This window comes from Megascapheus bottae, chromosome 3 (genome assembly GCF_031878675.1).
Source record: "Megascapheus bottae isolate mThoBot1 chromosome 3, mThoBot2.hap1, whole genome shotgun sequence".
Taxonomy (NCBI): Eukaryota; Metazoa; Chordata; class Mammalia; order Rodentia; family Geomyidae; genus Megascapheus; species Megascapheus bottae.
The window spans coordinates 64,035,663-64,271,422 of NC_143511.1; the positions used below are offsets into that span (position 1 = coordinate 64,035,663).

A 235,760-nucleotide genomic window follows, 5' to 3' on the forward strand; every position below is an offset into this window, starting at 1 on the left:
CACTTCTGTTTAAACACTAAAATGTCTTCCATTCTTATGGTTAAACCTTTGGTGTTAAAGGTCAGCACAAGAAAAGGCTCCTAATGACTCATTTGCAGACTCCAATGATGACTGAACTCCTCTGTCATTTATTCTGTTGCTAAGTGGTGCTTGAATAAGAAAACATGCAATAAAGTCACTTAAGCAGATACCAATTGAATTCCTGTGTGTGTTGCATGATACTATATTGCATAGAAAGATATCAGACTTCAACATTTGCTGGATCTTTATTCTAGATAGAAGAAACTACCCTAGGAAGCCATGCATTTGCCCCAAAGCAGGTTAAGTCACAACAAAATACTGTGGCATGAAGAGGAATGAATAAATAAGTGGCTACAACTGAAGAGACTACATGAAGAAACTCTTGGGAGCCCAAAACCAACTTTAAGCAAACAAGACCCAGGGTAATTCCATTCTCCCACATTGGTGATTGACAAAAATCATCAGTTGAGATTTGCAGACCAGCTAGCTGAGTCCATTGAAATTTCTGTGATAGCTTCCTGTCCTTAATTTAAGTGTCCACATATATAACATCAGAGATTCCCTGAGCATTCATTATCAAGTTGTTGGGAATACAGTTAGTTTTTACCCTTCTGGTTTTGTTTTGTTCTACGTTCTTTATAACCTACATTCACAGGGCAATAGGAAGGGGTTAGATAAGCTCCCAACTCAGAAGCCATGGAACCATAGGGTTGGGGTGGCTTGGGCACTGAGGGGTAAATAGGTGGCTTTGTGGACCAGGGAGGTATTTGAGCAAAGCCTAGGAAAGATGCCTCATTGAAAAGGGGCAGTGGGTTCAAGTAGAAGAACTGCAGGCAAAAAAAAATAACTACTGAATTAAGAAGAAACCAAGGACATAATTAAATGTGGCAAAATGATGAAGCTGATTGGATGGAAATACAGGGTAAGGTCATTGTATCTACTTAAAATATATTAATTCAGCCAGATGTGGTGGCTCACATCTGTAATCCTTGCTACTCAGGAATCTAAGATCTGAGGATCATGGTTCAATGCAAGCCTGGGGACTAAAGTCCCCGAGACTCTTATCTCCAATTAACCACCAGAAAATCAGAAGTGGCACTGTGGCTCAAGGGGTAGGGTAGTAGCCTTGAGCTGAAGAGCTCAGGGACAGTACCTACGCCCAGAGTTCAATCTCCACAACTGACAAAAAAAATTCTTTAAAGGAGGCATTGTTTTGCTTTGTATCAGATGAAAGCAGATAAAACCCTTGAGTGTCTAGTTTTGCTCTTGTTACCAAAGAACTAATAAATTTCAAATTTGCTTGAATTCTTGCTTGATTGGGTCTTTGTCTTCCTTTTCCACCAGTAAGAAATGATTTGTTGGGGCTGGGAGTTTGGCCTAGTAGTAGAGTGCTCTCCTAGCATACATGAAGCCCTGGGTTCGATTCCTCAGTACCATATACACAGAAAAGGCCAGAAATGGTGCTGTGGCTCAAGTGGTAGAGCGCTAGCCTTGAGAAAAACTCAAGGACAGTGCTCAGGCCCAGGGTTGAAGCCCCTGGACTGTCCCTTTCCCCCCACCCCCACAAAAAAGGAAATGAGTTGTTTGCCAGGTATGGTGGCTCATGCCTGTAATCCTAGCTACTCAGGAGGCTGAGATATGAGGATCATGGTTTAAAGCCAACGTGGGCACTAAAAATTTTGTGAGACTCTTATCTCCAATTAATCACCAGAAAAGGAGAAGTGACCCTGTGATTACAGGGGTATGGTGGTAGCCTTGAGCTGAAGAGCTCAGGGACAATGCCCAGCCCTAGAATTCAAGTCCCACAATTCCCTCCTTCCCCCTCCCCCCGCAAAATGATTTGTCACCCAGGGCTGGTGGCTTATGCCTGTAATCCTAGCTACTCAACAGGCTATCTGAGGACTGAGGTTCAAAGCTAGTCTGGGCAGGAAAGCCTGTAAGACTCTGCTCACCACTACTGTGGCTCAATGTGGGTAGAGTACTAGCGTTAAGCTCTTAGGGATAGTGCCCAGGTCCTCCCCCTCCATAAGTGACACAAAATCTTAACCTATTTGTGAGATCCTCTGTACAATATTGATGCCCATCCTCTACTACTCCTTTCATAAATATTTTCTGGTAACCCACTGACAAACACCATGAAACTTATCTTTATATCCAAGACTTCCATCATCCAGTTTTCCATCTTCATGAAATTCTGTGGCTCCCATTTTCCTTTGTGGGTGATTCCTTCATTGGTGGTAATTGGGTCTCTCCAATGAGATTGTATGCTTCTTTCAGGTCTGGGATCATCTTATCAGCTTCTTGGAATATTCATTTATTAGCATGCAGTAAAGTGATGACACAACAGGAAACTATACCGCTGTGGATGGTTCTCAGATTTTTAGGGATGAATTAAACATCTGCAAGTCCTACCATCTGGGGACATAAAATGTACAATAGCTTTCTAAGATATGCTATATCTTGGCTTACTAAATGGAAACAGGTTTTTCTTCCCTTGGTGGAGATGGTGTTTTGTTTTGCTTTTTCTTTATATGTCCTTTGGGAAAGTAGGGTGGGGGAATACAGAAACAGTGGGAAAAAAAGGACGAACAAATACAGCAATGGTACTCAGTAATACTATGTTGAAAATGAATTTTACAACTTGTGATGGGGGATGGGGACACTGGGAGGAGGGAAGGGTAACTTTGTCCAAAAAGAAATGCACTCATTACCTGACTAATAAGATGGTAATTCCTCTGTGCATCAACTTTGTAACATTTAAAAAAAAAATCTTGGCTCACTGTCCACTTTAGCATATTAATAGGAAGATACAACCAAAGGAATAGGAAAAACACATCTAGGATTTGAAAGTCATAAATTGGAAATTCCAGAATTTGGAGGGGAAGATATTTCTCTTGTACCGATTAAGTCATGATGTGAAAGAGAAGACTTGAATTGCCAAAGAAATGCCCTGGATTTTTTTTTTTTTAATTATTTGCTTTCTTACCATTAAGACTCTCAGGATTGGAGCAGCAGAAATCCAAGAAGGATTCACAGTGAGTTGGATGGAAACGTGAAGTAGAGGCAGGAGTGTGATGGTTGTCAGGCATGTCAGGAGATAGAATTAGGCAAAGGTAAGACCAAAGGAAAGAGGCAGCATTTGACAAGACTTGAACCCAGGTCTCTATCGCTAAGGTTCACATACTTATTCCACTAACAGCCTTTCAGTTAGTAGGAATGAAAAAAAAATGACTGTTCACAGTTGCCTTTCTTTCCTCTGTAGATTTTATTACACATAAAAGACTACAGCCATTATTGGGACACCCGAACCCCCCCCCCCGCCTGTATCAGAGGGGTGGTCAAGGGAGGGCATAAATAGTTAATGCATATCAAATATCCAGAATGATTTCTGGTTCAAAGCAACTGCACAGTTGTGACTGGCTATTACTATTTTTCTGTGATAATGATCTCTCTCAAAGTTTAAGGAAACGAACACCAACAAAAGAATAGTGTTAGGACACACTGAAATGAGTGAAGTTTTGAGAAAAACCACAAATACTTAACATGTTTTCAAAGGTTTTAGTGTGTGCAGCGATAACAGATGCCTGGAAGTCTTTTTCATTTAAGAATGATATCCAAACACAACAATGTATGCAATCTGTGTCCTGTGTATTTGACTAGACAGGCAACTGTGTGAGCTTTCATCTGAGTATATGAATTGGGAGAAACAGCAGGTCAACAATACAAGGTTAACAATTATAGTAAGAAGTAGAAGAGTAATCATGTTTAGAAATACGATTTTTCTGGAGGAGTGCCGCCTAATGTGGGTGGGTGTGGCTCTTCTGCTCCAAGACAAGAATGTTCTGCCTCTAAAAAGGGCTTTGCTTCTCAACACTAGACACCTCCTGTTCCCTGGGGCTAACTTGCAACCCAGCAAGGCCACTCTATTACAACTACCTTAAAACGTTTTATTTCTTCATTCACCTTTTACCTCCATTTACAGTAGGGTAGTCTCTTGGCAACTGTTGACTCACGCATAGCAGTAAGTAGTTCATACTAAGTAAGTGCATGGTGTTTTCTAAAGCACATGTAGCATGTTTGTCAACACGCTAGGCATTTACCTACAGATAACAGAGTTCTTTGAAAAATCTCCCTGTACTCTGCACTGCCCAAGAGGGAAGGAACAACAGTTTCATTCTGAGAGTTATATCACTAGCACTGGAAGCTTTTAGTCTGGGTAGAAATTCTTGGGAGCCCAAAACCAATTTAAGCAAACAAGACCCAGGGTGATTCCATTCTCCCACATTGGTGATTGACAAAAATCATCAGTTGAGATTTGCAGACCAGCTAGCTGAGTCCACTGAAATTTCTGTGATAGCTTCCTGTCCTTAATTTAAGTGTCCACTTATACAACATCAGAGATTCCCTGAGCATTCGTTATCAAGTTGCTGGGAACAGAGTTAGTTTTCACCCTTTCTTCTGGTTTTGTTTTGTTCTACGTTCTTTATAACCTACATTCCCAGGGCAATGGGAAAAGGGTTAGCTATGTCCCCAACTCCTGAAGTAACACACGGAAAGCCGTGTGACCATAGGTTGGGGTGGCTTGGGCACTGAGGGATTGAATAGGAGGCGTCTTCCAGGTGAAGGTGGAAGTGGAGAGAGTAGTTTTGAGAATTTGTAAGCTGCATTTTTCCTCTTCCACAGTCCCAGGCAGTCTTATATTGTGTGTTATGGAAGAGGGAAACGATGCTTCTAGGAGAAGAGGGGCTGGATTGACTCCTTAGCACATGGAGTACAATTAAATGATCTGGAAAACAAACTGTAAACCTGAAAAAGCTAGTGATTCTGACCCTTCAGATGTTGCAAATCCACAATATGATACCTATGATATTGTGAAGCAGGAAAAAGTCAAATATAAGAATATTTTATAAATATAGTTTTATTACTTAGAAATACATACAAAAATTTAAACACAGCTAAAAAACAATTCTAAGCAGAGGTCCTATCCAACCTGTTTCAATGAACACATAAATCAGTTACTATCAACAATGAACAACTTAAGTTCTAAACAATTTTCCAGTCTTTCAATATTGGGTTTAAAAACTGATCAAGCATTTTATTCTTTATACCTATTTAAATCCCCACCTCCTTCAAACACAGACTATTCACATTTCAGTTTGGTTCATGAGGTTTTTATTTTAGAAAAACAGCTAACACCGTTTACAATATTTGGAAAACTGGAATACTATCTGCCTATTTCCAGTCTTCTGTCCTATCACCATCTCTTCTCCATGGTTCTCTCAATTTTCCAGCACTTGTCTACAGAAAGCATGTGCAGCTTCTGGGACACACAAGTGTGGGCCTAACAGCCTTGAAATCATTTAAGGTGGCAAGATTTTTTCTTTCACTTTCCACTTTTGCAATTCAATGTCAGTTTTTTAGCAGCCACATTTTATCTCTTTGTCAAAGAAAATAAACTGCTTTCCTGTCAGTCCATTATCATTACTTTAGCCATTCTTTTCTCCCTTAAATCAGGCTTTCAAAAAAAAAAAGCTTTCTTGGCAACTTTAGCATTTTCCATAAATGTAAGTTCCTAAGTTCATCCTGAGCCTCCCCATTTCAAACACTGCTTTCTATTTCACACTCCTAGTTCTTAGCACGCCGCTGGTTCCTTTTGCACACACTGTCTCTGACAGTCCTAGCTCTCCAGGAGCTACTCCAGGCAGCTTATTTACACTACCTTCTGGGTTTACTTAACTTTCGTTCTATTTTTTTACCCATCTTTTTATGGTACCTCTCATGACGGGAACCGTTTTTGAAAAACTAAAAAGGGGAGGTTGTGGAAAAACAGAAAGGCCAGCTTCCAGTTTTGCTACTCAACTTTTCAATATAGTCTGCCATCATCCCCAGCTCTGCTGTGTCCAAGGCCTCAGACTAGGGACACAGAGACCACTGCATTCTCTGAGTCATACTTCTGTATTTTTCTCCAATGCAACAGTTCTCCTACAAGAACTAATTTTCTCTAATGCATAATGCTGTTTCATCCCTTTGTTAGGATTTTTCCTCCACCCAGGTCCCCTCCTCCTGAACAATACATATTCACCCTTTAAAAACTCTCAGTGAGATCTTTGAAACTCACTGCTCCTTTATGCCAGCCACCTGAACTGCTGAACTTCCATCTTTAAACCTGTAACACCTGTAACTGCTTAGATCTCCTGGTAAGATCACACTCAACTCCAGGGCAGAATTTATGCTTAATAAAGCTTACTTTGTATCCTCCATCATATTATAGCACCAAAAAACTTGCCTTGAATAGGTGTCTACAGAAATCTGTCTCCCTGTGGCTTTATCCAATCCTCGTTCAGTCTCTGAGGTCCAAAAAGTCGCCTTCAAGTACATATACTACTCTCAGAGTCAAGTCTTCTCCGAGTAAATGAGCCTGAGCACTTACAGTCTAAACCTCTTACTATGCTAAGCCGTCTTTTATTCGTGGAATGCACTTGGGCTTGTTAAAGATGTTTTATACAATTGGACATCAAATCCTTATGAGAACTGAGTACCACCATGGTACAAAGCCACTGAGTGTCTTGCACATTGCAGACCTAGAAAGGATGACTACTGAAGGGCCCATACATGCTTAGGCATTAGATATATGGCCAGCAAGCTCAGCAAGGGGCTGGGAATGTGGCTTAGTGGTAGAAGTACAGCCCTAGCACACATGAAACCCTGGGTTTGATTCTTCAATAACATAGAAAAAGCCAGAAGTGGCCCTGTGGCTCAAGTTATAGAGTGCTAGTCTTGAGCAAAAGAAGCTCAGGGACAGTTGCCCAGATACTAAGTTCAAGCCCCAGGACTGGAGGGGAAAACAAAACCAAAAACAACAAAGCTCAGCATCCTTATCCTCAGTGGTTTCACAGCCTATAGAATGCAACCTAAGGGATGCAGCCTAAGTCCCCAAACACACACATGCTAGAAAATGTCTCCTCAAATCCACCCTTCTTAAAAAGCACCACTCTGTCACCTTACTCCCCACATCAAATGTGTGCTCCTTAATGCCTTTTTCCTAATAACTACTCTTAAGCCAGCTCTCTGCAAGTCAGGACTTGAAAGCTGACTTCAGTTGATTACTTTTCCTAACCTAATTACAGGATTACAAATTTATTCCAGTTAACTACTTTTGATCTTATTCGCTAAATGCTTGGTTTTCATTCTCAGATGTGGTCCATTCTCTGATCTGAAGACCACAACTCTGACATCCAGTTACTAATGAAAAACAATGAGGACAGAACTAGGGTCCAACTTCTGGAAAGCTCTGGCCTACTTTTCTGGTCCAACTTGGTAAAATATTCTAAACATGCCCTTATCACCTTGTTTAACATTTAATATTCTGAATTAAACTATGGAAACTATGGAGGAAGTCATGCATAAATAAAATTATAGGCTGCTTTTTAAAAATAATTATTAAATATCCATTATAAATATTCATTTTATTTTAAAAGGATTGGAAGATGTTACATTTATTACATACTATGTATAATGGCACAAGTCAACCTTTTAAGCTTAAAAATATTTCCCCAAACTGGGATTGGTTTCTACCCTAAGTATAAAATGACCCTTGGTCTATATATAGCACCACCCAGACCCAGAGGAAAGCCAATTTAGAAGCTGTCTGTCCTCTGGCATTGGGATTCCTGATATGACATTGAAGGGCCTCTCCCTCTGCTTTTACTCCCTGGCAGCACTGAGGCCTGGTGCAGGGACCATCTGACTGTACACTGCAGGCCTGGGCAATCAGAGAAGCTTGAGGAGGAGGGTCCCTTAACAATTTTACAATGACAAAAAATTAAATATACATGTTCATCATCTTTGCTTTGATCTCTACAGCTATGATGAGACTATAGATAGAAGGAGGTCTACAATGATTGAAATGCAATTTCTCAGTTGGTTTTTCTCTTTGGAAACTGAAGTCACATGATAGGAATCTAGTTGGATACTAGTCACCTGCTCCACTACCATCCCTTTCCCAGATTTACATTCAATTCATTTAGACTTCTAAATGCTGTCCATATGCCACTTTTTTAGACAAACACATAGAAATTTAATAATACTTTTCATTTTCTTTTTCTTAATTCATAAAGACAATTTCTGCCAAATGTTCTGGCTCATGGCTCTCCTCCTCTTCATATTATATTTAAGTTGCACATTAAGAATCCAAGAAATACCGCTATGGAATTTTCCTAAGTAATGCCCAACCAATCAGTAAAACACAGAGCACAGTGTGAAAGTTTTAATTTATTCCCTTCCCAAGTATCCAGAATATATATCCCCTTAGCTTTCAGAATATGATAATGAGAATACCAACAGACGTGATCAGATGAGAAGAAAGAAAAGCACATTTTATACAGGAAATGCCCTACGTTCTCTCTACCCTAGTGGTGCAAGTTAATGGTATGTTTCTGGCAATATTACCTTTCACTTGGTTTATAAAAATTGTACAGGAAAGATTTAAGGAGAAGATAGGCCTCTGTTTTATTATTATTATTATTATTTTAAACCCTAGCAGATTTTTTAAGAGGCTATATTAAATGACAATGCATTTTTAGTCAGGGGGAGAAAAAAAATTAAAAACCCAAAACTTCTTTCTGTTTATTCAAAATAAAAATACACATAGAATTATGAAAATATAGGTTTACTATTTCCACCATGTAAGTTGATGCTGCTGCCAAAAGGCTTGCAAATTGTTTTCAAGTTTTTAAAGCTCATCTCGATCCCTCAATAAAGTATACCTATATTCGCTGGGTGCTAGCTTCTGGAAGGAACTCTCTGGAGGACTGCTTGCTACATCTTGCTCTTGCTACAAAAGAAAGAACAAAACATCTTTGTATGAATATCATTTTAAGGAGTTATAATGTTTAATAAAGAACCTATAATTATTAATCAGTGAAAGACAGTAACTGTTGGCTAAGTTAGTTATGCTTGAGATCTTAACTTCCTCATTTTAAATGCAATTTACAAGAAAAGAGGTCCAGGACGAGACTCCTCAGGGCCATTGACTGGGGCCCACAGCAATCTGCACAACTTTAGCAAGTCCCAAACATCCCTCTCATTACTGGGGTTAGGGTGAGCCTATGTGAGACAGGTGCCATCACCAGCCCCATGCCAAGTTGTTTTACTGAGATGAGATCTAACTTTTTGCCTGGGCGAGGCCTCAATCTGTGCCTTCTGAATAGCTGGGATTACAGATGTGAGCCATTGTGCCTAGTGTCCAGCTGTTGCCTATCGATTATCTGCATGGCAGAAATTATCTAAAAACTGATTGAAACGAGGAAAAATATACTATACTAAAAATTAACTTGTTTAATACTTTACTTATGTACCAAGAGTAGACTAAAATATAAAAGGGCAATTACAAGTGATTTCCAAGAATTGTAAAGAGAAGGCAATGACATCTGGTCTTCATTTCCACACTGTGAGCTGCTCTAGAGGTGGCCCAGAGTGCAGCTGTACAAGCCTGGTATCTGACACATGTGTTACTGTATAACACACACACACACACACACACACACACACACACACACACTAGAACATCCCCATGAAAACCAAAGCTGTGTATACAGACATCCCCTTTGGCTTGTCATATTCTGCTTCTTCTTTTTAACTTTCCTGCTAAGCAATAGCTGAAATAATAAGGCTGAACTTATATTAAGTAAAATACAAGGCATTGTCTGTTGAAGAAGCTGAAATATATCCGGATTGTACAATAACAATAAACAGAATTTTTTCTTAATCTGACAGAATATCAAGCAAACCTATGGAGAAAAATAATTGCCAGTCTCTTTCTACAGTTGCTTAACCATCAATTACAAATTTGACCTTATTTCTCAAGGTAAAGCATGCCACCAGATTCCTAGAGAGAACTCTTGACTTCGAACCTAATCTGATTCTTAAGGGAAAATACAACTTTCTAACTTTTCCTTCATAAACAGAAGTTTTTTCAATATAATAGTGGATTTATATTCTAGACATATAAAATAGGAAGGTTTCAGGTATATGTTATTTCCTGTCTGTAAAAGAATTTATATAAAAAAGAAGAAATAGATGGGCCTGGAGCGTGGCCTGGTGGTAGAGTGCTTGCCTAGCATGCACAAAGCCCTAGGAGTGATTCCTTGGTACAACACACACACACACACACACACACACACACACACACACACACACACACACAAATGCCAGACATGGTGCTGTGGCTCATGTAGGAGCACTATCCTTGAGAAAGCTCAAGTACAGTGCCGAGGCCCTGAGTTCAAGCCCTAGGACCAGCAAAAAAAAAAAAAAAAAAAAAAAAAAAAGAAAGAAAATTGAAAATTGCCAGGCTTTTAAAACTAACGCATCGATACATTTATAAATATATTTATTAACTCTAAAAATACCTATTAATCCATCTATATATTTGTAAAGCTAGATGCCAATGGCTCACACTTTCTAATACTAGCTACTCAGGAGGCTTCAAACTGAGGTGACTGGCAGCCTGGACAGGAAAGGCTGTGAGATGTATCTCCAATTAATCATTTAAAAACTGGAAGTAGGGGCCGGGAGTTTGGCCTAGTGGTAGAGTGTTTGCCTAGCATGCACGAAGACCCGGGTTCGATTCCTCAGTACCACATACAAAGAAAAGAAGCCGGAAATGGTGCTGAGGCTCGAGTGGTAGAGCTCTAACCTTGAGAAAGTCCAAGGACAGTGCTCAGGCCCTGAGCTCAAGCCCAGGACTGGCAAAAAAAAAAACCCCAAAAAACAAAAAGCTGGAAGTGGCACTGTGGATCAAAGTGGTAGAATACCAAACTTCAGCAAAAGATCTCACAGATAATGCCCATGCCACAAGTTCCAGCACCCAAGCCCCATAACTGAAAATTTATTTATAAGTAAATAAGTATTTAAGTATTAAATATAAGTAAATATTTTTGAGAATCTATATATACACAAGAGCAAATTAAAAATCTGCCAAATAACTGTCAATCACTCTAAATCTCCTAAGTCATAAGCACTACTGACACTATATTTGTGAAAGATCTTGAAATGGTTTATCAAGAATAACACACTAAGCCAGGTGCTGGTAGCTCATGCCTATAATCCTAGCTACTCAGGAGGCTGAAGTCTGAGGATCGAGGTTCAAAGCCAGCCCAGGCATGACAGTTGACAGTTCATGAGACTCATATCTCCAGTTAACCACCAGAAGACCAGAAGTGGCTCAACATGGTAGAGCGGTAGCCCTGAGCTGAAAAACTCAGGTACAGTGCCCAGGCCCAGAGTTCAAGTCCCACAACAAAAAACAAAACAAAACAAAACAAAAAACACATCTTTGCTTTCTCTACTGTGGTCACTAAACAAGGCTTGAGCAAGTACTACAGCCTACTGATTTCATCACTGATCAATCTGTTCCCAATTCTAATTTCCTACTTCTATGTGAAGCCAACTATAACCCTAACAGCCATATTCTAGAAATGGCTCAGATTATCTTATATCAGGTCTCTAAGAAACTATAATAGTATTATAATATAGTATCACACACTATTATTATAATGTAATATCATACATATTATATAATTATACACATATATAACTACATATGTATATATTTATATATGTTATAATGACAACTTTCTTGCAGGCCTAAAACTTTCAGAAAGTAATTTAAAAGCACAAAGCATGCATACTTCCTATAGTCTGGTTAGAATTTTTTAACAAAGAGATTGAGAAGCTAAAATTCAAGTTATATGTGAGAGGCCATAGAAACAGTTTGCACTGCAAATCCAGTAAGAGCCTTACCTCTCCCGGGGCGGTATCTGTGGGGTCCGGTCCATGATGGAATTCTCTGTGCAGTTTTCCAGAGTGTAAGTCAAATACAAATTGCTTGAGTTTCCCAGGAATTCTAAAAGCAAAGTTCAATATAAATTTAGGTGAAACCATTAAAACAAATTTAATTTCTATCTTGCCAAACGAAAAGAAAACACCACATACACACACACACACACACACACACACACACACACACACACACACAAAATTTTTATCTATCATTACACAAATCCTTCCAACAATTACAAGCTAGGTATATGTCAAACATTCTTACACAGCTATAATTATGACATCTAGATACTTACTTCTGTGCTCTAATTTTGTTTTATAGAAAATATTCCTATGTTACTATTTTAACAGAGGCAAAAAGGTCTATTAGATGCTAAACCCACTTACATTACTATCCTTATTGGTAGGTATTTACATATTTCTTTATTACTATAGACATATATTTTATAGTCTATATTATAAAGCAAGTATAAACTAATAAACTAAAAACAAACAAACAAAAACAAAAAGAATATGCTCCAGCCAGGCACCAAGGGCTCACACCTATAATCCTAACTACTCAGGAGGCTGAGATCTGAAAGATCATGGTTTGAAGCCAACCTGATCAGAAAAATCCATGAGACTCATCTCCAATTAAACAATAAAAAAATTGGACTGGATGTGTAACTCAAGAAACAGCATACAAGATAAGCAAGCAAGCTAAGCAAGTATGAGGCTCTGAGTTCAAGTCTTAGTACCAGTAAAAAGAAACTAATCAAGGTCCTGCAAAACTGCACTAAAATTATCATGGCTCAAGAACAAAACAGTTGTAAAGGCTATTTTTATGGGCACAGTGGCTCACACCTATAATCCTAGCTATTCAGGAGGCTGAGATCTGAAAATAGTGGTTCAAAGCCAGCCTGGGCAGGAAAGTCATGAGAATCTTATTTCCGATACACTACTCAAAAAAGCCAGAAGTGATGCTATGGCTCAAGTGCCTTGGGCAAAAGCAGCTCATGGACAGCACCTAGGGCCAGAGTTCAAGCTCCAGACTGGCAAAGAAAAAGACAAAGACAAAGAAAATCGAGGAAGAGGAGGAGGAGGAGAAGAAGGAGGAAGGAGGAGGAGCATTAAAATTTTATAAGTAGAGTACTACAAAGACCATGTAATCAAAATACTAGCAACTCTGAATCTCCACCAGCATCTGAACTCGGTGCCAGCAGGTAGAGCCTTTGAAGGCTTAACTTTGAGATACAGGACCTTACGGACTTTCACTACAGGTAAGAATCAGTTTCATAGAATTTGTTTGATCCAGGGCATAGACTTGTTTTTTCCTCAGCAGTTTCCCCAGCTGGCTTCACACTAGAAGAGAAAGAACTTCTCAAGACCATTAAGCCAGCTTTTGTTTACACCAGGAAAACACTTCTATAAGATTTCCCATTATTTTGTTTAGTTTGAGGGTTTTCATAATCCTGTAAGTCATTCTCTTAACTGTGAAAAGTTACTCCAAAACATGCAAATCAGGAATCTGATACCTGGAGCCAATACAGCAACACTTTCTACTAACATATGTATGGACAGAACTGTAGCACAAAGACAGAACTGCAGAATCTACCCTACTGAGCTAAGCAGATTTGGATAGTAAGTTTTCTTCTATTTCTTGGGCTGTAGCTGATAGGACCACTGCATTAAACATTAAGAACTTGTGACAAGATATGCTGCCATTTCCATCTACAAAACATTATGCTTTTAGTAATTAAAAGACACCTTCACTATAACTTGTATTTCTTCAGAAACTAAGTATTTCATTTCTGTTGCTGGATTTATACTACTGCTCATGAGTTGTCTGTCTTGTATCTTGGTACTTTTGAAAACTAATTATATATATTTAAATAAAAACCCTCTGGTTTTTGTATCTGTTTCAATAGTTAAAATGTAGGTGTCACCTTCTAGCGTTCTGAGTAAAACAGACTGACTTTTGCAGTCATTTTTGGTAATCAAGAATGGCTTTTCCTGTGCTTATCTTACCAATTTCTTTCTTTACATTCTCCCTTGTGGTCCTGGAAGTGCTATTACTTTGCTTCAATAACTCCCACTGAGATGTACCAACCAGTAACTTCACCATACACCTATTTCTGGCTCCCCACTAGCTCCAACGCAAGGGAGACCAGCAGGTGCCAAATGCACAGTTTACAAATACAAATGCCTGTCAGGTAGCAGTATTGACAGAAGGCCTCTGAAAGGTTCTCCAGAGCTCCTCCAATAATTGCACATGCACCAGAGATAAACATGGAGAGGAGATCAATTCAAATATAGTCTGACATCATCTGCTGTCACCTCACTGCAAAGTATAAAACAGCATCTATTCAATCTACAGAAATGCAAATGGCCTGTAACACTTAAGATAAAGGCCCTGCTGAGACCTGGGAGTCAAGACAACTTAAGAATGATGAAATCTTGCCTGTAGCAGTGGTTATAGACCAGTGGCTCAGGCCTGTCTTCCTGCACAGGAGGCTGAGATCTAAGGATCCTGGTCAGCGGCAGGGCTTGCAGTAAAGTCCATGAGACTTATCTCCAATTTAACACCAAAAAGTCAGAAGAAGAGCTGTGACTCAAATAGTAGAACATTAGCCTTGAGCTAAAAAAAAAAAAAAGCAGTTCAGGGATAGTACCCAGGTGCTGCATTTAAGTCCCAGGACTGGCAAAAACTAATTAATTAAAATGTAAAAAAAATCTTAAATGTGACAAATGCATAGAAAACATTTTTTCCTCTAACTTGATCACCCTCCAGCCCTGTTAATGGATAAAAAGGCTATGATAAGAGAAACAGGAGTAGTCTGAGTTGATGTGGTAGAAAGAGAATAGTACAACTCTTTTTTTTGTTTGTTTTTTTGTTTTTGCCAGTCTTGGGGCTTGCACTCAGGGCCTGAGCACTGTCCTTGGGCTTTTTTCTCAAGGTTAGTACTCTACTGCTTGAGCCATAGCACCATTTCTGGCCTTTTCTGTGTATGTGGTACCACGGACTTGAATCCCAGGCCTTTGTGCATGCTAGGCAAGCACTCTACCAGCAGGCCAAACTCCCGGCCCCAAGAGAATAGCACAACTCCTACTGAGTATTCATGAGAAATTATCCATTATCATCTGGAGTAACCACCACCATATAAGCTGTCCAGAAAACAGACAACATGGCAATCTGCTAAAAAACCAACAAACAAAAACCCTTACTAATAATATCTGCACCCCTCAAAGTAGATTACAAATAAGTTTCTTTTCTATCCTGCAAATACTTAACTTTGGGTTACAGTATTCTATTTTTAGGCAAAATTTAAACATAGGAAATAAAGAAATATAAAATGTGTACAATGTGTTTGGCAAATACATGTAAGAACTTTTTAGAGCAAAACCTTGATACAAAAGGCCATATAGTAGGACGCTGAATGAAAGGATCTCTAGGATATAGAAACATAAGCCATATAATGAATGATTGTTTTCTTTGTTTTTTTTTTGTTTTTGTTTTTTTTTTTTTGCCAGTCCTGGGCTTGGGCTCAGGGCCTGAGCACTGTCCTTGGACTTTCTCAAGGTTAGCACTCTACCACTTGAGCCTCAGCACCACTTCCGGCTTTTTGCTATGTATATGGTACCGAGGAATCGAACCCAGGTCTTCATGCATGCTAGGCAAGCACTTTAACCACTAGGCCAAACTCCCGGCCCTGAATGATTGTTTTCTTAAGGTACTATGTTATCTCTCATCTCTTTTGCTGTCGCTTGGTTATCTCATATTGTTACAGTATCTCACTTTGTTACCTGATATATCGGATATATTTGTATTTGGTTATTTGAAATTGGATAGGGAATGGGGAAAAACAAGATGGGGGTGGGGGTGGGGGGGAGGGAAATGAGGACCAAGACATGTGAAAGGGTATCAATGTGTGGGAATTAATGCACCATCTATCTGGCAAATATCAGGTAACCCTTCTATTAATTACAATAAAAATATATGAAAAAAATCCTTATACATCGATACTCCACTGCTTTTAGGCTTAAGTTCCACAAGTTCTTACTCATAGTCTGCTCTATCACCTTTACACCGTTACACATCCACAGCCAACCTCCCCTAACCTCTGGCAACCCTGATTTGCTCCTGGTCTAATGTTAAACACATGCAATTATACAGGTCATCATGAGAAGGGTATTCTTTTATTAACACACTACATATGCTATCCACTTCTTTGTAGTGATGAAAAGTGTCCACAGAGGGATAGAGAACAATTAGTTTATTTATTCAAGGACAGTTAAGATTTTGTTGACTAGTCAGGAGGTAGAAATAGGGAGAAGAGATTTGAGACGATGTTAGGCAAAAAGTTAGCAAGATCTTATTTAGACTTGGAAGCAATGTGCAGTGATACACATGATACAGCTGTAATCCCAGCTATGCAGAAGACTATGGCCTTCTGAGGATCTCAGTTGAAAGCTAACCTAGGAAGTGGTGCTGTGGCTCAAAGAGTAGGGCAATAGCCTTGAGGTGAAGAGCTCAGCGACAATGCCTGGAGTTCAAGTTCTATGACTGATCCAGGAAAAAAAAAAAAGGCAACCTATATGAAAAACAAAGCAAAATGGGCTGGAGATGTGACTCAAGTGATAGTGCTTGAGTATGAAGCCTTGAGTTCAAACCTCAACACTACCGAAAAGGGAGGAAAGGAAGGAGGAAGAAAGAGAGGGAGGTAGAGAAAGAAGGAGGGTAAGGAGGTATAGAAGGAGGGAGGCAGGGTTTAGCCATCACGAACAATGCTACTACATACATTTGTGCATAGACTCCTAGGTGAACTTTATTTCACCAGAACAAATACTGAGACAAATTGTAAGTATACCTATAACTTGTAAAGAAATTACCAAACATTTTTCCCTCAGAGTGGCTATATAATTTTATAGTCCCACCAGCAATGTTTAAGAGTTATAGCTGTGGGGCCAGGAGTTTGGCCTAATGGTTAAAGTGCTTGCCTAGCATGCATGAAGACCCGGGTTCGATTCCTCGGTACCACAGATAGAAAAAAGCCGGAAGTGGTGCTGAGGCTCAAGTGGTAGAGCTTTAGCCTTGAGAAAGTCCAAGGACAGTGCTCAGGCCCTGAGCTCAAACCCAGTTATAGCTGTTTGCCAGGAGTTTGATCTAGGAGTGCTCACCTAGCCCTGGGTTTGATTCCACATACATAGAAAAAGCCAGAAGTGGCACTGTGGCTCAAGTGGCAAAGCACTAGCCTTGAGTTAAATAAAGTACAAGAACAGTGCCCAGGCCTTGAGTTCAAGCCCCAGGACTAGCAAAAATAAATAAATATTAATATTGTTATAATATCTCACTTTGTTATCTGATTGATATATTGAATTTATTTGTATTTGGATATTTGAAATTTGATAGGGAAGGGGGGAAAACCAAGATGGGGGAGGGGGGAGGGAAATGGGTACCAAGACATGTGAAAGGGTATCAATGTATGTGAATTAATGCAACTTCTATCTGGCAAATATCATGTAACCCTTTTATTAATTACAAAATAAAAAGAATAAAAAAAATAAATTAAAAAAATATATATGGTTGCTATACAACCTCACAAACACCCAGTTTATTACACTCCTAACCCAGGTAGTCACCTATAGATACAGAACAGTATCTTGTGGTTTGAATTTGCATCTCTGTGGCCTAACTGGACTGATGGCTGGGGACCTTCCTAGTGTGCTTCTCTTCCACCTGTGCATCATTTTTCACACCCTAACAGCATCAGACTAGTTTATCCATTTCTTTTAGCTTTTGATGTTCCAATGCATCAGTAGCTCTAGGTCGTAACAGCTGTGACCCTCAATAGAGATGTCTCATATTAGACAGAAAAGGGTCACTGAGATAATGATGAACAAAACCAGGTTCTCAGTTAAGGCGGACTTTAATGAGTTGTGATCTTAGCTGCTCAGGAGGCTGAGATCTAAGAACTGTGGCTCAAAGGAACCTACGGCAGGAAAGACTGGGAGATTCTTATCCCCAATTAACCACCAAAACACTAGAAGTGGAGCTGTGGCTCAGTGGTAGCGCACTAACTAGCCTTGTGTTGAAAAATGCTGAGGGACTGTATTCAGGCCCTGAGTTCAAGCTCCAGGGATGACACACCCACCAGATCTTAATGGTAACCTGGCTTAGTTTTGCTTTTATTAATCCTTCTGAGATCTCTGTAACTCCATCTGAGTGAATCCTGGTTCTCTCTCCGAGGACACGAAGGTGGGCTAACTGCTATATTAAGATATTCATGCTCTACCACATCATTATAGTTTAGCCCCTACTGCCTATTTGCTCCCACCCCCTTCCCACCCTACCAATAATATAGCCAATTGGCAGTAAAGTACCACCATACTCAGTAGTTGCAGGAATTGTGACAATTTTCTGTGATATGGTAGAGATGACTTGGGCCCAAAGTTGGGAAGTCATTATCAAGAGTAACTCACTCCATTTGGGGGATGGTTCTGACAGGAACAAAAATCTTAAGACTGACCCACATCTGTTCTATGGCTGTTTTCTTCCTTGCCACTTAGAACTGCAAAGACAGCTATGCACTCTTAAGAAAAAGAACTACTGGTCATCATTTTGGAGATGTTATCTTTTGTGAAAATTCTTCAAAAGTCTTATACCAAATTGCATCATTTATTCTCTCAGAGCTACACAGCATTCCTAGAGCTGTCCTAAATTCTGAAATTACCTCCATCCTCCATTTTCTCCATCTAAAACCTCTTCCTTTAGGTCAATCGATCAAACAACAGGGTAAAACAAGCATTCACAGAGCTGTGATCTAGCTTGGGGATAAATTGATCAACTGGTGTTCATCAAACTGAGAACGTTCTTCTGTGAATGACACAATTATAACTATACCAGTACTAGCTCTCCAAACACCTTCCACACTCATTTCACACTGCTTTTTTTTTTTTTTTTTTTGCCAGTCCTGGGCTTGAACTCAGGGCCTGAGCACTGTCCTTGGACTTTCTTAAGGTGAGAGCTCTACCACTTGAGCCTCAGCTCCACTTCTGGCTTTTTTCTATGTATGTGGTACCAAGCAATCGAACCCTGGCCTTCGTGCATGCTAGGCAAGCACTCTACCACTAGGCCAAACTCCCAGCCTCACACTGCTTTTTATAGGTAATAAAAATGTCACTGTTGTCATATAGTAATAGCAACTAGGTCTTTGGCGTTCAATATATTCTGAGGTAAGTCTTAGCTTTGTACTAATTAGTTGATGGTCTTGTAAGTTATTTTACTTCACTAAAACTCAGTTTCTCTGAAATGAGTTGGAAGTAAACAAAATACTGGTAGCTTTCACCTCCTAATCTCCCTCCCTCTGGCATGGGCAGGCTGTGACCCTTAAATCTACTATTCCTCTCTTACTACAATTAATATTTCCTCCAGATGACCCCAGATATGCTGAGTTACTAAGTAAAAGTAAGAGTAATTATAGTAATTTATGAACACTGCTTATCATTTAAGCCTTAATTAGCCTGTAGCACAATAACAATTATAGAAGCCATTAAATGTGTCAGATTCACTTTGCTGCTTAGTTTCTTTTTTTAACATTAACATCTATTCATATATATTCAGCATATGCCTCTTCATAATAAAAAAGAAAAAAGTTAGAACAGTACCTAGGAGAATTGCAAATCTAAAAGAGAATTTTTTTTTTTTGCCAGTCCTGGTGCATGAACTCAGGGACTGAACACTGTCCTTGGGCTTTCTCAAGGCTTGAGCTCTACCACTTGAGCTCCAGCACCACATCTGGCTTTTTCCTGTGTATGTGGTACCGAGGAATCGAACCCAGGTCTTCATGCATGCTGGGCAAGCACTCTACCTCTAGGCCAAACTCCTGGCCCTAAAAGAGAAATATCTTATAACTTATTTAAAAAGCTTCAAATATAGTCAGTTATAGCCTTCCCTATCAAAACACTAAGCACTTGAAGGATAATAAGGATCCTGTTCCAATATAGATTCCTCTGGAGAATTTTACTGACGCAGTTTTGTTTTTGTTTTATACCAGGGGGTAAACAGCATGCTGCTAGTTGGTGGTTTCACTCCACTTGAGCAAGAACCCATTTCCTCATCTTGTGAGCCCTGGCTGGGGAGCAAATGGGCTAAGTGATAAAGAACATGGCCACTTGTGCTACCTAGGGTTCCCTGGGAAGCAGATATCAAAGGGAGTTCAAAGAATTAGTGTTTTAAATCTGACTTGAGAATCACAGGAGAAAATTAAGAAGCCAAGTTGGAATTCCTCAAAATTTTCATATACTCAGGTTAGCTGACAGTTTTAGGAAAAAAACATAAACCAAAAACTAAAAACCACCTCTGAAATCATTAGAGAAAGAAGATACCCAATTAGTTAAGATAGTGTTATCTAGACCAAGAGTCATTGCCCATACACTTGCTAAGGGAACTCTATGCACTCAAATTGTTTTAAAGGCTCTTGGATGTCAGGAACCTGGACTTTGGGCACAAATGCTCTTCCTTTTGTTTTTTAAAATTTTTATTTATGAATTTTATTGTAAAAGTGATATACAGAGGGGTTACAGTTACATGACTCAAATGGGGACATTTCCTTTTGAACAGTGTCACCCCCCTCCCTCATTCTTCCAGTTCTTCCCCTCCTGACTTTACTCCCTTCCTCCCCCAGCACCCCTCCCTCAGAGTTGTATAGTCATTTCCAACAGAATGTCTAGTGGATTTCACTACTGAATTGGTTCACCCAAAGTTTCTGGGCTTACTATTCCTTTTAAATCCAATGTAATTCTGCCCTCTCAACTCTCAACTTCCTCACTCTCAGCAGGTGATCTGGCCTGCTAGTGCAAAATGGGAAAGAGTTGGGAATCTTCAGCAGCTGTTACACAAGCCACACAACTCCCAGAGAAATGCTGTGCTCTTCCTCCCTTCTCCCTAAAGAAAGCTAGTAGTTCTCATAACCCTGTGCTCCCTTTTTGCTTTATCAATTAACCCCCTTTTCCTGATTCAACACTTCCTTAAACAACTTGACTGGATCCCATAAGCACTTAATTGTATTTAGTTTCTTCTACCCTGCGGATGAGGGAGGGTGGAAAACTATCTGTGTCTCTGGGGAGTTCTCTCTCCTACATTTTTTTTTCCCTTTAGAGACCATTCTACTCTACGTCTGTGAGCTCAACTTGTTTTCATCCTCACTTCCTGAGGTTGTGCACTGTCTTCCTTGCCTGGCATATTTCACTTAATGCTCTCCAAGTTTTTATGTCTTTGTAATTACTGGATTTCCTTCTTCATGAAGGCTGAATAATAGTCATAGTTTTTATATACCATAATTTCTTTATCCATTCATCAGTTGATAGACACTTAGGCTGATTTCATATTTGGGCTACTGAGAGTAATACAGCAATAATCATGGGAGAACACATATCGTCTGACATCCTGACTTCATTTCCTGGATAGAATAAGCAATGGGAGGTATAGTTCAGTGTGTTGCGGAACATCCATCCTATTTACCACAACAGCATTGCCACCCATAGTGCACCTGGGCTCCCTACTCTCATGAACATCAGTTATCTTTTGATAACAGCCATCTTAAAAGGTGTAAACTGTGTCTTCCCAAGGCTTTAATTTGCATCTCCCTGATGACTGTTAATTTTGAGATTTTTTTTTCATATACCTATAGGCTATTTGTATGGCTTTTGAGAAATGTTTTTCAGAACCTTTGCCCATTACTTTCATATTAGGCTGTTTCCTTTTTTGTACGAAGGCTTTGGGATTTGTAAAGCCATTCGTGTTTTGTATTTGGGATTTGTAATGCCATTTGTCTATTTTGTTTTTTTGCAGCTTATGTTTTTGGGATTAAATCCCCAAAAAAGTGATGCTCAAACTAGTTACATGGAATTTTCCTCCTTCTATTTTCTTAATTTCAGAGCTTATATTTAGGTCTTTATTCCATTCTGAATTGGTGTTTGCCTATTGTATGAATCTAATTTCATTCTTTGTCATGTGAATACTTAGTTACTCCCCACTTCCTAAGCAACGTATTGAACAAACTGACTTTATCCCCACTGCAATTTCTTGGCACCTGAGCTGAAACTAATTGACCGTAATGAGTGAATTTATTATCTGGACTCTCTAGTTTGCTGCTATTTATTCAGTACAGAACTGTTTCATCTATTGGCAGTGGGGAGAGGAAAAATGAGAAGGGGTATCAATATTCGAGGAGTAATGTACCCACTATCTGACAAATGTAACTATAAAACCCCTATATGTTACCCCAACAATACAATAAAAAATTTTTTTCATCTAGGCCCATCAAAGATGATCACCCTGTAACTTTTCTCTTGCAGTATTCTTGTTTTACTGTGGTATCAGGGTAATGTTGGCCTCATAAAATAAGAAATGCTCTCCCTTTTTTGGGGGGGTAAGGGGAGTCTAGAAAGACCTTATTACATCAATTCTTTAAATTCGTGCAAGAATTCAGAGAAACTAGAGACCTTATTTGTTCCTTCTTCTAATGGGAGACTTCTTATCACTGATTCGATCTCCTTGATATATTAAAATGTTTTATTTCTGCATCATTCAGCCTTGGTGTAGTCTGTGGATTTAGGAATACGTCCAATTCTTCCAAGTCATCAATTTGTTGTCTCTAATCCTTCCTATTTGTTGAGTAAATCTTTAATGATTGTCCTTTCCATCTTAGTCTAGGCTAAAGGCTCTCAACTTTATCTTTCCAAAATATTAATTCTGGTTTTCAATTGATTTTTCTTTTGTTTCTCAAGTCCTTATTTAATTTTATTATTTTCTCCTACTTTGATCTTAGTTCATCATGGTCACAAAAATTACTTTCAATTCTTCTTCTTCTTCTTTTTTTTTTTTTTTTTTTGCTGGTCCTGGAGCTTAAACTCAGGGTGTGGGCTCTATCCCAGAGCCTCTCTGTGATCAAAGCTAGCACTCTATCACGTGAGCCACAGTACTACTTCTGGCTTTTTCTGAGTAGTTTATTGGAGATAAGATCTCAGCCTCCTGAGTAGTGGCTTGGATTATAGGCATGAGTAACTGACATAGCTACTTTGAATTCTCTGTAGGCAATTTCTTGGGAAACTATTTGGGAGATAACTGTGTTTTTTTCATTATGGGAGTTTTGGTTTTTTGTTTTGTTTTTCCTACATTTCTTAAGGCTTTGAAACCTGTACTTAGGAGGAACCAAGGTCTTACTTCTGTGTAGATACAGACGCCAGGCCTGACCAGAATCAGGCCAGTCTCTGAAGCTTCAAGCTCCAAACTATGCTGTAATATTGAGACTCCAAACCTACTCTACACCAGGTAGAGTCACTCAGTCACAGCTTCCAGGTCTACCCAGTATACTGTTTCCAGAAGTGCCTTAGTTCCAGAAATCCCCAGTGGGTGTGAAATGGTCCTTGCAATAGGCTGGCCCCTACATCAACACTCATTCCAACAGACCTTAACACTGGACTAGTCTCCATGTATCTGGGCTCCAGGCCTTCCCCTACAGACCCAAGTTTTACAGTGCTACCGCTATAGACCTGATGTTTAGTTAATCTGGCACCCATATACTCAGTTTACAGGCCAAATTCAGGATCCAGGTTCCAACCCAGAACTCACGATTCTAGGCTCCATACAAGCCCTGGCAGACACAGGTTCCACAACTGTTGTCCTAGTGTTAAGCCAGCTCCAGCCCAGTCTTAGTAAACTTTAAACAACTGATTCCTAGCATAATGGCCTTCATTTAAAAGAGCTAGATAAGTATTTTTTTTAATGAATTAAGAGGTTAAATTCTATCATTTCAGTATACATAAAATAAGAACTAAAATCTAAGATATCTTATAGTTTATAACGCAACAGTCATAGATAAGTTTAAGGAAAAAAACAACTAATATAGCTACAATTTTATATTTTACATCTCTCATGTATTTTCATACAAATCTCATTAGGAAGATGGTACCATTAACCACATACTAGACATGAAGAAAGAACAACAAAGTTAAATGGCTTGCTCAAGGCAGGAATCAAATCTAGGCTCTCTAGTTTTGGTACTGAGAACCTTCTATAAACAAATCTCTACCAAACCTCTACTAAATAATCAAACCTCTAGTAAAATATTTAAAGGTATATGAGATAGTTTATTCTGTGATAATACTTGAAATTATACTCTCAAGTTGTATAATAATTTTTAGAGATAAAAATAAAAAATTTAAAGTCTAATTTGGATTGTTTAAATTTGCACTGCTTAAAATTTTCAAATATTAAATCACTGTATTTAACATCTCTACAAAGGTAATAAAAATTTAGTATCTATAATAGTTAAAGGGCTTACATGTTTATTAACACTATAAATATCTGAAAAATCGAAGAAAGCGTAATTGTTCTTGGAAATGGTCTAGCTGTACATGCCATTGGAAATGCATAGTAAGAGCAAAATTCTGGGTCATGTATACATCCTCCTCATGTTTTTACTAGATAAAATCACAAAGAAACAGCAGTAATAACAGCAATCCTTTTCCCTGACTTCAGTTGTATTTTCCATGATGCAAAGACTAAACTCAATGAAGAAGTTAGCAGTTAACATCTTATAAAATACAATCATTTCGCCCCAGAGATTGATTTTCAAGCATTAGCTACCAGTCAACCACCTAAGTGGTATTTCTACATGGATATACAATAATAGTCAGTTACACCACACTGTATTGTGAAAAGAAATAAATATCTGTCAAATACTTCAACCAACAAATATTACTTTCCTTACCCAAGACTGAAATGTTCAAACAATTATTTAAATTCAATTTTGTATTTCAAAAAGTAAAATAAATACTTACAATACATCCTTAAAGTCTCCAAAAACATACATATGCCTAAAGCTGTCGATAGCTATTACGGGACAATCTGCTGGAGTTTTCTGTATATGCAGAAGAGGATGTCTAAATTTGTCACAATCTGCATGTAAAAAGTTTATTGTACCTTTGGAAGAAGCAGAAATTTGGGAAGTACATTAGAATTTCCTTGTCTATATTAACATTATAAAATCACAAAAATAAAATAAACAAAAACCACCAACATTCTTCAGAGTAATATAGATCAGATAAAACTACAACCTAAATGGTATATCAGTTAAAAGAGATTTTAGCTTAAAAGATTTTAGTTCTCAAGGCAGAATATAATTTCTTTGGAAATTACAATAGAACTCAAATTCAAATGCTATAGTGGATTTATTTTCATGGGTAATCATATGTTCTGCACAATACCCACATTCTGCTTTGGCCAGACTACCTTCATTCTAGCTTCCTTCTAAATGACTGAAATGGAAATCGGTTGGCTGATTCTGATTGACTTGCTTCCCTAGCAAAAGAGGGAAGCTGTTAATGCCTCACATTCCAGAGACAAATTCTCAGTTAATCACTACAAAAAATAATAAACATGAATTTCTGAGAATGTGTACAAGAGAAGGTGTCACATAGGCATTAAGATGCTGGGAGAAAGTGCCCTAACTTCATGACCTTACTTGTTATGACTATTTCTCTCTAAAACAGGCATACAGAAAGTAAGCAATAAGCAAGCAAACAACAACAAAAAAAAGCCCTCCCACTTCTTTGTAACATATCATCCATTGTCTTCTCACCCCAATACATGAAATGTTAAAATTCCCATTAAACTTTTAGCCCAAATATGTTTATGTGGATGTGAATGTGATGGAGGAGAGAGGGAGGGAAAAGCAGAGCAAGGAAGAGTGAAAATAAACACCTTAACCTGTCTACCTTTTTCACTTATTAATTGCCGGGCCACTTCATTCTGGAATAAGTCTAAACTTTCCGTATCGTCTTTCATGTGGAAGAGTATGAGAAAAGGCAGTCCTTCTTCTGTCAATTCCTGCAGAGAAGAATTCACTAAGAATTTATTGCCCTCTCCATTCAGTTCTTGTTGTGTTTCAGGAAGGAACAACTGAGTACCCAACCCATGTAATGCCATAGGTGAACAATCCCACCCAGGAAGAAAAGGGTTAATGGTATAAGTGTATTAGCCTTACAGAAGAATAAATCCACTCTTCTCTCCACCCCAGGCACTCTAGCACATACCTCTCCATTTTCAAATGTTATTTCTCGGACAAGTGGAACACATTTATCTTGAATCCAATTGTAAGTCAGGTCAAAATTTGTCATAGATCCCAGATATACCATGTCTGGAGCAGACCGCTATTCAATAAAAACAGAAAAAATTAAGCAAATCTAATCTGTACTGGCAAACCCATAAACTTCACAGAAGGTATTTAAAAAAAAAACATAAAAAAATGAAACATAAGGAAAAAAAACAAAGACAGTAGAAAAAAAAAGTTAACTGTGATTAGGAGGAGCTTGATATTTCAGCTTGTGATATATAAGCCCGTCTTTCCTTATATTTAAAACAATTAACTATTAGAATCTTAACCAAGAGCAGGCAGGAATATGAATAAAGGCTAAATTAAACTATTCCTTCTAACTGAAAATAAGAACATTTGGACAGTGAAAAAACTTGGAAAATGACAAGATGCTATATAGATCTCAAATATTACCTACTTAGACTTGTTTCTGTATTTACTAGTAATCACTATTTAGGGGGTGGGCCTGTAATAGGAACTTTCTACATGTTAATTCACTTAGTACTCCCAATGATGCTACATTGCAAGTCCTATTACTATCATCCTTTATTTTTACTAATGATAAAAACTGAAGCACAGAGAAGCTAAGAAACTTTCCCATGGTACTATACCTAGAAGGTGACAGGTCTAACAGGCAAAGTCAGGCACTGCAGCAAGAGAGCCTGTGCTACTAGGGATCACATCACATTGGGAGACACCACTGAATTTGGAAAATCTAGAGATGATGATACTTTGTAAATTACTATTAAGGAAATGCACATGTGGAAAACACAGGCAGATACCCATCTGCCGGATCTGAATATGGATTAATAGTTATCTCCCTAAGAGTACATGTCCTGGAAGATTGGTCTTATATAGTGATAGGGAAAGTGGTAAAACTTTTAACAGGCAGAAAGTGAGGGAAGGGAATTAAGTCACTGTAGACATTGCCCTTAGTTTATGACAGTGAGCTGTCATAAAAACAGCAAGACTGGCTGTCCTCTCATATCTATTTTCTTACCTTGCTATGGGACCCCTTCTGGACATAGATTTTTCTCCCTGCCCCTCCACCATTTTGTAACACAATAAAAAAGGCCACCCCTCATGACAGGCTAAACAGGCTACTTTGGATTTTTAGCCTCCAAGTTATGAAGTAAAAAGGCTTCTTTTTCTTTGTGAAGTTTGTAACCTGAGGAATTGTATTACAGCAACAGAAACTGAGTTACATAGGAACAAGAAATGAACTTTCTAAACAAACAACAGCAATGATAATTTATTTTCCATAAAAATTTAGTGTCAAAACACTGAGAACAACATTAAAGTTACAACTATCAGTTTAAAAAAAATAGGCATAGATTTCTATTATGCATGGTCAATTTGTAATGGTATTTAGGATAACACTATGATTTTTGCCTCTTAGTTGTAGCTACCAGCATCTGATCTAAAGCAGCTACTTCTAATTTAGACTCATTTAAACCATCTTAGCCAAGGGTTATCGCAACTTAGCAGTTCCTTATTATCTAGAAAGATAAGGTTAAATTATACCCCCAGGAAATATACAGGGGATCTCTAATCCCAGTTCTGCAGCTAAATTCCTGTGTACTTTAGGCTTCTATGGTTCCATCTTTGCCTTGAAATATTTGGATTAGCATAAAATGGTGTTTCAAAGTTCTATGACTTCACAAACATTAAATCAAAATTACATTCATACATTTAAGTAACCTATTTTTTATACACTAGGAAACAGCAACTTACCCCTGGTGGTTTGTAGATTATATTGTCTCCGCTATATCTTTCTGGTTTTGAAATATCCCTAACAGGAAGGAAAAAAATAGTAATAATGGCTTTTTTTTAAAACAGAAAAACACTAGAGCAATACATCTAAAAGTCAAAGCAGAGTTAGCCATCTATTTTTAAATGTATGATATAAAGATTGAAATATATACTACTCCATCATCTTTCCCACTGCAAGACTATGCAGTAACAAGAAAAGTACGTACTTAGATAGGCACTCTATTCTAATGGGTACTAAGAGGTATGCATTTGAAAGGAAAATTTTATTCTGCTATTTTTGTGACTAGCATTTTATTCATTCAACCGGCAGTGTTAGCATTAAGGCTACTCTGACCTCAGACTATTTTCCAACTATGGGCTGAGGATACTAATTTGATCACTCTAATAAAATATAATATTCTCTTATAAGACAGAATTCTCTTCTACTGGTTTCTAAAAACAAAAACAGACTGAAATAACCTCCATCCTGAAAACAGTTCCATTACAAAATTTTAAAAATTTGTCTATTTGTTTTTGTGTCCAGTACAGTATCTAGTATGTAAATATTTGATGCGGCACAGTAAACATTTATCCAGCATAATAAATATTTGATGAAATAATTCTACAGCAATTTTTTTTTTTTTGCCAGTCCTGGGCTTGAGCTCAGGGCCTGAGCACTGTCCTTAGACTTTCTCAAGGCTAGAGCTCTACCACTTGAGCCTCAGCACTACTTCCAGCTTCCTGTGGTACCCAGGAATCAAACCTAGGTCTTTGTGCATGGTAGGCAAGCACTCTACCACTAAGCCAAACTCTCAGCCCTCTTCAGCAAATTTTTAAGTCCAATGGATAACTCTTTCTTTCTCTTGATAATCTGTAGATTTGATGAACAACAATTTATTAGAAGTTTCTCACTAGAGTAGTCCAAGAAAAAGGAAAAAAGAGTTGCTAACATAAGCTGCTAGTGGGAGCAGAACCAACCAACCATTTACTACAGGCTTCCTTCATATCAGGAATAGTGTTGGCACTGGAAGTGAAATAGTGAGTCAACTAACAAGACATTCAATCTCATGGTGAGGAAACACAGACCAAGGACACACGATTTTAAAAGAAGAAAGAGAGTTATGAAGAGTGACAACTTGAATGACAGTAATACTGCTTTCCATAAGGTTAGTAGACAAGGACTTCTTGATGCAATGACTTTTGGGCAGTAGTTCCAGGTATGAGTGCACCAAGTGCAAAGGGTCTACAGCACAAGTGAGCCAGCTCCATTTGAGAAGTAGCAGCAAAATTGTCTGAGTAGCTAGAGAGAAGTGATATGAGAAGCCCAAGGTGGGGAAAGATCCCCCATCTACTTGATTTTTTGAAAATTCGTTGGTAATGCTCCCAGGAAAGCACATATATACACTTGCACAATATATGATCTACAAATGAGGTGAAATGCGAAGAAAACTATCATAAATAAGAGAGGATACACTGTGCCAGAAATCCAGGCTTTACTCAAGATAGCTACTGCAACTAAGTTCAATAGTTATGGGTCAAAAACAAAAGAGAAAGATACTTGATGAAGCAAAGAATGGTTGAAATAAGAGTGAAAAAAGAAAAGAAAAAGATTAGAAACTCAAGGAGAAAAGAAGCAGAAGGATTCAATGTAAAGTGAATGTTGACACAACAAAGAAAAGGAAAGAGCAGGTGAAGGTTACATCCAGGAAAACTGAGGATTAAAACTGGAAAAAAAAGTCTCTGGATTTAGTGGGAGACAAATTTCATCAGAGAGACAGAAATGAAGTCTGCTTCTGAGAGGCTAAGGATTTTTACCAGTAAAAGTTTGAGAAAATCTTAAACTAATCTTTGAAAAGAAAAAGAGATCATCTTCAGAAAATGCCTAAATACAAGAATTTAACAATTCAGCCCAGCTACCCACTGGCATGGTCTCAATGAACATACTTACCCAAATGCAGATAGGAAGGCACAGTCATCATGTAAAATACTCGCTACTCTTTCAAAAACTCTATAATTGTCTGAACCCTTTTGCTCAAAATATCCAATTATATTTCTTTTGCTGCGCTGTAAAATAAAAGATTTAATAATTTTGCAAACGTATATATTTCTACAAGCATATTATTCCATTTACCTCTGTTCTAGTACACAAACAACTCCAGCTGTTGTTCAGTTAGGTCCAATTGAAGTGTAATTATGAAGGCATGTTAAGCTTTTAATACCTACTCTGAAAGACTACAATGAGTTGAAAAACAGCACTGATAATAAAATTTAACTATAAAAATTTCCTTCTAGGGCCGGGAGTTTGGCCTAGTGGTAGAGTGCTTGCCTAGCATGCACGAAGACCCGGGTTCGATTCCTTGGTACCACATACTTAGAAAAAGCCAGAAGTGGTGCTGAGGCTCAAGTGGTAGAGTTCTAGCTTTGAGAAAAATCCAAGGACAGAGCTCAGGCCTTTAGCCCAGGACTGGCAAAAAAAAAAAAAAAAAAAAAAAAAAAATTCCTTCTAGCATTTGATTTAAAAATTTCAAGAAATATAATCAAAGATAACCTTTTCTTAAATAAGATGACATTCTAAAATGTGCTAAATAAAACAGTTCATTAACTAATAATCCTGCTAGCACAGACTCATCTCTGTGTCTTCCACATTTCTAGATATCTTAACTCTGACCACTCTCAACTTAGGCTATTTCCAGGGTTGTGTTTAGGAATATCAGTGACTGTGATAAAGCCCATATTCAATTGTTCTTGCTTTTGTCATATGCTCTTTTCTTTTCTTTTTTTGCCAGTCTTGGGCTTGAGTTCAGGGCCTGAGCACTGTCCTTGGGGTTTCTCAAGGCTAGAGCTCTATCACTTGAGCCACAGCACCACTCCCAGCTTTTTTTTCCTATGTATGTGGCACCGAGGAATTGAACCTGAGTCTTCCTGCATGCTAGGCAAGCACTCTACCACTAGGCCAAACTCCCAGCCCTCATGCTATTTTTTAACTATTCAGTATACAAGGAAAATTGATTTAAGAAAGGTATTTCTGAGTACACTAAAAGTTTGACACAGCTGATAAGGTAATTAAAACAGATCATCTAAAGAGTTTCACTAAGAAAAATATGGAAACCTTGGATTACATGTTTGACTTTAACTTCTGTTTATAAATTAGGTTTCCCTTTCCCCTAAATGAATTCAAACCAATGCAAATTTACTGTATACTAAATATTTTATCCAAAAATTTAATGTTGGCCCTTCCCTTGAGACCTAACAAGAAATATCTAAATATGTACATTATAATAAGCTATATAGAATATACAGACTACAGAAATGTACAGACTATCCAGATTCTTTGTTTATATTAAGACATGTTCATCTTAAACAAGTAATGCTCATTTGATCTGCTCAGAGTTAACTTACGTCAAGATTGGTGATTTCTTCTAGACTCTGAATTTCTTGAATGGGGTTACTTTTCTGTTGCCTGATGTAATCTGCAAGTGCTTTCACTGAGCGCTGACCCCTGTATTCTCTCTTCATCATCATCCCATTACGAAATAACTTGAGGGTTGGGTATTTGCTTATCCTGTATCTCTGGGCAATATCAGCTAGAAGAATTTTTAAAAACAATTAACCTTACTTTCTACTCAGGGTGAACACATGAGCCCAAACAGTTATAAACTTTACAATTTTTCGTGAGTTTTTTTATTTTTATTTTTGCCATTCTTTTTCAGTCAGAGAAAGAAAAAAAAATACTGTTGTAACTTGAGCTTGGTCTGATATTATATTAGTCCAGGCTCAACTCACATTGCCTGTATTTGAACCCCAAACTTGCTACTTACTTTCTGTGCAACCTTCTAACTTACATAGACTGTTTATACCCTAGTTCTTCATCTAATATAATAAGAATAATAATTTCTGTAACATAATTTATTTTATAAATTAAACAATTAAACGAAAAAATTAAACGAAAAAATGTTCAACATCTCTGATCATCAGGAAAATGCAAATCAACATCTTGAGAAACTAAAGGGATATAGCTCAATGGGTCAGTGCTTACCTTGCATATGTAGAATTTTTTTTAGCTACAATGAGGTATCACCTCCAGTTGTGTTAGGAATATCACCAAAAAGATTTAATTTTTTTTTTGGTTGGTCATGGGACTTGAACTCTGGGCCTACACTGTCCCTGAGCTCTTTAGCTCAAGGCTAACACTCTACCACTTGAGCCACAGTGTCACTCTCAGTTTTTGGAGATAAGAGTCTCACAAACTTTTTGTGCCTGGGATGGCTTTGAGCCTCGATCCTCAGATTTCAGTTTCCTGAGTGGCTAATATTACAGGTGTGAGCCATCGGTGCCCAGTTAGAAGCAGTAGTATCTTTTCTATGGTTTTGATAAATGAACACAGATCCCTCTGTATGCTAGGCAAGCACTCTACCACCAACCTACACCCCCAACTTAGTATGAACTTTTAATGTGCTCCCTCTTTTAAAATCTTTACCATGATACCTCCTGCTAATCACTTAATGACAATAAGTATGAATATTTAAAGAAAAATGGAAACATTCTCATGAAAATATACTTAACAAAAACTATCACTGAAAGAAATAGAAAACAGCCTTAAAATTATTAAGGAAGCTAAATTGGTAATTCAAAGCTTCTCTATAAGGAAAATCTCATTCTTAGACACCTTCCCTAGAAGGTTTTACCAAGCATATGAAGAGGCCAGAAAGGTCAAGTTTACTCAAATTACTGCAGAGAATACAAAAACCAACTATAACCTTTTCCAACAAGCTTTATGGTCAACATATCACTTTTGAGAAATCTGAAAGGCATTTATGAGAAAAAGAAGTATATGTTAATCTTATAAACGCAAAAGCAAAACTGCAAAGGAAAGTATTAAAATTAATTTATCACTATGAATCAAAGATAATACTTCATAATCAAGCCAGATTTTGTTTAGCACTCCAGGTTCACTGTATTTGAAAGCCAATTAATATAATGAACATTAGAAATTTTCTACAACCTCAAAATTAACAGAAAAATATTTGTTAACATTTTACATCTATTCCTGCTTAAATACTTAGCAGACCAAGAGAAATGGACGAGAACTTCCTTAAGCTGATAGAGAATATTTAGTACGAAACAACTTGATAGTTAAACATGCAAAGCTCTATAGCTGCTATCACCATGTAGGGCATGGTGGCTCACATCTGTAATCCTAGCTACTCAGGAGGCTGAGATCTGAAGATCTTGGTTCAAAAGCCATCCCGGGCACTGAAGTCTGTGAGAGTCTTAGCTACAATGAACCACCAGAAAACTGCAAGTGGCACTGTGGCTCAAGGGGTAGGACAGTAGCCTTGAGCTGACGAGCTCAGGAACAATGCCCAGGCCCAAGTTCAAGTCCCATGACCAACCAAAAAAAAAAAAAAAAGAAAGAAAGATGTCCATGATACCTCTTTCTATGTAACGCTATAGTTTTAAATATAAAAAGAAAAGGAAAAAGAAGTATATACATACACCAAAAAATGAGAATGTCAATACTGGCAAACAATATTATTAGGGTCACTAAAAAAAGAGAATCTATAGAAGAATTTCCACTTCCAAGTAAGATGTCATAAGTAGTAAAAATCTCGGGCACCAATGGCTCATGCCTGCAATCCTAGCTACTCAGGAAGCTGAGATCTGAGGATTGTGATTCAAAATCAGACCAATCAAGTACCCATGAGATTCTTATCTCCAATTAAGCACAAAAAAAAAATCTAGAAATGGACCTGTGACTCAAGTAGTTGAGCGCTGCCTTGAACAAAAGAAGCGAAGGGACAGCAACCTGGCCACAAGTTCATGAGATGCTCAGGACCAGTTCACATAATAAAATAAAATAAAATAACATCTTAAAAGATAACAAAGCCAGTTGTGATGGCTCACGCCTGTAGTCCTAGCTACTCAGGGAGATCTGAAGATCACAGTTCAAAGCCAGCCCAAGCACTAAAGTCCATGAGATGCTTATTTCCAGTTAGCCACTAGAAAACCGGAAGTGGCGCTCTGGCTCCAGGGGTAGGGTGGCAGCCTTGAGCTGAAGAGCTCAGGGACAGTGCCTAGGCCCAGAGTTCAAACCCCATCACCAAAAAAAAAAAAAAAAGAAAAAAAGCAAGATATCAGAAGTGTGTGAGGGATGGTGGCTCTTACTCTATAATCATAGCAACTCCAGAGGCTAAGATCAGATGATTGGGATTCCAAGTCAACCTAGGGAGAAAAGACCATAAGTCTCCATGTCAGCAAAATGCCAGGCTAGAGGAATGGCTTTAGTCTGGTAGATGACTGAGTGAACGCCAGCAGTGGGCAAGTAAACCAAATGAGAACATTATGCCTTGAGTGCAAGCTTCAGTACTGGCACCAAAAATAAGATGCCAGAAATGAACTGAAACCCCAGAAAGGGAAGGACCAATCTTAGAAGAATAAAGATCATCGATTATTTTCTTTCCTGAACTTAAATTTGTAAGTGCAGATTTACTGTTAAGAATTGTATCTGTAAACAGACAATACATTGGAAATGAACCTTACAACTTGGGAGGGGTCTGGGGAGGGAAAGTGGGAGAAAAACATAGGAAGGGGTAACAATGTTCAAGAAGTAATGTATTCACTACCTGAGGAATGTAACTGTAAGCCCTCTCTCTCTCTATATATATATCACACTGATAATTTTTTTTTAAAAATTATATCTGTAAAAGCAGGAAGATGTCAGTGAAGCTTTTCATAGTTACCTCAACTGGGCATTGCAGAGTTAGAGGACCTTGAAATACAAAGCTAGTTTCCCAAAGGACATTTACTAAGATGTATTGAATTCTAGGGTAACATAGGAAGCTGAAAACTGTGGTGGAGGGGGGAACAGATGGGGAACAAAAGGACAATAAAATCTTCTCTGGCCATATGGTACTGCCTTGTGGAAAGAGCCTACAACTCTGCTTGAGGGCCATAGACTGTCAAACCACTTGCAAGATTTTGAAGTTACACAGGCCAAGAAACATCCAGATATCAGAGACCATGAATTCTCAAGACAAAGTAAAAGAAGTAGCTGGGTGCTGGTGTCTCACGCCTGTAGTCCTAGCTACTCAGGAGGCTGAGATCTGAGGACTGCAGTTCAAAGCCAGTCCAGGTATGAAAGACTAGGAGACACTTCTAATCTCCAATTAACTACTGGAAAATGGGAAGAGGCACTGTGGCTCAGAGTGGTAGAGTTCTAGCCTTGAGCTGAAGAGCTCATGGACAACGTCTAGACACAGAGTTCAGGCCCCACAACCAACCAAAAAAAGGAAGGAAAGAAGGGAGGGAGGGAGATCAATAATCATATTCAAGTTAAAGAATCAGCTAAAAAAGGAGGTTAAAGATGCCATCCAATTTATGAAATACAGATAGCCAACAAATAAGCACATGGTCAGTTATAATCAGAAAGCTACAGATTGAATTATCTTATAACATTTTGTCCACTGTAAAGTCAGGGGTCAGAAGTTTGGCCTAGTTCTAGAGTGCTTGCCTAGCATGAACAAAGATCCAGGTTCAATTACTAGGTACCACATACACAGAAAAAGCTGGAAGTGGTTCTGTGGCTCAAGTGGTAGAGCTCTAACCTTGAGAAAGGACATTGCTCAGGCTCTCAGCTCAAGTCCAGGACTTGCAATAAAATAAATAAAACACCTAAGTACTATGAAGATATAATAGTGCTGTATCAGCGTAGCTGATGCCTAAAACAGCAAGAAACTGAGGCTTTTTTTTTTTCCAGTTACCAAAGGATTTGGCAGAAACAGTTTAAGAGGAAAGGACTAGTTTAGTCCTGTTTTCCATTTGTGGCCTAAAGATCAGTATAAAAATAAGACACCTAAATGTACTGCTAAAGATATATAATGCATTAAACTTTCTAAAACTGGTAAATTACTACTACACACAGTAAGAAAGTTCTATGCTAAAAACAAAGATACACAAACATAAAGTGGGAGTAGAATAAAGCTAGAGAAGACAAATCTTAAATGATAAGTCAACAGTTTGAATTTAACCATTTTGATCTGCTTATGACAAACATCCAGAGTTACAGGGTCAAGCTTTCAAAATGTTCACCTGGCAGTAGCAGAGAACCAGGAATGCAATTAGTAAACTACTATAATAATCCTCACACAAAGAACAAGAGTCTGCTTACATATTTAAGCATTAAAACTTTTAGGTTACTTTAAAGTTCTCGTTATGGAACAACAACAAAAAAATCAGAGTCAACGGTTTTATTTTCAAACAACATTATGGCAGTAAGCATGCAGCATATGAGGTGGCTTTTATTAATTAAGAAGCAAAAACTTTAAAATTACATAGATCAATAATCTCAGACATAAAGGTGACTTTTTATAAGCTTTAGCCAAAAGTTATTTTAAGATAATTACAATGTGACATTTTGACAATGTAACAAAGAATGACTTAGGGGTATATAATAAGTGGGGTTTTTCTATTAACTGAAGAGATCAAATGTTAAAATGCATGTCAGAGGAATTATAAATTTCAGAAGGTTAACAACTCCCTGATTGAAAAATTAGCATGTGCTTTTTTTTGGTCGGTCATGGGGCTTGGACCAGGTCTGTGTGCTGTCCCTGAGCTCTTCAGCTAAAGACTACCACAGCCCTACTGTGGAGCCACAGCTGCCACTTTCGGTTTTCTAGTGGAGATAAGAGTCTCACGATCTTAAGTACCCAGGCTGGCTTCGAGCCGAGATCTTCAGAGCTCAGCCTCCTGAGTAGCTAGAATTACATGTGCAAGCCACTGTACCTGGCTAGTATGTACTTTTGCTTCAGCAGACACTTCCTTTTCCTTGACGGGTCCTTCCTACATGCCTCACTAATGCCCGGTAGAGTTTCAAATGAGGAAAGTGAGTCACATTCCTGTCTTATCAACGGCCTCCCTCTGCCATGATTACCCATGGCAATTACGAAGGGGCAGACGATTTCAACAGCACAGTCTTACGGATCCTCTCTTTCCTCAAAAAGAACTGTTGTTGTTGTTGGTGTAGTTCTTCCTACTCTCAAAGCCATGCCCCCAAACCAAACAAAAACACCCATCCAACAAAATCTAAACAAAAAATTTCAAATGAGCCAGGGAGTTTACTCAAAACTCAGGTTTAACCTATCATCCAGATTCAGTTTTATACCTATGAGCTCTTTGTTTTATATTTTTTTTGTTCTTGTTTGTTTTTGTGTTAGGTTCAGGGCCTAGATGTTGTCCCTGACCTTTTTGCTCAAAGCTAGCATTCCACCACTTAAGCCGATTTTCTGGTTGAGGTAAAACTCTTACAAACTTTCTTGTCTGGGCTACCTCTGAAAAGTGATTTTCAGATCTTAGCCTCCTGAGTAGCTAGCGCTACAGGCATAGACTACCAATACCCAGCTATTTTTTCTTTCTTTTTTTTTCCTGCCAGACCTGGGGCTTGAACTCAGGGCCTGAGCATTGTCTTTGGGCTTTCTTAAGGCTAGAGCCCTACCATTTGAGCCAAAGTACCACTTCCAGCTTTTTCTATGTATGTGGTACCAAGGAATTGAACCCAGGATCTTCATGCATGCTAGACAAGCACTTTATCACTAGGCCAAACTTCCTGACCCTATTTTCTTTCTCTTAATGCAGCATTTAGGTAAAACTCATCTAAAGGCTTGTTAATTTCCAGCAAAGAATGTTCAAGTTGAATTGGAAGACCATCAGGTAAGAGTAATTTAAGGATACAGAAATATACTCTACCAAATTCACAGACAGCAACCATCTATGAAAAATGCTAGTGGGAATCTGAAAGTTCTACACTGACCAACAAAGAGCCTATCTCTTGCTTAGTGCCATGCAGCCAGTAACCACTGGAGGTCAGCAGAGAACCTGCTCCCACTGGGGGTAAACTGATGGAATCTCCTAGATTCAAGGCAACCCAAAGTTTCAGAGAAATGAATTCTACAACAAACTCTCCAAATGAGGAGAATGTAGATAAGATTGTCATGTTCCACATTCGAACTGGTTTGTGTGTATGTGTGTGTATATACGTGCATGCATGCATGCACCTATGTTATGTGAAGAAACTGTAGGAAAAAAAGCAATTATGAAGAAGAAGAAGAAGAAGAAGAAGAAGAAGAAGAAGAACAACAACAACAACAACAACAACAACAACAACAACAACAAGAATCAGAATCAGAATCATCATTCAATCATCACCAAGGAAAACCACTAGTAAAATTTTGGCTCATCGCTTGCTGACTTTGAGTAAAAGCTACTTAACTATCAGTGACATATTTCAACTGACAAAAAAAAAAAAAAAAAAAAAAGCTGGCCAGGAGTTTGGCCTAGTGGTAAGAGTGCTTGCCTAGCGTGCATGAAGACCCGGGTTCAATTCCTTGGTACCACATACATAGAAAAAAAAAAAAAAGCTAGAAGTGGTGCTGTGGTTCAAGTGGCAGAATACTAGCCTTGAGAAAAGCCCAAGGACAGTGCTCAGGCTCTGAGTTTAAGCCCCGTGACTAGCAAAACAAAAAAAAAAAAAAGTTAACTCTGATGCTAACCCAAGAGGAAATTGCTAGTTTAGGTCCTTGAAAAATGAGTTTCATCATCTTGAAAGAAACTTCTAAGAACAGAGTAATGCTTTTTTTAATTAAAGAATTTATTAATGTTGATTTTTACATCATATTTTAAATGACAAGTTTAACAAACAAGTGTTCAAGGAGGGAATCTCTATTTACAATCAAAGTAATGCTTTTTAATCAAGAGAATTACCAACATGCTTAATGATAGTATAGCGTCAGTATTATGCAGAAAAACATAAAAACTGTTAGAAAATGATGCACAAGAGCCAATCTTAGAACATGAAGCAGTTATAGGATTGTCTGACTCTATTTCTAGGGCCTCCTACATGACATTAGGCACACACTTGGGACTGAATGAATACCACTATATAATTCAAGGAACTGTAGAAGTCCTAAGTGAAATAATATATGTAGAAGCATGCCTTTATGGATACAAGATCTCAATGAACAGGTTTTTTCTCAGGTACTATGACCAGAAATTTACAGGGCTTTAAGAAATAATATGATGGCATTGAATGAGAGGTCTATGTGAAGTGGTAAGTCAGAAGCAAGACAGACACAATGAAGTATTAGAAGACAGGATACACACCAAATAGGTGATTAATAAGAAAGAGACATATGAAGGCAGAACGGTATCTAGGCTGATTCTAAGGCTACCTTCTACCTTTGCTTAGCAACCTTTTTATAAATCTTTGGCCTAATAAAAAAGCTACATTTGACTGGAAAGAATTGTATGAGGAAATACAGACCATAAAAAGTAAAAAATTTGGGCCAGGAATTTGGGCCTACTGGTAGAGTGTTTGCCTAGCATGCACGAAGACCTTGGTTCGATTCCTCGGTACCACATACATAGAAAAAAGCCAGAAATGGTGCTGAGGCTCAAGTGGCAGAGCTCTAGCCTTGAGAAAGTCCAAGGACAGTGCTCAGGCCCTGAACCCAAGCCTAGGACTGGCAAAAAAAAAAAAAAAGTGAAAAAAAAAGTAATTTGCATAAATTAAAACTGTCAAAATAGAAACGCCTATAAATGCTTCATAATATTGTTAGAATTTAAAGGATATGGTGATCTTAAACTGACATGTTGAACTGAAAACCTTAACAACTTCTTAACAATAGTAATTAAAACAAAACTTGTTCGAAGAAACTCCAGTATATATAAGCCAAATATAAAAAAGAATTTCTATACACGAGCAACAGAAACTACAAATTAAATGTTTTAAATGGCCATTTGTAATAACATCAAAGAGAAATACATTTTGAAACACATAAAAATGCAAATCCTGATCCAAAACAACAGATAGTAGGGGTCTGGTGGCTCATACTCAGAAGGCTGAGTAGCCAGCCTGGTAGTAAGGTCTTTGAAACTGTTAAAAACTAAAAAAAAGTTAAGGTGTGGCTCAAGTAGTATAGCACTAGCCTTAAGCAAAAAAACTCAGGGACAGTGCCTAGGCACTCAGTTCAAGCCACAAGAGCCACACAAAAAAGCAAAACAAGGGCCTGGAGTAGAGTGCTTGACTAACATGCAGGAAGACCTGGTTCAATTCCTCAACACCACATACACAGAAAAAAGTTGGAAGTGGTGCTGCGGCTCAAGTGGTAGAACTCCAGCCTTGAGAAAGTCCAAAGTCAGTGCTCAAAACCTGAGCTCAAGCCCAGGACTGGCAAAAAAAAAAGAAAAGAAAAGAAAAGCAAAACAAAACTCCCACCAGATAAGCCCCAAATCAGGAATGCTCTCAATTATCTGATTAACAATCCTCAAAATCATCAAGATTCTGATAAATAATGAGAGATCAAGAAATGATAAGCAATAACTAAAGAGGATAGAGCAACTAAATGCAATGTCCCAGAACAGAAAAACAGTTACTATGGGATCAGTTAATAAAATTTGGAGAGCATGCAGATTTAAATTGTTTCTTACTTCTGACAATGTAGTATAGTGATGCAAGATATAAAAAAGTAATAGAAGGTATACAGTTCAAGAAAACTCAATTCTGAAAAGTAAGAAAATTAAATATATAATTTACAACAGTATCAGCAATAAGAATACAAGATAAATCTGATATAAATAGGCAGCATACAGTCAAACATTATTCCCCTGCAGCTCTTAAAAATTTTTAGTACTTTCAGGTTTTGTACTGGACTTTTTCACAATAAAATATATTCTTCAAAAGCCACCCAAAAAAAGTTGTAGTCAAATGCTTCCAGATTTCAAAACTTACTACCAAGTTTTCAAAACTACCTCAACTGTTTCAAAACAATGTGGTACTGACTTAAAATACACAGGAACAGAATACCTCAAGAATTAACTCTCATCCAGATGCCCTACTGCAGATGAATGGATACAGAAAATGTGGTATATACATACAATGAATTCTACATAGCCAACAGACAAGATAAAATAATGGCATTTGCAGGAAAGTGGATGAATTTAGAGCGAATCATGTTGAGTCAGACCAAAGGAACAAAAGGCACATGGTATCCTTAATATGTGGCTATTAGATCCAAACAGTACAAGAGCGAGAACTCAATATTTACGTACCCAATAGGACATGGTACTGGAAATATAAAAACTACATAGACATAAGAAGTTATGACTCTCTAGACATGTTTTACTACATAGATTAATATGTATATATGACATACAAACCCTCAGCCTGGTTTTAATTATGTTCTAAAATCTAAGTGCCATTGATTGTATATAGAGATTCCTTCTTGAATACTTGTTTGTTAAATACATCATTTGAAATATGATGTAAAAATCAATGTTAATAAATTCTTTAATAATAAAAAAAAGAAATAACTCTCACTTCAACAAGGATGCCAAGATCATTCAAGAAGAAAGGACAGTCTCCTCAACAAAGTATTTGGAATGTTCAACATATGGAACAATGTAGTTTGGCCCTTACCTTACCCATATACAAAGATAACTCAAAATGGACCAAACATTTTTTGCAAATCATGATAAAGGATTAATATGTAGAATATATAAAGAATTTCTACCATTTGGCAACCAAAAACTGGTAAGTAGAAGAACTTCAATAAATATCATCATGAATTATTAGGAAAATACAAAAACAACAAAAATCACCTCATATTCATTAAGATAGCTACTAAAGAAAAACAAATCAGAAAATAAGTGTTGGAAAATATGTGGATAAAGTGGAATGGCACAGACACTGTGGAAGACCAGTATCTATCAGTTCTTCAAAATGTCATAAATAGTGAAATTGCTAAATCATATGGCAGTTCTATTTGGTTACATAGACAAAAGAACTGAAAACAAGGTTTCAAGGAAATATCTACACATCCATGTTCATAGCAAAGGCAAGTGTCCATCAGTAGATGATATGATAAATGAATTATACCCAGTAGTTCTATTACCTCTACTCTTGCATTCCAGTTTCAGTAAATGCAGCCTGAAAATATTTTTTAAAAAATCCACAAAATAGGGGCCAGCAGTTTGGCCTAGTGGTAGAATGCTTGCCTAGCATGCACAAAGACCTGGGTTCGATTCCTCAGTACCACATACATAGAAAAAAGCTGGAAGTAGTGCTATGGCTCAAGTGGTAGAGCTCTGGACTTGAGTAAAGTCCAAGGACAGAGTTCAAGCCCAGGACTGGCAAAAAACAAAAACAAAAACAAAAAAAACTCCACAAAATAAAGTTTTTAAGTTTTAAATTGAGCACTATTTTGAGTATTGTGATAAAACTTTACTACTTCCTAACTTTATCCTGACCAGGAGTTAGTTCATCCTTTTGTCTCCACAACAAACATATATGCTATCTGCTCATTAGTTACTTATTTGCTGTGTAATCAGATCAATTGCAGGAATACTGCAAGTACTTGTGTTCAAGTAACCCTTGTTTAACTTATTAATGGCTCTAAGTACTAATTCTGCCAATCTTGATAGGCCAAACAAAATAATATGTATGACTATGATATGCACACAATAAAATATTACTCAGCTTTAAAAATTAAGAGAATTCAAGGCTGGGAGTTTGGCCTAATGGTAGAGTGCTTGCCTAGCATGCACAAAGCCCTGGGTTCAATTCCTTAGTACCATATACTCAGAAAAAAACGGAAGTGGTACTGTGGCTCAAGTGGCAGGGCACTGGCCTTGAGCAAAAAGTGTCCAAGGACGGTGCCCAGGCCCCGAGTTCAAGCCCCAGGACTAGCAAAAATAAATAAATAAATAAATAAATAAAAATAAATAAATAGATAAATAAATAAAAATAAATAAATAACAATTCATGGACTGAAAGGCACCTGAATTGTAGCTATTCTTCCATAGAAAGAAAATGATCTGATGACCATTCCCCGCCAATGACTACAAACTTGAGAGCCTAATTTTGGACATGTGCAAGTGCAACACAAGTACAGATTCTAGCTTTCACTATAATATCCAATAAATAAATAATAGAACAATTAGAAAAGGGAGTCCACATCAAACACATGGTGTTCTCTTGTCACTGAAAGGGAGGAGGAAAGATCCAAAGAGTGATGTGGAAATATAGTTTCTGCTTATATTAACAATCTTTTATTGCTCCCTTCCTCCTATCTAGTTATGAATCTTCACAGGCAGAAATATGGTATACAGCTTATAAGACTGTGCAATGATTTGCTGTTAGAAAACTATTTTCTGCCTGGTATAGACTTTACCAGTAAATCCTCAAAATGCCTGTTGAATTGAACAGGAAACACACACACACACACACACACACATGCACGCACACACGCACACACGTCTGTGAACACATCTGGTTAGGAGATCAAGATTCTAATTCCAGTATGACTAATATTGAGCTGCTTAACTAAGCTTTGGTAATGTTGTTAAGCCACTTTATTTCCATTTCATCAGTCAAAGAAGTTAGAATGTTTTGAACATATGTGATAATGCTAATCAACAGCTTTAGTGTAAAGGATAAGAAATCTGTAGAGTTGGTCAACTTACCAATAACTCAATGCAATAGCTTTTAACATTCTATTTTCTAAAAACTGATATGCTTGAGATACAAAGATTAGTCAATTATTTAGTCTCTATTTATAAAAGGAAGCATGAAAAAAGAAAAAAAAGGGTGGGGAGAGCTTAACCCAAACAACTGAGACATTTCCCCCCAAATCGGAACTACCAAATACACTAAATTATGAATAAAGTCCAAGTGTAAGTGGATTATTCAGAAAGAAACACTGCTGTTAGATCACTTGTTCAAGGTAAAAAAATATGTCAGTTATACAGAAAACTATGAGTATTTGTGACAAAAAAAATACTCCATTGGGAAAAGCAAAATCCAATAAACTACATTTTAACTACTCTCAATAATTACACTCAGTGATTACAACTAGTTACATCTGAATGATAGTCTAAGCCAACCTTAGTAAACTGTTTAAAATAACAGAAATACAAAAATGTAGCAGTGTTATTTGCAATCAGATTTTCACATGCTTCTGTTACAAAAATTTGTATTTTCTTCTAAAACAGTTTCATTTTTATTTGCTGATTTTGGCATTTGCATTGGTAGGAAATACTGCTAGCAAAACTTACTACTTGCATACATGAGCTATTGTTTTAATGAAAAAATGTAACAAAAAATAAACCTTTCCCAAATACAAAATGGGAAGCAGCACTAACTGGGAAAATACAAAGATTAAACATTAACAATTTAACCTACTCTCTAGACTTCTGGGGTCTGTACTCCACTTAAAACAGGACATTTAAAAAAAAAAAAGACAAAACAGCATGAGACAATTTCTTATGGAATTACTTACCATGCTGATCACAATCAACTCGGGCAAATACTACTTGATTTTTATCAGGATATTCTTCCTTAATGACATCAGAAGCTTCCTCAAATATTGGGTGCAACATCTGGCTGAAACGACACCTATACAGACAAGTATACCCATTAGAAGTGAACGTCAGAAGTAATAAAATCTTATTTCAGTTCTCACCTATTGATATTTAATATATGAACAACAAACAATATTGTGAAGCAAGAACAGATTTTATCGTATCACTCAGTGGAGAAGACAATTTTGAATTTAAAGACCATAATCTAATTCTAGTATTTGTATCATTAAAACAATTTTGTTTCTTTTACTTAGAATATCTGTCATTGTTAGGAAGCACACAGTAAGAAATCTCTTGCAGAGGCTGTGAAATAAGTTTACAATATCCCTTCCTAGAAAACTATTGAGGTTTGAACATTTATGAAGCAAGTTAACTTATTCTAATTGAGGAGCATAATTTTTAGATTACTATACAATCTCTTAAGTTTATCAAAAATATCAAACCAACTCATTCAGTATTTATCAAATCTCAGACAAGTTAGCATACTAAATAAATAAATTATACTAAAATAATATATATTATATAATCCAAATGTTCTTCCTTGTTAAAAATGGGCTTTTGTCAAGTTCAGAAGCAAGTAATTTAAATTCCTAAACAAAGACTTCCTTTCCATGTTTTTCTCACTCTTTAAAGAGTATAATACTGGAGTTGGGGATTTAGCACTTGCCAGGCAAGTGTGCCATGAGTTCTGTCCTCAGCTCTGGGGGGGAAAAAAAAAGCCATACAGAATACAATGCTCACTTTGGCAGGCAGCACATACATTAAAAATAGGGAATAAATGCTTCAATACCCTGGCACTTGTTACTCTTAATTCTTACTATCCCTTAATCAGGAAAAACTTCACATGGGTCACTGAAGGGACCTAAGAAGAGAAGATAATGAGCACACGCACCAGCTGGGTTAGAATGAACATTTTTCAGATGGAAAAGTATTGAGGGCATGTTAACAAACTCTAATTGTTACTGTTGCTTGCAGATCCCTTGTGCAGCAAGAAATTTACTTGAAGCAAGCCTGTGAATGCTTTAATCCGCATGTGATTAGTTCATACATATTAGCTATAATCCAATAAAAATATTGTAAAGCCTATGAAAGGGTGCATATTGTATTCCTCCTTCCTACTTCTTCTTGTATACATTTCTTCTAGCCTACTCACCTGACTTCCTAAGGAGATGTCCTAGAATTTATCAAGGAGACACTATCTTCAATTTTTTGCTTTCAAGTAGTTCTTTCCTCTTTTAGCATTCTTAAATCTCTCTCATCTGGGATAAGTGGATAGGGTCTGTGGACATCATGGACTATGACTTATTTGACTACATATTCTAAGAAGCATTCAATAGATGTCTATTAAATGAAAAAGTTGATGACTGGAAGAAGCAAAAGAGGTCAGGACCCCAGGCTTATGACTACTTACAATCTGCTGAAAACAGGATAGATGAAGGGCAGGGGTAGGGCTTGGAGTAGGAACTTACAATTTCTTGAAAAATTTGGCTATGGCTTTGTGAAAAATAAGCCAGGCTTCTGGTTTAAGGGTCAATATTCACATCAAGAGCTCCTTCTCTCTGGATTATCCAGTTTGGTGTCCAGAGTGTTTTAGGCACAGGTTCAGGTTATGAAATAAAAGACTGACTTTGTCTTCATATACAAGTACTCTCACACATGTAAATGCAATACACTTATAAAAGTAACACCACTGGGCATAGTGGTGCCTGTATCTCAGCTATATGGGAGGCAGAAACAGAAGGACTAAAGTTGGGGGTCAGCCTGGGCAAAAAAGTTCTGAGATTCTACCACAAGAAGCAAGTTAGGCATGATGGGTCACATTTGTAATAGCATAGCTACTTGGGAGGCAGAGGTAGGAGGATCATAGCCAAAAGGCAAAAGGGCTAGGGGGTGTGGCTCAAGTGGTTAAATGCTTGCCAGCAAATGCAGAGCTGAAAGTTCAAATCATGATGCAAAAAAAAAGTCAAGATCCATTGAAAGAATCTTAGGATCATCTGAACCCAGTCTCAAATCTAGTGTTTAAGTCAATCCTTAACAAATCAACCAAATAGGTAAGCCTTTGCAAAAATGACTTTGGGGGACACTTACTAAGATGACCTAGTAGGAAAAAAACAAACTCTGGATTTAGAAACATACCTGAATTTAAATACTACCACACTATTCTTAGCTATATGACCTTCCTAGCCTCAATTTCCTCAGTCTAAAATGGAAATTACAGCACGTACTTGCAGGGCAATGCTGAGCAATAAAAACACATATGTAGAATCTGTCACATAACAGCATTATTAAGTACCTATTATGGTTAGTACTCTCTATGACATGGCAATACCAGAAAGAACTAAGTCTAGTCTTTCAGACCAGAGTCTTGGTCTTACAGCTAATTATTAACCAAGTTTTCTCAGTTGAATAACAAAGTACTAATTCATTAACAACTCAAGATTTTTTTAGATCTGGCGAATATAACTATAACCCCTCTATACATTAAAATAAAATTTTAAATTTTAAAAAGTGATATTTTTTAGGTAGTATGTTTTCTGAATGTGGATAGTCCACATTTCAATTCAAAATTGCAAAAAAGGTCAGTAATGTGGTTTTTTTTTCTTTTCACAACAAATAAAAACACCTTGAAAACTGCATTCTAGCATTCCTCTCCCATAATCTGTGGTTATAACCTTCGCAAAGAATTTTATTCCTCTCAATTTTTTATTTATAACATGGATTAGACTACAAAACCTTCTACTAAACTTTGAGATTAATATCGATCCTGACTTAGCCATAGAAAATGCTACCATTGTTGCACATTTTACAAACAGTATTTTCTCTGTAAAGCATCCACTTTTAACTAAAATTCTTTAATACTTATATCAACTACATTTAGTAACTATATCATGTCACACTCATTTAAGAGATTCTGATTGTGTAATATGGGCCATGTTATTATGGAAATGCTTGAAAATTAATGTTGAAAGTATAATAATGGAAACTATTTTGTAACACAAAGAACAGAGTAGGAAATCATCGAGAGTATACAATTATGGTGGGGTGAGACTGGAGTGTTATGGGAAATACAGATGCTCCCAAATTTACAATGGGGTTAAATCTCAACCTATTATAAATTTAAAATATTCTAAGTCAAAAATGTATTTATTATGCCTAATCTACCAAGCATCATAACTCAAAAACAAAATCCACAACAGAGTATTGGTTGTTTTGGGCTTGACTAGAAACTCTCTACCACCACCTAGGTAGGAGGAAGGGGAGAAAGAGGAGGAGGGAGAGCGGGAGAAGGAGAAGGCCAAGGGGGGGAGGAGAGGAGGAGGAGGAGAAAGAGGATCATCACCGGCTTAGAAAAATATCAAAATTTAAATTCACTGTGTATCACTTTCATACCACACAAACAAAACAAAAAAAGTAATAAGCTAAATGGCTAAATTGTGGACCACATGTTTAAGAAGGGTTTCTGTTCTGACTTGAAGGGAAGAAACAAGGCAGACTGACCTAGGAAGATGACATAGAGAAAAGGGCATTTAATTTGAGACTTAAAAGACAACTAGCACTGAAACTAAGAAATGGGTAGGAACAAGGAGTGATCCATCAAAGCATGGGAAAAAAATCATGAGTCCAGTGATGAATAGAGCCCAGAATTTCACAGGAGTTAAAAGAATTCTACATACCAAGAAGAATATGGAAGTGAAAAGAAGCAAGAAATATAGCTGAAGAGATGGGAAGGAATCAAATCACAGATCTTCAAGGGCAACATAAAAACAATAAAAAGTAGAGGTTTTCAAGATCCTCAGATCTCAGCCTTCTGAGTAGTTAGGATTACAGGCACGAGCCACTGCACCTGGCTTACCCAATGGAATTCTATGCTTCCATCAGAAAGAATGGCATCGCCTCATTCATAAGGAAATGGAAAGACTTTTAAAAAATCATATTAAGTGAAGTAAGCCAGACCCAAAAGAACACAGGCTCCATAGTTTCCCTCATTTGCAACAATGAGTATATGCCTAGGATCATCCTAGCAGAAGATCAAACTAATTTAAGTGGCTATGTATAGATTACCATATAAAGTGATGGTAATAAAAATGGGGGGAAAAAGGAGAGGTTTTAAGATTGGAGAGTGAGGGAGGGGGTGAAAACAATTTTGTGCCATTGGAAAGAACTCTGTGACTCTGACTAGAGTCACAGAAAGTAAGTTAGAAAACTGTTATAGGAATCTGAAGTAAACTGCCGGACTGCAATAGCACACAGCAAACCTTAAGAATCCAATGGGACAAAAAAAGTCACATAGGACATACGTGGTCTAGCCATAGAAACTTGCCAACATTTTGAAATTTTCTCCAACTAAACTTTTTTTTTCATTTTGGAGGCATTTGAGAACCTCCCACAGCCTTTTCTTTTTTAAATATATTTTTATTGTAATTAATAGAAGGGTTACATGATATTTGCCAGATAAATGGTGCCTTAATTCCCACACATTGATAGCCTTTCACATGTCATGGTCACCATTTCCATTCCCCCCTCCCCACCCCTCATCTTGTTTTCCCCCGTTCCCTATCCAATTTCAGATAACCAAATACAAATATATCCGATATAAACTGTTTCTTTTATCTCTATAACATATCCTGTCTTAGCTCTAGATCCTGAAAATACTAGTAAGATATTATTTGCTTTAAAGTCTGTTTGCTAAAGCAGAAGCAGATTAGAAAAAAAAAAAAGTCAAAACCATGTACAAGTTGAGCAAAACTAACATAAAAACCTAAGTCAGCAGGCACAGAGCTCAAGCCCCACAACCAACAAAAAAATAAAAATAAAAATAAATAAATAAGGCAAGCAAGCAAGCAAGCTTGAAGGTTGAGTGTAGTTATCTGTAATCCAAGCTATTGGACCAGGAATGTGGCCTAGTAGTAGAGTGCTTACCTAACATGCACAAAGCCCTGGGTTCAATTTTTCAGTACTAAATACACAGAAAAAGCCAGAAATGGTGCTGTGGCTCAATTGATAGAGCGCTAGCCTTGGGAGAGCCCAAGAACAGTGTCCATGCCCTGAATTCAAGCCCCAGGACTAGGGGAAAAAAAAAAAAAAAAACAAACCTCTAAGTCAGAAGCAGCCAGGTGCTGCTGGCTCACAACTGTAATCCTAACTACTCCGGAGGCTGAGATCTTAGGATTCCAGTTTAAAGCAAGCCAGGGTACAAAAGTCCGTGAGACTCTTCTTTCCAATTAACTACCAGAAAATCAGAAGTGGCACTATGGCTCAAAGTGGTAGAGTTGAAGAGCTCAGGGATAGCACCCAGGACCTGAGCTCAAGCCCAATGACTGGAAATAATAATAATCTAAATAAGAGTACTGAAATAGTTTCAAATTCTGGAACCTTTTAGACTTCAAATTTTTATATTACAGATATAGACTGATGATTCTCTGTACATATTCCAAAATTATAACAAAAAATCCAATATTTAAAACACTTTTGCCAAAAGATTAAACACAGAGCTCCCCATGACCCAGCAATCCCACTCCTTGGCATTTACCCAAATGTCCAAAAACAAGGGCATACTAAAGCTACTAGCACAACGATGTTCACTGCAGCATTATTTACCATAGCTAAGATATAGAACCAACCCAGAGGCCCCTCGGTATATAAATTGATCAAGAAGATGTGGTACTTATACACAATGGAATTCTATGCTCTCATCAGAAAGAATGACACCACTGTATTCGTAAGGAAATGGAAAGACTTGGAAAAAATCATATTAAGTGAACTAAGCTAGTCCCAAAGGAACACAGGCTCTATGATTTCCCTCATTTGTAATAATTAATACACATTTAGGATTCTCCTAACAGAGGATCACAATAGCTCAAAATCTGTGTACATAAGGTCATACAGGATGAGTCTGAACAAAATGAACTCTAGGTTAATGAAACAAGAGGTTTATCTTTGTGACTGCTGTTCTCAATATACTATGTAAAAGTTATTTCTTTTCTTTTCTTTTTCTTTCCACTTATGGTTAATCTCATGAGGTTACTGTATCTGAATGTATTTACTGGTATGCTATATATACACTTATTTGTTTATTTGAAACAGGAAAGGGAATGGGGAAAACAAGATGACTGGGAAGGGGTGGGGGAGGTCAAGGGGGACAAAAACACGAGAAGGGATATCAAGGTTGGAGAGGTAATGTACCCACTACCTGACAAATGTAACTGTAACCCCTCTATACATTATCCCAATAATGACATACAATTTTAAAAAAAACAACAAAACTTCTGGTCCTAAGCATTTCAGATTAAGAGATATTCTACTTAGAGTAGGAAGAAGAAAGTAGTCTATGGGTACCAAAGAGGACACAATCTGATTCAGAGAGAGTAAAGGCTTCCTGGAAGAAATGTTGTATTATATAAGTTGACAAGTAACAGTTTTCTTTCTAAACTTGCTACACCTAAATTCTACAGTCAAGGGGAATTACTCCAAAACAAAAAACAGCAAAAGCAAGCAACAAACCACTTTTTAAGACAACAACAACAACAATAATAATAATGATTACTTACCAGTCAGCATAAAAATTTACTAAAGCAACATCAGCATTGTCTGAAAATAAAAAATAGAATCAAAGTTATTTGTGACTATAAAATTGTGAAATATTTAAATATGATTTTCATCCTTTTTCGGTTATGAAGGGTTTTTTGTTTGTGGTTTTTTTTCTTTTTGTCAGTTGTGGGACTTGAACTCTGGGCCTAGGCGCTGTCCCTGAGCTCTTCAGCTCAAGGCTATTGCTCTACCACTTGAGCCACAGCGCCACTCAAAGGGTTATTCATTTATTTATTTTGTCGATCATAGGGCTTGAACTCTGGACCTGGGCATTGTCTCTGAGCTCTTCTGCTCCTCGAGCCACAGTGCCACTTCCAGTTTTCTGGAGGTTAACTGGAGATAAAAGTCTCACAGATTTTAGTGCAGTGGCTGGCTTTGAACTACAATCCTCAGATCTCAGCCTCCTGAGCAGCTAGCTCTTGAGTAATTAGGATTACAGGCGTGAGTACCCGGCTTTCAACGGGTTATTTTTTAAATCCACAATAGGCCTAGTGGTAGAATGCACACCTAGCATACATGAATCCCTGGGTTCTGTACCACATACACAGAAAAAGCTAGTGGTGCTGTAGCTCAAGTGGTAGAGCACCAGCCTTGAGAAAGCCCAAGGACAGTGCCCAGGCCCTGATTTTAAGTCCCAAGACTGTTGAAAAAAAAAAATTTATAATAACAATTAAGTTATCTCTGACTCAGAAATCCATCTATATTGCCATTGTTGGCATATACATCCTTATGCTCTCATTACACCTTAAATGAATATAAGGAAAAAGGAAATCAAATTCAGGTTAAGCAAGCAAGCTACTTATGAGTATCCTACTCATAAAATAGAGTGGTTTGAATGTTTTGGTTTTGGTTTTAGTTTTTTGCTAGTCCTAGGGCTTGAACTCAGGGCATGGACACTGTCTTTAAGCTTTCTCTAAGCTACATGGAGCTCTACCACTTGAGCCACAGCACCAATTCTGGCTTTTTCGATGTATATGGTACCTAGAAATCAAACCCGAGACCTTGTGCATACTAGGCAAGCACTCTTACCACTAGGCCAAATTCCTGGCCCGGAATGGTTTGAATTTTAACTATTCATTTTAACAATTCATTTTTGAGCTTTCATGCTCATGAGAAACTGACTATTCCACAGAAGAAATCTACACACTAAACTACTTCTAACTCAGATGCCAACATTGTAGCAATGAATAACATACAACTAGCAGTATTACCCAAGATGACACTTTTTCTGCTTCTTATTCTTGAAATAGTTCATCTCTGTTATAGTTCATCAAAAATAACTATCATTTGCATGTCTCAGAGAAAGTTTTAGTTTTGTTTCTTTTGTCTTAACCTAATTCAGAATGTCCTCAACTCCTCAAACATTCAAAACATAATACTCAAAGATATTCTAGATTATAGAAAGACAAAATTCCTTCCAAAGCAATTTATCCACTTATATATTCAATCCAAACCTGTACTTTTAAAACTGTGATTCGTGATCAGAAGCACTATAGGGTCTCATAGTTTGTCAGCAACTGATTCTTTCTACTATTGTAGATATTAATAAGCCTTCCATGTGATACAACAGTTTAATACTGCTTTAAAGAGATACGTAACAAACATAGTAACTGATAACAAATATATGGTGCTCAGTGAATCTTTTCAATCTTTTTACCCCTGTTACTTTTGGTTTTGTTAGGTGTAACCAGTTATTAAAAGTAAGTAATCATCTAAGTCAGGCTTAGATAAGCTGGGTGGCTCATGCTTGTAATCCTAGCTACCTAGGAGGCTTTCGGAGAACTGAGGATCATGGTTCAAAGCCAGCCCAGGCACAAAAGGACCTGACACTCCTATCTCCAATTAACCTCTAGAAAATGGGAAGTGGGGCTTGGCTCAAGGGTAGGGCGGTAGTTCTGAGCTGAAGAGCTCAGAACAATGCCCAGGCGCAGAGTTGAAGTCCCAAGATAGACCAAAAAAAGAAAAAAAAAATCATCTATCACCTATTTTCTAAAATCTCCTAATTTGTCATTTTTCTAATCAACCACCTTCTGTTTCCTATTTTTTAAAATCAGAATGATTTCCCCAAGTTAGTTTTATCTTACAATCCCACTGTCAGCAAATAATGCATTCATTATTCATTATAAAATATTTACTGAATTTGGAGCAAGGAGTTTGGCCTAGTGGTAGAATGCTTGCCTAGCATGCACGAAGACCCAGATTCCTCAGTACCACATGCATAGAAAAAAGCCAGAAGTGGTGCTGAGGCTCAAGTGGTAGAGCTCTAGCCTTGAGAAAGTCCAAGGACAGTGCTCAGGCCCTGAGCTCAAGCCCAGGACGGGGGAAAAAAAATTACACACACACACATACGTATTTTTTTTCTGAATTTAACTGGAGAAATGGCACCAAAAGAGATAATCTGAATAAGCAACTTAAAATAAACTAAGAAAAAAAATCAAGGTTCTAGCCTATGATATTAACCTTTAGTGCTGCACAGAACAACATGAGAATCATAAGATTCTAATCGGCCTTGGTAAAAACATAATATGCATACTATATTAAGCAAGGTGTCTATATCAAAGCAAACAACTAAAAGACTACAAGAATTACTTATAAGATATATTTAAAGACATATTTAAAGAAATTTTACTAATGGTCAAAAACAAAAGTATTTTAAACTTATAAGGCATTGAATTACAATGCTAGCTCTTTACCTATCTAACTGAGATTTTATTGAGTATTTGTACATAAACTGTTTATAATGAGAAAATTAGCAGAGAATGTAAAGGAGGGTGAAGAAGGCTAAAATGTTTTATGTACAAGTGAAAATGGAACAATGAAACATGCTGAAATTTGTCTGCGAAGTAGGTAAAGACTGAAGGTGAGTGACAAAGGTAAATCTGATCAAGGTACATTGTGGATATACATGAACAATGTCGAAAATGAAGCCCTCTGTACAATAGATTCTAAGAAAAATGTGGTGGGAATATCAAGGTACTTACTTAAAATTTCATCTATATTCTCTGTATCAAGACTTGTTATTTCAGTTGTTACAGGAGTAAAAACCCAAGTTACCTGAAAATTGAGAAAGTATGAAATTAGCAACTGTTTCCAAAAATGACAAAGCACAGTCTAAAATAATTAATGAATATAGTTTCACTTGACACTTGGAAAAATCATCTATTTTAATCTTTTTTAACAATTCTAACATTTCATCAATCAGTGAAACAGAAATATTAATTTATCCAGTGCAGAAACTGATCAAATAACAATTCTATACTTCCAAACACAAATAAATTGTTTCCAACAATTAGGAAAACCGAGAATTTCCTTACCCCATTCTGACAGTCTCTATACAAAACTAAAGCTAAGTAGCCGGGAGTTTAGCCTAGTGGTTAAAGTGCTTGCCTAGCATGCATGAAGACCCGGGTTCGATTCCTCGGTACCACATACATAGAAAAAAGCCAGAAGTGGTGCTGAGGCTCAAGTGGTAGAGCTCTAGCCTTGAGAAAGTCCAAGGACAGTGCTCAAGCCCTGAGCTCAAGCCCAGGACTGGCAAAAAAAAAAAACCAAAAAAACAAAAAAACAAAAACCTAAAGCTAAGCTTACTGATTCAATCCCACTGTATTCTGTGTAAGAAAAAAAATAATAATGAAGGAAAAGTCAGGCAAGCCTTTTATAATTTTTAAGAAAAAAATCTTTCTACATTTTCACTGAAATGAGACGATATTAAGCAGTGAGAAAGAATATTTTGTTTTCACTTTCTAAAAACCAAAGTTCAAGTTTATCAAAGGAATTATAGCCTTCCAACTGCAAAATACAGAAAAGATATGCGTGTGTGTGTGTGTGTGTGTGTATACATTTTTTTTTTGCCAGTCCTGGGCTTGGGCTCAGGGCATGACCACTGTCCTTGGGTTTTTTTCTCAAGACTAGAGCTCTACCACCATTTCTGGCTTTTTTCTATGTATGTGTTACCGAGGAATCGAACCCAGGTCTTCGTGCATGCCAGCCAAGCACTCTACCACTAGGCCAAACTCCTGGCCAAAGATTTCTTTTTTAAACTAGCAAAGTTTTACTCTACCTTTAATATACTGTGTTAGCTCCCTGTAAGGTGATTTGCTCAAAATGATTTGTATTTGGGCACATTTTTTTTTTTGGTTGGTTATGGGACTTGAACTCCAGGCCTGGGCACAGTCCCTTAGCTCTTCAGCTCGACTATATGTGGGCACTCTTTCACTAACCTCTTGTTACTGAGTGGGGCAAGTAACATCAGTCTCTGATCATGGTACTGAAAGGATCCTTTGGCCACTTATCTCACAATAGTGACAAATTATACTTTTACTATTCACCAGTAATTCAACTTAAATACTAAATATATGGAGATATGTAAGATTAGCATGTAAATTAACTCTGATTATTTTTTAATCTTTTTTAAAATCTTTCTAGGCTGAGTACAATAACTCACATCTAAAATCCTAACTACTCAGGAAGCAGAACTAGAAAGATGCACATTCAAAGTCGATTTGTAGGGCCGAGAGTAAGCAACAGATCTCATCTCAACCAATGAAGCTGTGTGTCATTCCAACTAGGCAACAGGTGTAAACAGGAAGATTACAGTCTAGGCCAATCCAAGCAAAAGCATACGATCTTTATTTGAAAAAAATAGTAACAAAAGCAAAAAAGGACTGGAGCTGGTAGAGCACTCACCCTGGATTCAAACCCTTGTAAACTGCCAAAAGGAAAAAAACACATATATACATATACACATATGTATATATATATATATATATATATATATATATATATTCTTCTATAGAGTCGGGCATAGTGGCTAATGCCTATAATCAAAGCTACTCAGGAGATTCTGGTCTGGAGGATCATGGTTAGAGGTCTACAGAAAGCTTGTAATAGGAAATCCTGGGTATAGAAGCATGTATTTATGACTGCCAATCTTCAAATAATTTTATTTGTATAAATAATTTTATTATTTTCAATGTCTCAAAATTATTTGGAAAGATGATCCTTCATTCACTATTAAATGCCACAATGCCACACCTTGGCATTTGAGAAAACAAAAGAAGCAGAAAGATCTTTATGACCTTTTCTTCTTCTCCCCCCACATAGGCTATACAACAATTCTCTAATCTTTCTCACAAGATCTTTCAAAAGATATACTCCTCCTATACCTAGAAGAAAAGAATATCTTTATCTCTGAAAACAGAGACAGCAACAAGAAGTAACCTGCCTCGCTAAGGCCCCAGTTTATTGCCATTTGATCACATTCCCTTTTATCCATATGAACTTTTTCCTGCAGACTGCATACTGTTCATCAAGCTTAAAAATGCAGTCATAGTGTGCTCACCTAGCATGCATGAAGCCCTGGCTTCAATTCCCTGGAACTATATACACAGAAAAACCCAGAAGTGGCACCATGGCTCAAGTGGCAGAGTGCTAGCCTTCGGCAAAAAGGTCCAAGGACAGTGCCCAGGCTCTGAGTTCAAGCCCCAGGATTGGCAAAAAAAAAAAAAAAAAAAAAAATGCAGTCACTATTTCTGAAAGATCTTTTCCATATCAAATTTGCATCAAATTTGAATTAAGATGACTATATATGCTTGCCTCCTGTTTGATCTATCTTTTGTTACAGGAGTCTCAGCCATGATTTCAGAGATGGAAAGAGCTCTTTTCTCCTGTGTAACAACAATATATCACTAACAGATCTTTTTCCCAAAACTTTACTACCAATTCTAGATATCTATGGAGCTCAGGTATATTAGCACAAGATTTCATAGTGGTACACTGGAGAAAAACAAAATCAAACATATTCACTGGGCAACATGGCTCACACCCATAATCCTAGCTGCTCTTGAGGCTGAGATCTGAGGATCATGGTTTAAAGTCAGCACAGGCAGGAAGTCATTAAACTCTTATCTCTAATAAACTACTTAAAAAAGCCAGAAGTAGCTCTGTGGCTCAAGTGGTAGAGCACCTGCCTGGAGCAAAAGAAGCTCAGGGTCAGAACCCAGGCCTAGAGTTCGACCCAAGGGCCAAAAAAAAATTATATATATTACATATATAAATTATATATAAATACATGACTATATACTTATATGATATATATATAATTGAGCAAAGAAGTTGGTCAAAGCATGCACGAAGACCCGGGTTCGATTCCTTGGTACCACATACATACAAAAAAAAAAGCCGGAAGTGGTGCTGGGGCTCAAGTGGTAGAGCTCTAGCCTTGAGAAAGTCAAAGGACAGCGCTCAGGCCTTGAGCTCAAGCCCAGGACTGGCAATAAATAAATAAATAAATAAATTGATTAATTAATTAATTAAAAAAAAGAAGAAGTTGGTCAATATAAAAGTCAACTCAACAGTTTACTATTAGGGACATACACATGTAAGGCAGAGAATGCTGCCTCAAGGGGCTCTTGAACAGTAATGGTGATACAGAGGAGCAAAACGATGGTCTTTGGCAATATAATCCAAGAGAATGTAGGTTTTCGAAGAGGTAGCAATCACTCATTAAAATATGTCTAGAGAATTTATGATTAAATCCTTCGTTTAATTGTATTTCACTTTGAAATGTTTACATATGAGGCAATGATCAACATAGTAGAATTAAGCAAAGAACTATGACTTCAATACTACCCTAGTAAATATGTAACTGATAACATGTATTCAACAAATAATCTGAGTTTGGTAAGAGGGCCCAAAGCAAGAAAACTATGTCTGAGCCAATAATCTCTCTCTCCCCTGTAGAGAATAAAGGAGACGTTTCCGATTGCCATGAACATTTCTATTAATATGCAGTATGAAAGGAAAGACAGGTTATTAGAATTGTTAGTAAGCTTCATTAGTCTGATGGATTGTTTCTTTTCATGTCAGCCCTGGGTATAAACAAGACTTTCCTGTAGAAACATCTTTGTGTGCCAAATGCTAAAAAGATTAAGTACAATAAAGACAAGTAGTTCCAGATAAGGAAGGGAAGAAAGGAACTACTATTTTTGTCTGTTAATTTAGACTTGGAGAAAACTTTTTAATTTTTTAAAAACTAAACTTAAGTGCAAATATTAAACAGAAGAACAATAATCATGGAGAATATAGATTTAACAATATCAACATAATAGACAACAAATATGTAAGTATGTAGACAAAATTTCACAAGATATTTTATAACTTGGTAATTCTCTTCAGCTCATTTGCTCATTCTCATGCTAATAAGGATGTGGAGAGCAACATCTCTAATTGCCCATGATTTGTTGGATAATTCCTCCAACATATATTTATTGTACCAACTATAAAATGTTTCAGCCAAAATTGCCTAGTGATAAGCCGGTCATGGTGACTCACAGTTGTAATCCTAAATTCTCAGGAGGCTGAGATCTGAGGATCATGGTTCAAAGTCAGCCTGGGCACTAAAATCCATGAGACTCATCTCCAACTGACCAACAAAAAGCCAGAAGTAGCGCTGTGGCTCAAGGGAATGGGTGGTAGCCTTGGGCTGAACTGCTCAGGGACAACACCCAGGCCCAGAGTTCAAGTCCCACAATAAAAAAAGCCTAGTGAAGCGAACTTATATAAAAGAAAGGCACCATTTGTTAGGAAATGGAAAGATTTAGAAAAGATCATATTAAGTGAAGTAAGCCAGACTCAAAGGAACTTAGGCTCAATGGTTTCCCTCATTTGTCATAATCAGTAGAAACCTTAGGCTCTCCTAGCAGAGATTTGCAATAGGGCAAAACCTTGATACAAAAGGCCATATAGTAGGACACTAAATGAAAGGATCTCTAGGATATAGAAAAATAAGCCATATAATGAATGATTGTTGTTCTTAAGGTACTATGTTATCTCTCATCTCTTTTGCTGTCCCTTGGTTATCTCATATTGTTACAGTATCTCACTTTGTTACCTGATATATCGGATATATTTGTATTTGGTTATTTGAAATTGAATAGGGAATGGGGAAAAACAAGATGAGGGGTGAGGGTAGGGGGGGAGGGAAATGGGGACCAAGACATGTGAAAGGGTATCAATGTATGGGAATTAATGCACCATCTATCTGGCAAATATCATGTAACCCTTCTATTAATTACAATAAAAAATATATGAAAAAATAAAAGAAAGGCTCATGAAAGGAGGTAATATTGTACAAAAATTTATTTTCTACAAAAGGTGATAGGCTAGCTTTAAATAGTAAGAGCTTCTTCAGTTAGTAAAGAATGTTTTCTTCCATGACATAAAAGTATAAGGTACCTGTAAGAACCACAATGCTCTCCTTTCCTCATATCTCCCAGATCCTCCAAGGCCACCTACGTGGCTAGTGTGTCTGCATTTCCGCAGGACTAAAAAGAACCTAGCAGCCAAAGGACGGCTATATCACTGAGCAGTTTAAGGGTTAAAACAGCATCCCAGTGATATTCAATGCATACTTCTATTTTTCCTTTCTCTTTGAACTTCTGGTTCATTATATTGCTCTCTCGGGAATACTGGCAGTGTGAGATGTGCCTTGATTGATACCCAACTTCAAGGCCCTTAGTTCCTGTCAGCCTCAGCTTCTTTTCTCCAGGGACCTTTCAAGATCTCCTAGCTCCTTGCAGTCAACTAAAACCTTTGTGCTTCAGTTGTCTGCCAGCTTAATGCAAAACTGTGAGTCAGAGTAGACTGGCATTGCAGTCACAGAAATAGCCTCTAGGGAGAAGCCCAGGTTCCATGACACTAGGACTTCAGGTGGTAGGTTGCCTTGTCAGTCTGGAGTGGAAATGGAAGAGAGCTGCTGTTTGATACATGCCTTCTTTCTTGCCATGGGAAAGGCATTGCAAGGCCTGAGAGCCTCCCAACAAAAAGATAAGTAAATGAAAGATTTAACAAAATACACCAAGATATTACTACAGAATGCCTAGTGGATACAATATCCACTGACAACAGTAATGCCTCAGGGGAGAAAATGTCCTGTACTGAAATTTTCTATTTTATGCCAATAACTTCGTGTAGAAGTATCTAGGAACTTTTTTTTTAAGCAGAAAGGAGTAAACTTTAAAAAAAATTAATTTTAAACATTAAAATTATGATAAAGTCACAAATGTTGTATCTTTTCAAAAATCACAGCAACATACAGGTCATTGTGGAATTGTCACAGATGACTCCATCTGTTCCTGTGTGATTATGAAGACAGTAAGCTTTATTGGTAGTGTAAGAGAAACAAAATTCAAGTACAAGTAATATAATTCCTAATCTCATATTCAACCAGGAAAAGCAACCACGGCCAGTTTTTTTTTTTGGTCATGGGTCTTGAACTCTAGGCCTGGACATTGTCCCTGAGCGCTTCAGCTCAAGGCTAGCACTCTACCATGTTGAGCCACAGTGCCACTTCCAGTTTTCTGGTGGTTGATTGAACATAAAAAATCTCATGGATTCTTGTGCCCCGGCTGGCTTTGAACCATGATCCTCAGATCTCAGTCTCCCGAGTAGCTAAGATTAAAGGTGTGAGCACCACTGATGCCCAGCTAACCATGGACAATTTTTTAAGTAGTTATAAATTCATACTTTTTGGCAATCTTTTTTTTTGATCCTGAGTGGATTTCCATCAAAATTGATCTGTAGTTTTGTTCTTCATTGTATCTAAAAATGGGATGAACTAATTTAACTGGAAGAAACAATGTATTTGTCTGAACTTTAGAAAAGATGTAATTGTTATTCAAAGGTTTTCAAAGGAGGGAGAGCTCCTCATTATGTGGAAAGTATTTTCTTAAAATTATTTCACTCTGCTCTGCTAGAACCTAAACTTGTAGCAATGGCCAAACTAAAAAAAGTAGGCGAAAAATCAAGATGAAAATTAGATTCACCCTTTTGGTACCTGTGGGTTGAGGGAAACCGGAGTGTTGACATAATGTCTTTGCCATTGTGTTCTAATTAGTATCTAACACTAGTTCTTCTAAGTAACATTCACAAGAAATACTTGCAAATATATGCCAAGGAAAGATTCTCTTTTTTTGAGCCATACTAAATTTTCTATGAAAGATAATTGATGAAACCAAGTTCCCTTAAAAGAACATTTTGAGGGCCTCCTAGGAGTGTGGCCTAGTGGTAGAGTGCTTGCCTAGCATGTACGAATCCTTGGTACCACATACACAGAAAATGCCAGATATGGTGCTGTAGCTCAAGTGGCAGAGCGCTAGCCTTGAGAAAGCCCAAGGATAATGCCCAGGCCTGGCACAAAAAAAAAAAAAAGTTTAATTTGTCCTGTAAAGGTTTATGTGACAAAAATTTAGTCACCATCTGTGACATTTTTGGGAGGTAGTGTTTATCATAATGATTAGAAGAATCTCTAATAAACTAGGACGTTGATGTACACCTATAATCCCAGCTACTTGACTGGAAGGATTACACTTTCAAGGCAATCTGGAAAGAAAATAGAGAGCTTGCTGAGCGCAGTGGCTCACACCAGTAATCCTAGCTACTCAGAAGGCTGAGATTTGAGGATCACAGTTTAAAGCCAGCCCAGATACAAAAGGACTTGAGATTCCTATCTCCAATTAACCTCTAGAAAATGGGAAGGGGGACTTGGCTCAAGGGTAGGGTAGTAGCTTTGTGCTGAAGAGCTCAAGATGGCACTCAGGCCAAGTTCAAGTCCCATGACCCACCCCCCCTCAAAAAAAAAAGGAAGGAAGGGAGGGAGGGAGGGAGGGAAGAAGGGAAGGAGGGAAAAGTAGGGGGCCTAGGGGTCAGGGAGCTCAAGTGGTAGAGCACATGCCTGACAAACACTGGGCCCTGAATTTTAAAAACAATACACCACCAAAAACAAACAAAAAACCTCCAAAGTTGTTCCACATGCTACCAACTATTTACCTAAGCATTATAAAACAAACAGATTTGCCCTTGACTAATTTTGTATAAAATCCCTCTAGTGACAGTCTCAAAGCTCTCAAAAATAGTACTGGTCACTAACTCATGCTCTTATCACCACCATCTAGTAATTTCACTTTCTAAGCAGCTTCACCAAAAACAAATCAGGAAACTGGAATTTGGGAATCTATCTCCCTGGATCACTTTTTTTTTTTTTTTTTTTACAGTTATAAACATTTATTCCCTCAACAAGGGCACATCCAAATTCGTGAGGAAAACTCTCTTAGAATTACAGAAGAAGATAAACTAAACATACAGTCATAGTGGGAGAGCCTGACTATCCAGAGTTGTGAAACCCTCCTGGTGTGTCCAGGGTCACCGGTCGTAAGGGTTGTAGATCTCTCCCCCTGTTGCTGGGGAACGACAGGGCACACAACAGCTGATTTCTCCGTTTCTTTGGGATTTCCTGCGGTCCACAGTTAACCTCTGATGGGGGCTCCTCCCCCTGTCTCCGCGGCCTCTGTCCAACCTCAGTAGGTGACTCTACCCACTGGCTCTGAAATTGCCTGCCACCCACAGGAGAGGACTCCTCCCCCTGTCCCTGGGTCTCCCAGTGCTCCTCAGAAGGCTTCTCTGTCCACTCTTTCTAAGGTCTCCATCCCTGGATCACTTTTGTCTTTATTTTCTTAACTGCCATGAGCAATAAAGAAAGAAGAATAAACAGTGACCCAATTAGAAATATAGTTTAATCATCAAGGCAATCTGAACTAATAGTGTTAATTTCCTTGGCTAAATTTAGTAATAAGGCTTCTAGAGTTTCCTCTAATAAACATGACTATGGCATTTAGGCTGAGGCAGATGTTTTATTCTGTCAGGAATATTATTGAACTTTGCCAAATGCCTATCCAGTATGTACTGAGATAATTAGTTCAGATTTAACATATTAATAAAGGTTGTTTAGATCAGACCTATTCGTTTTACTTGGATCTTCACTAATATAAGAGAAGCAAAGGACAATACATAACATATTCATTATAATATAATAATGTCTGCTTTATAAATGCTGCTGGTGGCTACCTCATTTACAGGCACTAACAGCTGGTACACTACCATTGTAAATTGCATCCTTAACTTTCTGAAGTGCTCTTTGCTTTTTTTGTCAATACCCTAAAAATAAGGAAAAAGAACATATATGTGGGTATTTAATGTTATTGCCAATAATTAGAAATAACCTAAATGCTGAAATGTGCACATTATGATGTATGTGACTATACAATTATAAAAGCATAAGAACATTCTATATGTATGAGGGGAAATCTCCAAAGCAAATCACCACAGAGAATGCATATAAAAAAAGAATGGGATGGATGATGTTATAGGGGTAATGAGTAGAGAATTTACCAAAGGATCTACCAATTTTTCAATCAGGAAGCTACTGCAACTTCGCGTCATACTTATAAGGAAAAAAGGTAAAACATGTTTGATAGCCTCCAATTAAGTGGACAATGAATCTTCAGTTTGCAAATTTTCAACTCACAACTACTTTTCACAGAAAAGCAAACAAAATTAGAAGCTCTCCCAGTTAAATGAAATTATTCATCCCTTATGTAACATGTCATTTCTAACTTATGCACAAAGGTATTACAAAGTACAATTTCTGAACCAAAACATAAGAGAAATATTTCCATATGTTCTTTCATAGTTGCCAGCAAAGTAAGACAATCTTGCCTTAGTCAGCCTAGGATTACACACATGTAATTATAGGCCATTATAAACATGTATTCAAAGCACGTACAAATGTCTTTAACAGTAATTTAAATTTAGACTTTTCAAACATACTTATCTCTTAATATTATCCTATTTTTTAATCAAATATACACCCACTTAACTTTTAAAAAGCTTACTAAAAAAGTAGTAAAAAATTATACAAACTGTGTAAATAACTTTACACTCTACTAGATGCGATATTAAGGGGTAACTAGGGTGTACAAAAATCAGATTTAGAGGAGAAAGTGACACTGTAAACCAGCAATTTAAAATCATCCATATTTATACAAATAGGAGGTGGGTTTTTGATCTTTTCAATGGTCAAGTCTGTTGTGATTATCTCTTACTAAATTCAACTACAGAAAGATTATATAGTCTAGAGATTCCTCACCATTTCCCATTCACCTAGTCAAGTGCAATAAATATATTTACTGGATGACTCTGAATGTTTAAAGTAGTATAAATGATGCTTTTCTATGTGAGGATAATGATACTGTTCAAAACATGAAAGCAATAAACTTATTTCTCCACTTACAGTTATACCACTTACAGGAATTTATGTTTTTGTATTAAAAGCTATCATGTTAGACATTCATTCCTATCAATCATAATTACATTTTTCACTATTTTAGTAAGTCCATTTCATAAGAGACAAGTTAATAACCACCTTAAGAAATCAGTACTATTTAGAATCAGAACTTTAAAATAAGAACCTCATCCATTTACTTATTCCAGAGGGTTGAAAGACAGCGTTATCCTAGAAGGATGATCAACACAAGCACTAGTCTCCTCCAAGGCACTTTCTCCATTTTACAATTATTGCATTTGACAAGCTTCCCTTCTCTTAACTATGACCTAATAAAACAAGTACTTCCTCTATGCCAGGTAGAATGTATTTTATACGGGTATGTTTGGATCTTACAGTCTCGTTTTATAAAATAATTGTCCCCAATTTTGTTCTAAAAGCCAAGGTTCAGCCAGGCACTGGTGGCTCATGGCTGTAATTCTAGGTACTTAGGAAGCTGAGTTCTGGGGATCATGGTTCAAAGCCAGCCTGGGCATGAAAATCTGTGAGACTCGACTCATCTCCAATTAAACTGCCAGAAAGCCGAAAGTGATGCTGTGGCTCAAGTGATAGAGCTCTAGCCTTGAGCTGAAGAGCTCAAGGACAATGTCCAGGTCCAGAATTCAAGCCTCAAGACCAACAACAACAACAAAAACAAACAAACAAAAACAGGGTTCAAAAAGAAAAGAAAATCTGCCAAGTATCATACAGCTAAAATGAGTGAGGCCAGAAATTAAGCAGGTTTTTCTAGTTTCAAAGTAACTCTACCTTCTAGTACTGTCAGCTATCCCAGAACTCCAGAGCCCACAATGATTCTATACCACATCACCTCTCCTGAAACCTTCTAGGGAAAAAAATCCTAGTTACAAACAAGTAGTTGCAGCATGCACAAATGTTTTAACAACAGTAACTTAAATGTATACTTGTGAAACATATCTTTTAAGTCAATGTTAACTATATAATCACAGCAACTCTAAAGTTCAAGAAAGAATCTTGTTGTTCCCTACTTGATATGCTGGAAATTCAGATCTTTGTAGTGTCTGGATATGGTAAAAATAAAAATATTTGTTAAATGAATTTAGACCCAAATAAGCAATTTGTTCAAATTAACAGGACAGGGTACAAAACCTAAAAGCCAGGTTGGGAATATGGGTTAGAGGTAGAGTGCTTGCCTAGCATGCATGAAGCCCTGGATTCAATTCCTCAGTACCACATAAACAGAAAAAGCCAGAGGGCTAGCCTTGAGCAAAAGAAGAATTATTTGTAACAGCAAAAGAATGGAAACAGTGGGCTGGCATATCTACACAGTGGAACATAAGCCGTGTTTTAAAGATATGGAATATTTCTATCCCCATCTCCAGATAATATTTTAAGTTAAAATAAAAATGTGAACGACATTTACATTTTATTCAAAGGAGAGGAAGAAATATAGGAACAACTTGCATACATTCAAATTTTAAAAAGGGTCATGAAATTTCAAAGTGTTATATTAGTGGGGAGATCAGAGGAAAAGGCCAAATAAGATTAGAATTATCCAGTTACAGTTTGTTTTATACATTTGGTTTGATGGCAGTAAATTTTGCATGATTATAAAAAGCAAACTTTAAAAAACATAAATAAACAAAAGAACCTATCAAAGTTTATTAAGCTACTGGCTAAAACTATATACACTGGATTACAAATTTATAATAAGCATAAAGAACACAGAAACTTCCAGTGTTGGTGGTTCATGCCTCTATCCTAGCTACTCAGGAGGCTGAGATCTAAGGACTGGTGTTCAAAGCCAGCAGGGGCAAGAAAGGTCAAGAGACTCATCTCCAGTTAACCACCAGAAAATCAGAAGCAGCACTGTGGCTCAAGGAGGTAGAGCACTAGCTTTGACTAAAAGAGCTCAGGGTCAGTGCGCAGGCCCTGAGTTCAAGCCCCAAGACCAACAACAATAACAAAACATCTTATTATGGGGAATTCTATAGGAGCATTTCTGAAAGAAAGAACAAGAGAAAAAAAAAAAAGAGGAGATGGAAAGGAAACATATAGATTTTTAATTGGGGGCTGAGGTACAGAAAAGTGGTAGAGTAAGTTTGGCATTCAGGAGACCCTGCATTCAATGCCCAGCATTGAGGGGCGAGAGAGAGGGGGAGAGGGAGAGAGAAAAAGAGAGGGAGAGGGAGAGGGAGGGGGAGAGGGAGGGGGAGGAGGGGAGAGGGACAGGGAGAGGGGAAGAGAGAGAGAGGGAACAGGAGGGAGAAAGGGAATCGGAGGGAGAGAAAACAGGAGAGGGAGAGAGAGAATATGAGAAAGAGAATGATATGAGCCAGAACCAACTGTAATGGATCAGAGTCCCTGTCCAAAAAAAGTCAGGGAAATTTCAACATTCACTCATTCACTTAACTTTTCTACATGTAATTAGAATATACTTGGGGGGGGTGATTAAAGAAATGCTAGTATCTCACAGATATAACTGATCTGGTATAGGGCTGGACTTTTCTCTAATATTCACTCATTCATTTTCAGAACTGGGGGATTGATTCCAAGGCATTCAAGATGCACTCCTGAACTATATCCCTATATGTTATTTTATTAAAACTGTACCTAGTGATTCTAAGTCACAAATATGTACATATATATGGTTCAATAAGTCACCTAGCTAAGCATCTAATTATATGTCTCTAGAAGCACTTTTCTTGAAGATTGGAAGTTGTACTTATCATGGGCATTAATAGTTAAACATCTCTGAATTCTACTGAACTTATATTTAAGGTATTTACAATGAGATGTTTACTTGGCTCTCTTATTTACTTAGCTTCCCAAAAAGTAAAAGCAAACTATTCTTGGCTCCCTATACACATGGAACAAATCAAAAACAAAAACTGCAAAATTTTGATTGTTCAGGCAGAAGGACATTAGGGCTGGCTATCAACTTATAAGGATAATTACCATGAAATAATGAGACTACATCTTTAAAGAAGCAAACTGAGTGGAAGGGGGGAAAAAAGGAAAAATCCTCAAAAATCACTGAAGAAGTTACTAAGGAATATGTGATAACTTTATTACAATTTAGCCTATTCCTCTTATTTCACTTTTCAAATCTCCTGTACACAACCAATATCCAAAGACCAATAGTAGGAAATAGTTAAAATAGTTAAACAGAAAACTGTTATTTTCAATCCTGAATAAGTACATCTCAGATACAAACATAAGGAGAAAGGGATCACTTAATAATGCATATTTAACATATAGCAAAGCTCAGGGAAAAAATATCACAAGGTTTATCCATCCAGAAAAGCTATATAAGTATGGTTGTATGTTTTAAGATATTTTTGTGATTGAGAGATTGCCTATATCCTACTTGCCTACACCTACTTGCCTCTAGATGTTTAGGATTATGTTTTAGCTTTATGAAAATCATAAAATAAATAGGTCTAGCTCTTTAAGGCTGAGGGATAGAGTGCCTGAAAAAAAGGACTTGTAGGAAAAATAAAATAAAATAAAATACAGGTGTTTAGAGCAGGCTATTTAAGGGGAAAATGATGACTTTGGCTAAGTTTGAGAGTGGGTTTTCTACTATGTGGGAAGCATAAATTTGAAGCCTGAGGGCTGGAGAGAGAGACAAGAGTACTTTGGAGGGAGAGAATGCAGGAAGGTGTGACATTATCAAAAAGAATATCTTTACCTGTCTTACTGTAACCCCTCTGTACATCACCTTTCTAATAACAATTTTAAAAATTAAAAAATAACATAAAGTAAAAGCGCACTGGGAACATGGAGATGTATTCCTTAGACGGGGATACTGAGCAGAAAGGTTCTATCACTATGAGATAGAATTAGACCATCAGTCAGGTAAGCAGCTTGAAGTTGTGATTAGACCAATGTTGTGTATTTGCTAAGTATAAGATCATTTGAACTAAGATAACATGGTGTTCAAATTCAACCTAGTTTGACTTGCAATTCTGGTTTAATAAATCCTTTCTGCTTTATTTTACAGCTCATTAATCTTTACAGGAATTCTTTAAAACATCTCATAGGTTTCTAGTTTTCTGGGTTTGCTTAGAAAGATAAAGAAACAAGTATTTTTAATTTGGTTTTAGCTAAATCTAGAGTAAAAAAAAACAATGCCTCCTTTATATATATCACAGTTTTCTAGAAAATGCATGTTATTTCAAAAGATTCTTCCTTTTTAGTTGTATAATCAATGCCATTGAGGAGGAAAGTATCTAATGGTTCTTCTACTTAATGTTTCAATATTTCTATTATCTTAAGATTATTTTTACACTTTGTACTTTTCAACAATTGAAAAATAAATTCTAGCAATTTTAAATTCAAGTCATTTGTAAACAAGGAAAAAATTAACTACTGTTCTTAAGAATATTACTCCAACAGTTCTAGAAGAAAAAGAACCCCAATTTATAATGAAATTACAAAACAACCCCATAAAATGCACTCTATTTTCCTTTACAAAGAAATTATTGTTATGTGCCTATAAGAAATGGCAATACGACACTCTATCACTTATTATGTTTATGTACAACTTTTAGTTTTCAAAAGAATTTTGACTTTTTTTGGTGGCTCATTGGAGGTACTAGTCTCACTGACATTCCTTTCTTTAACTATAATCTTCAGACCTCAGCCTTCTGAGTAGCTAGGATTACAGGCATGAACCACCAGCACCTGGTTTTCATTTGTATTTTTAATAGTACTTTTCTTGAAAAAGGTCATATGTTGTACATAGATTTTAATATGGCTTGCAAGCTACAATAAAAGAAACACATTTCAAACAAAACATTAGACATTAAATATGATGTGGTGGGAAAAGCGTTGCTTTTCAAGAAACCTGTATTTTGGTTCTTAAACCGTAAAGAAAGTCGATTTTAGTCATTGTTCATCTTAAATTTCACTAATTAAACCTTTTTTTTCTTTTTACAATTAAGACATTTTTCAAATACTGTTTTAAAATAACACCTCAGTTGAACAAACATTCATTTTGCCATATGGAGTTGGATATTCATGTTGTCTCGATTTAACCTGAAGCTTGGGTCACTCTGCACATTCTACATGCTCTGGGGAAAACTAAGGAGCTGAGGAAAGATTCTCTTTCTAAGATGGAATGGTGGGGAGCTGATTAAGAAGTCTATGTGTTTGCAGAAGAGCTAGCCATTCTCAGATCAAGAACAATGATGAAGAGATACGCTTCAGTGGGGAGCTACAAGTTCTGGAAGAGGACTTGAAATGAGCATTTCAGATCATCACACCCTCTACTTTTCCAAACCCTTCCCGGTAGACACCAAAAGCAGTCTCCAGTTCCGGGTTCCCAACCAATCGTAAGAGGCCACAACAGAGAGCTCCACCAGGCCCCGCACCGTTTCAGGTCCTGTGAGATTCACAGGACCCCAGCACCTGTCGCTTCACACCCTTCCCAAACGGGGTGGGAGGGGACCCTGGGTCTCTCCTCGGTCCCCGTGAATTCAGGTTACACGCCCTGGCGAGGCGCGAACATCCCCGCTACGGGAAGAGTGGGGGTAAAAGACGCTCCTTCGAAGGGACCCTCCCTCCATTCCCTTCCCGGGAGCTGATGCTCGAGCTCGCAGGTCCCAACCCCCGACCGAGGTTTCTCAGGCCTAAAAGGACCCCGGGCCCAAGAAGGCAAAAGACAAGATGGCAAAAGTGAAGGCAGCGGGGAAAGGGTGCGCCCTTAGTCCCCGCCGGAGAACGTAGGGAAGCTGGGGCAGCGCCGTCCGCGCTCCGGCGAGGGTGGGGGCAGCCGGTGAGTCCGTCCGAGGGTCTGTCATTCCCCCACTCACTCACCAGGAGCAGCAGGGAGCATCTGAGGTCGGTTACGGAAAGGAAGACTGCAGGATTCATGGTAACGCTGGGGTCCTTGGCGGGGATCGGGCTGGGTTAGGTTAGGAAAGGGCTGGGCTCCAGGAGCCCGCGGCTGCACCTCGTCCTCTCGACCCGGCGCTCCAGCGGCGAACACCCGGGACAACTTCCAGAGAGGCCTCGCACGCCCTCACTTCCGGGTCCTGCCCACCTCAGAGCACGACGGGAAATGTAGTTCTTGACTTCCCTCGTCGAGCAACTTATGCGGCAACAAGAACTCGCTTTCCCAGTACGCCCTAGGCCCAGGCCCACCGAGCCTTCTTCGCGCGGGGACCAGTGGGATTGAAAGGGCGGAGAGCCGCGTACTTCAGAGCCGCCCAAGATGAGAACTACAATTCCCAGGAGGCTTTGCGGCCGAATGCACAGGGTGGCCTTCTGAGGGTTCGCTGACTTCAGCACCCCGAGGTTCTACCCTTTGGGGGCCTAGCAGGAGGGGCGGTCCCCCCAGGGAGGGAGGTCGTGCCTCCTGGAGCCGCCCCCGGGACCTCAGTCCTGGAGGAGGCGAGGGTGAGTAGGAATGGTTCTTGGCTGGGGAGGCTCGGAACACTCTGTGGGCACCGTCCTGGGCGCTGCTGCCCACCCTGGGCCCTCCTGTCCTGAGGTGCGGCCTTGAGCCTCCATCGCTGGCCTCCTCGCCTGCTGCCTCTTCTTTCTGTGCTAAAAGCCTCCGTTATAAAATGGAAGCCACCGCTGGGGACTTCAGTGAGGCAGTGGCTTTTCCTGTGAAGAGTAGATGCGGTAAAGGATGGGAAAGCACGTTCGCAACTGCACAATTCATTGCCGGAGCGATTGCTTCTAAGTCACTGATCACTCCTACAAGTTAATTGAGGAATTCTTTAACCAAACAGTCAAGGATTGAACCTGGCCTCGGGTAACCCTCCAGCATCTCAGTAAACACCCAGCCAGGCCCATGTGGTGGACAAGTGAGCCATGACTTCACTCCTAAGAACTCCAGAAGCCCTCTCTGCTTTTGTGGTCTTGCTACTCTCTTCTTTTGCCTCAGCTTTCCAGCTTCCTGAGGTGCCTCCACTCCCTTCTCTTTGCGGAATGCCATCTCAAATGTCATCTTCTATGACGTTTGTTATCCCTGACACGTCACAACCTATCAACTTTTTCTCTTAGCTAAAATTACACTTCCTTTGTGTGTATACTGTAGCTCCACTAGCTTTGTCCAGCTATGATTATTAGAACATTTATTACATTGGCTTGTGTTATAATTATTTAATCATGATTATATCTTTCCACTTTATAGCCCTTTAACAAAGTAATTTGGATTTTCAGCTATTAAAAAAAATGATTTACTGGGGGAAAAAAATCACTGCTAAAATATGCGCTTGTGCTTAAAGAACCCTAGAGGAATGATTTTCCCAGCATGTCAAAATTTGTGACAAAGACTCACTTAGATCTAATTCCTACCACAGTGTTCTTATCTATACAACTTGTCAACCATTCTGACTGAGCCCAAATTAAAATAAGGAATTAAGAAAGAACAAACTCATGAGCATGAACTCGTTATCCTAAGAAGTTAAACTTTGATCCTGCTTACTCTTTGCACTTCAGACTCAGCCTGTGACCTTTCATTCAACAAACATTTGCTGAGCACCATCTACCTGTTTATATGCTAAAATTTATGAGGGGAAGTATATATGTAAGTAAAATCTAATTTTAATGGGTTTTTTTCAAATATAGCAGTAGTTTGATAGTTCTGATGTTCCAAAAACTCAAAATCTAAAATGTCAAGTCTTCAGAATAATGTCGCACACATACTTGGCACAACTTGTTAAATGAATGAACATAGGGCATCCTTACCATTTTATAGTGTTGAGGAAGCTGAGATAGTCTTGAGAAGAACACACTGCTGCTTATTAACACAGCAGGCCAAGAACTCAAGTATAATTATTCTTCTACCATGTTTCCACCTCACCCTGTTTTGTAGCTTCTCCTTCAGGATTTAAATGTAGTCCAAAATAAGACAGTGAGTCCTCTGACATGACAGACATGTCTCATTACATCCTCTATCTCTATATTTTCTGCCAACATGTTAACACAGATTGTCAGCAAAATAAAGACTCGAAGAGTTAACCTTGTACGATAATTCTACAATTTTTTTTCTCTATGACAAGGAATTTGAATCAATAGGCCATGCCAATAACTACTTTAGACCTAGTTCAGCAGCTATGGAACAAAACACTCATATCCTCAGAAAACAAAGAGATTTGCATTTCTTTTATGACCAGAGATGTTGAGCATTTCTTTATGTGTCTATAGGCCATTTTTGTTTCTTCTTCAGAGAAGACTCTCTTTAATGGGATGGTTGTTACTTTGGAGATTAGTTTTGGAGTGATTCAATCTTTTGAGCTGTTGATATATTTTAGATATGAGGCCTTTGTCCGTTGTATGGTTGGTGAAGATCTTCTCCCACTCTGTAGGCTTCCTAATTAATTTACTAGCTATGTCCTTTGCCATACAAAAGCTCTGCAGTTTAATGCAGTCCCACTTGTCCAGCCTTTCTCTGATTTGTTGTGATTCTTGGTCCTTATTAAGAAAGTTTCGACCTGTGCCAAGAAATTGGATAGGGAAGGGGAAAACAAGATGAGGGGTGCGGGTAGGAGGAAGGGAAATGGGGATCAAGACATGTGAAAGGGTATCAATATATGTGAATTAATGCACCTCCTATCTGGCAAATATCATGTAACCCTTCTATTAATTACAATAAAAATATATGAAAAAAATTAAAAAAGAAAACAAAGAGATTGGAGTGACATTTTTTTTTAATGAAATTGGAGAACTGGTCTACCTTCATGGCAACACTCAACTGGAACGTATTCCAAACTGTTCCTGTCATATAAGTATGTTCACTCCAGTTTGCTCTGCTCCTTGTGTATCTTTTACTTGTTACCTTCCTGGTCCTCATAGGCATTCAAGTTGAAACTTTAATAGAACATTGTGTTTAGGAAGGATTTTTAAGATAAATAATGTAACTTCTCCCTCCCTTTTTCTCATCAGATGCTTTGAATACTTTTATTGCACTTATGACATAGCCAACCTCTGCTTAACACTTTTATTGATAGGCAGCTCACTTTTTTGGTGTACCTAATCCATTTCTAGAAGTTGGGTTTTTGGTTTTTTTTTTTAAGAAAAAAAGCACACTGTCAGAACTTTTTTCTTAATGTCATATGGTTAATCCTAAAGAAAAAAATGTTTCAAGTAATATCTTAAGCTAGTCATATTTATTCCTGAGAAGGATCGAGAAGAGAACAAATTTTAAAAATGAAGAAAAGAACTAGGTAACTTTTAATGTTTAAATCTAGTTAATTGACTTGATAATTAAGTTTACATCAAAACCTTTTTCTGGGTTGCTCAATAAGTTGATTCCCAGAATGAATTTTAATATCTAGTGTTACTTGGTATCTGATTGCCTGTATTAACTTAGAAGTCACCATGACTTTTGAACTCTGTGCCTAATGTTAACTATTCAATGGTCATCTAATTTCCCACGTTATGGAAATTCAAGGACTGGGGTGTAGATTTTTCTTAATCCTAATCAAGCATTTCTAGTAAATAATAATGTTTATTCATAGCTACTTGGAACTAATTAGAAGATAATCATAAATATTTCCTGCATAAACTTATTGTCTGAATCATTATTTCAGGTTGATCCCATTGTTGAACAGACTATGAGCAGACCAGAGAATCTGCTCTCTACTGGTTCCTCATTAGCATCACAAGTTCATGCTGCTGCAGTTAATGGAGATAAAGGTGCTCTTCAGAGACTTATAATAGGTAAGCAGTCCCCTTAGATTTAGAAACCATGAATGTAACTCTTTGTCCTAAAGAAGTTAGTTAATATTAGTTTCCACTTGCAATGTACTTGGAATTAGTATTTATTCTAGGATGTGGATAAGAAAGAAATTAAGTCCTGAGACTTCAAAAGATGTGTTAGGATTGAGTGCAAAGTATTTGCAAAATTTTTATGTATTCGGCACCAAATCTAGATAATATCACATAGGGAATTCATTTGGGATGGGGATTATTTGCCTAGCATAAGTAGTGCCACCGACTGTATGCTTCGCATCACCAAAAAGAGAGTGTCAGTTCATCTTTGTAATAGCAGGGATCTAGAATGAAGATAGTTAATAGTGATTTTATTTGGCATTTAATGTAGCGTACACTTAAAGTGCCAATACTTACATATAAACTTATTATTTGAAATTGATTCAGTGTTCACACTCCCACTTATATGTCTGTATGATATCCAGAAGTCCAGTGTCAAAGTTCTTGAAGGAAAGAATTAAATAAGGGAAAGGCAATAATTAAGAGAAGAGTGACTGCCATGTGTCCATAGCTCATATCTGGAATCATAGCTACTCAGGAGACTGAGATTTGAGGATTAAAACCAACCCAGGCAAACAAATCTAAGACTCTTCTCTCCAGTTAACAGGCAAAAAAAAGCCCTAAATGGAGGTGTGGCTCAAATAATTGAGTGCCAGGCTTGAATATAAAAAGACAAGTGTGAATACAAGTCCTTCGGTTCAAGTCTTAGGACTTGCACAAAAATTAAAGGATTTTTCTGAGTTGTAAAAAATGTAATTCTAACATATTCACAAGCCCTAAAATATTTGTTTTCGCTGGTATTCATATATGCCAGTGTCTGGTGACACCCCTGACTGGCAACTTGGACTACAAAATGAAGTCCAAGTTACTTGAACTTTCACACTTGTTTCTTCACCATTTTCATCTTACTTTTCTAGTTTCACCTGGAGCATCTGTCCTTGTACCCTAACCTCCAGTGAGACAAGAGGCTGTTCTGCTTCTTAGTACTTTCCTCTATATATTTTTTCTTCTGCTTCCACTTTTCCTTTTCTACTAAACAAATGAATAAACTCCTTCTCATCTATAGATTAAGATATATGTGCCATATATGCTAAAAATTTCCCTTCTTCTACCGAGACAATGTCTTTATTTTTCCTCAGCTGCTACATTCATAGTTCTTCCCTGGAACTGACATTTCTCACAGCTGCTACAACAGTTATGTGAACATCCATTCCATCATTCAATTAAAAGCTTTTTACTTCCAGCTCACTTGCTACAGATAAGCAATACTTTCTCATCTTCACTGAGACTTCCATTTTCTTTAATTTCTTTCCGCGTTTAACTTTTTCTCTATACAGCCTTAATGCTAAGGTCTATTATGTAAACTCTTCTTTTGCAGAATTTCTCTTTTTTCCTCCCCTCCTGTTTTACTTGTGGTTGCAATCCAAACTCTGTATGGCTCTAACCTGTCTTTTCCTGGCAACTTCAGAGCAGCTGAACTTGGGTTGAAAAAAGCACTCTACCACTAGGCCAAACTTCTGGCCATATATCCTTTTTTTGTTGTTAGTCATGGGGCTATAAAATCTGAACTCAAGGCCTGAGCACTGTCTTTAAGCTTTTTCTGCTCAAGGCGCTACCTCTTTGAGCCACAATGCCAAATCTGGTTTTTGGTAGTTAATTGGAAATGAGAGTCTCGTGGACTTTCCTGCCCTGGCTGGCTTGAACTTCAATCCTTAAATCTTGGCCTCCTTAATAGTTAGGATTACAGGAGTAAGCCACAGGACCTGGCTATATTTTTAAACTTCTGACCACTGCATCTGTAACCTTTAATGTCTTTCTTCTAAATTCCTTCCATCAACATTTTGATATGCTCTGTTGTCTCCACTATTTCTAAAATTCCTTCCTTGTTCCTTCATCTACCTGAATGTAAAACCATATCTCACAACTATGTTGGTGTACAGCTGAACTGCTCCAATTGCAATTTGAAGAAGATAGAGGTATAGTATATTTAATTTTCATTATAGAACAAAGATATCTAGGCAGTCCAAGATGGATAGACAACACAGCTTCAAAAAAATCAGCCAGGGTTGCTGTGGAACTTGACTGCTATTCTCAAAATCTGTATGACTTCCATCTCTAGGTGAGTCAAAGCTCATTAAGGGATGTGAAGGTATTCTACACTTAGACAAAGGGCCACACTTCCGATAAAAGAGCTGAACACCCATCTTTCTGAAGGTGGTGTCATATCTAGGCAAACCTCAGGCAAACACTTCTCCAGAGGAAAAATAAAAGAATGGAATAATTGTCACCAAAAATGTGCCACCCAAACCAAACCTTGTGAGCCATCTTCACCCATTGCCTCCACTCTTTCACCTTAACCACCTAAATGAAACAAAATAGGTGGATATACTTCTTATTTTGAGGCATACATGTAGGCATTAAATATATATGTAATTTAATATGTATACGTAAAGTAAATATCCATCTGGCCACCACCTAGGCCAAGGAACAGAAAATTGTCATCTGGGGCTGGGAGCATAGCCTAGTGGTTGAATCCTTGGCTAGCATTCATGTAACCCTGGATTCGATTCCTTAGTATCACATACTAAGAAAAAGCTGGCTCAAGTGGCAGAGCACTAGCCTTGAGCAAAAAGGGTCCGAGGACAGTGCCCAGGTCCTGAGTTCAAGCCCCAAAACTGGAAAAAAAGAAAAGAAAATTTTCCTCTGAAGTCCCTCATGCATTCTTCCTTCTCCCCTAGAGTAATTTGCTCTTTTGCTTTGTTTGCTGGGTTTTTTTGTTTGTTTGTTTGTTTGAGTGCTGTGTCGTACCTAGAGCTTTGCACGTGTTAACCACTATACCACTGATAAATACTCCAAACTCTCTCTCTAAGTATATATCCTTAAACATTAGAACTTAGTTTTGCCTTTTTTTAAGTTTTTTTCTCTTTCCTAATTATCCCATCTCTGCTTGATCTGGAAATACAAATATAAATATATATATATACTTTTTGCCCAAGGCTAGCACTCTGCCACTTGAGCCACAGCACCAATTCCAGCTTTTTGTTTTCTATGTATGTGGTTCTGGGGAATCAAACCAAGGGCTTCATGCATGCTAAAGGAACACTGTACTGCTAGGCCATGCACCCAGCCCAGTATGATCATTTTTTAAACTGCTTTCTATACTCTATAATTATTTTGCAGGCCAGAGCTAAAAGTAAATTGAGTTGAATTAAATTGAATTGAATAGCTGATTGTGATTAAATTCCATGAGAACCCAAAATTTCAATCAGAAAGTTTTGAGGAAAATAACCTATAATTAATTTCTGAAAAATATAACCTTTAAATAAGCAATATGTTGTAAATTAACAATACCAGTTTAGTCATGCCAACTAACTAAATGTGCTTCATTGTAAAATGGGGAAGCGGGAAAGCTTTACTATAACTTTATGTTCTAGAGAAGGTCCTTAAGAATCAAAAAGCAATCATAATGTGGAGCCAGTGCAGAGCTGATAAATTGATGGACTGTTTCCCTCTGTTTTCTATCACCTGGTCTAAGGAACTCATAGCTCATAACTGACTGAGGGAACAATCTCATCCTTACAACTGTGCCATTGTGCCTTCTGTGCAGAGATACCTTCACTCAGTGGCGTTTCTAACACTGGCTGTTCATATTGAAACAATAAAAAAAAATTCATCCATTACTTTGCTTAGCAAGTGTTGGTGGTTTCTAAGTATATTCTACAGCTTTTTTCTAAGAAAGTGATATAGTACTACAGATGAATTATTTTTTTTCCTGAATCTTTGTTCACCAACTGCTTGGTGGATTCATTCACTTTAGCATTTTCTGTTTTCCTTTCTCTGTTTCCATGGAGAAGTATGTCAGTGATGTGTTTGATTCCATGGAAACCAATGACTGTCTCTTTCTACATACACAACTCATTAAATTGAACACTTACTGTGCTGCCCATTGTCCTGGGGGAGGACTGAAGAGGCTTTCTCTGAATGAAGTATCATTCCAGTAGCGGCTCATAGTGGTTAACCTAAGTTAGTAGATTAATGTTTTAACATTATCTGCTACTTCCTAGATTCTGATAGCTTCAACTTTATTTCTAAAAACATAAGCATATATAGTAAACTCTTTATATACCATAGTTATCATTTACAGTATGAAGCTTTTTCTCTTAAAATGGAAGTCAAATGGTATTTTGAATACTAGAGATGTAAGTTACAATCGAATTGAATGAATTTATGTGCCCGCGCGCGCGCACGTGTGTGTGTGTGTGTGTGTGTGTGTGTGTGTGTGTGTGTGTATGTGTGGTGATCTGAGGGCTTGAACTAAGGGCCTGGTTGTTGTCTCTGAGATTTTGTGCTTAATGCTAGCACTCTACTACTTAAACAAAAGCTCCCCCTCTTAGTTTTTTGATGGTTAACTGGAAACAAGAGTCTCATAAACTTCTGTGCCTTGGCTGGCTTGGACCATTATCCTCATAGCTCAGCCTCCAGAGTAGCTAGGATTACAAGGCATGATTCATCTATCCCTGGCTGAGTAGATTCTTTATAGCACTGTATAGGGTATATATAATAGAAGGGTAGTATAATAGGGTATGGGTTTAGAGTCAGGTAAATGTACACATTCTAGTTCTAGTTAATTCTAGTACGCCTTAATAAAGGAGATTGGGTATTCCTGGCTAAATTATTTTATGTTTTTTTGAGTTTCCATTTCCTTATCTAAAGTATAGGTTGTATTCTATTTGTGTGAAAATTAAATGATATAATCAATATAAAATATTACCATAACCTTTGACTTGTTGTGGACAACAAGTAACACCTTGCTATTCTTGTTATTATATCAGGTTGGATTCAGTGTAAAGGTAAGCTAATTAAGTCTCCAATAATTTAGAATTGTTTCAGAATGAAAAATCACTAAATGTTACTAGTACTGTTTTCTTTGTGAAAACCAAATAAAATGATCTATAAATACATACAGTGTATAATGGTTGGTATTGTCATTGCTGCTAACAGATTTGAATTTCTTATCACTAATGTACTAACCAGGCAGCTCCAATCAGATTCTACCACAATTTCTTTTACATTGTCCATATTCTAAGCAAGTGTAATGTAAGTCATTTTCTTCCCTATTTGTGTGTGTGTGTGTGTGTGTGTGTGTGTGTGTGTGTGTGTGTGCGTGCGTGCCAGTCCTGGGCTTGCACTCAAAGCCTGAGCACTGTCTTTGGAATTTCTCAAGCCTAGAGCTCTACCACTTGAGCCTCAGCACCAATTCTGGCTATTTTCTATGTATGTGGTACTGAGGATGCTGGGCAAGCACTAGGCCAAATTCCTAGCCTCTTCCCTATTTTTAAAAAACATGTTCCACAACTGTAGACATGACAGTAAGCTCCACAAACAACAGAGTTAAAGTTACCTCTTCTTACTTTATCTTAACCCTTAAGCTTTAAATCATAGGGCTAGTAAATATTTTATAGATGGCTTTCTTATGTAAACATGTTTACAGAAATGGATACTCAGACTTCTATGTCTATGTAATCTGTTGTTTACACTTTCACAGTTTTAATCAACTACAGACTAAAAATATTCAGATCGATTGCTTTATATTAGACATGTACAGACTGTTTCTTGTCATTGTTTCCTGAGCAATACATTATAACTTTGCATAATATTTACATCTTTTAAAAAATATTTTATTAACATTGATTTTTACATCATATTTCAAATGTCATGTTTATTTACATCTCTTTTTAAAATTTTATTTTACTGTAAAAGTGATGTACACAGGAATTACAGTTATATAATTAAGATAATTAATACATTTCTTGGTGAACATTGTTACCTCCCTCCCTTGTTTGTGCATCTTAATAGATATTATAAGTTATCTAAAGAGAATTTCAGGTGTACAGGAAAGAAGATATGGAAGGTAACACATAAATCCTGTACCATTTTATATAAAAGACTGAGCATCTACAGCTTTAGGAGTTTGGTCTAGAGCCAGTTCCCTATGGATACCAAGAGGTGACTATATTAACCTGTATTTTTTATCCACAAAAATAACAAATAATATCAGCCTACATTCATAAAGTTTTGTGTACCAGTTGTTGTATTATGTTACAATTTATTAGTCCATTTAATAATAGAAAAGTTTTAGTACTCTTAGTAACTTCATTTTATAGGTGAAGAAACTGAAAAAAAGAAAGAAACTGAGATACAAAGAGATTAAATAGTTTGTCTAATGCACTGCAGTAGTGACTAAAGTCACAAGGTCATACTCCAGTGTCCATATTTTAAACAATAAATCTATGAAAAATATGGGTAAATATTTCTGTACACATATATACTTTCCTCTTCATAGTAGAAAATGAGAAAAAACTGACTCGAATGATAAACTAAATGGTTATCTAGATTAGATTTGTGTACATGTGTGTGCTCACATGTGTACATGCACACATGCATACAATTATGTACTGTTTTGTCCATGTGTTAAAGCATATAGCGCTCAGGGAAAAAATTAGGACCTTGAAGATAATATACAAGATTATAAAGGAAAAGTTATGTTGAGACACCTTTACCAAATATTTTGAAATTAATATATACCAATATGAAATTAAATGGTATGTAATAACATATGCCATAATTTTTAAGAAAAATATATTACATAACACAATCTATAACAGTCTAACAATAGTGATTATTTCAGCATAATCATGAGTGTATATTGTAAGTAAATTGCAAAAATTAGAATGGGAATTTTTATTTTAAAAATACAGTAATATCTTAAGTATGTACAGAGACAGTATACCCTTGTTATCATTACTTTTGCTTTATGTTAGGACATCAAAACTCTGAAGTATGGGCCGGGAGTTTGGCCTAGTGGTTTAAGTGCTTGCCTAGCATGCATGAAGACCCGGGTTCGATTCCTCGGTACCACATACATAGAAAAAAGCCAGAAGTGGTGCTGAGGCTCAAGTGGTAGAGCTCTAGCCTTGAGAAAGTCCAAGGACAGTGCTCAGACCCTGAGCTCAAGCCCAGGACTGGCAAAAAAAAAAAAAAAAACTCTGAAGTTAAGGAATTTAGTTGTACAGTTAATAACTGGTGGAATTGAAACTCAAACCAGTTTATTTGAGGGTAAATTCTTTGTTCTTTGTTTCTATGTAGTCTTTCTAACAGGAAGCAAATATTTTAAAAAGTGATACAAATGTCTTCCTGTGATTTTCACAGTATGATGAAGTGGATGAAGGCAGGTGGAATAAATATATCTTGATGTCACATGAAGATACATTCAAGAAAAGCAACAGCATATCAGTAGGCGATGTCCTATTTGTGTTCGGCAGTGTGATAGTATGACTATTCTCTTGATTAGCACAACTGTTATTGCTAGTGACACTCATTTCCGTTAACTACAGCTGAAACTCTGGTTTCTGAACATACCAGCCCATTAACCATTCAGATTCTTCTGCTTCAACTAGCCTTAAAATAACTGAATGCAGTCAAGCAGTGGCTTTCCATCAGGGTTCCATCAAGTTCAGTCTACTGATTTGTGTTCAGACAGAGCACATGCAGAATGCAAACCCAGTTAAACAAGCGCCAATTGGTCATGGATTAGAGGCCATCTCCACAGTTGCCAGAATAATTAAAACAACACAGCACACTAGCCAGCTGATTGTTTATAAACTGCCCCTGACAAGAATGTGAATTTAAATGCACTGCCATCCAGTGGATATCAGTTTCTGTCATAAACTTTATGTTTGTACAACATGTTGCAAATGTCAAAAATTTCCTAGTAATGAGTCATTGTATTTGATCTTCAAAATAAGTTATTGTATAGATTTGATAAGTATTAGCCAGATGTTATAATTGAAGATAATAAACCAAGAGATTAACATAGATTGATAAAGGCCTAGACTTCTCTGTTACTTTCTTTTGTCCAGGAAGCCCAAAACTTTATTTATGCAGAAAATAGTTAGAAACACACTATCTTTGCTCCCTATACCATTCCTGAAGGACACAAAGTAGGACCCAGTGAGGGTGAATGTTGCTTTTTCTAGCAATGCATAGGAGATATATACTTCCAATTTCCTCAAATAGACAGTTTTTGCCTCATAGGCACAACATATTGAATGCTGGTGACATAACCCAATTAAACCTCTCTAATGGGAAATACAAATACTAGTTACTCAAACGCAAAGTCTGTCAGGAATTGAAGTGAAGGCTTAAAGTTTCCTGTATCACAGGAGACTTGGAAAGAGGCAGCAACTGGCCTATAATTCTTTGTCCTGAGAAGTAGAGTCACTTCCTAGCCCCACAGTACTGATTGTGCTTTATCAGTTAGGATTATCTTTAGGTATGATGATTGTCTACATTTCTCTGTAATTTCAAAATCTTCTCTCTTACTACTTTTTCCAAGGCAGCATCACATTTTAAAGAGAATTATAATATTAATTACTCTTGTGTAATACCAACTATTACTTTGTACGTAACACAAATAAAAGGCTAGTAGAACATTTCCTTTACTCATAAGAGACAATGATAGACTTAATTTACTCTGCTGTATTCTGTATAATCACTTTGATTCCAGAAAGGTCAAATCAAGAAAAGGAATGTGCTTCACCACATTTTAGATCTGCAATAAGTTTAGTTTTAAATAAGACCTTACCTATAAATGTAGTTGTAGAATCTTTGGCATCTTCTAGACTAAATACTAAAGAGAATAATACTTTAGTAATGTTGTACCACTCAGAAGCCTTGTACATTAAAGCTTTCATTATCAGACACATTGGTTTAAATGCAATGTATACTTCTAACTGCAAAATCAAGATTCTGAAAAAAGAATACTTGTTTCCTCTAGGAGTTTTATACAGCCTGTATTAGTAAGGCTCGTTCTGTTTCAAGAGTGATGACTTTTCTTCTTTTCTTGCTATTACTTGAGGAACCATATGTTAGCAAAGAAAGTTATCTGAAGAAGGCATTCAATCTCTCTGAATACCATTTATTCTAAGATTATATATATGTTTGCCGGTCCTGGGGCTTTTACTTAAGGCCTGGGTGCTATCCCTGAGCCTCTTTGTGCTCAAGGTTAGTGCTATACCATTTGACCCACAGCACCACTTTCAGCTATTTTTTTTGCCATAATAACCCAAATGCTTTATTCCTTGAAAACATTAAGTTAAGAAACTAACTTGTGTTTCCACAGGGATGTGGCATGAGTCCCAGTCATGAGAGTTCTCTGAACTTATTGAAGTTTTTCTGACTTTCTTTCTTTCTTTCTTTCTTTCTTTCTTTCTTTCTTTCTTTCTTTCTTTTTTCTTTCTTCCTTTTTTTGCCAGTCCTGGGCTTGAGCTCAGGGCCTGAGCACTGTCCTTGGACTTTCTCAAGGCCAGAGCTCTACTTGAGCCTCAGTCAGTTATTTTTTTGAGTATTTTTTTTTATTGGAGATAGGAGCCTCACAGTAACTTTTCTACCTGGGCTGACTTCAAACCATGATACTCAGTTGATCAGTTTTGTTTTGTTTGGTTTTGGTCAGTTGTGGAACTTGAACTCTGGGCCTAGGCATTGTCCCTGAGCTCTTCAGCTCAAGGCTACCACCCTACCCATTGAGCCACAGTGCCACTTCCAGTTTCCTGTTGGTTAATTGGAGATAAGAGTCTCATGGACTTTCTAGTGTGCAGGCTGGCTTTGAGCCACTGTCCTCAGATCTTAGCCTCCTAAGTAGCTAGGATTACAGGCCGCTTTGATCAGTACTTTTTTTTTTGCCAGTCCTGGAACTTGAACTCAGGGCCTGAGCACTGTCCTTGGGCTTTCTCAAGGCTAGTGCGCTACCACTTGAGCTACAGCCCCACTTCCAGCTTTTTTTCTATGTATGTGGTACCAAGGAATCAAACACGGCTCTTCTCTACCACGAGGCCAAACTCCTGGCCCTTGATTAGTATTTTTAATTTTTTTTTTTTTGCCAGTCCTAGGCTTGAGCTCAGGGCCTGAGCACTGCCCTTGGACTTTCTCAAAGTCAGAGCTCTATCACTTGAGCCTTAGCACCACTTCTGGCTTTTTTTCCTGTGTATGTGGTACCAAGGAATCGAACCTGGGGCTTCGTGCATGCTAGGCAAGCACTCTACCACTAGGTCAAACTCCTGGCCTATTGATCAGTATTTTTAAGAATAAAACAATCCCTAGTTTCAGGCACAAAGCATCCCAGGCATACCTGCAACATGGTTTTGCTTGTTTGTTTGTTTGTTTAATCTGGCAATGGTATTTGCCCAAAGAAAACATTTTATTTGGTCTGTATATACTTCCTCCATTAGCAGAGTTCAGATCATGTCACCTTGCAGGTCTTATGTCCTACTCAATAAATATGTAATATGTTAAACTAATCTATAAGCATTTGATCATTACATTTGACAAAAGTTGCAAAATTTTTTGTGTGTGCTGATCCTGGGGCTTGAACTTGGGGCCTATGCATTGTCCCTGAATTTTTGTGCTCAAGGCTAGTGCTTTACCACTTAAGCCACAACTCCACTTCTGGTAGTTAATTAGAGATGGTAGTCTCATAGACATTTTCCTGAGCTAGCTTTAAATAATGATCCTCAAATCTCAGCTTCCTGAGTTGCTAAGGTTGTAGGCAATTAGCCCATTGGTACCCTCTTAGCTAAAATTTTTCCACTTGAAGTATATGACATGCTATGGCATGTTTGTTGTTTGGTTTTCCTTCTCATTTGTGTACAATTAATTACTTTTGAAAAATGTACAGTCATATAAGATAAAGAATAGTTCTGGCCTACCCAGAAAACCACCTTATGTCTCTCCTAATGGAGATTCCTCCCCGAACCCAGCCTCTAGGTAACACTAGTCAAATTTCTGCCTATAGAGTTTTCACTTCACCAGAATACCATATAAATGTCATACACTATGAACCCTTCATTTTCAGGTTTAATTTTTTAAATTAGTGTGTATTAAATGAACAAAGGGATTTCATTGTATATATATATATATACATACACATATATATATTTAATTTTTTTGTCAGTCATGGGACTTGAACTCTGGGCCTGGGCACTGTCTCTGAGCATTTTGACTCAAGGCTACTACTCTACCACTTGAGCCACAGTGCCACTTCCTGCTTTCTAGTGGTTAACTGGAGATAAGAGTCTCACAGACTTTATTGTCCGGGCTGACTTTGAACCATGATCCTCAGATCTCAGCCTTCTGAGTAGCGAGGATTACAGGCAGGAGCCACCAGTGCTTGGCATTTATTGTTGTCTTTCTAAATATACATATAAAATACTTTGATCACACTCATCCCTTCTAATACTTTATCTCCTCTCACTCCCTTTATAAGCAGTTTTAGTGAGTTTAATTATTTTATTTTTATGTATGCATATAGGACTGATTTCTCATAGCTTGTATAAGGTATTCAAGATTTTTTTGTTATTTGGAAAATCAGGATTAATCCCTTTTATTAAAGAGCATTCCAATTGGAATGTTTCTAGTTTTTAGCAGTTATGATTCAAACTAGCATGAATATCCACAGAAGGAGTTTTGTGTGAACATACACTTTCATGTTTTTATTTTACCTTAATAAATAATGTTGGCATGTGGTAAGTGTAAGGTCTCCTCACAGTTCAGGAGAAGAGGGTTTATTATGTGAGGAAAGAGCATACTCCTGCCATCCAAGATGGAGTCAGGCGAGCAAGAGAGCTGAGGGCAAGAAGTGAAGATTATATAGGGGGAGGGGAATAGGCACGGTGAAGTGGATGTGATCTCAGAGGATGGGGAAATACCTCAGTGGGGACCTCCTACTGCCCCCAGGCATGCCAGTTGCCAGGGTTACCGGTGCTGGGATGGGGATTTCCAGGGTGCAGTGGGAGAGAGCCAAGGGAAGAAGTCATTTCTTCCAGTCGGACCTAACAGTAAGTGTATATTTAAGTCAGTATGAAATTCCCAAAGTTTCTTATTTACCATTTAGCATTCTTCCCACTAATATCTGCAAGTTCTAGTGGTTGTACATCATCATCTGTATTTGACATTCTCGGGTTTGATTTTCATCCTACCTATTCAAGTAGATGAGTAATGGCAGCACATTCTAAATTAAAATTACATTTCCCTGTATTTTAGTGATGGTGTGTGCTTTTCATATGCTTATTTAGTGAAATGTCTATTCAGAACTTTTGCCCATATTTAATTGCATTGTCTGTCTTTTTGTTAATCAGCGTAGGAGTTCTTTACTCTGGAAAGAAGGTGTTATCAGATTAGTATTTGGCAAATATTTTCTCTCTCAGTTTGCTGTTTGTCATTTTATTTTCTAACATTATTTTTCAAACAAAAGACTTTTAATTTGGATGAAATCCAATTTATTAATTTGTTCAGAAATTTTTCTTTCATATCGTATCTAAATCTTTATCCTGAGATTGAAAAGTTTTTCATCCTTGTTGCTTCTAGAAGCTTTTGTTGTTGTTGTTGTTGTTGTTGTTGTTGTTGCTATTGTTGGAGCTTGAACTCTGGTCCTGGGTGCTGCACCTGAGCTCTTCAGCTCAATGCTACCGCCCTACCCCTTGAGCCATAGCACCACTTCCAGTTTTTTGGTGGTTAATTGGAGTTAAGAGTCTCACAGACTTTAGTGCCCAGCCTGGCTTTGAACCACAATCCTCAGATCTCAGATTCCTGAGTAGCTAAGATTACAAGCATGAGCTACCATGCCCAGCATTTCTAGAAGTTTTATATGATGACAGGATTTTTTTTTTTGCCAGAATTTTTTGGGGGCTTGAACTCAGGGCTTGGGCAATGTCTTTGGGCTTTCTCAAGGCTAGCACTCTACCACATGAGCCATAACAGCACTTCCAACTTTTTCTGTGTATGTAGTAACCAAGGAATCAAACCCAGAGCTTCGTGCATGCTATGCAAGCACTCTACTGCTCTACTGCTAGGCCAAACTTTTGGCCCCATGATTTCAGATTTTACATTAAAATTTGTAGTTTACAAAAATTATATAAAAATTATATACTGTGCTATTATAGATTACATTATTATACCCCACCTCCATATTCATATACTGAAATCCTAATTCCCCTTTATGTTAAGAGGTGGGGTTTTTGGAGGTAATTAGGTCTTGAGAATGGAGCTCCCTTGAATGAAATTAGTGCCCTTATCAAGGAGACCCCAGAAAGCGCTCTGGCTCTCTTTTGTTTCTATAGAAAAATAAAATGAGTTGACAGTCTATAATCCAGAAGCAGGCCTTCACCAGAATTCGACCAGGCCAACATTCTGATTTTATATTTCCAGATTCTAGAGTTACATATTGTAAATTTCTGTTGTTTACAAACCACCCAGTCTTTTGTTACTTCATTATAGTAACCCCGACTGAGTAGCTACAAAGTATAGATCGAAGTTTGGGGGTTGTTTTTTGCTTTTGCATATAAATGTTAGTGCTTACTCTACAATTGACATTATTTGATGACAAAAGAATGGAGTTAAAACAGGATTAAGTTCTATATCCCAAAACATTTATTCAACGTAAAAAATGGAGGGTCATCAGTTTAAAACCTAGCTCCACCTTACTCATCATTGTGAATAAGGATACTTAACTTGTCTATAATCCAGGAATGGTAATATCTACCTCACAGGAAAAGTAAAAATGAAATAACTCACTTAATATATTTGGCACCTTTTTTAATAAAAAGCACTTTGTAAATGTAGTTCCTACTTATATTGGCATGACAAGAATAATCAAATGTCATTGTTTCTTGTACTTACAGGAAATGCTTCTTTTAAAGACAAAGAAGACCAATTTGGAAGAACACCACTTATGTATTGTGTGTTGGCAGACAGACTAGACTGTGCAGATGCTCTCTTAAAGGCAGGAGCAGATGTCAACAAAACTGATCACAGCCAGAGAACAGCCCTCCATCTTGCAGCACAAAAGGTAAGTAGTAAAATTACCTTGAAGAGTAACATCTTATATCACATCCATTAATTGATCAGTAGAACTATAATATGGACAGGTAATAAAGTTAGGCTTCCTATTTCCCCTGAAAGCAATCTTGAAACTATACTGTAAAGGATAATACATATAACTTATCAAGGTTCCTTTAGCAATGCAATTTATTCTATGATCTAAGAACAGGGTTGTTGAGGGAAAGGAAATATACCAAATTTTAATAATCCTTGTGTTTAAATTTGAAAAGTGTGTGTGTGTGAATTTTTATACTTTCCTCTTATTTTTCCTGACCTTGGAGCTTGAACTCAGGGCCTGGGCACTGTCTTTGAGGATTTTTGTTGTTGTTGTTGCTCAAGGCTAGTACTCTGCCACACAGACAACCACTCACTTCACTTACAGCTTCTTGGTGGTTAGTTGAAGTTAAGAGTCTAGTGGATTTTCCTATGTGGGCTTGCGTCAAATTGTGATCTTCAGACCTCAGCCTCCTGAGACCACTAATGCCTGTAAATATTACCTTTTGCAATCAAAAGTTGCAACCTCTTAAAATACATAGCATTAGGGATATAAAGAAAAAAATTTAATACTTTCAATCTTTTAAAAATCTAAAATTACATTGTCAATATAATGGAGTTCTTAAAGGTTTCAGATTTTCACAATTAAATACATAACAAACATAAAATTTTGTTCTTTAGTGTATATTTCTAGTACATGGTATTTTTGTTATTTTAGACTTATATGTTTTTGAAGTAAAACACAGGGAAAATGAATGAGATCCAGCAGAAACTATTAAGAGTTATTTCACATTTTAAATGTGGCCAGGTAGAGCTGATTGATTAAATGCTAGAAAAATAATTTTTTATTAGTTGAACATATAAAAAAGAGGCTGCCACTAAGGTATACTATTGAATATGCTAGCTATATGCTATCAGTTAGGACTGTCAGGTCATTTGCAAAGTTGCTTCTTCTGAATTTGCTTATCATTATAGTAATTTCTAAAAATAAAACGTCTATTTCATTTTCCATCTGAGTTTTACTGCAGCTCAAGTATTTATAACCTTTCATCTGGGCTTTTCAAATAGTAAAATTATTCACTCTGGAAGTGTAAATCCATTTAGCTTGTGATTAAAAATACAACAGGAGCAGGGCGTGGTGGCTCATGCCTGTAATCCTACCTACTCCAGAGACTGAGATCTGAGGATCAAAGTTCAAAGTTCAAAGCCAGTGTGGGAGAGGAGGACTAAAAAGTTCTGAAACTCTCATCTCCAATTAATCACCAGAAAATGGGAAGTGACACTGTGGCTCAAGGGGTAGGATGATAGCCCTGGGCTGAAGAATTCAGGGATAGTGTCCAGGCCAAGGGGAAGGGCAGTAGCCTTGAGCTGAAGAGCTCAGGGACAGCACCCAGGCCCAGACTTCTAGTCCCACGACGGACAAAAAAAAAAAATACAACACAATATAAGAAATTAAAAAAAAAAAAAAAACATTGAGAATGACCCCAGTAATAAGAATTTGAGGGGCCGGGAGTTTGGCCGAGTGGTAGAGTGCTTGCCTAGCATGCACGAAGCCCCGGGTTCAATTCCGGAAGTGGTGCTAAGGCTCAAGTGGTAGAGCTCTACCCTTGAGAAAAAAATCCAAGGACAGTGCTCAGGCCCTGAGCTTAAACCCAGGACTGGCAAAAAAAAAAAAAAAAAAAAAAGAATTTGATACCTTTTAATTTTTTCATTGTGATTCACATAGGTGTTAAGCTCAGTTTTGAAAATGTAGATTAAATGTAGAATTTTAAAGGTAAATTATGTGGAAGCAGAAGATGGTATAAACTGATACTATGCTATCTTTAGAGAAATACTATGACCAAAATGTTTGGCAGAAAGGACATGTTCAATCAGACATACTATGTTCACAAGATGCTGTTCACTGTTTTCTTTTGATTTTTGTTCTCCTTTTGGTTTTTAATCATGTTCTTAATAATATCAAATAGTGGCCAGGATTGTGGCCTAGTAGTAGAGTGCGTGCCTAGCATCTGTGAAGCCCTGGATTCAATTCTTCAGTCCCACATAACCCCCCCCCCAAAAAAAAATAAAAAGCTGAAAGTGGTGCTGTGGCTCAAGTGGTAGAACACTAGCCTTGAGAAATTCCAAGAACAGTGCCTAGGTCCTGAGCTCAAGCCCCAGGACTGAGGGGGGGAAAAAAAGACAGAGAATCAAATAACAAGTAAAAATATAGTTTATATAGCAGAACTTACATAGTTGATTTCATGAATAATAAGTTTCACATTCTTTCAAATGTCTAATAATACGTTTTCCTTTTTTTCTCTATTGCTGTTTGTTCTTATGGGCTTGCTAGGAGCAATGTGTTTATAACCTATATTCACACTAATACAATATCTAGAAAAAGTAGTAATAATTCTTCAGTACTCTACCCAAAAAATCCTGGGTTTTGAGTTCGGTTTTGTAGTTAGGAAATAGGAAAACTGCATATTAAATAGGAGTAAGATGGTAAATAATCTAGAAATAATTCGCAAAGAATATTTGAAGATGCTATGTCCAAGTCTGTCCTAGCCTGTTAAAGACAGACCTACATAGATCTTTTGAGAAAATGTTTTAAACTTCCATATTAATAAAAGACAAATATGTTTCTCCTACATGTCAGGTTACCAAACACATAAGGAAACAATCTACCATAAATGAGAGGAGTAGGAACAACAGATTTAGTTTATGAAAAACAGCAGGTATTGGCATCACTAGAGATGCAATATAAAATAACCCTTGAGGGAAAATTTAAGGATCCAAAGAATAAGAATAATGAGAAATGAACAAGAGACTTTCACAACTATGCATCAGTTATAAGCATGATTGCTGATATTTTTACTTGCCTGCCTACCAGAAACATCCATAACAACTTTGTAAAATATATAATAACTGTGGAGAGTAATAAGAATAATCTGCACAGGCAGAATTTAAGAGAATATAATCATCCAGAGGATGCTTTTCCTGAAGCATTTCTAAATTTGAGTGCAAAAGAATACAACCCTAATGGTTCTTTCTATTGGGTTAAAGAAATCAAGGTGGAAGCTGGTCGTGGTGGCTCACACCTGTAATCCTACCTACCCCAGACGCTGAGATCTGAGGATCGCATTGAGCGGTAGAGCTCAGGGACAACGTCCAGGCCCTGGGGTAGGGTGGTAGTCTTGACTGAAGAGCTCAGGGAGAGCATGCAGGCCCAGAGTCCAAGCCCCACAATCAACGACAAAAAAAAAAAAAAAAAATCAAGGTGGAGCAAGTGTGGAGGGACTAGTGGCTGGAACTTAAAGGGCAAAATGTTATAATGAAGAGAATTATAAAGAACCCCAAAAATTCTAAGTCTTTAATACCTAACAAACTGATTTTTGTGTAGAGATCCATTCTCATTTTAAAACATGTGGGTAACTGATTCTGCCAGCACGGTTTCATTTTCAGCCATACAGTATTTATAGTGTCCATGGTCTAGGCTTTTGTACTGTACACTACCTATGCCCCCCCCTTTTTATGAAAGATCTGAAGTGTTAAGGGGTCATTTGGAAATTGGGAAGTTAGAATTACATAATTAAAATAACTATCATGGCAACCTAAACTTTGAAAGTGGAGGAAAATGAAGTTGTGTAGAAAGCTGTTATAGTTCCGCTCGATATAGAGAAGTTGAATCAAAGAAATATAGAGATGTAAGTATTGATTTAATAAGCATTTGCCAGATATCTTCTGTGTAACCATAATTACATACCTAAAGAGAATAAGAGAAAATAAATCACATATGTCTGCTATAGTCAGGTGTTCATCATACCAAACCCTGTCAAATTCATTTCTCTCTGTGCAGTGAACCTTTCTGATAAATTGAATGTTAGATATTCTTTCTGAATATTATCTATTTCACTGAATTCTGGTATCTGCAACACCACAGTCTATGAACTCTGAAGTGTGCTTTTATTTAAGTGTCAGCATTCATGTATGGGTACATGGACTCATTTGTTTAACATTATTAAAAATATCTATAATCAGCCGGGCGCACGGTGGCTCACGCCTGTAATCCTAGCTACTCAGGAGGCTGAGATCTGAGGATCAAGGTTCAGACCCAGCCCAGGCACAAAAGGACCTGAAACTCTTATCTCCAATTAACCTCTAAAAAACAGGAAGTTGGGCTTGGCTCAAGGGTAGAGCCGTAGCTGAGGTAAAGAGATCAGGGACAACGTCCAGGCCCAGAGTTCAAGCCCCACGACCCACAAAAAAAAAAATATATATATATATATAAAATCAGTACTCAATTCACGTATAAAAATGAAAGCTAATCCATGGTCAGTTTCATAAACTAGCAACAGGCAAAATATATAAGTAGTCATTGTTATTATGGACTTAAAGATCAATCATTCTTATGTTACTTATATTTTATGTGTGGATGTGCTTGTGCACATGCATACACACACATAAAAAGAGAGAGGGGGCAAACTATATTGTTATTCATCCATTGAGCTGTTAGTGGGGAAAACTCATGTTTCCAATAGCATTTTGCTCATATCTGTTTGAGTCCCATTACCTTGCACTGTAATTATTGTTTGCTTATCTCTTTTCTACTAGATGAGACCCTCAGGCAAAAACCTTGTTTTATTTATTTTTTAATCCTCCTAAATCATCAGTGTCTGACATATGTTTTTGGATGAATTTTATGCTACTTACATAGAAGGTCATTATTAATACAAATGCTACACATTTTGTTTATTAGAAACATTTATCTAGCTTCAAAATAGATCTGTGTGGAAAACTTATTGAACTTTGCTTCTTGGCTCTGACACATATTCACTTCTTAGGAAACAAATTGCTGTTAGTCCAAGAAGCTAGAGAAATGTTACCCATGGGAATAAAATTAATCTCAATATACTGAACATCTGTACCTAATTTGTTTTTCATTTGGTACTTCAGTGTAATCCAAGAAAGAAATTGGTGATACCTTTTCTAAGCATCTCACACATAAAAAATATATATCTTATTGTTAGCAATGTTTTTCTCCATGGAGCCTACTGTTTCTGACTTCTACAAATATAGTTATTTATTAATTACATTTATTTAAACAATGTTTAGAAAATTTACCAAATGTTAGTACTTATACATTGTTACTCTTCTACAAGCTTACTAGTTTGCCTTTCAGAAGATAAAGACTATCCACTTTGAAAAATCATATTAAACAAGGAAATTAAACCACATTGTGGCTATTTTGTGCTTTTTTTAAATTCAGGAAAAAATTTCAGTTTACCTATGAAAACAATCTTACATGTTTTTAAGATAGGCTGTTTCCATATTAATGATTTATGAACTATAAAACAGAAAGTATTCGTTTCAGGAAAACTAATACCAAATCATACTATTTGATTTTCTTGTTTTATACATACAATACATACAAGCACACACAGACACACACACACACACACACACACATACACACACACACACCAATCTACTCCCCAGTTCCCTTAATTCAGTGATTCTATATTTCCCTCACTATATTTATGTGTCTACCATAACGCCTTGCCATAGTTCCTCAGAGATTTTATCTAGATAAATCCCTAAGAAAAATAAGTGCCTCTTTCTTCCAAAAGACATGTGTGAGAGTAATCATATTTTTTATGTATAACAAACATTCAGTCCATCCTTTGAGTTTTTGTTTTGTTTTGTTTGTTGATGGGAATTGAACCCAAGACTTTGGGCATGCTAGGTAAATGTTTACTCTTGAGATATATCCTTAGCCCCAAAACTTTAATAATAAATCAAACAACCCAAACACCCCTTCAGCAAACAAATGGGAAAATAAATTGTAGTATATTGAGACTCCACAACCAAAAAAAAAGGTGAAATACTGATACATTCAATTTCTTGAGTGAATTTCATAGACATTATTTTGACTGAAAGAATCGGCATTTTTATGCATTTCAAGAACAGTCAAAACTAATATGTATGATTCATGATCACCAAAGAGATGTATAATGCCTAAGAAGAGATATGGAGGCCAGGGGTTTGGCCTAGTGGTAGAGTGCTTGCCTATCATGCATGAAGACCCACGTTCGATTCCTCAGTACCACATACATAGAAAAAAAAAGCTGGAAGTGGTGCTGAGGCTCAAAGTGGTAGAGCTCTAACCTTGAGAACGTCCAAGGACAGTGCCCAGGCCCTGAGCTCAAGCCCAGGACTGGCAAAAAAAAAAAAAAAACAGAGACATGGAGACACTTTCAAGCATATTAGAAAGATTTTACATCTTGACTTATGTTGTAACCATATAAAATGACCATTCTCCAATATATCATTCTAAAGCTCTATGTAGTTTGTCATATGTGTTTTCTATCATATGAATTATTGTTAAAAATGATACATGTACAGTCTGTGGTAAAACCAGTATTCATAGATAAGTGAGGATGGAATTAAAGATAGTTTCTGGCCTGTAAGCACTGAACAAGTGCACATTTCCCCAACCTCGGCCTGAGGATCTATATGGAAGCCTTGAATCCATGCTCCATGTTGCTATTAAGCATAATGTCCTCTCACAGACTTTTATGCCAGTCTGGTCTCAAATGGAAGTCCATTTATCTCTTCCTCCCAGATAACTAGTACTATAGGCTCTAGCCATGATGCCCAACTCAGTCAGGAAATATTTTAAGATTAGAGACTTATGGATATAAAAGTTTGATAAATAATATCATAAGGCTCACCAATATCCAATATATCCATCACCCCACTTCTGGTTTTTTTTTTTGGTTGGTTGTAGGGCTTGAACTCAAAACTCAAGTGATGTCCTTGAGCTTTTTCACACAAAGGCAGTGTTCTACTACTTTGAGCCTCAGTGCCACTTCCAGTTTTCTGGTGGTTAATTGGAGATGGTAGTCTTATGGACTTTCCTGCCTGTGCTGGGTTCAAGCCTCCTGAGTAGCTAGGGTACCAGTAGCCACTGGTACCCAGCAATAATTAATTCATAATCTTATTTTATCTCTATGTTCCAACTGGGCTCTTTTAAAGCCAATCACAGATATTCATAAATATTTCAGCATATATATTAAAAGAGATATATTCACATATGCTTACAATATCATTGTACCAAAAAAGAAATTAATGAAAACACACTGGGTGGTATGAAATCAGTTATAAATGAATTAAATGGAGTATAATAGATTGTATTGAAAACTCAAATAATGTAATTCTTTAGAAAGACTAAGTCAAAGCCCAACAGAGTAAGTACCAGAAAATGAATACTTGCCAGAGGAGAGGGTGGGGCCAAGTGAAGAAGAGGTAAAAGAATGTAGGGAGAAAGGAGGATGCAGTCAAGAATTCATTGTGTATATCACAGAACTGAAAAATAAGAGAAGGGATGGATTGAATGAGGGATGAAGATGTTGAGTAGATGACACGGATCAAGATGCATTGTCTATGTAAACTGCTTTGTTACATGGCAAAAGAAATTTTAATATATGATCTAAAAATTAAGAAAAGGAAGAGGAGGGATGTGTTAAGCGAGTGGGTGAGAATGTTGAAAGGAGTGACATTAACCAAGATACTTGGTTGAATGACAATTTCTTTGTACAACTACTTAATCTTTAACATTCAAAAAAAAGCTCAGACACAGTGCCCAGGCCCTTAGTTTAAACCTCAGGAGCAGTGCACACACACACACACACACACACACACACACACACACACACACACACATATTCTCTCTCTCTCTCTCTCTCTCTCTCTCTCTCTCTCTCTCTCTCTCTCTCTCTCTCTCTCTCTCTCCTCTCTCTCTCTCTCTCTCTCTCTCCCTCTCCCTCTCTGTCTCTCTCTCTAGTAGGAAAGCTAATGTTTTACTTTTAGTTTTTATCAGTTGACTGAAAAATACAAGAGTTAATTTCCATGACAATATTATATTTTATTAATTATATCAACTTCTAAAAATATTTGGAAAAATACCTATATTTGTGCTACAGATTACTTATGTGGTCTTCAGATAATGTTTCATAATTCTGTCTATTTGTAGACAGTCAGTACAACTAATTTTCTTTCTATAACCTCTGCCATGCACATTAACTATTATTTTTTTCTTTATTTTAATATTCATAATTCTATGAAGTGCATAGGTTAGTAGTAGATCTCTATTTTATTTAACTCTCAAGCATTTTAAAATGTGTACAAACCTGTTTATTAAAGAAATATATACTAGGGCCATGAGTTTGGCCTAGTGGTAGAGTGCTTGCCTATCATATATGAAGACTCAGGTTCTATTCCTCTGTATCACATACATAGAAAAGCCGGAAGTGGTGCTGCGGTTCAAGTGGTAGTGCACTAGTCTTGAGAAAGCCCAAGGATAGTGCACAGCCCCTGAGCTCCAGAACAGGCAAAGAAAGAAAGAAAGAAAGAAAGAAAGAAAGAAAGAAAGAAAGAAAGAAAGAAAGAAAGAAAGAAAGAAAGAAAGAAAGAAAGAGAAAGAAGGAAAGAAAGAAGGGAGGGAGGGAGGGAGGGAAGGAACGAAGGAAGGAAAGGAAAGGAAAGGAAAGGAAAGGAAAGGAAAGGAAAGGAAAGGAAAGGAAGAAAGAAAGAATACATGCTAAGCATTGGTTCCTATGCTCAGACATTTTCCCACCTGTCAATTCACTGTATGGGGACAAATAAGTGCTTTCATATATTGCTGCTGGAGTAGCTGTCTAAATTGTAAACACATATATCCTTGGACCTAGCATTGCTATTTGTGATCATTGATTATAATGATAAACCTGCAAAAATAAGAAGTAGTGTATGAAGAAGGTTATTTATGACAGCAATATTTATAAAAACAAGGTTGGAAACAATCCAGATGCTCAGCAATAAGAATCTGGTATCCTTATATAATGGACTACAATAGGACTGGGAAAGAGTATTGTCTTGCTATGTAAAGGAAAATATTGCCAAATTACATTTTAAATTAATGATTAGGTTTCAAACTGTTCAGGACATAGGATGGGGGTATAACCCAGTGATAGAATACTTACCCAACGTGCACAAAGGCCTTGGTTCTATCCATATATATGTGTGCATAATATATTGTATACGATATATGATATAATATATACATATACATATGAAATACTAAGAAATTAAATAATTTAAGAACAGAATACTGAAAAAGACTAAAATGCAAAAGCTTACTAAACACATATAAGAAACTAATTTTTAAAATTTAGCACACAAAAAAGCATAAAAGGAATAGATATTTTGAACAAGACTTAAATAATGCAAATATGTAGCGTAATTGTTAAGTTTAGAAAAAAAATCCAGTGCCATTAGCTCAAATGGTAGACCAATTACTCTAACACATAGAAAGGTAATTAAACTCTGCAACAACATTTAAATAGTGAAGCATATGTAAAATATTAGCAGAGGACCAGAGGCAGTACAAGGAAAAGATCTTTAGTTTAGCAAATTAAGAAGAAAAGATTTTAACTAAGCTGTTCCTTAAAGCCTCAAAAAATTTTAGTAAAGACCATATACTAGAAATAACATCCTCTGTTTTGTTTGTCGTACACCCTCAATCTTTACCTTGGTCTTTCTGAATAACCAGTACATATCCATTATCCATCTCTTTATGTCTAAGAAAAGTAATTTGTTATGTATGGTGTAATATACATGAAAGAATTCTTGGGTCTGATATTTGACTGTTACATTTATGAGCTATTAGTAAAGTAACAGTAGGATTTCTAAGACTTTGATCATCTTATTCAAGGCTAATAGATTGCTATGTCTTAACTCTTTTTTCAAATTTTTGTCCATTGTAGCAAAAATTCTTTACTTGTGCCATAACTCATACCTTTGCTTTAGTTAAGCTTTGTCAGTGGGGAAAACTTGGCTTCTGTATGGTTGTGTTAACTCAGTCCTCTTTAGAACAACTTAATATGCACCTATTCTTCCAAAATCATGTAGCCAATAATTATCTGAATAGTAAGCAATCCCACTGAATAGTAAACAATCATGAGGTTTGGGCTATATGTAAGCCTCTGAAAGAAAGCAACAAGAAATAGTCATGATATTCTCAGTGATTAGAAATGGTAGGTCTTGGGCCGGGAGTTTGGCCTAGTGGTTAAAGTGCTTGCCTAGCACGCACGAAGACCCGGATTCGATTCCTTGGTACCACATACATACAAAAAAGCCGGAAGTGGTGCTGAGGCTCAAGTGGTAGAGCTCTAGCCTTGAGAAAGTCCAAGGACAGTGCTCAGGCCCTGAGCTCAAGCCCAGGACTGGCAAAAAAAAAAAAAAAAAAAAATGGTAGGTCTTGGAGCGAGGAGTTTGGCCTAGTGGTAGAGTGCTTGCCTAGCATGCACAGTACCACATACATAGAAAAAAGCCAGAAGTGGTACTGTGGTTCAACTGGTAGAGCTCTAGCCTTGAGAAAGCTCAAGGACAGTACTCAGGCTCTGAGTTCAAGCCAGAACTTGAAAAACAAAAGAAATGTGAGATCTTAACAGATAAAACTTTTATATTCAAGCATATGAATGAGTGCTCAAGAAATCTGTAACCTAAGATGGGAAATCTTAGACAACGCTTGCAGCTTTTCCGTTTTATTTCATTGATTTTTTTTGACGGGGTGGGGGTGGGGGGGACTCAGGACCTGTCCTGAGGTGGGGGAGAGAACTGTCCCTGGGCTTTCCTTAAGGCTAGTGTTCTACCACTTGAGCCATAGCACCACTTCCAGCTTTTTCTCTGTATGTAGTACAGAGGAATCAAACTTGGGTCTTCGTTTGTGCTAGAAAAGCACTCTATCTCTAGGCCAAACTCCCAGCCCCTTGATTTCAGCTCTTCTCAAAAGTAGTCCTAGTTTTCCCTGGGCAAGAAAAAAGTTCTAGTCTAGTTCTAGTAATTTCATTCTAACTGCTAAAGCTTCAAAATAAGCATTGTTTATCTTCTTCCTATTCAGAAGCTATTTCCAAACCTACCCTCTCATTTTGATAGCAGTTTAAAAACTGCTATCAAATGTTTATGATCTTACATTAAAATGAATGCCCCACTTAAAGCCAAAATTGTTCTTTTAAACAGTCCAAGAACTGAAATCAAATGTATCTATCCTTTAATACTTTGATTATAGTTCATGTTCTTTTACCTGCACGGATACAATTTAGTCACAAGATACAACATGTTGATACATCTTCATTGAAATCATTATTTTGCAATTTCCTAGCATGATTCTAATATGAAAAAAGCTCATTTGAATTCTTATTTTTCTGATTCTCAATTCAGTGCTTCTGATAATGTTGCCCTAAGAGGAAACTGTCCATTTTTCCTGAAGCTTACTTCTAGTTCTTCTGGCAAGGTAATTTGCCGAATCCAATTTTCCATCAGACTTCCAAAGAAATACCTACACCTTCTTTCTCATAGACCTGGTTCAGGGTTTGAACCTGAAGCTTCTTCTGTTAATTTCAGTATTTGTCTTTTTCATTGTCATACCTCTCAAATACATTGGAATAAACTTGAAGATTATATTTTAAAATCTACATAGCTTATAGAATTTTCATTTAAACACAATAATTTTTCCATAACTATAATAGTTGGCTTATCATCTTTATCTCTTTACTGACCTTCACTTTTACTAAGTCATGACAATACAAGTATTTGCTTTCTGTGAAGAGATTCAGAGATCTCCATAAGCCTTCATTCCCATGGAAACCAATCAGAAACTGAAGAGAAAAGAAAGAGTATATATTGAATTTCCCTGAGACCAACAGCTTGTTTTTCATTAAACTCATGCTGACTTCTTTTAAACTCTGGGCACAGGGCCAACAAATTTATTTTTTATGGCTGATAAAAAGGAACTTCAGATCCATTTACTTTCATTTAACCTTTTAAAAATTAATTTTGTATGTAACATCAATTCAAAAGAAAATAAGAGCAGTAATTCTCGAGTTATCTATGATGTTGTAGCATCATAATTGTTTGTGCAGCTTCTCTTCTTATTTTTCTCCTACTCATATTAAATGGTTAATAAAAGGCTAAGAGGATCTGGTCATGGTGGTGCATGTCTGTAATCTTAGCTACTCAAGAAGTAGGAGCAGGAGAATGGAGAGTTTGAGGAAAAAGACTCTTACCTCAAAAATAAAAACAGAGGGTTAGGGAATGACTCAAGAAATAAATTGCTTGCCTCACAAGCACAAGGCACCTGAGTTCAATCTCCCAATACATAAAAGGAATGATAATAAAATTTAATTCAAAAAATAAGAAAGAATAATAGGGAATCAGAGGACTTTTATCTTGCCCAGGCCTGAGCACAATACTTTCCCTATAACCCATGTATCATAAAGCTCTTTTTATTTGCTTTGGCTATTAAGCTATTAAGTGCCAGATCATTATTTACAAATAAAATAGATAAACAAAATGCCAAAGTAAGAGAGATTAGGAGAGACAGGGAGAGTTGGGACAGAAATGGCATGTTGTAGATTATCTATCTGTCTGTCTATCTATTTATCTCAGCTAGGTAGTAAGCTAAGGGCCTTACACATACAATATGAATCCGAATGACCTTATTTCTAATCTACTCCTTTCTTTCCTTAATTCATAAGCCACTCCAACTTTAGTGCTATTGTTCCAACAATCAAGAAGTGTTTGCAGTTGCTTTTCCCTCAGCTAGGCAGCTACTTCAAAAGGGATCTGCATGTTAAATTCACTCACTCCACAGTTCTTTATTTCAAAGTCTCCATGTCAGTGGACCTTTCCCTGAGTAACCTAATTCCTACATTCACCTCAATACCTTTTATTAACTCTGCTCTGCCATTTGTTATTTCCTTAGTGTCAAGTGCTGTCTAAAATACCATATATTTTACTTATTTATCTTGTGTATTGTCTTTTACCCCACTAGAATATAATCGATGTCCTTGAATTTAGACTTTTTTTCCTGGTTTATTCACTATTTGTCCCCATTGCCTGGAACAAATGCATGATTGATGTTCAAAAATATTTGTCAAATGAATGAGTATATTTCTAAAATTATGACTTTATTAATTCCTCCAATACTTTCTTACATATGCATATATACTCAGGGAAAACCAACAATGATATTCCAGTTGTCTAATATTAGCTCCCATTTGCTAGCTCTTTCTCTTTTTTTCTTGTACAAAACTCATTGCCCACATCAGTGACTCTTGCTTATTCTTTGTAGACTACTTCCTCTCTTGGGACCATGAATTTCTTCTTCTTTCCTTTCTTCCATCACATCCCTGTCCCCCAATTTTCTTGTTAAATATCCAACAACTATCCATTCACAAGGACTCTCTTTGGAAAGTGAGTCAGTGCAGCCTAGTGGACAGTGGAGGCCTGAGCATTTGCATCTCCCAAATGTTTGTATTGACAAATGGCAGTCATTTATTGACATTTATGTCCCTTGGTGATACTTCAATTGGCTTATCTTCCCTGGTCAAATGCCTTAATTGTTCTGGCCTTTAATTCAGTCAAAGTTGGAGCTAGAGCATAGGGGAAAGAAAAGGAGGAAGTCTAACAGAACATCAAGCTTGAGCTGGGAGGCTGCTGGCAACGATCAGCCTGTCATAATGTTATGATTTGTTCATTTTTATACCATTTATTAGCCTTTACTTGTTGTGCCATTTGGCCTCCAGGGCAGATAAAGTGCTGTCTAATTTGGTAGGTTTGCTTCTGTCAGAGCAGCCTCGACAGGGAAGGTGTTAGCTGCAGTGACAAATAATCAATAGCTGTCGTTGTCATGAGGAACGTGAGCAGTTGGGCCTTTCATCTGGAGGATTAGAGGTCTAATTGGATTGAGAATAGGGAGGGTGGGCTGTTGGGTAACCCTGTCAGCCTTGTGAAGCTGTCAAATGTCAGCCTTATTCATGGTGAAGAGAATAAGGAACCGTGTGCTTTCAGAATTGAGGAGGAAGGCATGTGAAAGCCCTTTATACAAAGGAATAAATACTGAAGTTGACTCAGCTAACATATACTCTCTTTTATATTTAATTAGATATTTCTTTGCATAATAAATGTATAGAACTTCAAATGATATTTTTAAGCCTGCATAGCAACATACATGCATATACCCAATCTGTGCATATCCAGGTTGGTTCTTTTTGTCCTTGATAATGGGAAGAGGTAAACCCACTTAAATGGAGATTAAAAATGAAGCCTTATGGGAGAAATTGGATCAGTTCTGCCCACTGCCAGAATTAACAGTGATTAGCATTTTAACATTAGTATTAAAAAAGTAAAAGAGACATTAAATTAAAAGATAGATGAGCTAATAATAAAAACATGGATATTTGACACTATTTTTCTGATATTCATTTACAAATGCAATTCCTCATAAAGCAACCTTTTTCATCTTTTCCTATGAGAACTAACCTAAAGAAAAAAAGAATTATGCATTAGCTAAATTGCTTCTTCAGATGAATGTTCAATTTCTTATTCCTTGGCAAAGTAAAACAAGGTGATACCATTGGATTAAAATATCAATGGTATCATATTCAATTCCATCTTAAAATCTCTTTTATGCTCCTATGTATTTATACTTGCACATATGTATAGTGCTGTCATTTGAAGCATTCCTGGAGAAAGTATTCTAATATACTGAGATGTCAATACTACCTCTTCAAAGCCAAGTAAATGATTTAAATTCCACTACATTCCAGAAGAATAAATTAATAATGGTAGCTTTTAAACATGTTATACAAACAAAATTTATTTTATTCATAGATATAGTTTTCTTATAAATTGAATTCAGTATATTTCCATTGTATAAAAGCATGTCATTTTTATTTTTTTTATATTTTTTATTGTAATTAATAAAAGGGTTACATGATAATTGCCATACAGAAGGTGCATTAATTCACATACATTGATACCCTTTCACATGTCTTGGTACCCTTTACCCTCCCTCCCACCGCCCCCCTCCCCCATCTTGGTTTTCCCCCCTTCCTTATCAAATTTCAAATAACCAAATACAAATAAATTCAATATATCAGATAACAAAGTGAGGTACTATAACAATATGAGATACCCAAGGGACAGCAAAGGAGATGAGAGATAACATAGTACATTAAGGACAACAATCATTCGTTATATGGAAAAAAGCATGTCATTTTTTAAATGTCCTTACCTTGTACTAGGTACTAGAAACCTGCTTAGGCATGATCTACAGTAGCTCTTCATAAAAGTCTTGACTGAAAGTGAGTTTACAGATACTGCAAGTATGTAAAAGGACATTCCTAACTTGTGAATTGTCTGTACAGCCCAGCTCTGAACTCCTAAGGTCTTTCCAATGGTTATTCAAATCCCAGGCAACCAATTTGAATGTATTCAGAAAGTACTTACAGAATTCTAAAATAATGTACAAAGTAGATACTACATAGATAATCTTAGTGGTTTCATTGATTCTTCAAACCCTGGCATTACCAAGGTTTTACTAAGTTTTTCCTACATCAGTGGTTACTTGAAGTTTTTAATGGTTTTGTTTACTTTGTGTGATCTACAATGAAGCTGAGCAAAATTCTCAATACTGCAAAGGTTTTAAAATTGTAGTAATCTTGCTGGGAATGCTTGCCTAGCATACAATTCCTTGACACCACATACATAGAAAAAGCCAGAAGTGGTGCTGTGGCTCAAGTGGCAGAGCTCCAGTCTTGAGAAAAAACCCAAGGACAGTACTCAGGCCCTGAGTTCAAGCCCCAGGACTGGCAAAAAAAAAAAAAAAAAAAAAAAACCTGTAGTAATCTCAAGTAATTCCTTTGTTTGATCTACAGAGAAAGTGAAATTCTCAAGAAAACTATCCAAAGTTGCAGAAATCTTTTTAACTTTATGTGGTTCATCTATAATTATTTCATCTGGGGCATGTATACTTAAAAAGAATTAGTCATAGGAAATCATCCATTTCTACTAGATTTTCTTGTTTCTTTGAATATAGACCCTGGTAGTACTAGAGAAAAGCAAGTACATTGCTTTTGAGATTAGGTTAAATAAATATCTTGGTCCCTTGTAATTTCTCATAATGCATATTTTTCATTTGATAAATATTTTTACAGAAGCCACTAAGTTGACTTACAGAAATATAACTACGAAAAGGAACAGTCCTGCCCTCAAAGAGTTCATAGTTTGATAAGGACAACAGGCAAGATAGTGGATAACTAGAATGTAGTATTCTGTATTAAAGAGATCATGGGAAAATGTAGGAGGAGTCCCCTAAGCTGTCATAGAATATTGTGGTTAAAAATGGCTTCCTTCGGGAGATTATATATATACGCTAATGGAGAAGAGAAAAAGATGTGAAAAAACTATCCTGAGAATACTTGAAGTATTCTCAAGATATTCTGAAAGAAAAAAGAATGTAGTTTCACATGAATGTATCATTAAATATAGCTGAGAATGGAGAAATGATAGAAGACAAGTAAAGTGTAATTGGAGTATGAAGGGTCTTACATGGAGAACAATGAATGGATTTGATTGAAAACTGATTCTCTTGTGATGAAGGACAGAGATTTACTCTTTGCATTATTATTATTATTATTATTATAGAGGTGATATGCAGAGGGGTTACAATTACATAAGTAAGGTAATGAGTACATTTCTTTTTGGATAATGTCACCCTTTCCCATGTTCTCTCCCAGTTAGAAATTTACTGTTTATTCACCACTGCTCCTCTGATCAGATTTAAATACCCTTTTTAAAGTCTTTATACTTATTGACTTAATTGGTACATTCAACTTTTATAATCTTTCTCTCTTAATTTATTGCTTTTCCTTAATTTGCAACAGTGCCAGAAGGTTTGGACTAAAGGAAGTCAGAACGTCTAGATTCACCAAGTCAGCAAACCGAGGTTTATTGCTGTATTATTCACCATAGCCAGATCCATTTACGTGCCAATCAGTGGATGAATGGGTATGAAAAATGTGATATGTGTGAATGTATGTATGAAATGCATTATACATATCTATGATACAAACATTTGACTCAGCTATAGAGAAGGAAATTGATGAAATACAGGAAAATGGATGAAACTGAAGATATTAAGTAAAACAAGCCAGATTCACAAAAACAAATATCATGGTTTGTTGTTGTTTTTAAATTGTTGAGGTAATGTATAGAGGAGTTACAGTTACATTTTCCAGATAATAGGTGCATTATTTCTCACACATTAATACCCCTTTTCATGTTTTTGCCCTCATTTCCCTCCTTCCCTTTCCTATTTCAAATAAACGAATAAATGTATATACAGTATGCCAGGTAACAAAGTCATGTGCTTTTTTTTAATGTATGTGAAATCTGGGACACTGGGAAAGGACATGAAATAAAAGGGATTATATGGGGCCAGGAGCATGGCCTATTGGTAGAGTGCTTGCCTAGGAAGCCCTGGGTTCTATTTCTGGGTACCACATACACAGAAAAAGCCGGTACTGTTGTGCTCAAGTGGTAGATCACTAACTTTGAGAAAACCCGAGGATAGTGCTCAGACCCTGAGTTCAAGACCCAGGACTGGCAAAAAAAAAAAAAAAAAAGAGGGGGGAGGGGAGGAAGTCTACTAGGGATATGAAAGGGAGAATAAGAAAAGATGGAGAGGGGAGCTGGGCACGGTGGCTCACATATGTAATCCTAGCTACTCAGGAGGGTGAGATCTGAGGATCAAGATTCAAAGCCTGCCCGGGCACAAAAGGACTTAAGACCCTTATCTCCAATTAACCTCTAAAAAATAGGAAGTGGGGCTTGGCTCAAGGGTAGTGCCATAGCCTTGAACTGAAGAGCTCTGGGACAGTGCCCAGGCCTAGTTCAAGCCCCATGACCTACAAAAAAGACAGAAAGAAAAGAAAGAAAAGAAAAGGTAGAAAGTGGATTAACAAAAGCAACAGAGGTATGATATGATCAGGGTACATTATATTATGTGTGAAATTGTCATAATGAAACTCCTTACACTGCATGATTTTTTGTTGTGAAACAAGACATATTTTCATGATATAGGCTTTTTCTTTCTGATCATTTTAGACAAGTTTTTTTTTAATTTAAGCATTCTGAGCATTTCCTATTTTCATTTGCTATTCTTCAGATTTGTAGTCTTACTTAGTTTCCCATAGGGATTGAAATAAATCAATGCATTTGGACTAATGATAAAAATCATAAACAATCTTCAATTTTATTAGGCGATATATAATCTGAAGAACTCTGACATATCACAAAATGAAATGGCTCTTTTAGTGTTTACAAACATACACACAGTGATTGAATCAACCATTTTGAAGTTAAAATTAAGAAATATACTCAGTTAACAATTGCAAAAATACCACTGGAAGTTTTAAATAACATCCTTTCATCCTATATTATTAATCATTAACATATTACTACAGTTCTGTGAGCTGCCAGAATAGAGTTACTTCAAATTTATCTCGAATTACCCTAAAATGCCTTGCACAAAATAGATACTACTCTGAGTACACTAGACCCGAATACCAAGAAATTGATCTTAAATGCTTAAAAACAAAGAGCTATACAATGGGAAAAAATTAGAATAACAGCAGGCCTCTCCACAAAAACCCTGAATGCAAGAAAAGCTTGGAAAAACATCATTCATGTCCTGAAGACCAACAATTGCTAACCCAGACTGACATATCCAACAAAACTAGCATTTACATTTGAGGGAGAAATAAGAATATTTCACTCCAAAGAGAAGCTATATGAATACGTGCACACTAAACCAGCATTACAAAAAAAAATGAATGGAGAACAAATTGCAGAACATCAAGAATCCCCATCAAGAAGCAATTACCTATAATTCACTAAACACAAAAGGGGAAGAAAGAGAGAGAAAGAAACTTAGAAGTAAAAATAAATGACAATGGACACTGACCACTTCACCATAATTTCCCTAAATGTGAATGGGCTGAACAATCAAAAGACACAGAGCAGCCCATCCATATGTTGCCTCTAAAAGACCCACCTCACTGTCAAAGACAGAAACAAATTCCAAGTGAAAGGATGAAAACGAGTTTTCTACTCCAATGCACCATGCAAAAAAGCAGGAGTAGCAATCTTAATCTCCAACAAAATTAACTTCTCAGTAAAAATCAGTACATAAAGACAGAGATGGCCACTACTATTAGTAAAGGGCACAATCCATACCCACAATATTACAGTTATAAACATTTACTCCCCCAACACGGGAGCACCCAAATATGTCAAACAAACTCTCTTAGAATTACAGAACAAGATAGACTCAAACACAATCATAGTGGGACATCTCAATACACCGCTCTCAACAAATGACAGGTCAACTCAACAAAAGTTAAGCAAAGACACCATCAACTTAACACCATAGCCCAGCTGGGCTTAACAGATATATACAGAGTCTTCTACCCAATGGCAAAACTTTTTACATTTTTCTCAGCAGCACCTGGAACACACTCTAAAATATTTCATACAGAAAACTTAAGTAGATACAAGAGGACTGATATAATCCCATGCATTCTATCTGACCACAGTGGAGTCAGACTAACTCTGAACAATGCAGTAAAAGTCAAAAAACATTCAAACACCTGGAAGCTGAACAACACACTTCTGAATAACTCCTGGGTTACAGATCAGATCAGAAAAGAAATTCAAAACTTCCTTGAATGTAATGACAAGAGACATCACAAAGGAACTTATGGGACACAGCAAAGGCAGTTCTAAGGGGCAAATTTATTGCACTAGGAGTGCATATTAAAAAGACAGAAGAAGAGCATGTAAATTACCCAAAAAAGAAACTGAAACACCTAGAGGAGCAAGAAAAAGTTAATTCTAAAACAGCTAGAAGGATAGAAATAACAAAAATAAAATCATAAATATCAGAGATTGAAATAAGTTCTACTATACAAAAAATTAATAAATCAAAAAGTTGGTTCTTTGAAAGAGTCAATAAAATAGACAGACCCCTGGCAAAATTAATCAAAAAAAGGAGAGGGGAGACTCAAATAAACAAGATTAGAGACCCCACAGGAACAATCACAACTGATATCCAAGAAATTCAGTCCATAATGAATAAGTACTACCAGGGTCTATATTCAAAGAAACAAGAAAATCTAGTAGAAATGGATGATTTCTTAAGTAAATATAGGCTACCCACACTGAACAATGAAGAAGTAAACAAATTGAACAAACCAATCTCTTACAATGAAATTGTTGAGGCAATCAGGGAAATGCCAGCCAAAAAGAGCCCAGGTCCAAATGGTTTCACTGCGGAATTCTACAAGAATTGTAAAGATGAAATAGCACCTATACTCTTGAAACTCTTCCGAGAAATAGAAGCAGAAGGAGCAATACCAAATTCATTTAATGAAGCTCATATTACTCTTATCCACAAACCAGGGAAAGACCCAACAAAAAAAGAAAACTACAGACCTATCTCTCTACTGAACACAAACGCAAAACTCCTCAAAAAATATTAGCCAACAGAATCCAGAAACAATTTAAAAAATTATACACTTAATCAAGTAGGCTTCATCCCACAGATGCAAGGCTAGTTTAACATTCACAAATCAATGTAATACATCACATTGATAGAGCTAAGGATAAGAATCATATAATTTCTCTGGACACAGAGAAGGCATTTGACAAAATATAACATACATTTATGTTGAAAGCACTAGAAAAAATAGGAATAAGAGGTACATTCCTTAAAATAATTAAAGCCATATATGAAAAACCTACAGCCAGTATTATACTAAATGGTGAAACACTGGAACCATTTACCTTTAAATCAGGAACTAGACAGGGATGCCCACTCTCTCCACTTCTCTTCAATATAGTGCTGGAACCCTTATCCAGAGCAATAAGGCAAGAAAAGGACATCAAAGGGATCCACATAGGGAAAGAAGAAATGAAACTATCCCTATTTGCAGATGACATGATCCTCTACTTGAGTGACCCAACAAGCTCCACTCCCAAACTCCTAGAATTAATAAACTACTTTAGCAAAGTGGTAGAATACAAAATTAACCGGGCCGGGAGTTTGGCCTAGTGGTTAAAGTGCTTGCCTAGCATGCATGAAGACCCGGGTTCGATTCCTCGGTACCACATACATAGAAAAAAGCCAGAAGTGGTGCTGAGGCTCAAGTGGTAGAGCTCTAGCCATGAGAAAGTCCAAGGACAGGGTTCATGCCCTGAGCTCAAGCCCAGGACTGGCAAAAAAAAAAAAAAAAAAAAAAAAGAAAGAAAATTAACCTTCAGGAGTCAGTAGCCTACTTGTACACCAACAAAACACAAACAGAAGGCCAAATCAAGAAAATGATCCCATTCTCAATAGCCCCCAAAAGAATAAAATACTTAGGAATTAACTTAACCAAAGATGTAAAGGAATTATTTAATGAAAACTATAAAAGCCTAACAAAAGAAATTAAAGAGGACACTAGGAAATGGAAAGACATCCCATGCTCATGGCTAGGGAGAACCAACATAGTGAAAATGGCTATACTGCCAAAACTGATATACAAATTCAATGCAATCCACATCAAAATCCCAAAGACATTCTTTACTGAAATAAAAGATACAATCCAAAGGTTCATATGGAACAAGAAAAGACCTAGAATAGCCAAAACAATTCTAGGCAAAAAGAGCAATGCTGGTGGTATTACAATACCAGACTTCAAACTCTACTATAGAGCCATAATAACAAAAACCACATGGTAATGGCACAAAAACAGACCAGAGCAGTGGAACAGAATAGAAGACCCAGAAATAGAACCACATACCTATAGTCAACTTGTATTTGACAAAGGAGCCAAAGATATACAGTGGAACAAACACAGTCTATTCAACTATTGGTGCTGGCAAAACAAGGCAGCCACATGCAAAAAATTAAAAATTGACCCTAGCCTTTCGCCATGCACAAGCATTAACTCAAAGTGAGTCAAAGACTTCAATGTCAGACAAGAAACCATGAAACTGCTACATGATAGAGTAGGAGAGACACTGGAACTTATAGGCATAGGCAAAAGATTCCTGAACAGAATCCCAGGGTCACAACAGATTGGAGAGAGACTCGATAAATGGGACTGCCTAAAAACAAAAGGTTTCTGCACAGATAAAAGCATAGTTGCAAAAGTAGAGAGACAGCCAACCAACTGGGAAAAGATATTTACCAATAATACATCTGACAAATGCTTAATATCTAGTATCTACAGGGAACTCAAGAAACTAATCCCCCCCCAAACCCAACAAACCATTCACTAAATGGGCAAGGGAACTAAAGAGAGACTTATCAGAAGAAGAGATTAAAATGGCAGAAAAGCATATGAGAAAATGTTCATCATCCATGGTCATAAAGGAAATGCAAATAAAAACACCCCTAAGATACCACCTTACCCCAACAAGAATGGCCAAGATTTTGAACTCAGACAATGACAGATGCTGGCAGGGTTGTGGAGAAAAAGGAACCCTACTACATTGCTGGTGGGATTGTAAACTAGTTCAGCCACTCTGGAAAGCAGTGTGGAGGTTTCTTAAAGAACTGAAAATAGACCTTCCCTACATTCCTGCCATACCACTTCTAGGCATCTACCGTGAACATCATAACCCAAGATATGATAAGGACACCTGCTCAGCTATGTTTATCTCTGCACTATTTACAATAGCCAGGCATTGGAAACAATCCAGATGCCCTACTGCAGATGAATGGATACAGAAAATGTGATATACACACACACACACACACACACACACACACACAATGGAATTCTACATAGCCAACAGACAAGATAAAATAATGGCATTTGCAGGGAATTGGATGAATCTAAAGTGAATCATGTTGAGTTAGACAAGTCAAGACCAAAGGAACAAAAGGTGCATGGTATCCTTAATATGTGGCTATTAGATTCAAACAGTACAAGAGCGAGGACTCAATATTTGCATACCCAATGTTATGGACATGGTATTAGAAATATAAACATAACTAGATAGGAATAAAAACCTATGACCCTATAGACATGTTTTATTTCATAGATTAATATGTACTTATGGTATACGAACCCTTAGCCTAATTTTTATTATGTTCTAAAAACTAAGTGCCAGTGATTGTATATAGAGATTCCCTTCTTGAACACTTGTTTGTTAAATGTGTCATTTGAAATATGATGTAAAAATCAATATTAATAAATTCTTTATAAAAAATAATCTCTGAGTAATGGAACATGGATTCCCTTTAATATTCAACATCTTTGACTAAATTTTGTTTTCTAGTTTTCCATTTTTCAGAAACATTTAAAAATATTACTCATACTCTAAAAACACTAGCATTCTAAGTTTGAATTTACTAATGAAACAACATTTTACTCAGAGTAAGAAAAAAATGAGCGCTATCTGCTTAAGCAAGGAAAGGTCTAAGGCAGTATATCTCAGCCAGATGATTATAAAATCTAGTAGGAAGGGATATGAACTTGTAAAAGACTGTAATTTAACTCTAATTAAAAACAGCTAATTAAAGATAGCTGTCTTTCCAGAGTGGCTGAACTAGTTTACAATCCCACCAGCAATGTAGTAGGGTTCCTTTTTCTCCACAACCCTGCCAGTATCTGTCATTGTCTGAGTTCAAAATCTTGGCCATTCTTGTTGGGGTAAGGTGGTATCTTAGGGGTGTTTTTATTTGCATTTCCTTTATGACCATGGATGATGAACATTTTCTCATATGCTTTTCTGCCATTTTAATCCCTTCTTCTGATAAGTCTCTCTTTAGTTCCCTTGCCCATTTAGTGAATGGTTTGTTGGGTTTGAGGGGGGGGGATTAGTTTCTTGAGTTCCCTGTAGATACTAGATATTAAGCATTTGTCAGATGTATTATTGGTAAATATCTTTTCCCAGTTGGTTGGCTGTCTCTCTACTTTTGCAACTATGCTTTTTTTTTTTTTTTTTTTTTTTTTTTTTTGCCAGTCCTGGGCTTGGGCTCAGGGCTTGAGCACTGTCCTTGGACTTTCTCAAGGCTAGAGCTCTACCACTTGAGCCTCAGCACCACTTCCAGCTTTTTGCTATGTATGTGGAGTACCAAGGAATTGAACCCGGGTCTTCATGCATGCTAGGCAAGCACTTTAACCACTAGGCCAAACTCCCGGGCCCTGCAACTATGCTTTTATCTGTGCAGAAACCTTTTGTTTTTAGGCAGTCCCATTTATCGAGTCTCTCTCCAATCTGTTGTGACCCTGGAATTCTGTTCAGTACATGAAATTAAAAAGTAGATACAAAGTCAGTTGTTATCGGTGAGTCTAGTATAGGTAACATAAGCAAGAGTAGAAGAGTTCCAGTCACCAACCAGAATAGAGTTTAAGACTTAATGGCTGTTTCATCCAATGGGGGAAATTAGTAGTTCAGTTACTGAATTAATAGTGTTATTCTGCTTAGATGTGAGGTGCCTATGACAATTAGTGGGATATCTGATCCTGGCGTATAATAGTTACATGTATGCCCAAGGTATGTTTCTTTTTCCTGGAGTCATTTAAGGACTACCTAAACTAAATAAAATAGTTTATTCTAGTTAGAAGGGTAATGATGTTTGATGCTGATTAAATTATTTTCAAACAATTTAAGAACAAGAAAGATTTATTTCTGTTCATGATATCTGAGATTGAAGTCTTATCACAGCAGAGCAGAGCAGAGCAGCTCACATGCAGCCAGGAAGCAGAGACAGGGAATGCCAGTGCCTTGGGCATTCTCCTCTTCCCCCTTTTATTCCATCTGAGGCCTCTGACATGCTGCCTGTCATGATTAAGGCAGAAATTCACCTGTTCATTTCTGGAAAGGCTCTCAAAAATATACCCAGAGTATGCTTTCTTAATCTCCCAGGTGATTCTCTTTGGAATCAACTACCTAGAGAGCATTTTAATAATATCTATGCCTTCTGGGCCAGGATTTTGGCCCAGAGATAGAGTACTTGCCTAGCATGCACAAAGACCCAGGTTCAATTCTTTGGTACCACATATATAGAAAAAGCTGGAATTGGTGCTGTGGCTCAAGTAGTAGAGCTTTGACCTTGAGAAAGCCCAAGGACAGTGCTTAGGCCTTGAGTTCAAGCCCCAAGACTGACAATAAATAAATTAAATTGATATAGTCATTGATATTGGATCAACTTTCCAGCAGAAAACAGTTATAAAGCATAAACATAAAATAAAAACAATTACCTGAGGCAGCTAAATAATAACCAAAAACATGCAAGAATCATAGAGAAATCAATTCTTGGAGAAAGGGTATGAGGACAGCATTAAATGCATTGTACTATAGGGCTTACTGAAATTTTCTAAGGGGATGAAAATGGAATAAAAGTCTGTACTCTTGTTTGTTGCGAGGACAGTAAGTGGAGAAATGGATTCAAATTAAAGAACTTTTCCAGAGAAGAGAAACTTATAAAAGGAAAGCTCCCAACTCTACATATAAAGTGCCAAAAATTTCTGATTGACTTCTGAAGATATGTGCATGCTTCAGCAGCCAAGCTAAGGTTAAAATAACTCATCAGAGATTTTAATTGCTGCCTGCCTATGCAGAAGAAACAAGAGCTTGAGTTCAGCCAAGTCATCTGTCAGCTAAAACAAAAATTTGATACTCTTCAATGTAGCATAACAGAATCCAGAGCTTCTACAACATATTTCACATCTCAGATATTCTGAAAAATTACTGAATATGCAGAGAAACAGGAAATTATAAGAAAACACCCAATATTACATTAGAACTATTAGCAAATCTATATGCCCATGCCCCCCAAAAGTAACATTACCTTTATTGTTCTGGCCAGCAAGCCAATCTATCCGCTAACCAGAAAAGGGTTATCTCCAACTAACAAATCCATGTGTTATGCAGATGTACCTTAAAAAGATAGTTCATGATACTACACATGTAGGAACAGCATGGAAAATTGCCTCCAAACAAGTATAAGAACAAAGCAGAGCCCTGTGCAGTGGCTCACGCCTGTAATCCTAGCCACTCAGGAGACTGAGATCTGAGGATTGTGGTTCGATGCCTGCCTGGGCACTAAAGTCCTAAGACCTTTTATCTCCAATTAACCACTAGAAAACCAGAAGTGGTGCTGTGGCTCCAGGGGTAGGGCTGTAGCCTTGAGCTGAAGAGCTCAGGGACAGTGTCTAGGCCCAGAGTTCAAGCCCCATGACCCACACACACAAAAAAGAACAAAGCAAATTTACTGTAGGTCATGCTTTTTTTTTTTTTTTTTTTGAGGGTCATGGGGCTTGAGTTTGGCCTGGGCCCTGTTCCTGAGCTCTTCAGCTCAAGGCTACCATCCTAACCCTGGACCTGGGTGCTATCCCTGTCCTCCTCAGCTCAAGGCTACCACCCTACCCTAGAGCTAAGTCCCACTTCCCATTTTCTAGAGGTTAATTGGAGGTAAGAGTCTCAGGTCCTTTTGTGCCTGGGCTGGCTTTGAACCTTGATCCTTACATCTCAGCCTTCTGAATAGCTAGGATTACAGGCATGAGCCACAGTGCCCAGCTAGTAGGTCAAGCTTTTAGAGTGATATTATAGATGTAAGAATATTTGTCCATTGTCCAATCCCAGTTTACACTCCTCACAATCTGCAAAAATATAATGGTTGGTTATAGGCATCCATTTCCATAGTAGGGTGTAAATATTTCATTCTACACTAAGATATAATAAGGATAAAGATATAATAAGAATAAAAACTAGAATTACTTCGGGCATGTTGGGAAAACATTACACTAAACTGGAAAAGCTTAGTTCACAGAGCTTTAGTTGTTTGTCATTAGTAATTCATACATACTTGGAAAAGCCAGCCACAAGAACTGAATTGTGATTGGAAGAAGATTGGTTTAGCTGCAAGAGCCTTATACCCAAGGTAAGGAGAATGGATGTGTAAATGAGTCAAGCATAGTGTTACAAGCTAATGTTAGTATGATGAGTATTATTTACAAGCAAGTTAGACCTGTGGTACTTGACTGGTTCAGAGAAGCAGGAGCAATGATCAAAGGACATTTTCATGAAACATCCCAGCTTCTGTTATTGTTCCTCCTGCATATTATGAAATAGTTATTACAACAAGTTGTGTATTGTACCTTCCTGATGCTACTATAGATGTACATTGAGCTTAATGCTCTATTCACAAAGGTGTTTATATTGTTCCCAGAGGTCATTGCATGAAGTATAGCTGGCACCCACTGCTTATTGTGTAGCCACATAATTTCAGTGTTAAAATCCTTCCTGCCTAAAACACCTAAATGACTCTTTTTGCCCATACTAAAATGTAGTAGATGAAGGAACTGCAAGTTTAGTTGTGCCTGAAAGAAATGATCAAAGGAGCATCAGAGAGAATGGAGTGAAAAACTTTGGAAGGTAGAAGTAGCCAGAATATTTTCTATTTACATTGAGGAAGTTGATTTTAGAAGAAAAAAAATATAGTTTAGAATTCTTGACATATCCATTTCTTTCTTACATAATTTGAATTTTCTCCATTTCTTTTTTCCCATCCCATTTCCTTCCTTTTCTTCTCCCCTTCCTTTCCTTTCTTTCACATATCCTTTGATATGTGAAAGCTTCTAATGTCAGTGCAAATTCATAGACATGGCTTGCTTTGCTGGCCTTCAAAATTATAAGTTGCTATACTTCTACCATTTTGTTCTTTCCATTGAATATTCTACTGTTAGGTCAGTGGAGTCATTCCTGAACTTGGCTCAATTACTAAGCAGACTCATTCATAAATTTAGTCTCCTTGGACTAACTGGATTTATTGTGAGCTACCAGAAATCCTCCCAGACGTGCCTGACTGCACGTGGAAGCTCTGAGCTTCACAGCCCTGTTTACTGCCAGCTGGTTCTACCCAGGGCCATATCTTTTATCCATGGCAGATGGAGTTAAGGATGTGACAGGGAATTTGAATTAGTGGTAGGCATGAAAATAAAGCAGTGGGCTTGTAGAAGATGTATGCTAGGCATTCAGAGGGATGGACACCGCACCTAACTTTAGATAGATGTACCTTCACTAAAAATAGATTAGAGGGGAAAAGAGCTTTATTCAAGACAATCTGTGCTTCCAGTATACTATGTGATTTTGCCTTCCTGATGCTTTTTCAGGCAGTCATTCTCAATGCATTTCTTATTTATTACTCAGTAATGTAACTTGTTGCTAGTAAATGTAGTGTCAACTTATTCCTTGGCTTTGTGAAAGTATTTTTCTCAAGCTTATTTTCTCAAATTTCTTTTTTTTTCCCAAGCAAAATAAGGCTTGGAATTCAGTAACTCTCTATGTCTCTTTTTATGGAAAAGAAAAGTTGAAAGTAGAAAGGACCTCAAACATCATTGAGCAGTTTTCAAAACTTTCTTTGTTAATATGATATCCCCATGAAATACTGTGTGAAAATTGGGCCATGGTCATAGAATTTTGGAGTATTGCTGGACAGTCACAGTATATTTGAGCATTAGAGGCTCTAAAAATCATATACTAGAGAAACTGGCTTATTTTTCTTAATCCATAATTTCTCATAAGTCTTTAACACAAATAGCTTTTTAAGCATAAATACCAGTTAAGGAACTGTTGGGCTGTAAAACATTTTGAGAAGTACTGGTTTTTATAAATGAACTGAAATGCCACATTTTATTTATTTATTTATCTATCTATTTATTTATTTTATTTTGTCAGTTGTGGGGCTTGAACTCTGGGCCTGTGTGCCGTCTCTGAGCTCTTCAGATCAGGACTACTGCCCTACCCCTTGAGCCACAGCACCACTTCCAGTTTTCTAATGATAATTGGATATAATAGTCTCATGGTCTTTAGTGCCCGGGCTAGCTTTGAACCTTGATCCTCAAATCTCAGCCTCCTGAAGCTAGGATTACAGGCATGAGCCACCATGCCCTGTTTGAAACCCCACATTTTAAGAGGTAATTGAAGCATAGAAATTTGTGTTATTCATCATATCTAAAAACAATGCTGTATATAAAGTAGATGATCAATGATTTATTTATCCATATGTAGATAACTATGAGAGCCAGAAGACCTGAAGAAATCCAGATGACCCGATATATCGGTCACATTTAATGATAGTATAGTTACATTTATAGTCACCAATACATAAACTGATGACAAATAAAAGGTTGTAGTGTTACTATTGAAAAGGTGTCACAATGCTGGCTAAATAAGACAAACAAAACCTTGAAAAGTTTATGGGTATCTTAAATGGTTTTAGGCAACAATTGTCTTTGGGTTTGGAAACAAAACATTCTCAAGACTGTCTAAAGGCATCTGAGAGTATTTCCTAATGCTATGATTCTTATAAAATTCTTCAGTTCATTTTGGTCTAAGAAGTAACGACTCTTCTATAAAGAAATGTTAACACCAAGGTGATCTCTCTCTCTCTCTCTCTCTCTCTCTCTCTCTCTCTCTCTCTCTCTCACACACACACACACACACACACACACACACACACACACACACACACACACCATATTTTCCCATCTCTCATCTAGTTTTTTTGTTGTTTTATTTGTTAGTATACCTGGCATTTTTTTCATAAATTATTGTGCCATATATAAGGAACATTTTGAGGTTTTAAAAGACTACATTTTTTACTTGATACTTTTTGGTCATTGTTAAAGTCATATTTCAGCATCACTGGAAAAATAAATGGCAGGATGAAATTCTTGAGTTGAACTTGACCTTTCCAATTGACCAAGAGCTTAAATTAGATAATATCTGCCATTGTCTTACAACAGGTATCATCTCTCAGGAATAATATTTTTTGTTGAGAAAGAAAGGTGACAATAGGAAAGGGATGTAGGCTCAGAAATTACCTCATATCTTTTGTTTGTCTTCCAAATCCTGTGCATAGTTTTTATTGCTAGAAATAAACATGTATCATGATTTGTGTTTGGGGGTTCATATTAGTATCAGAAGTTTTTATGGCCACACTGCTGGTTGCTTGATATAACCCAGGAATTTGTGCTGTGTTTTCTCAACTGCCTTTGTAAACACCGTAGCCTTAATAGATCATTTTGAAAGAAGCTACCATCCTGCTACATCCATTGGTAGCCTTCTTTCAAGTTTCTGACATATCCTTAATCTGATGCTCAGACTTGTCATTTGGATCAATAGCAAACCAGATAAGATGTCTTCTACTTGCAAGGCTATGGCTATAAAAGGTATTTGAAAAATAAATTCACTTTTTATGTCCATGCCACAAACCTGGGGAGTACTAATTTGTCATTTGTCTCTCCATCTGTCTGTAAACAGTCAGTTAAATTGGTTATTGATGAGAATAAGGTGAATTATACTTGAAGCAAGAGTAATATAGATATAAACATCATAGTAAATAGCTTGGATTCCTGCAAAATGGTGACATTAATTGGCTGTTAATCTTAACTGTAATTTTTATTTTAAAATAATGAATATTTAGTTTTATATTGTTCTCTATTCAAACCATCAGTGGCAAGTAATTATAAAATGTGCTTTACTAATTTCTTATATATAATATTTAACCTTCCTCTAACCATTTTATAATTTATTTGTTATTTGCTTGAAAAAATATTTATCTTGTGCTTATATATGAGACATTGTGCCAGGTACTATGGATTCTGTATTTTTAAAAACAATATGTTAATAGATGTTGGTAAAATTGTAGCCTTTTCACATTAAAAAGAAACCTAGAAATCATCTATTACAAACTTCTCATTTTATAGGAAACTAAATTGCAGTCTGTAAATAAATCAAGTTATCCAGCCATTTAGTGGCTTTTTTTCCCTCTTGTTCTAAATACAAACCTGATTGTCTGTCTTTTCTTTTTTTTGTCAGTCTTGAGCTTGGATTCAGGGACTAAGCATTGTTCTTGGGTTTTCTCAAGGCTAGAGCTCTACCACTTGAGCCACACAGCTCCACTTCCTGCTTTTTCTGTGTATGTGGTAATGAGGAATTGAACCTAGGTCTTCATGAATGCTAGGCAAGCACTCTACTACTAGGCTACACTTCTGGCCCCTAGATATTTTTAAAAATGTAGCTCAGGCAGTTTTCTCTAGGAATCTTTACCGGTCCCTCAAGAATGGATTAGGTACCTCTTTTCAGAGTTCCTCCCACTATTTGTCCTTTTTTTTTTTTGTTTGCTCAGTCTTGAGGCTTGAACTTAAGGCCTGGGCATTGTCTCTGAGCTCTTTTGCTCAAACGTAGTGCTTTACCTCTTTGAGCTGTAGCAGCACTTGAGATTTTCTAGGGGTTCATTGAAGAAGAGTCTCAGAGACTTTCCTGCTCTGGCTGGCTTTGAACAGTGCTCCCCAGATCTCAGCCTCCTGAATAAGTAGAAATATAGGTGTGAGCCATCAGTGCCCAGCTAACTACTTGCCTTTACATCTGTCATAGGACTAAACTTGTGTTACAGTAGTGAATAACATTTGTATATAGCTTACTATCTACCATGGCTGAATTGAGAGATATTATGGGAATATATTAAGAGTTTGATATATGTGACTTACTCAATGTTGGCTTCAGAGCATTTGTATAGGAAAGTTTTATGAGGACAAACTAATTGGAAGGGATGTAGTACTTTAAATTAAATTCAGGAAAATATTGATTGTCTATATCAAAAGATGTAGACATTATCTTGAGGACTAGATAGAGACTTGGTGATTCCAAATCAAGAACCTATTCAACTTCCATCTCCTTTGTGGAGTCATCATTCCCGATGTAGCCCTCTTCTCCCTACAAGGAACTGAAAGTACATCCTTGATTCTGTCCATAACCTTTTGCACATCATCTTTTCCCTACTTTTCTACATTGTGTTGTAAATGTTAGGAAAATAGAAGAGGCAGGGTTTTTTTCCCAAGTAGCATTGAGTTTATTATTGTATCCTGCTTAACAGCTATTTCTATTTGATCAACTTGTTGATTCAATTGGGAGTAATGAGCAATCTTGGAATCATGATTTAAAGCCAGCACAGACAGAACAGTCCCTGTGAGACTCTTGTCTCTAAATAACCAGCAAAATGCTGGAAGAGGTGCTGTGGCTCAAAAGTGATAGAGGACTAGCTTTGGGCAAAAGTGCTGAGGGGCAGTGGTCAGGCCTTGAATTCCAGGCCTGTTACTGTCAAAAGAGATGATGCCTACTGGGACAAGCCATCCTAGCCGTTGAGCACCTAGATCCCCAGGACAGAGTCCATCCAGAGGCAAGTCCTTCAGGGAGTATCTGCAATGGGAACAGACTGATGCTCTATGTGTAAACTCCTAGACAAGCAGTACTAGCATCTCCTACAAAATTAGTCAAAATACAAATTGTAGGTCTTTCACCAGACCTAGTGAATAAGAACTGAAGGAGATCCTCAGCAATCTGCTTATTCAAACCCTCCAAACAATCATGATGGATGCTTGGGCTTGGATTTTAGAACACACACATACACACACACACACACACACACACACACACACACACACACACACACACGCACAAATAGTGTCCCCGGGGCCAGGAGTTTGGTCTAGTGGTAGAGTGTTTTCCTAGCATGCACAAAGACCCAGGTACCACATACACAGAAAAAGCCAGAAGTGGTACTGTGGCTCAAGTGGTAGAGTGCTAGCCTTGAGAAAACCCAAGGACAGTGCCCAGGCCCTGAGTTCAGTACCTAGGACTGGCAAAAAAAAAATAGTGTCCCTACCAAGACATGAAAAAGGGTATCAATGTTTGTGAAATAATGTACCTTCTATCTGCTGAATATAATGTAACCCTTCTATTAATTACAATAAAAAATATATGAGAAAAAGAAAAAATTTCCAAATAAAAAAATAATGTCCCCAATAAAATGTTAGTGATGAGAAACATAATACATTTTTTAATCATCTCAAGTGATTATGCCAACCTAAACTACTGGTCTACAGAAGAGAGAGGGAAGTTCACGATCAGGATGGAATTGTCTTTCTGAAATAAATATCACAGAATTTTATAACTATCATTATTTAAATTTGCTAATTTCCTATATATGAAATGCTGCTGTCTACCAGGAGAGACTAATTTTCAAAAAAATATTTTAAAAAATAGTCTATATTCATCCAGAAAAGCATCTAGTTCCTATAGTTTCTTCTCATAGAGAAAAGTCTGTCTTTCTTTTTTTTTTTCTTTTGACAGTAACATTTTCTCTTCCTCTGTGGTATTTGACTGTATGCCACTTGATAGCTCTGTCTATCCCTATGGAAACCAAGTTAGTAGATGGAGCCAAGGTTTGGAGGAGGCACTGGGGAGAAATATTAGAAGAGTTCAGCCACAGAGCAACTAAAGATGTTGCCTTTCCTTCAGTCAAATCCTCTCTGAGAGCCAGAATCTGTTTCAAGCCAGAGAGATGTTCTTGGCTGATGTATTGTCTAGCTACTCTGCCAGATGGATGAGCATCTTAAACTTGGAAAATAGCAAATAAAACCCCTATTTTGTCCATAAAAAAATCACCATTCTTAGCCTTAGCTTAGAGGATTGTCAGGTAACTTTTAAAAATGCTTTCAAAGATTTGCTTTAGGTGGCAGGTCAGTGATGTGGCTACCATCATGAACAATTAGAAAGTTTAGCTATGAAATGCAGTATTTAAGCTTGCCTATCAGATTAAGGAAGGAAAGAAAACGTCTGTCACTGGAAAAAGCAATGCAGATTTAATTTCCTACGCAAAGCTCAGTGAGATGTTATCTTTAAATAACTCGATTGTTGCAACTATTTGCTTTCCTATAAAAATTCACTTTAGGTAAAGACATGAGAAAGGGTATTAATGTATGTGAATTAATGCACCTCCTATCTGGAAAATATAATGTAACCCTTCTATTAATTACAATAAAAAATATATGAAAAGAAATTCACTTTAGGGGCCCGGAGTTTGGCCTAGTGGTAGAGTGCTTGCCTAGCATGCATGAAGACCCAGGTTTGATTCCTAGGTACCACATACATAGAAAAAAAGCCAGAAATGGTGCTGAGGCTCAAATGGTAGAGCTCTAGCCTTGAGAAAGTCCAAGGACAGTGCTCAGGCCCTGAGCTCAAGGCCAGGACTGGCAAAAAAAAAAAATTCACTTTAAAAACTAAGAAACTACAGTAACAAGCAGACACTTAAATTAACTAAAACAGGAAAGTTGGAAGTGGAGATGTGGCTTAAACAGTAGAGCTCCAGCAGTAATCATAAGACCTAAACAAGTGAATGAGTCCCTAAAGTCAAGCCTCTCCTCTCTCTCTCTCTCTCTCTCTCTCTCTCTCTCTCCCCCTCCCTCCCTCTCCCTCTTTCTCTCTACACATACACACACAGACACACGCACACACACAGGCACACACACATGCACACAGAGGAAAATCATCTTAGAAGTATTTATATTCTACAGTTTACATGGCAATGATATGATCTAGGATAAAGAATAATACTAGAGCTAGGCTCAGTGGCTCACGCCTCTAGCTACACAGAAAGCTGAGATCTGAGGATCACAGTTCAAAGCCAGCCCGAACACTTAAGTCCATGAGACTCATCTCCAATTAAGCACTAGAAAAGTGGAAGTGGTGCTGTGGCTCAAAGGGTACAGTAGCCTTGAGCTGAAGAGCTCAGGAACAGTGCCCAGGCCCAGGGGTAGGACTGTAGCCTCGAGCTGAAGAGCTCAAGGACAGCATTTGGGCCCAGAGTTCAAGCCCTACCACCAACACCCCCCCCAAAAAAATGAAGAAGAATACTAGATTTATTGCAGAGCTAAATGTATGCATAATGTTTATGTACAAGAAGAATTCATGTTTCCAGTTTATGTAGTTTTATTATTTTAACTAATTATTGTATTTACAGAAAACAGTTGAGGCAATTATTTATCGGAAGGACTTATAAATCTATACCTATATCTTTCTCCTCCAATCTTCAGACCCATGTATATCTGTTGTGTCTGTGTGTATATACTGTAGATTGAACTTAGGGCCTAGGTGCTATCTCTTAACTTTTTTGCTCAGCACTGGCACTGTACCATTGACCCACAACTTTATTTTCAGCTCTTTGGTGACTGATTAGTGATACCAGTCTTATGGACTTTCTTGCCTGGGCTAGCATCAAACCATAATCTTTATCCCTCAACTTCTTGAGTAGCTAGGATTACAGACACAAGCTACAAGTACCCAGCTGAATGTGCTCATTATTTCTTTTTTTTTTCCTTTTTTGTTTTTTTTTTATTGTAATTAGTAAAAGGGTTACATGATATTTGCCAGATAGAAGGTGCATTAATTCACGTACATTGATACCCTTTCACATGTCTTGGTTCATTATTTCTTGATATGTTTATATAGAGAATCCCCTTCAAAAAGATCTCAATTTGAGACCAGTTGAGAAGAAACGTTAATAAAACCCCATCTCCATTAATAAGCTGGGCATGGCGGTGCAAGTGCATGATCCCAGGTACTCAGGAGACCAGGGATAAGAAGATCATGGTCTAAGGCCACCCTAGGCAAGAACATTGGACCTACCAGAAAAATAACTGAAGGAGAAAATGGCCAGGACTGGGAAAGAATATAACTCAAATGGAAAAAGGTTGGCCCAGCAAGCAGAGGACCCTAGGTTCATACCCTAGTATTAACAAATAAAAATTTTAAATATACTATTTAGCTGAAAGTTCATTGGTTAATTATTTAACTCTAAAATCTTTCTCCTTTTTTTGTCAGTTGTGGGGCTTGAACTCAGGGCCTGAATTCTTTTACTCAAGGCTAGCATTCTACCACTTTGAGCTACAGGTCTACTTCTGGGTTTTTTTGATGGTTAATTGGAGATAAGAGTCTTATGGAATTTCTTGCCTGGGCTGGTTTTGAACAATAATCCTCAAATCTCAGCCTCCTGAGTAGCTAGGCTTATAGGTAGAAGCCACCAGCATTAGGAGAAATCTTTATTCTGAACCCTAATTTTCCTCCTATCTGTTCAGTTATTGACACCAGTTTTCATCTTTTACCCTTTCAGGAATATTCTTATGCATTTCACGGATCTATCTCTTATTGTTAATATTTCTTTTTTCTTCCTTTTTTTTCTTGCACTATTTCCTTTTCTTCCTTCCTTTCTTTTTTTTTTCTTACAGTAATGGGGTTTGAACTCACAAAGTCTCACACTCACTAAGTAAGTACTCTATCACTTGAGCCATCCCTTCATTCTTTTTTTGTCAGTCTTGGGGCTTGAACTCAGGGCCTGAGCCCTGTTCTTTGACTTCCTCAAGGCTGGAACTCTACCACTTGAGTCACAGCACCACTTCTAGCTTTTTCTATGTATGTGGTAACGAGGAATCAAGTCTGGGTCTTCGTGTATGCTAGGCAAGCACTCTACCACTAAGCCAAACTCCTGGCCCACCCTCATTCTTTTTTTTTTTTTTTTTTTTTTGCGGGCGGGGGTGGGGGAGTGTGGTCATGGGGCTTGAACTCAGCCTGGGCTGAGCTGGGCACTGTCCCTGAGCTCTTCAACTCAAGGCTACCACCCTACCCTTCAGCCAAGCCCCACTTCACTTTTTTTTTTTCTAGAGGTTAATTGGAGATGAGTCTCAGGACCTTTTGTGCCTAGGATAGCTTTGAATATTGATCCTCAGATCTCACTCTCCTGAGTAGCTGGGGTTACAGGCATGAACCACCGTACCCGCCTCCTTCATTCTTTTTACCTAGGTTATTTTTGCAATAGAGTGTTATATTTTGCCAAGATTGACCTGGACTGTCATCCTTCTATTTACATCTGCCACTGTGGCAGGGATGACAGTAACATGCCACCACTCACTGCTTTATCTGTTGAGATGGATCTTTCATCTTTTTGCCAGGGCTGACTTTGAGCCATGATACCCTTGAGTAGGGAGGATTTTAGGTGTTAGCCACTGTGTCCTGTCATGATTTCTCATCTTACTCTCTATAATAACGCCCTACCTGTACTCCTTATCTAAAGATTTTCTCTCTGCACATCACTGCTTCTTCAACTTTCAGACTACTTTCTAAAAATACAAGTCTAGTCATGTCATTTTCTGAAATTCTTCATTGTTTCCTATCTTAGTCCAATTCAGCTGGTATAATAAAATACCATAAACTAGGTGACATGAATTAGCATTTTTTTCCTGAGACCAGAGGCACTGGCAGGTTCTGTATCTGACTAGGACCTGCTTCTTAATTAATAGATGGCTGTCTCCTGGCTGTCCTTCTGTGGAAGAAAGAAATAAAAGTGCTATCTAGGGTCTCTTCAGAGTTCATGAGAATGGTTTCCTGAATGGAAAAAGGCCCTTAGCACATTGTTAGAATTTCAGCATATGAATTTTGAGGGAATGCATTCAGTCTACAGCCCTCTCCTTTACCCATATGCTACATTTTAGACATCACACAACATTAGATTGTTCTTACTCTTACTAATTACCTTGAAATAGTATGTTACATATTATATAATAATATAGAATTGCTTTAGGATCTAGGATTTGGTTCTACCCATCATATATATATCCATACTATTGTATGGATGCTGACAATAGACACAAAACTCCAGGATCAGAGACAAAGGTGTCTATTGGTTTTGACACAGCAAGAAAGCATAAGCACCTAGATGTTTACATTGACTTCCCTTGCCTCAAGAAACCTGAGAGAGTTGTAAGACCCAGGTGGGTGTTTTATACATCACAACTGAGAAGGAAAGCGCTAAACTTTAGGAATCCCCCATTTTTATATTAAGCAGTAACTAAGTCTGGAGGAAGAATGACTTCATCCCGTAGTTTCAAATACATCTCTGAGAAGTTAAAGAGTAGAAGAGTGATCTAAATGACGAGAAGTCAATTCTTACATTCTGGGAATACATGAAGGGGCCAGGAGCGTGGCCTAGTAGTAGCATGCTTGTGTAACATGCATGAAGCTCTGGGTTCGATTCCCCAGAACAACATACACAGAAAAAGCCAGAAGTGGCACTGTGGCTCAAGTGGCAGAGTGCTAGTCTTGAACAAAACATATCCAAGGACATTGCTTGAGTTCAAGCCCCAGGATAGGCAGAAAGAAAAAAAGAAAGAAAGAAAGAAAGAAAGAAAGAAAGAAAGAAAGAAAGAAAGAAAGAAAGAAAGAAAGAAAGAAAGAAAACATGAAATATGCTTAAGGCTCACTGTAGATTGCCTCACTCAACAACCTGACTGATTGTATCATTCCATTAGCTACTCCAATTAATTTGATCAACGGAGACTACGACCAGATCACTTTGATTAGTTCATACAGAACTACAGGGCAGCGTATGAGAATGTCTTGTGCCAGTGCTGGTGGCTCACACCTGTAACCCTAGCAATTCAGGAGGCTGAGATCTGGGCTTGCAGTTCAAAGCCAGCCTGGACACCAAAGTTGTGAGACTCTCATTTCTAATTAACCACCAGAAAACCAGAAGTGGCTCTGAGGTTCAACATGGTAGAGTGCTGGCCTTGAGCCGAAGAGCTCAGTGCCCCAGTCCTGAGTTCAAGCCCCACAACACACAATGAAGAAGAAGAAAAAGGAGGAGGAGGAGGAGGAGGAGGAGGGGGAGGAGGAGGAGGAGGAGGAGGAGGAAGAGGAGAAAATGTCTTGCAATATTGATTTCAGCAATATCTCCCCAGAGCCTTATATTATATTCAGTTTGAATTAGTACAAGAGGAGACTGTAAGTCTAACTTCACATAGCCAACATATAGTTTGAGAACAGTCCATTTTGTGTTGTGATCAATGCAAGGAAATTTTCTTAGGCATCTTTGGTGTTAATGCCTCCAAATCCCAATTCAGGAACATAGTGGGGCATACTTTCTTTTTTTTATTGTAATGTATAGAGGGGTTACAGTTATATTCGTCAGATAGAAGGTGCATTACTTCTCACACACTGATCCTTTCATTTAGCCTCGTCCTATATGACCTTAGGTATCTAGGTTTTGTACTATTGTAATACCAGAGCCTACTTTCTTTCACTTGTGTCTTTAAAAGACACAAGTCATGGAAAAAAATCATAGTAAATAAAGTAAGCCAGACCCAAAGGAACATAGGCTCAATGGTTTCACTCATTTGTAATAATTAGTACCTAGGACTCTCTTAGCAGAAGATTGCAATAGCACAAAACCTAGATACATAAGGCCATATACAATGAGGCTAACTGAAAGGATCTCCAGGATATGGAAGCAAGAGCTTTATCTTGAGTGATTGTGGTTAATGTACTATGTTATTTCTCTTTTCTTTTGTTGCCCTTTGGTTAATCTCATATTGCTACAGTATCCAACTTTGTTACCCAGTATATTGTATATATGTTTGTTTGTTTGTTTGTTTATTTGAAATAGAAAAGAGAAGGGGGAAACAAGATGATTGGGAGAGGATGGGGGAGGCAAATGGGGACAAAAACATGAGAAGGGGTATCAATGTGTGAGAAGTAATGCACCAATTATCTGGCGAAAATACCTGTAACCCCTCTATACATTATAATAAAAAAAATTTTTTAAGGCACAAATCAGGCTGGGATTTGGCCTAGTAGTAGAGTGCTTGCCTAGCATGTGCAAAGACCTGGGCTTGATTCTTCGGTACCACATACATAGAAAAAAAAAAAAAACAGAAGTAGCGCTGTGGCTCAAGCAGTAGAGCTCTAGCCTTGTGAAAGTCCAAGGACAGTGCTCAGGCCCTGAACTGAAGCCCAGGACTGGCAAAATAAAAAAAGGCACAGTTTAGCTTGCTAAACATGAATTGCCATTACATTGATTTAGCTAAGCCCTATGACAGTATCACCAAGTAGTTGCCACTTTATTTGAAATATGGGCTATCTTGCAAGGCTATTCATACATCCAAACAATGTGAAGATTTATAGCCATAGGATTAAAATAAGATTGTATCAGTATGCCTACATGTACAATGGCTCACAGTAATGAGTACTGATGAGGAGCTACCACTGTTGGCATCAAGCATAAAAGAATCAGAACTACCAGTGGCCATATGAAGTTTTCCATTTGGAATGCATGAGTAGAAGTAATGAACAAGAAACTGGTCGGATATCTTGCCTTAGATACTGTTTAATTCAGGTGGTAAACCATCTTTGTTTCACCGGACTGCAGTACCAGATCCAGAGAACAGAGTACTAATTGTCCTCCCTTTCCCTGTGTCCCACAAAGTCTAAGGTATACTCTCCCTAGGTGCTGATGTTTTTACTTCCCCCCTTTGGTTAGAAAAGTATTGTCTCATCCAGGTAATTATAACTTCATCTTAGCTTCATGTATACCCTATTTGTACCCATACTTTTCATCTAGAATGACAAATTTATGAAGATTTGGTATATCTCCTCATGAGGCCTACTGTTTAGAGGTCTTAGTGATCAAGGTACTCAATCAAGTGACTATTGGGATATTTATGGTCTAGATTGTTTTTAAGGACAAGAAATAAGCAGTTTAATAATGAATGAACAAAGCAGAAACCCAAGTTTTTAACTGGGTGTATATAATTGCCCTATCACTTTTGTCCTGATTATGACCCAGGAGACTACAAGGAACCCTTTCTAGGGATGAACACATTCAGTAACCACACTGCCTCCCTCAAGGGTTTAGGCCAGGAGGTGATAACAAATGTAGAGCTAGACATATATTTGAGTTGGTTTTTAAATAGTCCATCCCATCTCTTAATAGATACTTAAGGATCACAGAAAACAAGAAATGTCCACCAAAAGACTTTAACTACTGGTCTGTTGGGTAGCCTTTATGATTAAATTAAAAAAAAAAAGAGGGCCCGGAGTTTGGCCTAGCGGTAGAGTGCTTGCCCAGCATGCACGAAGACCCAGGTTCGATTCCTTGGTACCACATACATAGAAAAACAGCCAGAAGTGGTGCTGAGGCTCAAGTGGTAGAGCTCTAGCCTTGAGAAAGTCCAAGGACAGTGCTCAGGCCCCGAGCTCAAGCCCAAGACTGGCAAAAAAAAGAAAAGAAAAGAAAATCGTACTATCAGACTATGGTCTTGAAACCCAAAAACATGAAACATTTTCTTTTTGAGGGCCTCCGTGATATGGCTAGACAAGGATACTCAGACTGTCACAGCAACATTGTGGCCTGAAAAGGGGTCAGTGGTGGTGAGATACAGGGTTGGCCCAGGAGGACGTAGGAAAAGGTTCCTGGTGGGAACAAGCAAAAGGAAAATTCTGTGAGGTATAAGCTCTTTCTCCAGAAGAAAAAGAAGTCATTGTGGCAAGAGACGTAAGACTTATGTGCATTGATATGTTTTTGCATCAAAAGCTTACTTTTTACTCAGTCTACAGCGATGGATTCATTGCCATAGCTAATGCAAAGATGGAGACAGGTGGCAAAAGGCCAGTGACCTTGGTGATACAAATCTTTTCTTCAGTAAACTGGCCCCCACAGTGGGCATCGGCACTCATGATCCAGACTCTCTGATTGGCAGCCACAATTTGTTTTTCTAGTTCATGGTCCCAGAGTAGAATGTTCTTAAGTCTAGTCTTTTAAGTGGCAGACCTGATGACTATAACATTGACAACAGCCCATACAAGTATAGGTTGGGATTCATACAAGTATGATTGTGAGGAGTGTTGCCTAAGGTGAGGTCAGTGGCTTTCATTTCAGCCCAGTAGCCTGGGTGATCCTTGCACCATCATTCTTCCAGTTACCACTGAGGCTACACACTTACTGTCTCTCTCATGTTGGAGCCAAAACATCAGTAAAGCAAAATGAGGGAATTAGGGGAAACTATGTATCAGGGTAACATTAAAGATTCGCAGCATAGGAGGCTCTGTGCTATTAGTATTAAATAGGCATGTATGTTCATTTACTTATTCCTGTATTTTCATTCATTTTTGAGCAGCTGCTCAATTCCATCTCAACTAAGTGAACTTCTGGTTTGGGTTTTTCATTTTTCATAATGCCCAAAGTCACATAGTGAGGTTCTATTTCTCTCTACCATTCATCTCTGTTTGGGAAATCCTTGGCTTAGCAACCATCCCCATGTTCGCTTTAGCTTGCTCCCTTCTTCTGCCTGCCCATAGGAACATGAACAAAGACCAAAGCCCTATTTGGAAAGCTTGCTTTAATCCTTCCTGTCTCCATTCTGGCTCATTAACAGATAAGCTAATGGAATCCCTAATAACCCCCAGCGTTGCCTACCACTCAGGCATGATCTCAGGAAGTCTTCTTCACCCCTGAATCTGAGGATGCCTGAGGATAGTATGTAGGATGAGAGAATGTCAGCATTTCATCCAACTTCATTGCCTTGTCACTTCTAAGATTTAATCTTACCGTGTTTAGAGGTTAACAGGTGCAGATGCTGGCAAAGAACACAAGACTTTTGTTAGAGACAAAAATACCTTGTTGATGACATAGCAAGTGGCCTAACACTTGTGTGTTTGCATCAGATTCCCTTATCTCTAAGTTATATGGAAGCAATATGGAGGACCAGATAGACATACCACACAGTGGGTTTGCATGACATCTGAGGCATGCTCAATTTTGAGACTCTCTAATTTTGAGTAATTACTAAGTAAGCCTGTTCTTTGTCCTCATTTGTCAAGACTGCTAAAAACTCAACTCTGAGAAATGACTTCATTTAAGAGGAGTCAAGCCTCTGTATCCTTAGCATGCCTAGTGAGTACATGCAGGGTCACTCATTTTCTCTCCCAAATTATTGTGTTGCTTCTAAGACCTATTTGTTCTGTAACCATTGTAGAAAAGTTTCACTGATTACTGGTAATTGTGACCTATATACTTCCTAGGGATAATGATTCTATTTAAAAATTAATGTAGTAAATGCCTTGCATGTTTATTAATATATAATTATATAGATAGCATTAAAATTAATAACAAATCATGTTCTCCTTATTTTCACTTCAATTTTAAATAATGTATTTTTGGTATATAATGTAGTTAGCATTTAGCATGATATTTGGCAGAATGTCTTCTTTACATTCATATTTGCTATTATAAATATAGTTGTAATATTTCTGGAACAGAATTATATACAATCCTATAAATGAACCAAAAATACAGTGATTTTTTTATGTAAATGAATAATTGTGTTCTCCTCAAATACAAGGGAGACTATAAAGGGAAGGGTTGAGACACAGAAAACATGAATACAAATAGTTTAATGAGAAGACAAAGAAAACTCAAAGTATTGTTTTTGAAAAACATCTGGAAGTGGAAGTCAAGTTTTAGGCATGAGTATCTGTTAAAGAAATTGTTTCAACCAAGACGGGGGGTAGGGAGTGGGTGGGGGGGAGGGAAATGGGTACCAAGACATGTGAAAGGGTATCAATGTATGTGAATTAATGCACCTTCTATCTGGCAAATATCATGTAACCGTTTTATTAATTACAATAAAAAATATAAAAAATTGTTTCAGCTTAAGAGAAGACAAATATCAAAGGCTCCTAGTGTCTAGACATTAAGAATGTGATAACCATTTGAGGAAAAAATGTAGAAGTAAAGATGCAGAAAGTGTTGAAGATCAGCTGTTAATTATCTAGATGTTAGTTAAAGGTACATCCTAGGAAGAGACAACAGTCTTGAGGAATATATAGCTCTACCTGGTTCCAGAAAAGACCCCTTTATTTCTACTGAGTGACTGATGAGTGCTGATATGTTCACTAAAGAGGACACTTGGAAATTTTGTATATATTTTACCTGAATTCCAAGCTGTACCTACAGAGAAAGTTGTATAGAGAAGTAGCAGTATTAAACATTTTTGCAAATTAAAAGCCTTAGGACAAAATAGCCACTTCTCCCCTTCCCACTTAAATGACAGTAACTGTGGCATTCTAATCACTGGAGACAGGCTCCAAGAGATAGTAGGAGCTGAACTTAAGCAAATTGGTGAATAAGCAGAGCAGAAAAAAATAAAAACAAAGTAACAAAATTCAAATACTTTAGTGACTAGAGAGAAGGGAATGGACACCCTTAACTCATTCATTCCTGATTTTAGAAAAAAGTGGTTTCAGTTTTTCTTCATTTAATACAATAATGAGTTTGTTATATGTAGTCTTTATTTTGTTGAGATATCTTCCTTCTATCTCTAGTTTCTTCTGAGCTTTTATAATGAAAGGATGTTGAATTTTGTCAGTTTTTCTCTTCAGCAATTGAGATGATCATGTGGGGTTTTTGTTGTTTTTAACTTTGTTTATATATTATCTTTACCATCTTTGAATCCTTGGATTAAAATTTGCTTTATCATGGTTGGTGACTTGTATATAATGTGTTTCTAGATTTGGTTTACAAATGTTTCATTGAGAATTTTTTCATCCATATTCATCAAAGAAAATTGGCCTATAACTTTCTTTTTGCTATGCCCCTACCTGGTTTTGCTATTAGGGTAATAATACTGGCTTATAGAATAAGTTGGGTAGTATTCTTTCTTGGGGGGAGGGGTTCATAGGGCTTGAATTTGGCCTGGACACTGTCCCTGAGCTCTTCAGCTCAAGGCTAGTGCCCTACCCTTGAGCCAAGCCCCACTTCCTGTTTATTAGAGGTTAATTGGAGATAAGAGTCTCAGGTCCTTTTGTGCCCAGGCTGGCATTGAACCTTGATCCTCAGATCTCAGCCTCCTGAGTATCTAGGATTACAGGCAGGAGCCACCTTGCCCAGCTTGGTAGTATTCCTTACATTTGTATTTTTGGAGTAGTTTGAGGACTATTTATATTCTTTAGCTGTCTGATAGGATTCAACAGTGAATCTCTACAGTCTTGAGCGGTTTCTTTGTTGGGAGACTCTTAATTACGATTCAATCTCATTACTTGGTATAGATACGTTTAAGTTGTTTATATCCTCTTGCTTCAGTTTTGGTATGTCTTACATGCCAAGGAATCTATCCATTTCTTCTTAATCTTCCAGTTTGTTGGAGTAAAAATTTTCAACATATTCTCTACTAATCTTGTCTATTGTAATATTTCTCTCTTTACATTTTAATTTTGATCTCTTCCTTTATTCTTTTGGTTAGTTTAGCTCAAAGTTGTTTTATCTCATTTATCTATATGAAGAACCAATTGTTTCATTGATTTATTTTATTGATCTTAGTCTTCATTTCAGTCATTTCTGTCCTAACAATTTTTTTTGCCAGTTCTTAGGGCATGAGCACTGTCTCACTTTCCCTGAGCTTCATTTACTCAAGGCTAGCACTCTTGAGCCACAGTGCCACTTCCAGCTTTTTCTGGTACGGAGGAATCAAATGCAGGGCTTCATGCATGCTGGACAAGCACTTTTTTGGTTTTATAGTTGAATTGCTCTTGTTTTTATAAAAGGTTGAGCTGCATCATTAGGTTGTTTATTTCAGATCTTACTGATTTTCTGGTTTAAGCAGTCATGAATATAAACAGCTTTTCCTGTGTCTCACACATTCTAGTAGGTAGGAATTATCAAATGTAATCTTTAATTTCTTCAGTGACCAATTGATTATTAAAAAATATCTTGTTTGGGCTGGGAGTTTGGCCTACTGGTAGAGTGTTTGCCTAGCATGCATGAAGACCTGGGTTCGATTCCTCAGTATCATATACATAGAAAAAAGTTGGAAGTGGTGCTGAGGCTCAAGTGGTAGAGCTCTAGCCTTGAGAAAACCCAAGGACAAAGCTCAGACCCTGAGCCCAAGCCCAAGACTGGCAATATATATATATATATATATATATATAGATAGATAGATAGATAGATAGATAGATACATATATATACATATATATATCTTGTTTAATCTCCATGTGTTTAAATAGTCTTGTGGTTTTCATAACTATTGATTCCGAACTTCATTCTGTCTTTTTCTGTATTTCCTTAAATTTACTTAGACTCACTTTATTGTCTAAATATTATCTATTTTGGTGAAAGCTACTGAGCTGCTGAGAAGAATGTGTAATACTTATCAATGGTGTTTAGTCCTGTCGATTTTTTTTCTGTATGGTTTGTCTATTGACACTGACATTAGATGAATATATATTTAGCATTGTAATATAATATAGTCTTTTGGGAGTTTTTTGTGGGTCATGGGACTTGAACTCAGCCTGGGTGCTGGCCCTGGGCTCTTCAGCTCAAGATTACCACCCTACCCTTCAGCCAAGCCCCACTTCGCATTTTCTAGAGGTTAATTGGAGATAAGAGTCTCTGGTCCTTTTGTGCCCGGCCTGGCTTTGAACCTTGATCCTCAGATCTCAACCTAATGAGTAGGTAAGATTACAGGCATGAGCTACCACTCCAGGCTCATTGTAATATATTCTTGCTGAATTGTTCCCTTTAAAGATTCCACTTAAAAATTGCTAGGTTTGATAAACACTTTGGACAACATGATAAATACATAAAATCTATATACAAAAATGAGCAGCTTTCCTCTACCAAAAATGAACATACTAGGGAAAAAATTAGGACAGCAATACCATTCATAATCTCAAAAAATAAAACACCTTAGAATTAAGTTAACTAAAGCAGTGGAAGATCTCTACGGTGAACACTATAAATCACTGAAGGAAGAAATCAAAGAAGACAGCCAGAGGTGGAAAGATACTTCTATTCTCATAGATCAGCAGAATTAAATTGTGAAAATGGCTATCCTACCAAAAGCAGTCTTCATATTCAATACAATGATCATCAAAATTACATTGACATTCTTCACAGAAACAAAAATAAATACTAAAGTTCATGTCAGAGCACAAAAGACTGACTATTCAAAGCGATCCTAAGCCAAAACAAAACAATGGTAGAAGAAGTAACAAATATATGACTTCAAACTATACTACTGAGCCATTGTGACAAAAACAACATGGTACTGGCATGCAAAGTAATAGAACTAATAGAAGACTCAGAAATAACTCTGTACAGTTATAGCGTGATGAGTTTTGAAAAAGACACCAAAAAGTGCGTTGGAGAAAAGGTAGTGTCTGAAATAGATGGTGCTAAGAAAATGGAATGTCTACATATAGATGATTGTATCTCATCCTGTACTGATATCCATTCAATGTGGATTAAATACCAATATAAGACCTGAAATTTTGAAACTACTAGGGAAAACACTGGAAAATACAGAAATAGGCAATAACTTCCTGAATAGAACTGTAATAACTCACAAACAAAGGCAAGGATAGACAGACTACTAGGATTGCATCAAAATTTTAAAAAGAAAAAGAAACTTCTGCATGACAAAAGAAATAGGCAGTAGAATGAAAAGACATCTCCATAAAGGAAGAAAATCTTTACCAGCTATATGTCTGATAAGGAATTAATAATAATATGCATGGAGAATATAAAAGGAGCTAAGAAAATGTAAACAAAACTCCAATCAACAACCCACTGCGTTAGTAAGTGGGTAAATGAACTGAACAGACAATTCTCAAAAGAAGTACAATTTCCAATATATACATAAAGAAATGCTCAATATTCCTGGCCATAGAGGAAATTCAGATGACACTGAGATTTATCTCACTCCAGTCAGAATGGCCATCAAGAACATTTAAAAAAAACTGCTAGGAAGGATAGAGGGAAAAGGGAACTCATATACATGGTTGGTAGGAATGTAATGCAACCATTGCAAAACAAGATGGAGATTCCTTAAAAATAAATAAAAATTGAACTACCATATGATCTAGCAATACTTCTCTTGGGCACATAGCAGGAAGTGTAAGTCCATATACACTTGTGCACCCATGTTTTCTTTGCAGGACTATTCAGAACAGCCAACTTATGGAAACAGCCTTGTTGCCCTACAACTGGTGAATGGATTGAGCATATGTCATATACATACATAATAGAGCATTACTCAGCCATAAAGAAGAATGAAGCTACAGCATTTGCAGGAAAGGGGATGTGTGTGGAGATCATCATGTTAGGCAAAGTAAGCCAGGTTTTGAAGGATAAATGCCACATTTTTTTTCTCATGTGTAGAATCTAGTCCTTAAAGATATAATACACAAGTACACACAGGTAGATAGATGTGTGTGTGCATGTGTGTGTGTGTGTGTGTGTGTGTGTGTGTATGGATATATATGAGAGAGAAAACGTAAAATATAATTGAAACTGCTTTGTATAATTAATATAGGAATGTGAACCTATCCTGTTTTGAAGTGGGTACCAGTGGGAGAGAAAAAAATAGAGAATACAAAAGAGGGTAAATATGGTTGAATTATTATATATGCATGTATGAAGATAGAGCAATGAAACTTCTTGAAATTGAAGAAGGTAGCAGAAGACAAGGGTGACTAGTGGAAGGTATAAATTTAATCAGTGCATTATATATATGTATATATTAAATATGTGTAGCATAATGAAACCCCTTATGCTATCACTATGTACTGACTTACTTCTCAAACTTATTTCACATGCCATTCTCTAGGTGATAGGACTTTTGATTCTTGTGCAACCTTCCAGAGATTATACCCCTTTTCATTCATTTGAGGAAAATCTAGATTTCATAACTACTCACGTGAAAGACACAAAAAGATTTGGGTGTTAGTAATTATAGGAAGAGTAGGATGGGAATTATGTCTACCGAACAAAAAATAACAAACACCACTTTATTCAGTCAGAAGCACTGGGTAAATTTCATCTGAGGCAGAATACACATGATTCTATTTGAGTAATATCTTTCTAGTGACTAATCAGCATCTTTTTATAACGTCAGTTCTCCCATTTCTGCTCACCAACCCTCAAAGCTTTCTTAAGGATATACTCTTTCCATCTGCCATCACCTTCACTGTTTTCTATCCTAGCAGAAATTACAAAAGCAGATACTCAAATAAGCAGCCCTTGCCACAGGACCAGTTTATTTGTGGCCCTGAAAGATGAGACTAAAGGATTCATTTCCAAATTCTCCCCCAAAGTTTTTACCTTAGAACCATATTCTAAAAACTGGAGAAGTCCTCATTTTACACAATAGTGAAGAAATATTGAGACTTTTTCCCCATAATGAGAAGGGAAACAAAATAGCTTATACCATGAGCCTCAGAAATTGACAAATTAGCTCGCTTTCCTAACTAGTATTGTCCTTTTCCACCAAGAGTAGACATATTTCCTGATTTTGTTTCAGTGCCAAGGGACCTAGGACTTCATGCATGTTGGGCAAGCCCTCTACCACTGAGCTACACCAACCACACACCTCATCCTTATGATTTCAGCTCTAGAAGTTTTCTTTCCCTTCTGTTTGTTTCCAGTGATTGAATTTACATGTTAACAGGCACTTAATAATGACTGCTCAAGAAAATAGGAAGGTTCATCATAGTGCAAATGAATTATATTCTTTGTTGCCCTGGCTTATGTTTACTATTTGATAGGTCTCTGTCCTTTAGAGCCAGAGAAGCCAGCCTGTTCACATAGCTGGTGGCTCCCCGTGGTACCAGTGGAATTCCAGTTGGGTGTGCCTCTATTGGTCCTGATTAACATTATCTGTGGATAGAACATGGATAAGCTATCTAAATAAGAAAAAAAATTAGAGCCATTCTTTGTTCCACCCAAACATATACATTTCATCTTGCCTGCTCCACAATGGAAAACTGTTCCTAATAATCCTAGCAAACATTTGCTAAGTGCTTGCTTTGTCCACTATTCTGGGTACTTTACAAATATTGTCTATCTCATTTCATATGCATAAGAATTTCAGGTGCTATATTATTATCCCTGGTTTAAGGATGAGGGAATAGAGGGATGGAAGGATACTTTATTTAATCTGCAAATATTTCCCACAGTATTTCAGTGAGTCACAGAGACAAAATCTATGTTGAAAGCTTTGTAAAAAAAAAAAATGAAGTAGAAACATTGTATCCCTGCCTATTTTATATCAAGGCCCAATAAATGTTTGTTGAATGGGTAAATGAGTAAATATTAGTGATATGTGCCATGTTCTGTGAAGGTAAAGTCCCAAGAATGATGTAAAGTACCCACAAGACAAGCACTGTGTATGTAACACATTAGTCACCACTAACAGGTAATAGTTCCCCTTTCTCCTATTTTTCTCTAATTTCACAATCAAAATGATTGTCTGATGGAAGATCTTTAAAAGGTCATGATGAATTATTCTGTAATATTTGAAATGTTATACTCAGAAAGGTCAGGCCTTATATTTTGGTATGAAGTGTCATAAGGATTTGTTTTTCCTGGGTACATTTTCTTTCTTTCTTTTTTTTTCTTTTTCAAAGAAAAGAGCAAGAAATTTAGAGCAGGGTGCCCTCTTGAGGAAATTTTAGCACCTTTTTTTCCTCCTCAAAGCACCTTTCTTTTTAAGAGCTGAAAAAACAGAAATATACTTAAATGGTAATGCTGTTAATGAAAACTAAATAAAGGAACACATTAAAATATACAAGTGAGCAAATGACATCTATTGGAAAATTAAGTTTCTTGACTTCTTTAACCTACATGGCAGTTGTAAATAATAATCTTTTAAATTTTATTACTAAGCAGTTGTACAGAGAGGTTATAATTCCATAAGGCAGGTTGTGATTACAATGCATGTTGATCTGTGTCACCCCTTATTCTTCTCCATTAAGAATTAGAATTTTAAAATTATATAAAAATCTTACTTAGTCCTTTTTGTATAATTATGTAGAATTAGGAAGCACCTGTTTTGTTCTGCCAGCAAATATAATAACATGGTGATCAATGAAACAGCCTTGAGCCAGGCACAAGTGGCTCACTCATGTAATCCTAGGTACTCAGGAGGTGAGAGCTAAGAATCCAAGTTCTGAGCAAGCCCGGGCAGGAAAACCTGTAAGATCCTTATCTCTAATTTACCACCAAAAAACTGGAAGTGAAACTATACCTCAAGTGGTAGAACACTAGTTTTGAGAAAGAAAGCAAAACAAACAAACAACAACAACAAAAAAAACAGGAACGGTGTTCAGGTCCTGAGTTCAAGCTGCTCCCTCCTCACCCTCACAAATAAAATATAGCTCTGTTTTCCTTGGAACTTTCAGTCTATGAGGGACTCCCCATGAAGAGACATGTACCTGACTACTAAGGATAGTGCTATCAGGAAGTAGAAAAGTAGTAGAATAAAGAAAACTGACTCACTGTTGTCAAGGAAATCTGCCTGAGAGGAAATAATGGAACTGAGACCACTTGTTTTTCAGTCCCCTCCAGATCTGCTGTGTAATGTGATGGACTGATGGGCTTTTCTGTCCTAGCCTGTCTTCTCGTTGTTTAACTCTGCCCCAACCTGTGACAGTTTTTCCTGTGTCTTTGTCTATAGAAACCAGGCAAATCTTCTTCTTCCCTTTGTACCTCTCATTGTTGCTCTAGCTGGTCCCTTATTTGAATCTGGGATACAAACTTTGAATGTGCTGCTTCTCCTTTAGATGTATCAATAGCTCTCATCGGGAAAATTTACCCCTTCCTCTTTCATATCACCAGAGGACCATGCACAGGACATTTTACCCCTTTGAATCTCAATTTCTTCACTTGCAAATTGGGGTTTAACATTTATATTTTTCACATGGGTATTAGGCTTTAAATATAAATAATAGGTACTGTATGGATCAGAATGTACTGAAACCAGTGCATTTGCACATTGCTTCTAGTAGACAACAAATTAGAAATACATCAAAAAACTATGAAATGTTTATTCCCTGATCATTTATTTTTATGAAAATGTTAAGGAAAAATAACTATGTGGGAAAGAAGGATGTGCATTGAGGCATTCCGAAGAAAACATTGGAAAAATTCTGAGTAGTAATAGAAACTGGTTAAGTAATCATATTGCCTTAGCCCAATAAAATATTGACCAGCCACTGTGTAAATCATATGTGGTAGAAAGTGGTTGCAAAGAAAATAAATCACTATTATAATGTGGCGATGTAATTTTCTTTTTATTAATTTCTGAGTGCTTATCCTCTAGGAGAATTATTCAAATGTTCAAAACATTTAAAAGAAATATTTAAGGAAAACTATTCCCAATGTGAATTTCTTCTTGTTCTCTCTCTCTCCCTCTATCTCTCTCTTTCTCTCTCTCTCTCCCCCTCCCCCTCACCCCCAGGGGAATTATCGTTTCATGAAACTCTTACTTACACGTAGAGCAAACTGGATGCAGAAGGATCTAGAAGAGATGACACCACTGCATTTGGCCACCCGGCACAAAAGCCCTAAGTGCTTGGCACTTCTCCTGAAGTTTATGGCGCCCGGTGAAGTAGACACACAGGATAAAAATAAGGTAATGGATTTTTAAAGTCAAATGAGAGCAGAAAACAAATGCTTTGTTTTATGATGTAAAACCTCAAGGAAGAAGGCCTATATTTGCATCTACAAGTGGCAGAAAGGCTCCATGCCTACATACATCCCCTTTAAGAATATCACTTAAATTCTGTCATTTTATCCGCCTTACTACCATATGGTTGTAGTATCATCTCCTTTTTACAGATGGGAAAACTGAAGCTCAGGAAGATTAAAATTTTGTCCAAGATGTAAGTGATAGAACTAGAATTCAAATCCAAAATCCAAATTTAACGCCAAAATTCTGTGTTTGACAGAGTCACCATAGTTACTGTAGGTGGCTAGTTTCACAGTGGCCAAATGCCCAGGACTACATACTAAGTGCATAGTGGTTTAATGGCCGTGGCTTTGGTATCAGATTCCTTGAGTTTCAATCCAGAAACCGTCAGTACTTGTACTCTTTCCTTGGGCAAATTACCTAACTCCTTTGTGCCTTCATTTTCTCATATGTGAAAAATAGATACGATTATTGATGATAAAATGATATAATCTATACAAATTATCTAGCATAATGTCCAGTACACCGTATTCTCTCAATAAACATTAACTGTAAAATAATTTGGCTGCATTTCATTTCTGACATCTGCTCTAGCATTTGTTGCTATGATTCATTATCTTCCCTGCTTTTAAATTTTAACATATTGTCCACACTGGTCATTGTTTTGATTGATGCTCATATCATTCGATACAGGAGAAAAAAATATCATCTTTAGTTAGACAAGAATGATAATCCCTTCCTTTCCACCAAGCATTTAGTCATAGAGTCTTGTTAACCCTAATGCTCTCATGTAATTAAAACTCTTGTGACTAAATCTGCTGGATTTATATGCAGTAATCTCTCCCACTCTCATAGCATTGTCTGTGTAATTTTTACATTTTGTTTAGTAGTCTGAGTTCTGAGATCAACTTTTGCTTTACAACTATGCAAGAATATTATTCTAAACTCAAAGCATTCATAATGCTAATATTTCACTGTGAAAAGCACTTCAATCAATGAACAAATACTCATCCCACATCTAATGTGTTTCTCATATGTTATAGCATTTTCTGTGGACATCAGATAGGTCTGTTCATTAGTTGTTGCTCCGGTGTAGGAGGTTATCTACTATATCAGCAGGTGTGAAAAGAGTACAGGCAGGAGTAGAGAAGAGAATAACAGAAACCTAGAGGAATGATTTTCAAATTTGCTGTGGCAAAGGATCCATTTGTTTCTTAACAAAATTCTAATCAGTCATACATATGTTAATTTTTATAACTTAAAAACCAATTATAAATCAGCAAAGAACCTCAATAGACATTTCTCCAAAGAAGATATATGAGTGACTAACAATCATAAGAAATAATGATCAACATCACTATTGATCAGAGAGTGCAGATCAAAACCACAGTTAGGCCGTGTGTAGACCCACATTTATCATTCTTGTACTCTTCAGTAGGCACAAGGATCACAAATTTGAAACCAGCATAAGTAACAAGATTTTGTCTCAGAAAACAAAACAAAGCAAAATAAACAAAAAACACGCTGGAAGCTTGGTTCAACAGTACAAGCAATTAGAGATAGTAAGTACCTCCCTAGCAATCAGAAAGATCAGAATTTAAACCCCAGAAGAGCAAAATCAAACAAAGACCCTACATCGGGAATGTGGATATACCCAGGTGATAGAGCTAATGCTTAACACCCTTTGAATGGCTATTCTCATAGAACCAAATAAGACATGTTTGGAAGGATGTGGAGAAATCTGAACCTAAGCTTTTCTGGTGAGAGTGTAAAATGGCACCATGGCAAACCCTAAGATATTAGATTATCATAGTTGACATTATACTTGTAATTTTATTGTGACCTTCCATTGTTACTACACAAAAGTTGTGAGTTAAATAATGACTTCATATCAAATGTTTAGAGGTCCATTTTAAATAAATGCCATGTTAGTTGCATGTCTCATATGACAAATGAGGGAGAATGATAATAGTTATGATCAAGAAGCACTGTATGGGGGCCGGGAGTTTGGCCTAGTGGTTAAAGTGCTTGCCTAGCATGCATGAAGACCCGGGTTCGATTCCTCGGTACCACATACATAGAAAAAAGCCAGAAGTGGTGCTGAGGCTCAAGTGGTAGAGCTCTAGCCTTGAGAAAGTCCAAGGACAGTGCTCAGGCCCTGAGCTCAAGCCCAGGACTGGCAAAAAAAAAAAAAGCAGCACTGTATGCATAGACTTACTAAAATGAAACCCTAATTGATACTATCAAAACTAAAATTATTAAAAATTCAAATTAGTCTATCACATTCTAAGGGTTTTTTGGTGATAATCAGATGTATGCCATCAAAACCATCCCTTGCTTCATTGGTAATTATTGAGTTACTTTTGTTTTTATTTGTTTTTTGTGCTGGTACTAGGACTTGAACTCCAGTATAAGCACTGTCCCTCAAGGCTGGTACTCTACCACTTAAGCCACGGCTCTATTTTTTGGTGGTTAATTTGGGAGACAAGGCTCACTGATTTTCTTGCTCTGGCTGGCTTAAAACTGTTACTCTCAGATCTCAGCCTTCAGAGTAGCCAGGGTTATAGGCATAAGCCACCAGCTCACACAGCTATTGAGCTGCTTTTAGCTTTCCTTTCACTATGATTAACTGTACTTGATGAACTGTATGACTGTGGAAATTAAGAGGCCAGACTCTGAAATCACACTTCCTGGGTTAAAGTCTGAATTCAGCCACATAGTACCCTGTCTTTGAGCAGATTATACCTCCTCCTTGTCAATTATATGCAAATTAAAGAGCACTTATCTCCAAGAAGGGTTATGATGACTGTGATGTACAATGTATAAAACTCTTACAGATGTGCCTATCACCTGATAAGTCTGGAGAGCTGAGCCCTGGTGGCTTATACCTGTAATCCTAGCTACTCAGAAGGCTAAGATCTGAGGATTGAGGTTCAAAGCCATCCAGTAGAGGAAAATTCATGAGTCCTTGAGAGTCTTGTCTCTCATTAACCACTCAAAAACCAGAAGTGGTTCTGTGACTCAAGTGGTAAAGCATTAATCTTGAACAAGAGAGCTCAAGGGCAGCACACAAACCCTGAATTCAAGCCCCACAACTGACAAAAAAAAAAAAAAGTTTGGAGAAGTTAGGTGTCATTTTCAGAGACTCTCCACCTTACAGCAAACAGCTCTGCATTGGAGTGCCTACTACAACAACCCTGAGCACGTGAAGCTGCTGATCAAGCATGATTCCAACATCGGCATCCCTGACGTCGAGGGCAAGATCCCACTCCACTGGGCAGCCAACCATAAAGACCCAAGTGCTGTGCACACAGTGAAATGCATTCTGGTGAGTACAACAAAGCAACGTTGATGATGAAATACAGAAGAGTATGTGCACCATACAAGCAGATTATGAAGCGAGAGAACCACATCAGATATGTGAGCTACCCCCCCCACACACACACACCAGATACAGAGCATTTCAGTAACACTGCTGAAGACCACACAGAGGGCTCCTGTGTTCCCGCTTCCAGATGCTTTCCCTCATCCTCCCCCATGCTCATCCTTATTCCCCTGAATTTATATTTATCACTCCCTTACATTGTTTTATACTTGATTTTATTGAACAGTGAATAGATCTAGTGAGATTACTAGAATGCATGTATAATATTTAAAAATAATAAGGACACAACTAATTCAGGAACTCAGCACTAAGTCTAAGGAAAGGTACATTACCACTGTACCACTGAAGCCCCCAAGGTAGAGTACTTTACAGTCTCTCCTTTCTCAGAGGCCAACATTATCTTCAGTTTTGAGACTATCTGCTGCTTTGTTGTTGTTAGAGAAAAGGTCTCACTGCATAGTTTAGGTTACTCTCTCTTCCTCCCTCTCTCCCTCTCTTGTTCCCTCTAGTATTTTTCTCTTTCTCCTCTCAGCCTTTCTCTCTCTCTCTCTCTCTCTCTCTCTCTCTCTCTCTCTCTCTCTCTCTCTCTCTCTCTCTCTCTCTCTCTCTCTCTCTCTCTCTGTATCTCCCTTTCTCTACACACACACACACACACACAGACACACACACATATATATCAGACTTTTTCATTTTATTCCCCATGTTTACTAACTTCCTGTTACATTCGCATTTCCTATATCTGTCTGGCACATTCTGGGTAATCACCTCATATCATCTTCCATTTTACTTGGTCTTTCTTTAGTTAACTCTCTTTCTTTCTTTCTTTCTTTCTTTATTTATTTATTTATTTATTGTCAGTCCTGGGGCTTGAACTCTGGACCTGGGCGCCGTCCCTGAGCTCTTCAGCTTAAGGCTACTGCCCTACCCCTTGAGCCACCCAGGCATGAAAGTCCTTGAGACTTATCTCCAATTAACTCAGGGACAACGCTCAGGCCCAGAGTTCAAGCCCCATGGCCAAAAAAACAAAAACAAAAAGGACATAGCAGTTAGGTTTAGAAAATTGCACTGTTAATATGTTAGTATGCCAACAATCATTTATGAAGGATTCCATATATGTCTGAAGTTTTTCCTCTCTTAAAAACAGGATGCTGCTCCAACAGAGTCTTTATTGAACTGGCAGGACTACGAGGGCCGCACCCCTCTCCACTTCGCAGTTGCTGACGGAAATGTGACAGTGGTTGATGTTTTGACCTCGTATGAAAGCTGCAACATAACATCATATGATAACTTATTTCGAACTCCACTGCACTGGGCAGCTTTACTAGGTAAGTTGCAGTGAGTCAGAGGATCAACAGGAGGAAGAATTCTTTCTCTTTCCTGGTTGGTTCTCACCTTCTTATTAATTATCTCAATTTCTAATTGATCTATTGAAATATTTTATAAACTGACTCTATTGCATGCCTGTTTCAGTAATATAAATCCTTTCTCTGTTAAATATTTTTAATTTCAACATATTTTAATCTTTACTTTTGTCATTAAAGTAATGAAAATTCATTGACAACATGTAAAAAGGTAAGATAATTCTCTTCTCATATCCAGTGTATTGGGACAAAGAAGGACTTTATCTTCATATTAGTGCTAATGTCATGATATTTGATTTTTTTCTTCATATTTCCCTCACATAACCTTTTTAGGGAGCCATTTTTCTGAGAAGAAGGTATACATGTGTCAGATTTTTTACAATCTGAGACTTTTTTTTACTTAATGTAGTTCCATACTTTATCATGATTAAGACACAATGTACTCTTTTAGTAGCTTAAGACTTTTTTCGTTTTTCTTTTCCTGATGTCTTTGTTCTATACCTTTTGGTATATGGATTAGCTTTGTTGCTGTTACTTTGTTTTGAATTACCTATTTTTTTTTCCCAGTCCTAGGGACTGAACTCAGGGCCTGAGCACTGTCCTTGGGTTTTCCTCAAGGCTAGTGCTCTACCACTTGAGCCACAGCACCATTTCCAGTTTTTTTCTGTGTATGTTGTACTGAGGAATTGAACCTGGGTCTTAGTTTATGCTAGGCAAACACTGTACCACTAGGCCAAACTCCCAGCCCTTGAATTACTTAATATTTTTAAGAACATTTTTAGACGTTCCTAGTGGTAGATTTTAAATTTATCAAGAACATTCTGAGCCAGGTGATTCATACCTGTAATCCTAGCTACTCTGGAGGCTGTGATTTGAAGATCATGGCCCCAAGCCAATCTGAGCAGAAGAGTCCGTGAGATCCTTATCTCCAATTAGCCAGCAAAAGCTGGAGGTAGAGTTATAGCTAAGGTGGTAGAGCACCAAGCTTGATCAGAAAAAGCTAAGCAAAAGTACAGGCCCTACATTCAACCCTGAATACCAGAAATTAATTAATTAATTAATTAGAACATTTTAAGACTGAGCAACACTTCATGTATTGGCTTCCACTTATTTAAGACAAAAGAATTTATCACCTTTTGTTTTTGTCAGTGTAATCTGAGGGTGTCCCCCAGTTATTATCTTGATTTCATAGCTACATTCGGTTTTCTGGTCATATTAATAATTATTACTTAGGTTTCATTTCAAGGTGTGATTTCATCTCTTTTCCTTTCCTCTAGAATGTGGGTATAATTGACAACTTTATCTCCACATCACTAAACTGACTTTTTATTCCACAAATTCTGTTTTCTTTCCCCATCTTGCATAGATTGTAATTTAGATTGTATTTTCATTTCCTTCTCTGATCCCTGTTTCTTTTTATCTCATCATATTTCCTTTCATCTCCTTCCACTGCCTTTCATTCCAATCTGTTTTCTTCTTAGGGAATTCTGTTTCTGTTTCATGGAAGGCGTTTCTTTTTACAGTAAGTTGAAGATACCAATCTTCTGAATTCTTCTTCTGGATCCTTCTTTAGACCACTTTTGAGGTATGCTCTTTATCTTTCTCTTAGCATGTCTTTTTCCCTGTCCTATATAGTCTGTTTTCCTATACTCTCTACTGAAATTTTGGTTTTATCCTTCACATAAAATGAAATGGGTTTAGATGAACCCTATGGTCCAGGTTGCCATTGAAGACATCTACTTGTGAAGAGCAATTAGATGAGTACAAGCCCTGTTCAAGTTCCCTGTCTGCCTGGCTTTTATTCTGTGTATCTTTGTTCCTGTGTTCTGCTGCTTCTATATTACCTGTCCCAGTTTCATATTACTCTAGTGATAATGTGAAAAGGTTTACTTTGATTGGTTGTTTTGCTTTGTTGAGGCAGTCTCCCTATGTCCCTAAGGCTATCCTAGAAGTCTCTTTATAGCCCAGGGCTATCCTGGAACTCTTTTTGTAGCCCAAGCTGGGCTGGACCAGTCTTCCAGCTTCTGCTCCCCAGCTATGGCAGGTGCCACTGTACACAGCTGTTTGCCTTTTAAAAATAGCTTAAAAAGTAGTATCTTTTGTATAGTAATTCCATTGTAGAAAGCACTTTCCTCCATACCCTACTGCAGGATATTATCCCGCCGCTGCCTCCTCATACCTGCCCTCTTGTTTTGCAGATTTGGAAATCCATGTCTAAATGTACAAAGACAATGTCTAAGTGTTCCAAGATTGGTTAGGTGGAGGGGTCAGGGAGCTTCAGAGAAAAGACTGTAGAAAAGAATGGTTGCACAGTTCTGATTGACTGTACAGTGTACCCTTGAGATCGAGAGACAGTAAAGTCTAAGAGGAACTGGTGCTAACACATCTGGCCTCCTTAGCTGGGGAGTGCAATGACATGATACCTGGGATGTTTTTCTCAATTGAGTAGTTCACCCAGTATCATTGCCTTTCTCATTAAAGTATTATGTTTTTAGTGTTTAAGACTTAGCTTTAGGCTTTCTGGTTTAGCCTGATGAGAAATTACAAGAGGCTTCATTAGAGACTGCTATTCTGAAACCATTCTGAATTGCGAATTTGTGGCTCACATCTACAATCCTAGCTACTCAGGATACTGAAATCCAGAGGATTACAATCCAAAGCCATCCAAGGTTTAAAAAAAAAGTCCTGGGGCCAGGAGTTTGGCCTCGTGGTAGAGTGCTTGCCTCGGTACCACATACATAAAAAAAAGCCAAAAGTGGTGCTGAAGCCCAAGTGGTAGAGCTCTGGCCTTGAGAAAGTCCAAGGACAGTGCTCAGGCCCAGAGCTCAAGTCCAGGACTGGCAAAAAAAAAAAAAAAAGTCCTAGAGATTGCATCTCCAAAATCACCAACAAAGTGCTAGGCTGGAGGTATAGGTCAAGTGCTAGAACACAGCAGAGCAAGAAAGCAAAGCAAGTATAAAGTCCTGCGTTCAAACCCTGTTACTGGGGTAGGCATGTGTACATGTATGTTTGTGTGTGTACATATTTGTATATACACACATATAGTATGTGGTATAATTGTGTCTTTTTAAAATAGCTTAAAAAGTAGCATCCTTTATATTTGTTAACTACTTTGTGTGTCCATTCTCAGGCCACGCACAGATTGTCCATCTTCTTTTAGAAAGAAATAAGTCAGGAACCATCCCATCGGACAGCCAAGGAGCAACACCCCTGCACTATGCAGCTCAGAGTAACTTTGCCGTAAGTAAGATATGACAATTCTTTCTTTAGTTTTTTTTTTTTTAATTTTGCCAATTGTAGATTCACATGCAGTTGCAAGAAATACAAGATCTCATGTACTGTTCACCCAGTTTGGCCTAGTGGTAACTTGTAGCCCAATATCATAAACAGAAAAGTGACAGATATTACCAGCTCTGTGGCACTCATTAGCTTGGGGTTGGTACAGCAATTATCTTTCAACAATTGTTCACATTGCTAACTCTGACAGTGATGTAATTATAGCCTGCATTTTTATAAAGTTGCTGTAGTCACATGGGAAGTTTTATGCAGATTTTACTCAAATGCTCAAGTATAATGGTTTTATGATAGATAAGTATACTTTCATCACTTTGTTACTTTGGTAGCTCAAAGGAAATCTTAGTCGTCAGTAACTGTCCTGAATTATACAGCAAGAATCCAAGCTCTTCAGTTTTCTATGTGTCCTTGAACAAGTTTCTTAGGCTCTCTTTTATTTCTTCATAGGTAAAATATATTGTGTTTCCTCTCAGAATTGTAAATATTAGAGAAAATGTATGACAACTATCTACATGGTTGTTATCATAGAACAAGTATTTAAGAAATAGAATGCACAAGGTATGGTAGCTATGACTCTAATCCCAGTTACTTGGGAGACATTATGGATGTTTATTTCAGAGAAATATTTGCTTTACATAATTTTCCAGCTCAGTTAACTCTATTTTAAGCTCCTTGGTCCCTTTAGTCTTTATTTACTCACAAAAGGCGGCAGTTTTCTTTTTCACAAAACACAGAATAAATGCAAAAAAATCATCATTAGAAAATAATAAACTAAGTTATATTTTAAAATTAATAAAAATAAAATGAAACAAACTTGCATTTTTATCCAAATATACATCCATGAACATACACACTAGATCTTAGAAGCACTAAGCTATATGCCTTAGTAACTCCACAAATTCAAGACAGACACAATATACAATATAGTGATTTACCAATTCCTATATCTGCTACCAATATCCTATGACTTTGAACATAAATTTGTTCATCTGTAAAATTAAGGACTGGATTAGATAAGCCATTGAATTGATTCTTCCTATAAAATACTATAAAATATATTTTTTCTTCTCGTAGCCTTCAGAAAACTTCTTGATACTCTTATACTCTTAAGTAAATGTTTCTTGATGTTTCTAAAAATGTATAGAATCTAAATTCTGAGAAGAGAAACAATTTAAAATGCTGGAATATTAACTTCCATTGAAATTGTTAGGCACTATTTGGATTGTCAAGGACAATCCGAGGAAAAAAACCTTGACTGTAGGAACTTCTAAGTAAGTACTTGTTTGAATGAATTGAATGCTGCATCTTTCAGCAAATTTCAATCACTATTTAATAAACCTACTAACCAACTTTAAAATTTTTGTTATTAAACGAATAGCGAGATAACACATTTACCTCCTCTAGAGGCATGCTTGGGAATATGGATCTCCAGTTGTAAAATGTCCAAGAAATATATACTTTAATGTTAGTTATGATGCTGGACGCTTCTGGGTCATCTCTAACATAGAATAGAAAGCTTGATTGAAGACAATCATTTTCAATGTTGAAGATGCTGAATGAAGGAATTATTTTATGTCTTTGAAGTAATGTGGAAACTAAAGCTAATATATAGTAGCAAAAGATTATTTTCAATGAAAATTACCATTTTGAAGTCATAGAAAGATCATTTCATTTGATTCAAAAAGGAGAAAATACTTTGCTTCCTAGTTGAAGTCACCTGTATAATTGTTGCCTTATTAATACAGAGACTGTTATTGGCCTAGGAGCTGTCCCTGAGTTTTTGTGCTCAAGGCTAGCACTCTATCACTTTGAACCACACCTCCACTTCCAGTTTTCTGGTGGTTAATTGGAGATAAGGGTCTCATAGGCTTTCCTGCCCTGGCTGGCTAGCTAGAACCATGACCCTCAGACCTCAGCGTCCTGAGTAGTTAAGATTACAGACATGAGCCACCAGTGCCTGACTGGATCAATATTTTAAATGAAATTTTCTTGCAGGACACAGTTGAAGTGTTTTTAAAACATCCTTCAGTGAAAGATGACTCAGACCTGGAAGGAAGAACTTCCTTTATGTGGGCAGCAGGCAAGGGCAGTGATGATGTTCTTAGGACCATGCTGAGTTTGAAATCTGACATCGATATTAATATGGCAGACAAATATGGAGGCACAGGTAAGAACCAGTAGACGGGTTCTGGCTTTCATTCAGGCTCCAAATTGTAGATGGTCCTCTGAACTATAAAATAACAACATGAAATCATTGCCCCCAATCTAAAGCTATTTAACATTGTTCTTCTCTTTTTAAGTGTGAACTTTCCAGGATATCACATTTCTTCCAAATATTATGACCAGATGAATGATGACATTTGACTTGTAACATTGGTCCTTATACATGATTAGAGGAACTCTTCCGATCACTTACCTTTGTGTTAAAAAAGCATAAACCCTTACTTTAAAACCAAGCCTATTCATAGTTATTAACTATATTTCTAGAAACAGAATTTATCTTAATGCACACACACATCGCAGTGTCTTCTCACCTCTCACATTTGATATGCTCATCTCAGATCTGAATAACCGGACTATATATTGAATCTTCCACTTTAGCGATAACTTCCTATGGCTGTAGATGCTTCACAGCTTCAGGTCAGCCTGTCATTAAAAGTTCATAACAGATACTTCTTCCTGTCTTTCTATACCAAGAGAGGCTTTTAACTGTGTTTTTATGAGTAAGACAGGCACATGTTCTTTAGCATTCAGTGTCAATTTGAAGATCTGGTCGTTGTGTCCTATATCCTAATTCCAACTCAAAAAGAAAAAAGAAGAAAGAAATCACACACCAACGTACTAGAACTGAACAGGATAAAACAGCATTGGGCTTCACAGTATTCTGGCCTGTTTTATCTACAGAAGTGTACTAGTGCCTTTTTATCTACCTATTGGCCTAGGTAAGACTTTCTTGGGTGCTAACGCTTTTTGTGCAGCACTATAGGGAGAGGGGGAAAGAAAGATGCTATACACACTAATCTTTCTTCTGTTAACTGAGTCTCACGCCCTCTAGAATATTTTTTTATGTTTTAGGCACTTCAATTTAATGGAAAGGCTTTAGCTCTTGCAAGTATTGTTATCAACGCTCATTACAGATATTAAGGCGTATGATACAAACAGATACAGAGCTGACAGAGTTTATAAATAATATAAACATTTATATTTGTGTTCAATTTCTTCCCAACAGCTAGAGTGATAGACTTGAATTGTTTATCAGATGTTTTCATTCCCTATTTTAAGCCCTCCCTTCCTTTCACTTCAACTTATATGGCCATTTATATTCTAGTCTCTTCCACCTTTCTCACTTAGCTCACTCACTTACACGTACTATACCGAAGCTCCCCTGATCTTCTCTCTGGCTTTTTTTTTTGTGTGTGTGGGTCATGGGGTTTGAACTCAGCCTGCTTCTGTCCCTGAGCTCTTAGAGCTCTTCAGCTCAAGGCTACTGCCCTACCCTTGAGCCAAGCCTCACTTCCTGTTTTCTAGAGGTTAATTGGAAAGGCTCAGGTCCTTTTGTGCCCCGGCTGGCTTTGAACCTTGATCCTCAGATCACAGCCTCTTGAGTAGCTAGGATTACAGGCATGAAACACTGCACCCGGCTCCACTGACCTTCTACAGACATAGTCTCCTTGCTATATTGTACTAATGTTCCCTTGGCCTAGAAATACTGTCTCTATTTTTATAGCTCAGGTCTCAACTCAAATGTCAGCTCCTCTGTACAACAGTCGCACCAAAACTACTCTCCCAGTCACTCTACATATAAAAATACCTTTCATTACATTCAGTATACCATTTATCACGACCCATTACTTTATTATTATGGCTTTTTTCATGATTTTTAAAATTTGGTTTACTTCCTTTTCTAGAATGTAACCTTATCTATTTTGTTCACAGCAATCTTATAGTAATACCCAGCCTAAAAGTCCACTTTTTTTTTTACAGGCATTTTAGGTGAATCGCTGTTCATGAAAGAGGTGTTGTAATAAGCATTACAAGAACATAACACACACACACACACACACACACAAGAACATAACACTTAGAAGAACTTGCACAGGCATCTAGATTGTCAACATGGCTGATTGAAACCTAAAGGTTGACAGAACAAGTCAAGCACTGCAGTGCCATCATGTAGCAAAGATACTCAATACACACCCCGAAATTACTCATAACAAGGCACCAGGGGGGACCAGATTTAATCTCTCCAATATTGAAATTGAAATTTTTATTTCTCCAATATTGAAATGAACTGCTGTTTCTTAGAGGTAGCTGGTTTGCATGAAGCATGTTGTACAGGAAAAGCCAGGTACCTGGATTTTCAGTTCCACATAGGTGCCTGGACCAACCAAAGGAAGTCCCAGTACCAGGTTAAGCAGAAAAGGTTGGCAGCTCCAATCACTTAAGTCCCTGAGGACATATGCTTATGAGGCAGACTGGTAGGCATTTTTCTCTTGATCATTTTGTTTGTTTGTTTTCCAAGAAGAGGAAAGGTTAAACTAGTAATCAGTAAGAAGATGTCACTTCAGACCAATAGAAAAGGAAGAGAACATGAGAAGAGAAACCAGGAAGGGGGAAAGTATGACTCATGTATATGAATAGAAAGGAAGTTAGAAATCTATCAAAGTAGGAAATAAACTAGATAAACTAGATAGGCTTTGGACATCATTGATCCACGATGATAGAAACGCCCCAAGAGGAAAGGACAGGCAGCAAAATGAAGAATTAAAGTTGTTAAGCAGTCTGTCACTTTCTTTTACTTCCTTTGTAGCTTTGCATGCAGCTGCCCTTTCTGGCCACGTCAGCACTGTGAAATTATTATTAGAAAACGATGCTCAAGTAGATGCTACTGACGTCATGAAACACACTCCACTTTTTCGTGCTTGTGAGATGGGACACAAAGATGTGATCCAGACACTTATTAAAGGTTAGTTAGTACTAGTACTTCTTCGAAGTCCCTCACAACAGGTGGGAATTCTTGCATGCTCGTTTTGCAATAAGTATGACATATCGCAAAGCCACATGGATAAGATTCCTCACTGGTACCAGGAAACTCCAGTTCTACTATCTCTGCCGGGTGGCGGTTTGATTTTGGAAGTTACTTTATCTGCCTGACCTTCAGTTTCATTTGGGGAGCAATTCTTACCCTCAGCCACTTACAGGCTTATTGTAAAAATAAAAAGGCAGCAATGCATGTGGAAGCATTTCAGTGAGAAGAAAGCAACTGAGACTATTGCTGCATTTTTTTTAGCTTTGATTCTTTTTGATAAATGCTTTCTCTATTAGACATCTTCATTTGGGGAGGAGTAAAGTGACGCATGTTGTGGTTTTCTTTTTCATTTTTATTGTATTGTTGGGGTGATATACAGAGGGGTTACAGTTACATTCACTCATCAGGTAGTGGGTGCATTACTTCTTGAACATTGTTGCCCCTCATTATTCTTCTACTTTTCCAGGTGGAGCAAGGGTAGATCTTGTTGACCAAGATGGACATTCACTTCTGCATTGGGCGGCACTCGGAGGAAATGCTGATGTGTGCCAGATACTGATAGAAAATAAGATCAATCCAAACGTACAAGATTATGCAGGGAGAACCCCTTTGCAGTGCGCTGCTTATGGAGGTTACATCAACTGCATGGCGGTGCTCATGGAAAATAACGCAGACCCAAACATCCAAGACAAAGAGGTAGCCATCCCTGGTCTTCTCTACGTGAAGTTAGCTCCTAAACGTTTATACTCTTTCTTCTGTATTGGAAACAAGTAAAACAACACTTTATTAAATGTAGAGCTTACCCACAAAGCCATCTGTTAGTTATGCTTTTTTTCTTTGTTGATCTTTTCCTCAAATAACTCAATATAATTTAGGTTTTGGGGATTTGTTGTTTGTTCTTGTGAAACCAGGCCCTGAGCACTGTCCTTGGGCTTTCCTCAAGGTTAGCACTCTACCACATGATCCACAGCACTACTTCCAGCTCTTCTTTCCTTTCTTTTTTTTTTTTTTTTTTTTTTTGCCAGTCCTGGGCTTCAGCTCAGGGCCTGAGCACTGTCCTTGGACTTTCTCAAGGCTAGAGCTCTACCATTTGAGCCTCAGCACCACTTCCAGCTTTTTTCTATTTATGTGGTACTTTAGGAATCGAACCTGGGTCTTCGTGCATGCTAGGCAAGCACTCTACCACTAGGCCAAACCCCCGGGACCCCAGCTTTTTCTGTGTATGTAGTACCAAGGAATCAAAGCCTGGTCTTCATGCATGCTAGGTGAACACTCTACCACTAGGCCACATTCCTGGCCCATCTGTATATAATTTAACAGCCATAAAATATACTAGAATGGTGTGAACTTTTTTTGCCAGTCCTGGGGCTTGAACTCAGGGCCTGACCACTGTCCTTGGGCTTTCTGAAGGCTAGAGTTCTACCACTTGAGCCACAGCACCACTTCCAGCTTTTTGTATGTATGTGGTACTGAGGAATTGAAACCGAGTCTTCATGAAGGTTAGGCAAGCACTCTACCACTAGACCAAACTCCCAGCCACATGTGTGAACTTTTATAAAAATAATATAGTCCGGGCCAGGAGTTTGGCCTAGTGGTAGAATGCTTGCCTAGCATGCACGAAGGCCTGGGTTCAATTCCTTGGTACCACATATATAGAAAAAAGCCAGAAGAGGTGCTGAGACTCAAGTGGTAGAACTCTAGCCTTGAGAAAGTCCAAGGACAGTGCTCAGGCCCTGGGCTCAAGCCCAGGACTGGTAACAAAAAAAAAATAAAAAAATAATATAGTCCATATGTGTATGTGTATATGTAATTTATTAGATGATTTTACAAACATATGTGATACATATTATATGATTTTACATTTTCCAGCTAAGAAAATAGATTCTTTTTTAACTCATTCAGCAAATTTTGATAAAGATTGCTATTAAATGTGAAAGTAACAATTGAAAAATATGGTCTTTATAGTCTTGGGAATGCATCTCTAATCATTTGTTATAGCTTTTCTACTTTAAGTTGTCAGTTTCTCACATACTCTTTCTAAGCATTCTGGCATCTGTGGTGTTCCTTCTTAGTCTCATAACAACCTTATGTAAGACTGGTGTTCCTTCTTCCTTAAATATTTTGGAAAAAACTTCTGATCTTTGGGTTATAAAATGAACAAATTCCCTATAGGTTTCAACTTTCAAAAGATGAAAAGAATTAGAAAATCTGAATAATCGCATGACTATTTCCTTTCATCTTTGGAAAATTGAAACTTATAAGGAGTTTGTTCATGTTATTCAATAAATTAAATGTATTTGCATAAAGTTGGTTATTTACCGTCTTTATGTCAATAAGATCTGTAATGATTTTCTCGTATTAGTTCTATTGATATTTTGTTATTCTTCTTTTCTTTTTTTAACATCCATTTGGCTTTCTATTCTTCAGAAGACTTTGTTTACTTTCTGTATTTTGAGTTATTTAAGCCATACTTTTACTGTCGTTCAGTTAAAATAGTTTCTACTTTGGTTTATTCTCTGAGCTAAAGATTATTTAGAGTATGTTAAATTTCTAGGCAGCTGAACATTTTGTCATTTTTAATTGATTATATTTAGTTTCCTATCGTTGCTTTGATAAAATTGTCACAGACTTACAACACAGACTTATTATCCTGCTGTTCTGAATGTCAGAAGCACAAAATTAATCTTCTGGGCTAGAACATACAGGTGTCAACAGGGAAATATTGGAAGCTCTATAGGAGAAACCATTTCTTTCACTTTTCTAGGTTCTAAAGGCTGACTCATTTCTTGGGTCAAGACTACATTACTCTATCTTCTATGCCAACACTGGCTAGTCGAGACTGTATCCCTCTGACACTCACTTTCCTGCTTCTCTTTCTCTTGTAAGGACTCTTATGATTTGTATTTGTATTGTTTCCTCTTAATTTGATACAGATTCCACATTAATGGACTATTACGCAAGCAGTATTAGTTGCTTCTCTGGAGTCACATCTGGTGTCACATAGTGTTCTTCAACTCTCACGTTCACTATGATCTAGATTCAGATACCATTTGTTATTTCCATTATCTACTTAGTGTTATATCCCTTTTTATAATTAAGTCATTTGGGGACTTATTTTTTAAATTCTTAAATTACCATAAGGAACCAAATATCAAAAATTCATCCAGGTACACTTGTTTGATTTTTATTTTTACGTTCTATAAAGGGAAGAACAGCTTTGCACTGGTCCTGTAACAATGGATACCTTGATGCCATCAAACTATTGCTCCATTATGCTGCTTTCCCTAATCAGATGGAAAACAATGAAGAACGGTAAGCCGTTGATATAAACAAATGTTGTTGTATTTCTCACATCCTTTCTGCCAGACTTTTTTTTTTTTGCCAGTCCTGGGCCTTGAACACAGGGCCTGAGCACTGTCCTTGGGCTTTCTCAAGGCTAGAGCTCTACCACTTGAGCCCCAGCACCACTACCAGCTTTTTTCTGTGTACATGGTATAGAGGAATCGAACCCAGGTCTTCATGCATGCTAGGCAAGCACTTTACCACTAGGCCACGCTCCCAGCCCCATATTTGCCAGACTTTTAATCATTTTAAATATTGGTTCAGAAATAAGTATGCTCATAAGAAAATACTACAGTAAGAAGTCTTGATCCAAAGAAAGGGCAAAAAGTAGGCTGGGTTTCCAATGGCTCAGGCCTGTAATCCTAGCTTCTCAGGAGGCTGAGAATTGAGGATCGAAGTTCAAAGCCAGCCCAGGCATGAAAGTCCATGAGACTCTTATCTCCAGTTAACCACCAGAAAACCAGAAGTGGCATTGTGGCTCAAGTGGTAAAGCATTAGCCTTGAGCTGAAGAGCTCAGGGACAGCACCCAGACCCAGAGTTCAAGCCTCATGACTGAAAAAGGGGGGGGGGGGTGGAGGAAGGAAGGAAGAAGGAAGGAAGGAAGGAAGGAAGGAAGGAAGGAAGGAAGGAAGGAAGGAAGGAAGGAAGAAGGAAGGAAAAAAAGTTCATGCAAAGCTGATTTGGGTTTGATAGCTATTCAGAACTTTAGATTCTACCTAGGGCAAGTCCATAATTTGTGTGAGGAAACAGGCCTCTCTGGCTTATGGATAGTATAAAAATCAGAAAAGGCCTAATCAATGAAGACCAGGAATTCAGCTAGGCCAACGGAATATATTATCTGTATTCAAGATATTTTTCTTGATAGAGAGGGAATAATCACTGGGCACAAAAGCGCCACCGATAACACATAAACAGAGATACTGAGAGACCAGCATTTAATGTATAAATATAGCTTCCTTGAATATTAAAAGAGTCAGAGTTATGCCGGACACAAAGTTAAATCTTAAGCAGCAGAAATTCTTGCTGGTCTTGGAACTAGGAAGACTCTAGAATTGGTAGTTAGAACTGTGTCTGTGACCACCTCCCCTATCTAGGATCCCTCTGGGTCACCTGTGTGAACTAGTCTTCATTGTTGATGATGATGTTCACGTAAATGGCCCTCACCTGACCCATCTCCTCCTCTGGCAACCCCATTCTTCCAGGTGGGAAATTATAGAGAAAGAGGGGCTTCTCTAGGCCAGCTAGCTCAGCAGAAACGCATCTCTCCATTTAGAGCCAACCCCGTGCCACTTCTCTCACACTTCCTCACCAGAGATTCTCCCAGAGAGCTAGCTAATGAGAACAGGCATCTCCCTAGAAGCTCTTAAAAATAATAAAATAGTGGCTGCGAGTTTAGCCTAGTGGTAGAGTGTTTGCCTAGCATGCACGAAGACCCAGGTTCGATTCCTTGGTACCACATACTTAGAAAAAGCCGGACGTGGTGCTGAGGCTCAAGTGGTAGAGCTCTAGCCTTGAGAAAAATCCAAGGACAGTGCTCAGCCCCTGAGCTTAAGCCCAGAACTGGCTAAATAAATAAATAATAATAAAATATGCCCAGTGCCTGTGGCTCACACCTGTAATCCTAGCTACTCAAGAGGCTGAGTTCTGAGGATCATAGTTCAAAGCCAGCCGGAGCAAGAACGTCTGTAAGACTCTTATCTCCAATTAACCACCAGAAAACTGAAAGTGGCACTGTGGCTTAAGTGGTAGAGCAGTAGTCTTGAGCTGAAGAGCTCAGAGACAGCACCCAGTACCAGAATTCAAGCCCCATGACCAGAAAACATAATAATAATAATAATAATAATAATAATAATAATAATAATAATAATAAAATAGTCCAGGTGCCTATGGCTCACAGCTGCAATCCTAGCTTGAAATCTGAGGATCGTAGTTCAAAGCCAACCCAGGCAAGAAAGTCCATGAGACTCATCTCCAGTTAAGCACCAAATATGTGGAGATGTGGCTCAAGAGGTAGAGTGCTAGTCTTAAGCAAAAAACAAACAAACAAACAACAAAAAAAGCTCAGCACCCAGACCAGCAAGCCCCAGGATCAGCAAACAGTAATCATAGCACAACAGCAATATAATTAAATACCAGAAGAGAAACATTAAGAATCCCAAGAATTACTAATGGTATATAAAGAACTTGTACTATATAGCAATATTTATTGCCTATGTTTTTTTTAAAGAAACCATGAACCATGTTTTATTTTAATCATTTCCCATTTATCTACTAAGGCTTCAATTTCAGACCTAAGTAACTGCATGAATTAAGTTGTTTACTGCATATATTAATTATAGACCAAAAGACAAAAGGAAAAATCCTCCCCAACTGTACTTGCCAGTCTCTAGATAAAAAGAGACAATGGTCATCTCCCAGTCTCTTTTAATGTTTCATCAGCCATGCACCTGGAGGTTTGAATGTCATACGTTGGCAACTGCCTTTTATGTTTATTGACATCCAGGTTTCAGCATTCTCCTGATCCCATCAGTCCATCCCCATGTGGCAAGTCCAATTGACTCTCACCTCTTGTCTTTATCTACATTGTTTCTTGGCTGGTTACCATCACTGTGGTGCTAATTTTTACTTCTCATGCACTGACACTAACCAGTTGATATGCCCTGTAAAGACGTAATTTTTGCCAGCTTCTGCTGGCTTTCAGTCGATAACTATCTGACAGCCCTCCTCAAACGTCGATGGGAATATTTACAAAACTCTAATGTTTCCAAATTGGTTTGCAATGAAGAAATCTGAGTAGTAACAGTGACGGAGTGGCAGATACCATAAACATGAGGTTAGACTTCAATCTTAAACCTTCTTAGGGGTTTATATTGTGTCTCTTGGAGTCAAAAATTGACTGACAATCCTAATTTGAATAAACCAATGTGGAAAAGACATTTCTGATAAAATTGGAGGTATTTCATTATAGAGTAGCATTAATTTTATGAAGGAATTTTTGTTAACTTGGTTGGCATAATTACCATTATGCTATATTGTTTGTAGATGGATATTAAAATCCACAGGCATGGAATAGAAGGAGGTACGAAATCTGCTTTGAGCAAAAATAAAAAGAGCTTGGTATTTGGTATTTTGTGTATACGTTTATTTGAATAAGGGATAAAACAAGACAAGTGGGGGGTGGGGGGAGGAAAAGTGGGAGACAAACATGGGAAGGGATAACAGTGTACAAGAAGTAATAAACCTACTACCTGATGAATGTAACTAACTGTAACCCCTCTGTATATCACCCCAACAATAAAATAAAATTTAAAGAGAGAGAGAGAAGAAAGAAAAATTACCTTTAAAAACAACAACAAAAAAAGAGGGACCAGAAGTTTGGCTTGGTGGTAGAGTGCTTGCCTAGCATGCACGAAGACCGGGTTCAATTCCTTGGTACCACATACATAGAAAAGTTGGAAAGTCAGAGAAAGCCCAGGGACAATGCTCAGGCCCTAGTTCAAGTTCCGGGGCTGGCAAAAAAAAAAAAAGTTTTGAAAAAGCAAATATAGATTTTGGTCAGACCAGTAACTACCACCACCAGGACTTCAACACAAAGTCTAAGACAGATCTGTGGCTTCCATGTGTTAGTCCTGGTTAGAGGTAAAGCTTTATGATGCTGTTTCTATTCAACACATTAACCAGCTGTAAAACACACCTTTATCAATAGTGGGTAAAGAACTCTAGGATTCATCTAAAGATACACTCCAAAGTCATGTAATTGGAAAAGCAGTGTTGAGTTTTGAAAGAGCTCTCAAGTTGCTAACCTAATTTACAAGCTAATCTAATTAAAAAGATATATAAACATTCTTGAAACCAAAAAAAAAGCAAATATAGAAAAATCTGATTAATACATTTGGATATTAAACATGAAGAAAATGATGCTATGCCTCAAGTTTTATTCTTGAAATTTCTCATAATAAAAATATAATTTTCTCATAACAAAGGTAGATTTAAGATGTAGTTGCAACCTAGAAGCAACTTCAGATATCAATTTCCTCCTCTTCCTCTCTCCCTTTTGCACATGAGGAACAGGGCTCAAAGAAGTTAATAGAAGGCCCAAGATAAACCAGTCCCCTGATTCCTAGCCTGGCTTGTTTTTGCTTGTATTTTGGTTTTGGTTTTGGTTTTGAGACAGTGTTGCTCTGTAGCTCACAAGGGCCTCTAATTTACCATCTTCCTGCCTCTATTCCTAAATGCTGAGATTACAGATGTGTACCTCCATGCCTGTTTGTGACATCATATGCCGTAGGTTATTTCCTTGTAAATAAAGGTGTCTATTGAGTCTTTTGTTTTTTTAACAAGATTTGATTAATCCTATTATGTACTATTTGAAGAACATTAGATGCTGATGATTATTTTAAAAATATACTAAGGCTGCTAAATACATATGCTATTTCCATCCTGGTTTTAGAAACAGTTCCAGTCTATGTGAAACTTATATTCAACAATTAGTAGAGGTGCTAAAGAAGGATTACACAATTCTATGTCTGCATAAGGTTTGAGAGTTTATCTAGGTACCTCTACATGGCCTTCTCGTTCCTGAATGATGCTGGCAAATGAAGGTGTCTTAAAAAGATGGTTCCTCAGTTTCAGTGTGGAAGGCTTAAGTACAGAAGCTCTGCATCCAGAGCATAAGCACCATAAATTATACTGTTTCCTCACTGAAGTGCCCAAACTACCTATATTCTGAAAATCTCTTCCTTTCCTATCTTAACTGTTAGGTAAATTGTGAAGAGAGCAAGACTCACTTTTTTCTGTGATCTTGCATGATTGTTTTCTGAGTCTAATTGTGCACTTTGTATACATTATTGTGTGCACAAGTGAAAACCACTCTAGTATTTGTAATGGCGTTAATGAGCTACAGTCGCCCAGAGAGGACTCAGCCTCCCGTAGGCAGCTGTTAGTCACCAGAAATCCTACTTTGGGCTCTCTGAAAATAATATTTATGATCGGCAATCACAGCCTCACAGGCTGCTGCAATGAAGGTCCTGTGATACTAACACTAATAATTGACATCTGTGAAAGGTTCCCTGCGCTCCCAGTGTAATGCAATGCTCCTTATCTTCATTATTTCCTTTCCTCTATCTTAGTTTATTTAGAAGATGAGCCAAGCCGAAGCCTAGAATTATCAGTGAAGTTGGTTAAGAAGTGACAGTTTTTGTTATCATTATTGGGGTGTTTTGTTTTGTGGGTTTTTTTATATTTAAATTTCAACATTTATGTTTCTATTCGGTGCTGGAATTCTTAAAATATACCATTTTACAAAATACTCATTTTCCTTATGAAAAAATAAAAAGAGAGCTTAGTAAATTTTAACCTACAAATTTTGGCCATCTTTATGTAGTCATAGGGATTGTGCTTATGTGATTTTTGATTTTTTTGTATCTTTTTGTTGTTGTTTTGTGTCTTTTTTATTTTAGAAAAGACTTCTAAATATTTTAAATTTTTTCCAAGATTGTTTTCTCATACTTTAATGACTTTTTTTTAACATTGAGATCTTTGCTTCATTCAGAATTTATTTTGAGGGGTCGGGAGTTTGACCTAGTGGTAGAGTGCTTGCCTAGCATGCACCAAGACCCGAGTTCTATTCCTTGGTCCCACATACATAGCAAAAGATGGAAGTGGTGCTGTGGCTCAAGTGGTAGACTCCAGCCTTGAAAAAGCCCAAAGACAGTGCTCACATCCTGAGTTCAAGCTCCAGCACTAACAAAAAGTTACTTTGAGCTAAAATGAAAGTGTGTGTGTGTGTGTGTGTGTGTGTGTGTGCGTGTAACCAGCCACTCATGCTTATAATCCTAGGAGGTTGAGATCTGGAGGATTGCAATTCAAGTCCATTGTGAGCAGAAAAGTTTACTAGACTTCACTTGTAAAGCAGAGAGTGAAAGCAAGGCTTTTGAGATGATTCAGTCGGTAGAATGTTAACTTAGCAAGTGGTGAAGCCTTAAGATCAAACCTTGCAGTGTAAAAAAGAAAAAAGCATTTTTTCCAGATGGCTGTACTAACCCTATTTGTTTACTAATCCATTATTATTTTTAGTGATTTAAAGAGCCATAACTATAAGGAGTTTGTGGCTTTCTTTTAAATGATTAGTTGTGAGCAATCATAGACTCAAACTTATCAGTCTCACAGTTTGTAATTCTTTTACATGTAAGAATGGGCAATTACTTAGCATGTAGGAAAGAAAGGGGGTGGGGAGAATCCTGTGCCCTGGTAGACTCCTTCCCTCATTTTTGAGCCAGCCTCAAAACCCAGGCGTTTACAAGGTTCATAGAACGAAGCACCTGCTTACAGCCGCATTCAGTCTGGTTTTGTGCTCCTCTGAGAGAAGAGAAGCAGCCAGGAGCAGTCTTTGCCTGGGGAGGAGCACGGGAGGAGGTTTCTTTCTGCCGTGTGATGGCATCGCCAGCTCAACTGTACCTTAATCCAGTCTAATTTTCAAAGTCTTCCTTCTGCTTCAGGTACACACCCCTTGACTATGCGCTGCTTGGGGAACGCCATGAAGTGATCCAGTTCATGCTGGAGCACGGTGCCCTGTCCATCGCAGCCATACAAGACATTGCTGCCTTCAAAATCCAGGCTGTCTACAAAGGGTACAAGGTCCGAAAGGCTTTCCGAGACCGCAAGAACCTCCTCATGAAGCACGAGCAGCTGAGGAAAGATGCTGCCGCCAAGTAAGTGTGAGCTGTGGACCCTGGTTCTCCAAGCTAAGAGCCAGGTGCAGGGAGGCCAGCAGGTGCATAGCCAGGAGAACGCTGGAGGAGGAGAATATAATTTTCTTTTTGGTCCTCTGCTGTCCACCTTCCACTCTGCGGTGCAGTGGGCTGCAGTGAAGCCTGGCCACACACCTCCACCCGGGGCATTGCCCAAGCTTAGTCCCCCAGAGGCTGGGCTGGGAGTGCTGCTTAGAGCACGACAGATAACACCTCTCTTTGCCCTTCCGGCCTTTTTGAAGGAAATTAATGTTGACATCTACCCTACTTTTATTAGATGAATTTAAGTCTCATTTTGATTTGACTAAAGCAGCCAAATGTATAAATAAAGTGGCTCTTCTCCATTTATTCCTTAATAAATCTGCATTAAGTACAGTTGCTTCTCTGGGTGTTTAGGGGATTAGGTTCAGGACTTGTGCAGATAACAAAATCCAACATGATTGCATAAAATGGCAGGGGATCTGTATATAGACTACACATATAGCCACTGATTTTAAATCACCTATAGATTAATTGTGAAACCTAGTACAATGTGAATGTTTTGTAAATAGTTGTTATTCTGCATTGTTTAGGGAATGATAGTCAGAACAAACATCTGTATGTGTTCAATTCTTTTCTGAGTAGCTCCAATTCATAGTTAGTTGAATTTGAGAATGAAGAACTTGTAACATATAGAAGACAGATAACACTTTACTCAAGAAATATTCAGGCTGGAGTGGGGCTCAAATGGTAGAGCACCAGCTGTAAATGAGCAAGCCCAGTGATCACAAGGCCCAAGAAAGAAGGAACGAAGGAAGGGAGGGAGGGAGGGAGGGAGGGAGGGAGGGAGAGGGAGGGAGGAAGGGAGGGAGGGAGGAAATAATTGACATCTTAATACATGTACAAAGCCCTTGGCTAGAGCCTTGGGAGAAAACAGTAACCAGAAGCAAAGATACTTTTTTGTCTCTCGCCACCATTTCTTCCTTACCCAGCCAGTTCTTCCCCAAGTAAAAATTTTAAATCGAGGAGAAATTGACTTAATTTATTTTAACTATATTTCTCAAAAAGAATTTCTTAAAAATCTGAGTCAATATTTAATTTGGCTTTGAAAAACAATAAACAGAAAACTGCTGCTGCCTGGCCGAGGCCAGGCTTATTGCATTATGGCAACCCTCTCCCTTTGAGCATGTGAGGAGATGGAACCTGCCTTCCTTAAAGGAAGCAACTTACTAAATTTGAAGGGAAGTGGTAGAGAAATCAGGAGAGAGAAAAACTGTGGATGTATTTTCTAAGGCAGGTATTTCAGAAACTACTACTTAAGAATACCTATAATCCACTTAAAGGCACTTTATAACACACTCTGTGCTACCCATGTCGTTGCCAAAATGAACATTACTATAATTTACCTGCCACAGCGCAGAGGGGAATGCTCACTTGAATAAGACCATGTTTATGCTGATCACCCTTCTTCCTTGACGCTTCCTCTTTACTGGGTCTTCACGCTTTATTCTCAGATCTCTAACTCACTCATTTTTCTTCCCATATATATATATTTTTTTAATTACAGTGTCTCCACATTGAATTCAGCCTTGAAGTTTTAGACTTCAGATGATGGTATACTATTTTCCACTGGAAATGAATGTGTCCACTATCAGATTTGATATTAGAGCTGGGTGCGGCAGTGCATAACTTTGGTCCCAAGGGCTTGGGAGGATCATTTTATCTCAGGTGCTCAGGACAGCCTGGGCACTGCAGAAAAGAGACCTCTTCTCAAGACTAATTGTTTAATTGGTTTATCAGTGTCAAAAACCCTTTAATCTCACACTCTTTCTGAATCTCCAGGAACTGAACCCCACAGCTTGCGTTGCCTACTCAGTGCACTTAGAGTTGCCCACTCTTCCATACTCTGTCACCTGCCAGCACTTGAAATTGGTGCCATTCTTGTTGGCATGCTCTGTGGTCCCTATCATTTCCGTGTTGCTGTAGGACACTACAACAATCTGTCTCCCTCCTGACCTCTTTATTGCTTGTTAGTGCTGCTACCCTTGATTCTGTTAGTTCCTCCTTTGAAATGCTTTTGTTCTTTAGCCACACCACTCTACAGGCCATCATTCTTTTTTTTTTTTTCTTTTTTGATCAATCTTGGGGCTTAAATTCAGGGCCTAGGCACCATCTTTGAGCTCTTTTTGTTCAAATTCAAGACTAGTATTCTGCCACTTGGAGCCACAGTTCCACTTCTGGTTTTCTGGTAAATTGGACCTAAGAGTCTTACAGACTTTCCTGCCCAGGCTGGCTTTGAACCTCACTTCTCAGATCTCAGCCTCCTGAGTAGCTAGGGTTACAGATATGAGCCACAAGCACGCAGCTGGGCTATCATTATTGACCTCCAGCCATGATGCTATGTAAGTACCTCTAGCATTTTGTTTCCATTTATATTCCAAATCTCAATCCTCTCCTCTCCCAGTACATTGCCACACCCTTAGTCATCCTGCATTTTCTTCACTTCTTAATTTACCGTGCCTGCTGGAAGACCTGGGCTTCTTTCATCCAATATGAGATTGAGTTGTATAATAACCTCCATTTTGATCACCAAGCTCAAACTTCTGTGGTACTTAGGTCTCTTCTACAAGAAGTTGTTCTGTCTGCAAATATCAAGGGACACGGAATTCTGCCCTTCGGGACAGCATACTCTAAAAGTAGTGTTTCGCTATGCCAAAGTTCTTGTCCCTCTCTTGTCTTTAAGACATTCCTTGAATGGGCCGGGAGTTTGGCCTAGTGGTTAAAGTGCTTGCCTAGCATGCATGAAGACCCGGGTTCGATTCCTCGGTACCACATACATAGAAAAAAGCCAGAAGTGGTGCTGAGGCTCAAGTGGTAGAGCTCTAGCCTTGAGAAAGTCCGAGAACAGTGCTCAGGCCCTGAGCTCAAGCCCAGGACTGGCAAAAAAAAAAAAAAAAGACATTCCTTGAAGTCAAAGAGAAACATCTAAATCCATAAGCCATCTCTTTGTAATTTTTTTTCCACTCCTGGGACTTGAACTCAGGACCTGGGCACTATCCTTGGGCTTTCTCCCTCTTTTTTTTTTTTTTTTTTTTTTTTTTTGCCAGTCCTGGGCTTGAGCTCAGGGCCTGAGCACTGTCCTTGGACTTTCTCAAGGCTAGAGCTCTACCACTTGAGCCTCATCACCACTTCTGGCTTTTCTCTATATGTCGTACCGAGGAATGGAACCCGGGTCTTCATGCATGTTAGGCAAGCACTTTAACCACTAGGTCAAACTCCCGGCCCATCCTTGGGCTTTCTCAAAGTTAGTATTCTACCACTTGAGCCACAGCACCACTTCTGGCTCTTTCTGTGTATGTGGTACCAAGGAATCGAACCCAAGGCTTTGTGCATGCTAGGCAAACACTCTATCACTAGACACTCCATAAGCCATCTAAAGATTATCATCTAAGATTATCATCCCATCCCTACTACAGCAACTCCTTTGGCCTTGTGATTGTTCTGTGGCAGCCTGCTCCCCTGAACATCTCCAGTCAACATTTCTCTTCGGGGTTCACTTACACTTCTGATTCTTTTGTCAGGGCTCATCTGACCACTGAGGAATTAATTCCACAGCTCTCCTTCATGCCATCCCCTGCTCAGAGTTTCCATTGCTCATCAGTTAAATGACAAGAAAATGTCTTCATCTGAGATGCTCTTGAGGGCTCCATGAATGCTCTGACACTGTGCACAGTATTTTATATGTCAGAAGTATATTTTTTTTCTTTTTTCTTTCTTTTTTTTTAAGGGAAACAAGGCATGAATATTTTTATCTCATTCTCAAAGGAGTCACAACAAGATTTTTGTTTTTGTTTTTAATGCACTAAACAATCTCTAAGGTCCTTTGAGTTCTAGCATTCTACACGCTAAAGACTAAAACAAACTACATTTTCTTATTCCTTTGAAAAATTAAAGACCTAATACTATTCTGCTTGTTACTCAAAGACAATGAAGAACTAAAATCTGACAGCCTCCACAGCTACCATGTAACTGAAAAGGTTACACCTCAACCTTTTCTGGCTCATGAGCTTTCTCTCACTGGAGGTTCTAACAGGCTGAATTGTCACCTCTACGGGATATTATATAAGAAATTACTAAAATTACATAGATAACTGGTCTGTAAAATCTCTTCTAAGATAAAGATTCATCAAGAAGTACATTTCAGGTCTTTGCTCCAGCTCTTCATCTGCCAGGAATAACCTCTCACCCCCCTCTCATTCTGACATTCCTCATAGGGAGCCTTTGTCTCTGTGTTTAATTAGTAGGTGTCTCTAGCACTAGAACTCTATCTGCAGAAGTGTGTGGCTCTGATTTCTTCACTTGTCAGTTGCTTGACAGCAGGGTCTGTGTATTATGTTTTTGTGTCTCCCTAGTTCAACTGGTAAACATTCTATGACTTCCCTTCAGTGGGTCTAAAATCTTAGAGAAGTCATTTATCGCTGTAGGCCTTTGCTTCCCCTTTGACCAAATAGAAGCCTTGACCCAGATACCTCCACAATAGGTGAAATTTGGCAAAACAGCAATAAGTAAGTTCCAATATGGCTAGTGAGGGATAAGTGGCTAACCACTGCTTTTTTTTGTGGATTTTGACCTATCATGGGGGTCTCTGGAACGTAAGTACTTTGATAGATGAGGGATCACTGTATTCTTTTCTGTCTTTTTCCATTTCACACTGTAAATCTTTGTAAGTACACCACTGTAGTTTGTTTTCCCTGCTTACAGCAGTGAACACATTCCCATGTACTCACAATGTATGCTGGCACATAGACATTTGTGTGTTGTTTCCCAGCTCCCTGCATATTAATCAGGACAAGCTTATGATAAGAAAGAGCAAACTGGCGTGTCCCTGGAATATCTTTGAACATGAGACTATAATTCTCTTAACCTTTTAGAATCAAGCTGATGGCAGGTCTTACCTCTGCTGGACTCAAGGCATATTGGGAAGAGCTAGTATTTGAGTCACATCTGTATCACATGGGCACTAATAGAACTTGCCATCTGGAAATTTTACTGAAAAAGATGTATCCATTTTCTAATGTAACACAACTAGAATCAAAAATATTAGACTTTGTGTTATCCTTAATGTACTATGTTGTCTCTCATCTCCTTTGCTATCCCTTGGTTATCTCATATTGGTATAGTATCTCACTTTGTTATCTGATATATTGAATTTATTTGTATTTGGATATTTGAAATTTGATAGGGAAGGGGGGAAAACCAAGATGGGAGGGGGGCATGGGGGGGAGAGAAATGGGTACCAAGACATGTGAAACGGTATCAATATATGTGAATTAATGCACCTTCTATCCGGCAAATATCATGTAACCCTTTTACTAATTACAATAAAAAACAAAAAAGGAAAAAAAATATTAGAGTTTGAAATAGTATACATGTAATACTTTATATAACCAGTAACGTTTGCAGTGCGCTTTTCCCAATAAGTAGAGAAGCTGTTATGCCCAGTTGCATGCTACTATGCTTTCAGTGCAGAAAAAAAGAATTTCAGGTAGTTCTAGGTACTCCACATGTGTTGACTACCCCACACACACACACGCGTGCACACGCGCGCAGGCACACACACTTGGCAGCATGTCATCTCACATAGTAAAGTAGCCTGTTGCCTGTCATGTGTGTCTCCACAGGGCATAGGATGAGCTGTGAAGTTTCTTTTTGACACCAGCACCCTTTAAGCTATAAGGACTGATATAAAAGGGGAAGGGTTTTTACTGGATCTGGAGAAAATATTTCTGGAAAGTATGAATTTCAGAAACTCTTCTGGAATGTTAGCCCCTCTTAAAATGTCAAGGGCACTTGAGCAGGTGATAGTCTTCATTTTGTTTTCCTTCCTCTTTGACTTTGTTTCCAGAAAACGGGAAGAAGAAAACAAGCGAAAGGAGGCAGAACAGCAGAAAGAATGGCCAAGCCCAGCTTCTCATATACCTCAAGCCCTTCCATCTCTACTTAGCCCCAGCAAGCAACCTCCATCTAGCTCCATGGCCCAGGGACCAACGCCAAGAGACAGCAGTGGTTCTCCAACCAGAACTCCTCCAAAGGATCAGCATGTTCCCTTAGCTCTTCAGAAAACAGACTCCAGAAGGGCAAATGGTGGGTGTGCTGATGATGAAAGTCTAGGACTCTTCTAATTGGTGCAGTTGGATCATTTACACTTAAAGCAGTTATGTTAGTGCTTACCTCTGCCATGCTATGATTTGCTTTGCTATTTATTTCCTCTGGTTTTCAGCCCTCTAGTTGCCAAGTCCTCCATTCTTCTTTTCTTGCCTTCCTATGAGTTACTGAGAACATTGCTTACGGGCTCATCTTGATTGATTTGTAATGCTTTGTTTTTGTCAGTCCTGGGGCTTGAACTCAGGACCTGGACACTATCCCTGAGATTTTTTTGCTTAAGGCTAGTTCACACTCTGTACCATGTGAGCCACAGCTATATTTCCAGCTTTTTGGTGGCTAATTGGACATTAGTCTCAAAATTCTTGTCCAGCTGGCTTTGAACCACAGTTCTCAGCCTTCTAAATAGCTAGGATTATAGGTGCCACCAGAGCCCAGATCATTTTTTTCTTAATTTTTCATTTTGTCCTTTGTCTGTTAGCCTACACTTCAGTAGAATCTTTGCAGGGTCTCATTGCTATACTTTTTTGTTTGTTTGTTTGTTTTTGTCAGTCATGGGGCTTGAACTCTGGGCCTGCGTGTGGTACTTGAGTTTTTCAGCTCAAGGCTAGCGCTCTACCACTTGACCTATACCACCACTTCTGGTTTTCTGATTGTTAAGAGTCTCATGGACTTTCCTGCCCAAGCTGACTTTGAACCATGATCCTCAAATCTCAGCTTCCTGAGTAGGTAGGATTACAGGCGTGAGTCACCACCACTCTGCCTCATTGGTATTCTTACATGGATACTAAAGTCAGATCTTTTTTGGTGATACTCAGCCTTACACTTGCTCAGCCAAGTCTCTACCAGACCTCCAGCCTGGCTTTTTGCTGGTTGTTTTTAGAGATAGTCCCATGGGCTTTCTTGATTACAGGTGTGAGCTGATGGTACCAAGCCACAATGAGATACTTAGTGAAGACATTTCATGACTACTTGTCTTGACAGTAGCTAGGTTAGGTTAGATACTCAGTTGCTTAGACTTTCTCCTTCCTGTTTGTTTGAGGCATATTTCCTGCAGCATCTGGAAGGCATAATGGTGCTTCTTTGAGATGTTTATGATACTTTCGTCAGCATTCCTAGGTGCTGACAGAGTGAAAGCTATTGGATTGTCTATCACACTGCTAGCAAGAGCAGTAGGACAGGTTGTCTTGGTCACCACACCCACCTCTGATCATGGCTACAGGAAGTTGGAATACTTTATGAATGTTTTATGTGAGCAGAATTGTCTTACTCTGCAAATTTGGGACAATAAACAGCATTCCCCTTTTTCTTTTGTCTCCCCAAGAAACATCCAAAGAACATTCTAAAGCTTGCTCTGACTGTGTTCACATCAGAGCCAGAGAAGGCCAGGAGGGAGACAGGCATCGAGGCGCCTCCTCAGTGGAGAGGTGCAGAGGTGAGACAACTGGCGAGCCATGGAGTGAGAAGGGGAAAGGCCTGGTGAAGGCACTCTCCATCAGCGCTATCAGGGCAGCTGAGCCTGAGGAGAAAGGGAAGGACCCCGCTCACCCAGCTACAAGCCTTTCCCAGCAGGACAGCCACTGCAAGGCCAACAGGAGACAAGACTCGGCACCCAAGGCCAGAAGTATTCCCCAGAAAAGGTGTACTCAAGAGCTCCGAGGAAGGTGCTCCCCGGCTGGCTCCAGCCGGCCTGGCACTGCCAAACAGGAGGTGATCGGTTCTAGGCAGAGTCCTCGCCACCATCGCACACCAAAAAGCAAGGTGACACCGAAGCTTGCAGGAGAAATCTATTCGAATTTACCCCAGAGCACAGAGGAGATGAGATCAAGACCCAGGAAGCTGGGGACAGCCCCCCTATCTGAGAACATTCAGGAATCTAAGGAGACAGAGCCAGCACCTGCGCCTCTCTCTGCCCAGAGTGTAAATATTGACCTTCTCCCGGTAGAACTCCGCCTGCAGATAATCCAGAGAGAAAGGAGCAGGAAAGAGCTGTTTCGAAGAAAGAACCGGGCAGCCACCGTCATCCAGCGAGCCTGGAGAAGGTAAGGTGAGGTGCCACCACCTTGGCTCTTGGTGTAGCAATTCCTATGCCTGCTGGTGTGTTCTTGCGATGAGCTGGACATAGGAGCAGAACTATGACGACGTGCTGGAACCTAGCCATGGCATTCCTACCTCTTCCCTGCTACTCCTTTACAGTGAATTATATGGAAGGTGTTTCTGCCTAAGAAGGTTACCTAGCAGGCCTAAGAGAAAATGTTTCCATCATCATCACTCTAACTGGGTACTTGACTTTGGCTTCCCTGACCCTCAGTTTCCTCAACTGTAGGACAGAATTTAACACTAGATGCACTTTGCCTATATTTGTAATAGATTACTGGATGAGGTGGTGCCATAAACTCTGAAGCACTACACATCCTTTGCACACGTACATCCTTTTTCCTATTTCGATATATAAAACTGATCATACAAGTTTATATGAGTTAGGCGCTGGGAGTTGGGTTGGAGGCTATAGTAAAAGTCTGGGATTGTGTCCTGTATTCCTGCCGAAAGACTGGCGTGGGCCTTGGCTACAAGTTTTTGTGTGTTTACATAATCACTCTAAGACCCACTAGAGACTCACCTTAGTGAGTGACAGCGCCCAGGAAGTGCTGCACCCACTGCCAGTCGACTGCAGGTGCAGTTAGTAGCCTCCATGCCTAGGAGGAAGACTAATGGAGGACAAAGTAAGCCATGTGCGCAGGTATGCCAAGTATCAGAAGAAAAAGAAAACCGAAATGTACTAAGAGAACACCAGTGTAGACAGGCCACATAGGTTCTTAGGAGACCTCACACCAACCCCTCCCTCCCCAGAGCCAGGTCATCTGCTTTCTGCTTGTCCAGCCTCAAGAGCATGCCCTCACGTCCAGCCCTAGCCATTACAAGGACGTCATCAAGACATGGTTCTTGACAAGCAGACCATTCAGAGAAAATATGACTTATGTTCATCAAGGAGAGCCAGCATTTGAACTTCCCTTCCCTGTGGCTCACACCCAAGGGCCTTTCTCTCAGGCTGACAGGAAAGATGGTCTCTGTAGTCCTGATGACAGAAAGCACAGCTGGGCTCTGTTCCTTATCCAGGCTAGGATGGTCTGGGTGGTGCCCACATACTGAGGTATCTGCCAGAGCAGGACATAGCATTATTCCTGCCACCAAATACCACTGACACTAATAGCATTTTTTGGGCTGGGCTTCATAGAAACCCTGAAGAACAGGTACTATATTCTCCCCACCCGGTGCAGGACATTCATCAGCCACTGGCATTGGAGCCTGCGGGGCCAGCCACACTGGCTTCGACACCACCGTGGGAAGTGGCCATTGCTCACAGACGTGGGAGTATCTGCCAGGGCATGCACTGGCTTCTATGCAGAGGAACTTTCTGTTAAGTATTTTGGCCGAAACCTGGGTCTAAACAAGCCAGAAAGGTTTACCCTATCTGGCCCCACAGCTGTGCCCTAACTGAAATGTCTCCCTCAGATTGTCTGCTCTTACACTCCTTTTGAAGAGCTAGAAGCTGACAGATTCTGTCACTAAGTATCCAGAGTCACAAATGAGCCTTCAGTCATTCCTTCCAAGAACAGTGGGCTCACAGTCCCGGGCACCCATCTGGGATGCAATTACACAGGACCTTCCAGCTGCACTGCGGTGCAGTGGCGAGACCAGGGACATCCACTCCCAAGGGGCTTGTGGGATGCCATGTTTGCTATACCTGGACATGTGGCATGATGGCTTTCATTAATCCTGCTGCATTTTAACTAATCCTCCCCCCTTGAACAACAGGAGCCCAAAGCGCTGTCCTAGAACAGTATGTCTGACTTCCAGCCTAAGAAGCAGCGAGAAATGGGATATGGGGCAGGGCTCAGAGCCCAGGTGGCTCAGTAGACACTGGCTGAACCAACCTTGGCAGGGACAGCAGGGACGGCTGTGAGACTCTTATTTCCAATTAGCCACCAGAAAACTGCAAGTGGCACTGTGGCTCAAAGTGGTAGTGTTACCCTTAAGCAAAAAGAAACAGTGCCCAGGCCCTGAGTTTAAGCCCCACGACAACCCCAAACCAATAATAATAATGAATTGGCTTTATATGGGATGTACCAAGGAGGAAGCTAGGAAGCTGCAGACAGAACTCTGGGCCCAAGGAAAAAATGGAATAGCCTTAAAATTGTGTAGTATTATCAGCTAAGACTTGGCTACTTCAAAATTAAAGGCCAATACTGGACCAGCCAAGCAGGAAAGCTCCACAAACATGATTGCATGTATTCAATAGGTGACTGCCCATTGAAAGCTACAGCTACCAGCAGCTCCAGGCTGTCCAGAAGACCAGACAGTTCTGTCCACAAGTAGAGAGAGCAGGGAAGTTGCTCCACTTTTCCAGTAGGAACCTGTGTTGTGGAGCAGCCTCGTCCTGTCACTCTAGCCTTTACTCTCAAGGTTAGCTTTCTGGAAAGGTAGTCCAGTTGAAGAATGCCACAGTTTGTCATTCTCCAAGAAAGGAAGAGTCATGTCCATTGACTCAAGTCAGCCTTTGGGGAAGGAGGGAGCTGTACCAAGCACTATAGCAAACTTGGTTTAGTGTGTTCCAAAGAGGGTACGGGCCTGTTGCTCTCTGTAGCTTCTGTGGGTTCATCTGTAGTTAGCAGAGTTACAGAGAGAGAAGCCGGATGCAGCTCTTCTTTAGAGGACTCAAACCAGTGCTCAATAAATTAAGGATAAAACTCACACTAGATCAAAGCCTTGCTATCTCTCCTCTGGCCTTTGATTTTCCCCAAACTAAACTCTTAACTCCCAGCAGAAGCAGCTCAGTAAAAATGCAATAATTACCATTGCCATACTTCTTAAATTCTTCTGTATGGAACAGACTAAAAGACCTGAGCAGTGTTTGGCTGTTGGGCCAGATCACACTGGTTTTAGTGATGGTTTCTCTTGGCTCTAGCTATGTCACCTTCTAGAAGTTGCCTGAACTTCACATGTTTGAGGTTTGTCTCAAGGAGACTCAGTCATAGGGAGATTCCCTGGAACTTGGCAGGCCTTCTGGTGTGCATCTTCCTTCCCTCCCCAAATAGAACCACACTACGTTACTTGCCCACATCTCTGCTCATGACCATTCTGCTGCCTAAGAGGCCCAGCTCCGCCTGAGTTTCTTAAACTGAACACAGTCCAGGGCATCCTTGGACAGCCTGAGGCCGTGCTGACCTCATATGTTCTGTGCCAGGAGCAGCACTTGGCACACTCCACTGCTAGCTTCCATCTTGGCCTGTTCAGAACCACTTCATGATGGAAGACAGCAGTAAGCGTGCTGCCTCCGAAACTAGAGTGGGAGTGGGAGCACTTTCCAGTTCAACCAATACTATTCTTATAGTTTGTAGAAACCTCAAGAAAATCTGGCTTTCCCAGAAATGGAACCTTTCTGAAGCCTTTCCTCTCCTCTGACCCTTCCAGCTACCAGCTCAGGAAGCACTTGGCACACCTTGTGCAGATGAAGCAGCTTGGAGCGAGCAGTGAGCTCCGATGGAAGCAAGCTTGCACAGCACTGCTACTCCAGGTTTGGAGGAAGGAACTGCAACCGAAGCTCCCGAGCCGCACCCCAGCACACAGGACGCCCAGGAGCCTCACCAAAGGCACCTCAGGCACGAAGCCCACCAAGCACTCCGTGCTGAAGCAGATCTACGGTAACCCTTCTCTCAGGCACTTGGCAGTTCACTAAAATCCTGCCACACCTGAATCTGAAATAGGACAGAGTGACCTTAGGCAACCCTCCATTTCATTAAAAGGCTTTCTTACTCAACATCCAAGCACCAGGTGAATGTTCGGCACCCCATGTAATGCCGTTCATAAATTCTGGGTCAGAATTGGTTCATGAGAAGTCTAGCATCTCAGCCCAGACAGCATTCTATCAGAAAGCCAAGAGGTTTTTTGCTAGATTCTCTACGACTGAGTTTCACACTTTATGCTTCTGCAGACCTCTGCTTATGCATCCTCAGACTTAGGTGGCCAACTGTGGATTCTGAGTCTCACTTTGACCTTTCCTCTGCTAAGATAATACAGGGCTAATTACCTATGATAGTGTCCCTACACAGCTGCTACAGTAAATACTTATTTCTTAGATAAACTACTGTAAACTAAAGTATTTCCAGCACTGGAAATTTTTCAGCCCATCCAAAAATACACCTGGAGTACAAAAAGCCTCGCTAGTTCCCCAACACGCTGAGCTGAGGCACCTTTACAAAGATCTGCAGTTCAGGATTTATGTGGTTCACAATCTCCATGCCAACATGTCGAGGCTCCATGCCTCAGAGCGGAGCAGTTCGGCCTTTTTGATTTAGCAATGGCCAGGCTTTGAGTAAAGCCTTTGCAAAACTCCAAAAATGGAAACGTGTGGCTCTAAGCATTTGCGGTAAGAGATATTCTCAAACTATACTTTTACATCAGCCTAGCTTATTTCAGCACACAACTCCTGTAAGTTCCCCTGTCCACCCCAATAAGGAATTCAGGGCCTGGTCAGACTACAGCTGTCACTGGTCACGGGTAACTACTGTTGGTTGGTTTCAGGCTGTTCTCAAGAAGGGAAACTCCATCATCCCAGAAGACCTTCAAAAGCCCCTCCTGTGCTGCAGCTCAATGCAGGTAAAAAAGCCATCAGGCACCAACAAGGCAGATGGAGGAGAGAGCACAGGATTTGTCTTTTCTGTCACTTCCAGATCAGAGATAGCCATGGTTTTCCATGGTCACAGTCCTGGGGCTTGAATTGGACGCTGGCACTGTCCCTGAACTTTTGTGCTCAAGGATAGCTACTACTTGGGCCATAGCTCCACTTCTGGCTTTTTGTGGTTAACGAGATAAAAGTCTCATGGACTGGGCCGGGAGTTTGGCTTAGTGGTAGAGTGCTTGCCTAGCATGCGCGAAGACCCGGGTTCAATTCCTTGGTACCACATACTTAGAAAAAAGCCAGAAGTGGTGCTAAGGCTCAAGTGGTAGAGCTCTAGCCTTGAGAAAAATCCAAGGACAGTGCTCAGCCCCTGAGCTTAAGCCCAGGACTGGCAAAAAAAAAAAGTCTCATGGACATTTCTGCCCTGACTAGCTTTAAACCACACTCTTCAGATCTCAGCTTCCTGCGTAGCCACGATTACAGGTGCCTGGCACGAGCATGCTTGCTTTTTTTTCTTTTTTTTTTTTTGCCAGTTGGGGCTTGGACTCAGGGCCTGAGCACTGTCCTTGGGCTTTCTCAAAGCTAAAGCTCTACCACTTGAGCCTCAGCACCACTTCCGGCTTTTTTTTCTATGTGGTACCGAGGAATTGAACCGGGGTCTTCATGCATGCTAGGCAAGCACTTTACCACTAGGCCAAACTCCCAGCCCCTGCTTTTTTATTCTTTCATGGAATTATTAATAATCAACAGTCAACATCTCCCCAGAAGAGGCAATACCTTTTTATTATAACTAAAAGCTATTGTTAACAAGACCTCTAGAAGAAACTAAGAATGGTGGGTATTGTTGATCACTGTTATTTACTTTTAAGGAAATGAAAAATCTTTTTTCCAAGAAATGTGTTAGGAATCCCTGTCTCATTTTGGCGATTGCTTGCCAGCCAAACATAAGAGAGCACCATAAATCAAACACTGATAGCATGTTCTGCTCAGGCAAATGGTACCCACTTTCCTTCACACAGGAGCCTCTCAGGCACTGTTCTCTCTTCGGCTACAAGACATGTGAGTTTTACTCAAGGCCCCTTCCTTCATGCCAGCATAAAAGTAGATGATAAGTTCAGTGCTGTCAGCAGCTAATGCCAGGTCCAGTGTTCCCCACAGGTGGCTATGGAAACGTGCTCCCCCGCCCTCCTTGATCCAGTCAGCCCACAGGAACGGAGAGCAGCTGGGAAGGTGAACAATGACTGTCGGCGTGAACTTTAACATTCAGTTTTTGATAGGGGGAAATCCTGGAGGTGGGGGACACAGGAGTTGCTGCCAAATCTTTAATTAGAGTTGGGTAACTCATGTAACAGGCAGACTGATCAGGGAGTGGTGATGAGGTACTTAAGAATTCCAAAGGAATGGGCCCACAATTCAATGTAAAAAGACCTAATGTACTGACTGAACAATATTTCAAAACCTAAATTCAGAGATGACTACTAGAAGTGTCATTTCAATATTAGTATAAATCAGATAAGTTGATCATTTCTCACTTTACAGAGAAAAACCCAGAGCCGGGTGCAGTGGCTCACACCGGTAATACTACTTAGGAGGCTGAGATCTGAGGATTGCAGTTCAAAGCCAGCCCGAACACAGAATGTCCATGAGACTCTTATCTCCGATTAACCTCTAGAAAAGGAGAAATGGGGCTTGGCTCAAGGATAGGGCAATGGCCTTGAGCTCAAGAGTTCAGGGACAATGCCCAGGCTGAGTTCAAGCCCCATGACACCCAAAAAATAAAAATAAAAAAATAAAAGAGAGAGAAAAAGAAAAACCCAGAATCCTTAAGTACTTTTAGGGAGAGGACAGAGTAAATTAATTCAAATAATCGTTTCTGGGCTGGGAGTGCGGCCTAGTGGTAGAGTGCTTGCCTAGCATGCAGGAAGCCCTGAGTTTGATTACTCAGTACCACATACAGAAAAAAGCAGGAAGTGGTTCTATAGCTCAAGTGGTAGAGTGCTAGCCTTAAGAAACCTCAAGGACAGTGCCCAGGCCGAGCTCAAGCCCCAGAATTGGCAATAATAATAATAATGTGTTTTCTTAGGACTTCACCTTAGCATGTGTCACATTTCTCTTTCACACATTTCTGACAGGCTTAAAATCAAAGATAAACCCAAATCTTGAACTGGAGGGGAAGGAGGTTTTGTTGGCCCTAACCCTACTCACCTTACAGTCCAAGCCGTTAGTAAAGCCTGCCAGACAGAGCTGTGGTTAGCTGAAGACATGCCTCTAAATGAAGTGATTCCTATGAAATGAGCTTGATTTAGTTGCACCTAAGTTTCTGAAATGTGCAATCAGATAATAAATAGAACCACAGAGAGCATTAACTTTAGTCTTTGCCTTGAATTTTAAAAAATAAATGTTTTGCCTTCAAAATTCAGTGAGATGAGAGAATTTGACTTGTCTGTATTCTAGTTTTAGAAAATCGTTAGCACATAGGAGGTAGCCTTAAGCTGAAGAGCTGAGGGGCAGCACCCAGGCCCAGAGTTCAAGCCCCATGACAAAAAAAACCAACAAAAAAATTGACACAGCTGGGCACTCATGGCTCACACCTGTAATCTGAGGCCGAGATCTGAAGATCACAGTTCAAAGCCAGCCCGGGCCTGAAAGTCCATGAGACTCTTATTTCCAATTAACCATCAGAAAACCAGATGGTGCTGTGGCTCAAGGGGTAGGGTAGTAGCATTGAGCCGGAGAGCTCAAGGATAGCGTTCAAGCCCCATGATCAACCAAAAAATAAAATAAAAGGTTGGCACACTGTAGACACTCAAACATTCATGATTGAATGCTACTGCATCTATGTTCCAACATGGATGGATACCTTCGTAAAGTTCAGAGTTCCTCTACCCCCTTCAAAATGCAGCTTTCTTGGGCTGTTTCCCTGAGTGCATTTAGGAGACCAACAACCTCTGTTCTCTGTCTTCCACCCCCACCCCCTAGAAAAAGTCAACATAGACAAACAGACAGACAGACAGACAGACAGACAGACAGACACACACACACACACACACACACACACACACACACACACACACATCCCCTATGCCTCTCTCTTTAAAAACAAAAAGTTTCTTTAAAATTCCTTCCAGTGAATAGTGGCGGTTCAAGAACTATTGGTACCCTCAGTCCATCCCTGCCACCTGCAGAGGTGTACAATAGCTGACACCTTACTTTATAATAGTGCAGGCAGGGCCTGGTAGAGTGCTCACCTAGCATGCACATAAGATCTGGTTCAATTCCTTGGTACCAAATACAAAGAAAAAGCCAGGAGTGGCACCGTGGCTCCAGTGGTAGAACTCCAGCCTTGAGAAAGCCCAAGAACTAGCAAAAAAAAAGATAGTGCAGGCAGCCAAATATATGCCCAGATCCCAAAAGCAGTAATTCATTTTAAACCCGATAGAGCACATGACATGCTCATTATTGTTTTAAAATATTCAAATGGTTTTAAACTGTCTTCTATAGGACATAATAACAGTATGGCTTCAAGATCTCCTGATATATTTGAGACCTCAATGTCCTCCTTTGGCACTGTTTTCTGACTCTGATATCCAAAATATTGTTCAAAGTCATTGAAACGTCTCACAAATCCACTTGAACTTTGAGGTACCTATTAGTCTGTCATCCTTCAGGCACTGAGGACTTGAAACAAATCTATTTGCTGGAGCAGACTATGGCAAAATGTTGCACACAGGGAATTAGATTTATATAAAGAAGTAGCACTGTGGCTCCAGTGGTAAAGTCTCTAGCTTTGAGCAAAGAGTCCAAGCCCCACAGCTGACCAAAAAAAAAAAAAAAAAAAAAAACCTATTTCAGGCAGAATGAAAGGAAAAACACAAGGCTATTAAGTCATCTAGCCTCTAACTTGTCTCCTCACCTGCCTTGGCTCTAGAGACCAAACCTAAATCCTTTTTCTTCGTAGGAATCTTCCTTTCAGCATTAAAATAACCTGGGGTTGGGAGTTTGGCCTAGTGGTAGAATACTTGCCCAGCATGCACAAAGACCACAGTTCAATTCCTTGATACCACATACATAGAAAAAACCAGAAGTGGTGCTGTGGCCCAAGTGGAGAACTCTAGCTCTCCACTGTTCTTGGACTTGACTTTCTCAAGTCCAAGAACAGTGCTCAGGCCCTGAGTTCAAGCCCCAGGACTGGCAAAAAAAAAAAAGAAGAATAACCTGAGTATCCATTTGGTATTATTTTTTAACAGTGAGCAACTTGCAGTGTATTCATCTTGAAAGCAGTGGAAAATCAAAGAACTTTTCTTATAACCTTCAATCTGCTACTCGATCAAAAAACAAACCAAAGCTTTGACTGCCTGTGGAAGAAAACTGGAAGCATGAGCACAAAAGCCTCGTTTCTTGTGAAGTCCTTTCCATCTTGGGAAAGCTTTAGTATCCAAACCTAAAGCCTTATTATTCTGAAAATGTGTTAAGAACTGGAAGAAAATGCCAGCCTATCTCTGCTCTGCTCTTACACAGAACTGTTATATAAATCATCTCAGCTGCACTGAAAAGACTTAAGTAGACTATGCTCCTGCAGACTGCTCAGCTGGGTGCTCACCTCAGTCAGGATGCCTAGAAAGGAGAGCTGATGAATGGGAAAACAAAACAACACATGAGCACTAAAGGGGTGCTGGGCTAGGCTTTCTGACAGTAAGCTGGCAGAGACTTGGTTTGCTGGCTCAAGTGATAAACCTAGAGGAGAGGGGCAGCCACCTTCATCTCATTCCTTCCTTTGAACGGGCCAACATCATGACAGATGCTGCATCTGCCCTGCTACTAAAACTTTGTTAAAGGCTGGCAATGTGGCTTCGTGGTAAAGTGCTTGCCTAGTATGCATGAAGCCCTTGGTTCCACAGAGAAAAGGCTGGAAGTGATGCTGTGGATCAAGTGCCCTAGGACTGGCAAAGAAAAAAGAAAATTCTGGGTAAGAATCATGACCAGCATTCCCATTTAGAACCTGCCCGTAAGACCACAAGCACATCCCTGTGATTCCTTACATTTTCCAGTTCCAGTGTTCCTCACAGGTCACAGTCATGTCCTCTCTGAATGGCATTCTCCCTGCCAAGAACAGCCATGTCATATCAAAGTCAGTAAGGTAGGGTCTGTACTCACAAAGCAAAGTGCTAACTCAGGCTCAACATCCTCCTGTGTTTCCTGACCATTTGCAGAGGCAGGAGGTCTCAAAATGCCTTTCCTACTGGCAGGGAACACGACACAAATTTTAGCACTAAACAAAGTCTGGTTCAAATAAAATCTAGTGATTTTCACACTTTCCTGAAGGTGAAGCTGCTATGGGAACAAATAAAAAGCACAAACGGCAATATCAAGATCACACATACATTTACTTCCACGTGCCATCCTTGTGGCTAACACCAAGAGACAGGAAGCAATAAAATGTTTGCAAATTTTCACTGCCTTCACTTTTACTTTCATAATTATATGCAAAATGATGAAAACACTGCAAGGCTATTTGTTGATAAATAAGAGAAGGTAGCATAGAACCAGACCGTATTTTGTAAATACACCACTCCTATGAAATGTGAAATGCACTGATACTGTCACCATGTATTTGTATTAGACCAGAATAGGCGGAGCTTTAGTAGGTACTCCCAACCGAGTGTTATTTCCCCACTTCCATGCAAAGGAAGTCCATGAAGAACTTTGTAGTTTAGCTTTAATGACAAACATCTATTACATCAGTCTCTCTTCAAAACAAGATAGATTATGAATACAGTTTCCAATAGGTAGCACAGTGCCTTGTCAATCAATACACTGCACTCAATGCGCTGGGGCCCTGGGGATGCCCAGTGATGTATACACTGAAGCAGTAATGCAGGTCTGTGAGCCACTGCTCCTGAACACCGCCACTCTTCAAGGTCTGCGGAGAAAGACAAGTCATTTAAAAAGTGTACCAAAAGCATCTTCATAGGACAGTAGTTTTCACATCTACACACTTCAAAGCCCAAGCAACAGTATCCCAATGTACAAACCGCTGCTCAGAAAAGTAAGACTGATCAGAGAAAAAAAATGGGAATTGCCACAGGCAATAAAACTTCCCTGTTACGTGTGTAAGTGTGGCTTGCTTCTTGGTCAGATTCTTCCTTCCTACATGTGTGAGGAACTAACTTGAAATTCCTACATCTCTGGTCCCCTCTCCTTGGCATTCTAGTGTCCCATATCTTCACATAAACATCAACTGAGAGTAATTCTACAAAGCCCACTCACAATTCTGTTCATCTCTTCTCTATCCAGGCAAGTTCTCCAATCTGGAAATCATAATCCAGGATTATTCTTTTTTTCCCTTTTTACTATTTTTGAATTATCCCACTGCCATTGTCCATTACTACTACAAAGACTGCACTGAAAATGCAGAATAGCACCTATATTCTATGTATGTAGTAAAAACGTATTGTTGTACTTATCTCACTGAATGAACCCCCCAATATCTATACAAACCAAACCAAACAAACAAACCAAACCTCCCAAACCAAAGCCACCAAAGAATCTTAGACCACCAAACCTAACACCCCCGATAGCAAAGATGAAGCCCAAATTTCTGGTGTCTCTTACTATCTACTTAAGCAATTAAGAATTATCTGGAAGTCGAGCCTGTTAATTTTTTTCCCTGAAAGATGGCTAGCATTTTGGCAACACTTAATGTTAAGTACGCTACAATTTCATTTAATGGTTATGGAACTCCAAAGGCATGCAAAAATGGCACTACTTCCAGTTTTTACAGAGAGGAAAGAAGCTTGGGGTGGGGGGGGAGTAGCACCTATCACAGTTAATCAACAGAATCTGACCAGAAAGGAATAACTGCTACATATTCCTTTTACAAGGTCCTAGTACCACCTTTATGTTGTTTGAGAATTTTAAGGGTTTTTAAACACTTGGCCATAGTCAGGTGCTGAACAGCAGGGAAAGCACTGAGCTCACCATGCTCTGCTGAATTTCACAAGTGAGGCCATTCACAAAAACCCCACCCTTCAGAACCACGCTCAGCCTTCCCATGAACCCAGTCCTCGGTGTAAAGCTAGCCCTGCTTCTCACCGTGATGTTCTTGATGATCTGCTGCACCAGCACAGCGTTGTTTAACATCTGAGTCCTGAGGGGTGCGTGCTGAAGCAGCAGACGAAGCATCTGGCCCACAACATGCAGCTCCTCAGGCCCAACTCTGTTTACCCGCAGGGTCTGAAGCATCAATTTGAGCACTCCAGGAATGAAAGCCAGGATGGAGACACAGACTCCCCACAGTTTATCCCTATAATAATAGAGACCAAAAATTAGTGAAGTAACACACTGGATAGGGTCCTTTCCACATTCCCTAAACTAAACCTTTTAAAACATGTTTCCTGATAAAGTATCATAAAACGTAGTAAGAATGGATGTCATCAGAACTAAAAGAAATCCAATGAAAAATTAGCTGCTCTTCCCCCCCCCCCTTTTTTTTTTGCCAGTCCTGGCCTTGAGCTCAGGGCCTGAGCACTGTCCTTGGACTTTCTCAAGGCTAGAGCTCTACCACTTGAGCCTCAGCACCACTTCTGGCTTTTTTCTATGTATGTGGTACCGAGGAATCGAACCCGGGTCTTCGTGCATGCTAGGCAAGCACTTAACCACTAGGCCAAACTCCCGGCCCCTCTTCCCCCTTTTATGTGTTCCAGGAAGCCTAACAACTAGCACTTTCCAGGGGAAAGCAAAATATTCTTAAAGCTCTATGATCACAGAATATCCAACTAGTTTTTTAAAAATTCATGTAAATTCAAGCTCATGACCTGGATTCTGAACCCTTTTAATGGCTTAGAGCAAATCTGGAAAGAGAAAACCTTACTCACCAAGGACTGAAATGGATTTCAGGAAGTAGCTAATAACTATTTCTACAACACTGGGTCATAATAGGCCAGAAACAGTAAATCTAAACATTAAGTAGATACTCTCTTGGGAGTCCTCATAGAGGAGTAAACAAAGTTTATGGTGGGGAAAGGTGAATTTGATACTTGCCTAACAACCTCATTGAAGAAGAGCAGTAATCAAATGGAGCTATACCCATCTGGATGGAGGAGAGCTAGGAACAACTAAAGGCTCCCATCCAAATCTGCTGCAGTTTCTGTACTATGCGTGTACAGTGGGCCTGATTACCTAAGTCTAGATCTAGACTGAGAAGCTCTTTTACATAATGATCAGCAACATGAGGCAAATAAATGAATCCCTGTTCAACCGACTATATCAATTCTTTACTGTTTGGGGTCTTTATTTTTGTCTTTAATTAAAAAAAAATTTTATTAGTGCTCTACCACTTGAGAATCAGCACTACTTCCAGCCTTTTCTGTGTATGTAGTCCCAAGGAATGGAACCCAGGTCTTTGTGCATGCTAGGCAAGCACTCTACCACTAGACCACACTCCCAGCATAGACTATTCTTAAGGGTCTTTACTCTGTTAACTGAGGCAAAGGCAGACTCAGAATAGCCATGCAGGAAGAAAAGAGAAAGGCAGAATGTAGACCTAGTTAAAATTGAGGCAAAGGCATATACACTCACTATATAATCTTGGTGAAAAGGAAAAGAAAAAGCTAATTTGGTTCCTGCTGGATTTCTTATATAAGTTTCTTCAGATTTTACAAGATCCTTCTGTAATGGTCCATACAGTAGATGTGGCACTTAATACATTTGAGAATCTTGTCATTAGGCAACTTTATGGTTATCCAAACATCTAGAATGCACTTATAAAAACCTTCAGGTATAGGGCTGGAAGTTTGGCTTAGTGGTAGAGTGCTTGCCTAGCATACACAAATACCCGGGTTCAATTCCTCGGTACCACATACATAGAAAAAAAAAAAAAAAAAAAAAGCCAGAAATAGTGCTGAGGCTCAAGTGGTAGAGCTCTAGCCTTGAGAAAATCCAAGGACAGTGCTCACTCAGGCCCTAAGCTCAAGCCCAAGACTGCAAAAAAAAAAAAAAAAAACCTTCAGGTATAGAGCCACCACTAGACACTGCCTCCTGATGGAATCAAGAGACACAAGTAAGCAAAAGTAAGCAAAAGAAGTTGCTCATGCAAATTTTTATAAGGTTAAAAATACTAGTGATTACAAGTTATGGTACAATAAATACACAAACCAGTAATAGTCACTTATTATCAGGATCAAGTATTATGTACTATAGGGAAGGTAAGGCAAGAGAATCTTAACATTGGTGCTAGACTGAGCTATACAGCAAATCCATATTATAAAGGAAGACAGAAAACTAAGAATTCTCATTATAACAAAGACTGTTTATAAAGTAACAAGAAAAAAAGCACAGGGTTTGCACAAACTCTGAAAGAGAATTCACAGTACTTCCGAATCCAATTCTGTTCTACTCTCTTACTTATTATTTCCTTAGTTATTATTATTACAAAGAAGAGAAAAAAATAAAGATGAACAATAAACTATTACCTCTTTTTAAGGTGTTCTGCTTCCCCTTTCTCTAGAGTAAGCAGAAAATAAAGAAGACTGTAGCAACAAGAAGCCAGAAATGGCAGCAGAGATTCATTAACTACACACGTATGGTCCAGGAGCTTACAGAGAACTCCAAACACACAGCCAACTGTGCTGTCAGGTATTACAGTCAACCCAACCTAAGCAAAGAGAAAAATGAGATTAATTAACTCTTCACAAGTATTTATCCCTCAAATGATCCCAAACCTGGTAACTATATTTACCAAAATTAGCCACTCTACTTAAAATCAGAATACATAACACATGCCACCCACCACAGTTTTATGACCTATTTTTCTATGAAAATTTAATTCCCAAAATAATTTACTTCAAAACATGCCAATTCAAGAAATATATTTTCTACTTTTTATACTGGGGACTGAACTTGGCCTCATATATGCTAGAAGTGCTCTGCCACCAAGCTATAGTCCCAGTCCAAGAAATAATTTGTATTCAATTCACAGCCTTCATTACAAAATTTAAAATACTCCAGATGTTATAATTTCTAGGACTGATCAGAAATAACATGATTTAAGGATTACTTCATGCATTTGAAGAAAATCTTGATACCAATAATTTTACACTATTCAGACTAAAAAACTGGTACTGGTACCATTTCCATCCTGGTAATTAAACACCGAGTTCATTTTACATTTAACTGTCCTCTGATCTTCCATTAGTCATTTAGATACAAATAAGGAAAATATCTCCTCTATTCCAGTTGCTGGGAGATATTATATTTAACACTACATGCTCACTGCCAAGAAACGCTAGAAGTCCAGATAACAGTCACTATGGTATGCTCATTCATCTAAACTCAACTATGTGTTCTGTCATTAAGGTCAAGTCTAACTTGTAACTGTATATAAAACAATCTGAATCTCCTGGAAACTACTTTTTAACTACAAAAAGACTGCAAATCCTGAAGTCTCCACCTCCTCCATCAGGTCAAGATTAGTTGGTATATTCATCTCTTACTAGAATAATCAGCGTAAAGACCAGTAAATCTTTGGAATGGACAGATTTTAAAAAGTGAGCATATTCTATGATGCAGGGGTTAAGAGGTAAAAAGTGGACAGCAAGGAGAAAAGAATACTAGAAATTCTAAATATTTTCTTCTAACTCACAAGAAAAAGGCTTTTAGCCAAATGCCCTGTCCCTGAACACTTTTGCTCAAGGCTAGTGATCTGCCACTTGAGCTACAGCACCACTTCCAGCTTTTTCTGAGTATGTGGTACCAAGGAATTGAACCAAGGGCTTCATACATGCTAAGCAAGCACTCTACCACTAAGCTACGCTCCTGGCCCCGACAAATTTAATTTTAACCAACTAATTTGTTTTACCTTTTAAGAGGAAAAAGAAATTAAGGATATTTACCAAATGCTTGCTGATGGCATTTTGCAGAACGTCAAAGCTCTGACGTCGAGAAGTGATAACCAATAAGCTGTGACAAACTGCCTGTCAGAAAAGAAAACCAATAACTAAATTTTAGATAAGAAACAAGTTCAGTAGATTTTAACCTACTTACTCTACATATTAATAGGAAAAAGGTTAACAAAACATTAAATTAAGCTAAGCACGGTGGCTGCTGCCTGTAAACCTAGATACTCACGAGGCTGAGATCTGAGGATCACAGTTCAAAGCCAGTCCAGGCATGCAAGAACATGAGATTCTTTTTTTTTTTTTTTTTTTTTTTTGCCAGTCCTGGGCTTGAGCTCAGGGCCTGAGCACTGTCCTTGGATTTTCTCAAGGCTAGAGCTCTACCACTTGAGCCTCAGCACCACTTCTGGCTTTTTTCTATGTATGTGGTACCAAGGAATCGAACCCGGGTCTTCATGCATGCTATGCAAGCACTTTAACCACTAGGCCAAACTCCCGGCCCCGAACATGAGATTCATATGTCCAATTAACCACCAGAAAACTGAAAGTGGTGCTGTGGCTCAAGTGGTAGAATGCTACCTTTGAGCTTAAGAGCTCAGGGACAGCACCCAGGCCCAGAGTTCAAAACCCATGATTCACCCCCCACCCCTGAAAAAAAAATTGGAAGATGGAACTATCAAAAAAACAAAGACCTCACACATAGACAAATTTTCCAAATCATATAGTAAATAGTTGAGAATAAGCTAGATTAGGTGTCAGGTACAACAATGGGAATAAGAAACTCCTCTCAAGTGAGCACTAGTGGCTCATAACTGTAATCATAGGCTGAGATCTAAGGACTGCAGTTCAAAGCCAGCCCCAACAGCAAAGGCCATGAAACACTTATCTCCAAGTGACTACCTGAAAACTAGAAGTGGAGCTGTAGCTCAAGTGGTAGAGCCTAGCCTTGAGCAGAAAAATTCAGGGACAGACCCCAGGTCCTAAACAAAAAACAAAACAAAACCTCTCACACTACCCCTTAAGTAGCTTTCCAAGTTGAAGATTGTATTTCCAAAGACTTGAATTATATGAATAAATTGGCAAGCCACTTTGCCATTTGAGAGGAAAAATGCATTATAGAAAAATACTTATACAGAAAATGCTAACTATAGGTTAAGTACTAAAACCAGAATTTTTTAGATTTCAGTCTTTCAGATTTTGGACTACTTGTATAGATTTACCAATAATCATAAATGCTCCAAGATCCAAAACTTCCTGAGTTATATTGGGACTCTAAGTTTCAGATTTTGGGCCAGGAGTTTGGCCTGGTGATAAGAGTGCTTGCCTAGCATGCACAAGACCCAAGTTTGATTCTTTGGTACCACATACATAGAAAAAAGCCAGAAGTGGTACTGTGGTAGAGCTCTGGACTTGAGAATGCCCAAGGACAGTGTTCAGGCCCTGAGTTCAAGCACCAGGATTGGCAAAAGGGGGGAAAAAAAAAAAAAGAAAACTTTCAGAAGCTAGGCTGAGGATAGCAGCTGAAAGCCAGCCCAGGCAATAAAGTCTATCAGTCTACTATTTGCAATTAACCACAAAAAAAAAAAAAAAAAAAGCTGGAAGTTGAACTCTGGCTCAAGTGGTAAAGTAAACGTCAGCCTTAAGCAAAAAAGCAAAGCTTAGGGATGATGCCTAGGCCCTGAGTTAAGCCCAAAGAACAGAACACACACACACACACGCACACAAAATCGCCTCCAAAAATACTAATGCGTACTTAAGTCTTCTTAAATAACTAAGTAAAAACTGTTTCTTCCATAAACCCTCCCCCACTTTTTTTTGTGGGTCATAGGGCTTAAACTCAGCCTGGGTGCTGTCCCTAAACTCTTCAGCTCAAGGCTACCACCCTAGCCCTGGGCCTGAGCATTGTCCCTGAGCTCTAGGGCTCAAGGCTATCGCCGTACCCTCCAGCTAAGCCCCACTTCCCGATTTCTAGGGGTTAATTGGAGATAAGAGTCTCAGGTCCTAGTTAAAAGCGGACCCCAAATGGTTACATTATATAAGCTGTGAGGTTTTTAAACTAGTGACAAGGGACAGAAGGGAAATTCTACTCGTTGTAAGGAAATCCTCCCCTTTTTTTTTAAATAATGTTTTATTACACAGATTAATATGTATCTATGACATAAAACCCTCAGCTTAATTTTAATTATGTTCTAAAATCTAAGTGCCAGTGATTGTACATAGATTCCCTTCTTAAATACTTGTTTGTTAAACAATGTCATTTGAAATATGATGTAAAAATCAATGTTAATAAATTCTCTTAAAAAAAAAAGTCTCAGGTCCTTTTGTGCCCTGGCTGATTTTGAACCTTGATCCTCAGATCTCAGCCTCCTGAGTAGCTAGGATTACAGGTTTCTTCTTTACCTTTTCTAAATACAGGGATCTATCCTATGGCTAAATTAGTTTTTGCTTATCTTTGAAGTAGCTGATTTGCTCTAATTTAGAAAAGTAATGTAACTTTTAAAAGTAGACATTTCCTATCCAGGATTATGATAAGCACTTTCAAACATAATAATCATACCAGCAGCTCACATCTGTAATCCTAACGATTCAAGGGGCTAAGATCTGAGGATTGCAGTTCAAAGCCAGTCTGGGCACAAAAGTCCTGTGAGACTAGTTAACCACTAGAAAACCAGAAGTGCCGCTGTGGCTTAAGGGGTAGAGCGGTAGCGCTTGAGCTTAAGAGCTTAGGGACAGCACCCAGGCCCAGAGTTCAAGTCCTATCACCGACAATAAAAAAAACTTCCTACACTACTTTCACTCTCCAAGCAGTTCATAAAAGGCATTCCTAATACACAGTAGTATTGGTGGTTCATGAACAGAATACCTCTGCTATCTCCCAATGGTGTAAAAATTGATCCAAGTCTGTAAGGTAGAGAAGCACAGGAGAAAGCTGTGTCTGGATGACATGAGGAACTCCTCGAAGGCTCTGAAGCCATGTCAACTCCTCTTTTGAAAATCCTAATGCAGGTGACAAAGCCAGTAAAAAAAAGTATGAAAAAGAAGTTACTGGTCTGAGATTTACAATTTTTCAAAACAGAAATGACATGAACCTTTACATAAACTCTTCATTTAGGCTACACGTTTTTTTCTGAGTTTCTACATCTCATGGAATACCATAAAGAAATGAAATTCTAGCAATGGCTTCAGTTGAAGTACTTATATATGTAAAGGATGTGAGAAGACCCAATGGAAAGAAACAACAGGTAACAAAGCTTTACCATTTTCACTATAAAATCAAAAAGGGGAAGGCAATCATCTTCCCAATTAATGTTGTTTTAAAAGACAAATGAACAAGTAAAAGCAGTAATATACTCCCTCACCTATGCACCTAACATTGCATGTTCTTACACATAGTCCTTTAAATGTTTAAAATGTCCCTATATTCCTCAATTTGGTTTCTTGGGGGGGGGGGGGAGAAAAACTTCAAAGATTTGAATCTAGGGCCTTAATCTTGAACAAGATATTTGTAGTACCATCAAATTTTATCAGACAAAATTTTGATTTTATTACATGTAACCTAACATGTACAAACTAAAGTCTCTTAGAATTCTCATAAACTACTGATATGGCCCTACTTAGCTCTCTGCTTTAATATCCAAATCACTACACTTACATAAATTCAGCCTGAAGAGGCATTATCTAGTTCAACAGCCACATAAAACTATTGACTTCTAATGGGAATTCTTAAATCACTAAAAACTTTTTGTCAGGTTAATTTTTATTAAAATATAAATCCCCCCTAAATGAAATATGTGCATAAACAATATCAAGCAGGTAGAAATGTACATTTTTCAGTATTTACCTTTCTAGACTCAACCTCATGTAGAGCTCATTTTTAATCCTGAGATTACATATACTAACTCTCCTCATTTCAAAACTAAGTAATTCAAACTCTCATCACTATTCAAGTATAAAATGAAAATGTTGAAATATAACCATTTAAGACAGTATCATACTCCTTATCTAATTAGCAATTTAGCTAACTTAACTAATGAGATTGCTTATCTAATTTCACAACTTTAAGGACAACTGGAATGCAAAGAAAGCAAAAATCCAATGTCATTAATATAACAAGCTGAATATTTAAAACATTTACAATGCATATTTTGATCAACTTTTAAAAATCACAGCCATAGAATTTTTCACTATTATAAAAAGAAGCTAAACAACAGGTACAGCTCACAATAAACAATGATAAAGGAAATAAGAGAGGAGATTAAAATATAATAATAATTCTCAAGTCTTTGGTACTTTTCAATGAGTGATTTAAAGAAGAATCATGTATCACACTGCCCCAGTAACAATTCAGTGTACAAATATCATGTAATAAAAGTAACTCTAAGCTAGATTATTTATTATCCTCAAAGTTAAGGCACAGATTAGACAAGTGGTCTGGATCCTACTAGGTTCTTTTCTTTTTTAATCTAACAGGTAAATGAGGTTACCTGCAAGCGTAGAAAATAAGAAGCTGAGATAGTCCATGTCATTTAACAACCAGTCTGCAAGTGAATGCTTCCATCCAGAAAATGACGATCTACAGTAAACAATGAGAGGACTATTAATCAGAAGTTCATGCGCCTTCTGTTTTGTTGCTGGAGATTGAAGCCAGGACCTCTATATGTCCTACCACTGAGTTACACGGAAGGCTCACCCTTTTCCTTTACTGAAAACAAGTCAGATTCAATAGCTTCAAGTAAAACACTGTATGTATATTGCTTGAACTTCACATATAAAAGCTTACGTACTATAATATAAAAACTAGAAATTCTAATGTGTAAATTTATGTCAAGTTTTATTTAAAAAGCATATTTGATATGTTTAGGATATAAGAGAAAATTACCACCCCATTTCAAATTAAGACTCTAAAGAGCAAAGAAGTAATGATATACAACAGTAGTAAATTATATCACTACATATTTGCTGTATAATTTTTGTTACTCTTGTTTTGGGAGTGTAACGTCTTTGAGTATTTTTTTATGATTGAAATCTGAGTCTCACTCTTGCTCAGGTTCTTTTTTCATTCATGGCTGGCAAGTCTACCACATGAGTCATGCCTCTAGTTCAGGCCTTTTGCTGGTTATTTGGAGATCTTGTGCATCTAGATATCAGCTTCCTGCGCAGGTAGGACTAAAAGGTGTGAGTCACTGATAGGCAGCACTATTTGACTATTTTCCAGCACTATGATTTTTTTTTGAATATGTCTTTATTGTCCTCAAGTTTGTTCAAATTTAGTCCATTCCAAGTTCTCACCTACCTAAGCAGAAGTATCTGGGTGGGGGAAGCCTCATCTTTGAAGCCATTGTATGACTACTTATTGTTCCCATTTTCAGTAAATCTGTAACTAGTCCTCATTTAACACTGGCAGAGGACTCAAGGAAATAGCTAAACAATAACAACTTCTCACTATGTAAGAATTAACTGATCTATACTATGAGATTAGTTTCTAGTAACTCCTTTAAAATTGTTCTTTGCCACAACAAGCCAACATGAATGCAGCAAAAATGCAAATGATTTGCTTCAACAAGCTGAAATTACAAATTTTACCACAGATATAAAGGTGCATGTCAAGTGAAATTAGGACTTTCCCATCACCTTAATAAACCTGTACACTTAAATTTTTATCTCTGTAATTGTATTCATATTTTTTTAAATGAGGAAATGAAAATATCCCCTTAAACACAGTAAATACAGCAAGCAATTGTGCCACCCAGAGGCTAAAAGGAGTAATAAACTCATTTTAAAATACCAGACAGAAGATAAACAGTTATTTGTATTATAACTACGCATTATTGTCCAAGCCAAGAGCACTTTTGAAAGGTGTTACTATTAATCATGCAAGGGCAAAAAAAAGTAAACTAAAATTGTTTCTGGCAGACCAGGCTGGATATTTCACCCTGCCTAAAACCCAAGGCAATTTCTTTTGGCTTGAATGCAGGGCCTGGGTACTATTCCTTCTTTGGCTCAAGGCTAGTGCTCTACCACATGAGCTACAGCACTACTAGCTTTTGGAGAAGTTGGAGGGGTTGGGTTTGTTGTTTGGTAACTGACTGGAGATAAGTTTCACAGACTTTCCTGTTGGGGCTGGCTTGGAACCATGGACCTCAGACATCAGCCTCCTAACGCTAGGATTACAGTCAGATATGAGCCAACAACTGGCACCTGGCGGAAGCCAGATTTTTTTTTTAAGCCCAAGCAATTTGTTTTTCCTCAAACATTTTATTCGACATTATAGACTTCCTTTCCTTATTTATGCTTTATATTTGCCAATTCAGAAACAAATAAATCAGAGACATAAAGAATTAAGAAAAAGCACTGAGCTTTTTTTTTTTTTAACAAGTGTGTAGGGCATATATGTTGTCAACTACTTGGAAATGACAAAAAGATCCGAGTTTGAGGCTAGCCTCAGGGAAACACTATCTCAAAAACAAAATACAGCTGGGCACTGGTGCTTTACCCCTGTAATCTTAGCTACTCAGGAGGCTGAGAGCTAAGGATCACAGTTCCCGGGCACGAAAGACCCCTAACTCCAATAAACCACCAAAAAACCAGAAGTGGCACTGTGGCTGTGGCTCAAAGTGGTAGAGTACTAGCCTTGAGCTGAAGAGCTTAGGATCAAAGTGGTAGAATGCTAACTCAGCTAAAGAGCTTAGGCACAGCACCCAGGCCCAGAGTTCAAGCCCAATGGCCTTTAAAAAAATAAAAAATAAAAAAACAGGAGACAGTAGTTCACACGCTGGTAATCATAACTAATTCAGATTAGAGAAACTCAGTACAAAGGCAGCCTGGGCAGAAAAGTCTACAAACACCATCTCCAATTAACCAGCAAAATGCTAGGGCAGCTAGACACTAGTGGTTTACGTCTCTAATACTAGCTACTTGGGGAGTCCCATGGTTCATAGCCAGCCTGACAGGAAGGCCTAAGACTCTATCTCCAATTAACTACCTAAAACCCAGAAGTAGAACTAAGGTTCAAAGTGGCAGAGAGCTAACCTTGAACAAAAATACTCAGGGATAGTACCCAGGCCCTGAGTTCAAGCCCTCAGACTAGCAGGCACGCACAATGCACGCACTGCGTGCGCAGGCACAGACACTAAAGTATTACAATACAATCTAACAATGGCACATCTGGATATATAGCCAAATACTTGGAAAGGTGGGTCTCAAAAAAGCTACTTATACACTTACACTGGCTAATGGTAAAGTCTGTCAAATATGATATGCAACAGAGTACATTCACCTACAAGTTTCTTTTTAAATGGTTCAATTTCAACCTTTATTCCATTCTAATAAATATATGAACTAGTAAACTAGTTTACTAAACTAATAATCCAAAAGTCTTACTGTACCAATTCCTCTAGCTAGTAAAGATAATAACAAATTGTGATGACTGCATTAGAAGTAAATGAAAGGGGCCGGGAGTTTGGCCTAGTGGTTAAAGTGCTTGCCTAGCATGCATGAAGACCCGGGTTCGATTCCTCGGTACCACATACATAGAAAAAAGCCAGAAATGGTGCTGAGGCTCAAGTGGTAGAGCTCTAGCCTTGAGAAAGTCCAAGGACAGTGCTCAGGCCCTGAGCTCAAGCCCAGGACTGGCAAAAAAAAAAAAAAAAAGAAGTAAATGAAAGGCAGGTGCAGGTGACTCACACTTGTAATCCTAGTAGCTACTCTAGAGGCTAACTCTGAGGATCAAGGTTTGAAGCCAACCAGGACAGGAAAGTCTGTGTAATTATTATCCCCAGTGAACCACCAAAAACCCAGAAATGACACTGTGGCTCAAAGTGGTAGAGTACTAGCCTTGAACGAAAAAACTCACAAATAGTACTCAGGCCCTGAGTTCAAGCCCCACCATTGGCAAAAAAAAAAAAAGTGAAGATACCCCATTTTAAGAGCCTTCCAGTAAGAAAGGAATAAAAGATCGCATGTACATGTAAAATGCAGCTCACTTCAGCATGATACCTCATATGTAGTATCCCAATAAGCGTGACAGCCAAACTTGCACTGAGTCTTCCCATAATACAGCAACGGCTTAAGTGAGAAAGCAAATCAGCATGCAGACTGGGTAGAAAATACACAAGCTGAACCAAGCGTTGCTGAGACTCTGTAGGGAGAACCACCATGGTGCCTTCTTGGGGATCTAGTAGAGTGAGTACACACATGAAATTCAACTGTAAAAGTTACACAAACCAGAGGTTAAACTAATAAATCAGATAATGACTTTCACTGAATGACATGCTGACAAATTTTGTGGAATTTCAATAATATCAATCACATACAACAGTGTCTAATCTTAAAGTACACATATATATCCCATTATGCTATTTGTTCAAGTAAAACAATGAACACTATAGTTTCTTTAGTAATTTAACACTGCAATAATTTCACAATGTCTAAGGATCTTAAGGGATATGAGAACTCTGATAAGGATGAAAAAGGATTGGGCACAAAGCAGAAATGAAAAATAAATTATGCTAAGCAATCACAATTAATGTGACATAAACCATCTGCTTATTCATTCTGATACCTCTTGATATACACCTATGGAATACATAGACACACCATTTTATTTTATTTTTTTTGCCTTGGACTCAGGCCTGGGCACTATTCCTGAGCCACTCTGTGTTCAAGGCTAGCACTCTACCACTTGAGCCACAGCACCACTTCAGGCTTTTTCTGTATATATGGTACCAAGGAAAGGAACCCAGGGCTTCCTGCATGCTAGGCAGGCACTCTAACACTAGGCCACACTCTCAGCACAAACACACAACTTTTAAAGATTTAAAAATATAGTCAAGTACCCGTGGCTCACACTTGTAATCACAGCTACTTAGAAAGCTAAGTCATGAAGATCAGAGTTCAAAGCCCACCCAGACAGGAAACTTTGTCAGATTCCTATCTCCAATTAAGAACAAAAGGCTGTGATCCGATGTGTGGTTCAAGAGGTAGAGTGCTAACCCTGAACACAAAAGTTCAGAGCCCTAGCCCATGTTCTTCAAGCCCTACACAGGCATAAAAACATATATATTCCCCATGTCCACTGTTGAATGGATACATACAAATAGCATATCAGTCCGAGAAAACACTCAGCATAAGAAGGAATAGATACTGCTACCCACTACAACATGGAACCACCCTGAAAATAGATGCCAAAGGAAAAAGGCTAGACACTGGGGCTGGGAGTTTGGCCTAGTGGTAGAGTGCTTGCCTAGCATGCACGAAGACCCGGGTTCGATTCCTTGGTACCACATACTTAGAAAAAAAAAAAGCCAGAAGTGGTGCGGAGGCTCAAGTGGTAGAGCTCTAGCCTTGAGAAAAATCCAAGGACAGTGCTCAGGCCCAGGACTGGCAAAAAAAAAAAAAAAAAAAAAAAAAGCCTAGACACCAAAGCCTTATTTAAGATCATTCCATTTATAAGAGATACTTAAAATAGGCAAATACAAGCCGGGTGTGGTGGCTCACACCTGTAATCCTAGCTACTCAGAAGGTTGAGATCTGAGGATTGTGATTCAAAGCCAGCAGGGGCACAAAGTCCATGAGACTCAAATCTCCAATTAACCACTAGAAGACCTGGAAGTGGTACTGTGGCTCAAGCCTTGAGCTGAAGAGCTCAGGGACAACATCCAGGCCCAGAGTTAAAGTCCCACAACCATCACCACCAACAACAACAAAAATGGCAAATCCATATGGACAGAAAGTAGATTAGTGAGCTGGGCATGGTGGCCATGCCTATAATCCTAACTACATAGGAGACTGAGATCTGAGGATCAAGGTTCAATGCCAGCCCAGCCACTCACTCTTATCTCCAATTAACCTCTAGAAAACAGGAAGTGGGGCTTGGCTCAAGGGTAGGGCGGTAGCCAGACAGCGCCCAGGCTGAGTTCAAGCCCCAAGACCCACAAAAAAAAAAAAAAAAGATGACTGCCAGCAACTAATTTAAAAACACTTAACTTGGGCTGGGAGTTTGGCCTAGTGGTTAAAGTGATTGCCTGGCATGCATGAAGACCCGAGTTCGATTCCTCGGTACCACATATAGAAAAAAGCCGGAAATGGTGCTGAGGCTCAAGTGGTAGAGCTCTAGCCTTGAGAAAGTCCAAGGACAGTGCTCAGGCCCTGAGCTCAAGCCCAGGACTGGCAAAAAAAAAACAAAAAACAAAAAAACACTTAACTTTGTAAAATAGGCTTTATATGTTTTAGCTTAATAAATACAAATGATACATACATGTATAAAGTTTTACTTATATTGCTTGCTTAATAGAGTATCAGTTCATTATGTAATTAAACAACTAACAAATCTTTTCATCAAAGCTTCATTCAAAGAAATTTAAGTACCAACCAGGCGCCGGTGGCTCACGTCTGTAATCCTAGCTACTCAGGAGGCTAAAATCTAAGGATCACAGTTCAAAGCCAGCCCGAGTATGAAAGAATGTGAAACTCTTATGTCCAATTAACCACCAGAAAACTGGAAGTGGTGCTGTGGCTCAAGGAGTAAAGAGCTATCCTTGAGCTAAAGAGCTCAGGAACAACACCCAGGCCCAAAGTTCAAGCCCCATGACCGACCACCCCCCCCCTCAAAAAAAATGTAAGTACCTTGTTAGTCATCAATGTATAACTATCAAGTGGTTTCAAAGTTAATTTCAAAATGCAAAAACCATCTACAACCATTAACCCTCTGTAACTATTTTAATACAGAGATAAATTTACTGTTTGATATTTTGCTTGAACAATTTAACCATGGCATAATTAATTTGGACTAAAGGAAAGACAAATGTAAAGAATTCCCCTGAATTTTATGCATCTGACAAAATCTTACCATAGATTTGGAGAGCAGTAGCTTGTAAACTTTTTAGTAATTCTTTATTTGCTCGGGCTGCAGCAGTATGAATGATATCAATCAACTGTGTCGAAAGCTCAGGGTTTCGGGAGCCAAGATTAGAGAGTTGCAGTGGTAAACCAGCCAACCAACGGGATATGACTCTACTGCGGTTTCTTAAAAAGATCAAGGAAAGGGGTATCAATGTAAGAGAAGTAATATACCTTCTATCTGGAGAATATAACTGTAACCCCTCTATACATTAAAATAAAAACACAATACAATAAAATTAAAAACATTTTTAAAAAGACCAAGGAAAATGAGGACAGCATGTGATTTAAAATAAGGGAAATAAATTTAAATGGAAACTTTTACTCCAATATATGTAACTAGTGTATAAACATGTACATTTAATATTTAACTCTTTGTGAGCTATCTATCCTAATTAATAACAATACTATATATACTGTATATGTAAGATATTGATATGTTTGGTATATGTTGCTCTCACAGAGTATGGTTTCGAACTTGTATTATTTCATTACGATATTTGCTATAAAGCTCCAATGTATTGAGTAACAACAAACATTTTTTACTAACCCAAGAATTTAGTGCTTTAAGCATAGACTTTATGATCAGGCAGGCCTAAACTTAAGTCTCAGCTATGAGAAACACTACAATACTCGTCAGCTTATTTTACATGTTAAATAAAAAAGCTTGTTTCCTTCTATAAAATGGCACTAATAGTTCCCACATCCTCGGATAGTATTAGAATTGATAAGATTGTTTTTAAAAAGCACTTAGCTTACAGGAAAAACAATGTTCCAACAACTTCCGAATAGTCAAGTATCCCAAATCGCTATCTTCTACCAATACAGCTTTCTATCCCAAATAAATTCAAACTCACCATACCAAAATGTTAACAGCACCAAACTAAGCTATGTTCTATGCTGCCCTCACTTTTGTCAAATACCCCAATATATTACCAATGGCTAGTAATGCAAAGCCCATGCTTTAGGGTTTTGCTTTTTTATGTTTATAGGTAATGAAATTTGAACTCAAGGCCTCAAGCCCTTACTCCGCTTGCATTCCTGTCTTGTACTCTATCATCTAAGCTAGTCTGTTATTTTGCTGGTTAAAGAGCAATGGAGAATCACAGTTTTCTCTCTGAGCTGGCTTCAACCGTGGATTCTCCAGATCTCAGCCTTCTGAGTAGCTAAAATTGTAAATACAAGCCATCAGCACCTGGCCAGTTGTGGGGCTTGAACTCAGAGCCTGAGCACTGTCCTTGAACTTTTCTCAACACTAGAGCTCTACCACTTGAGCCAGCACCACTTCCAGCTTTTTCCTATGTATGTGGTGCCAAGGAATCGAACCTGGATCTTCGTGCATGCTAGGCAAGCACTCTACCACTAGGCCAAACTCCTGGCCCCTCTCCATAATTTTTATGGAAACAAAAAGGAAAAGTTGTTCTGTCCTTTAGCTACAAGTGGATAAATAGAAACATATGCTAAATACACAATATGCTCACATCATTAAATATGCTTGTTTATAAAATTTTACTGTATTTTTTCACATACCAAGTAAGAGCAAGAAAAATCTTCTCCAATTACTTGATCCATTTTTCATCTTATTGAAATAGACCATAAAATAGCAAAGGCTGAGGATATGGATCACTAGAAGATTACTTACTTGCCCCGCTTATATACAAGACCCTGAAAAAGCCCTCACATCACCATGAAACAAACTCAGAAAGGAAAACTAACAAGTTACACTTTACCTGAGTCTGTAAGATCGCAATTCTTCTTTCTGATAGATTTTACTGAAAAACTTCAGTAACAAAGTCCGAACTGGGAGGATAAGGCCCCTCTGCTGATACAATGTATAAACTGCCTTCATCAGAGTCTCTGTAGCTTCTAAAAAACAGGGAACAACTCCTTATAAATGAAAAGGTTGATTTCAACAGCCCCCAACTTCCTCCACAAGTATTTTTATGTTGCTCCTATGGCAAATCAAATCTTAACTGGAAACTATAGTTCTAAGTCCTAGCCCATCTAGTAAGTGAAATTATTCGACAGAAACCAAAATAGAAAGGTGAATTAGATGGGAACCAAATGGGAAAGCTGAAAAAGAATTAGTACTAAGTCACTCCAAAAAACTGACAATGGAAGTTAACCTCGCTTAAGAAGAATGGTGGGACTCATTGCACAAGTACCAGAGGAAAAAGCTCTCAATTCTTATTCCAACTAGTATATATTACCAAATCATTTCAGAATAGATTTACCCACAAAAAATGCTGAGCCATAAGCAATTTCAGTGCTGACACAGACAGTACTTTATAAAACCTTTGGCTAGCCACCTCCTATGACCTAAATGCATTAATGTAACTACACAGAATGGTGGAATCCACCACTTTTTAAATAGCAAGCTTGTAAGAAAGGGTAAAGCATCACCTACCTCTGTTTGGTTGTATCTGCATTAACCTCCAAGATACTCCAAGCAATCTGTTCAGCTGCTTACTATTTAGCCTAGAGCCATCTTCAAGGGTCTCTGTCACAAATTTCCTTATCATTTCTATCCAATTGGAATCTTTCTGCAAAGTTGAGTTATTTGCCAAGGAGACCATAATATCAGACAGTGTTAAATTCAGCAAAAGATGATCTACGTTATTGAAGAGTATTGTGCAATATTTGACACTAAAAACAAACAGACATACATTTCTGTAAGATGCTACAATCACCCATTCCTGCTTAATTTAGGGGAAAAAAAATCAAGATTTTAAAAACTGTGAAAGACTGCAGGCAAAGTTTAAGTTGTAATTCTTTTTTTTTTTTTTTACCAGTCCTGGGCTTGAGCTCAGGGCCTGAGCACTGTCCTTGGACTTTCTCAAGGCTAGAGCTCTGCCACTTGAGCCTCAGCACCACTTCTGGCTTTTTTCTGTGTATGTGGTACCAAGGAATCAAACCCGGGTCTTTATGCATGCTAGGCAAGCACTTTAACCACTAGGCCAAACTCCCGGCCCCGTAAGTTGTAATTCTTAAGTAAAGTATTTATGAGTCAGTTATTAAGAAACTTGAATTAAGTATATATATAGCTCAGAACTCAATATTCAAGCTGCTAATTACACCAAAGGCAAATGGTCTTCTAATACTGCCTGAAAATTTAGAAGGCTAAGAATTTCAACACACTCAAAGGCCTTTTAAAACCAAATACTACAGCACTGTGCCTCATGCCTGTAATCCTAGCTATGCAGCAGGACCAAGGTTCAAAGCCAGTTCGGGCACAAAAGGACCTGAGACTCTTACCTCCAATTAACCTCTAGAAAACTGGACGTGGGGCCTGGCTCAAGGGTAGGGTAGTAGTCTTGAGCTGAAGAGTTCAGGAACAGTGCCCAGGCTGAGTTCAAGCCCCATGACCCACCAAAAAAAAAAAAATTCTATCTAGGTGGATTTACAGGAGAGATTATGTAACTTTTAACTAACCATGTGACTTAAAGAATCTTCAGGTCATAATTTTCTCTTGTATAAAACAAGGACACAGATCCAGGTAAGTACTATTGGGAAATAACTTAATTCTGCAATTCACATACTAAAATCATTTATTCTTCATGTAAAACTTTTCTTTCAGAGCTTAAAATTATGAAATGCTTCAAATAGATTAATAAAAACAAATGTAAAGGCAACTAAAAACATAAATATCACTATACAGCTTTAAAGTGAAGATAACCCTAGATTAAGATACAACAAGGATACACTAGTAAAGAAACATATATAGAGAATATACATAAGCTGTTTATCTTGATGAAATTTGGCTATGGTGATGTGTGTCCATCATCCCAAGTAACCTAAAATAGGTGCATAGAGGACCAGATGTAAGCCTACGCAGGAAGTAAAAAAATTAAACCCATCTCATAAATGAGCAGTGTAGAAATGGCCCAAGAATGCCCAATATATGCAAGACCTAAGCTCAAACTCCAGTACTAAAATATCATAGAATATCATACTCTGCTAGACCAGAAATGATTTTTTTACATCAGTCTTTTGTATTTTAGTAATGTTACTAAAAGGTAAAATTATACAGTACATATGAACATTTTTGTCATTTAATATCCATCACTAACAAACTTTAAATCTTTTTTTTCACCATATATTTATTATTGTAATTAATAGAAGGGTTACATGATATTTGCCAGATAGATGGTGTAACTTTAAATCTTTCTAAGTTCTTTTTTTTTTTGGCCAGTCCTGGGCTTGGGCTCAGGGCTTGAGCACTGTCCTTGGACTTGCTCAAGGCTAGCACTCTACTACTTGAGCCTCAGCACCACTTCCGTCTTTTTGCTATGTATGTGAGGAATCGAACCCGGGTCTTCGTGCATGCTAGGCAAGCACTCTACCACTAGGCCAAACTCCCGGCCCCTCTTTCTAAGTTCTTATATAAGCATCACCACTCTAGATCAAGTTATTATTATCTTTTGCCTTGACTGCTTTCAGTAGCCTACTAAATGCAAAAAGATTCCACTTGTCCCAAGGAGAAGCCAGTTTGGATTCTTCAAACTATTAATAACATACTATCAATGATTTGCTTTCAAGAAAACCTACATCACTATTCATCTTGTCCTCAAGATTTGACTATGAGTCTTTCTACTTCTGTTTGCTATCACTTTGGCCTTGCTGGTGGCTACCTGTTCTTGTTACCAGGGCCACAGGCATTAGCTTTGCTCTTCAAGATATTCATACATGGCTTACTAACCTACTTCACTGGAGCTCTCCTCAATGGTCATTTTCTTCAGAAAAGCTTATTTTTTAAAGTTACCTATATTACTACTCTATATTATTACTAAGCTTTAAACAATACAATTATGTCATTATCTGATAGTATATTTTACCTCATAACTTTATTCAGTGTATTTTATATTCTGAGAAATAAACTTTTTATTTTTAATAATTTTTTAATTGTAATTAATAAAAGGGTTACATGATATTTGCCAGATAGAAGGTGCATTAATTCACATACATTGATACCCTTTCACATGTCTTGGTACCCATCACCCTCCCCCCCACCCACTACCCACCCCCCTGTCTTGGTTTTCCCCCCTTCCCTATCAAATTTCAAATAACCAAAGAGAAATAAACTTTTTATACAAAAAAGTTTGAAGCCCCCCCTCCCAAAAAAATTCTAACAAGACCCATGCAAAAGGCCAAAGACAAAAATATAGAACAAAAAGGAATTTTAAGAGGCTGGGAGTTTGGCCTAGTGGTAGAGTGCTTGCCTAGCATGCACAAAAACCCAGGTTCGATTCCTCAGTACCACATGCATAGCAAAAAGTCAGAAGTAGTGCTGAGGTTCAAGTGGTAGAGTGCTAGCCTTGAGAAAGTCCAAGGACAGTGCTCAGGCCCTGAGCCCAAGCCCAGGGCTGGCAAAAAAAAAAAAAAAAAGGAATTTTAAGAGTAAAATTCATTTTGGTAAATAGGTGTTTTCTAAAATACCCATTTTTTGCTTGAAACTTCATATTTTATCATTTCAAAAAATGTTCGCAAATTAATCTTTTTTTTTTTGTGGGTCATGGGGCTTGATCTCTGCCTGGGTGCTGTCCCTTCAGCTCAAGGCTACCGCCCTACCACTGGACCTGGGTATTATCCCTGAGCTCTTCAGCTCTAGGCTACCACCTTACCCTTGAGCCAAGCCCCACTTCTTGTTTTCTTGAGGTTAACTGGAGATTAGTCTCAGGTCCTTTTGTGCCTGGGCTAGCTTTGAACCTTGATCTTCAGACCTCAGGCTCCTGAATACCTAGGATTACAGGTGTGAGCCACCGAGACCGGCTTCGCAAATTAATTTTTATGAAGATATCTTTGACTAACAGCCAAGGCTAGCCAGTTTGCTTTGCATTCATTCTAAAACCTGCAATATTTTCAATAATGTGAAAATTATCTTTTGAGATTTATACACTTAATATAAATGTTATATACTTAAATGAAGGTACATATTTACATAAATATATATTTATATAGATTTACATGTAAAATAGCAGTGCATATTTACATAAATATATTTTATATAAATTATATATATATAAGCAAAGAACTTGATCCAGTATTTAAAAATGAGGTTTATAGCAGATTCACAATTGCCAAAGGTTAAAAACAAACCAATGCCAAAAAAATAAATAAAAACAAACTAATGCCAACTGACAAAATGTGTGTGCACATATGCCTACAATAGTGTACTGTTAAACAGTATCAAGAAATGATTTATGAGGCCATTAAATAACAGAAAACTTTACATGCCTATTACTAAGGGAAAGAAACAAATCTGAGGGGCCAGGAGTTTAGCCTAGTGGTAGAGTGCTTGCCTAGCATGCACAAAGCCCTGGATTCGATTTCTTGGTACTACATACACAGAAAAAGCTGGAAGTGGGGCCAGGAGGATAGCCTAGTGGTAGAGTGCTCACCTAGCATGCATGAAGACACAGGTTCGATTCCTTGGTACCATATATACAGAAAAAGCCAAAAGCAGTGCTGTAGCTCAAGTGGCAAAGTACTAGCCTTGAGCAAAAAGTGTCCAAGGACAGTGCCCAGGCCCTGAGTCAAGCCTCAGGACTGGCAAAAAGAAAAAAGAAAAAAGAAATCCGAATAAGAATATGTGCTCTATTACATTCTGGAAAAGGCCAAATTATATAGACACCAAAAAATGAATGGCTTACAGGACATTGGGGACAGAGGGATGAACACGTTAAGTAGCGCACAGGAACTTCAGGGCACTGAAGTTCTCTTGTACATGCCCTATACATTTGTCAAAGCTCATATAACATGCAACACCACAAGTGATCCTTCTAAATTATCACCTTGGGTGTTGATGTAGCAGTCTAAGTTCACTGACTATAACAACTTATTCTGGTAAAGCGTATTGGCAGAAGCTATGAAGACATCCAAGTACAAAGTACAAGGAGGCCTTGTATTTTATATGAACCTAAAACTATTCTAAAACTCTAGATTAAAAATGAAATTTTGACCTTTTGGCCAGAATCGCCATCTTCCAGTAATTTACCAAAACGACGAACACAAAGGGAAAGAGGAGAGGTACCAGTACATGTTCTCTAGGCCCTTCAGGAAGCATGGAGTTATTCCTTTGGCCACATACATAAGAATCTACAAGAAGGGTGATATTGTAGACATCAAGAGAATGGGTACAGTTCAAAATGATAAATGCTATCATGGCAAAACTGGAAGGGTCTACAATGTTAGCCAGTATGCTGTTGGCATTGTTGTGAACAAACAAGTTAAGGGCAAGATACTTGCCAAGAGGATTAATGTACGTACTGGGCATATTAAGCACTCTAAGAGCCAAGATATAGCTTCCTGAAACAGGTGAAGGAAAATGGCCAGAAAAAAAAGGAAGCCAAAGAGAAAGGAACCTGGGTTCAATTGAAGTGCCAGCCTGCTCCACCCAGAGAAGATACTTTGTGAGAACCAACAAGAAGGAGCCTAAGCTACTGGAACCTATCCCCTATGAATTCATGGCTTGAGAGACGTCAAAAAAATAAAATAAAATAAAGACCTCTGGACTATTAAAAAAAAAAAAAAGAAATTTGGGGGGCTGGAAGTTTGGCCTAGTGGTAGAGTGCTTGCCTAGCATGCACAAAGACCGGGGTTCGATTCCTCAGTATCATATACATAGAAAAAAGCTGGAAATGGTGCTGTGGCTCAAGTGGCAGAGCTCTAGCCTCGAAAAAGCCCAAGGAGAGCACTCAGACCCTGAGTTCAAGCCCCAGGACCGGCAAAAAAAAAAAAGGAAATTTTGGTACATGGAATACAAAAGGGAAAGTAACACAATTTCATATGTATCAAATACCTAGAGTAAGCAAGCTAGTTACCAAGGAAAAAGGGACAATGGTATGGCAGTTACTGAGTACAAAGCTTCAGTTTAGGATGATAGAAGAGTTTTGGAGAAGCATGGAAGTGATGGTTGCACAATGATGTACAAGTACTCAATATCATTTAACAGTACACTTATAAAGAACTTTTCCTCTCTTTACCTGTTGTATCTTGGCACAAATGTCACTTCATCACTTTCCCTAGAACCCTCAATGAAAGATCAGAATATGCTCCAGTAATAAGCAAATTCTTTTATTTATTTCTTTTATTTATATACTCTTACATTTGTTTTATTTTGTTTGCCTTTTGTTTTTCTGCCAGTCATGGGGCTTGAACTCTGGACCTGGGAGTTGTTCCTGAGCTCTGGCTCAGGGCTAGAGCTCAACCACTTCTGAGTTACAGCGCCACTTCCAGTCCTTCATTTTAATGAACACGGTGGCCATTTCCAGAGAAATCCTAAGTTTCCCTCATAAGGAAGAACCAATACCTACCTACCCTCTATACACTAAATGATCAGCAACAAGTACTAGACACCTTTGGATATAGTAAACACCTAACAAAGGTGCTGAGATTATATACACTCATATACTCTTTATTTAATTATACTATCAGTATATTCAATCCTGAACATACTAACCATTATCTAATCTCATTTCGATGGAAAGTATATATTGAATCCCTTACCACAAAAAAAAAAAAAGAAAGGAGAGAAAACTACAAACCTAGAACCTCATTCGGCATTCAGACTTTCTGGGGCTCACTACTATACATTTAAAAGTTTTACTACTCCAGCCAAGCGTGGTGGCTCACACCTGTAATCCTAGCTACTCAAGAAGCTGAGATCTAAGAATTGTGGTTCAGAGCCAGCCGCAGCAAAGACCATGAGACTCTTATCTCCAATTAACCACTAGAAAAACCAGAAGAGTGCTATGGCTCAAGGGGTAGAGCATTTAGCCTTGAACTGAAAAGCTCAGAGACAACACTCAGACCCAGGGATAGGGTGGTAACCTTGAGCTGAAGAGTTCAGAGACAACACTCAGACCCAGGGGTAGAGTGGTAACCTTGAGCTGAAGAGTTCAGGGACGCCGCCCAGCCCAGATTCCAGGGGTAGAGTGTTAGCCTTGAGCTGAAGAGTTCAAGGACAGCACACAGGCCTAGAGTCAAGCCTCTCAAGCAACAGGAAGAAAAAAAAAGAAAAGTTTTATTAGGCTAATAAGAAAAGTATAGGGAGGGATAAGATTTCATATGTCTATTTCTTCTCAGCTTCCAACTCACCCTCTACATTCTACTTTGTAATTCTAGGCCTATGACTAGGTACCACATCTTTTTCTCTTTGCAGCTAGCTTCTTATCAGTCTCTATCAACAAAGGAGTCAGGATGTTATTTCTTTCCTAGTCCTTGTTTTGTTTCACTTTGCTGCCAATATCAACCAATTTCTTTTACAGGCAACTAGCTATTTATTCTAGCTATCACTGTGATTCCAGCCTGCAGTTTTTCTGGCACAGGGCTAGTATCACCATACCACTAAGAAAATATACTGCTACCCTCAGAAACTTTTATTAAATTCATATTTGTATAATAATATATTCATCAAGCACAAGATACTATAAACTGTTTTAATTTTTAAAAATTGTTACTCATTAAGGCTTAAAATAACTTGCTTAAAATCTAGTTTTTAAAACACTTGATAGTATAGAAAGTATCAGATTAAGACAATTATTTTCTAATAGGCTATACATCTTTACAACTGTATACAATATAAAATATTCACAGTACCTCTTACTTGTATCTTTCCTTCGATGCTTGGTTAGTTCTTTTAAGGCATATGGAAAATTACTCATAAAATGGTGTTTGAAATCATCTAGGTAATTCTTTCGAAGCCATGACTCCTATTGAAGTAAATATATTAAGATTAGAAGATCCATGGGGAAAAAATGCAAAGTAATTAATAAAACTCTGAGCAGAAGCTCAGTAATGTGTCAATATATCTTTTCTTCTTTTTTTAAAATAGGCATGGGACTTGAACTCTGGGCCTGGGCCAGGGAAGCCACAACACCACTTCCGAGATTTTCTCGTGGTTTGAGATAAGACTAAGGGACTTGGGACTTGCCTGGCCAGGCTGGCATTGAAGCAAGATCCTCAGATCTTAGCATCCTGAGTAGACAGGTTTACAGGCATGAGCCACTGGCACTTGCTTCCCTGCCTACCTCCCCAGTCCCAGGGCTTCAACTCAGAACCTGAGCACGGTCCTTAGACATTCCTCAAAGAATGCTCATGTGGCTCAACCACTTGAGTCACAGCAGAGCCACAGCACCACTTCTAGTTTTTCCATGTATGAGATACTGAACAATCAAACCCGGGTCTTTGTGCATGCTAGGCAAGCACTGGCACTTGCTTTTTCTGTTTTAGTTTTGCTTATCTTACATATATCTGCCATTAAAAGGGGGAAAAAAGGGGCCGGGAGTTTGGCCTACTGGTTAAAGTGCTTGCCTAGCATGCATGAAGACCCGGGTTCGATTCCTCGGTACCACATACATAGAAAAAAAGCCGGAAGTGGTGCTGAGGCTCAAGTGGTAGAGCTCTAGCCTTGAGAAAGTCCAAGGACAGTGCTCAGGCCCTGAGCTCAAGCCCACGACTGGCAAAAAAAAAAAAAAAAAAAAAAAGGGGGGAAAAAAAAGAGTAAGATTAAAATTTTGAATATGGAACACTAGTATAATATAAAGTACATAAGAAAATCTTCTAGGGCTGGGAGTTTGGCCTAGTGGTAGCGTGCTTGCCTAGCATGCACGAAGATCCAGGTTCGATTCCTCAGTACCACATACGAAACAAAAAGCCAGAAGTGGTGCTGTGGCTCATGTGGTAGAGCCCTAGCCTTGAGAAAAATCCAGGGACAGTGCTCAGGCCCTGAGCCCAAGGCCAGGACTGGCAAAAAAAAAAAAAAAAAAGAAAAAGAAAAGAAAATCTTCTAGTTTATGTTAATATTTAAACCATAGCTCTTTCCCCAGCAATTTCATTATGTCTATTAAGAGTATCTAACACTTTAAAAAAGAAATGGACGGGGCCGGGAGTTTGGCCTAGTGGTAGCGGGCTTGCCCAGCATGCACAAAAGACCTGGGTTCAATTCCTCGGTACCACATACATAGAAAAAAGCCAAAAATGGTGCTGAGGCTCAAGTGGTAGGGCTCTAGCCTTGAGAAAGTCCAAGAACAGTGCTCAGGCCCTGAGCTTGAGCCCAGGACTGGAAAAAAAAAAAAAAAACTGACCAAAAAAAAATAAAATAAAAAAGAAATGGAGCACTTACTTAAAATGCTTACAATTCTTAACTACATGAAACACTGTCTAATTCTAGAAAGAAGACTAATTTCCAGGTTAATCAACCATTCCTTTCTGGCAGGGTTTCCCTACAATATACAAAGCTGAACTTAGTTATTTCTGCTTAGTATCCTATACTGAGTTTTTCTGAGATTACCCAATTATCATTTTCTACACTGTTTTTGCTCGAGCTCAAGATTCTAAATGTGAACGTATGCTTGACATAGCCGCTGAGCATTTAATAAACACCTTAAAATCTACCATGCATAAAACCAAAATCGTCCTGTCAGTAAGTGACTTGAACCATAACACAGGCTTCACTTTCTCCTTCATTATGCACACCAGAGGTATGGCTGACTTTATCAGGATCCTGCTACTTTTCACCATCTCAACCACTAGTTACTATTCTACTTTGAGCCACCATCATGCTTACCTACATCAACAGGTTTCCTTGTTTCTCTTCTCACCCCAAGTCAAATTCACACAAAAACATGAATCATGCTTCAAAATCATAGAGAAAATGTGGAAGAAATGGGTGCAGGTATATACAGGGCAGCACTGGTCACCAGTTCGATGACTGTTGTCGGGGTAATAGTGAGTACATAAGAGTTCATTACTGTTCTCCTTTGTAAGTTTGATATATTAAAATAAATAACTATATAGACATAAAAACCTATGATTCTCTAGACATAATGTTCTATTTCATAAATATGTTTCTATGACATATAAACCCTAAGCCTAATTTGGATTAAGTTGTAAAAACTAAGTCCCAGTGATTGTATATAGAGATTCCCTTCTTTGAACACTTGTTTAACATGTCATTTGAAATATGATGTAAAAATCAATGTTAATAAATTCTTTAATTAAAAAAAAAATTGAGGGGACGGGAGTTTGGCCTAGTGATAGAGTGCTTGCTTAGCATGCACGAAGACCCGGGTTCGATTCCTCGGTACCCTACATACTTAGAAAAAGCCAGAAGTGGTGCTGAAGCTCAAGTAGTAGAGCTCTAGCCTTGAGAAAAATCCAAGGACAGTGCTCAGGCCCTGAGCTTAAGCCCAGGACTGGCAAAAAAAAAAAAAAAGGGGGGGGGGCCGGGAGTTTGGCCTAGTGGTAGCATGCTTGCCTAGCATTCACGAAGACCCAGGTTCGATTCCTCAGTACCACAGCCATAGAAAAAAGCTGGAAATGGTGCTGAAGCTCAAGTGGTAGAGCTCTAGCCTTGAGAAAGTCCAAGGACAGTGCTCAGGCCCTGAGCTCAAGGCCAGGACTGGGGGGAAAAAAAAAAATTGAAAAAAAAATTTGAAAAAAAGTTGATCCTCTGATGAAAACTTTTCATCAGTTATTTTAGAATCAAACTTCTGTTGAATGCTGGTGACTCATGCCTATAATCCTAGCTACTCAGGAGGCTGAGATCTGAAGACTGTAGTTCAAAGTCAAATGGAGGAAAAAAAAATCTGTGAGACTATTGTCCCCAATTAATCACAGAAAAGCTGGAAGTGGTGCCGTAGCCCAAGTGGTAAAGTGCTAGCCTTGAGCAAAAGGAGTGTTTAGGGGCAGCACTCAGGTCCAGAGTTCAAAACCCAGGACCAGGCCAAAAAAAAAAAAAAAAAAAAAAGAAGGGCCGGGAGTTTGGCCTAGTGGTTAAAGTGCTTGCCTAGCATGCACCAAGACCTGGGTTCGATTCCTCGGTACCACATACATACAAAAAAAAAAAAAAAGCCGGAAGTGGTGCTGAGGCTCAAGTGGTAGAGCTCTAGCCTTGAGAAAGTCCAAGGACAATGCTCAGGCCCTGAGCTCAAGCCCAGGACTGGCAAAAAAAAAAAAAAAAGAATCAAGCTTCCTTTATTAGGGAACAGAGTCCCACTAAGAATGATCTGATACCACTCCTTAATCTTCCACCATTTTTCCCAGCAGTTTGTCTCATACAGGCCTTAGATATACCAATCTAGTTCTCACCTAAGTATCTTGGTACATGCTATTCCTGTGCCAAGAATGTGCTTGCTACAGATTTTTTTTTTGCAAGACTTGCTCCTCCACGCTGCTTTCTCCCTAGAATGCCTCCTGAAAGCCAATTATTCTGTTCTTGCTCTGTACCTGTTTCCTCCATGCTCTCTCTATACTCTGCTTTGCTTATTACATTTTTATTTTTTTATTTATTTTTGGCCAGTCCTGGGCTTGAGCTCAGGGCTTGATCACTATCCTTGGACTTTTTCAAGGCTAGAGCTCTACCATTTGAGCCTCAGCACCACTTCCGGCTTTTTTCTATGTATGTGGTACCAAGAAATTATACCTGGGCCTTCATGCATGCTAGGCAAGCACTCTACCCCTAGGCCAAACTCCCGGCCCCACATTTTTATTTTTAGAATTGATATTATTTATCATCTATCAACTCATGAGAACAAGCACCATGAGAAAAGCACCTTATCAATAATGGTCTCACCTTTTTATCCCCGGAACCTAGGATGGCATAATAGTATACCAAAGGCCTGTTCTTCACTGAAGCATTACATATCATCTGTGCTATCCAAAAGCAGTCACTAAGAACACATAGCTATTGAGCACTTAAAAAGATGACTAGTGTTCAACTGTCAGCACCCACCCCAAAAGTGGCCAATGAAGCAAGAATTTAATTTTAAGCTGTAATTAAAGTAATCCAGTGTACAGATACCCAATAAATCTGAGTAAATTCCTTAACTGTACCCAACTACTTTCAAACCAGAAAAGGATCACTACAACAATGGAATACAGAAAAAGAAGTCAAGCTGGGCGCAGTGGCTACTAGCTACTCAGGCACCTGAGACCTGAGGATCATGGTTCAAAGCCAGCCCGGGCACTAAACAATGTGAATGTTAGAGTAATGGGAATGGTAAGACAATCAATTAAAAAGCTTCCAAGCCATTTTATACAACTACCAGGGTTTTTTTTTATACTTTGTGTCTTAGACAATAGTTCTAACCAAGTTATTACTATTTAGGATAGCAAATCTGCTGAGATTTGAATAAGAGAATTCAATCAATTAATGCTTATAAACAGTAGACCTGAGAACCTGGGTTCAGTCCTCAACATGCAAATATGGGTGTGTTATGTGTACATAAATGTATATATACATGCGTGCACGGGCACGCGCATGCGCACACACACACACACATTTCTATTTGAATTACCCCCACTTCAGGTTTATACAGAATTCAATATAGTATTCTTGTTTTTAACAGTCTATAGTCTTAAACTTAGTCTCATGTTAATGAAATGCCAATAGACACAGCCATCATAATTCAAAATAGTTTTAAAGCACACTGCTTTAAATAATAATACAAAGTTCAAGTGGTATAGTATATGATTCACAATTATCAAACTTGCATTATTTTGTACTTTGGTCCTACTACTTTATCTACATAAAAATACTACTACTAAAATATGAACAAAAGTTTGTTAGCTCTCATATGTAACTAAATTCCAAAGAAGTTTGGAACTTTGGTTATAAGCTCTCTACACAGACTAGTATTGAAGCAGGCACTGGGGGCTCACACCTGTAATCCTAGCTACGCAGGAGGTTAAGATCTGAGGATCGAGGTTCAGAGCCAGCCTGAGCAACAAAGTTTATGACAACTCTTATCTCCAATTAACCACCAGAAAACCAGAAGTGGTGCTGTGCCTTCGAGTGGTAGTAGCTAACTAGCCTTGAGCAAAAAAGCTAAAGGACAGCACGTAGGCCCTGAGTCCAAGCCCCAATCAACCAACCAAAAAAAAAAAAAAGACTCGTATTGAGTTGATGTATACGATACTTTCATTCTTTTTTTTTTTTTTTGCCAGGCTTGGGCTTGGGCTCAGGGCCTGAGCACTGTCCTTGGACTTTCTCAAGGCTAGAGCTCTACCAATTGAGCCTCAGCACCACTTCCAGCTTTTTTCTATGTATGTGGTACCAAGGAATCGAACCCGGGTATTTGTGCATGCTAGGCAAGCACTCTACCATTAGGCCAAACTCCCGGCCCCGATACTTTCATTCTTTCTTAGCATTTCACATGAAAATACTATTGCCTAACTTGGGAAGACTAATTCATGCTGGTGGAAAGTACCCTAAACCAAAAACACATTTAATGCACCTAATCTACTAAAGCTTAGCCTAGCCTGCCTCAGATGTGCTTAGCACACTTATAAAGTAGCCTACAATTTTGCAATATTATCTCACCAAAGTCTACTTTATAATAAAGTACTCAATATTTCAAGTAATTTATTCATTACCATACTGAAAGTGAAAAAAGAATTACTGTGCAAAGTGTTGCACTACACAGTAGAAAAGTTTTAAGTCAAGCCACCTTAAGTCAGCAACTGTCTGCAGAATTATTCATACTGAAGGTACATTTTTTTTTATACTGTCAGAAGCCTACATTATAAATTCATTGCTTTCTCAGTATCTTACAGTCTATGATCATAATCATGATTAGTTTTTTGCCCATTTATGCAATGAATCTTAATAGGCTCAAGTTGGTAATCAAAATGTCATCCTCTTTGAAAAATCCAAATACCTGTTTAGGTAATGGAGTACAGTCTTATGAAACATACACACATTAGTGTGGGAACACTACAACACTGTGGGAACTATGAATGACTGCGGAAATTTGACTAGTGTGCCTAGAGTGTGAATACCAATGGAAAACCCTGGTTGTGTGATTATCCTTTGTCAACGTGAAGACACAGGATTATGAGTGTCTGACCTTTCTGCAGGAGTCCTGGTGCATACTTTTCTTAATGCTTCCTGATTTCTTGTTAAGTACTTCTTGGAATAGCCCTTTTGTTTCTATATGGCCCTAAAGATCGTGTTCACTCAATCTGAATTTATAACAAGTAGAAGTTGGGGGCTTAGCTATCTGTGAATAAAATAAAGGACTATTCATGGGTACTTCTTCATCTATTGACCCAGAATCTGCTGGTGGAAACCAACACATTAGTACAATTCCATGCTTTTCAAAATTATCTAATACTATTTAATTTATTCTTAGTTTTTTGCAGCATACTGACTCATCTACAACTTTAACCTAGAAAAAAGACTAATTAAAACAGACTAAATAAAAAAATATCCATCTTCTCAGTTTTTTGTTTACAGACAACTCTACTCATACCTGCCAACGATCTTACTTGAAAGAATTCTTCTGGGGCCAGGAGTCTGGCCTAGTGTAAGAGTGCTTGCCTAGCATGCTCGAAGACCCGGGTTCCATTCCTCAGTACCACATACACAGAAAAAAAAAAGCCAGAAGTGATGCTGTGGCTCAAGTAGTAGAGCTCTAGCCTTGGTAAAAAGCTCAAGGACAGTGCTCAGGTCCTGAGTTCAAGCCCCAGGACTGGCAAAAAAAACAAACAGGGGCCAGGAGTTTGGCCTAGTGGTTAAAGTGCTTGCCTAGCATGCATGAAGACTCAGGTTCGATTCCTCAGTACCACATACATAGAAAAAAGCCAGAAGTGGTGCTGAGGCTCAAGTGGTAGAGCTCTAGCTTTGAGCTCAAGCCCAGGACTGGCAAAAAAAAAACAAACAAACAAACAACTTTTCTCTAGATTAGATAGCACAACGTAGTGCTCCTCCAGATACCTTTTTAAACTGTTATTGCCATACTGATTAAACACTACTTTAATCTCACAGTTTGCTTTTCCTCAGCTGCACGGCTAACATGCAATAAATACCATACACTATTATTCACTAATGAGGTCCTTTTCTGTTATACCTAGCAACATACAAACTAGGAGATTCTACATAATAAGCAACTTTTTTAATCCTATGCTCCTATATCATTTGCCATAAACAACAGATAACACTACAGTAAATTATAACTAATTTGAAATATAGAATCAAGCAAATAGTCTGCATTTCACTAAAAAAGTTAAATATATAAAAGACCTATCAGCGCTTACCAATTTATGCGTTTCATCATGTTGTTTCGAGAGTTTCCACAGAAGGGAAATAATATTAAGAACCTGTTGCATGACCTGTAGAGGTTCTCGCTCTATACCATTTCCCACAGAAGTGGCCAACTGTGGAGGCACAGCTTCAATCCAGCATTCAATTAGTAATGGAATTATTATTTCAATAAACCCTTTTAGGCTTTCAGAAGATGTCAGACTTTCATCTACAGTGCCTAGTCCTCCAATCAGGTAACTGGTAAGGAAAAATGAAAAGAGAAAATTAGTAATTTTAAAAATGTGCTTTTTATTTAAATCTTAAATTAAAAAACAGCAATAAAACAAAACTTGTACTAGTAATCACACTGATCAAGGATAGTAAGAAAAATGTAATTTCAAAATGACAAAGTCAACAGATTGTTTGGTCATTAAGCTGCGCAACAATGCATCAATAAATACTTTCAAATGACTCCTCCCATAAACACATGAAATCAAATGAGTAATTCTAGGAAAATTATGAAAGACAATGCATATCTTCCCACCATTAGCCATCAATGGCCAGCAGTTAGAATTGAATACAGGAAAACTGAGTGTGGACATAACTGAAATCCTTCTTACCGTAGCCTGAACTGTGAACTGACATTTGGCTGTGAACCCCCATTTTCATAAACCTGGATGTGTTGCTGGTCGCTGGCAAGTTCCTTCCAGTTGATAATAATGGAGTTGCTAGTGGCATGGGGATTTTCTTTTTGTTCCTGAAGTCCTTCACTTTCTCTCAACCTACTGGATCCATCTGCCAAGGCCTGAAGGAATTTACCAAGTCTCACTAAGACTTTCAGCCTCCACTGCTGAGAAGTGAGTCTCCGATTAGGATTTACAGAGAGTATCCAGGACTGAGATCTGTCTCTATTTACCAGTCCTTTTGATAGCTGCTGATGAGAAATAAGTTCTACAAAATTCTTAAGCAATATGCTGCTACGTCCAGTAATTAGAGCTGGGTACTGTTCCAGTAGAATGTCCAAAACTTTTAAAGAGTCCTCCTGAATTCCTTCAGTAATGTGAGTCATGGCACTAGAGAGATGGGCACTTACCAAAGGAAAAAATGGAGAAATTTGTTCAGCTCGTATTTTGGGGGCCAGGAATTGAAGAAGTTGAACTGCTGCTAATCGTACATTAGCATCTTTATCTGTAAATACAGCAGTCACTTCACTTAATATATTTGAAAGGTGTGTATCAATTAAAAATGGGTATTGAGACAAAAGGTCTTTAAGTCCAAGAAGAGCACTTTGTTTAACCCCAGCATTATAGTGATGCATCTGTGACAGCAGATCCTATAAACAAAAATATAGATTTTTAGATATAAATATATATCATTTTCAAATAAAGATACTAACGTACTGTTCTGGTCAACTGACACTCCTTGAACAAAGTACATAAATAAGCGCTTTTTAAATATTAATTATCTTTAAAATACATTTTTTTTGTGAGTCCTAGTAGGACTTAAACTCAGGGCCTGGGCACTGTCCTTGGACACTTTTTGCTCAAGGCAGGCATTGTGCCACTTGAGCACCACTTCTAGCTTTTTCTGTGTATGCGGTACCAAGGAATCAAACGCAGGGCTTCATGCATGCTAAGCAAGCACACTACCATTAGGCCATGCTCCCAGACATTGTACTTGATAGGCAAGCACTTTGCCACTGAGCTATATCCTAGACCTATCTTTAAAACACTTTAACATAATAAAAAGTATTATTTTTCTCCCCTCGTCAGTCCTGGGGCTTGAACCCAGGGTATAGGCACTGTCCTTGGGCTTTCTCAAGGGTAGCACTCTACCATGAGTCACAGCACCACTTCTGGCTTTTTCTGTGTATGTGGTACTGAGGAATCAAACTCAGGGCTTGGTGCATGCTAGGCACGCACTCTACCACTAGGCTATATTCCCCTAATTAGAGGGGAAAAAAAAATATATATATATATTCAATTGCATACAGGCTCTATGATTTAAAATGGAAACCATCGACACCATAATTTTGTATAAATCTATTATGTGCCAAACATTATGATCAGTTCATTTATATACTCCTAATTTAACAAGCCTTTTCTGTTCATTTTAAAATTTTTCATAAGGGGACCGGGAGTTTGGCCTAGTGGTAGGGTGCTTGCTTAGCAGGCGCGAAGACCCGGGTTTGATTCCTCAGTACCACATACATAGAAAAAAGCTGGAAGTCATGCTATGGCTCAAGTGGTAGAGCTCTAGCCTCGAGAAATGTCCAAGGACAGTGCTCAGACCCTGAGTTCAAGCCCCATAACTGGCAAAAAAAAAAAAAATTTTCATAAGGAACATGAATTTTTATTCAGAGGATGCCAACAGACAATTTGATTTATAGACTATTTTATGGAACACTTTAAACATGTAATTTCATATAGCTTGTTATTATTTACTTATCAGAGCTAAAAGGCAAGACTCAAAAATTTATATCATCATTAAGACATATACAAAGCCAAGCCTGGTGGCTCATGTCTATAATCCTAGCTACTCAGGAGACTGAGATCTGAGGATCTTGGTTCAAAGCCAGCCCAGGCACTAAAGGGGCACTAAAGTCCATGAGTCTCTTATCTCCAATTAACCTCTAGAAAACCAGAAGTGGCACTGTGACTCAAGGGGTAGGGCAGTAGCCTTGAGCTGAAGAGCTCAGGGACAGTGCCCAGGCCAAGAGTACACATCCCATGACTGACCAAAAAAAAAAAAAAAAAAAATCAAACTATATATGTTAAGTATATACGACACATAAACTTGGGTGTTTAGATTTCAGTCAAGATAGCATATAATGCATATGTAAATACCTCAAATCTAAAGTCAAAAACCCTTCTGATCCTAAGCATTTTAAAGAAGGGTTACTCATTCTATGCTATGAACCAATAATAAACTCCTATACAGGTTCAAAAATGAATACAGCCAGACACTAGAGGTTCACACTTGTAATCCTACCTACTTAGGAGGCTTACATCTGAGAATCACAGTTTAAAGTCAGATCAGGTAGAAAAATATGTGAGATTAATCAAAAATTCGCCATTAAAAATAAGGAAGCAGAGCCAACACTTAAGTAGCAGAGTACCAGCATTGAGTAAAAGGCTAAAGGACAGTGTCCAGACCCTGAGTACAAGCCCCACTACAGAACACACACAAAAAAAAAAAAAGCCTGTAATCCAAACTACTCAGGAGATCTGATGATTGAGGTTCAAAGCCATCCTGGGCACTAAAGAGACCGCAAGACTCTTCCAATTAATCACTAGAAAGGGGGAAAGCAGGGCTGTGGCTCAAGAGGTAGCCTGGAGCTGAAGAGCTCAGGGACAGTGCCCAGGCAGAGAGTTCAAGTCCCATGACCAACAAAAAAAAAGATTCACAATTTACCTTTATGTTAAGTTTCCTATTGTTCGTTGGAAGTATTCTATCTTCTTTAAGTTGTTCAGGCAGATGTATGGTCTTTGTTCTAAAGTTTGTAGTAGTAGCATTTTCTAATTTGGGCTTCTTTTTACCAACTTTAAGCTTCACTTTTTGAAAATCATCTTGGCGTTTTCGTTTTTTTGTCATGATTGAGTGCTGCATTAAAAGGAATAAATTTTAAAAGAATAAACAGACTATGACAGAAGAATAAAAACATTTGCCAACATTCCTAATATTCTAACACTTCAAACATAACCAGTATCATGGCCATGATTATGCAAAAGGATCAAAATATTGCTTTAAAAAAAAAATGAAGTGCAGCAGACATCTTGTCACTGGCTTTTTAAGGTTTTTTAAGTTATGTCACATTTTCTAAGTAAGGGTACTAAATGGACACCTTATGAAATGATTCCCTTCTTTGTACACAGGAAAAAGCAGCATAGACTTGCTATAAATAAACCCCGTATGTGTGTGGGTGGGTCATGGAGCTTGAACTGAGCCTGGGTGCTGTCCCTGAGCTCTTCAGCTCAAGGCTACCTACCACCCTACCCCTGCGCCAGGGCGTTGTCCCTGAGCTTTTCAGTTCTAGGCTATGCCTCTACCCTACCCTTGAGTCAAGCCAGCCTAGCTAAAATGCTCAGGAGATCCTATCTCAACAGATAAAAGCTGAGAGTGGTAGTATACACCTGTCATATTAGGTAGGAAGGTTAAATATAAATGGCACTTAAATGTAAATGTTGGACTGCAGTCCAGGCCAGCTAAGAAGCAAGATACTACTCAGAAGATACTACAGCAACCAGCACGGTGGTCCAGGCCTGTTATCCTAGCTACTCAGAAGGCTTAGATCTGAGGATCAAGATTCAAAGCCAGCCTGGGCACAAAAGGACCTGAGACTCTTTTATCTCCAATTAACCTCAAGAAAATGGGAAATGGGGCTTGGCTCGAGGGTAGAGTGGTAGCCTTGAGCTGAAGAGCTCAGGGACAGTGCCCAAGCCAAGTTCAAGCACCATGACCCACAAAAAAAAAATACTAATGCAAAGACATGCTGGTGACATTGCTCAAGTGGTAAAACGCCTGACTGTCAAGTGCAAAGCCAAGAATTCAAATCCTAATAGTTCCATACAAAATACTAACATTTCAGCAGGACACTGATAGCTCCTGCTCAGGAGGATAAGATCAGAGAATGGAGGTTCAAAGCCAGTCCAGGCATGAAAGTCCATGAGACTCCAATTAACCACCAGTGGTGCTGTGGCGCAAGTGGTAGAATGCTAACCTTAAGCTGAAGAGCAACTAACAATTCACCTGGTTATACACACACATAAGTATACATGTGTATGTGTGTATGTGTGTGTGTGTGTCTAGGGGTTGAGAGGAATTTAACAGAGTTATATATGTGTATATATATATATACATATATAAGAAAAAGGAAAATGTTCAATATTGCAAGATTTCAAAAAACATTTTTATTGTACCTTATTGTTGGGTTGGGTAATGTACATTACTTCTTGAACACTAATACAATACCCCTTCTCATGTTTTTAGCCTACTTTCCCTCCCTCATCCCCCCAAAAATAATTTTAAGAGAAAAAAAAATAGCTGGGCACCTCTGGCTCACAACTATAATCCTAACTACTCAGGAGGCTGAGATCTGAGGATGTTGGTTCAAAGTCAGCCCAGACAAGAGACTCATGAGTTATAAATATAGCTATCAAAACTGTACCTAAAAAGTTATGAAATATATATGGCAAAACACAAATGTGGGGTTGGGAGTTTGGCCTAATGGTAGTGTTTGCCTAGCATGCTTGAAGACCCAAGTTCAATTTCTCTGTACCACATACACAGAAAAAAGCCAGAAGTGGTGCTGAAGACTCATGTGGTAGAGCTATAGCTTTGAGAAAGTCCAAGGACAGTGCTCAGGCCCTGAGCTCAAACCCAGGACTGGCAAAAAACAAAGCAAAACAAAAACACAAATGTGCATGTGTTGTCAGAATCTAAACATACAAAGAGGAACATAAGAAATGTGTGCTTATTAGTAATCAGACCTTAAAGCCATGTGAAGGTGATCCTAAGCTCATGTTAACTAATGTGGCTCCAAAAGGTCTACATAGTTTTCATTAGGCAGGTGAGGAGGCTAAGCTCTTCAAAATCATCTTTGTTACTCAGACCAGAACTAACAGGACTGGAAGACAGAGGCAAAATGGTTTGATTTATTCCACTTATCCTGATCCCACGTTTTTATTTCTGGCTACCCTAATGGGGAGGTGAGTGCTTAAAAGAAGGTCTTGATATTCCTCTGACTTCTTTTAACATAAAAATGGCTTCCATTAGTTAAGAAGTCACTTTATAAGCTTTTATTATTTTTTTTTCCCTGCTATGTTACAGGGTGAAAGTTAACTGCATAGAACACTGAAAAAATTTAGCCCTGTCACTCACACATCTCTCAACCCTTAGGTACTCTATGGGCTCTTTCCAACTGTCTACTTCAATTGCCAAATTATCCATCATTTTGTATCAGACTGACAAATTTAGGCCTTATCCATAATCTCGTGTTCACCCTACTTGAGAAATGGAAAATGGGCCTGTCTCTTGTTCAGTTGATTTTGAATGGGGGAGGGGGGACCAAAAATCATATCATCACTGCTCCTCTGCTGTAGAGTCCCAACGGTTTTGAAAACCAATTTCCCGTCTACCTTAGGCAGGAATCGCCCCAACAGCCAGTGGACTGACAATCACAGGATCCCCTGTCCTCATTTCCAACTTCTCCCAGCCTCCACCCCCAAAAGAGAAAAGCCAAGGAGAGTGGGCCCAGCACAGTGCCATCAGCTTCGATGGCAATCTCTCCAATCCCTCTCACTCGAGGGCTCCCCCGAACCCCATCAAAGACCACATGCAGCCAAATTCCGAGAACGCAAGTGACTTCGGAGGAAGGGGAGAACGAATGCAGCCACCAGCCAGGGACGGCACGGCGGAGCCCGCTCGGCCGGGAAGACGAGGGGAGCAGTGGGTAGGGGCCTGCCTTCCCGCATCCCCGAAGGGAAAACCTCCGACGTGGGGAGGTGGGGGGGCGAGGGGAGGTGTTTACTTCGGAAACTGCCATTTCCCCCCGCTGGCGGACGTCAGTTAGAGCCGCCATCGGGGGCTAGGAGGCCCCCTCCGAGACCCGAAACCGCGCAGACCCGCCCCGCCACGGCAGACGCCTCCGGAGAGCCGGGGGCGGGGCGCCCCGCACAGACCCGACGCGCGGAGGCGCCACCGAGGGGACCCCGGGGTGGCCCCACCGTCCCGGGCCCACCACAGCTCCGCCGCCACGGCCCGCCCCGCCGCCTGCGCCGCGCGCGCCCGCAGAGGGGCAACGACCCGCGCATCCGAAGGCCCCAACCCAACGTGGGAGGGGGAGGGCGGCCGCTCACCTGAGCACCGGGCCGGAACCGGCAGGCGGAGGCGGGACGGAAGAGCGGGCGAGCAGAAGGCCACGAGGCGACGGCGTGCGCACACCGGACGGAGCCTTTCGCTCCCCGAGCGTGTTTTCAAACCACTTCGTCCTCACGCGGCCGCGTCTCCTTCCGCCGTCCGGAAGTCAGGGCCCCTCCTCTGCCGCGCCGCACTCACGTGACCGCGGCCCGTAGCCGCGCGCGCAGCCGGGAGGAGGGAAACTGGAGTTCAGGCCACGCCCCTCTTGGGGTGGGGCCACGCCTATAGCTGCTGGGGAAGGGCTGGGCGGAGCTTACCTGGGGTCTTAGGGACAAAGCGGAGACCTGAGATCTCATCCATCCTACCTGACCTGTGTCCCAGAGGTCCTCTCCCAGGTAGTTGTCAGGATTCTTCTTCCTCCGGTGGATCACGGCTTTTCAGACCCGGAGATGCATCCAGAGGAGAGTACAAAATGAATGGAGTAAAGGAAAAGGTTAGGGACCAGGAGGATAGAGTTTTAGGAGAACTTAACCTGGAATAAAGAAGAACTGATACATATTAAAAGAAAGGCAAAATACACAAGAGCTGCGGCCTGAACGTTTTAGTGTTTCTCCTACTACTGTATCTTTTAGCCTAGAATTTCTACTGAGAATATATGGGCACAGAGAGAAGTTAAGGAAGAAAATTAAAAGTTTAGAAAGAAGAGAAGAAAGAACCTTTCAGGGATAGTCTTGCCCAAGATTGACATGTAGCCTAGAAGAAAAAATTTCACGAGTATGGAATGTTAACCTTGGTTTGAATTTGTCTCTAGATATAAGACTTAGTAACATCTTGTTAGCCACACTCAATATGTTAGGAATAAAACAAAAATGTCAGAAATCTGGGAGATGAAGCACTGAAATTAAGACTGTGCCTAAGTCTTGGATCTACCATAAGGCAAATATTTGAAAGTCATTGGCATTATATGGTATTCAAAACTGGAAGGGAAAGGTTTGTCAGTCAGACATATACTCTGAGCTTCAGGATCGTATCAGCTTAGTTAACATGTCCTTCAGATACTAAAAATACATGTCAAGGGGCTGGGAATGTAGCTTAGTGGTAGAGTGCTTGCCTTAGCATGCACAAAGCCCTGGGTTCGATTCCTCAGCACCACAGAAATAGAAAGGGATGGAAGTAACACTGTGGCTCAAGTGGTACAATGCTAGTTTTGAGCAAAAAGAAGCTCAGGGACAATGCTCTGGCCCTGTGTTCAAGCCCCAGGACTGGCCAAAATAAATAAACACATGTCAAGACTCACATGGTTCAAAATCCAATTCCTAAATATCCCCCTGAAAATCTCTTCCTACAACTTCTTTATCTCCAAGAGCAAGTCCATCTTGTTAGTTAACTCAAGCCATGATCTCAGTTTCTTTCACACCTTACATCTAATCCATCAGGAAATACTGTTGACTACCTTCAACTGCATCCTGACTTCTACCACTTTCATACCTCCCCAGGTACCTCCTCATCACAGCACTGCAGAAAATCTCAGAACAAGTCCTGCTCTCATCATTGAGTCTCTTTTCCCTTCAATGTATCATTAGAGAAGTTGTATGTGTTATATCAGAATGGGTCTCTTCTGTGTAAAACTATTGGTTTCCCATTTCATCCAGAGGGGAAAAAAATGGCAGAGTCCTTCTGACAGTCTCAAAGTCTGCCATATCCTACACACAACCTTGAGACTCCGACTGCCTTCTTCATACTATGCTTCAGCCATGCTCATTTATCTAATTTATACATGAAAAAAGCACCTACATGCCATTAGTCATTTGCTTTAGCTTTTTCCATTTGTCTGAGTTATGCTTTTCTCCCTTCCCTATAAATCCAGAGACTTACCAACCTTTCCTTGAGTAGACTCAAATATCTGCCCAGGCATATTTATTCTGACTACCACAGTTAAAATCATAACCTACCTTACCCTTTCCCTGGGAGTAGCAATTTCTCTGCTTTTTATTATGATTTTCCTTAGAATGTCTAATGTTCTAACATACTACATGATTTGCTTACTAATTATTCTATTCACTACTAGCATGCAAGCTCCATGTGGAACCTTCATCTGTTCTATTCTATGCATATTAAACATACTTAAAGCAGTCATTGGCATATAGTAGACCCTTGAATAAATATCTACGCACTCCTTTATATACAGTATCACTCAACCACAGTAGCTTTTATGGTTGCCCATAAAAGACAGCCAGGTAAGCAAGCTTGGTGACAACTTGGCTGACAGCAGCACTCATGACCTGGCTAAAAGAAACCTGCAGGGCCAGGAGTCTGGCCTAAGTGGTAGAGTGCTTGTCTAGCATGCATGAAGACCCAGGTTTGATTCCACAGTACCGCATACATACAAAAAAGCCAGAAGTGGTGCTGTGGCTCAAGTGGTGGAGCTCTAGCCTTGAGAAAAACCCAAGGACAGTGCTCAGGCCCGGCAAAAAAGAAAAAAGAAATCTTTAGCAGCATCATAAAGGAATGCAAGTCTCATTTTCAAACAAATCACAAAACATTTATAGGAAATCTAATCTGTAGCTGGGCGAGGTGGCTCACACCTGTAACCCTAGCTACTCAGGAGGCTAAGATCTGAGGTTTGTGGTTCAAGGCCAGCTCCAGCACAAAAGAAAAGAGAAAAAAGAAATCTGATCTGTAAGTTTCTGATCTGTGATTTGAATATCATTTATTCCCTCACCCTCCTGCCAAAGGATTTTGTGCTAAATACACTTAGTCCTCAGCTGGTAGTTTGTTGAGCAGCAATTGTTTTATGATAGAGCCACTTTTACCAATGGTTGAACTCCTAGGTGAGTGGGAAGAAGTAAATCATTGGTTGTATGTGTGTTTTGCAAGTGTGTCCCTAGCCTCTTCTGTTTCCTTTCCACCAGGAAGTGAGCAGCTCTACTTTGTTATACTCTAGTTGTTATGGCACTCACTCTGTCTTAACAGAGTTGGAGGTGGGAGGGTAGGGAACCAAGCTGCATATGATCTGAAACATCTGAAACTGTAAGCCAAAATAACTTTTTCCTCCTTTAAGTAGATTTTCACAGTGCTGAAGAAATGACTAACACCATCAGTGAACAAATATTTTTCTGGCTTTTTTTTTTTTTTTGCCAGTCCTGGGCTTGGGCTCAGGGCCTGAGCACTGTCCTTGGACTTTCTCAGGGCTAGAGCTCTACCACTTGAGTCTCAGCATCACTTCTGGCTTTTTTCTATGTATGTGGTACGGAGGAATCGAACCTGGGTCTTCGTGCTTGCTAGGCAAGCACTGTACCACTAGGCCAAACTCCCAGCTCCCTGGCTGATTTTTTAAATTGTATGTGCCAAACCAAGAATGAACAGGTTGCTAGTTTACCACTATCTCCACTTTATGATATGGAAAGTGTCTACATGAAAATGTTTTTCCACCTCTTTTTAATAATTACAGGGATTGGATGATACTTCATCAGAATAAAAATACCAAGAGAAAATTTGCTATAAATAAAATGAGAATTCAGAACAAACAATGATATAAACTTAACTGTCAGGGATTGGTAGTCTCTACATACACAGATATTAACGTGTTAGAAAATGAGACAAAACATCTTATTTAAAACAGCAGTGAAACCAGGCACCCGTGGCTCAAATCTGTATTTCTAGCTACTCAGGAGACTGAGATCTGAGATTTGCAGTGCAAAGCTAGCCCTGGCATGAAAGTCTATGAGACTTTTATCTCCAATTAAATGCCAGAAAACCAGAAATGGTGATGTGGCTCAAGTGGTAGAGCACTAGCCTTGAGCTGAAGAGCTCAGGAACAATGCCCAGGCCCTCAGTTCTACCCCATGACTGACAAAAAAAATTTTAATTAAAAAAGTACTTTAGCTGAGTGCTGTGGCTCATGCCTGTAATCCTAGCTACTCAGGAGGCTGAGATCTGAGGATACCGGTTCAAAGCCAGTCCGGCACTAAATCTAAGAGACTCTTAACTCCAATTGACCACTAGAAAACAAGAAGTGGCACTGCGGCTCAAGGGGTCGGGCAGTAGCCTTGAGCTGAAGAGCTCAGGGACAGTGCCAAGGCTCAGAGTTCAAGTCCCATGCCTGACAAAAAAAAACAAAATATTTTGACATAGTCTCAGATTTGTGAACTATAGAATTATAAGAAAGTAAATGAATGGGTCTTCTTTTAAGCCATCATGTTTGTGGTAAGAATTGTAAAAATAATACAGACGTTTGATATCTTCCAATTTGAACATCAGTTGCGGCTGAGGCACTTCACATGAAGGATACCATGAAACCCCCAAATATGTGGTATTATACAGTGGGCAAACTTAATGTTAAATAGACAATATCAAAACACTTTTTTTTTTTTTTTTGCCAGTCCTGGGCTTGAGCTCAGGGCCTGAGCACTGTCCTTGGACTTTCTCAAGGCTAGAGCTCTACCACTGGAGCCTCAGCACCATTTTCTGACTTTTTTTTTTTTTTTCTATGTATGTGGTACCGAGGAATCAAACCCGGGTCTTCGTGCATGCTAGGCAAGCACTTTAACCACTAGGCCAAACTCCCGGCCCCCAAATTACTGTTTATTAAAGGATCTCTTGGTGATTAATGGCAAGAAGTTATTCAAACAACTCAGACTAAAGGTGGTTTCCTTTAAGAGTGCACAGAAAAATCTCAAAGGCCAGCGAAAACAGTCATTCCACAGAGAAAAGGACTAGATAGCATTTAGGAAAAACGTTTCCCTTACAGCACCAAGCAAGAGCAAAATGAGAATAAACATAAAAATAGATAATGTCAACAAATTAGCTGAAGTTAAATGCCCCATTTCCCTTCATCGCACACGTTCATGGCTCATTTGATAAAGCTCTCTATATATCTGATTATGCAGAATCTATGTTCCTTCAAATTAAAAAAATATATATATATATAGAGAGAGAGAGAGCAGCAACAGTAGTGGGAAAATGGAAAGATGGATAAGTTTAAGCCCTAGTGCCAGCACAACAAATGATAAATGTAATAAATGCCCTTTATTCTTACCATCCCCTAAAAGGAACTTTTTTTTCTTTTTTTCCCCTCCCCCCACCCCAAAAGGAACTTTTTATACCTTTCTCTGTGCTCATTAAATCATTAAATAGAATTTGAGCTCTTTTATCCTTTATTAGTATTGTTTGCATGTGTGTGTGTGAGAGGCAGAGAAGAAGAGAGAGAGTGTGTGTACTTGAACTCAGTCTAGCTACTGTACCTGAGCTTTTTTCTTCAAAGATAGCATTCTACCACTTGAGTCTCCACTTCTGACTTTTTGGTAGTTAACTGGAGATAAGAGTCTATGCACTGGTAGCTCATTCCTGTAATCCTAGCTACTCAGGGGGCTGAGAGCTGAGAATCATGGTTCAAAGCTAGCTCTGAGTACCAGAAAACCAGAAGTGGTGCTGTGGCTCAAAGAGATAGACCACTGGCCTTGAGCAAAAAAGCTCGGGGATAGTGTCCAGGACCTGAGTTCAAGCCCCAGGACTAACAAAAACATAAAGAGCCTTGCAGATTTTCCTGCCTGAGCTGGCTTTCAACAGCTATCCTCAGATCTCAGCATCCTGAGTAGCTAGGATTATAGGCATGAGCCACTAGTGACCTGCTAAACTGTATATTTTAATGTTTAGTCCCATATGCAAAGGAAAAGAAATAACAGGAGAAAATTAATAAATTCATCATTTTACACAGTTACTTTTATGTCCGTTGTTCTATTAACTTATTTTAAGATTATTTAATTATTTCATCACAATATTTTTTTTAGAAAGTGTGTTAATGAGGAGCAATATTGCCTTTCCATAAAATTTATGTGCAAATTAGATGTTATCTAGGGCATGCTAATGGAAATGTGGCTCTTTTTTTGTTACAATTAAATATTTATCATAGTAGAATTTAAAATCTAGTTTGGTAAAACCATGGTTCAGTGTAAAGGATTCATGACAATGATTTTCTAGTATCTGCCCCTCAGACTGTTTAGAGCCACATTAACATATGTGTAAGACAGAAGCAGTCTGGGTTCTTTAGGGTCTCTCTCGGGAATTGCATATTTTACTTTTTCACTTAGAAACCCTATAAGCCTTTCCATGTTGCAATATTTCTACATTGTCACCTTTATTGCAAGCTCCTTCCTCACTGCAGAAACATGTTTATAAAATAAGCAGACTTGGAAGTAGCTCAAGTGGTAGAGCGCTAGCCTTGAGCTGAAAAGCTCAGGGATAGTGCATAGGCCCCGTAACCTACAAAAAAAAAATATTTAAGGGCCGGGAGTTTGGCCTAGTGGTAGAGTGCTTGCCTAGCATGCACGAAGACCCGGGTTCGATTCCTCAGTACCACATACATAAAAAAAAAAAGCCAGAAATGGTGTTGAGGCTCAAGTGGTAGAGCTCTAGCCTTGAGAAAGTCCAAGGATAGTGCTCAGGCCCTGAGCTCAAGCCCAGGACTGGCAAAAAAAAAAAAAAATTTAAATGAAACACATTTTATCTGCACAAAGCAATTATATGTGGTATGTTTACCAATTCTAGATATTAAAGTAGGTACTTTTAAAATACTTTCCATCACTATTGTTCACATGGCTGTTACAATTTTTTAACTCAATAAATCAACAGTGGGACTTAGTTCCAAAGGTTAAAACAATAAAAACAGCCAATAAATAATTCCTTCTAGTCCATAGGTGAGGAATATTTCTTCTGTCAAAAGCCATTGTTACTTATAATATCATTCAAGGGCATATACATTTTTCAGCTTAAAGATTAGCCTTCTAAGCCAAGTACTGATGGTTCACGCTTATAATCCTAGCTACTCAGGGGTCTGATATCTGTGGATAATAGTTCAAAGCTAGCCCAGGCCCAAATTAACCACTCAAAAAACCAGAAGAGGCACTATGGCTCAAAGTGGTAGAGCATCAGCCTTGAGCAAAAGAGCTCAGGGACAGCACCAGGCCCTGAGTTCAAGCCCCACAATGGATCCCCGCCCCACCCCACCCCCCCAAAAAAAAAGAAAATTAGTCTTCTAGCCAGGCACTAATGACTGATGCCTGTAAATCTAGCTACTCATGAGACTGAGCTCTAAGGATCATAGTTCAAAGCCAGACCTAGCAAAGAAGTTTGTGAAACTCCTCTCTGATTAACTTCCAAAATGCTAGAAATCTGCCATGGCTCTAAGTGGTAGGTCTCAGCTTAGCCCTGAGCACAAAAATTCAGGGATACTGCCCCAGCTCTGAATTCAAGCCCCCGGACTGGCACATGGAAAGAGAAACATTTAGCCTCCATTTAATTACCTTATTCCTAATGTGCTGGCTAGAACTGCTTTTCTTTGTTGAGGTGTGTGATGGATGCTAGCTGGTCTTGCTGATGTTTTTTTGGCAGGTTTGTGTCCGTCCATCTGGAGCTCAGTCATATCTGAGAGGCTTACAGCAGCAGTAAGTTGTTGTGGGCACAGATGTGCATGTCAATGCATGCCTCCTTCAAGTGGCAAAGCCATCATTGCTTGTGGAATATTAATAGAACTCAAGCAGTGAGAGTTGTTGTGCCTACCATTTCAGCCCATAATTGCTTTGTAGTCGAATGCTTTTTAGGCACATCAACTGGTTTCACAATGAACAGTCTTGCAAAAGTGTTCACTTCTATGTGTTTACTTTTCATGTCATGGAATCTTGCTTCAAAGGTTTCCATTCGTTTTGCACGTCCACCAATATATTCAAGTTTTGTAGAAGGTTTTGATCTTTCTAGAGTTGTACATCCCAGGGCCTCAGTTTAGTTTCAGATTATTTTATCTTTGAAAGTAGGGAGTTGAGAAGCTGGTTGGGGCACTGCAGCTTAATGTTCAGCTCCAAGAGTTACGTGAATTCGAGACCACACAGCCACCTGCTGTCACTGAGTTCACTCACAGCTTTTCCCTTTATCTTCAATATCTGCTTGATGAAACCTCATGAACACTTTTCTCTTCTCAGCCACCTCGCTTCTGAGTGATATACAAAATCACTAAACTCCCAGACAAGACTATTAACTCCTTAAAATGGTGGGTGTCAGACTCTATTCTTTATGCATGACAATGCTGTTGATGTTACATTGCTAACCTGAAATGCCTCTGGACAGACTTTCTTGGTGTCTGATGCACTGGTAGACAATTCAATTACTTGGACCAAGACTGAGACAATTCATCTCTTTCTTAACAAGTGCAATTAACCCTTGTGCAAGCCAACACGGCCATTCAATGTTTCAAATGTTAGCTCAATTTTTTTTTAATTGATAAAAAAAAAAAAACAAGTGTCTCAAATAAGTCCTTGTGCCTTTTGTGTGCCTTTTGGAAACTCTGCATCTACCCATGAACAAAAGAGAAAAAAGCTGGAAATTTCCTGGAAATTTCTTCAGTGGTTTCCCAATATCATGCAGAGTAACTAATCTGATCTAAAACTATTCTCTGAGACAAGTTAATAGTATGAAACAATTTTTTTTGCCAGTCCTGGGGCTTGAACTCAGGGCCTGAGCACTGTTCTTGGGCTAGAATTCTGGCGTTTGTGCATGCTAGGCAAGCACTCTACCACTAGGCCAAACTCCTGGCCCCAGTATGAAACTATGTTATGTCATCTGTTGCTAAAATCTCCAATTGGGTACCCTGCCTTCTTTCACACACTCTACATGAGTCCTCAACTTCTTTTCAATTCTACTCACTATACAGCTCCTCTGATTAATGTTTTCTATGTCCCAAGGTGTAGTGAAAGCAGCTTGTCATGATTTCAAAGTTGGCTATAGAGCACTGATTTTTTTTTTTTTTTTTTTTTTTTTTTTGCCAGTCCTGGGCTTAAGCTCAGGGCCTGAGCACTGTCCTTGGATTTTTCTCAAGGCTAGAGCTCTACCACTTGAGCCTCAGCACCGCCAGCTTTTTGTAAGTATGTGGTACCAAGGAATCGAACCCGGGTCTTCGTGCATGCTAGGCAAGCACTCTACCACTAGGCCAAACTCCCGGGCCCTAGAGCACTGATTTTATCCAGATGTATTTGGCCTCTCGATCCACCAAGTTTAGCAGGTTTTGAGCTGTAATGATGATCCAGATTGGCTGTGACCATTATTAGTAATGTATAGTCACCAACTAGGCACACAGCTTTGCCTTTGACTTCAATAACAACAACAAAAGATCCCTTGTCCATTTCTCTTAGAAAGATCAATACTCTACATCAACTTTTTTTCATGGTAACCATTTGTAGGACATCGTATCACTCAAGTTTTATTAATTATCCAATGTGATGTTAGTATTTTGCTTTGATTGATACTCTAATCCTGTATCCAACCTTCATTATCAACCACTCTTGAGGTCTTTTCTGCAATTTCCCCCACCTCTTGAGCTACACTCCCACTTCTGTGCACTAGAATTTTGTCAATCTTTTAAAAATTTTCTTTCTCAGATATGGGGCTTAAACTTAGGTCCTGGACACTGTCCCCAAGGTTTTGTGCTCAAAGCTAGCACTATTGGACCGAGAGTTTGGCCTAGTGGTAGAGTGCTTGCCTAGCATGCACGAAGACCAGAGTTCGATTTCTAGGTACCACATACATAGAAAAGCTGGAAGTGGTGCTGTGATTCAAATGCAGAGCGCTAGCCTTGAGGAAAGCCCAAGGACAGTGCTCAGGCCCTGAGTTTCAAGCACCAAGATGGAAAAAAAAAAAATGCTAGCACTCATCATTTTGACAGCACCACTTCCTATTTTCTGGTAGTTAACTGGAAATAAGAGTCCAATGGACTTGCCTGCCCAGCCTAGCTTCAAACTGTGATCCTTAGATCACAGCCTACTGAGTAGCTATGTTTCGCAGGCTTGAACCACCGGCACCTGACTGCATTTTCTCAGTCTTCAATAGGGACTGGGTTTGGGTAGTGTTGTTTATCATGGAAATTTGAATAAAGGTTGCATTGGAGCTATCATCTGTGTGGACAGGAGACAACATCATTGTCAGTCATCACAGGCAAGATCATCAACACAACTAGGAATCTTCAGATCAATCATTACCACAGTACATAAACCAGAAAGCAGACCACGGACAGTAAGGACTGTAAAAATATCAGGTGGCCAGATTCTCTCCTGGCTGAGGAGTGTAGAGCCACAGACAACTACCACACACACCTGGTGAGGCCCAGAGGCCACTATAAGTATTTCTGTCACACCTGTGTTTCTTAAGCCCCTGTCACAAGACCCTGCCAGGCACTGCAAGCCACTGCATTTGGCATCAGTCTGTAGTTTCCCACCGTTGAAAGTCCTCTGTGGGGGCCCTGGCTGATATTCTTCTCTCTCCTCAAGCACCACTTATGTTTGCCTTATGCCCAGATTTTTTTTTTTTTGCTAGTCGTGGGACTTGAACTCTGGGCCTGGGCACTGTCCCTGAGATCAAGGCTACCACCCTACCTCTAGAGCCACAGCATCACTTCTGTTTTTCTGGTGGTTAATTGGAGATAAGAGTTTCATGGACTTTAGTGCCCGGGCTGGCTTTGAACCAGGATCCTCAGATCTCAGCCTCCTGAGTAGCTAAGATTACAGGCCCATGCCAGGCTTTTATGCCCATATTTTATTTCTTATGATTCCTCCAACAAGAAGCACTCTGCCAAGATGGCATCTCCCTATCATGCTCTGAGATAAGTGGAGTGACCTAATGACCTTCTTCAGCCATACAGCAATAGTCACTGCCTCACAAATCCCTACACTGGGAGCAATGCTTGCTGGGAATAATGTGTAGGCTTTCCCTGTAACTGGCATTGTCTTTCTAATAACCTGGCAGGCTTAACTGCCAAATTGCTTTTGTTTTTGAAAAAATGCTTAACCTGCTCAACCATCTGCAAGTGGTTACGACCACCCGAGTGTGGTTTCGTCTTTGTGGTTATTGACTGTGGACATCATAGGTGACATCATATGGTGACCACCACCTGCGTGTAGTGTTTTCCTTTAAAAGCTCAGCCCCAATGAAGGTCAGGGCCACTCTCTATTAGCGGGAAGGTGGGGAGTAGCCACTGTGCTGCTATAAAACGGATTCTAGCTTGGTTCACTGGGTGCTGGCAACTCTATTGTTGGGGAGTTGGGCTTCCCCCCAATGGCTGGCATATTAGTCTTCAATTGACCTTTTTCTAATCAAGGAGCTGGAGTCCTGTTTCTAGCTCCTTGTTGCTTTCCTTCTGTTTGCTTTGTTTTTCTTCAGTTTTCTGCCTCCCTGCCACTCCTGTCCTGATTTGACTCTCTTCGTTTCTTTCCCTAGAATTTAGTTTGTTTTTTATTATTAGATTCTTCTCATTCACAGGGTGAAAATATCAGATGCTTGTAACTGAGGCATATTATTAGTTTTAATCATCTGAAAAACAATACAAAGCAGAGGCGAAATCTCTCTCATCTACTAGGAAATATGTGTATGAAGAAAATTGGGTAAAGGAGTAGAATCTGGGAGAGCCACCAGAGCATCTTGCAAGTCTGGCTCCCTAGAAAAGAAACAGGAAGATCTTCCCTGCACTTGCACTACAGGTCTATGAAAATGTTGTCAAGATTGAGCCACTCACCAGCTGGAAGAATTGTTCATCTTCCAGAAAAAGACTATATGATGTATGCAGTGCTTGGTCACTGAGCAAGATTAGCCCTTGGAAAGCAAGATCATAGAGCATCAATGATGCTGAATGTTCACGATGCCACAGCTGGAGCCTTTGGTAATTATCCCCTTTGCATTGGCATTTGTGAGATCTCTACATGGTGCCGGGGGTGGAGGGGATGTGTATCTGTCTACAGATAGACACATCTGAATTTAGTACATACAGAATTTGACATTTCAAGTAAGTATAGGAAAAGATGAGTCAATAGATGGATGATTGGCTGTGGATTTGGAGCTAGACATTTCATTTATATGAACTTCTAAAAAAAAGCTTTAAAAAATACATAATCTTTTCCAAGTTATATAGGCCTTTACAAAAAAAAATCACTAAAATAAAAATCTATTACCCAATAGACTTCATAAAGATTTAACTTTTGGTACAGTAAAAGCATATATCCTGATGGTTAAGGAATTTGAATATTAAAATATACACACATACATTGCTGGGTACTAGTGGTTCATGTCTGTAATCTTAGCTACTGTTAGATTTACAGGATCTCAGTTCAAAATCAGCCAGGTAAAAATGGTGACAAACTCTACCTCCTAGTAAACAGTTTAAAGATGTTAGATTGAAGACGTGACTTAAGTGATTGAGCACCAGTTGAATAAGCATAAACCCCCAACTTAAATGCTAGTACAGGCCAAAAAAAAATGCAAATAACACAGACACACATACACAATCTTAACCATCACTAAAATTGGCCCAAATAATTGACTGTGAAAAAAAAATTGAAGGGGCTGGGAGCATGGCCTGGTGGTAGAGTGCTTGTTAGCATGCATGAAGCCCTGGGTTCAATTCCCTGGTACCACATACACATAAAAAGCCGGAAGTGGTGCTATGACTCAAGTGTTAGAGCACTAACCTTAAGTAAATTCAAGGACATCACTTTGAGCCACAGTGCCACTTCTGGTGGTTAATTAGAGATAAGATTCTCACTGCCTGAACTGGCTTTGAACCTTGATCCACAGATCTCAGGCTCTGAGTAGCTAGGATTACAGGTGTGAACACATGACTCATTTGCTTACTTCCATGCATCCATCCATCTTTCTTTTTGCCTTCTTTCTTTATCTTTTTTTTGTCGGTCGTGGGACTTGAACTCTGGATCTGGAGTAGTCCCTGAGCTCTTCAGCTTAAGGCTACCACCCTACCCCTTGAGCCATAATACCATTTTTGGTTTTCTGGTGGTTAACTGGATAAAAGAGTCTCTCAGACTTTAGTGTCCCTGGCTGGGTTTGAACTATGATACTCAGATCTCAGCCTCTTGAGTGGCCAGGATAACAGGCATGAGCCACCATGCCCAGCTAATATTTTTTTTTTTTTGCCAGTCCTGGGGCTCCATGTATTTTTTAAGACAAATGTGAAAGAAGGGATAATGTAAATTGTAATGACTTAAAATGACTTGTTACACAACTTTGAAATTATTCTAAACACTCATTTTGCTCTTGAGTCTGTGGTTTGCTTTTCAAGTTTACAAGAGTATAGACACCTGTTCCCATAGTGAAGTCCCTCTTCTCCACTGAAGTCCTTCCCATGTGACTTGAACAACTGCACTTCAAAATGCAGGTAAACTCTAGAGTTTGACGGATCTGTGACAGCTTAGGGTGTGCCAGCACTCCACTCTGCCAGCTGCTTCTTGGAAGATCAAGAGTACATGCTGTCACAGGCTGTAATGTGTTAGCACTTCTCAGAGAGCTCAGGCTGCAACAGAGTGACACTTCCCTAGCCTTGAAGCTTTGAAGTCTTGCTCACCTCTAGCATCTGGACATATAGTGGTGGATGTCTGCCATGTTGATCAAGCCAATTTCTTCTGAGAAATGCTCTTACAAAGGTAAGTCTCAAGCTCTAATTAGATTCCTTTACATAGGATGCCTGCTTCCATACTAATTGAGCGACTGGACTTTGATCACTCACTCACGGAGTAGTTAATGTACCTTGTTTACTGAATGCATTCCTCATGAGATTTGGCTTTGTTATTCTTCCCTGGTTAAACATGGAGGGCCTAAGAAAAATTCTCATTGTTATGGCAACAAGCCACATTATTCATGAAATGGTATATTAAGTATCTCCTATTTCCTCCTTATGCACCATGAAGAGAGATTATGCTTGTTGGGTATTGTTTTTTTTTTTTTTTTTTACCATACTTGTAGAGTTATATTTTCTACAGATACTCACATAACACACAATTTGAATTTATTTCAAGGAAATGAAAGAAAGTAGTTCATTAGTGTCATCCAGCAAAACTCAAAGGAAATTAAATGACCACATAAAGAAACTGTGGCTCATATTTATAATAGAATTTTATGCCATCTTTTTTTTTTTCCTTTTTGTCAGTCTTGGACTCTGGGCCTGGATGCTGTCCCTGAGCTCTTCAGCTCAAGGCTACAGCCCTTCCCCTTGGGCAACAGAGCCACGTCCAGTTTTCCAGTGGTTAATTGGAGATAAGAGTATCACGGACTGGCTGGCTTTGAACCACAATTCTCAGATCTCAGCTTCCTGAGTATTTAGGACTAAAGGCATGAGCTATGGCACTTGGCTTATGCTACCTTTAAAAAGAGTAAAATTAAGATTTATGGTAAGCTGGGCACCTGGGCTCACACCTGTAATCCTAGTGACTTAGGAGGCTGAGATCTGAGGATCACAGCAAGAGAGTCGAAATTCATGAGACTCTTATCTCCAATTAACCATCAGAAACTGGAAGTGGCTCTGTGGCTCAAAGTGGTAGACCACTACCCCTGAGCAAAAAAGCTCAGGGACAGCACCCAGGCTCTGACTTCAAGCCACATGACCACAAAACAAACAAACAACAACAACAACAAAAGATTTATAACATACCATGGATAAATATATTAAAGAAATGTCAATGGCAAAAAAAGAC

General features: G+C 38.5%; 3 protein-coding genes and 1 pseudogene across 11 annotated transcripts; 2 read left to right on the forward strand and 2 right to left on the reverse strand.

Moving 5' to 3' along the window:
- Positions 1–8,621: 8,621 nt before the first annotated feature.
- Erp44 (endoplasmic reticulum protein 44) lies at positions 8,622–70,113 on the reverse strand. Its single transcript, XM_090330333.1, has 12 exons — positions 69,706–70,113; positions 53,729–53,801; positions 50,708–50,747; positions 44,078–44,193; positions 31,149–31,333; positions 29,698–29,813; positions 27,732–27,789; positions 25,939–26,055; positions 25,621–25,732; positions 24,685–24,826; positions 11,824–11,926; positions 8,622–8,854 (listed from the first exon to the last, which is right to left on the reverse strand). The coding sequence occupies exons 1-12, from the start codon at positions 69,760–69,762 to the stop codon at positions 8,753–8,755; spliced, it is 1,221 nt and encodes a 406-aa protein (XP_090186459.1). The 5' UTR covers positions 69,763–70,113; the 3' UTR covers positions 8,622–8,752.
- Positions 70,114–70,188: 75 nt separating this feature from the next.
- Invs (inversin) lies at positions 70,189–181,692 on the forward strand. 6 transcript variants are annotated; one of them, XM_090330323.1, is made up of 17 exons: positions 70,189–70,287; positions 73,434–73,563; positions 87,348–87,514; positions 139,367–139,540; positions 142,758–142,925; positions 144,127–144,307; positions 147,474–147,583; positions 149,633–149,804; positions 152,448–152,603; positions 153,133–153,362; positions 155,872–155,978; positions 162,507–162,719; positions 168,643–168,881; positions 170,224–170,941; positions 174,372–174,601; positions 175,482–175,556; positions 179,826–181,692. In XM_090330323.1, exons 2-17 carry the CDS (start codon positions 73,458–73,460, stop codon positions 179,927–179,929), a joined length of 3,150 nt encoding a protein of 1,049 aa, XP_090186449.1. In that variant the 5' UTR covers positions 70,189–70,287; positions 73,434–73,457; the 3' UTR covers positions 179,930–181,692. The 6 variants fall into 6 exon arrangements, with proteins under 6 accessions (XP_090186449.1, XP_090186448.1, XP_090186450.1 ...); XM_090330322.1 differs by lacking the exon at positions 70,189–70,287 and adding an exon at positions 70,953–71,428; XM_090330324.1 differs by lacking the exons at positions 70,189–70,287; positions 73,434–73,563 and adding an exon at positions 77,531–77,637.
- On the reverse strand, positions 181,278–221,422 carry Tex10 (testis expressed 10). Of its 4 annotated transcripts, none has more exons than XM_090330331.1 (15): positions 221,247–221,422; positions 217,804–217,992; positions 215,010–215,722; positions 214,404–214,647; positions 206,964–207,076; positions 199,774–200,012; positions 199,097–199,232; positions 197,317–197,492; positions 194,466–194,643; positions 190,955–191,043; positions 189,334–189,467; positions 186,468–186,548; positions 185,049–185,230; positions 182,671–182,881; positions 181,278–181,498 (listed from the first exon to the last, which is right to left on the reverse strand). In XM_090330331.1, exons 2-15 carry the CDS (start codon positions 217,981–217,983, stop codon positions 181,385–181,387), a joined length of 2,790 nt encoding a protein of 929 aa, XP_090186457.1. In that variant the 5' UTR covers positions 217,984–217,992; positions 221,247–221,422; the 3' UTR covers positions 181,278–181,384. The 4 variants fall into 4 exon arrangements, with proteins under 4 accessions (XP_090186457.1, XP_090186458.1, XP_090186454.1 ...); XM_090330332.1 differs by lacking the exon at positions 221,247–221,422 and adding an exon at positions 221,129–221,173; XM_090330328.1 differs by lacking the exon at positions 221,247–221,422 and adding an exon at positions 220,919–220,990.
- On the forward strand, positions 204,403–204,838 carry LOC150065691 (large ribosomal subunit protein eL21 pseudogene; annotated as a pseudogene).
- Positions 221,423–235,760: the final 14,338 nt, after the last annotated feature.

Bases quoted from the DNA above. Each gene is read 5' to 3' on its own strand.
- Tex10 (XM_090330328.1), bottom strand. From the start codon at position 220,969: ATGGCGGCTCTAACTGACGTCCGCCAGCGGGGGGAAATGGCAGTTTCC. The intron at 182,882-185,048 runs GTAATAGTTTAT...CTATTATTATAG, and splicing joins GCAGAACACCTTAAAAAGAG to GGATAAACTGTGGGGAGTCT. The intron at 181,499-182,670 runs GTGAGAAGCAGG...CTTTCTCCGCAG, and splicing joins AGATCATCAAGAACATCACG to ACCTTGAAGAGTGGCGGTGT.
- Erp44 (XM_090330333.1), bottom strand. From the start codon at position 69,762: ATGAATCCTGCAGTCTTCCTTTCCGTAACCGACCTCAGATGCTCCCTG. The intron at 26,056-27,731 runs GTAAGTTGCTGT...TTTATTGAATAG, and splicing joins TAATCTACAAACCACCAGGG to CGGTCTGCTCCAGACATGGT. The intron at 11,927-24,684 runs GTAAGTATTTAT...CTTTGCTTTTAG, and splicing joins GGAGACTTTAAGGATGTATT to AATTCCTGGGAAACTCAAGC.
- Invs (XM_090330322.1), top strand. From the start codon at position 71,399: ATGCTAAAATTTATGAGGGGAAGTATATAT. The intron at 147,584-149,632 runs GTAAGTAAGATA...ATTTTCTTGCAG, and splicing joins CAGCTCAGAGTAACTTTGCC to GACACAGTTGAAGTGTTTTT. The intron at 152,604-153,132 runs GTTAGTTAGTAC...CTACTTTTCCAG, and splicing joins GATCCAGACACTTATTAAAG to GTGGAGCAAGGGTAGATCTT.